Below are 288,358 nucleotides of genomic sequence, written 5' to 3'. Positions count from 1 at the left end.
CCCGCCTCCAGTGGTGTCGCGACAGGCGTGAATGGAGGGACGAATGGAGACGTGTCGTCTTCAGCGATGAGAGTCGCTTCTGCCTTGGTGCCAATGATGGTCGTATGCGTGTTTGGTGCCGTGCAGGTGAGCGCCACAATCAGGACTGCATACGACCGAGGCACACAGGGCCAACACCCGGCATCATGGTGTGGGGAGCGATCTCCTACACTGGCCGTACACCTCTGGTGATCGTCGAGGGGACACTGAATAGTGGACGGTACATCCAAACCGTCATCGAACCCATCGTTCTACCATTCCTAGACCGGCAAGGGAACTTGCTGTTCCAACAGGACAATGCACGTCCGTATGTATCCCGTGCCAGCCAACGTGCTCTAGAAGGTGTAAGTTAACTACCCTGGCCAGCAAGATCTCCGGATCTGTCCCCCATTGAGCATGTTCGGGACTGGATGAAGCGTCGTCTCACGCGGTCTGCACGTCCAGCACGAACGCTGGTCCAACTGAGGCGCCAGGTGGAAATGGCATGGCAAGCCGTTCCACAGGACTACATCCAGCATCTGTACGATCGTCTCCATGTGAGAATAGCAGCCTGCATTGCTGCGAAAGGTGGATATACACTGTACTAGTGCCGACATTGTGCATGCTCTGTTGCCTGTGTCTATGTGCCTGTGGTTCTGTCAGTGTGATCATGTAATATATCTGTCCCCAGGAATGTGTCAATAAAGTTTCCCCTTCCTGGGACAATGAATTCACGGCGTTCTTATTCCAATTTCGAGGAGTGTATAACGGATGAAGGTGGTGAAAATGAATATAACTATTTACATAAACTTGAGATCAAAACATTAGTGGAAGAAGAGAAGGAATTCTACACAGAAAGTACAATTACACAGTATGGTGAAGTAAGAAATGTATCAGAAGTTTATTGGCACAAATGCTGAAAACTTCTTTTTTGGTAAGAGATCTGTATTGGTGTGTACTGATGCGAAAAACGAGGAAGAAGGTACTAAAAGTTAGCAACTGGAGCACAGCCCTACTGGAAATGAAAAGCTTACAATCGGAAATGCACAGAAGAAGAAACTGGATGTATTTGTAATGTTGTATTAATCAAAGAGTACTACAAATTTAGAAAACAAATTGTGAAATGAAAAATGTTACAAATAATAGAAGAGGGAATAAGATGGAAGAACCTTGCATGAGAAAGAAACAGGATAAAGGAACATCGGTGGCAGTATTCGAGAAGGCGCAACAGAAGGGCAATCGTAGGATAAAGGAAAAACTAGTATATGCAAAACGTATTTTTCAGAATGTTGGTTGTAATTTATTTAAGCAGAGTCAACAATAAAGGTTTCCATAGTGTAGGATCAGATAGAGGCTCTACTCTCGAATCCTAATGATCTACTCTTCAAAGTGCGACAGCACCAGTTCAGAATTTACATGATTTTCGTACTACTAACTGGAATTCGGATCAGGCTTCCATTTTCTTGATCGCACCACAGATGCACCAATGGAGAGCGACACCCTTGTATATCACGCCGTGGAGGATTACCGTTAACAGCAGGGTAGCTGAGTCAACTTTTCGAGGGATCGCCACAGGAATTGCAAATGTCCGTTTGAAGCAAAATTATGTAGAATTTTAATTGTGGATTTTGGTTAACCTCCTCCACTGAGAAGCCTAATTAAAGTTGGAAACATTTATTTATTATAACAAAACGGCACACAAAAGAGCACATTCTACAGTTGAGGCAATCTATACCCAACCGCCATGGGCCGCATGCTGTGCGGATCGACTATTCGTGCGACCCGTGGTTATCAGCAGTATTTTATTATAATGTGCATCTAGCAACTAACAGCCGAATCCTAAAACGTCAGCTAACGTTAAGAATTTCTAAAGAGTATAATTTTCATGCTCAGTAACAAACAAAAATAAGTCCAGAGACATTAATATTTTCAGATGTGCTTAACTTTAATTAACGCCTGTGAATTGGGCTGTGAGCTGAATAAAGCTGGCCAATTACCTCAGGAGCACATGGGTAAGTAACAGAGTCAATGTGGGTTTAGAGGATATCAGAGGGGGAATCTTTGCTTGTTTATCTTCCAGTAATGGCAACAGACGGGTGCGAGCGATTCGTACCAGTCAGTTGCTATGATATAAATTTTGAGATGGAAGTAAGATGAGTCATATAAGCGCACTACAGACACGAACATATTCAATGCAGTACAGCCTTTGAAGCAAGAAATCCGGAATTAAATTCAGGCTGTTGTAATACAACGCAATGTGTAGAAGAAAAATGACATTGGAAGCTTTTAGTAAACATTTGTGACCCTGTCTAATGTTGAATAATGTATTTGAATACACATCAGCACTCCGCAAGACTCCTCACGGTGTGTGACGGAGGATACTTCGTGCTACAGTATCAATTCTCCCTTTTTCGGTAGATATCTTATGGAAGTAACTGTTTCCACTGACTGTTCTGATATCGTGTAACCAAACAGTAACGTATCTTCATCTCTATGCATTCGCAATACGTTACATTTGTTTATGTTGACGGTCAGTTACCATTCCTTGCACCACATGTCAATTCTCTATAATCCTAAAGCGTTGTGACTTCTCGGTATACTACAACAACAACAGCAAGCCTCATGGAACTTCAGACGTTATCCCCTAGGGCATTTGTATATATTGTGAAAGGCAGTCGTCCTAAACGCTCCCTAGGGGCACACCCGAAGTTACTTTTACTTCTGAGACTTCTGAAGACTTCCCTTCGTTGAGAATGCCGTGCTGTGTCCTGTTTGCTAGATACTCCAGTCATACATTTCAATACGCTCACATTCTGTTCATTATGCTCCGATGTGGTTCTGTATCGAATGCCTTACGGGAGCCAAGAAAACGGTATCTGTCTGTGTGCCTGTACCTGTGGCTTTCTGTACTCGTGGACGGACAGAGCGTGAAGGGTTTCACTCTATTTTTTTTTCCAGAAACCCATGTTCAGTCCTACAGAGCAGATTTTCAGTCTCCAGATATGTCATAATATACGAAGAGAAAACGTGTTTCAAAGTTCTGCAACGAACCGCCGCCAGAGATATAGGGTTACAGTTCTGTGTGTCTGTTCTACGACTCTTCTTTGGAACGATAGTGACGTCAGGTTGTTTTTAGTCGCTAGAAATGCTTGGCTCCTCCAGAGACGTACGGTACATTGCTGCTAGAAGAGGGGCAATGAAACTACAATTACTCTAGGTAATCAGTTAACCATCCGCTCACAGAGACAACACACCGCCCATACAGTGTCGTAACTCTGGGATCGCAGATGATGGCAGAAGTCTGGAGAATAACCAGATCGAAATGTTCCGAGTGGTGCCAACTCTTAACGATCAGCATTTGGTGATCGGCAGCCCATTTACCTAGCCCCTACTATAGTCAGTCTCTTGAGTGCTCATAACATACTGATTTATGTAAATTATCAATTAATAATAAGATCGGTACATGCCCGGCTTGAGGTCAGTATTGACCCTCGTGCAGAGAGTTCGACGACCACTGTTCTAGACCTACTGAAGTGTTCCCTGTATGCAGGACTATTGGATCATGGGGATGAATCTACTTTAATATGTCCAACAATGAGTCTGAGACAGTTACATGATGGTGTAAATTGATAAAAAACTGATATGTTCTATTCTACACACAGACATGAGACTGTTTTTCACAGGAGACATCCTGCTGCTGCCACCACAGAATTGCCGGCTAAAGTGTCAGGGAGTTCCTTCCCCAGTTTCCAGCCAAAAGTCATTGAAACGGAAAGCGCTGTCCTTTGGGAAGTTTGGCTGCGGGAACTATTTCCTCCAGCACGCATTCCATTGTGTTCACTTCAGATGGAGTCCCTTTTGTTGCAGATTCGTGACCGTGTTGTTAAAATGTCAGTATGAAAGTTGCCACTATCTTTAGAATTCTACTCACGCTGCGACAGTATGCAGCCAACGGCCTTACCACAGTGATAACACCGGTTCCCGTCAGATCGCCGAAGACAAGTGCTGCAGGCCTCGGCTAGCACTTGGATGTGTTACCGTCCGGGCTTGCCGAATGCTGTTGGTAAGCGGTGTGCACTCGCTCCTTATGAACCCAATTGAGGAGCTACTTGAATGGGAAGCAGCGGCACTAATGAAGAAAACTGACAACGGCTGGGAGAGTGGTGTGTTGACCACAGTCCCCACCGGAGACTGGGTGTTTGTGATGTCCTCATAATTTTATCATCATCATCATCTTTGTGGCAGTGGCTAGAATGAACTGTGTACTAAATTGGACTGTGAAAAGAACTGAGACTCTGTAAGTCTGCAGTCTTTCGTGGCCGTTGTCACTGAAGTTAAAATCTTCTGGGTTATTAGGCCGCATCATCTTTCTTCTAAAATGATCGACGTTTCGACCCCTCTCATGGGATCTTCCTCAGGATCTTCTGCTGTCCACTACTGCTAGAACACTCCTGAGCAGGCTCCCAGCAGAGGGGTCGAAACGTCGATCATTTTAGAAGAAACATGACGCGGCCTAATAACCCAGAAGATTTTAATTTCAACTGAGACTTTGTATGGGCGCTCATAACTGCGCAGTTGAGCGCCCAGCAAACTAAACATCATCACCAGCACATATCCCTCCGTATCAACACCTGGTGCCGCTTGAGGACTGAGAATGACACAGCGGCCAGTCGGTACCGTGAGCCATCAAGGCCTGTTCGGACAATGTTTATTTGTAAGGTTAGGCACATGCTTACCTCGACCTCTGTGACCGGAAGCAATCAAAGTTAGCTTTACGAGCTGTCTTCCCACGACTCACGGGTGCCAATGGAGTACGAATTGGCGAACTTACCGCCCTCTGTATTCGTATTTCGAATATGTCATAGTCAACAACAATATCCTCAACTATGTTTTTATGATGACTTCATAAGTTAGGTTTTTTTTTCTTGTTATTTTGAATTGCTGCGGAGGACTGGCTATGCGACGAGTAATCTACAATAATGGATTGCTGTCGTCAAATGCTGTAACAAGGCTACCCTACATTTAAACTTCATTTTGAATGGTCAATGCAAATTTCTACTGATTTGCTGCTTGCATGTTATGATGAAGAGATAGAGAAAGTGTATGAGGATATTGAAAGGGTAACGCAGTATGTAAAGGGGGACGGAAATATAATAGTCATGGGCGACTGGAATGCAGTTGTAGGGGAAGGAGTAGAAGAAAAGGTTACAGGAGAATATGGGCTTGGGACAAGGAATGAAAGAGGAGAAAGACTAATTGAGTTCTGTAACAAGTTTCAGCTAGTAATAGCGAATACCCTGTTCAAGAATCACAAGAGGAGGAGGTATACTTGGAAAAGGCCGGGAGATACGGGAAGATTTCAATCAGATTACATCATGGACAGACAGAGATTCCGAATACTGGATTGCAAGGCGTACCCAGGAGCAGATATAGACTCAGATCACAATATAGTAGTGATGAAGAGTAGGCTGAAGTTCAAGACATTAGTCAGGAAGAATCAATACGCTAAAAAGTGGGATACGGAAGTTCTAAGGAATGACGAGATACTTTTGAAGTTCTCTAACGCTATAGATACAGCAATAAGGAATAGTACAGTAGGTAACACAGTTGAAGAGGAATGGACGTCTCTAAAAAGGGCCATCACAGAATTTGGAAAGGAAAACATAGGTACAAAGATGTAGCTGCGAAGAAACCATGGGTAACAGAGGAAATACTTCAGTTGATTGATGAAAGGAGGAAGTACAAACATGTTCCGGGAAAATCAGGAATACAGAAATACAAGTCGCTGAGGAATGAAATAAATAGGAGGTGCAGGGAAGCTAAGACGAAATGGCTGCAGGAAAAATGTGAAGACATCGAAAAAGATATGATTGTCGGAAGGACAGACTCAGCATACAGGAAAGTCAAAACAACCTTTGGTGACATTAAAAGCAACGGTGGTAACATTAAGAGTGCAACGGGAATTCCACTGTTAAATGCAGAGGAGAGAGCAGATAGGTGGAAAGAATGCACTGAAAGCCTCTACGAGGGTGAAGATTTGCCTGATGTGATAGAAGAAGAAACAGGAGTCGGTTTAGAAGAGATAGGGGATCCAGTATTAGAATCGGAATTTAAAAGAGCTTTGGAGGACTTACGGTCAAATAAGGCAGAAGGGATAGATAACATTCCATCAGAATTTCTAAAATCTTTAGGGGAAGTGGCAACAAAACGACTATTCACGTTGGTGTGTAGAATATATGAGTCTGGCGACATACCTTCTGACTTTCGGAAAAATATCATCCACACAATTCCGAAGACGGCAAGAGCTGACAGTGCGAGAATTATCGCACAATCAGCTTAACAGCTCATGCATCGAAGCTGCTTACAAGAATAATATACAGAAGAATGGAAAAGAAAATTGAGAATGCGTTAGGTGACGATCAGTTTGGCTTTAGGAAAAGTAAAGGCACGAGACAGGCAATTCTGACGTTACGGCTAATAATGGAAGCAAGGCTAAAGAAAAATCAAGACACGTTCATAGGATTTGTCGACCTTGAAAAAGCGTTCGACAATATAAAATGGTGCAAGCTGTTCAAGATTCTGAAAAAAGTAGGGGTAAGCTATAGGGAGAGACGGGTCATAAACAATATGTACAACAACCAAGAGGGAATAATAAGAGTGGACGATCAAGAACGAAGTGCTCGTATTAAGAAGGGTGCAAGACAAGGCTGTAGCCTTTCGCCCCTACTCTTCAATCTGTACATCGAGGAAGCAATGATGGAAATAAAAGAAAGGTTCAGGAGTGGAATTAAAATACAAGGTGAAAGGATATCAATGATACGATTCTCTGATGACATTGCTATCCCGAGTGAAAGTGAAGAAGAATTAAATGATCTGCTGAACGGAATGGACAGACTAATGAGTACACAGTATGGTTTGAGAGTAAATCGGAAAAAGACGAAGGTAATGAGAAGTAGTAGAAATGAGAACAGCGAGAAACTTAATATCAGGATTGATGGTCATGAAGTCAATGAAGTTAACGAATTCTGCTACCTAGGCAGTAAAATAACCAATGACGGACGGAGCAAGGAGGACATCAAAAGCAGACTCGCTATGGCAAAAAAGGCATTTCTGGCCAAGAGAAGTCTACTAATATCAAATACCGGCCTTAACTTGAGGAAGAAATTTTTGAGGGTGTACGTCTGGAGTACAGCATTGTATGGTAGTGAAACATGGACTGTGGGAAAACCGGAACAGAAGAGAATCGAAGCGTTTGAGATGTGGTGCTATAGACTAATGTTGAAAATTAGATGGACTGATAAGGTAAGGAATGAGGAGGTTCTACGCAGAATCGGAGAGGAAAGGAATATGTGGAAAACACTGATAAGGAGAAGGGACAGGATGATAGGACATCTGCTAAGACATGAGGGAATGATTTCCATGGTACTAGAGGGAGCTGTAGTTGGCAAAAACTGTAGAGGAAGACAGAGATTGGAATACGTCAAGCAAATAATTGAGGACGTAGGTTGCAAGTGCTACTCTGAGATGAAGAGGTTAGCACAGAAGAGGAATTCGTGGCGGGCCGCATCAAACCAGTCAGTAGACTGATGAAAAAAAAAAAAAAAATAGAATGACACAACAATAGAAGATTTGGAACGTTCTGCCCCTTATTTTATAACTCTTCCTAGTGGAAGCTCCTGTTGTAGGGTCGACTGCGTTTGCTGCCACGATGAGGGTATGGGAGGCCTACAGGTTAAGACTTCCTATCATCTGCTGACAGGAAAGCTATGACAGATACCACAGCTACTTTTATGTAATTATTTTCCTCTTAAACTTTATCGGCCTTATCAGTTTCATCCACAATACAGCCTGATTTCAGCAGCTATTGTTATTTCAGTAAAGGAAGGAATTTGGAATTGTAGTACAGTAAATAGAGTATCTTACAGATGTTTTATTTGCACAAAAAAAAATATGATTTTGACGAAGGCTAGTAAATTTCAGTTACTCCTTGCGAAACAATTTACTGTGTAAATATGAAAACTATAATACACCGATTATATCTCAGGGCAGTTTCTCGCAGGTTTAATTATTTTTATTCTGAGACAAACCATTTGCCGGTGGACACTGACACGAGTGCTTAACTGTGTCATTTACCAGAGATTTTATGGTGGAGTGTTGACTTTGTGAGACTTGTGGTTGTGGCCGGAATCAGCTGAATGCAGATGGCTGCTGCGTACAAAGGCTCTTTCTGGTTCTAACAAATAGGACCAGTGAGGCCTCCTAGCAAACGTTGCAATAACAGCAGACGCACATGAAGCCTCGCATTCGAATCACTCCCCTGGAGAAGTTCAACGTTTCCTACGGGCATGGCCTACATCTGAACGGCAACTAAACTTCCTCCTCTCACCTATCGAATTATTTGGTGCCAACTTTTGACAGTATTGCTCGACGCCATCTTTCCCCCATGCTAAGGGACACATTCACTAGCCAGAAATCCCGGCCTGGAAAGGATTTCATCTTGATCTCGAGCTGCGTTTAGTTTCTATGATATCTGTAAGCTACAAGTTTAGCTATGTTACATATTCATCAACGTGTTTCTTCATTCTGCAAGTTTCTTTGTCCATGTTTTTTTATTATTTTTTCGTCGTTACTCTTCTGATCGGTTTGATGAGGTCTCCCAACTCGTTTCGACCTCTTTATCTCAGAGTAGCTGTCAATCCCATTGCCTTCAATTATTGTTGCCTTTCCCCGCAACCGAGCGAGGTGGCACAGTGATTAGCACAATGGACTCGCATTCGGAAGGACGACGTTTCAATCCCGCGTCCGGCCATCCTAATTTGGGTTTTCCAAGATTTCCTAAATCGCTCCAGACAAATGCCGGGATGGTTCGTTTAAAAGGGCACTGCCGACTTCTTTTCCTAATCCTATCAGACCGACAACCTCGCTGTTTGGTCTCTTCCCCAAAACAACCAACCAACTTTCCCTGCACTTTTTACTCACTATGGCTCGATTTCGTATCATATAAATTATTATCTGATGTCTGAATACACACCATCATCATATCCCTTCACATAATTAGTGTCTTCATAATTACTTCCGCGTGGCTTCCCACCGTCGGAGGTTCGAGTCGTCCCTCGGGCATTGGTGTGTGTGTGTGTGTGTGTGTGTGTGTGTGTGTGTGTGTGTGTGTGTGTGTGTGTGTGTGTGTGTGTGTGTGTGTGTCGTTCTTAGCGTAAGTTAGTTTAAGTTAGATTAAGTAGTGTGTAAACTTATGGACCGATGACCTCAGCAGTTTGGTCCCATAAGACCTTACCACAAAAAATTTAATGTTTCTAGCGAAACATATTAATTCCATCGTTATGAGACTTCACAATGTTAACATTAATATACTGACAAAGTTTGCAAAAGTTATTTTAATTTTTAATTTTACTCTTAGATTATGGTACAATCATTTGTATACTATCTACGCACAGGCACGTTATGATGACGTGTTGCCAGTAATGATGAATTGGAGTAAGTTCCAGCACACTCGCTCGCCTCTTTTACAATGATACAGCGCTTGTTTCGCCTCAAGCAAGCAATGTAGGACAGCCAATTTTTCCAGTATACACAGATGATTTATCAGACAGGGTCAGCAGCACTATATAATTGTTCGTCGACAACGCTTTTGTTTACGACAGAGTGTCCTTACTGGACGTCCTGTGTCCGAGATACGCCCTCTCCAGTTGCGAGAACAGATTTTGCCAGAGCGCCACCTCATTCTTCGTGTGTCCCTCCACCGCCTGCTAAGGGGATTATTGGCCGACTGGGCCACGTGATTGGCGGTCCCAATAGCGCAGTTAGTATCGGCATCTCAAAAAAGCGAGTGCGCGGCGTGTAGCATTAGCCGAACGGCGCCCGCGGGACGGGCGGCCTACACTATACGAATTATTCACCGCGCCGCGGGCCCTGGGGCGCACGGCCTCATGCGTTATGGAGCAGCGACCAGAAGGTCTGGCCACAGCTGCCGGCCACCGCTGTGGTCGACAGCTGATCGCCGACGTGCGACGCGTAAAACTTTACGAGTGCCTCGCGGGCTATTACGAGTGTGTGAAACGTTTGCACAAGCTATAAATGTGAGGAAATTTCCGACCACAGTGAAGTGGCACTCAGCACAGTCGACTACAGAACAGAGGGGAAAAATACACGACCAGGACAAAAAAATCTGGAATCCCCAGAAGACGGCATGCAAATAGTGTGCGACACCACCTGTAGCTTTCATAATGGTCTGAATTCGACACGGTAGAGAGCCCACAAATCTCCTCATCTATTGCCATATGCAGCTGAAGCTACTACATCTATATCTACAGGGATATGACCAAGAAAAATACGGAAACACCGTCTGAAATGCTTGCTTGAGCGTAAACGCAGATACTACCCAAGCCTGCAGGTTGCGCTGTTGCATTTGACCACGAATGACACCTGTGCAAAGTCCTTTGTACAGTAGTGGACAAAACGAGCAGCTCCCCTCGCCTTTTCGTTATGCTGATCCGCACAGCTTTAAAGTCTGCTGCACAGTATAACAGGCAAGGCGACGAAGTGCTACCAACATACTACGCACAGGCGTGAAATTGACGAACTATCCAAATTTTGTCAGACTGTTTTCAATAATATGTAAGACTATACGAGAATTGGAACTTAAATAGCGGCAACAATTTATTCACAACCGATACAAAAGAGTTACATGTTTGAAACTGTTACTGTCCTTCAAAGTAGTCACCAGCGTTTTGTAGAACGCGTTGCTGTTACTCACTAATAACAGTATTTTGTTATTTCGATAAACATCACGAATGATTGCCACATAAACGGTGACATAAAGGCAGAAAATTCATGTTTTAGCGTCCAGAAAGCTCCAGGCAACAGAAACTGCAGATCGTTTTGCCATTTTAATTGCGAAATTGCCCGCTTACTCATGTCTGGGGTAATAATAGAGGGCTGTTTGCCTGGGTTGTCTGCTAGTATAGTGAAAGGTGTTTCCTATTGCAAGGGAGGTCTGGTTTGTTTTCGGTTCTAATCTCGATGGAGGCAGATAGACTATCAGTAAAGCACTTTTAAGAAATTCTCCCGCCCCCAATACGTTTTATTGCTACATTTATTCTGTACTGGCGTCCAGAGGATGTGAATATGAAACCCTTGTAGAATTTCGTACTTGTTACTGCCTTCCGTTTTCCGATTCTGTCAATACTTGAATTGACTTACATGAATAATTTTTAACTGAATTTCGTTATGAATCTTCACACATTGCTAAATTTTTACACTTTCATGGCAACGGTAATCCACTATGACTGGTCTCAAAGTTGATACAAACCGTTTCGCGGAAGAATGCGCGTAGTATTTTGCTAATTCGTAACGATATGGGATAGTTTGTCTTACTAGAACATTTCGATAAGCTGAAATTCATTTCTATTTGTACAGTTCATACTAATTAGCGTTTCTTCTTTCATTTATATGTTATATTTACGTGTTGTGTTTAACACACTAATCAGCATTAATATAGTCTTACACATGACTGAAAACAGTCTGACAGAGTTCGGATGGTTTGTCAATTGCACGCCTGTGCCTAGTAAGTCGGTAGCACTTCGCCGCCTTGCCTATTATGCTGTGCAGCAGACTTCAAAAGCTGTGCGGATCAGTGTAACGAAAAGGCGAGGGGTCTTGCTTGTTTTGTCCACGACTGTACAATGGGAAGTGTCACACGTGGACACAACGGTGTACTGTGTAGTTGTGAGTACGTTATCTCGGAACTAATTGACGTCGAATCGGGCAAATTGTTGATGCTTTTGTGACCAATGTAACCGAAGTCTTTGGTGTTTCAAGAGGCACTGTATCGAAGATTTATAGAGAATAGAGGGGAGCCCGCAAAACATTGTACACTAAGTCACAAAGCAAATGAAAGTGTGTGTCGAGTGATCGTGACAGACGGCAGTTGAAGAGGATTGTGACGAAAAATAAGAGAATAACAGCTCGAAGGACACTGCACAACATAATGCCATGATTGTGAACCCTTTCAGCACCGATTAACAAAAAAACGATATTCGAACGAAATTGCACCAGGACTATGGAGCAATGGAAGAGAGTCATTTGGTCGGACGAGTCTTGTTTCACACTGTTTCCAAACTTCTGGCCGAGTTTACGTCCCAAAAGCGAAATATGTTGCCAGTGTAGTGATGATTTAGGCAGTCATATTGCAGAATTCTACAGGCCCTATTGTTACACTGAAAGGTGGCATTACTGCCAAGGAGCCGGCTGTTATGACCGAGCGGTTCTAGACGCTTCAGTCCGCAACCGCGCAGCTCCTACGGTCGCAGGTTCGAGTCCTGCCTCGGGCGTGGATGTGTGTGATGTCCTTAGGTTAGTTACGTTTAAGTAGTTCGAAGTCTAGGGGACTGATGACCTCAGATGTTAAGTTCCATAGTGATTAGTCATTTGTACCCTTTGAACTGCCAAGGATTATGTGACCATTTTGGCGAATTAGATTCGTCCCATGTTACAGGTTTCTTTTCCAGTGATGAAGCTGTGTTCCAAGAGGACAGGACCCCTGTTCAGATAGCTCGCATCGTCAATGACTGCTTTTGTGTGCCAATGAGGATGGGCAGAAAAACCTGCCAGCCCCGTTTGCTGTTTTAGCAGATGAACCGAACAATGTAAGAAGGCCTGTGATTCGATATAGTTAGTTCAGGGAGACCTCTTTGCAACACCAAAAATACTTTAATAGGTACTGATACTTGGGAGAGTAAGTAAAGGAAATTCTTTGGCTTCTACAGAGCACTCAAAACCAGTCATCCAAGCTTTCAAATAACGGTCAATACGGAAAAAGTGATCATTATGATTACGTGAGACAGACCACTGCATTTAAGGAAAAAGAAAATACCTTGCTCCCATCCTCCCTCAAGTACAGTGTGATGTTGATGAAGCAAATTAAGAGCAACCAGATCATGCTATCGCAACATCAAAAACTGAAAATTATGAGGGGAGCGCAAAACACGCGCACGTCTTTCAACCATTTTATGTCTTTCGTTAAGCTGTGTGAAAATGAAGACGGTAGTTAAGCTGAAATGATAACGGTAAGAAGCAAATTTATTTGCGTGATAGTTACAGATAATGATTTTAGATAAAAAGTTCATTATTTATTCTGAACTCAAATCGTTGTTCAGTTCTAAATAGGCGAGAAGAGTGCCAATCTTGGCGAATAGGGTAAACCTTCCAAGAAGATGTACCTCAAATATCTCAGATTTACCGTTACGAAACCATCTTTGTGGCAGTTGTAATGTGATTTTTGTATTTCACAGTCCCCATAAATTTTTATTATTTTAGAACACAGACATCGAAATTCCTTATTTTTCTTCTTTGCAACATAAGCAACACGCATCCAAATGAGGAAGCTGAAAGTGTGAGTCGGACTGGGAAGTAGAAACTGAAGCTGTAGATATTCTTTAGTTTTCGTATACATATTGTGTTCGCCATTTTTGGCCTTTATTTTATTGATGTTTGTCCTTCTGGAAGACCACGCTCTGCTGACAATAATTAGATAAAAACCCAAGCATAGAAACAATCTTATATTGTATTTAAGAGGGAAAAACGAGGAAAACTCAGAAGCCTAACAGCGGCGTGTTAGTTGCATTTCTTGTATCGTGTCTTATACCAAGGTGTCAGTAAATTTATTTCGTCCCATTAGGAGGTGAATAAGGTAAAGTGTAAGAAGTTTTTGAAAGTTTCTCTACAACGATGATAGAGCGTTAATCTTCGAATGCTGATTTCACCGGAACATTGACAAGTTCTGTCCCTTGGTGGTTTATGGCTGTGAGTAAATAGAACACGACGTGGAGGGTTGTCGATGCTTAGAAATGTTTTGGCTCTAGGTGAGATTCATCAGTCACGGTTTAAAGAAACCCCGATGTCAATTGTATGCAGCACCGTCCGATTTATAACTACACAAAACTATCGCCCTACATCACTACTCATAATTCATTTCAGTTATTTACAGTGTATAGCAGTGACAGATAGAGAGATAACAAGTCGTAGGGCAATACTAGCGATAGATATACTTAGATTTGGCAGTAGCCGTAGCCTTCATTCAAAGAAGAAGTAGGTATGGTGAGAGTAGTATTGCGTAAATTGTAATAATGCAACTGTATCATTAGTTGCCTAGGCTTGGGAAACGACTGCCGACAGCAGCAATTTGAATAAGAATGAATATATGCTACGTTTAAACCATACTCAACAGGCTACAATTTAATAATATTCCTTTCTATGCAGAGTTTCAACGAAAGAAAAACTCTGGACAATTTGATTAGATTTGTGAGGCGTGCTCGAAAGGTGCACTTTCTGTAAAGAAAACAGTTTTAACTTGCCACACAGAATCATAAAAATTTCCTTTACATCACAGAAAATACTATCCCTTAAGTTTCTAGCACATGGAATCAACTTTGACTCCTTTAGTGGAAGAACGTCCTTCCAAAGACTGCTTTGAATAACGTTTAGTTTCTGGCGTGTGATGGGAAAGTCACGTAAGGGATCCATTGGATTCTTTTCGCGTCTGTCCGAATAGTGTTGAGGAATTGCTTTGCGCATTTGTGTTTGACCAGAGTTCTACGTACTTCAACCATCTTGCACACTCCCCCCCCCCCCCCCGCCCCCCCCCCCCCCCCCCGCACGAACAGCTTTCTCGCAGTTTATTCTTCATGCTTGCACCATATGGTCGATCGTTCTATAAACTTTATGTTGACGTAAGATCAGGGGAGTTAAACATGACGTCGTAAGGATCACAGCGTGCAACGTCAGATCCCTTAATCGCGCAGGTAGGTTAGAAAATTTAAAAAGGGAAATGGATAGGTTGAAGTTAGATATAGTGGGAATTAGTGAAGGTTAGTGACAGGAGGAACAAGACTTTTGGTCAGGTGAATACAAGGTGGTAAATACAAAATCAAATAGGGGTTATGCAGGAGTAGGTTTAATAATGAGTAAAAAATATAGGAGTGGGGGTAACCTACTACAAACAGCATAGTGAACGCATTATTGTGGCCTAGACAGACACGAAGCCCATGCCTACTACAGTAGTTCAAGTTTATATGCCAACTAGCTCTGCAGATGAAGAAATGGATGAAATGTATGATGAGATAAAAGAAATTATTCAGATAGTGAAGGGAGACGATAATTTTATAGTCATGGGTGATTGGAATTCGAGAGTAGGAAAAGGGAGAGAAGCAAACATAGTGGGTTAATATGGATTGGTGGAGAGAAATGAAAGAGGAAGCCGTCTGGTGGAATTTTGCACAGAGCATAACTTAATCATAGCTAACACTTGGCTCAAGAATCATGAAAGAAGGTTGTATACACGGAAGAATCCTGGAGATACTAGAAGGTCTCAGATAGATTATATAATGGTAAGACAGAGATTTAGGGACCAGGTTTTAAATTGTAAGACATTTCCCGGGGCAGATGTGGACTCTGACCACAATCTTTTGGTTATGAACAGTAGATTAAAACTGAAGAAACTACAAAAAGGTGGGAATTTAAGGAGATGGGGCCTGGATAAACAGACTAAACCATAGGGTGTACAGAGTTTCAGGGAGAGCATAAGGGAACAATTGACTGGAATGGGGGAAAGAAATACAGTAGAAGAAGAATGTGTAGCTCTGAGGGATGAAGTAGTGAAGGCAGCAGAGGATCAAGTAGGTAAAAAGACGAGAGCTAGTAGAAATCCTTGGGTAATAGAAGAAATATTGAATTTCATTTATGAAAGGAGAAAACATCAAACCGCAGTAAATGAAGTAGGCAAAAAGGAATACAAACGTCTCAAAAATAAGATCGACAGGAAGTGCAAAATGGCTAAGCAGGGATGGCTAGAGGACAAATGTAAGAATGTAGAGGCTTATCTCACTAGGGGTAAGATAGAAACTGCCTACAGGAAAATTAAAGAGACCTTTGGAGAAAAGAGAACCACTTGTATGAATATCAAGAGCTCACATGGAAACCCAGTTCTAAGCAAAGAAGGGAAGGCAGAAAGGTGGAAGGAGTATATAGAGGGTCTATACAAGGGCGATGTACTTGAGGATAATATTATGGAAATGGAAGAGGATGTAGATGAAGATGAAATGTGAGATACGATACTGCGTGAACAGTTTGACAGAGCACTGACAGACCTGAGTCGAAACAAGACCCCGGGAGAGTAGACAATATTCCATTGGAACTAGTGACGGCCTTGGAAGAGCCATTCCTGACAAAACTCTACCATATGGTGAGCAAGATGTTTGAGACAGGCGAAATACCCTCGGACTTCAAGTAAAGGAAACAAAAGAAAAATTCGGAGTAGGTATTAAAGTCCATGGAGAAGAAATAAAAACTTGAGGTTCGCCGATGACATTGTAATTCTGTCAGAGACGGCAAAGGACATGGAAGAGCAGTTGAACGGAATAGACAGTGTCTTTAATGGAGGATATAAAATGAACATCAACAAAAGCAAAACGAGGATCATGGAATGTAGTTGAATTAAGTCGGGTGATGCTGAGGGAATTAGATTAGGAAACGAGACACTTAAAGTAGCAAAGGAGTTTTGCTATTTGGGGAGCAAAATAACAGATAATGGTCGAAGTAGAGAGGATATAAAATGTAGAATGGCAATGACAAGAAAAGCATTTCTGACTAAGAGAAATTTGTTAACACCGAGTATAGATTTAAGTGTCAGGAAGTCGTTTCTGAAAGTATTTGTATGGATTGAAGCCATGTATGGAAGTGAAACATGGACGATAAATAGTTTGGACAAGAAGAGAATAGAAGCTTTCGAAATGTGGTGCTATAGAAGAATGCTGAAGATTAGATGGGTAGATGACCTGACTAATGAGGAGGTATTGAATAGAATTGGGGAGAAGAGGAAGACAGCTACAAACAATAGCGTGAAAACATTTCGTTCAACTAGTAAACGTCACTACAGATACTTGGATTTAGTTTATAACATGTTCTATATGTCTGTCATCATTGGCGATTATATGGCGCATGAACCGCTGAACTGTTGGAACAACGATGCCGTCGAAAAGCTCATGAATGGCTGTTTTTAGATCAGCAATAGCCTTGGAGTTATTGCTTGCCATTAACATAGCCCCGTGAAAAGCAGTCGCCTGTGTTCAGATCCGAAGAATATGGCGACGAATAGAGTTTCATGCCAGTGGCCTCTGGGTATTCCAGAGCCAGAATGCAGTCCCTAAAGTTAACGTCCAGGATATCAAACACTCTTCAGCTTCGACTGGGTTGAGCTCCGTCTTGCGTGAATCACATCTTGTCGGAATCAGGGTCACTTTGGATAATAGGGATGAAAATATCTTCCAAAACCTTCACGTACCCTTCGGTAGTCACCCTGTCATCAAGGAATACATACCGATTATTCCTTGACTGGACGTTGCGCACGGTATGGATTTTGTAGCACTATTTCGATGCGGTCAGTTGCCCGGAAACGTTTCATAGTAAATGTTAAGCTATTTATTTGGAATGGTAAAAGTTTTGTGCTAAATGACAAGAGCTTTCGTAAATAGAAAACAAACATGATTTCTGAAATACGAAAAGTAAAACTCTCCTACGACGGTGGTGGTAGAGGTAGAAGAAATTCGTCCTGACATAATGAATTAAAAAGAAATTTTAGTATTGGTGAAAAGTTTGGATTTGACCGTTTTAACAAAATCATTTCCGAAAATTCTGCCCGTATATTTGTAAGCTAAACATTCTTTTCCTTACGCGTTTTTCACTTACAGTGGAAGTGCATACCAGGATGATAAAACGATATTTTTTACATCATTAGCTATATTTTTCTATGGTGCAACGGGTTGATTAAAGACAAAGGAAAGAATAAGAAAGCGGAAAGAGCGTACGGAAACTAGTAATACGGAACGCTTGCTTCACACGTCCCGCCCAACTCAGGAGAGTACCACTACCTTACTCCCTAACTTACTCTATTTCCTTCCTTCAACTTCGTCTTTATTTCCGACATTAAGGGTTTCAGTCTTCTCTGACGGCAGATTTCTTTCACACGTAAAACTTTTCTCTTTCCTCTTGGTTTATGAAGCCAGCTGACTCTCCAATTAAAGCTGGGAGCTAAGGCACACAACCCCGAGCCCATATGCAGCGCTTGTGTTTGAGTAATTATAATTTATTAACTTCTATGTTCCCACCAGTCGTAACATGACCTCCTAGTCCAATTTAATTAAACAAACTCTGGTCCTTTATCAGTAATGGTTTCAGGAAAAGAAACATGATATTCGTGTCTTATACGCACGCGTTACATCTCCTGGTTTCACCTTTACCATAGATTCAGACATTGTAATGTAATATTATCACCCGTCTCGATATATTTAATTACAATTAATCGCTATGATTAGTTTTGTGGCGTATGATAACCGTTGGGAGCTGAAAAAAGTCGAGCATCGTTTGGGCATAACTACTTAACGAGATTTAGGCACATTTATTAATAACATAACTCTGGAAAATTAGGGCGTTCTAGCAAAATTAAAAACGAGGGTAATTCCTAGCGCTCGATCCGACAGACACACATTACCTCAATATCTAACATGTCTTGCCCCGTAAAATAAATGTAGGTTTACAGTAACAAGAAGAGCACATAGCAACAGGCAAGTACATCATAACTGATTGTAGAAGATAGAATATAAATTCACCTAATGAACAAAAGATAATAGTAAATAGTTTCACCACTATGAACACAGTCTACACAATTCTAGCAAATGGACAAAATAAACTGGTCTATTAATGCAAACCGAGGCCAACGGTTTACAAGTCATCAAGACGTATCAGTTAGCTATTAACTACGCTCGCTATTTAGATCGACCTCATTTGTTGTGTAGTTTTCGATTCCAAAACAAAAACCATCTGAAGCTTATTTATTTCTATGTTTCAGTAAACTGTTGAAAGAGAATCAATAACAGAAAGGCTTATGTTAATGAAAAATCAGTCTTTACTAAAAAAGAAAACATGATCTTACCAACGATTAACGTTCTCACAACAACATAGGTCCCTTAAATTGAGTTTTTGGAATTAAGTTAAGAAACTGGGTAGATATTGGGAAGATATTTGTCCCGGGAATTCCAGACCATATCAAAATCTGTACAATAGCTCCTCAAACTAGCCCGCACATACAAAACGGAAGCAAGCCGGGGACTTCACTTCACATATATGGAGAAAGAAGATTTAATAAAACATTTCTTTAACTTAGTTCAACATGATTACAGCTTACATTTCATGATTGCATGCAGAAATTTTCGTCTATTATGCGTTTGATTGATGATGAATGCAATCTATGTTCAAATGGTGAAAAATATATTTTAAGCGATATAATTACAATTTAACAAATTGCAGATTTTATACTTCACTTGCACAGTGAAACCTCGGTTCTTGCTGAATTTCATGATTCTAGTTCAATGGGAATTAGCCTATAGGTTTTGATGAGTGATAGTATTAGTTTAAAATAGTCTTGGTTGCAGTTTTATTTTGTTTTATTTATCAACTACGCGTTTCACCTTATTTAGGCATCTTCAGGCTGATCTACATACAAAACAGAGAACAAATACATCTATTTAAGAATCGCGATCGCGTTGTGCAGACTTGGGTAACCTAAAAGAATATATAAACTGATCAAATACTGAAAGAGCAAATACCTTAATTTGGTGTTTCTTAGGACGATACTTTAGACAGTGTAGCTAAAGGGCATCGCCTAGTACATCAGGCCAACATCGCCTTCGTTAACCTCAGTTAATGCTAGAAACATAAAATAGTAAAAATGGATAAAAGAATTGACCAATGATCGTACACTCTGAAATGCAATCATATTGCCCAAGCCTTTTGATAAGGCCTTACCTTCCTAGATGGACGTGAGTGACCTGCATAACGCGTACACGTTCACAGGAGCAAATAATAGAATAAGATGGGGCTTAAGTAGTTAGCATAATGCACCACAGCATCGTGTGCTGGTACTGACGCCGAATACAGAATCACCTCATTAGGTGGCGCTGCCTCGCAGCTGCTGGTAAGAATGAGAGATCATAAACCAGATATACGTTGCCACTAAAACTTTATAACATAATGCACATAAAATTGTATTTTTACTACGTTATAATGTTTGGATAAATTAATGCACAGGTGTTGCTTCTAGTAATTTTATCGGAGTAATGTTTTATATGCATTATATTTATAAAGTTTTAGTGGCAATGTAGAGGTGCATTCAAGTTCTAAGGCCTACGATTTTTTTTCTCCGGACTGTAAAGAGATAGAAACATGCGCATTGTTTTAAAATGAGGCCGCGTTCGTTGTCAGTACGTCCCAGAGATGGCAGCACTGTACAGCAGATGGAATTTTACCGCCAGTGGCGAGAATGAGAACTGTTTTAAATACTTAAAATGGCGACGTTTTCCTTACTTGAGCAGCGTGCAATCATTCGTTTTCTGAATTTGCTAGGTGTGAAACCAATTGAAATTCACCGACAGCTGAAGGAGACACGTGGTGATGGAGTTATGGATGTGTCGAAAGTGCGTTCGTGGGTGCGACAATTTAATGAAAGCAGAACATCGTGTGACAACAAACCGAAACAACCTAGGGCTCGCACAAGCCGGTCTGACGACATGATCGAGAAAGTGGAGAGATTGTTTTGGGGGATCGCCGAATGACTGTTGAACAGATCGCCTCCAGAGTTGGCATTTCTGTGGGTTCTGTGCACACAATCCTGCATGACGACCTGAAAATGCGAAAAGCGTCATCCAGGTGGGTGCCACAAATGCTGGCGGACGACCACATGGCTGCCCGTGTGGCATGTTGCCAATCAACGACAGCATGAATGGGACTTTCTTTTTGTCGGTTGTGACAATGGATGAGACGTGGATGCCATTTTTCTATCCACAAACAAAGCGCCAGTCAGCTCAATGGAAGCACACAGATTCACTACCACCAAAAAAATTTCGGGTAACCGCCAGTGCTGAAAAAATGATGGTGTCCATGTTCTGGGACAGCGAGGGCGTAATCCTTACCCTTTGCGTTCAAAAGCGCACTACGGTAACAGGAGCATCGTACGAAAATGTTTTGAAGAACAAATTCCTTCCTGCACTGCAACAAAAACGTCCGGGAAGGGCTGCGCGTGTACTGTTTCACCGAGACAACGCATCCGCACATCGAGCTATCGTTACGCAACGTTTTCTTCGCGATAACAACTGTGAAGTGCCGGCGACGGTGGTCTAGCGGTTCTAGGCGCGCAGTCCGGAACCGCGCGACTGCTACGGTCGCAGGTTCGAATCCTGCCTCGGGCATGGATGTGTGTGATGTCCTTAGGTTAGTTAGGTTTAAGTAGTTCTAAGTTCTAGGGGACTGATGACCACAGTAGTTTAGTCCCATAGTGCTCAGAGCCATTTTTTTAAACAACTTCGAAGTGATTCCTCATGCTCCCTACTCACCTGACCTGGCTCCTAGTGACTTTTGGCTTTTTCCAACAATGAAAGACACTCTCCGGTTTACCATCTCTCATTCTTACCAGGAGCTGCGTGGCAGCGACATCTACGGAGAAGATTCTGTATTAGGCGTCATACTAGCACATGACATTATGGTGCATTATGCTAATACTTAAGCCCCATCTTATTCTACTATTTGGTCCTGTGAAAGAGTAAGCGTTATGCAGGTCTTGGAGTCACTCACGTCCATCTAGGAAGGTAATGCCTTATCATAAGGCTTGGGGAATGTAATTGCATTTCAGAGTGTACGATCACTGATCAGTTCTTTTACTCATTTTTGCTATTTTATTTTTCTAGTATTTACTGAGGTTAACGAAGGCGATGTTGGCCTGATCTACTCGACGATGCCCTCTAGCTACACTGTTTAAAGGATGGTCCTAAGAAACACCAAATTAAGGTATTTGCTCTTTCGAAATTTGATGTGTTTAAACATGCTTTTAGGTTATCCAAGTCTGCACAACGCGATCGCGATTCGTAAACAGATGTATTTGATCTCTGTTTTCTGTGTGTGTCAGCCTGAAGATGCCTAAATATAGTGAAACGCGTAGTGAATAAAATACTAAAATTGCAACGAAAGCTGTTTTCAACGAATACTATTAAAACTGGCTTGCTGATTCATGCCACAGATGGATAGGAAGAATTTGATAAGTGGGTTTGTAAGTATCAGAATATGTGACATAAACGGCCGTATCTTTTGATTCCATTGCCTTAGAGGCTAAGACTTTTTGCACTGGCAACAGAACATAGATCTTGATACGTATACCTGTTCATGAGAAAGAGGTTTCCTAACAGTCGCACAGACAGGCGGACAACAGAGTGAGGCTCCCTTTTCAAAGACTGACGCACGGATCTCCAAAACTGACGGTAGGCACATGAACAGGTCAGCTAATTGAAAGAACTCATTTTCGTTCATCACAGTCAACGGATATCTTTTTATTAATGGAATACATTTTTGCGCACCTGTTTCTGGCAACATTTAGAACATCTTTTTGTAGTTTTTATTTCTTTGAGGCATGGGTGTACGTGACACCGTGACACCTTTGACTTTTCTGGCTGATTCGGTCCCGCCAGGAGTTCCACTGCTATAATTTTCAAAATTTTTGTAAATAACTTTGTCCATTGAAGTCTGCAAAACAGTCCAAAAATTTCTGGAAATCTTATTCCTCTCTTTGATGTTTGCTTTGATCAACACCTTGTCGAGTTGTTTTATAAGATAAATTCCATAGAAATAGCCAGATTGCGCCGTTATTTTTTGGTTTTCTTCACGAACATTCTCTGTTTCACAGTCAGTTTCGTGACCAGATATTTCCATTTCAGTATCACTAAATTTCGCTGCATATTGAAGAGAATCTGGTTTGTTCAGTGAGTCAACTGTCTTCTCTAGGTAACAATAATTCCAAAATTTGATTGTCATTCCTGCATCGCTCCGTTCTGCCTAAAACAGTTGAAAACGATTTGTGGTAACAAATAAGAAAAGTAACGTTTATAATTTTATAAGGTAGATTTCGATACCAAGTTTGAACGTGATAGGGAAGCTAGGAAATCTGAAAAGGGAAATGAAAAGTCATAAACTAGATATAGCAAGGGGGGGGGGGGGGCAGTAAAGTGAAATGAAAAGAAGGCAAGGATTTCTGGTCAGATGATTATACGGTAATGTCAAGAGCAGCAGAAAACAGTGAAACCGGAGTAGGATTCGTTATGATTGGGAAGGTAAGGCAGAGACTGTGTTACTGTTAACAGTTAAGTGCTAGGGTTGTTCTCACAGAATCGACAGCAACCCTTCACCGACAACGATAGTTCAAGTATACATGCCGTCGTCGCCAGCTGAAGATGAAGAGATAGAGAAAGTATATGAAGATATTGAACGGGTAATGCAGCACATAAAGGGAAATGACAGTCAAATAGTATTGGGGCACTGGAATGCGGTTGTAGGGGAATGGCTAGAACAAATGGTTACAGGAGAATATGGGCTTGGTACTTGGAGGGAGAGAGAGGAGAAAGACTAATTAAGTTCTGGAGTAAATTGCAGCTTGTAATAGAGAATATTCTCTTCAGGAATCACAAGAGGAGGAGGTATATCTGGAATGGGCCTGGGGGAGATACGGGAAGATTTGAGTTAGATTACATCATGGTCAGAGGTTCCGAAATCTGATACTGGGTTGTAAGGCTTGCCCAGAAGCATATATACACTCAGATCACAATTTAGTTATGATAAAGAGTATACTGAAGTTTAAAAGATTAGTGAAGAAGCTGGATACGAAAATACTAAGGAATGAAGAGATGCGCTTGAAGTTCTCTGAGGCTATAGGCACTGCGATAATGAATAGCTCAGTAGGCAGTACAGTAGAAAAAGAATGTACATCTCTAAAGGGGGCAAACACAAAATTTCGTAAGAAACATATAAGCACAAAGAAGGTAATGGCGAAGATACCATGGAAAACAGAGGAAGCAATCCAGTTGATGGAATGAAATAAACAGGAAGCGCACAGAAGCTAAGACGAAACGGCTGCATGAAAACTGTGGAGAAATCGAGAAAGAAATGAAGAACGACTGACTCAGCATATAAACAACCTTCGGTGACATTAAAAGCATGGGTGGTAACATTAAGAGTGAAAGGGGAATTCCACTGTTAAATGCAGAGGAAAGAACGGATAGGTGGAAACAGTAGACTAAAGTCCTCTATGAGAGGGAAGATTGATGTGATGGAAGAAAAAAACAGAAGTCGATTTAGAAGAGATAAGGGATCCAGTATTAGAATTTAGAAGAGCCGTGGAAGACTTAAGATCAAATAAGGTAGAAGGGATAGATAACATACCATCAGAGTTTCTAAAATCAATGGGGGAAGTGTCAACAAAATAGTTATTCACTTTGGTATGTAGAATATATGAGTCTAGTGATGTACCATCTGACTTTCGAACAAATATCATCTACATAGTTCCGAATACTGCATGAGCTGACAAGAGCAAGAACTTTCGCACAATCACCTTAACAGCTCATGCATCTAAGTTGCTTCCAAGAAGAATTCACAGAAATATGGAAAAAAAACTGAGTATGTGTTTACCTTTACGAAAGGTAAAGGCAGCAGAAACGTAATTCTGGCATTGCGCTTGATAATGGAAGCGAGACTAAAGAAAAATGAAAAGTCTAACATAAGATTTGTCAACAGGGAAAAGCGTTGACAGTGTAAAGGGTTGAAAGATGTTCGAAATTGTGTGAAAAATAGGGGTAAGTTATAGGGGGAGACGGATAATATACAGGAGAGATGGATGGTATACAACCTATACAAAATCGAAGAGGGAATAATAAGAGTGGACGGTCAAGAGCGAAGCGCTCGGATTAAAATTGATATAAGACAGGGATGTAGTCTTTCATCCCTACTCTTCAATCTGCACACCGAAGAAATTAAAAGAAAGGTTCAGGAGTGGAACCAAAATTTAAGGTGAAAGAATATCAATAATATGATTCGCTGATGACATTACTGAGTGAAACTGAAGAAGAATTACATGACATGCTGAATGGAATCAACAATTTAATGAGTACAGAATGTGGATTGAGATTAAATCGAAGAAAGACGAAAGTAATGAGAAGCAGTAGAAATGAAGACAGCAAGAGACTTAAACATCAAGATTGATGAAACTCTCTGGCAGATTAAAACTGTGTGCCCGACCGAAACTCGAACTCGGGACCTTTGCCTTTCGCGGGCAAGTGCTCTACCAACTGAGCTACCGAAGCACGACTCACGCCCGGTACTCACAGCTTTACTTCTGCCAGTACCTCGTCTCCTACCTTCCAAACTTACCAGAAGCTCTCCTGCAGAGTGAAAATCTCATTTTGGAAACATCCTCCAGGATGTGGCTAAGCCATGTCTCCGCAATATCCTTTCTTTCAGGAGTGCTAGTTCTGCAAGGTTCGCAGGAGAGCTTCTGTTAAGTTTGGAAGGTAGGAGACGAGGTACTGGCAGAAGTAAAGCTGTGAGTACCGGGCGTGAGTCGTGCTTCGGTAGCTCAGTTAGTAGAGCACTTGCCCGCGAAAGGCAAAGGTCCCGAGTTCGAGTCTCGGTCGGGCACACTGCCAGGAAGTTTCATATCAGCGCACACTCCGCTGCAGAGTGAAAATCTCATTCATCAAGATTGATGGTCACGAAGTAAATGAAACTAAGGAATTCTGGTATCTAGGCAGCAGCCCATGACGGTCGGAGCAAGGAGGACATAAAGAGAAGACCAGCACTGGCTGAAAGAGCATTGCTGGCCAAGAGAAGTCTTCCAGTATAAAAAATATGCCTTAATTTTACCAAGAAATTTCTGAGAATGTACGTTTATAGCATATCATTGTAATGTAATGGAACATGGGCTGTGGGAAAAGAGAAACAGAAGAGAATCGACGCATTCGAGATATGGTGCCATGGACGAATGCTGAAAATTAGTTAGAGTGATAAGGTTAGGAATGAAGAGGTTATGCGCAGAATCGGACAGGAAAGGAATGTACAGAAAACAATGAGAGAAGAAGGGACAGGTTGACAGGACATCTGTTAGACATCAGGGAACTACTAGAGGGAGCTGTAGAGGGTAAAAACTCTAGAGGAAGACAGAGACTGGAATACATCCAGCAAGTAATTGAGGACAGAGGTTGCAAGTGCTGCCCTGAAATGGAAAGGTTGCCACAGGAGTGGAATTCGTGGCGGGCCGCATCCAACCAATCGGAAGGCTGATGGAAAAAAAAAATAGAAAACTTAAGTTGAAAGGCGGTCAGACACAGGCTTCTGGACAACGCTCTTTTTGTGCACTGTCTTTCAAGAGCACGCGTTACAGTTAATATCTGCTTCAGTCTCATCAACACGACTATCCAGGGAGGCAAGATACTAGACACTGTCCAGTTTTCCGGAACAGGAAACGATGTCTCATGTTAGTAACATGTCGCTGCTAGCTCAGGCCCGCACTCGATCGCGCTGTATCCACTACTGGGTACATGAACTTGTTCTCATCCTGTTCCAGCTGCCCACTGTTCCTGGTGCTGGTTCCAAACTGTTCCTAGCTGCTTACCATATACCGGACTTCTTTCCAAGAGTACCCATAAGACAGTCTGTAGAGGAAGGATTAGGCTATACATTGGAATGTGGAGTATATTTTGTACCATGAAAGTTCCAATGAAACCCTCTTAAAACCTATGTAATACCGAGACTTGAACTATTTTCTTAACTTAAAAACACCTGATTAATTATATTTTTTAAGTTTCTTGAGGGATAGGAGAGCTGGGGGATAGGGTTGGTTGGTTGTTTGGGGGAAGAGACCAAACTGCGAGGTCATCTGTCTCAGCGGATTACGGAAGGACGGGGAAGGAAGTCGGCCGTGCCCTTTCGAAGGAACCATCCCGGCATTTGCCTGGCGAGATTTGGGGAAATCACGGAAAACCTAAATCAGGATGGCCGGACGCGGGATTGAACCGTCGTCCTCCCGAATGGGGGGATAGGGAGGGGGGAGGGGTGCGGCGGCGTCCAGTTGCCTCCAAGCATGACCTGTTGCTGCTCTCCACTATCTCTGACAGTTGCCGTTCACCTCGCCGCAGCACTGTCCTGTATTTTACAGTTCAGCACTGCTGCAGAGAGAACGAGTCATTAGTAGTGGCGCACAAATACCAAGTGGAGACTTCAATGGTGTTGTGACGCTTATTTCAAACAATAAACTAATCTGAATATCGGAGGTCGTTGCAGGTCCAATTCACATGGTTGCATACTACTGACTGACGCGTTTTGCAAACACCCACTAATTACCAGCATGTTAACCAACTGCAGTAGAATTTTTTCTTTTTATGTTATTGGAAAATACTCTGTCAAAAGCCTGAATAACCCATTTTTCCAAAATGGTCCAAACAGCTCTGAGTTCTATGGGACTCAGCATCTGAGATCATCAGTCCCCTAGAACTTAGAACTACTTAAACCTAACTAGCCTAAGGACATCACACACATCCAAGCCCGATGCAGGATTCGATCCTGCGACTGTAGCAGCAGTGCGGTTCCGGACTCAAGCGCCTAGAACCGCTCGGTCACAACGGTCTGCCCTCTTTTTCCAGCGCGGACCCCTGCACGACATGGCGGAAGACATCAATGACGTACTGGTCGATACCGACAGGGATGTGGAGCCATGCCGACAATAGGATCATCTGCACTACGTCCCTCGGCTGAGGATTCTTGGTATAAGGACCCCAATCGAGGTGGACCCACAGATTCTCTATTGGGTTTAAATCTGGGGAGTTTGGAGGCCAGGGAAGTACGATAAACTCATCCTGGTGTTCTTCGAACCACGCAGGTACACTGCGAGTTGTGTGACTCGTTACATTGTCCTGCTGGTAGATACCATCTTCTGCGGAAAAACGAACTACAGGTAGGGTTGGAGATTGTCCCCATGGGTAGATGCATATTTGTGCTGATCCACTGTGCCCTCCAGAATGACGTGATCATCCAGTGAATAATACGAAAACATTACCTAAAACATAACGCTCTCTGCTTCGGGCTTTCCGATGATTGTTGAAGGGTGTTTGCTTACAGAAGTTATACGCAGTACCCGCGAATACTCATCTGGCTGATGAAGCATATAACGTGATTCATCCAAAAAGGCCACCTACCGCGACTTATTAGATGTGCATTTGAGGTACTGGCGTGCAAATTCCAGCCTTAGTCGCCGATAACAGCAGGCAGGATGGGTGCTTCAACATGGTGCCTGCTGCAGGGCCCACAAGCAGCAACAGTCGCTGAATTGTCGTTGAGGATACGCTGTTCGTAGCTCACTGTTCCATCTGAGCGGTCAGCTGCTCAATAGTTACAAGTCTGTTCGCCGTACAGACGGCCGCTGTTGCCGAGCGTTTCTAGGCACTTCAGTCCGGAACCACGCGGCTGCTACAGTCGCAGGTTCGAATCCTGCCTCGGGCATGGATGTGTGTGATGTCCTTAGGTTAGTTAGGTTTAAGTAGTTCTAAGTTCTAGGGGACTGATGACCTCAAATGTTAAGTCCCATAGTGCTCAGAACCATTTGAACCATTTTTTCGTTCACCGTACACATCTCTGCAGTCGTCACTCACCCTTGTCATCTATAGCCCGTGGCGCACCAAAGTTTCCTCGGTGTCTGTTTTGAATAGCGCTACTTTGCCAGGCATGGTAAACAATGACCAAGGCAGCACACGAATTGTTTACTGAGTTATCCGTTTCGGAAATGTTTCGAACCTTGTCCCAAAAGCCAACGATCATGTGCTTTTGGATGCGAAATAAATCGCTCCTTTTCCGCATTACTGCACTCTTTTCCGACACGCTTGATAACGCCCGTCGCTTCTAGTTCTTCCACCTGCCGCCTGTGAGTGGTCACTGCACGTTGAGGTCGAACATAGGTGACGCTGCAGGCAAATAAAGGTGAGCGGTTGTATTTCATTGAAATTTTTATTAAGAACTGCTTGAATGTTCCTGCTCAGGTTAAAGTTACTCAACAAGAGCAGATTAGGAGGTAAATTAAGAAGTAAATGAATAGTTACATAAAGAGAGCAAAACCGAGTTCACAAATTGGAGGGCTAGTTTCTATCCTTTATTTCTACACTCCTGGAAATTGAAATAAGAACACCGTGAATTCATTGTCCCAGGAAGGGGAAACTTTATTGACACATCCCTGGGGTCAGATACATCACATGATCACACTGACAGAACCACAGGCACATAGACACAGGCAACAGAGCATGCACAATGTCGGCACTAGTACAGTGTATATCCACCTTTCGCAGTAATGCAGGCTGCGATTCTCCCATGGAGACGATCGTAGAGATGCTGGATGTAGTCCTGTGGAACGGCTTGCCATGCCATTTCCACCTGGCGCCTCAGTTGGACCAGCGTTCGTGCTGGACGTGCAGACCGCGTGAGACGACGCTTCATCCAGTCCCAAACATGCTCAATGGGGGACAGATCCGGAGATCTTGCTGGCCAGGGTAGTTGACTTACACCTTCTAGAGCACGTTGGGTGGCACGGGATACATGCGGACGTGCATTGTCCTGTTGGAACAGCAAGTTCCCATGCCGGTCTAGGAATGGTAGAACGATGGGTTCGATGCCGGTTTGGATGTACCGTGCACTATTCAGTGTCCCCTCGACGATCACCAGAGGTGTACGGCCAGTGTAGGAGATCGCTCCCCACCCCATGATGCCGGGTGTTGGCCCTGTGTGCCTCGGTCGTATGCAGTCCTGATTGTGGCGCTCACTTGCACGGCGCCAAACACGCATACGACCATCATTGGCACCAAGGCAGAAACGACTCTCATCGCTGAAGACGACACGTCTCCATTCGTCCCTCCATTCACGCCTGTCGCGACACCACTGGAGGCGGGCTGCACGATGTTGGGGCGTGAGCGGAAGACGACCTAACGGTGTGCGCGACCGTAGCCCAGCTTCATGGAGACGGTTGCGAATGGTCCTCGCCGATACCCCAGGAGCAACAGTGTCCCTAATTTGCTGGGAAGTGGCGGTGCGGTCCCCTACGGCACTGCGTAGGATCCTACGGTCTTGGCGTGCATCCGTGCGTCGCTGCGGTCCGGTCCCAGGTCGACGGGCACGTGCACCTTCCGTCGACCACTGGCGACAACATCGATGGACTGTGGAGACCTCACGCCCCACGTGTTGAGCAATTCGGCGGTACGTCCACCCGGCCTCCCGCATGCCCACTATACGCCCTCGCTCAAAGTCCGTCAGCTGCACATACGGTTCACGTCCACGCTGTCGCGGCATGCTACCAGTGTTAAAGACTGCGATGGAGCTCCGTATGCCACGGCAAACTGGCTGACACTGACGGCGGTGGTGCACAAATGCTGCGCAGCTAGCGCCATTCGACGGCCAACACCGCGGTTCCTGGTGTGTCCGCTGTGCCGTGCGTGTGATCATTGCTTGTACAGCCCTCTCGCAGTGTCCGGAGCAAGTATGGTGGGTCTGACACACCGGTGTCAATGTGTTCTTTTTTCCATTTCCAGGAGTGTATTACGCCATGTATGAGGATTAATTATAAGATCGATCCACCTCTTCACGCACTAGAAGGGTGGAAGTCGTAGACTTACCCACAATTACTCGCAATATAGGGTCACCAGTTGCAGTGGAAAGGATTCCAGTTTGGCTACTTTGTATTAAGAAGTGTATCACTGGTTTCAGATCTTTTAAAAAGACAGTTTACAGGCTCTGTTGTACGAGAAATGCAATTATCTTGTATCATATCTTCTGACTTCCTGTTCAGGAAATGTACTACAATTTGTTGATTATATGTCACTTCTGGAAAATTATGTAGGTTTTTAACTTACTATGAACTATCCCATTTGCATGCCTTTGTGGTTGGCAGGGGAGCCAACACCGTGTTACTAGAGGCGGCCGAAAGGCACGCGTTTTAGCTCACACAGGCTGGCGTGATGTCTGGAACAGGACAAGGAAATTAGACGTAAGAGAAACGGACGTAGCTGGTGGAATACTTAACTTTAATCAATTAATGACGAACGTCGCTCTTGACGGTACATGATGCCCAATATCAATAATAACTGATAACAGCGCCTTGCTAGGTCGTAGCAAATGATGTAGCTGAAGTCTATGCTAACTATCGTCTCAGCAAATGAGGGCGTAGAAGTCAGTGAACCATCGCTAGCAAAGTCGGCTGTGCAACTGGGGCGAGTGCTAGGAAGTCTCTCTAGACCTGCCGTGTGGCGGTGCTCGGTCTGCAATCACTGATAGTGGCGACACGCGGGTCCGACGTATACTACCGGACCGCGGCCGATTTAAAGGCTGCCACCTAGCAAGTGTGGTGTCTGGCGGTGACACCACAGATGCTATACCTGATGAGATGATAAACAAAAATTACGCTCGTTGTTATTAATTTTCAGAGGAAGACCAACATTTAAAATATGGTAAGATGTTTAAAATATCTGGTCTAATATGAACCAATGGAGGTTCATAATTCCACTTGAAGAACCACCTCGTATGCCTCAAGTCATGTGAGACAAGGAGAGAAGCATGAGGGTCAGTTTTACGCGAGTTTACACGCTCGTTCAGGCAAATTCTGACCTTATTCCTAACCTCCACTTCATAAAATACCATGAACCGTAAAAATACGATAAAACACGCAACAAAATTTACAAGATACACAGACAGAGGACGACGCGTGTTCCCTTACTCTGGTTGACTGACCGCTGTGGCGACGGGGAAGGCTCCTGATCACGAAGTTAAAACATAGGATTTTTAAAAAAGATGGACCTTATTTCATTTGTTTTTATTTCATGAAATATAAATTGGACATTTCATAACCTACTTTTCTCGCTATGTCACAACCAAATTCAACACGCTCTGCTTTGTCATTTTCAACAAGAGCCAACAAAAGTACAGAAAACGGCGTCTCAAAGCTCGCCCTACAGTTGGTTGATGTATTCATAGTTCTCTGCTAACTCTATAGGCTGTTATACTCTAAACGTCCTTCAGTTTGTTTCATGTTCTCATGTGGCACACGTTGTGTCAGCTCGTTTCGTCCTTTGCAGAGTTACTCACACGAAAGGCTTAAGGTTTTTAGAGTTGATGGTTCGATAACAAATTGGAGACCAAATGAACTCTGTAATGGAACTGTCTACTCACTTGTTGAAGTCAAGAATGCAGTGAACCTAATGCTGTATAGTAGCCACCTTACAACTGACATAAATTTTGCTGTCTGTTATCGCGAGCTTGTTTACGCACTCTAGCGGCGGTAATAGAAATCTTAGATTGTGTTGTATGCAATGATGTGTACATTATCAATATCCGGTTTATGCTTTATGAAATAAAAATTCTTTACTTTTACTTCTACATCCATTCACGGCAGGCCTCCGTACGATGCATGGTGGAGGGAACTACATACCACAACTAGTCATTTACTTTCCTGTTCCATTCGCAAATAGCGTAAGGGAAAAACGACTATCTATATGCCTCCGTAAGAGCATTAATATTGCGTTAGCGGCAATATAATCCTTGTGAAGTCGGCCTCAAATGTTGCGCCTCTCAATTTCCGCAATAGTGCCTCGCGAAAGGATGTGTCATCTCTCCGGGAATTCCCACTTGAATTTCTGAAGCATCTCCGTAATACATGCGTGTTGATCGAACTTAGTGGTAACATATCTAGCAGCACTCCTCTGAAATGTTTTAATATAACCGCGCGACCGCTACGGTCGCAGGTTCGAATTCTACCTCGGACATGGATGTGTGTGATATCCATAGGTTAGTTAGGTTGAAGTAGTTCTAAGTTCTAGGGGACTGATGACCTGAGATGTTAAGTCCCATAGTGCTCAGAGCCATTTGAACCACCTTCTTGAACGCTACAAAATCAAATTGCCAAATTATGAAAACGGCGGTCTCTGTAAGACGGGGTTAAATGGTAGTAAAGAGCCAGTAGACGTAAAGATGTTCAAGCATATCAAGGGAAACATTCCTACGAAGACTTGCAGCGCTCTGCTACCATGGCGTTCCCTTTAAAGCGGTAAGCCGGCGAGTCAGGGCTGAGTATCAAAGTGCATCACCCTCCTACCGGATTCAGCCGCCGGGGGTGCTTTTAAGTGGTACCGTTTGTTCGGAAGACGGATAACAAGGCCGCAGCTTCGGCCTTTGTGACCTACCGGCAGGGGCGGGCGTGAATTCGGATGAAACACGGGCGAGCCGCCAAGGAGCGGGTCAACTACTTCTCAAATTCGTTAACTCTGAAATTTACGCATTCAAGTTCCACACTATAGTAAAATAGTAAGCACGTTTAAGAACGTTTGAAATAAATCTTATTTTGTATGTATACGTGGGCATAAAGCCGATAAAAGGTCCAGATTAGTTCACAAGATATTTTCACCTTTAATCGTCTTTGGGTTTTGAAAAAATGCGACGACCGAGCTCTTGATTTGTTTGCCATTTCATCAATCTCCCTAACAAGACCCCGGTAGTAGTCACCCATCATCGAAGGGTTCCAGTGGTCTTGGTAACGGTGTTCCATGGTAAGAATGTCTTGTTGAAATCGTTTAGCATGCTCATCGCTTACGGCTCCTAAATTTTTTGAGAATAAATCAAGGTGAGGATATAAAAAGTAAATTTTAAGCGACTTTCTACACCCCATGTCCTTATAGTTCTCAACATAGTTTTTGTCTTTCCTGTTACCCAAAAGCCCTTCACAATTGCTTTACAAGAAGACCAAGCCGCTGATTGGATATCTGTGAGTTTGATATCAAAGATTAGATCTTAACGCAATTTTCTTATTGGTGGTCCTACAAATATACCCACTTTGAGCTTTGCCTCACTTAATTTGGGAAATTTTTCTCTTAAGTGACTGAAGGCCTCACCTTCTGTATCCAGAGCTTTTACAGTTCTTGATAAGACCAAATTTGGTATGAAGAGGAGGCAAAATGATTTTATCGGGATGAATCAATGGGGTATCGTTCGCATTTGCGTTTCCAGGAACATACGACTTCCTTTAGTGGTTCTTGGTGCCACGGTTGTCCCAGAGGCACAAAAAGCAGCAGTATTTCGTGCATCGAGCCTGTAAATCTGTAAGAAGTGCAACAACTTTTAAATCACAGAAAAACTGCCATTCACGATCATTTTACTTGTTTCTGGCAGCAAAGCCATAGTTTTATAAGTTTCTTTCGTGTATACTGCGTAAGCCAAAGGTACCGATGGAAATGCATTGCCATTATGCAATAGTACTGCTTTCAAGCTGGTTTTACTGGAGTCAATAGTCACCACTCCTGTGGATTATGTTGTACACCTAGCTGCATCAGACCACTGGCATCTGTACATACAAACATTGAATTCTGCATATCGAAATATTGAGCGAAGAAAGCACCTCTTCATGTGACACAGGACATTTTTTCCCTGGAGGTAGAAACTTCCGTTTTTGCAGTCTCGACCCCAAGAGTTCAGCTTGCTGTTTCGAAAGTTTTAGATCGAGAACCAAATCGTTCAATTCCTTTTGATTAAAGAGTTTAGGCGAAGTGTCTTGATACTGAGGGCAGTATTCCTCTATATGTTCAATACTTTGTGATTCACTTGACATGGTGTTTGGTTCCGTGGCGTTAAAGTTACAGAGAGGAACATGCAACCACTCATCATGGGGCACAGTCAAATGCACTCTGAAGATAAATTTCGATACTTTATTTTATGTCTAGTTTTGCTTGAATGTCCCGAAATATTTGTAAGACAGAACTAACAGTCTGAATAATGGACATTAGGCTCACACCACACTATCGGAACCGAGAATGGCATGGCTCGACGTTTTCATTTCAACCACTCGGTTAAGGTTGTAGTACAGGTTATGCAGGACAATATGAGGTGCAAAATTTTTATGTTGGTCACCAACAGGACAATCAAAATACAATTTATATTCCTTCTTAACCATGTCAGTAATTGGTTTTTCTTTGGGCTTTTGGAGTGAATTTCCCACACACATAACAAAAGTTGTCTGGGTGATTTACTAGTTACTCTTTTTCTCAGTGTAAGTAACAAAAAAAGTTTGCACTATCTTTCACGGGAAAGACTCACTGAGGATCTCTTTCCACCACTGGATTACCACACCAACCATTTACTGACGATTTGTAGATCTTCTAGCTCTCCTCTGCAAATCAAAAACAATCAATCAATCATCAAAACAAGAGAGAGTAAATAACAATACTGAATACGAAAAATAAAAAAACCTGTAAAACCTCAAATATGCTACGTGGTAGAACATTTTGAAAGGTATATTCGGATTCTACACACCGAAACACAAACTAGTTGATGTATCACATCCCAGGTGCAAAACGGATGTTGACTAGTATAATGGAAGCTATACTGAAGGAAAACCAAGACACGTTCTTACGATTTATCGATCTCAAAAAGGATTCGACAATGTCAAAAGGTGCAAGATTCTGAGAAAAATAGGAGTAGCTACAGGGAACGACGTTTTTTTAATTTTTTTTAATATTTTTTTTTTTTTTTTTTTGTCATCAGTCTACTGACTGGTTTGATGCGGCCCGCCACGAATTCCTTTCCCGTGCTAACCTCTTCATCTCAGAGTACCACTTGTAACCTACGTCATGAATTATTTGCTTGACATAGTCCAATCTCTGTCTTCCTCTACAGCTTTTGCCCTCTACAGCTCCCTCTAGTACCATGGAAGTCATTCCCTCATGTCTTAGCACATGTCCTATCATCCTGTCCCTACTCCTTATCAGTGTTTTCCACATATTCCTTTCCTCTCTGATTCTCCGTAGAACCTCCTCATTCCTTACCTTATCAGTCCACCTAATTTTCAACATTCGTCTATAGCACCACATCTCAAATGCTTCGATTCTCTTCTGTTCCGGTTTTCAGACAGTCCATGTTTCACTACCATACAATGCTGTACTCCAGACGTACATCCTCAGAAATTTCTTCCTCAAATTAAGGCCGGTATTTGATATTAGTAGACTTCTCTTGGCCAGAAATGACTTTTTTGCCATAGCGCGTCTGCTTTTGATGTCCTCCTTGCTCCGTCCGTCATTGGTTATTTTACTGCCTAGGTAGCAGAATTCGTTAACTTCATTGACTTCGTGACCATCAATCCTGATATTAAGTTTCTCGCTGTTCTCATTTCTACTACTTCTCATTACCTTCGTCTTTCTCCGATTTACTCTCAAACCATACTGTGTACTCATTAGAATGTTCATTCCGTTCAGCAGATCATTTAATTCTTCTTCACTTTCACTCAGGATAGCAAAGTCATCAGCGAATCGTATCATTGATATCCTTTCACCTTGTATTTTAATTCCACTCCTGAACCTTTCTTTTATTTCCATCATTGCTTCCTCGACGTACAGATTGAAGAGTAGGGGCGAAAGGCTACAGCCTTGTCTTACTCCCTTCTTAATACGAGCACTTCGTTCTTGATCGTCCACTCTTATTATTCCCTCTTGGTTGTTGTACATATTGTTTATGACCCGTCTCTCCCTATAGCTGACCCCTACTTTTTTCAGAATCTTGAACAGCTTGCACCATTTTATATTGTCGAACGCTTTTTCCAGGTCGACAAATCCTATGAACGTTTCTTTATTTTTCTTCAGCCTAGCTTCCATTATTAGCCGTAACGTCAGAATTGCCTCTCTCGTGCCTTTACTTTTCCTAAAGCCAAACTGATCGTCACCTAGCGCATTATCAATTTTCTTTTCCATTCTTCTGTATATTATTCTTGTAAGCAGCTTCGATGCATGAGCTGTTAAGCTGATTGTGCGATAATTCTCGCACTTGTCAGCTCTTGCCGTCTTCGGAATTGTGTGGATGATGCTTTTCCGAAAGTCAGATGGTATGTCGCCAGACTCATATATTCTACACACCAACGTGAATAGCCGTTTTGTTGCCACTTCCCCTAAAGATTTTAGAAATTCTGATGGAATGTTATCTATCCCTTCTGCCTTATTTGACCGTAAGTCTTCCAAAGCTCTTTTAAATTCCGGTTCTAATACTGGATCCCCTATCTCTTCTAAATCGACTCCTGTTTCTTCTTCTATCACATCAGACAAATCTTCACTTTCATAGAGGCTTTCAATGTATTCTTTCCACCTATCTGCTCTCTCCTCTGCATTTAACAGTGGAATTCCCGTTGCACTCATAATGTTACCACCGTTGCTTTTAATGTCACCAAAGGTTGTTTTGACTTTCCTGTATGCTGAGTCTGTCCTTCCGGCAATCATATCTTTTTCGATGTCTTCACATTTTTCCTGCAGCCATTTCGTCTTAGCTTCCCTGCACTTCCTTTTTTTTTCATTCCTCAGCGACTTGTATTTCTGTATTCCTGATTTTCACGGAACATGTTTGTACTTCCTCTTTTCATCAATCAACTGAAGTATTTCTTCTGTTACCCATGATTTCTTTGCAGCTACCTTCTTTGTACCTATGTTTTCCTTTCCAACTTCTGTGATGGCCATTGCTCTTCAACTGTGTTGCCTACTGCGCTATTCCTTATTGCTTTATCTATAGCGTTAGAGAACTTCAAACGTATCTCATCATTCCTTATAACTTCCGTATCCCACTTCTTTGCGTATTGATTCTTCCTGACTAATGTCTTGAACTTCAGCCTACTCTTCGTCACTACTATACTGTGATCTGAGTCTATATCTGCTCCTGGGTACGCCTTACAATCCAGTATTTGATTTCGGAATCTCTGTCCGACCATGATGTAATGTAATTGATATCTTCCCTTATCTCCCGGTCTTTTCCAAGTATACCTCCTCCTCTTGTGATTCTTGAACAGGGTATTCGCTATTACTAGCTGAAACTTGTTACAGAACTCAATCAGTCTTTCACCTCTTTCATTCCTTGTCCCAAGCCCATATTCTCCTGTAACCTTTTCTTCTACTCCTTCCTCTACAACTGCATTCCAGTCGCCCATGACTATTAGATTTTCGTCCCCCTTTACATACTGCATTACCCTTTCAATATCCTCATACACTTCTCTATCTGTTCATCTTCAGCTTGCGACGTCGGCATGTATACCTGAACTATCGTTGTCGTTGTTGGTCTGCTGTCGATTCTGATTAGAACAACCTGGTCACTGAACTGTTCACAGTAACAGACCCTCTGCCCTACCTAACTATTCATAACGAATCCTACACCTGTTATACCATTTTCTGCTGCTTTTGATATTATCCGATACTCATCTGACCAGAAATCCTTGCCTTCCTTCTACTTCACTTCAACGACCCCTACTATATCTAGATTGAGCCTTTGCATTTCCCTTTTCCCACGTTCAAGCTTCTGACATTCCACGCCCCGACTCATAGAACATTATCCTTTCGTTGATTATCCAATCTTTTTCTCATGGTAGCCTCCCCCTTGGCAGTCCCCTCCCGGAGATCCGAATGGGAGACTATTCCGGAATCTTTTGCCAATGGAGAGATCATCACGACACTTCTTCAACTACAGGCCACATGTCTTGTGGATTCACGTTACGTGTCTTTAATACAGTGGTTTCCATTCCCTTCTGCATCCTCATGTCGTTGATCATTGCTGATTCTTCCTCCTTTAGGGGAAATTTCCCAACCCCAGGACAAGAGAGTGCCCTGAACCTCTATCCGCTCCTCCGCCCTCTTTGACAAGGCCGTTGGCAGAATGAGGCTGACTTCTTATGCCGGAAGTCTTCGGCCGCCAATGCTGATTATTTATCAAAATTTAGGCAGTGGCGGTGATCGAACCTGGGACCGAAGACGTTTTGATTATGAATCAAAAACGCTACCCCTACACCACGGGTAACATAAGTACAGCAAATCGAAGAAAGACGAATGTAATGACAAGTAACAAAAATAAGATCAAGAAGAAACTTAACATCGGAACTTTTGGTCACGAAGTAGGCAGCAAAATAACTCACGACGGATGGAACAAGGAAGACATAAAAAGCAGACTAGAACTGGAAAAAAGAGCATTCCTGTCCAAGAGAAGTCTACTAGTATCAAACATAGGTTTTAATTAGAGGAAAAATTTTCTGAGATTGTACGTTTGGAGCACAGCATTGAATGATAGTGAGACATGTACATTGGATAAACCGTAACACAAGAGAATCGAAGCATTTGAGTTGTGGTGCTACAGACGAATGTTGAAAATTAGATTGACTGGTTAAGTAAGGAATGAGAAGGATCTACACAGAATAGATACATCTGGAAAACACTGACATGAAGAAGGGACAAGATGATAGGACATCTATTAAGACATCAGGGAGTAGCTTGCATGGTACTAGAAGGTATAAACTGTAGAGGGAAACAAGACTGGAATACATCCGGTGAATTATTGAGGGCATAGATCGCACATGGTATTCTGAGATGAAAAGTTTGGTACAGGAGAGGAATTCGCGAAGGTCCGCATCAAACTTCTCAGAAGACTGATGACTCAGAAAAATAATTATGTTGCTTGATTTTTTACGTCAACGTCGTACTCCTGATACCATGCGACATCATTTGGTCTTACACTTTTGCTATGCTTCACAGGGATTTCACAGTATCGAGAATCATGGGCTATCACTGGTCTTCTGGGACGTATGAACGATAGATTGAGTAACACAATACTTGACGACAATTTTTTATGGTTGTAGCCCGAATGACAGTCTCGTGTTCAGGCAACGTTTCAACGTGTTTCATACGCTATATTTTCAGAATATTGCTTCAAGATGACACTGCCACTCTGCCCTACAAGACTGCATCACCGGCCTCGGTGGCCGAGAAGTTCTAGGCTCTTCAGTCCGGAACCGCGCCACTGCTACGGTCGCAGGTTCGAATCCTGCCTTGGGCATTGGTTCAAATGGTTCAAATGGCTCTGAGAACTATGGGACTTAACTGCTAGGGTCATCAGTCCCCTAGAACTTAGAAGTACTTAAACCTAACTAACCTAAGGACATCACACACATCCATGCCCGAGGCAGGATTCGAACCTGCGACCGTAGCAGTCGCACGGTTCCGGACTGTGCGCCCAGAACCGCGAGACCACGGCGGCCGGCGCCTTGGGCATGAATGTGTGTGATGTCCTTTGGTTAGCTAGGTTTAAGTAGTTCTAAGTTCTACGCGACTGATGACCTCAGATGTGGAGTCACATAGTGCTCAGAGCCCCCTTTCTAGGACCACAACAGAGAAATTCGCCGAGAACGTCTGCATTGTCATACAACACACTGACCATTTTAGAAAAGGGTGCTGCTGACGTTCGGGAGTACAGGTGGAAAGGAGACGGGTAGCTTCAGTGTGGCATTGTCATTCTGGTTGAAGGCAAGGCAAATGTGGAAGACTGGAAAGTGGCGGGGTGCAACACTGTTGTTGGCAACATCAACCCTTTATACACTGACAGAAAAAAATCTCTACACCAAGGAGGAGTTTTGCGACATAAAGGAAAGGTGGTAGGCGTGTTTCTACACCTGAGAGACGACGTCTACTCAGATTTCAAGCGAGACCCATAAGAAATGCGCTACAAGTGCCACTATGAGGACGCATATCAGGTTTGCTTTAAATACACGCTACAGCGGTATAGTTATCTTTGAGACTGGACCTTGGTGAGGTGGTATTAGTCAAGAATGCCTTTAACACGACAAAGACGCCATTATCAACACCCTCTCAGTTAGAACGAGGTCATGTAATGGGGCTACGAAAAGCTGAATGTTCCTCCTGCAATACTGCAGAAATACTTTGCAGGAATGTTGCCATTGTACATGAGTGTTGGCAGCGGTGGTCACAAGGAAGTACCCTCACAAGAAGACCGGGCTCTACCGACAGGGTAGAACATCGTGTTCAGCCTATAGCTCTGCCTGCAGCAGCAATTTGAGCAGCAGTTGGTATCACAGTGACGCAATGAACTGTTAGCGACGCAATGAACTGTTACAAATTGGTTACTTCAAGGACAGCTCCGAGGCAGACGTTCTGTTGCGCACATTTCATAGACTCCAAATCTCCGCCATTTGCGACGTTACTGGTGTCGAACGAGAGCTCACTGGAGTCCAGAGTGAAGGTCTGGTGCTTTTTCTGATGAAAGTTGGTTCTGCCTCGGTGTCGATGTTGGTTAGAATGAGGCCACTGGAGGACCTGCGTGCTAGACACACTGGATCTACAACTGGAGTTTTGGTGTCGGGCCCGTTTTCGTATGACACCAGGAGCACTCTCGTGGTTATCCCAAGTACCCTGACTGCAAATTTACACGTCAATCGGTCGTGCTGCCGTTCAGCAACAGTATTCTAGGGGGTGTTTTCTAGCAGGATAACGCTCGCCCACATACCGCTGTTGTAACCCAACATTCTACAGTGTGTCGTCCTGTTGCCTTGGCCTGCTCCATCACCAGATTTGTCTCCAATCTAGAACGTATCGGTCATTATCGGATGACAATTCCAGCATCATCCGCAACTAGCATTAATCGTCCCTGTGTTGATCGACCAAGTACACCAGCCATGGAATTGCATCCCACGAACTGACACTGGGCACCTGCACAACCCAATGAATGTACGTATGCATGCTTGCATTCAACATTTTGGCGGCTACATCGGTTATTAATATACTTGCATTTCACATTTGCAGTATGGCTTATATCGCTCTTACACTAACCTGTAATCTTACAATACTAATCACTTAAATATTTACCTAGACAAATGTATTTTCGAAATCTCGTTACTCTACACTATTTATTTTTTCGCGTTCTATTTTTTTCCGTCAGTGTATGACAGCACAGTAATAGTGTTTACTTCTTTTGCTGTTGTGTAGCTACGCGTAAATATAGTCTAGGATTACAAAGTATGATGGTTTTAGGCATTGTCAGTAAACATGGATATTTTAAATAATTCACTGCTATTTTAAATAATTCACTGCAAGAGGGACTGTACGTAGTGGGTATTGGTAGAGGCAGTGTGTGAGTGTGTGTGTGTGTGTGTGTGTGTGTGTGTGTGTGTGTGTGTGCGTGAGAGAGACAGAGAGAGAGAGAGAGGGAGGGAGAGAGAAAGCGAGGGATGGGGGAGAATAGGTAGGGGGAGAGTGTGTTAGTAAAAATATTGTTTATTTGTGTTATCTTTCTATGCGATGACGTAATTGAAATTACATATAAATGTTATTTGACATGCCAGAATAATAAGCAATCTCATCAGAAGCTCAAAATTGTTTCCTTCTCTTTGTTACTCTATTTACAAAGCCTTATTCAGTGTGCATAAACGAGTTTTCAAGTGCGAGGAGAATATGTAATCAGAGAGCGTTAAAACACGTTCAGAAAACTGATTTTCAACGTTCACCGGGACAAATGGACGTACGGACAGTCACGATGTCGGAGCACAGTAACTGTCTTCATTCGTCTCTTAGAATGCTATTATGCACTCGGCGTACTTACTTTCCCTTGTTTTTCCCAACATTAATGGACACCGATGCTGTATCCGACACATGGTGGATGCTGGTACAACCACCCGCTGTGTAAGATACCTAGAACTATCAAACCTCCAGTGGTTGTGAAGGGTAGCTTGAGTTCCGATTTTTGAAGCACTCGGTGATGACCACACATCGAAATCAGTTGAGTGTGCATAAGTGAATGATGAAATGAGTTAATATTCATTTTAAACATCGTAAACAGCTCAATTTGTCTTACTGTTTGCAACATCTAAATTGTTTACTGCGGCTGTGGACCCACGCACTACAAAACAAACTCAGTCACAAAGAAGTTTTCGCGCACCACTCCAGTTCTCCAGACGTCATCAGGAGCAATCGCAATGACGATATTACATTCTCTGCAATTTGACTTGATTCTTCACGCACTCTCAATTGATTCCTTCCTACTCTCTAGCCTGACCATTTGGTTTAGGGGAGACAATTTAATAATAAGAGGAAACTGTCAGCTGTCTAACGGAGTAATTTGCAAATTCTATATATAATAAACTCTCAGCCTCCTACTTAGTTTCACGTGACCTCCCGAGGCCCACCGCACGACGTCCATGGGGACAAGACGCACGCCAGAGCATAAGTCAAGTCTTGTTGTTGACTTAGTACTTATATACGACATTTTTAATATGTGACTAGGCCTATTCCGGCAGTTTTAGTTTGGTTTCTAAACCATGCCCTCTTAGACAAAATATAGATTCAGGTACGTCTTCTGAAGAAGGCTCAATTATTTGGGCTGAAACCTAGGTAAAGGTTGGTTTCATTAGCGCAATCGAGACTGATAGTTTCGTATATATTAGATCATTACGATTGCTGACTGTGCTGCAATGTTGAAAGCACAAAAATATGCAATTCTCCAAACCGCACTTCTCCCATTGGACGCAAAAAACTCGTAAAAGCTCGATGAGTTATGCAAACAGTCATCGAAAATAGTAATTGACAAATAATAGTTTTTTCCTCTTTGTAATTAGTCATCTATAATGGACAACTTCTCCTTTCAATTGCCATTAGCTTTGCTGAAAAATTTATGGTGGGGATCTAAGGTTTGTCTGCACCAAATGGTTCAAATGGCTTTGAGCACTTTGCGACTTATCTTCAGAGGTCATTAGTCGCCTAGAACTTAGAACTAATTGAACCTAACTAACCTAAGGACATCACACACATCCATGCCCGAGGCAGGATTCGAGTCTGCGACTGTAGCGGTCGCTCGGCTCCAGACTGCAGCGCCTAGAACCGCACGGCCACTCCGGCCGGTGATTATTTGCACCCCTGCAACATTATGAACTAAAGCAAACTTCTATAATTCCTAAAACATATACCGGACATAATCAGGGTAGTTGAAAAACTTAAGGAGGTAAAGAAATTTAAAAAGTAAAAATGAAAGAAGTTCTAAGTATACGGCGTTTTTATTAAATAAGTTTTTTGGGCTACTCACATGAAGCAATAGAACGAGTGAGTTGAGATGGAAGACATTGCGTGTTGTACTGCGCTCAGAGACATCAGTCTGTGTTGGCTGAAAGTCTTTGTGCAGTAGTTTTAACACAAAGCAGCTTAATTTTTTATTAACAAGAACTATTGATCGTCGAAGCAGAAACATTCTCGTACAACTCACTGTCATTAATTACCATCGGGTTAACCTAATTATTAATTACGAATGCAATTTGATTTGCGAAACTATTGAACTCTTTCAAAATATGTGTTGTTGCATGTATGATGTACGCACGTCAGCTGCAAATTGGTGGTGATCAACAACGGCTGCAAATATTACTGTGTGTCGGCTGTTACGATGGACTGCAAATTGCATCGCTGAAAGGCGTCGCCATTATCTGATAACTTGCATGACCGCAGTAGGAAAAAAGCGGCCGATTTTCTCTACCTCCTCCGCTTAGTTGTCCGAATCCTTTAGAGAGCCTTGTTTTGTTTAGGAATTTATGGCCCTATACTATACAACTTCAAGAATCAAAAGCAAGAAAATTTGTTATCTTTATCTGCGCGTAAACTGCTTGATAACTTTGAAGCAAGTGAGATATTTGGTTTTAATCGTGGATAACACCAATCGAAAATACGTGGCTGGTTCTTCGAAACTCTAGGTTTGTGTGTTTGGAACGCACGAAAATCTCCCAACTTCAAACTAACGAAATATAGAAAAGAACGTTACGGAATGGGATTTCGTATTTTTCAACGAATATGTTTCTCGCTAATGACATCATTCTAATACTGACGTGGCCCTACAAGTGTCTATGAACGATCTGCACCATCCTAAAGAAATAAAAAGAGAATGGCATCGCACTGTTGAATGAGAGTCCTCGAACAAAGTCTACGGAAGTGGAATCAATATTGTGTCTACAATAGATTGAGGCTACAAAAAACACAAAGCTGCTGAAAAGTGTCGAAGCAGCAGACTTCATAACTCTTCACTCCGCAATATGTTGTTATGGAAATTAGTCACATTTTTACATGAAAATTACATTCAGTCTTTTCTGCAAATAACTTAACTTTTAAATTAAATCCAGTCGAAATCGGGGAGACTGCAGAAACGCAGGTTTGTTTTTAACTGCAGTAAAACAACAGTGATTGCACAAGTGATATCTTCCTTGTCTTCCATATAGACATTTGTAGATATTCCATTGCATGTACTGGATATAAGACGATTTCTGAGCACTGTGCCAGCCACAGAGCAAAAAGAGCAGTTCAATCGAAGAACCATTCCAACCCCCATGCGTTTAGCAGGCAGAGGACAGGTGAGGGGAGATCCGTTGATTGTGCTCTACCTGCTTCCTGGAAAGGCTTTATCTGTCAGGTACTATCTGTGACTGCTAATCTGCGAAACGATTCGCTGTTGTTGTTTTTTTAGCCATTCTAAGAGAAAACGTTTTAGAGTACATACCGGTATCGAAAGCTTTTCAAAATAAGCACTTAGTTCATGGTAACGACAGCCGCACGGTTCAGTTGCATATTCGGCATCCAACATTAATTCCTTTTTTTTTCTTTTTCTGTTTTTATGCTCCCACGCTAGAAAATAGCGCACAAAAGGAGCCAAAAATAAGCTATCTGGTTTGCCTAGAGTAAAAAAGAAGTAAAATTATTAGACGAAACTTTCTGGAAGAGGGTGTAAGGCGGCACCTTGAATGAATGTTAATTTACATGAGATTTTACAGGTTGTAACAAGTAGATGGATATGTCACCTGACATACTTCGGTGATAGCGAGCAGATACGCCTCTCAAAACGTACAGCAGGTAATGCCAAAAGGGATGACACTCCATTCGACAGTATTAACACACCAAACCCAAATCCTGCATGTCAAATAGCAAACAGCGAAAAAATCTGCTGGAAGAAACGTTTTAGTTTGGGGACAGATGCGAGTTGTGTAGTCACTGCCCGCATACGACTATAGACTTCCAAGAAGAGTTGGTGACCCACAGCGAGAGAGAGTAAACGAACGAGGCGGTCGATATATCGAGGGGAGCAGGTAGTGGCCCGCGACAGGAGAAATTGTTTAGAAAACTGCATTGAGAAATTTCTAGATGGATACAAAAAGACCAGAAATTCAGTTACTGATCACGTGAAATGTCTATGGTGCTCTCGTGATGTAAGCGTGTAACTCCTAGGCGTCAGAAGCGGGCAAAAAATGTCCCATTGACTGAAATAAACTCGGAAAGAGTAGAAGTGGCGATATTTCGACGCAGTTTAAAGGTAGGCCCTCTGCGATTGGCAGTAGTAGTTTCCATGAGATGAAAGGAATGCTCCCATCGGTCTAAAAAAGCCGTGACATGAAACATATTTTCCAGACTAGCGATGAGTACATGTTTTCTCTGATAAAAATCAGCAAGGATTTTGATTAGCTTTTTGTAGGATTTTCAGATGGCGAGAGCAGCCATGCAGCTGACAACACATCGCAGCTAAAGGTAAATGCCGCTGGCAGAAGCATAAAATTGTAGGATCAGCAGATTGCGTCCACTGTGAACAAAAGCAGCCTTGTGTAATCTTTTGCTCATCTTGTCACAAAAACTAACCATCCTTTGTAGACTTGATTGTCATCCTGAATAATGCCGAACTGAGAACCGGAATCGGATGATTTGTTGTAACATTGGCCAACTCAGACAGTGTTCCACTGTCAATATGTAAGAAAAATCTTATAGAGAAGCTTTTATTTAAATTTGATATCGTTTTGTTCAGTGATATTTCTGCTAATCAGGTCGTAATACTTATCTTGACAACTGTCCTGGAATTGTCATGTCACAATCTATGTAAACCAGTAAGCTTATTTGACAATTACACAAATTTTGTACAGCTAAACACCGATGTGCTTTGTCATAGAATAAGGGTCCACTCCTAACACTGGTAATTTATTCTAATGATGCCAACGTACTAACTGGGTGTTTTTGATTATGTGAATGTGAAAAGGAGTCAAGTGTCAGGAGGGGTTTCAGCACACTTGATTGGAAGGACCGCAGATTTCGTACAATAGTGGGAATACAGTGGCGCCTGCTAGATTTTTTCACTGGTGCAAGAAAAAATTTACATTTTGATTGGTAATTGTTGCATGAGAAGCGGGAAATGTCCGCAGAACTGACGAGCTCTGCGATTTCAACTTCACTTCGGATTCTGCTCTGAATACGGCTGCTTGAGGCTCTGCTTGAAGAGAAGACACTTAGACCTCTGCAACAGAGTCGCCTCATGTTTGGCACTCGATAGAGACGCTGCACGTTCCCCATGCAGCTGAGTCAATCAGTGGGCCAAGATGCTCCAGGAGATTTTCGACCAGCTCAAATGGTTCAAATGGCTCTGAGCACTATGGGACTATTCATCTGAGGTGATCAGTCCCCTAGAACTCAGAACTACTTAAACCCAACTAACCTAAGGACATCGCACACAACCACGCCCGAGGCAGGATTCGAACCAACGACCGTAGCGGTCGCGCGGTTCCAGATTGGAGCGCCAGGAACTGATCGGCAACACCGGCCGGTTTCGACCAGTAGACTTCTGGGTCATAGGTCCGAGGAAATGCAGCAGCAGCGCGCTTGCAGAGGGGTTTAGCGAGGCGTGGGCACCACCGACTGCCGGCACAGTCACATTCCGACGATGGTGGGATTTACGTGTAGCACCGGCGATAGAGGTCGCGATGAATTTAATAACCCTCAATAATTCCACGGTTAGCTTCTACTTGATAACTGAGGCTGGCACAATTTTACAGTTTCATTTGTATTCCAAGCAAGAGTACAGTCACTATTATCGAGTCACCGATCTGAGTCAGTTAAATTAATATGTTACAGAGCTGAACTCACCATTATGTTTCTCTTCCTGAACTTTGACAACCATAAGACACTTAAATTTTGGTTCGTTTGTTTTATTATCGTTGCATCTAGAGTAACTTGGACTGAATTGCTTGGGAATGTTTTCAACTAAATCAATTTGCGCAAAAAAGAGGAATTTATACTAAAACTGAATTTCAGTTCATAGCTCTGTCATTACTCTCACCCATTAATCCATTGCTGGGCCGAAATTGGCGTTTATTGACTCAGTTGCGCAGTTTATTTATCGTGGTTCCCAGGCGGAGACATCTAAATAGATGACTAATTAGCTCGTTTTCAGTTTAGATAGATTACTAACTACCTTATTTTCAGTCTCTTTGATAGCGAGAGGAGTTTTCCGCAGTATTGCATTCTAAGCTGTTGCTATCTAACGCAGAATCATGATTAGTGTCGAACTAAGAAGGACTTCAAAGCTGATTGCTGCAGGTCACGGGTTCTTGTGACTTGTGGGTTAACGTCATGGAGATGCCGGATACCCTGAAACGGCAGATGGTTGAATTTAGATTCCAAACATCCCGCGAAAGCTTTTTTACAAAGCTTTAGAAACCGATATCAAGAATCTAGGGCTAGACTTCTACCCTCCACGCATCACTCCAGTAGAGATCCCGAAGACAGGATAGACTACTTACGGTACGCACAGAGGTGTTTAAGCCTTCATTCGTACCACGATCCATACCCTAACGAAACGAGGAGAAACCCCCAATTCGTGATACAACGGTAAGCACCCTCTGCCACGTCCTTCAAAGGGAGTGACAGAGCATAGGTTAAGATGCAGAGTCAGATGGAAGCTTTCGTCTGGAAAAGAGCTGTGCTGGTATTAAATACACTCACGGAAAGAAAATCGCAACACCAAGGAGTTGTGCAACAGAAAAGAAAGTTGGGAGGGTGTTTCTACATGTGGAAGGTGATGTCTTCTCAAGTTTGGCGCCTGTCACATAAAAATTGCGCTATTAGCGCCACAATGAGGATGAAAATCAAGTTTGCTTTAAATAAACCAAGTTTGCACTAAACATAAGTTGTAACAGTTGTGAGCGTTAGTTACCTCAGATTCGTAGTGGTGAGTTGATGTTAGTCAAGAATGCCTTTAAGACGACAAAGACGCCATTATCAACACCTCACTGAGTTTGAACGAAGTCGTGCAATAGCTGGATGTTCCGTCTGCGAAATTGCAGAAACACTTGGTAGGAATGTAGCCATTGTACATAATTGCTGGTAGTGACGGTCACAAAAACACCGAGCTCCAGACAACCAACTGTCACTGCAGAGAGTGTCCTGTTGAACGTGTAGTTCTGAGACATCGTAATGCACCTGCAGCAGCAATTCGAACAGCAGTTGGTACCACAGTGACATAACGAACTGATACAAGTCGGTTACTTCAAGGACATATTCGAGTCAGACGCCCTGGAGCGTGCATTCTACTGGCTCCAAGCCAGCGCCATTTGTGGCTTCAGTGGCGTCAAGTGAAAACTCATTGGAAGGTAGTTTACCGTGACGAACGTTGTGTTGTATTGTAAGGCGCCACGTATACCGTTTGTATATGTATACGTGTATATCGTCGTTGTCGTCTCTTCTTTCCCTCGTCAATATCAGAGCATGAGAAATGGTTATGATTGTGTTTACCTATTTGTTGTGGACAACACACAATTACACGGCCACGGTATCACCTGATTCCGGAATAGCTGGCTTAATATAGTATAAAGATAGTGGGTTTCGATGCATCGTTATTTAAGTGTGATATTATTCTTCACTTAACCTTTGAGACTCTAAGAACCAGCTACTCTTAATCAGGCCCAAAACTCTACTCGTAACGAGAGCACTTACGACCAGTCTGTCACAATATTAATAATACGTAAGGCTCTACACCACTAGAAGAAAATATCACTGTTCCTGAAACAACAAAATATACTAATAAACTTCTTTACATTTCTCCTTTTATTTAATTAAATGCTTTCAAATGTTTATTTCGCACCCACAAATCACTCACACGTCGATGTAGAGTGTAAACGTGTCCATGAAAAATAGTACACTTCTTCTGCTGATAACCACGTATGAGCTTTTGGGTTGTTAGGCTACTTCGAACATCAGGATTTATATTGGATGTCGAAATTGGTCTTTCTATCCAAACTTTCGTCCTCCACAATGGCTCATCAAATATTCTACCCTTTCGCGATAATTAATAATTCGCTTAAATTGTATTTTCGCGATTTTAAGCAAACCATCGGCGGCGCGTAAGCAGTCTTCATACCTCGACACACTCGGGACGACATTGACCTGTATACATCTACAAACAATTCCAAGGTCATAATTCGGCCCACGGGGATTGTGTGCAATTGGAATTCGTCAAATCAATTCTTTCTGGAATCGTAATCATTGATCTCGACACTGACCGTCCATAAACGCACAATTAATACTCTTTTTTTTCTAAGTGTAGACGAATGACGTCACGTCATCTAAATAGTTATTAAAATATTATTCCAAGTGCTCTCAAACATTTATCGTCATTATATTTTAACGGTAATCAGAAAAAAATACCGGGTGATCAAAAAGTCAGTATACACTTGAAAACTTAATAAACCACTGAAGAATGTAGATAGAGAGGTAAAAATTGACACGCATGCTTGGAATGACATGGGGTTTTATTAGAACAAAAAAAAAAAAAAACAAAGTTCACAAAATGGCGCGTGAAAGATCTCTTGCGCGCGTCGTATGTTTAATATCGTGTGCTCAGTCGCCACTTTCGTCATGTTTGGCCTCCCTGGTCCCCAGACCTCAGTCCGTGCGATTATTGGCTTTGGGGTTACCTGAAGTTACAAGTGTATCGTGATCGACATCTCTAGGTATGCTGAAAGACAACATCCGACGCCAATGCCTCACCATAACTCTGGACGTGCTTTACAGTGCTGTTCACAACATTATTCCGGAACTACAGCTATTGTTGAGGAATGATGGTGAACATATTGAACATTTCCTGTAAAGATCATCATCTTTGCCTTGTCTTACTTTGTTATGCTAATTATTGCTATTCTGATCAGATGAAACGCCACCTGTGGCACATTTTCTGAACTTTTGTATTTTTTTTTTTTTTGTTCAAATAAAACCCCATGTCATTCCAAGCATGTGTGTCAATTTGTACCTCTCTATTTACAGTATTCCGTGATTTATTCAGTTTTCAAATTTATACCGACTTTTTGATCACCCGGTATGATTTACTGTCGAAAAGTAACACTTAACAGATCGTAGATCACACGTAAATAACTGACAGCTTTGCATAGCGTCGGGACTTAATCGCCCAAAACTATATAAAGAAATCCCTCAAATCTCAATTTTTCCATACCAACTGACAGATACAGATAAGATATTCAAGACCTCATAGAACAACCGAGCGAGGTGGCGCAGTGGTTAGCACACTGGACTCGCATTCGGGAGGACGACGGTTCAATCCCGTCTCCGGCCATCCTGATTTAGGTTTTCCGTGATTTCCCTAAATCGTTTCAGGCAAATGCCGGGATGGTTCCTTTGAAAGGGCACGGCCGATTTCCTTCCCAATCCTTCCCTAACCCGAGCTTGCGCTCCGTCTCTAATGACCTCGTTGTCGACGGGACGTTAAACACTAACCACCACCAGCACCTCATAGATCAATCCCGACCTGTAATGTTATAGTAGGGGAGAGGTCTGTTGTGTTTTCTGGTGAAAGATGAATGTGAGTCAGTGCCAGTGATGGTCGTGTATGATTAGGAGAAGGCCACTTTGGAGTCTGCATACTAGGTGCACTGGAACTACACCTGGAGCAATGGTCTGGGGGTGCGATTTCGTATGACACCAGGAGCACTTTCCTGGTCATCCCACGCACCCTGACGGCTAATTTATGAGTCAGTCCAGTGATTCGACCTGTTGTGCTGCCAACCATGCATGGCATTCCTACAGGATATCGCTCACACACATATCGCTGTTGTAATCCAACATGCTCTGCAGTGTGTCGACATGTTGCCTTGCCTTGGCCTGCTCAATCACCTTATCTGTCTCCAATCGAGCACACTTCGGACATCATAAGACGACATCTCCAGTATCATCTACAACTAGTATTAATCGTTCCTGTGTTCACCGACCAAGTGCAACAGGCATGGAACTCCATACAACAATCTGACATCCGGTAGCTGTTCAGCGCAATGCTTGCACCTTTACATGCTTGCGTTAAAATGGAGGTCACACCGGTTATTAATGCACCAGCATTTCACATTTGCAGTGGCCTATCACCCGCTTACATTACCCTGTGATCTTATTATCTTTATCATTTTAGTATGTTACCTGGTCCGCCTCCGGTAGCTGAGTGGTCAGCGCGACAGAATGTCAATTCTAAGGGCCCAGGTTCAATTCCTGGCTGGGGTGGAGATTCTCCGCTCGGGGCCTGGGTGTTGTGTTGTCCGAATCATTATTATTTCGTCCCCATCGACGCGCATGTCACCGAAGTGGCGTCAAATAGAAAGACTTTCACCCGGTGAACGGTGTACTCGACGGGAGGCCCTAATCACACGACATTTACATTAATTTTTATGTTACGTAGGGAAATGTATTCCCGAAATTTCATTACTCTTGGGGTTGCGATTTTTTCCGTCAGTGTGTTAACGAAGGTTGTGAAATATCAGTAAGATATTTCCGAAACGATAGTATTTTGTAACAGAGAAATACGCAGAAGAAGAAACTGCATGAAATTTAAATATGGTGCTCAACAGCGTTTGGAAGACAGAATGGACAAATTTTGAGTAGCGAAGTATGGGAAAGGACAGTCCTTGCCAAAAAAGGGATCTTACGATTGAGTATTGGAGTTTTTGGGTAGTTAAGGAAAACTGAAAATTTTTCTGTTAGTATATTTTGTGACATCGCGAAAGCATTTGGTGTGGTTCATTAACGGGATCCCTCTTACACACATGGGGTTTTGATTTCCTAACGTAAAGCAGAGGGCCTCACTGACAAAGGGTATCAATGTGATGCCTCGTGCAAGAAGGATAAATGCGTACCACCAAGTTTCCGACTTTGATAAAGGTCGGATTGTAGCTTATCGCGATTGCGATTTATCGTATCACGACATTGCTGCTCGCGTTGGTCGAGATCCAATGACTGTTAGCAGAATATAGAATCGGTGGGTTCAGGAGGGTAATACGGAACTCCGTGCTGAATCCCAACGGCCTCGTATCACTAGCAGTCGAGATGACAGGCATCTTATGCGCATGGCTGTAACGGATCGTGCAGCCACGTCTCGATCCCTGAGTCAACAGATGGGGATGTTTGCAAGACAACAACCATCTGCACGAACAGTTCGACGACGTTTGCAGCAGCATGGACTTTCAGCTCGGAGACCATGGCTGCGGTTACCCTTGAAGGTGCATCACAGACAGGAGCGCCTGCGATGGTGTACTCAACGACGAACCTGGGTGCACGAATGGCAAAACGTTATTTTTTCGTATGAATCCAGCATCTGTTTACAGCATAATGATGGTCGCATCCGTGTTTGGCGACATCGCGGTGAACCCACATTGGAAGCGTATATTCGTCATCGCCATAGTGGCGTATCACCCAGCGTGATGGTATGGGGTGACATTGGTTACACGTCTCGGTCACCTATTGTTCGCATTGACACCACTTTGAACAGTGTACGTTACATTTCAGATGTTTTACAACCCGTGGCTCTACCCTTCATTCGATCCTAGTGAAATCTTACATTTCAGCAGGATAATGCATGACCGCATGTTGCAGGTCCTGTACGGGCCTTTATGGATACAGAAAATGCTCGACTGGTGCCCTGGCCGCCACATTCTCCACATATCTCAACAATTGAAATCGTCTGGTCAATGGTGGGTCGTCACAATATGCCAGTCACTACTCTTGATGAACTGTGGTATCGTGTTGAAGCTGCATGGGCAGCAGCTGTACTTGTACACGCCATCCAAGCTCTGTTTGACTCAATGCCCAGGCGTATCAAGGATGTTACTAAGGCCAGAGGTGATTGTTCTGGGTACTGATTTGTCAGGATCTATGCTCCCAAATTGGGTGAAAATGTAATCACATGTCAGTTCTAGCACAATTTATTTCTCCAATGAATACCCGTTTAGCATCTGCTTTTCTTCTTGGTGTAGCAATTTTAATGGCCAGTAGTGTAAATTAATCAGGAAAAAAAGTTCAGCTTTTTTCCCCCTTGTGACTTAAAGAGGTGAGAGTGTTTCATAAATGTTCACTTCCCGTTATCTTCTGGAACTATTTTCTGGGGAAATGAATATATAAGGTAAACAACATTTTTATGATCGATACGTAATCGAATGGGTGATGCAACCTCTTCGCTGGTAGTTAGGCGACGGACTACTTCGCATCTCGCCACGCCACACCCGTATACTCTGCCGTTCTGACTTAAAGGCGGTCCACACCAGCTCAGTCCCAGACGTTCACCACCAACAGCTGGAGGATGGCTATCCAAGCGAAAGTGCTGGCAGTCAAGTGGGACATGGATCCTATGAAGAATTGCTGCAGTTGAGTACCATTTGGAGCGAGCGGATGACGCTACTCATCAGCTTCTAGCACCGAGAAGCATGTCGTCCGGACACGGTGGTGGACTGCCCTTGAATTAAATCTGCAATTTATAACCACAGAAGTCGCCGGCCAGGTGCAATTCCTGAATCATAGTCACTGGCGACCGTTGGACTCGCTTGATGAGGACAAGAGTGAGTAGACTGTACAAACATTCGGTGTTATCCAATGTATTATGGCGTCTATTATACTGTACGTATTAAGTTTGAGCGCAGTTGATTCTTTACCGGAGGCCAACCTACGACGGCGTACTGAAAAGTAATCTCTCCGCATTATTTAAGTGAAAATCTTACAGTTTTGTGAGTAAAATAAACGTCATTAACATTCTACACCTTTATACTTCATGGCTACATATCTGCGGTCCTCTGCCCTGCCTCAGAGAGCTTCGAATTGTAACTTGTAAGGTGGCGGTATGCACCTTAACTATGGCGGTGCTTGAGAAACAACTGGCTATAATCGAGTTTCAAACTCTAAGAGGTCGTCCACACATGGAGCACCACCTCCTTCAACAAGACAATGCCACAACACACAAGAGCGTTGCGACATCTGTAACAGTCCTACAGAGTTAGAGAACACCTTTGATGACTTCATTTTGGTAGTGATGAAGCGCAGGAAGCAAAGGTGAGGTTGTAGCTCTCTCAACAAAATCAAAGATTCTAACTACTGCCACCAAAAATAGCTTCGAAACTATAATAGGAACTGAAAAGTTTTTCGGACGAAAGTTGCATGGGACAACGGGGGCCATAATATGACGTTTGTTTTTCATTGCTAGGTGGGGTCGTGTCAGCGATATGAAGGTCAACTTTGTTTTTATTTTTTGAATGGGATGCTATAGTTTGGTACTTATTTTCTGATAGTGGCTATCGAAACGAAACCAATGAGGTGTAAAAGTAAGGTCTTTGAAGGTCAACGAAGTTCACAAAGGTGGCATGAACGTCCATTTACAAAAGGTGTTCGAAGCGATGACCAGTGGTATCAATGCAGTGTTGCAATCTTCTTATCATGAATTGAGTGATATTCCTTATCACACGGCACTTATCGAAGCACATGATCTGACAATTCTCTCTCGCATATATTCAGGTGTAGTTGGAACGTCCTAGTAAACAATGTCTTTCACGAATCCACACAAGAAAAAACCCAGAGGCGTCAAGTCTGGCGAACGAGCCGACCACGACACATATCTTCCGCGTCCAATCCAACGATTTGGAAATTTTCTCTGCAACTCACTTCTAGCCATCAGCGAAAAATGTGCAAGACAACAATGGTGTTCATACCACATTCTGTCCCTTGTTCCTATAGGTATTTCTTGCAATAACAGACCTTATGTTTCTTGCAGGAATGTGGTGCACTTCCTACAATTAAGATTTCCATCTATGAAATAGGGGCCTATAATTCTCTCCTCCAGATTCCCACACCATTCATTCACCGACCACGGTTTTGGTGTGCAACTTGACGCAGCCAACAAGGGTTTTCAGTTGCACGATAATGCATGTTATGCAAATTAACATTTCCATGTTTCATGAATGTAGCCCAGTCAGTAAATAAACAAAATTAATAAATGTGTCATCTTTCTGAATATGAAGTTGAGCCCACCGGCAGAATTCAGTGCGACGCATAAAATCAGTACCAGTTAATTCTTGGTGGAGACTGATGTGGTATGGATGATATTTATGGCGATGTAGAACACGAACAACACTACCCTGACAGAGGGCAGATTCCCTCGCGATTTGACGCCGACTGAAACAAGGATCTCTAACCACAGTGGAAAGAGTACCAATTTTCCGTTTCCTCGTTAATAACTTTCCTTTGCCGCATATGTATCCGATGAGTACAAAATGATTCAAATGGCCCTGAGCACTATGGGACTTAATATTTGAGGTCATCAGCCCCCTAGAACTTAGAACTACTTAAACCTAACTAACCTAAGGACATCACACACATTCATGCCCGAGGCAGGATTCGAACCTGCGACCGCAGTGGTTGCGCGTTTCCAGACTGAAGCGCCTAGAACCGCTCGGCCACCTCGGCCGACCGCGGGGAAGAGGAAATGGACAGAGAGCGGAATGGGGGAAGTGAACGGAGAGGGGAGGGGGGTGGGGAGAAGATGGACAGGCAGGGAAAGGAGATAATGGACAGAGAGAGTGTGGAGGAGGAGATGGAGAGGCTGAGAAGGAAGAATGAAATTAGGACGTATATCCAATGTTCATACATATGTGTGTCTTCTTTTCTCTCTTTTCCATTCAACCAGATTGATCCACAGCAACAGGTCACCGAGGACAACTAGTAGTTACATTAAAAATGATTTCACAGCTGCGATAGTAATAAAAAAAGCACCACAATGTGCAACCGTTAACATGTGACTCAGAAGAATGTCAGTACATGTTACCACTCAGAATAAATTACACTGATGGACGCGAACACAAAATGTCCACCATTGCTGATACCAGTAAGTTGAAGTTCAGCGTCAAAATAATTTTTCTTTGTGACGAACCTGGAATAAAGATCGGTGTTGTGAGACAATGTTAACGCACTCGAGATCACTTCCTTCTTATGTCGCTTCTCAGTATTAACATCTAGACCTGAACTGCGGGAAATGCACCAGAAACAAAGGCCCCAAGTAGAAGCCTCCCACCCGACCACAACCAGGAGCGATATGACCAATTAACACACATAACCCATGAGCAGAATCACTGTCAACACTTCTTTCAGCGTACGACTGTCTCGCGGACCACTATAGTACAGGGAGATGGGGTTCTCACACAAATTCTGATATGAAATTGATATGTAAATTAATTAAATTCATTGATCACCACAAGGCCGCGCCCACCACCAACCCAGATGACTTCACTTGTTTTCGTGAGCCTGCACTTGGGCCCCAGTCCCCTTCTCCCTTTCTACTCTACCCGTCCCCTACCTACCCAAAGGGGGGAATTTCGAATTTTGGTGACAATTTCGAATTTTGATGGGAATTTCAGATTTTCGTGGGAATTTCTTTGTTCCAGGACTGTGCTGACATACCACCCAAATTAAAATTGGCGGTACCCTATCTGGGACTCGAACCCTGGTCCTCTTGGACGGAAAGCTCAAGTGAACCCTCCTAACACAATCAGAGGATGTTCGAATTGACGGGAAAATAAAAGTGGTGGTGCCGTTTCCGGGACTCGAACCCTGATTCTGCTGGATGGAAAGCACAAGTGCAGCCCCCATAAAACAATTACACCAGCAGAGGCGCTTGAATAGGCAGTAGCCAATAGGAAAGCAGCATCTGATCTCAACTGGGATGCAAGGTGGTCCCAGCAGCTTTGCGGCATCATTTACAGTCAGTCAACCAGAATGAAGCGTCAGTCGAGATCGTCAAGCGCAGTCCAGTCACAGCATTAACGGAATACGAAGAAGCCGCGGAAGAGTAACCACCCCCTGGTCAATATCTGTGTTTACTGCCGTGTGAGGGTCTTTGTGCTTATCATCGCTTGTATGATTTTTCTTCTTCGCTCATCAGCAGATGCGACGTCCTGTAACCTGTCACGGTTTGCAGCCGTCGGGACCTGCAGCAACGACAGCATCCTGGGATCCGGCCGCGCACCTGGTCAGCTTGATGGAGCAGGACAATCAGCTCTTATTGTCGGCTGAGACACCCAGCCAGCGAGCCAGCCCCTGACTCGCTGAAGTGCTCCAAGGGTCCTTATCAACATGACGCAAGTAGGTATTGGCGTCCATCATACGCGCCATTGCAGAATATTCCAGTGATACTGTATGGACAGAGTGAGGATGTAGTGGATGAGAAGATACCAATTAAGCCCTGTGCACCACTACTCTTCCCTTCAGTGTATAATTTAACTGCTAGTGCTTCGAAACGTTTACATATTGATATAGAAGCAATCACAGGCAGAGAGTGGCGTATTATGATAGAGATCTAGAATGCAGCTAAAAGTATTAAAGTGCCCTCCTCCTCCAGACATTTACTGTGCTGCTCTAACTCTATCCATTAAAACAGTGTACAATAACTCTGCACTCCGTGTAAAATTAGATGACACATCCGTTTATCTACTATCCTCCACCATTAAAAACTTTTTCGATCTACAGACGGTACTATGCAATGTGTTGGAAAGACTAAACAGACGGTTGCCTTGTGTTAAGCTGTGTATAGAGACACTGCAGACTACCTAACTATGAACAGTGTGTATGTAGACGACTTTGAACAGTGGGTCAGTATGGTGCTGGCGAAAACTAATGTACTGCCAACAAGTTTGACAGAAATACCTACTGAATTCTGTGGTTACAAGAAGGCTTTATTTTCTGTATTCTGTATTGGCGCTAACACAAAGAAAGAACCGATTGATGTAGTGTATCCTGCATATGATTCCTGAATTTTAAAAAATGTATATAACGATGAATGTGTTTTTTTTATTTCCTACCTCTTATTATATTGCAAGTACTAAAGCTATTGCCTCAGTATTTTCACTGGAAACATGCAACAGCAGAAAATTATGCCATTTAACGAAATTCTCCGTAAAAGCCCATTGCACGCCAGTACCGGAAATGGTCGGTATCCTGAAAAGGGTGTAGTGTTAATTATTTTTTATAAAAACGCATTGCACGCCGGTACCTGTCGTACTAGGTATCATGGCAGGGTGGGTGAAGAATAAAGACTTTGTTGTAAGCGGCTGGAGCTGTGACGGTGCGCAAGACCGGAAGAAGAAGATTGGCGCACTCTTTCGCGACAACATACGTGCAATAATTGTAGGTCCATCCAACTGCGGCAAGACAAATGTTCTCATGTCGCTGCTAACACATCCGGATGGAGTCCGCTTTGAGCATGTATGTAAATTTTCAAAAACACTGTTTCAGCCCAAATACCAACCAGTACAGAGGATTCTGTAGGGTTTAGATGGTGTGACGTATACGACATTCAGTGACAGCAGTGATATCCCACCACCGTAAAAAGTAGAGCCAAACACACTGTTGTGATTTGACGATGTTGCTGTAGAAAATTAAGATCAAATCAGGCGATATTTCTGTTTCGGTCGCCATATGGCTGGCCGTTGATGTATTTTATCTGGATCATACATATTCCAGAATCCCAAAACAACTGGTGAGCGATAATGCAATAGCATTAAAACACATTTACCAGGCTCGTGTAGGAACCGACATGTCATTGAATGATTTTGTAAAGATATGTGCAGACTACTGGAATCAATCACAACATGGGTTTCTCGTAATTGATAAAACAAGAAAACTGAATGATGGTAGGTACACATGTAACTTCCAGGAGTTCCTCTCTCTCTCTCTCTCTCTATATATATATATATATATATATATATATATATATATATATATATATATATATATATATATATTCCTGAAAATTGAAATAAGAACACCGTGAATTCATTGTCCCAGGAAGGGGAAACTTTATTGACACATTCCTGGGGTCAGATACATCACATGATCACACTGACAGAATCACAGGCACATAGACACAGGCAACAGAGCATGCACAATGTCGGCACTAGTACAGTGTATATCCACCTTTCGCAGCAATGCATTCTGCTATTCTCCCATGGAGACGATCGTAGAGATGCTGGATGTAGTCCTGTGGAACGGCTTGCCATGCCATTTCCACCTGGCGCCTCAGTTGGACCAGCGATCGTGCTGGACGTGCAGACCGCGTGAGACGACGCTTCATCCAGTCCCAAACATGCTCAATGGGGGACAGATCCGGAGATCTTGCTGGCCAGGGTAGTTGACTTACACCTTCTAGAGCACGTTGGGTGGCACGGGATACATGCGGACGTGCATTGTTCTGTTGGAACAGCAAGTTCCCTCGCCGGTCTAGGAATGGTAGAACGATGGGTTCGATGACGGTTTGGATGTACCGTGCACTATTCAGTGTCCCCTCGACGATCACCAGAGGTGTATGGCCAGTGTAGGAGATCGCTCCCCACACCATGATGCCGGGTGTTGGCCCTGTGTGCCTCTGTCGTATGCAGTCCTGATTGTGGCGCTCACCTGCACGGCGCCAAATACGCATACGACCATCATTGGCACCAAGGCAGAAGCGACTCTCATCGCTGAAGACGACACGTCTCCATTCGTCCCTCCATTCACGCCTGTCGTGACACCACTGGAGGCGGGCTGCACGATGTTGGGGCGTGAGCGGAAGACGGCCTAACGGTGTGCGGGACCGTAGCCCAGCTTCATGGAGACGGTTGCGAATGGTCCTCGCCGATACCCCAGGAGCAACAGTGTCCCTAATTTGCTGGGAAGTGGCGGTGCGGTCCCCTACGGCACTGCGTAGGATCCTACGGTCTTGGCGTGCATCCGTGCGTCGCTGCGGTCCGGTCCCAGGTCGACGGGCACGTGCACCTTCCGCCGACCACTGGCGACAACATCGATGTACTGTGGAAACCTCACGCCCCACGTGTTGAGCAATTCGGCGGTACGTCCACCCGGCCTCCCGCATGCCCACTATACGCCCTCGCTCAAAGTCCGTCAACTGCACATACGGTTCACGTCCACGCTGTCACGGCATGCTACCAGTGTTAAAGACTGCGATGGAGCTCCGTATGCCACGGCAAACTGGCTGACGCTGACGGCGGCGGTGCACAAATGCTGCGCAACTAGCGCCATTCGACGGCCAACACCGCGGTTCCTGGTGTGTCCGCTGTGCCGTGCGTGTGATCATGGAGCAAGTATGGTGGGTCTGACACACCGGTGTCAATGTGTTTTTTTTTTTCATTCCCAGGAGTGTATATATATCCTTGCAAAGAAGTGAGTACATCAGTGTACGCATCACTATGGATAAATTCGCACTCATGCCGGGAGCTTAGTTTGATAGGAAGGGTGTACATAGACAAAACATATGCTTGTACATGAACGCGAAAATTCAAACTCTCTAACATAGAGTTGGAGGAGTACGCTAGGAACTAGAGACGTATTGTCAAACCCTTCTGAGACTGAACAATACACTAAACTATCGGGTTAATGCAATGGACAAGAAAGGAAATGGCTTAACTGAAGGGGTAAAAGCTGTCATTGAGTACGGGACATGATACGAACGGGTTAACGCAATTGGAAACAAAAGGCAACTTAACTGAAGCGAAAAAAGCTGTTACCGAGAAGAGGGATCAGCATGAGAACAAGAAGAGAAGAAAGAAAGCGGCTTAACTGAAGGGGAAATAGCTGTCATTGAGAACGGGGCGCTGCACAGAAGTCCGATTAGTATACAACGAGACATAGATTAAGCATAAAGTCGTCGAGGGACGGAAGACTGCTCGCGAGAATTTACGGTTACTGAGGCTAGGGCAATTGGAGCGGGAGAAGATACTGCGGGAAACATTTAAACCAGTTACGGAGTCTCCCGCAACGACGACGATGACGCTATTGTCGACTTCATTAACCGTCACAGCGACGCTAAGATAGAACATTCGGTTTAAGTGGTGATAAACCATACATATAGGGCGCACAGTCTATAACTGTAAATGAAAAAAACAATACAGATCGGCGATAAACAATTTCAAAGAATACCCGGTCTACTGAACCTTATTTTCCTAAGATCCAGAAAAACTGTAAATTATTCACCTAAAGATATGGAAATGCATCGTAAAATATTGCTTTTAGCTGATCTGCATTGGAATGCAAAAAGCCGAAGCAATTTGAAATACAAATCTATTATAAAACCTATTTTGGATGGTGAAAAAAATAGCAGTGGTGATGGTATTGGCGTTCAGCATAAAAGAGTGAGCAATCGACTCCCGCAATACAAAGAAATAATAGACCAGCTACGACTGCTTATGGCATCAGCTGAAGCTGGTAATACAGCTCATTCGATTGACATTGTTTCAATAATTTCTGAGCTTAGAGAGAGAGGCATCATCGAATAAGTATAGAGACTGTAGTTCGAGAACTGCAAAAACCAGCACGCAAAACATACCCTCGAAGATACGTTATGATTAAAGGTCTTGTCGACATAGAATATTCACATGTGAATAACTGACTCAAAAACAAATTTTAATGGTCATTGATACTTATTGTAAATACACCTGGGCATTACCCGTGAAAGCGAAAACGGGAAAGGAAGCCGCGCACGTGTTCGATGGATTTCTGCAGACGGGGACGAATCGAAGCCCAGACAACCTTCAAACAGATCACGGCCGTGAGTTTAGCAACATATATTTTAAGGGTGTGATGGAGTGGTACGGAATACATCACTACTCGACGTTCACCCACTTGAAGGCGAGCATTGTGGAACGTCGGAACAGAACAGTGAAAACCGAAATGCGGATGCAATGCAGTACTCGTGGCTCACACAAATGGATCGATATTCTACTGCAAATAATTGCATAATATAACCGAACCAAACATTGCACAATAAAAATGAGACCAACCGATGTTTATGATAATAAACTTCTAGACATAGTATACAATCGTATTAAAATGTTAGATCCGCGCAAACAGCTATTCACTGTAGGTGATTTAGTACGTATTTCAAAACACAAGAAAGCATTAGAGAAGTCATACATGCCAAACTGGTCAACCGAGATATTTGTTTCCAAAGAGCAGAGAACGAATCCTATAACCTACCTCTTAAAAGACAACAGTGGTACTGAAATTGCGGATACATATACACGCAAGAGTTACAGAAGAGCTCGGAACCAGACGTGTATTTCATGAAGCTTCGAGGAAGCATGATACTATATAGTATGTATTGTGGAGTGCAATATCAAGGGATACTAGACCTGTTAATCCACTAACGGTGAATAAGAAAATAAATCCTAGAGTTCATAATAATGGCAGGTTGAAATTGAACTTAGTTCCATATAATGAAGACCGTCATCTAAGTAGAGTTAAATGGCTTGGTTTTCCCGCATCATATAACAGCTGGTTCCACGCTGACGATTTATTACGCAACAGGGCGCACAGGCCACATGTACCTCAGTAGCATAGCATGCCTGATAGGAGACGCATTAGAGGAGGGGCATACCGACAAACTACCAGTCGAAATACACATTTCTGGATATAATTACTGTGGACCTGGAAAAAGTCTTCAAAACCGATAGGCACATGGTAATGAGGGGATGAATCTACCCGACGAAGCATGTATGGAATAAAACATCGCTTACGCAGCAAATAAAGATCGTCACAACGCCGATCGTATTTTAGCTGATGAAGCTAAGGCAATACGTGCGAGAAAGGATATTGGTATAGCTCAACTCATTGCAGCATCTGCAGCTCAAAAATCTATGCGTGTTACAGTTGGGCTTTGGTGTGAAGAAGTTCAGCCAATTCAAGAGCGCTTCACGTAGGTTGCCAAGGAAGAAGATGAAAACAAATGGGCGCATAAAAAACTGTATCCTGACAACGTTATAAGCAGCTGAAAGCCCTCTGAAGCAGAAAGGAAAGAGAAAAAAAGATCGATTAAACCACCCAGGGTTTCTTCCTCATTCCTGCCTTAGCCCGTCTCTAGGCTGTGGGTTCACGAGCTGTGGATGGTGCGGCTATTGCAAGGATAGTCAAGAATGCACGAAGCTCTCAGGAGCAACTGCAGGAGGCACGAAGACATAACAGCATGATGGAGGCAGCAGCCATCGGAAAAGGGCTATACTTGAAACCATACAAGAAAGGACTAGGTCGCTTCATAAAGGAAAAAAATCCCTCTAGCAGTCGTAACAGATAGGGCGCTTACAAATACAGATCTGCTTAAGTTTGTTGCGAAGAAATTCAGCATCCTGACGTATGCCTATGCGGAATACATTACCGAAAACTTCGTGGAAATCAGGTGAATGCGGGACTGTGCATCTGGATGAAGCAGGAAGACCTGGAACTCACTGGGTAGCATACGTTAAAAAAAGAAGTACAAATAACGTCTACTGTTTTGACTCATTCGGCGACCTGCAACCCCCAGAAGAATTACAACAGTACTCCACTGTTAGAAGACAAGTGTTCGACCATTTTCGACGCTACCAAGAGTTTAATATATTCCCGTATGGTCATTTATGCATTATGCTCCTACGGACTTTTACGAATGATATATAAGGCCGCGTATTAAGCACCCATTCACCAATCGATGTTTAGATGCAATGTCGTACACTCCGACATTAAAAGAACGATCGTCTGTACAACGTGCGAGTTACTTCCCACAGACTGGTTTAAGCGTTGGAGATTGGAGCATCACGCTGATTGGACTGGACACATACAACGCGATCCTAAATATCTCAGAGGCTAACAATAAACTGCATCTGGAATGAAGAAAGCGTAGAAATTAAACCTGGTGCATACGATATTGACGATTTAAACGAAGTTTTAAAACAGACTGCAAAAGGGATTGAGCTCGTTGCAAACATCAGTACACTTAAATCTGAAATAAGTACGGTGAATGCTTTAAGCAGAAAGGTTCAAAGAGCCTACTAATGAGTTTGACAAAGGGACAGTTTTTGAAGACGGATCCCAATAAATTTTACAAATGTGATCAGACAGTGGATATTCCCAGTGTCAGTACAATCCGGTATGAGTGTAACATTGCATCGAACTCATATCTCAACGACAGATTGGTTCATTCAATTTACGGATTCTTCCCATAAGTTGGAAAAAGGTATCAGATTGTTGAGACTGCCACTAACCGCTATACACCTTCCAGTGACAGTTCATACATTTAGACTACTGGAGCTGCGTATCGTGGATAAGAATAATCAAGTTGTTGACTTTCGTGGTGAGGAAATCATTGTACGACTACATCTACGAGTATGTCAAGATTGGCGTAAGGTATAAAACCAGTGTACACAGCGCACAGTATAGCACTTCGCAGCAGAACCGCACGTTGACAACACGTGCGAACTACGAGTTTCTTAAATCAGTAAGCTTGAAACCCCGCAATGACGTCGTCGCTCAATATATCTCACCCAGTGGAGTGTGATGAGCGAATAATATACCTTCAACGACATTGAACAAGATCGAAGAGATTAGGATTGTCATCTAACACCAAGACGCTTTAACTCTTCCATGAAAGAGTTTCATGTATTTGGATGGATCCTTCAAGTAAAAGGATGGTAGTCATACAGTGGGATCAATGTTTACACGTAATATTTTGGCACTCCTGTAACAGGAAATATATTGTGAACTTAATGGGGTAGAGAATGATCGTACAAGTATTGTTGGCACAGCATCAACCCTTAAAGCATATGTCTCATCATTTCCCTCGGATGTCAATGGCTTCGAAAATGCAGGGTGAATCATAGAATAGCCTATGGGCAGAACAGCAGAAGAGTGCAGCTGATTTACTGCATGTTTACCTCTAAAAATGCTTATGGGGTGCTTTGAAGACAAGCAGCCAATTATTATGAATGCTAAACCGGGGCTTATTCTGGTACAGATAACAGAGGATAGCAACTCATATTTTCAAAAGCTCAGGAGGAGAATCAGATCATCACCAGTAAAATTATATGGAAAATACCGCACATCACTGTGGCAGACGAGGAGCGTCTGAAGCTTTCAAAAGTTATGAATACCGGTACATATCTGCTATTAACTTTCGTGGCCGAGCAGTTCTAGGCGCTTCAGCCGGGAACCGCGCGACCTCTACGGTCGCATGTTCGAATCCTGCCTCGGGCATGGATGTGTGTGATGTCATTAGGTTAGTTAGGCTTAAGTAGTTCTAAGCTCTAGGGGACTGATGGCCTTCGATGGTACGTCCAATAGTGCTCAGAGCCATTTGAACTATTTTTTATTAACTTTCCGCTCATGGGAGGTTTTTAAGTACCCGGTGCAACCGACAGTGAGCAGACAAACATGGGCTATTAAAACCTCAGTGCAGCTGGAAACACCAAGATTCATCATACCTTCATTCCTGACCAATAGAAGAGGGAATTTAGCAAATGATTCCACCGTATTTGACAACTGTAATTTAACGAATGCCAAAATCTGCTTAAATTCCGAATTATATCCTTATGACAATTTACTGCTACGGTGGGATCAAAACGTGTACAGTCTAGCATTTGACACGTATGACAATTTCTGTGCTTCTTACTGTGAAGGTGTTGAAGAGGAAGGATGCCTACTTAGTTTACGGAAATATACAGAGCTGGCGCCAATCATCGTGATAATCTGTTCTAAGCAAAATGAGATACTTAAAACAGGAGCAATAGACGTACGAATTGAATTTGAATCTTCATCAAATTTCCCAGAATGCAATGCAGCGTATGACCTAGTCCTACATGACCATGTGCTGCGGCATACCCAAAGCATTTCTCAATGTCAACTTGCAGGGTGAACGTCGTTGCCGACATTCAAGGTTTCTATGACGATGAGTGTAGACAATTCGTATTTAAGGATGTTGCACTCACAGCACACACGGAAGATCCTAGTATAATAGAGACATTCTCAACAAGAATTGCACCACCGAGCATTTCAAGGATGTGAACTGTGCTAAAACATGGAACCGGCCAGAGTGGCCGAGCGGTTCTAGGCGCTAGAGTTTGAACCGTGTTACTGCTAAGGTCGCAGGTTCGAATCCTGCCTCGGGCATGGATTTGTTTGGTGTCCTTAGGTTAGTTAGGTTTAATTAGGTCTAAGTTCTAGGGGACTGATGACCTCAGAAGTTAAGTCCCATAGTGCTCAGAGCCTTTTGAACCATTAAAACACGGAGGAGTGCGAAGTAATTAACACGTTTCTTTCATGGCACTGGGAAGATCCTGGTATACCTTATGAAGAAATGATGACATAACTTCGAATATTAGACCATCCTGAGACCATCATCTACGTCAAAAGCGAGGAGACGATCACATAGATGCAGTGAATCTTCAAGTTTCCATCTACTGAAGACATGGATTTTTACAGGTGCCCTGCTATCCTCAAGCTCAAGAAGAAGAAGAAGAAGAAGATGTGTGAAAATAGCGTTGTGTCTGCTTATAGAAATGTAAAATTAGTTTCAAGTTGAATTGATGAAAATGAATGAATTTTTTACCTCACATTGTTTTTATTGATTTCTACCGAACTCCTACTGTGATAATATGTAGCTTTGCCCAGTTCTTGTGTCTGTGGCATTGTTCAAGATCAGGAGATACAATTTCAGCCATGTTTGCTATGTGTCTTTGGAAGCGGACACGATCACGCGCCGCCTCTTCCAAAACCTATACGTGCAGCACGATTGGCGAAATCCCATGCAATCATTATATATATTTTGTTTTCTTCCATCTTAAACGTCACCTCCTTCGTGCTTTAAACTAATCTGTGCATCTTGCACAGCCTGTATATGCATTTGTGTGGGTACGGATTTGGGTAATAACAAAGAAGACTTACGGTAACGAACAACATTTTGTTATCCATACATAAATACTCACAGTAGTAATTCAGCTTTACATCCTCAAATCTTGTTTTTATAGTACGCGAAGAAATAAGGCTTTTAAATTCACAGTTCCTGTTACCGTTTGAATTTTTTTTGTTTTGAGTTCATAGTTTTAAAAATAATAGTACTGATTGAAAAAAGAATTGTATTTTACTTTGCAGTACTGTTTACAGCTATTGCAGAGGTATAGTTTCTCTTATACAAATGCTACTACTAGTGAAATTCTACCCAAAGTGAAGACGTAAGTTATACTTTGAACTGGGTGGCTGTGAACATTTTCCACCGCCAGCAGCTGAAATAATGTAGTAGCACAATGAAGCGGATAGCCCTGAAATGTTCATCCCAAACAGCTGCTCTATAATGAATTTCGTGGAACTCACACTTAAAACTAGTATGACTTGATAACTAGTTGTAGGTGAAATTTCCTTTCTGGTTTGAAACCGATTGTCGTTGACAAGGCAGGGCACCCGTCTCCCGGTCCTATCATGTTGGGTCTTATTACTATCATCCTTCTTACAGCATGCTGCGTGGCTGCTAATGGTACACCGTTCCTTGTTGACTCTGTAGACTGTAGACCCAACAAATCGGGCAACTTCATTTGCTGTGTGCTCATGAGCACGCCCAAACACAATACGCCCTTTCTGTCATTCTGTTACGTCTTACTGCGGTAATTCCATGTAACCAACAAAGCCATGCATCTATCCATAGAGAGTGACTAATATTTTATCAGTTGGTCTTAACGTAGAAGTGATGGGACTTTTATTACATCTCACCAACATAGGTTTTCCACGAACATTTTGACTATAATTTCGGCGATTGTCTTTCAGCATCACCTGTTCGTACAGCTTACTTGACTAAAGCAGCGTAAACTGAGCTAACTGGCGTAGAGGTGAGACACTGGTCTCGGAATTGGGAAGATCACAGTTCAGATACCAGTCTGCCAGTCTAGATTTAGTTTCGTTGTCATTTCCTCTGAATCAATTAAAAGAAATGCCTATACGATTCCATTGAAAAGTAAACCACTCATATCCTTATAAATCCATCCACATGCTGAGCATATGCTCTGTCTCTCACAACCTCCTCGACGACGGAACGTTAAACACCGGTCCTGCTTTTGTAATAATACTCATGGTTCTGACTATTCTACACTGTTCAATCACATTAGTATGAACACCGCCTGTGTTCGACGTCAACGTACAATAATAACTCACAGATGGCAGGTAGCGGCAACGGCAGTGGAGGGTATGTAAAGCATGTCGGGTGGCGGGTGGTCGGTGGGGAGCAAAGGAGGAGGAAGGTCGCGGAACGTAGAAAACAGTGCAGTATCGTCATGCGGAAACGGAGCGCTTTCTCGTACGTCCATTGGCTGTCGGGCCAAGAATGGAAGCATTTTCGAAACGTCTAAATTTGAAAGCTCTTCGCGTGCCGCCGTACTTGTCAAAATGGCGTTATCCAAAACTGGCTGTGAGGCAATTATGGTGTACCACGATCCATTGATGACAGGGGCGGACGACTGATGCGGATGTGTGCACAGGCCAATAGAATTGCAACTGTTCCGCAACTGACCACCCAGATAAACCAACCAGGTACCAACAACGTGTCCTCAACGACCGTTCAGCGATCGTCGCTGCGTATGGGCCTCCACAACAGGCGGCTGGTCCATACAGCCGTGCTGACTGCTGTTCATTTACGCCAGTACCACAAGCGGACGTCCACCGAGTGGCAACAGTTGGACTTTGCAGATAAATCTCGTTTTATCCTCCATGGGACACATGGCTGTTGGCGTTTATGACCCTGCAGCAATCGTCGGAAGAGACTGGTATCTAGGCCAGACGAGGAAGCGTTATGGTCTGGGAATGATTTCGTGGCCTTCCCTGGGTGATCTCGCCATTCTGAAGACACTATGGATAAACGCAAGTGTTCATCTATCCTTGGGGACCATATCCAGCCCCAAAATGTAGTTTGTTTTTGCTCGGCACGATGACATGAACCAGCAGGGCAAAACTACGTGTTGGGTTGCATTGGATTGTATGGGGGTGAAGAGACCGAACAGCGAGGTCATCGGTCTCATCGGATTAGGGAAGGATTTGGAAGGAAGTCGGCCGTGCCCTTTCGAAGGAACCATCTCGGCATTTGCCTGGAGCGATTTAGGGAAATCACGGAAAACCTAAATCAGGATGGCCGGACGCGGGATTGAACTGTCATCCTCTGGAAAGCTACGTGTCACACAGCTTACAGTAAACATTCTTGGTTTGAAGACCACCAGGATGGGTTTACCCTGCTTCCTTGGGTAACTGACTCCTCGGATTTAAATCCAATCAAGAATCTGTGTGACCACCTCAGTTTGTACCATCTATACTCAACCGAGAAACCTAGAGCAGTTGGCCACAGCACTGGAGTCTTCATGCCTCCACATCCGTGTCTGCACCTTTCAGAACCTCGCTGACACTCTTCCTATACGTCTGCACTGCTAAAAGTTGTTATTCAGGATTCGGCAAGTAGTCACATTAATGTGACTCGACCCCACATCAGCTCGTTAATTTTGGTGGTCGTTCCTGAGTCTTCGTCAAGGCTATTAATTCAGCTGATCAGTTAGACAGGTCTTTCCGACAGTGACAGCTATTTGTAAGTACGTGACTCAGCGTGCCATTTTTGTTTGTAATGAGACATGAAACGGTGGATTTTTTGCTATGTTTGTATCCCTGCAGTTATTCGTCTAAGCAGTGTCGTTCGTGGTATTGCGTGTGATGTGAAGCTTCTTTACAAAGGACAGCAGGTGCTCTCTGAGCCATGCATCGTTCCCTCATTACTGAGTTCCTTTGCGTTTCTTTGTCAGAGTTGATAGAAGGGAGTTTAGAGGTAGCCCCTGTCAACTTTTCCACCTTTGTCTTCGCCCTTTGTTTTAATTCGGCTTTGTCTTGAAACAGCCGTTCTCCAATTACGAACTTTTACCAAAGCAGAGAAAGGAGCAAAATATGATACAGCGAGAAAACATGCTGCGAGTACATAGACAGATAGACCCTTTATCATTTAGTTACAATATAGCAGGTCAGCAAATGGAAGCAGTTAATTCCATAAATTATCTGGGAGTAGGCATTAGGAGTGATTTAAAATGGAATGACCACATAAAATCAATCGTCGGTAAAGCAGATGCCACACTGAGATTCATTGGAAGAATCCTAAGGAAATGCGGTCCGAAAAAAAGGAAGTAGGTTAGAGTACACTTGTTCGCTCATTGCTTGAATACTGCTCACCAGTGTGGGATCCGTACCAGATAGGGTTGATAGAAGAGATAGAGAAGATCCAAAGCAGAGCAGCGCGCTTCGTTATATGATCATTTAGTAATCGCGAAAGCGTTACGGAGATGATAGATAAACTCCAGTGGAATACTGCACGAGAGACGCTCAGTAGCTCGGTACGGGATTTATTGAAGTTTCGAGAACATATCTTTACCGAGGAGTCAAGCAGTATATTGCTCCCTCCTACGTATATCTCGTGAAGAGACCATGAGGATAAAATCAGAGAGATCAGAGCCCACATGCATACCGACGATGTTTCTTTCCACGAACAATAGGAGACTGGAACAGAAGGGAGAACCGATAGAGGTACCCAAGATAACCTCCGCCACACACCGTCAGGTGGCTTGCGGAGTATGGATGTAGATGTAGAAAACATGACTGCTCGCCTGAAAAGAACACAGTGGGGAGACAGACCACCGACAATATATCAAGAACAAGTGAACATATCTAGGTACGCTTATGCCTCATTTAGAATGGAAAATGTGAGAATTTTCTCATGTGTGCAAGTAATTTCTACTTGTACAGCTGCTCAGACTGTCATAGAAAGTGGACAGGGTTATCGTTCATGGAGAATGTCGCCTAAGTACAATATCTACATCTACATGACTACTCTGCAATTCACATTTAAGTGCTTGGCAGAGGGTTCATCGAACCACAATCCTACTATCTCTCTACTATTCCACTCCCGAACAGCGAGCGGGAAAAACGAACACCTAAACCTTTCTGTTCGAGCTCTGATTTCTCTTATTTTATTTTGATGATCATTCCTACCTATGTAGGTTGGGCTCAACAAAATATTTTTGCATTCGGAAGAGAAAGTTGGTGACTGAAATTTCGTAAAAAGGACTCGCCGCGACGAAAAACGTCTATGCTGTAATGACTTCCATCCCAACTCGTGTATCATATCTGCCACACTCTCTCCCCTATAACGTGATAATACAAAACGAGCTGCCCTTTTTTGCACCCTTTCGATGTCCTCCGTCAATCCCACCTGGTAAGGATCCCACACCGCGCAGCAATATTCTAAGAGAGGACGAACGAGTGTAGTGTAAGCTGTCTCTTTAGTGGACTTGTTGCATCTTCTAAGTGTCCTGCCAATGAAACGCAACCTTTGGCTCGCCTTCCCGACAATATTATCTATGTGGTCCTTCCAACTGAAGTTGTTCGTAATTTTAACACCCAGGTACTTAGTTGAATTGACAGCCTCGAGAATTGTACTATTTATCGAGTAATCGAATTCCAACGGATTTCTTTTGGAACTCATGTGGATCATCTCACACTTTTCGTTATTTAGCGTCAACTGCCACCTGACACACCATACAGCAATCTTTTCTAAATCGCTTTGCAACTGATACTGGTTTTCGGATGACCTTACTAGACGGTAAATTACAGCATCATCTGCGAACAGTCTAAGAAAACTGCTCAGATTGTCACCCAGGTCATTTATATAGATCAGGAACAGTAGAGGTCCCAGGACGCTTCCCTGGGGAACACCTGATATCACTTCAGTTTTACTCGATGATTTGCCGTCTATTACTACGAACTGCGACCTTCCTGACAGGAAATCACGAATCCAGTCGCACAACTGAGACGATACCCCATAGCTCCGCAGCTTGATTAGAAGTCGCTTGGGAGGAACGGTGTCAAAAGCTTTCCGGAAATCTAGAAATACGGAATCAACTTGAGATCCCCTGTCGATAGCGGCCATTACTTCGTGCGAATAAAGATCTAGCTGCGTTGCACAAAAGCGATGTTTTCTGAAGCCATGCTGATTACGTGTCAATAGATCGTTCCCTTCGAGGTGATTCATAATGTTTGAATACAGTGTATGCTCCAAAACCCTACTGCAAACAATACAATACAATATGGAGCAAATAAAAGTAGATCGTGTAAGTTTAAAGGAAATTCGGTGAAATTACAGAAAGAGAGAGTCAAAATGGACTTACCGTTCATTTACAATGAAAAATACAGGGGAAAATACATTTACAGAAGATGCTGACAGTGAGCTCTCGCAACTTCAGTACCCAGCCGTGCACTTCTAAGCATATTCAGATACACGCGGCATAAAGTTCGGGTATCTATGGTGGCAATTTCACGGCAGATGTTCTTTCAGTTGCTGTATTGTGTTGGTGGATTGTTTCATAGACCTTGCTCTTCAAGTGTCCCCACAGGAAAAAATCTAATGTTGTTAGACTCCGCGAACGTGGTGGCCATAAACGTTTGCTAACAGTGGGTCCTCAGTGGAGACATCATGGACCCGTCCGAGAGGTCCTCAGACGTGTGTCATGTTGCTCCATCTTGCTGGTAGAATCTGTATTATATTTCATATTCAGTGAATTCAGTATGAAATGTATCAAAAATTTCCACATATGCAACCGTGTTGAGAATAGCGTCAAAAAATACCGGTCTAATGATGCACTTTCCTGTTACGCCACACCAAACACCGACTTCTTCATCTTGGAGTGGTTGATGACACACAGTGTTAGGGTTCTTCGTTGTCCAGTGCCTCGTATTTTGTGAATTCACATAACCAGAAAGGTGAAATCATGCTTCATCACACATCATGTGATGGAAAGGGTCTAAAAAACCATCGTTCATGTTATTCAAAAACAACGAGCGGTAATCTACACGTTTCTAATTGTCATCCACCCGTAACTACTGTACATTCGTCACACGATATGGCTTCAGAGTAAGACTTTTGGATATCCTCTGGCAACTCCTCCTACTTGCATGCGCCACTTGCGCCAATTTACGTGTTGACTTCTTTGGGATCTGAATAATTCTTCGGTGATTATCTGCAATAACTTCCGATGTGCAAACTGAAGGAATTCTTTGTCGTTTCAAATTCTGGACAGACGCTAATTTTTATACGGAGTCTATATTGCTCTCTTGGCTGGTAGTCCTCTGTCAGGATACTTAACCCCGAAAATTTCGCGCGTTTTCTTAATCGAATCTGTTTTCATATATGTTTCTACAATTTCAGTTTTTTCGTCTATCTAGAAAGTCGTTTTGCAGACCACAAAGAGAAAGTCTAACTTCACTGATGACACCGACTAAAATCCTGAAGGATAAACGCTAACGTTGACTGCAGCATAAACTGTTCATTGTTGTAGCTGTTTTCTCCATTCCAAAAGCCGAAATATTGCATTTGCATTCACAAGGGAGGCGGGGTACAGTTAACTGCGCCACCCTGTGTTAGAACACCTGTGAGGTTCCATGCTGAAGGATATCCTGTTTGTGCCAAAAACAGCAACAACTGTGCCAACATTTTAAAAAAAATCTAGATATTGAAAGTGTGAGAAATAAAAGACTTCAATGGAAAAGAACTGCAATTGATGAAAGAAAAGCAACGAACATTGTAGCATCGGTAACTCACAATCCACGAATTGCTGTAAGGAGGCCTAAACTGCGGGGATTAGCGTAATGAGAGCTCTTCGTATACTACATTGCAGTGCTTTTCATCCTTTGCATATTTCGCACACTAAACAGTTTCATGGCAATTGCTAACGATATCGGTTCGTTGCTTTCTCCAAATGATATATAACAAATCTTAAAACTGACATGGCGTTTTTACGAGACTTCCTTTGTTGACTGAAACTTCTTTTACAAACCATGGGCAAATCAGCTTCTGCAATATTCGTTATTAATCTGTTGATAATCTGTTGATAAACTCTGACGTTGCGCTTAATAATAATAGTAAGGTTTAAGAAAAGACAACAGACGTTCATAAGATCTGTAGATCTGGAAAGAGCTTTCGACAATGTAAAATGCTGCAAGATTATCGAAATATAGAGTTCAAAAACAGTAAGCAAGAAGGAAAGAAGGATAATATGCTATATGTACACTAACCAAGAGGCAACAATTAGAACGGAAGACCAAGAACGAAGTGCTCGGAATAAAAGGGGTGTAAGACAGCGATGCAGTGTTTAGCCTCTGCTGTGCAACCTGTACATCGAAGAAGCAATGATGGAAATAAAAGAAAGGTTCAACTGTGGTATTACAGTTCAGGCTGAAAGGATATTAATTATAAGATTCGCTGCTGATATTGCTATACTCGTGATATGTTGAATGGAATGAAAAGTGTAGCGAGTACAGAATACTGATTGAGAATAAACCGAAGGTAGACGAAAGTAATGGGGAGTAGCAGAAATGAGAACAGCGAGAAACTTATTCAAAATTCAAGAAATAGCCGAAGTGAAGGAATTTTGATTCTTTGGAAACCACAAAAAGGACATAAAGCGCAGACTAGCGCAGGAAGAGAGGGCTTTTCTGGCCAAAAGAAGTCTGTTATTATCAAACAAAGGCCTTAATTTGAGAAAGAAATTTGTAAGGATGTACGTCAGAAGCTCAGCATTGTACGACAATGAATCATCGGCGGTGGGAAAATCTGAAGAGAAGAGAATCGAAGCGCCTGAGATTTGGTGCTGTAGCTGGGGGCAGAAAATTAGGTGGACTGGTAAGGTAAAGAATAAAGAAGTTCTTACGTGAATCGGCAACGACTAAATTTGATTCAGGTTGCTCCAGGGGTTCCTGAGCTATGCTTTTAAGTCGCCTTTTCGTCCCTATGTCCTGCCAAACGGGTGCTGGGGCTATCTTAGGGTAACAGTATTTTTTTTTGTCAGATGGCAAGTGATACGTGTTCCAAGCTTCATAGAAACTGCTTCTGGCGTTGCAGAGCTATGCTTATATGTCAGTGCCTTCGAATTTCCCCTCCCCTCTCCCTACCTTCCTCTAATGGTAAAACGTCCATCGAGAATATCATCAAAGAGCCTAGAGACCATTCATAGAATCGGCGAAAAAAAGAAACATAAGAAAAACACTGACGAGAAGAAGGGCAGGATGATATCACATCACTAAACTTAAGTCTATCGTTGAGCTTCTGTGAGTAGATTTCGTTCTCTTCATTGCGGAAAAAAGTTGCTCGCACAAATGTGTAAGTCGAAACATTGACATAATCGGAGCTGCAAACTTATGAAGTCGTAGAAATTGCTGGGTTTACAAATTAAAGTTAAAGCAATTACAGCCCGCGGTCGCAAAACGTTTTTTGACCTGGTTTAGGCACTTCTATGAGTGCCTTCATCAGAAATTAAACATTCAAATTGGCATGTGACGTATAAAATAAATATCAAGCGATAAAGCTTTAGTAACAAAAATTTTAAAAGCAAAAGAATGTATGGAAGGCGAGCCACTGTCGGCTGCTCACACATGTCAAGCCACAGGTAGTAGCTAGTGAAAATGTTTGTGACTGAAGGTTTATCGCTTGATATTTATTGTATACGTGACATGCCAAGTCGAATGTTTAATGTCTGATGAAGGCACTCATAGAAGTGCCCAAACTATGTCAAAAGACTTACTTTTTGCTTCCTAGGGCTGTAATTGCTTTAACTTTAAGTAGAAATTTATGTAGAAGAGAGCTTTTATACGCGTCTACAAGACTTATTTTATAGTGGAATTTATCACTCATGTGCAGATTATTCTGCAGATGTGTAAGTTCTCACTGTAGTTAGACGTCATGCACTAATGTGTTATAATTTGATATTGCTGTGTCTGACCTTCGCTTCGAAGTTGCTAATCCGGCCATGCCGTTGCTTTCCATCGATTTAAAAAGAGCTGTCCTTCACTTTAAGGCCTGCGTCATAAAGTATCCCCTGTGCTGTATCGTGACGCCAGACCGGCGCATTCCAACGCGAGCGCTCACTATCCAAACGTCGAGCGAACGTGGGCGTTTGTCCTCGCCTAGCCTCCTCCTGAACAGCCTTTCTGAACAAGGTAGAAGCAGAAGACAGAGACTTGAATATATCCAACAAATAACTGCGGACACAGGGTGCAAGTGCTATTTTGTTATATAGACGTAGGTATAAGAGAAGAATTCGTGGCGGACAGTATCAGACTAGCCAGAATACTTGAGAATAAAAAAAGGATTTAAAAAAAAAAGAGCTCCACTCTGGCTTAGAGAAGCGGATAAACAGCTACCTTAATGTCAATACGTGGAGCGGTATTTTGAAGAATCGTACCATTAGTTTCTGTTTTATTGACGAGACGAGAGGATGAAAAAAGATTAGAAGCATTTGAGATGTGGATGTGGAGGAGAATGGAGAGAATAAGCTGGATGGTAAGAGTGAGTAATGAAAGAGTATTGGAAAGGGTTGGTGAGTGAAGATGTCTGCTGAAGGTTGTAAGAGAAAGAAAAAAGAACTGGTTGGGACATTCATTGAGAAGGGAGTGCTTGCTAGCATATGCTTTGGAAGGATTGATTTGTGGGATAAGACTGAGAGGAGGAAGGAGATACAAGATGATAGATGACATAAAGAGAAGAGGAAATTATGCAGACCTGAAGAGGATGACAGAAGACCGGACAGCCTGGAGAAATAGTATGTGAAAACCTGCCTTTAGGCCGAACACTGATGATGATGATTATTGATGACACAGTATAATATTCACAAATATCTGCAGTTACTAACACATGTGGTGCTGCAGTTATTAGACATCCCACTGAACAAAAGGGGGTCGAAATGGTTAAAACATGACAGATATGGAGCATATTCCGCACAAACAATTATGAACCCTCTTAACAGAACATTTGGAAATAGGTGAAACGTTCGCTCAGGGAGCACAAAATGATCTGGGCACTTATCAGGGATAAGAAATCTACACTCAGCTGTGGCGTGAATAGAAACAAGAGATTTACGATGGAATACCGGCGACTCCAAAGATATGAAATGCCCTATAACACGGGCTTTTGCGGCGATAAATTCAGATAGAATCCAGCGTGCCGTATTGTCTGTTTGGGACCGCCGTATAGCGTGTACCAGTGCTCAGCGTCAACATTCTGAACACGTCACTTCATATGACAGTCACAACAATAAACATACGACTGGTACATGGGTTATGTGCTTGCTTGCGTTTGGCACAGTAAGACAGACGCTTACGCGGCCTGTTCTCCTGAGGGGGGACATTGGTTTTCTGCGCTGTTAAGTACGCAGTATTTGATCAATTTCCATTAATGTTATGTCGTTGACCTCAATAAAAACAATAACAACAGCCGTTATATTGGTTTATTGCTAGGCAACCAGTTTCGACGTTACACTACGTAATGTTCAGGCCAAAACTGCTCCAATCCAGTAGTGTAACGGCGAAACTGGTTGCTAGTAATAAACCTATATAAAGGCGATTGGTATTGTTTTCATTGAACATTGAACAGCAATAGTCCTATACTCCACCAGAATATGGAGTTACGTTCATTATGTCGTTAAAGTCCTCTTCGATGGGTCTTTACAGTGGCAAAAAATTAAGTACACGGTGACCCAAAGGTCCGTTAACATTTGAATATCCAGTATTTCAGGAACAAATGTAGGTAGAGAGTTAAACATTGACAAACTTGTTTCAAATGACGTGGTACTTTTTTGAAAACAAAAAAGTGCTCAGAATGACCAACAGATATGATAAAAAAGGAAGAATTAGCATAACAATTGATTTTTAGCAACGAAAATACTCTTTATAACAAATGCTCAAGCTAAACATGTCGGCCGTCGTTCATCAACAGTACCTGTAGTCGAAGGACAATGTCCTGAATAGCACTGCGCAGTATGTCAGTAGGTACTGAGAGAAACTGCCATCAGATGTTGTCGTTTAGCGTCGCTAATGACAAACTACAGAGATAGGCTTGCGACTTCAGGTAACCTCACAACCAATAACCACACGGATTGAGGTCAGGGGAACTGGGAGGCCAAGCACGACGTACGTGGCGGCTCAGCAAACAATCCTCACCAAACGATGTGCGCAAGATATCTTCCACACTTGAAGCAATGTGGGGTGGTGCGCCATCCTGCTGAAAAGTTGTACCTACCAGCAGGTTTTCAGCAACCAGGCTAAGGATGATATGACTCCCTCTCTCATTACAGTTCATTTCATACACGATTTCCAGACGGCGTCAATGGCGCATTACGGTTTGACGCCTTCTGTTAGCCAGTTTTGCACTCGTTTTTAGTTTAAGTGCAGCTGCTCACGGAGGTCCAGTGTGGGCTGTAATTCTTGTATGGCAGGGAAACTTGGTAGATATGCTAATGATGGTGAAGATGATGATGATGATGATGATGATGGGGTCCCATACTCCGAGGAGCGTAGGGGACGATGCGGGAGACCCGCATCGCTGTACTAGGCAAGGTCCTAGCGTAGGTGGTTTGCCATTGCCTTCCTCCGACCGTAATGGGGATGAATGATGATGATGAAGACGACAGAACACCACCCAGTCACCTCGAGGCAGGAAAAATCGCTGACCCCGCCGGGAATCAAACCGGGGACCCCATGCTTGGGAAGCGAGAACGCTACAAGACCACGAGCTGCGAACGATATGCTAATGTGCTGCTAAAAAAAAAAATTGGTTCCAATTTTGGTCACCAGTTGTGGATATGGCGCTGTGAATGCAAGAAAGACGTACAGAAATGTTTGCATCTGTAATGGATTAGCAATGGGACGTGAGAGTAAAGGTCAAAGAAGCGGGGAAGGCATAATGTTGATTTTTTTACTAACCGAAGCTTACAGAGTTTGTTCAGTATGAGCAGTAGAGACGTCTACGACATGCTATGCAGCGCCAGATTTACACTAGTGGCCAAAACTGGAGCTAATTTTTTCTACCAACTTTCGTTGCCATGTGATAATTGCAGCCCACACTCAATCTCTGAGAGTAGCCGTACTTCAATTATAATCACCCGGTACATTATTTCGTGAATTTGTGAATTTCAAATGTTAGCCGACTTTTGGGTCTCCCTGTACATTGCGCCACCAAGAAAACGAAGTCGGTCTCAAAATCAGCAGCTACAAACTTAAGATATCTACACGTAGTCATCTTTGCTTTTCATCGGCATTTACAAACACACACACACACACACACACACACACACACACACAGAGGCGCATACCCCACACAGGTCGAGAAATATACTGACGAAAAATAAAATCGTAACACGAAGCACTTATGCCACATAAACGGAAATTGATAATCGCGTTTCTACATCTGAAAAATGATGTCTATTCAGATTTTGCGAAAGTTCCATGAGAATGGTGCTAGTAACGCCACTACAGTGATGCAAATCAGGTTTGCTTTCAACACACACTGTAACAATTGTGAGATTTAGTTGCCTTTGAGATTGTACGTGGTGAATTCATGTTGCTCAAGAATGACTTTAAGAAGACAAAGACGCCGTTATCAACACTTCACTGAGTTATAGTGCTACGAGAGAGAGAGAGAGAGAGAGAGAGAGAATGCACGGTCGCAATAAGATCGACCTCTGGACGGCCACATGCCACAACCGAGAGAGAAGACCATCGTGTTCGGCGTACGGCTCTGGGGCAACGTACTGCATCTGCAGCAGCAATTTGAGCAGCAGTTGACACCACAGCGAGATAATGAACTGTAGCAAATAGGTTACTTCATGGAAAGTTCAGAGCCTGACGGCCTGTAGCGTGCATACCACTGACCCCAAACTATGAGCATTTGCTTCTTCAGCGGTGTGAAGCGAGAGCTCAAAGCATAGCAGGATGGAGGTCTGTTGTGTTTTCTAGTGAAAACTGGCTCAGAGCCAGTGATGGCCGAGTGCTGGTTAGCAGGAGGCCAGTTGTGAGCCTGCAACCAGCGTGTCTACGTGCTGGACACATCGGACCTACACGTAGAGCTATAGTTTTGGGTGAGATTCTCCCGTGGTTATCCCACGCACCACGACTGAAAAACTGCACGTCAGTCAGGGCTGCCTTTCGTAAATAGCATTCCAGTAAGTGTTTCCCAGCAGGACACACCGGTTATTAATGTACTAGTATTTCACATTTCTAGTGGTTTATCTTACACTAATCTGTGATCTTGCAATGTCAATCACTTAAATATGTTACCTAGACAAATGAATTGCCGAATTTTCATTGTTGTTGTTGTGGTCGTCAGTCCAGGGACTGTTCTGATGCAGCTCTCCATCCTACTCTATTCTGTGCAAGCTTCTTCATCTCCGAGTAACTATTGCACCCTACATCCTTCTGAATGTGCTTAGTGTATTCATCTCTTGGTCTCCCTCTACGATTTTTACCCTCCTCGCTGTCCTCCAATACTAAATTGGTGATCGTTTGATGCCTCAGAACATGTCCTACCAACCGATCTCTTCTCCTGGCCGAGTTCTGCTACAAATTCCCCTTCATCCCAATTCTGTTCACTACCTCCTCATTAGCTACGTGATCTACCCATCTAATCTTCAGCACTCTTCTGCGGCACCAGATTTCGAAAGCTTCTATTCTCTTCTTGCCTGAACTATTTATCGTCCATGTTTCACATCCATACATTGCTAGACTCCATACAAATACTTTCACAAAAGACGTCCTGACAGTTAAATCTATACTCGATGTTAACATATTTCTCTTCTTGAGAAACGCTTTTCTTGCCATTGCCAGTCTACATTTTATATCTGCTCTGCTTCAACCATCATCAGTTATTTTCCTCCCCAAATAGCAAAACTCATCTACTACTTAAAGTGTCTCATTTCCTAATCTAATTCCCTCAGCATCCCCTGATTTAATTCGACTACATGCCATTATCCTCGTTTTACTTTTGTTGATGTTCATCTTATACCCTCCTTTCAAGACACTGTCCATTCCGTTCAACTACTCTCACAGGACCTTTGCTTTCTCTGACAGAATTACGATGTCATCGGCAAACCTTAAAGTTTTTAATTCTTCTCCGTGGATTTTAATTCCTACTCCAATTTTTTCTTTTGTTTCCTTTACTGCTTGCTCAATATACAGATTGAATAACATCGGGGAGAGGCTACAACCCTCCCTTCAACCACTGCTTCCATTTCATGCCCCTCGACTCTTATAACTGCCATCTGGTTTCTGTACAAATTGGAAATAGCCTTTCACTCCCTGTATTTTATCCCTTCCACCTTCAGGATTTGAAAGAGAGTATTCCAGCCAACATTGTCAAAAGCTTTCTCTAAGTCTACAAATGGTAGAAACGTAGGTTTACCTTTCCTAAATCTATCTTCTTAGATAAGTCGTAGGGTCAGTATTGCCTCACGTGTTCCAACATTTCTATGGAACTGAGCTTCCCCAAGGTCGACTTCTACCAGGTTTTTTCCATTCGTCTGTAAAGAATTCGTGTTAGTATTTTGCAGCCGTGACATATTAAACTGATAGTTTGGTAATGTTCACATCTGTCAACACCTGCTTTCTTTGGGATTGGTATTATTATATTATTCTTGAAGTCTGAGAGTATTTCCCCTGTATGGTACATCTTGCTCACCAGATGGTACAGTTTTGTCATGTCTGGCTCTCCCTAGGTTGTCAGTAGTTCTAATGGAATTTTGTCTACTCCCGGGGCCTTGTTTCGAATTAGGCCTTTCAGTGATCTGTCCAGTTCTTCACGCAGTATCACATTTCCCATTTCATACTCACCTACGTCCTCTACCATTTCATTACACTACATTAATTATTTTTGGTGTTGCGATTGTTTTCCTGTCAGTATATGAACACACACTCGCTGAGTAATAGTAGACGCTACCACTACCACCAAAAGAAGACAAGAGACGATTGATTCCTCCAATTGGAAACGAAGTACACGCGGTGGCTAGATGGCAGTGGGTCCACAAAACTTTAAAGCGTAAATATATTTCGTATCAGTGAAAGTGCTGTGTACAAAAAACCAGCAAATCTGTGTAGAAGAACTCTAATAACGAAGTAATTCTGTTTGTAATAGTAAGTTAAAGCATGGTCCTATCAGACAGAATTGTAAGAGAAACCATATTCATGGAGGTATGTTCCGTCTTCGCAACTAAATAAAATGTAGTTTGTTTCTTGCCATACGCGTTTCGGCAAGTATGTGGTCCTGGAGATATGTTTACTCGGTCTCCATCTCGAAGACCTCACATATGAACTAGAAACACGGGAAATCGCCACTGAAGATGCTTAATTAACAAGGAAAAGAATCGAAACCCGTATGACAAAAAAGCCTTTCATTCATTTACAAAGACGGAATATATCTCCATCAATTTTGAAGCAACTAAGGAACGACGGTAAACAGAAAAATATGACAAAAGACAACAACATTGTTACAGTGACCACTGAAGGTGCCTTGAAATAAGGCGAAACGCTTATGGTCTAAATAATATTTTTATTACAGTGGCAAAAGACAATATAACCTATACAACCTGGCAAAAATTTCTTGCGTAATTCAGATAATTTGTCACAAAGTGCGCTGCAACTTATGGGAAATTGCACTTAGACATATTTCCTGGTTCTAGATTTACGTCGGGTAGGCTCTCTTAGCTGGCTCACCCCGTATGCCTTTAAATAAGCTACAAATCACATGGGAGAGACCCTACTCAAGGAACCTCCCAATACAGTAGCTCGTTTCTAGCGTAGTGTTGCGGTGGCGTTGTGCCGATGTTGGTACAGTCAATTCTGTGCTTCAAAGCCGAAACGAACTGGCAAACGAGCGGCTGGCGTCAATCTACATCAAAGGGATGATTGGGACAGCACTCCACGCACACGCACACACACACACACACACACACACACACACACACACACATCCTCTCCAGCCATCAGAACAATTAACACGCAGACGGGCACCGGCAATTACATTTTCTCTGTTCTGCAGTGACGCAGCAAGTAATCAGCTGTGAAGCCTTCTCTAGGGGCGAGGTCTCCGTGGACTTCGCGATCGTGGCGTTTCCGAACATTTTGTAGGTGCCAGACGTACCGCGGTGTTTCCAAACAGTTTTGCACTGCGGCGTTTCCGACCACAGCCTGTCGCACTGTTTCGACTTTCACACACGTGGCAACAGAGGAATACTCTCATTGATGCTGTTTTCAACCGTAGTGGTTTAAGCTGTGCTCTTGATTACTGCCTCACAACACCCTCAGAAACTGCACCATATTCGTTAATGAACAGACAATTATTTTTGTGAAGCAAGTGCGTAAATGTCATTGTTGCTCTTTTCATTCACAATATTTTAATCTCTCGTTTTTTAATTGGATAAAATGTGAAGGGATGTTCTCGTTTTAAAACGGTCGGAAAAAGGCCTGTCTAAAGCATTGATGTTCGGCAGCACCAAGTTCACATAATGATTCGCAAAGTCCGAGATGTAAACAAACACAAATGCGATGATTGGTCAGAAGCTGTAGCACACGTACATTGGTGTTGTTACGCTCTTGGAAGCAGGTCCTACTTACGTAATAGACATCTTATTACTAAGTTACGTTAAATGAAACTTCAAGATATTCAAATGTATTAACAGCCATAATCGTTTTTCTTAATCACCTTTAGCCACGTAGTTTTTATTTCAAAGCTCGTGTACAGTCACAGCCTCTGCAGCGTTGTGGTCTGACTGTCGCGCTGTTAATGCGCAGTATGAAAATGGCTGATGCTGCTTTCCGTTCCGTAGTGAAACTCGTACGTTGAACACGGTTAAAAAGTGCCGAGAAATAGGCTGTTCTTAATGTTTTTCATAAATATGCGCAGATAATCGGCTCTGAATTTTTCCAAGCGTTGTATACAATGCAATTGATTAACAGATTCATGTTGAACGTGTAGCGCAGTCGGTAGCGTAATGGAATCTCCCCAGTATAAGTTTTTTTCTTCTCGTTCAACTTGAAATATCTACATGACGTAATTATGAAACTCATCATAATTTTTTATGAGTAACGCACGTCTTCTTATTTCTAGTTACACATTGGACCCGAAGTTCCTTTTTCCATTTCAAATACAAATTCTCAATTATCGATGTTTTATGAACGACTGTTCATAAAAGTTGTTTAAATTAAGGAAACATAATGATTTAATTTTTAAGACAAAAATGAAAAACCAAATACTCTGTATTTGGACTATGTCCATCGTTTTATAACAGAGGTAGATTAAGTATCGTACAAACATGAAAAGCAATCTTTTCCACAGCTTCGAGCACATCATATAAATGCTGCATTATTATATTTGCTACTGTAGTATTACAATATGAACCCAACAGAACTGATTTGGAGTCCAGGCGTAGAATTTGGCCCGAGAAGTAACAAGACTGTTAAACTGCCAGACGTACTGAACCAACGGACGCACCATTTTCACACGTCACTGCCGAACGCTGGCGGGATACAGAACGGCTCGTCATGAATAAAGAAAAGAAAGTGCTGCGCCTTCTTGCCTTCACGGATTGTGTTGTTGACAGGCTCGTTATCAACGTAGCAGGTGACGTTTTCAGAATTGAAATGTATGTCTCGGATTCGGACAAGGAAAGAGGTAAGAGATTATCAGACAACTGACTGTAAGTAATAGCTTCAGTGGCTTCAATATTTAATTATACGGTGAAATCTTTCAATACTCTCTTAAGTTACACCCAGCTTATGCAGAAAAATTACCCTGTTTTTAAGTAAGGAATTTTCATCATACTTGTTTTCAGTTACAATAGTACGTTACCTAAAAACGATGACGTGGTGAGTTTTCGTCTGGTCATCTAAGGAGCGAATTGTGGTAGATTTGCAGTGTATTATTCCATCCTGCGTAAAAATTGACTGACATTCGAAGCTGTATTGCTCCTCCGCTCGTCTCGTTTTACTTGTGTACTGTAACTGCCCACTTCACTGCAGGCTAGCTGTCAGCTGACCGGCCAGTGTTAAGTTAAATGCGCCGGTAAAGCTGTTGTCCCGTATTATCGCTAAGTCAATGTGCGCGTAACGCGCAGCTCAAAACGTACCCTAATTATCGTACTTGACGGTATCAGAGATAGTTTGGCTGCAGTCCCACTTGAAACTGAATTCCAATGCGGTTCCAGCAAACGCGGAGGAATACATAGTACAATGTTTTCATCAGGTTTATTCTTATGATGAACCGGTTGTAGCCGAATGTACTATTGTACGGTAGAGGCTTTCCGATTCAGAGAAATTTGTAACAATGCGGCCGAGAGTATGACACTGACATTTATAGGACGTCATGCAGGCCTTAACGCTGGTAGCTGTGTCCCACATTTAGATTTACTGTACTGTGGTACTATGATTTATCCGTTTCGTCTGCTATCCTTGAGCTCTACAACTCTCAAAACGGAAATAAATTCTTCAAAATTAATTTCAGCAATGAATGAAGGTTTTTTGAACCTGCAGTTAATATTACAAACTGTGGAAGATCTACATGCTTTTACAACTATTCGTCACCCAACTACCCACCTACCTATCTTTATGAAGTTCCACAAGCGGTAAAGTGAAAGGAATTACCCTATTTCATAGACCAGAATGAAGGTGTAGGAAAATGTTAAAAGAAAGGTCTAGCAGGTGGTTGGAATAACTAATATCGCAAGCAGTTGTAGCTTGCATTCCTTTGTTATAAACCATGTCACAAAATCAGTAGTTGTAAGTGTTCTCACAGTACTCCGGACGTAGCTAATAAGTTTCTGATTTACCATACAGTGTCTTCCATTCGGTTCACTTGTTCAAATTCATGCTATCTCTGCGAAACGTGCTGCAAGCTTTCCTAATTGTCCACCTGAAGTATCAATTATAGCTGCTCGCAGTCGTCGTACAACAACTACCGAAACAGACTAACATTTCCATTAACAATTTAGCTCAAACAATTTTATCTGGACCGGATAGGATCTGTAACTTAAAAGAAAAAATACGACAGAGTTTACTTTAAACTTCCATAATAGATTACAGCTATATCATTCAATGAAAGTAACCTCATAAGTGACACATGGCTGCAGTCGGTTTCCTCAGTACAAAGTTAGTCTCCGTCGCCGAAGATATCTACTTTGTAACAAACGTCCGTAAATACTATTCCTCCAGTATTTAATCCCACGGCAAATGAAATGAGTGCTCATGCATAAATACCTAACGCAGTTAACATCTACAAGCTCATTTCTCAAACCTTCATCTATATGGATACTCTGCAAATCACATTTAAGTGCCTGGCAGAGGGTTCATCGAACCACCTTCACCATTATCTACGATTCCAAACTCGTATAGCGCACGGAAAGAACGAACACCTATATGTTTCCGAACGAGCTCTGATTTCCATTATTTTATCGTGGCGATCGTTTCTCCCTATGTAGGTCGGTGTCAACAAGATATTTTCGCATTTGGAGGATAACGTTGGTGACCGAATTTCGTGAGAAGATTCCGTCGCAACGAAAAACGCCTTTCTTTTAATGATGTCCAGCCCAAATCCTGTATCACTTCAATGACACTCTCTCCCATATTTCGCGATAATACAAAAGGCGCTGTCCTTCTTTGAACTTTTTCAATGCACTCTGTCAGTCCTATCTAGTAAGGATCCCACACCACGAAGAGGTATTCTAAAAGAGGACGGACAAGCGTAGTTTAGTCAGTCTCCTAGTAGATATGTTACATTTTCCATTCGGAACCCGGAACTCTAAAACCGCGTGACATTAACCGTCCCTCATAAGACAACGGTACTTACTTACCACGTATGTAAAAATGAGAAATCACCTTGTCTTAGAATGATGTTCTCTTGCCTCCCTCTTTGCCCTCCATCCTCTCTGCATGCACCATCGTTATGCTTACTAAACATGCAGTGCATGTGCATCGTATAATAAAGTTATTGACATCGTTGGTTGCGGACTTTGATTCTGTAGAAATTGACTTTTAACACAGTATTGTTAATGGTAAAATTTACTAGTAAAAGTAGTTTTTATCTTATTTCGTGTGTCATTTACATAAGTGTACTTAAGCAACTATTTTTGTCCAGAATAAAGTTCTATACGAAAACATAGTACCTAGATATTTGAACATTAACTGTAAATCTACGTCAGTACAACTTGCTAAAGCTAGAAGTGAGAAGTTCTGGCTATGATGTTAAGTATAACAACTATATATAAAGGAAGAACACCTCAACCGATTAGCTTACACCACCTATCTGAAATTAATTTTACGAGCACATTCACCACAGATCCCATTACTCCATGATATCCCTGGAAACATAATAAAAATACATATAATAAAGTAAACACCACTCATCAGAAGAAGCTTGACAGTTTGAGAAAGAGAAACAAGCAGCCTATCGATAAATACGTAAATAAGCACAGTAACGACCATAAATCTTTCTCAAGAGTTGTAAATGCAACAAACATTCAATTTAGTCAGACAGAAATGACACTACTAAATAAGGGTTTGAAGCATAACATAAATCCAAGCATTAATCACAACAACATAAATGACACCATATACTCACTAAAGACAGTCACTGATTTTGCAAAAGTTAACAACATTGAACAAACACTTATGTGGTGAATGCACATGCACTGCATGTTTAGTAAGCATAACGATGGTGCATGCAGAGAGGATGGAGGGCAAGGAGGGAGGCAAGAGAACATCATTCTAAGACAAGGTGATTTCTCATTTTTACATACATGGTAAGTAAGTACCGTTGTCTTATGAGGGACGGTTAATGTCACGCGGTTTTAGAGTTCCGGGTTCCGAATGGAAAATGTAACATATCTACTAGGAGACTGACTAAACTACGCTTGTCCGTCCTCTTTTAGAATACCTCTTCGTGGTGTGGGATCCTTACTAGATAGGACTGACAGAGTGCATTGAAAAAGTTCAAAGAAGGACAGCGCCTTTTGTATTATCGCGAAATATGGGAGAGAGTGTCATTGAAATGATACAGGATTTGGGATGGACATCATTAAAAGAAAGGCGTTTTTCGTTGCGACGGAATCTTCTCACGAAATTCGGTCACCAACGTTATCCTCCAAATGCGAAAATATCTTGTTGACACCGACCTACATAGGGAGAAACGATCGCCACGATAAAATAATGGAAATCAGAGCTCGTTCGGAAACATATAGGTGTTCGTTCTTTCCGTGCGCTATACGAGATTGGAATAATAGAAAATGGTGAAGGTGGTTCGATGAACCCTCTGCCAGGCACTTAAATGTGATTTGCAGAGTATCCATGTAGATGAAGGTTTGAGAAATGAGCTTGTAGATATTAATTGCGTTAGGTATTTATGCATGAGCACTCATTTCATTTGCCGTGGGATTAAATACTGGAGGAATAGTATTTACGGACGTTTGTTACAAAGTAGATATCTTCGGCGACGGAGACTAACTTTGTACTGAGGAAACCGACTGCAGCCATGTGTCACTTATGAGGTTACTTTCATTGAATGATATAGCTGTAATCTATTATGGAAGTTTAAAGTAAACTCTGTCGTATTTTTTCTTTTAAGTTACAGATCCTATCCGGTCCAGATAAAATTGTTTGAGCTAAATTGTTAATGGAAATGTTAGTCTGTTTCGGTAGTTGTACGACGACTGCGAGCAGCTATAATTGATACTTCAGGTGGACAATTAGGAATGCCTGCAGCACGTTTCGCAGAGATAGCATGAATCTGAACAAGTGAACCGAATGGAAGACACTGTATGGTAAATCAGAAACTTATTAGCTACGTCCGGAGTACTGTGAGAACACTTACAACTACTGATTTTGTGACATGGTTTATAACAAAGGAAATATAATAACAAAGGTTAATTCAAAAAGACAAGCAACTGATTACCAAACAGGTGAGACAAATGATGGTAACTTGGTAATATAATAATAAAACAATAACACAATAATAAAACACAAAGGCCAGTCGCACACGGTGCTCCAGGAATCGGCCTCTGCGTAGGTCAGGCCAAAAACACTTTCGCGAGCGTTGAGAAAGGCAGCGAAGAGTTGCATTCACACGGCAAGATGGTAACCCAGACTAGTGACAGTCTAACGAGTGACTAATGATAATCTTGGTGAGGCTACCTGACGTCCAATAAACCAAATTCACAGTTCTAAAAATACGCCAAAGCCGGAACCGGCGGCCTGGACTCCGCCAGCAGAATACTGTGTATACAGCGCCTGGAATAAGCAAGGAATCACTACCACCAAGGTAGAAGAATCGCCAACCAATCTACAATCAAGAAAGCTGCCAAACTTACACGACTCACTGGACAGCGGCGGCAGGATGAGGAAACTTACATTGCCGTTACATACCCTAACCCTCAGGGCAGGTGACTGGGGTGTTAGCGGCCACGAGGCAGGAAAATACCGCTGGTTGAACTTAACAATTGTAACAAGCTGAAGGCAGTAAACAGTAATTAGAAGCCAAGGAAAGCTAATCAGTTCTGTCTTCCCCAAGCAGTCCAGTCGTTGCTCAGTGCCTTGGCGACACTACGAGCAGCAACACGAACTCAAGTTACTGGAGAATTGCGAGATTTCACAGTGGTGAAGGTTTTGTCTACTCGAATTGAAATGCACTCAACATAAATCTTGCAGGATCCGGTTTCTACGAGGTCGTGCACCATCGTGACCACAGCCCTTCGATCCGGCAGTCCATGTGCGCCGCCAGCGATCCCGGCGTGTTCTCGCTCCGTGCGGATTTGGCTCCTCCTGCGTCCCCAATCGAACTGCTCACCCAGACGACACGGAAGAACAACGACGTCACCCCAAAGATAGGGCCACAGTTACTACATATCGATAACGCCACTGCTGCCACTAGCGGACAGGCAACGCTTGCGAAAACAAGTGGCGCCAGTGAACCCTAGAAAAAGACAAACAACCGCAATCATGACAACTAAACAATACATTCTGGCCTCCAACAGAGGACTGGAACCTACAAGCGCACCAACGCGAGACAGAGCACGGCTCGGAAACGGCGCAACATATCTACATTTTTTCTTAAAAACTATTTCTCATTACAATCTATCCTGCAACACCCTTACAAGCTTGTAAGTGACCATCCTTTGTAAGTGGAGCATAGACGAATTTATAACCATTCTGGCGGTTATGCGGAGCGCTGACATAATCGATTTTGGCAAGAGGCAAATGTTTTGGAACGCTGTCTGGGAGCGAGCATCCCGGAACAGTGAATCTAGTCGGCTAGTCGCATGTTACTGTCGTGTGCATCTATGAAAAGCGGTTAAAGGGCGGTGAAAATGCGGATAGGCGGTTAAGTGTTGGTAATCCAGGCCTCTTCACAATCGTGGAGGTCGGAGGCTCGCCGTCTCTGTAAAGCAGGATGGGAGGCACTCTGTGGCAGATCTGACGACAGAAAGTAACGCTGGTGCTGGCGTGAGTGTTTCGCGGAGTATCACTTAGCGCTTATTGTCGAACACTGGTTTCCGCTGCAGACGCCCGTATTCCCATGCTGACTCAGTGAAGTCGTCGAATATGATTGCAGTGGCAAGGAGCAATCGAGATTGTGCCCGGGGTCAATGGATACAGTTCGCTTGGTTGGAAGAATTACGTTTCTTTTTACACAAAGTAGATCAACCAGTCAGGATTCGCTGTCATTCAGGTGAACAGCTTCTCGAAACATGCCAAAGACGAAGTCCAGTGAGGCCAGTATTAAGTCGTAGGGGACATTCACCTGGGAAACCTCGGGACCTGGAGTAATAATCGAAGCAACTATAATAGCTGTGGACTGCATGAAAGCTATTACAGACCACTTGCATCTTCTCGATGCCTTCCTTAAAAGCAGCGGTATCTTCTAACAGGATAATGGTCAGTGTCACAAGATCACCATTCGATAAGTATGATAAAAAATTTCTCGTTGACGTCTTGATCACCTAATTAACTTAATATGAATCCGATGGAAAGCACCTGGAACGCTTTAGGAAACATGTCGGTGACCACGTATCACTGAATCATAATTTACGGATATTTAACTACCTCTGCGTGAACATGTAGACTCACATACCTCCGAAAACGTGCCAAAGGTATGTCGAATCAGTCTCATGCAAAATCGCTGCTGTTTTTTTCCGAGTTTGGTCCAACACACTAGTTTGCCATAATTTTTGGCATCATCAGTGTATATTAACACATGCTGGCGCAAAGGTGATCAGTTTTCAACTCTAACTAGCGAAATTATAAGAAACGAACGTGACATCAAGGTCTGTTTCCAACAATTCCTGTCATCCAGCCCATACGCGGACAATTCGATTAGTTGTCTAGTTCTATTAATATACATCTGTGTAACAGACAGGTGTAACATTGGCTTTCGACGGACATGCTGCCCCATACACGTTCTTTACTCGCTGGCGGATGTCTACCGGCCTTCGCACTTTGGCAGCTGAGAAAAGAATAATAGTATGTTGGTCCTACTTGGACGCATTTGGTAATAACGTACCCGTAGTTTAAGTTTCTGCATTTACTGCATGCACATCAGAAAGGTAGGAACGCCACACTAACCCTTTACTTACGTGTCAGCACTTATATACCAACTTCTAAGTCCCGATACGTTGCGTATACGCTGCTGTAATACCGTTAAACGAAGACTTTTGAGCACCTCATATGTACAAGAACCAAGAGGGGCAAATGAAGATCAGAAATCAAGTGCTTGTATTAACAAGGGTGTAAGAGGGCGTTTATTCTTCCGTCTGTAATATTAACTGTATACACCGAAGAACCAATGAAATAAAAAAAAAGAGAGCTTCAGAAGTGGGATTAGAATTCAGAGTGTAACGATACAACTGATATAATTGGCTGATGGCATTGCCACCCTCAGTGGAAGAGAGGAAGAGGTGACGAATCTGCTCAATGGAATGAACAGTCTACTATGCACAGAATATGGACTGGCAGTAAGCAGAAGAAAGACGAAAGTAATGAGAAGTAGGAGAAATGAGATTAGTAAGAAACTTAACATCAAAACCGATGATCACGAATCATACTAAGTTAAGGAATTCTCCTACCATGAAAGCAATCTTAAGTACGACAGACGAAGTGTGGAGGTCTTAGGAAGCAGACTAGCACAGGCAAAGAGGTTATTGCTGGATAGGAAACTATTAAAATGGAATAGGATCTTAATCTGACGAGTACATTTCTAAGAATGTATGTCTGGAGCACAGCATTCTACAGAAGTATACTATATACTGTGAGAAAACCGGAACGGAAGAGAATCGAAGCGTTTGAGATGTGATGCTGTAGAGGGATGTTGAAAATTACGCGGACTGATGAGGTATGGAATGAGGAGGTGCTCCGCAGAATCAGTGAGGAAAGAAATATGTGAAAAAGATGCTAAGAAAAAGGGACAGGATGGTAGGGTATGGATTACGACGTGAGGGGATAACTTCCACGCTCTAGAGGGACCCGTAGAGAGTAAAAATTGTAGGGGAAGGCAGAGATCGGAATATAGCCAACGAATGACGAGGGGCCTATGGTGTAAGTGCTATACTGAGGTGAAGAAGTTGGCACAAGCGAGAAATTTGTGGTGGCTGTCCGCATAACACCTTTGAGAGGCCTAATGGGAGAAAAAGAAGTACTCACAGAAAAAGACTGAAACGATGTGATTGGAGCGGTATCGCGTGGCACCCTTATTGACAACAGGATGAATAACACGAAATTGGTTTGGAAAAACAATTATTGGTTGTCCGAGAGGAAAATTCTTTTGAAGTCGATGTTACACTAGTGATTGCGGAATTCTTCTGTCAACGTTCAGATGATGGATAACGGTTTGCGCACTCTGTGTGACGTCCTCGGAAGCATAATTTTCTGCCGAGCGGTCTGAGGCGCTGAAGTCATGGACTGTGCGGCTGGTCCCGGCCGAGGTTCGAGTCCTCCCCTGGGCATGGGTGTATGTGTGTTTGTCCTTAGGATAATTTAGGTTAAGTAGTGGGACTGATGACCTTAGCAGGTAAGTCCCATAAGATTTCACACACCTTTTTTTTAATAATTTTCTCCAAACCGCGTGCGGATGAAAGAGAATGTTGATTGAGTGAGAAGGAGCTTATACGGGAGTATCTGCTTGCTTGACGTGTAAGGATTCGTTCAGCGGTCTATGCAAGGAGTGTATCCCCTATTTCTTGCCCCGGACAGACACTAATTATTGGTCACTAACAATGTCATTAGGTGCCTATTTAAACAGAATATTTCAAAGTTACGTGTAGACGCAACCACTCATAAATCAAAAGTTCTAATTTTGAGACGTTTCAAAGGTACATACTTTCATCATTCAGAAATATCTCGACAGTACACAGCATTGAAAGCACTGACACACGTTCATCAATGCAAAGTAACCGCAGCAATGTTGTCACTGTATAAAGGCGAAAAGGTAAAATGTATCCACATAAAAGTCAACAAAACGTGTAATTCTGTCCTTTTCTATAGACACAATCCACAGCATCCGTTTATCAACAAAAATAAATCAGCAACACATTTATCTAAAGGTGAAACCGGTTTATGCAGCAAATATTCCTTCTCCACAGAAGTCATCTGCTCCTCGGCGCCTGTCAGACTTGAAAAACACCCGATTTCACGTGAGTGATGATTTATTCCTTCTTTGCGAGCAAACCATTTTCGTCCTCGCTAGCTTTCCTGAGAGGAGCGACATATCACTAACAATCTCGAAAGATGCCGTGTCGTCACCTGAGAATCATTCTGCATATTCAACCTCGAACAAGAGCAAAATGTGAGTGACCAAAGCCATCGGAAAGCATTGGTTATGATAGCAGATTATCACTTTTAAGAGTCTCTAATGTTTTCTACTATTGTAAATAATTCACCTTTACTGTACTGGGACTAAGATAAATGCTGCACTACAGCAATAGTGAATGAGATCGTAGAATCTGTGTGTAGTTTTATCTGTGGTTGACTTGTTAGTCAGTGGTGCAGCGGTGAGGCATTATTATTTGAGGCATAGCAAGGTGCAACAGAGTTTTTCAAACAATGAGATCTGTTTTCTGTGAATCTGGGAGAAGTTATCTAGAATACAATCTTATGGAGATGAAATCAGACATATAATTTTTTCTTGTTCATTTTATCGATAAAGAAGAATTTAGATGTATTTTAAAGGTATGTTCGTAGTTTCTTTGTAATGGGAGAATTTTGTAACTGTCAATCTTCTGATTTTGTGCAGTCTTTTTGTCAATAATAAGAGTATGATTCCTCAAAAACGATATTTAAAGCAAGACTCACCTCCAATGATTCGTGGTAAATTTCTGAATTTTTATCCTGTGTGTAATGATGCATATTACGCCACTCGAAGCAACAGATTGTTTCTGGAGAAAAAAAAAAAAAAAAAAAAAAAAGAGTAGATTATTTATCTTTAGCTGCTGCATCTGCTGATTTGTATTTGTTATCGGGAACATTAGTACTTCACACTAAAAAACAGCATGATGGCAAGTTACTTTTATTTGCGGGTTCATCTCACTTTGAATTCTTGAGCAAACAGTGTGTAATCTGGATTGTCAGGTGTCGTGCTAACAAGTACACTAATTTTCAGTGAACAGTGCAGGTAATTACAACAGTTATTTTCTTCCAAGTAGAGCAGTAACTTATTTTTGTGGATATTCATCCTCTCACATTGAACTTCATATTTTGCATCGTTCATAATGTGCTTCGGTACATAGTTTCACTTAGATAGTTTTCATTGAGCACACAATAAGTTGTTTTTGGCATTAAATTAAATCAAATTTCTGTATTTCAAATTTTTTGTTTCCTGAAGTTTAAGGTTTTATTTCACGACACTGTTGTCATGCGCAACACAGGGCCAACCAACAGACAGTTTTGCTCAGCTATAGAATGCGATACCTAAGTACATGTTACATGAGAAAGTTGTGATAATCTGTGTATTCTGCTTTCTCATACATTGACAAATTTTCATAGAAATCTTACAACTACTCTCGTAGGCCACAAAGCTTTAAAGACACAGAGGCATGGACTCAAATGTTTCGGAATCAAATGGTTCATATGGCTCTGAGCACTATGGGACTTAACATCTGAGGTCATCAGTCCTTTGAACTTAGAAATACTTAAACCTAACGAACCTAAGGACATAACACACATCTATACCCGAGACAGGATTCGAACCTGCGACCGTAGCGGTCACGCGGTTCCAGACTGAAGCGCCTAGAACCGCTCGGCCACAGTGGTCGACATTTGGGAATCGTTCTGGAGAGATACTGAGCTAAGCATCTTTCGGTGCTACCTACAGTTATTATCGTGTAGATGACTCTGGGTTCATCAAATGCACACGAGGATCGATTGCATCTTATAATTGCTCCACTTGGTTTGAAACTGTTCATCAATCCACCTGCGTGCAACAAAAGAGTGGTGACGTCTTCCAATGTCCTGTTGAAACTCAGAATCTCCGTCAAGGTGTGCTACTGCCAGAATGGAATGCAGATGCTCTGCTACAATGCCCAAATAATGTTCACCAGTCATTTGTCCATTGAGTCGGACAATTGGGTCATGTTGTGACTATATGAACTCCCAGTCCAGATGGAAACTAAGCCACTCTTGCCTGGACAGAACTTTGTTAACCAGACCCTGATCTAAACGAGGGAGGAGGGTCAAACCGGGATTTCTGCCCTGGGCGAAATTTTCAGGGCGGCGCCAAATTCATATTCTTGAAGACAAAAATCTTATTTCACAATATGCCTAGCATCCAGCGCACGTTGGTCTATCGATTATTCGTATGATTTTTAAACGCACCCCTGTTGGTTTTTGAACACATTCTAAGTTGATTTCTTAACGAATCGTAAGTTGATTTTTGAATGCGTGCATAGTTTACGTGATGTGTCTGCCAGTCGAATCCCAGTCACAACAAGAAATAAACTTTCCCACAGACAGATGGGGGTGGGACTAAAGGTGATGAACCGAATAAATCTGCACGGCCGAATGCCAATTGCAGTTTCTTTATGTAACTGATCAGGTGTGCGAATGATCAGCTTTGTTATAATTACTAGTGAAATCCATATATTCAGGTTACCAGAGTGGAAACAAACCACTGACACAAACAACAGGTAAAAATGATCACATTTCATTTTCTCTCACAAGCTATGACATGGTCGCGGGTTCAACAGTGACCCAAATACAGAACAAATTTCTTTTACTTCATGTCTATGGCCACAATTTCTTGTCATCACACTACTACTACTTTTCGATCTCATGCTACAGAAACTGGATCGTACAAATGAAATGTGGAACTACACTCCTGGAAATTGAAATAAGAACACCGTGAATTCATTGTCCCAGGAAGGGGAAACTTTATTGACACATTCCTGGGGTCAGATACATCACCTGATCACACTGACAGAACCACAGGCACATAGACACAGGCAACAGAGCATGAACAATGTCGGCACTAGTACAGTGTATATCCATCTTTCGCAGCAATGCAGGCTGCTATTCTCCCATGGAGACGATCGTAGAGATGCTGGATGTAGTCCTGTGGAACGGCTTGCCATGCCATTTCCACCTGGCGCCTCAGTTGGACCAGCGTTCGTGCTGGACGTGCACACCGCGTGAGACGACGCTTCATCCAGTCCCAAACATGCTCAATGGGGGACAGATCCGGAGATCTTGCTGGCCAGGGTAGTTGACTTACACCTTCTAGAGCACGTTGGGTGGCACGGGATACATGCGAACGTGCATTGTCCTGTTGGAACAGCAAGTTCCCTTGCCGGTCTAGGAATGGTAGAACGATGGGTTCGATGACGGTTTGGATGTACCGTGCACTATTCAGTGTCCCCTCGACGATCACCAGAGGTGTACGGCCAGTGTAGGAGATCGCTCCCAACACCATGATGCCGGGTGTTGGCCCTGTGTGCCTCGGTCGTATGCAGTCCTGATTGTGACGCTCACCTACCCCAGGAGCAACAGTGACCCTAATTCGCTGGGAAGTGGCGGTGCGGTCCCCTACGGCACTGCGTAGGATCCTACGGTCTTGGCGTGCATCCGTGCGTCGCTGCGGTCCGGTCCGAGGTCGACGGACACGTGCACCTTCCGCCGACCACTGGCGACAACATCGATGTACTGTGGAGACCTCACGCCCCACGTGTTGAGCAATTCGGCGGTACGTCCACCCGGCCTCCCGCATTCCCACTATACGCCCTCGCTCAAAGTCCATCAACTGCACATACGGTTCACGTCCACGCTGTCGCGGCATGCTACCAGTGTTAATGACTGCGATGGAGCTCCGTATGCCACGGCAAACTGGCTGACACTGACGGCGGCGGTGCACAAATGCTGCGCAGCTAGCGCCATTCGACGGCCAACACCGCGGTTGCTGGTGTGTCCGCTGTGCCGTGCGTGTGATCATTGCTTGTACAGCCCTCTCGCAGTGTCCGGAGCAAGTATGGTGGGTCTGACACACCGATGTCAATGTGTTCTTTTTTTCCAATTCCAGGAGTGTATTTCTTAATACCAAATTTTTTGATTGTAGTAGGCCTAATATGTATTTGATATTGATACTTCGTCAGTTATATTCTGTCGTGTTATTTATGTAAATGAGATAGATAAAAATGACCATTTGTGCCAAAACAGTCTCTTATTTGGTTTGTGTTACAATTGCTGCAATATTAGAAAGGCCTGTTTCGTTTTTATCTAGAAGACAGTGATAAAACAGACGTAATCATATCGAGAAACCATACCAGTCTTCGGTACTATGCTTATTAACAGCTTTTTCAGTATTAGACAACGACATTTTGATCTTTCAGGCAGCAAAATGTTTGACGAACTTTGAAGAGATAATACTGTAGATTATTTCGCAAAAAGGAAAGCACGAGGGTGTAAAGCTGCAACAAGATTAGAGAGAAAATAAAGCTGAGACCTAAGGATTGAAGAAATGTTTGCAGTCTTGCTTGTCTCTTGTCTTTACTGGTTTTATGTTTCCTATATTTAATTTTACGGAAAGCAAAAGAAAAAGTTATTAGCTAATAGACAACAAAGAGCGCAATTTTCTGAAGAGTTCTTATTCTCCCGGTCACAAATAACGCCAACCAGTATTATTATTACTTTTATTTTAAGTGTTAGGACGTCAAACCGGCCGACTGGGAACAGGAGAGGCAACACAGGATATTTTAATTTCCACTGTCTTGACGTAGGTTTGATGGCTTCCGTTACAAAATATACGCTTCCACAGAGCGAAATACAGCGACGTGCGATAGAAGAATGCTGTGAGAAGAGGCGTGGCACGCCTAAGACCAAATAACATGTCTTACCTTTCCTCGAACGTCTATGTTTGATATATCAACTTTTTCAGAAGTATGTGAACTACAAAATGAACATATTTTTGAAAAGTCGATCTATTTTCTACTTTTTGAAGTACTATCTCAAACGTTCGAGTGAGAGGGGGAGGGGGAGGGTCGTCATATCAAGTTTTTGCCGCGGTTCGGAAATATCGTACATCCGTGGTTGCTGTTGACATGCAGGATATATAACTAGTAACAAACCATCACTAGGGAAAATGATAAAGTGAATCGTACGATGCCAGTTTTATACTACACTTCAAGTGAAGAACACGCTACACGAAGCTAATTCTGAATTTACGTATATTTCGTTTTTGGGTATGTAGTTCGAGAATCGAACATAAAGTCACAGAATAATATCCGTCCTATTAATTATACACTAAAAGCGGTTCAATAAAATAGTTTTACAGAACATCATATGTCAAAAACATGCAATTTAATTTTAATTTAACAATGTTTCGTTTCAAAAAAACCCAGTGTGCTTACGAATTTCCACCTATTCCATGATATATTCAGCAGCTTTTCTATTATGCACTAATTAACATTTTATTACTTGATTACAGAAACATGCAAAGCTTCACTTAAAATTTTGACACATTCAAAAAAATCTATCTTGTAAAACAGGAAAAAGTTTACCGAGCCAAATATTTTTTACACTTTTATTATTATTCTGGTGTTATTGAAAATTTTTGCCTTCACAAATATGATTTGAAGATATTTCAAAAACCAGTAGAACACTTTGTTTATACTTTTTCTCTCTTTGTAATTACTGGATATGAAATATGTACATTACATTAATAGCATTGTTCTACTATGTTACAGAAGAACGCATTTTATTATAATTGCTTGTACGATGAAAGAGAAATACCGACGTTAGCGCATAAGGGCATCAAAATAGTTGAAAAGAGACAATGAAAATTTGTGCCAGACCAGGACTCGAACCATGATTTTCAGCTTTGTCATGTCCGAAAGAACAGACATCACACACACAATAGTAAAAAATAACAGTGCATGGCTCCGAAGTCATCTCATTCGTCTTTTACGTGTATCAGATTGGTAAAATATGCTGCATTGTGCTGTTGTTATATGCACTTTGTTATTTATTTGTTTCTCGATAGGAGAGCTTTGGAAGTGCTTTTGTCTGATGGCGGAAATAACCAATCTGTTGTGACTGCCCGTAACTCAATAAAATCTGAAAATGGTAACTACTAGTTTTCTCATTCGGAATTAAAACAACTTGAATACCTGAAGAATCTCCCTGAAGACAACGACTGCCAAAAATCAATACAGAAAAAGTGAGCGTTTTGTTTTCTACACTGAAATGGTGTCCTCTAGCGTATTAACAAATGTACAAAGATTTAATTCTTACACTAAGAAAATACATGATCATCAACGACTTAAAATGGTTTTATTTAAACAGCTGGTAGAGGCACATTTCAAGCTTCATGGGGCATACGGCACAGTCTCTCACTCCGTTCAGCTAATCTAAAACCGTCTTTTATCAGACCCTGCTACACGCCACCACTGCCCTATGGCTCAATGAAGGTGGTCGAAAGCGCATGGCAGTCATTCAGATCTGTATCGAGGCTTCCGCAAAAGATTAAAACTCGGTCATCGGCTGCTGAAGCAAATTCGATGCTTTTGTCTCAGCATAAATGGGTCCCTGGTATAAATGGGTCCCTGACGCCATACATTCGAATTTCCGGCGATCTCTCAGTAGACCATTAATCATCCCGTTTGGCTCTGCGGAGGATTGCCACGCTCACATCGCACCAGCCTTCTTTAAACGGGACAACCTTTCAGGTTTCTGCCATTCAGTTTGTAATGGAACACTCTCAGAGCTTTGTGCTACTCACTGTAAAAGACATCCGTACTGAAAGGAGTACATGGAAACCCAAATTACGAGATAATGCCCTTTCAGCCCCTGTCACCAGGCGTTAACAGATGTAATGAAAGTATAGTAAAGAAACGGGTTCTTGAGTGACTGACAAAAAAGTAAGATTTTCTTATAACAGTACACTGTAAATCCATCGCAACACATGAGTTGATAACGAGAAACTCTGTCGTAAAGTCAGCACATGGCCCTTAATGGACTTATCTTTCTGAGTGTGCCCCAAGAATCTGGTTCATGTTACTCCAGGAAAATATGTACCACATTATGTTATTAATGCTACTGACAACATTTGTGATGCGTCTGGAACTGTATTACTAATGTGAATGTAGATTTCGAAGTTCGTGTTGCAATGAGAGAAATATACTACCAATATTTTGCTATGAGGAACGTGGGAAGAAGTATGCAACTAGCGTGTTTCAAGTACCTCAAAGGCTATTATCATGAAGTACAAATGCATACAATTTGGCAGCCATTTCTTCCTTCACCCAGGATCACTAGCTAGATATCTGTTCGATTTTTCAAGTGACCACCGTTGTAATGGATGGTCGCGAGGACTTTGTTTACGTGCATGATGCCTCACCTCGCAGAGTGAACGCCATAGTTTATCTACAGATAACAGACTTCATTTACACAGCAACTGGAAATGACCGTATCCAGTGCCAGCGTGCCTTGGAGGTATTCGATACCACATCGCTGCCTCATATGTTTGTGTACCAATTACAGTCGATGCCTAACTTTTTATTTCCGCCAAAAGAGTGTCCTGACATGCACTCTGTAATACAGAAATTGTATCTGGGTTCATGTGCATTGTCTTTTCTTCTCCGTGTGTCTTGAGATCAGGTTACGAGAAGCATACCAACTTAAGTAAAAGGAGGATACTGGTGAGTAGAACAAAATTAGAAAATTTTGAGGGAATCTCATTAGAAAATGAGACCCTGAAAGTAATAGATAAGTAATTTGACTGACAAATAACTGACAACAAGTAGGGAGGATATGGAATGCTGACTGACACTAGGAGAAAAGGTGTTTCTGAAATACAGCATGTTCTTTTAATATCACATATGAACTGACAGGAATGTAGCTTTTACAGAAATGAAACGCGGATGACAAGTGGACATGAAGAAGCTTACAAAGGATGAATTACGGAGGAGAATTGAAGCAAAATAGTATGATGATGATTGAAGATCACAAAAGAAACGTTTGAGTAATTCTCTGATACAGTTGATGTACTGTACGCTATGTGTATGGAAAGTTTTTTAGGACTGTTGCAAGAGACTTATTTTGAACTCGGGGCTTCTATTATGTACGCCTTGTCAACACTGCATCCTCTTTGTCATTATATTCTACCTGACAATTTCTAATCAATCTTTCCGTTTAAGCTTTAATCTGTTCCATTATAACATGGTATCACATTAAAACATCCAAATGGCTCTATAAAAAACTGCTTCAGTTTAGTATATTGAACACTGCATGACACATCTAGGCAGGTACGCCCATGACCATGTGCATGGACGCATACGTAATGCTTATTCTCAATTACATTACCTGTGGTTCATCTAGCTTGTTAGAACTATACCGCATTTCCAAAAGATCCTGCCCACCAACTACACACAAAATGAATGTGGCGGGCCTCAGCCCAGTTAGCGAAAATACCTCGGAGCCAGAGTAGTCGTGTTAGCAGTCTGAAATGGAATACAGCCAAACGCCGTCCGGATCGTGCCCTTTCTTATGTTATTATGACCTGCAGTGTGAACACCTCGCACCCAGAAGAGCGCTTACACCACCTGGTAAATACGTATTAGAACCGGGTCACTCCCGTTTCCCTCTTATTACGAAGACCTTTCTCTGTTCTAAATATGCTTTTAAAAACTACCTTAGCGACTTATACTCTGTGAATACTTTCATTGCCGCTTTGAATTGTGTCATGGCTTTTAATTTAAAGGGTTACCACATACAGGGCGAGCGCATCTACCGCAAAGAGTATGGAAAGCTATGATAATATTTCCACTGCAGGTTTGAAATACGTCACGGCTTTTAATTTAAAGGGTTGTCACGCACAGGGCACGCGCATCTACCGCAAAGAGTATGGGAAACCCTGTTAATACTTTCATTGCAACTTTGAAATATGTCATGGCTTTTACATTCAAGAGGTTGCCACGTGCAGGGCGCGCACATCTACCGCAAGGAGTATGGGAAGGAGAGCACATTTTAATTTTGTTGTTAAATTTAGTTTGGTAACGCATGTAATGAACGCATTGCTCACCAAATGTGACTCATTAACCATATCAACCACGTACATGAGGGCGTGCTGGAAAGTAATTCCTCCGAATTTTTTATAATAAAACTCATAACTTTTTAAATATAACAAACTTTATTAACATTCTGCATCTTTCTTCTTCATGTCTACGTACTTATTTCTCGGCATAGTCGCCCTGGCGGCGAACACATTTCTCCCAACGAAATACCAGTTTGCTGATAACATCACTGACTACGTTGACAGAATCACAATCTCACTTCTGTTTGCGCCAATTCAACACTGTCAAAACGAAGTCTTCCAAGGAGTTCTTTAAGTTTTGGAAACAGATAAAAAGGGGTGGGCCTAGGTCGATGACAGTGAACCCAAATCGTCGGTCTGTTGCAAGTGACGCAGAACTCGTGTGTGGTCTGGCTTTGTCAAACTGAAAGAAAAGGTGCTCCATGTGTGGACGAACTCTTCGAATTCGAAAGACGATTACAGCACCGGCAAAGCTACTTTGCACGCTGCCAAGTTACACGCTAAAATTCGGAGCCCTCTAGCGGCACATGGCTACAACTTGCATCAGCAAAGCGCTGAAGTCGACCGAGTAATGCGCGTGACCTGTAATAGCTCACCAGATATTGACAACAGAATAAAAAAAATCGGAGGCATTATTTTGCAGCACATTCTCGTACTACCGTTTTACTTTACGTAATTCACGAAAAAAACTGGCAAGAAAATATACAAGTTTAAGATATTAATATAGGATTTTCTATTTTTTTCCTATTGCACCATCTGAAGATGGGCATTGCATACAGCATTATTGTCTCAGAGGTGTGATTCTGACTGAAATACAAGGATGTTTACAATATGTCGTTATTTATCCCATTCAACGGAATGTCATTTTTCCAAACTCTAAAAGTGATTAATGTTTTGTAAGGCTGTACTGGCGCACAGAAGTTAATTAGAAACTATTTTTTATTTCTTTTCGTTTCGAGACGGGAGCTAATCACAGATTCAGGGCTTTGTCTTTCAGTGTCGACATACAGGAACGTCGTTGAAAACTACCAGGTTGAATTAATATTTTTCTGATTTACTTGTTGCGAGGGGTTCCTTTCTGAGACACGACCTTAATTCTCTCTGTCTTTTCAGCTGCTCTCGGTAGAATGAAGCCTCAGAGGATTTTCTCGGAAGACTTACAGTTAGCTGTGCTGCTGGTTCCAGCAGTTCACTGCGTAATTTCTCACCTGCAAAGGAAAAATTCCATGCATTAGAATTAAGTATAATAATGGCTATTTGAGAGTTAATTGACAAATTCAGTAAAAAAACTAGTAAACAATATTAATTTGTTTAGATACCATATATTAGCTTAATGTGCATTTTATTTAAAGATAAATTTATGACTTAAGCTACCAACGCTCGTTTATAGGTAAATGAAATTTTAATGCAATTAAAATTTCAGTCTTGAAATGCATTTTTCGAGATTAGGGAAACTGAAATCACAAGGTGTAAAGTTTCAAGTCGGGTGGGTGGGGAACTATTTCGAAGAGAAGCAATTGACATTTGAACAGACACATTTCTCTGGTAAGAGATTTAATTCAATATTCAACGCAATAGGGTTTCACTGTTTGACTTGATTTCAAATAATCAGTCATGAGTGTAATCCAGAGTAAAGCTGTCCTGAATATGAAGGCAGCCGTAAACCTTTCAGTACTTTAGTAGCCATGATCCTGTTGAGGTAATATACCCTTGATTATCTACATCTGTACTCCGCAAGCCATCTTACGGTTTGTGGCGGAGTGTTCTTTGGTTAAGCTCCTTGTGAATAATCTCTTTAATTTATGGGGGAAGCAATATACACTCGTGCTCATAAATTAAGGATAACGCTGATACAAGGTGAAACAATGCTCTGGTGGGCAGTTTGTGGGTTTAAATCACATCGGGCTACGACCATGCGGTGCGTTTGACATGCGGTCATCGCACGGTGGCGCTGGCAGCAGTCCACATACGCAGAAGTGGATTCGTGCATGTCACAGTGCAGCGAGTAAGTATGCAGCCGTCTTCAGACCTGCTAATGGTGACTGTGTGTTGAAAATGGTTCAAAGAACACATATTGATGACGTTATGAGGGGTAGAATACTAGGGCGACTGGAGGCTGGTCAAACACAGCAGGTCGTAGCACGGGCCCTCTGCGAGCCACAAAGTGTGATCTCAAGATTATAGCAACGATTCCAGCAGGCAGGAAACGTGTGCAGGTGCTACAGTATAGGACGTCCAAAGTGTACAACACCACAAGAAGACCGACATCTCAGCATCAGTGCCGCAGACGGTCATTGAGTATTGCAGGTAGCCTTGCCCGCTACCTTACCGCAGCCACTGGAACAGTTTTCTCCAGACACACAGTCTACAGACGACTGAACAGACATAGTTCATTCGCCCGGAGACCTGAAATGTGCATTCCACCGACCCTTGGTCACAGAAGAGACCGTAAAGACTGGTGTCAAGAACACATACATGGTCATTGGAACAGTGGTCCCAGGTTATGTTCACGGACTAGTCAAGGTATAGTCTGAACAGTGATTCTCGCCGGGTTTTTATCTGGCGTGAACCAGGCCAGATACTAACCCCTTAATGTCCTTGAAAGGGACATGTTTGGAGATCGTGGTTTGATGGTGTGCGGTGGGATTATGATTGGTGCACGTACGCCCCTGCATGTCATTGACAGAGGAACTGTATAACAGGTCAGGTGTATCGGGTCGTCATTTTGAACCAGTATGTCCGCCTTTTCTGGGTTGCAGTGGGTACCACCTACCTCCTGATAAACGATAATGCACGGCCCCACCGAGATGTCATCGTGGAGGAGTACCTTGAAACAGAAGATATCAGGCGAATGGAGTGGCCTGCCTGTTCTCCAGACCTAAACCGCATCGAGCACGTCTGGAATGTTCTCGGTCGACTATCGCTGCACGTCTTCAAACCTCTACGACACTTCAGGAGCTCCGACAGGCACTCGTGCAAGAATGGGAGGCTATACCCCAGCAGCTGCTCGACCACCTTATCCAGAGTATTCCAACCCGTTGTGCGGCCTGTGTACGTGTGCAAGGTGATCATATCTCAATTTTGATGTCGGAGTACATGCGCAGGAAACAGTGGCGTTTTGTAGCACATGTGTTTCGGTTCGTTTTTCTCAACTTATCACCAATACCGTGGACTTACAGATCTGAGTCGTGTGCGTTTCCTATGTGCCTTTGCTATTAGCGCCAGTTCTGTGTACCACATTCTGCAGTTATCCTTAATTTATTAGCATGAGTGTATTTGGTGACTCCTAGGAATGTACCACCTCGAAATTTTACCAGAAAACCACATGGAGATGCAGAACGCGTCTCTTGCAGCGTCTGCCACGAGAGCAGGATGGACATCTCCGCTACGCTTCCGCGTTCACTAAATGAACCTGTTAAGAAACACGCTGCTCTTCTGGGATCTTCTATATATCTTCTATCAATCCTGTATTTCTTCTGTCAATCCTGTCTGGTATTGATCGGACGACGGAATTGTAAGCCGCCACCTTATTGGGCGTACGACACTTCCTGAGGATTCTTCCTGTGAACGTAACTCCGGTATCAGCATTACGCATCATTAGCTTGATGTGCTTGTTCCACTTCAGATCGCTTCGTAGACATAGTGCTAGATATTTTATGGGCATAACAGCTTCCAGTGATGGTTCTTCCCACCCATTTATGTACAATACTTCACATTTTCCTTTGTTGATGGTCAACTGCTAATTACCACACGAAGCGTTGGCTGTCTAGAGCCCTTCCTTACAATTTTTTAACGCTGAAACTTCTCTGTATACAGCGGCACCATTGGCGAAAAGCCTAGGGAGCTTCCGACGTTATTCATGCGGCGTCGATAGTGTCGGCATCGACCACAACCGGCGCGCCGCGCGACGCTCACATGTACACTACAGACGGACTTTGAACGTCCCGCTTGCGCGCCACCGGGCGAGTATTGCTCTTCCTTGAGATCCCGTTCTCACAAGGAACGTGTTTCTCTTCTCGAAGCATGCAGACGTGGTCTCCGCCGTGGTTACTGTACGTTTTGAGACGAGGTGCCGCATCTCACAGAACGTAACGTGCTCTTCATCGTGGTCTGAGACCTCAGAGCTCTCTAGCGGCAGTGTGCGGTGTCTGGTGCGCTCCATGGCCCGTACATCACACTCTCTTCACGAAAAAGGACGTGCGTAAAGTAAAAGTAGCCGTGGTAACTCTGTTAGCGATTGGCGAAGAAAAGCGAAGAAAATAGCGAACAATATTCTGGACTCGCCGATAGTTTGAACAGTGAATAATGCAGTACAGAGATCTGACCTACATAATAATAGAAGTCGTTCGTTAACTCAGTTGTTCAGTATTAAAGTAAATGTAGTTAAAGTATAGCATGTAATGACAGTTTGCGCATCCATAATATCCACATCGCCGATGTTGCATTGACTACCACTGTTCTGAAGTGACGTACATCACGTAGATTTTCGAAAATAGCCGCGTGTTTGCTACGTGAGACGCTTAACTGATAGGGAAATTATGAGGGAGAATCACGATATTATTCAAATAACAACCAAGTGAGTTTATATTGTATAGTCTTACAATGGCCTTGATGTAAACCATATGTGGGGTGGCTAGCCTTTGATATAATTTATTCATTAACCTAATTGATCAAAATTCCCCTCCAAAAATCAGTTTTGAATGTATCATGGTGAATGTGGCTGTTCAACAGATAAATGCAGTCCTTCTTCTTCTGTAGTGGTCAATCCAAGGATTGGTTTCCAACAACTACAATAGCAGCTTGTCTCCATTCCGTGAGTCTTTCATCTTTTCTCTTCATTTCTTTAACAGGTGTTAGATCCCACATCTTTCACGATTTGATCCATGTACCTCAGCCGTGGTCTTCCTCTTGGTCTTTTTCCCTCAACATATCCCTCTACGATTGTGTTCAGGAGTCCTTTGTGTCTTAATAGATGGCCTGTAAATTGCACTCTTCTTTTAACATTGAAACTCGAGAAGCTTCTCTTCTCACCTGCTCTTTCCAGAACCACTTCGTGTGTGACATTGTCGATACATTTTATTTTGAGCACGCGTCTATAGCACCACATTTCAAAAGAATTTAGCTTCTGGTCTTCCTCTCTCCCAAGAGTCCATGTTTCAAACCCATAGCATGCCACACACCACACATATGATTTCAAAAATCTGTTCCTGATTTCAAGGCTGATGCTCTTAGATGTTAAGATGTTTTTCCTTCTTGTTAAAAGCAGCCTTTGCTTGAGCAATTCTATTTCTCACTTCTGCCTTGCTCCTTCCATCCCTGGTAATATTACTGCCCAGATAAGTAAATTTATCAACTTATTCAAGCAGTTCATTGCCTACATGAACTTGGACTTTCACTGGATCTTTTTTGTCTCATGACATTACTTTTGTTTTTGCTTTATTAATTCTCAAATTATATTCTTTCCCCATAACTTTGTCCATTCTATTCAGTAGGACTACAAGATCTTCTTCACTTTCAGCTAGAACAGCTATATGATCGGCATATCTTAAAATATCTATTCGTTGGCCATAAATTACTACACCTGTCTGTGAATTTTTCCTTACTTTTTTCAGCGCCTCTTCAATGTATAGGTTAAAGGAAACAGGGGATAGCGCACAATCTTGTAGAACACTTTTCCGTATCTGCACCTCTTCTTCTTTTGTCCGTCCACGGATAACTGCTGTATCGTTTTTGTACAGGTTCCATATCATTTTTCTATCTTTATAATCTATTCCTACTTTTTTGAGTACCTCAAACATCTTATCCAATTTAACATTATCAAAGACTTTCTCTACATTTACAAAAGCTATGTACGTTGTCAGATTCTTATCTAATCGTTTCTCTATTATTAGTTTTAGAGCAAATATTGCTTCTCTGGTTCCTCTATCTTTCCGGAATCCAAACTGGTCTTCGGAGAGTGTAGTTTCGACTTTTTGTTCTATGCCATCCTAAAAATTTATAATTAAATTTATTTTCATTAAATGGAACATGAAATCGACAAAGAATTTGTACAAGGAACAATCATGTATGTTAATGTAAACCAAACATGTAAATAGTCCTCACATGATAGAGGTGTTGGCAAGAATATAGTAGAAACGACACTACAAAGAATATAGTGTGCGGACAAAGGGAATGGGTGAAATGTATAATAGCGACAAACAAATGGGTAATCAGATGCAGTACCACGAATCACCTAAGGAGGTAAAGTGATTATACAGACGCCACCGCTGAAAAACCTCAATTCGAATTTTGAGCGGCTGAAAAATCAGCTGAAACCGTACATCGCCGGGGCTGCGTATATTACCGACAGTATGACACAAGGCGGCGTGTTCATGACAGATGGTACTCGTGGCTGGCCACTGCATGGAGATGGGCCCCGCCCCGCATTGGAGACCGATCGAAGCACGAGCACGAGAAGAAAAAAAAAAAAAACACTAGGTACTAGGTCCTTGCGCTGGTGGCCAGACAACTGAAACTACGAGTAATTTCGCCAATAAACAAAGCTTCCGCCAGTTATGGCCTAACAAAATATTCTTCTGGACTCCCACTACCGTACTCTGTCAACCTAATCGCCAATACCATTCCTTCCCACCAATACCCGATGGTAACTGCAAACTTGTGCTGACACAAACGTCGACCAGCACCGCCTATCATAGCCTCGGCATGGACTTTGCGAGAGAATCTTCCTGACGACGGGCTCCAACGGAATATAACTGGGATGCAACGTGTGGCGCCGTTCTGTTGGCTGTCCCTGTGGGCCACGGCGACTGTTTTCCTTAAACGTCCCAGAAAATAGAACAGCCGTGACGCCGAACTGGTGCGTTCCTGCCCAAAACTGAGGCTTCCGCAAGAAGACGGCACCTAGCCACTGTTAAAGTAGTGAGCGCCCGTGCCTCTGGCCCCTGAGACCCGACATGAAAAGAGAAAGCCGCCAGAGAGGGGTCAGGACTGTCTGCAATTGCCCGTGACCAGATGTCTCCCCACCTCCTGCTATTGTGGGCGGTCGGTCTCCTCACAGCCTAGGGATTCCTGTTCGTCTCCTACGTGAAATAAACAGAATTACGATAGACATGCGTCCTACTCCCAATCATGTACTTGTAGTAGTATTGAAACGGTATACTTTCATAGCGCACTAGTTATAACACTAAAACTTCAAATACAGGAGGCCCTTGTCTACTAATACGTAGCTATACGTCACTTTATTATAACAAATCATAGCAAAATGAAGCGTTTCCGAGAGATCCTCAATTTGCTGATGCTTTGAAACAGAGTATATTCGTATCACATACTTTATGATTAAGGAAAACTGTCAATTACTGAGCCGTGTGCGGCTCGCGTTCATGCGATTCATAGCTTGGCATCCTGTAATAGCGATAGTGGCGTCTCATTTTCTTAGTGTGTTCACTGGCGCCACTACGTTTGCTCGCCTTGTCCGTCCGTGTGTGGCAGCAGCAGCGCTTATCGATAGCGCGTACTGTGGTACCATCTTTGGAACGGCCTTTAGTATTCCCGGGTCGTCGCGTGTCGATCGATTTGAGTTGGGACGGAGCAGCAATGAGGTCCGGACAGCCAGTACCCGCCCAACCGCTGGCGACACACATGCACTGTCCGACGGAAGGATGTGGTCGCGAGAGTGCACGACCACGTCGAGGACCAGATTGAGCGAGTTTCAGTTGAATGGACCGTGATTTTCGAATAGTGCAACTTTCACTTGTGTGTGAGTGTCCGCCCGTCGAAGTGACCTCGTGGCAATAAGTTGTCAGTCGACGATTTATACTGGGATCTTTCACGTGCCTGACTTGAGCGGGAACGAGCGTTAGTTGGTCGGTCGGTCGGTCCGTCGGTCTTCTCTGTGTTCGTGCCGACCGTGTTGTTCCACGGTAACTGATTTTAGTGTTGTGAGTTTTTGGTGGAATTATTTTCTCGTATCCGTGTGTATCTCGTGGTTTTGACTGAGCAGTTATTTTAATGCTGTCTGCGTACTGGATTTGGTGAGGAGTTGCGAACCGACATCAGTTCGGTTGGGGCGCAGCAGTAAGCAGGTCCGTGCAGCGCAAAGGCAAGCCGAGGCCGCTGGCGGCGTGCTGCCACCGCCGGTTCGAGGAGGGTTATCTGCGAGAGCGGCGACTTCGTTGCGCACCGAACCCTGTGCGTTTGAGTGAAGAGTTAACTGCTAATGCAACCTCGACTATTCTGAGATCTCGCCTATTGCCGGCGGGTTGTTGCTCCCAGTGCCACTGAGCCTGGCGGCAGTAAGTGAATTGTTTCGAGGCGGTGAAATATTGCAGCCGTCTTTCTCTATTCGTTATTCATTATTGAATTTAGTATTATTCTTATTAGTGAAGTGCGACCAACGGTATTTTCTGCCTTGTGGCCGCTAACGCCCCATTTACCTGCCCTGGAGGTTAGCGTACCCCTCCGGCAGTGTATCTTTCCTCGTCATGTTGATGCTGTCCGACACGGCGTGTAGTTCGGCAGCCTCTTGTAGTGTACTGTGCGTTTTTTTTTTTTTTTTTTTTTTTTTGGGAGGTCTACCTTGGTTCTAGAGTTTCCTTCGGCCTTGGGTGTTTTCTGATGACGTAGTGCTGTCTGTATCTGCTCCCTTGCCTGAAAATATTCCATCGTTTTACCTGTGATCGGACGTTAGTTGGACTGGTTAGCCGGTCGGTCGGCGCTTAAGCTGCCCCTAGTTTGAGTTCCCATCATGTTACGTGAGTACAAGTCTTGGCTGCCTGTCTCACCTTACCTTATGTTTTAGTTACCTTCCCAGGCCGACCCTTGCAACACTTGTTGAGAACCGCTTTTCGTGATTCCTTAGTTTTTGATGTTTGTCTTAAGGATATTTGTAATTTTCTAATTATTGTTGGGGTGTGGCCTTCAGCCGAGCAATAATTTCACTTCTTTCGTGATAAGGCCTTCAGCCGTGTTTCAATAAGTTTTTTGTTTTTGTTTTGAAAAGCAAGGTATTTGTTGAGATGTGCGCTATTTGGAATTCTTTCCTGACTTCTAATTCAGGCCTTCGCCCGTTTGTTATTTGAAACTATTTGTGGCCTTCAGCCGAGTGATAATATCACTTCTTTTATAACAAGGCCTTCAGCCGTGTTACAGTTTGTTTTAAAACGAAGTATTTATCTTAACATGTGCTGTTTGGAATTGTTCTTCTGATTTCTAATTCAGGCCTTCAGCCGTTTGTTGTTTAGGTTATTGTTGATGGCCTTCGGCCCTGAAATTGTGGAATTTTTTTGGTGATAAGGCCTGCAGCCGTCATACAGTCAATTGTGTTTTTTTAAGAGATTGTTTTAAAATTTTAATCTATTTAAATAAAGTTTACGTATTTGTTGTGCAATCGAGAGTAACTAGTTATTGCCCCATCCACAATCGTAGCCTTATCCTGCCCCATCCTGAGAAACCAGCTCTCAATTACGTAGTCTAGTTCAGTGCAATATGGCTGTTCGTCATTTCTGCTTGTGAGGTAAGAAAGATGTTGCTCTTCACTTGCCACGCTCCTCTCCACACGTTTGACATGCCACTTTCTTCATTTGGCGCTCCGTCGTGTAATGGAACGTGGGATTTCGCGCTGCGACGTCGTCAGCTCCTAGCCCATATGCGTTTTCACTTCCCATGAGAGGACGGCTGATGCTTGGCGTTCTCCCAGGGACAGTGTCTCATATACACGCCCCAGAGGATGTGGAACTGACATGACCTCGCTGCACGCAACATTGATCGGCCGGTGCACTCTTTTAAGCAGCAGCATTTCAGGGCTCGCCAACAAGATCAAGTGCGTTTGTTGACTTAACGGAACTAGTGTAGAAGACTGCAGTGAGGACAATTTATCTGAGTAGCATGACTCTAATGAACATGACTAATATTCAGAGATTTCTGTAAGAGTATGAAGACTGTTTGTTTCTATCAAGAAAATTTCTATTACTGTATATAAATCTGCACCAACGAAGAACGCACACCATTTAAAGCTATGTATAGCTTTATCTTTAAGTGTACATAGTGTAAATAAATTTATTAATTTGTGACCTATCTGCAAATACCTATTTACTGACCACCTCAGCCACCGATACAACAATCCAATGGGTCATTTATACAGAATGTAAACGATAATTGTTTACAATATACCACAGTGGTGTTGAGAAAGTCGAACGAAAAATTTGATACACCACATCAAGTTGGATACCTACCACAAACTGGCCTACAAAAATCGCCTAAGCTGCAGCGGGTACACGGCGATTTCTCTGAGCCCAAACTATTAATCATTAAAAAATTAATTTAAATTTTTTCGCAGGAAATTTAAAGTAGTTTCATTTTAAACTGGAATACGTTTTCGCTGCGTGTGAGGGTTTCGAGTTCTTCTAGAAAAACTACAAAAGGTACTTTCAAACATACCGCCACCCCCTACCCCCACACACACCACAAGCGGTAAGCATTTCAGTATGTTAATTACAGCACTCCCTCCTAGCACTGCACAAAAATTTGCGGCTACCCGTATTATTTCTCATATTCGACATTTTCGGTCATCATTGACTGGTCTGTACGCCATCGGTTTAGTCCACTATTTCGTAAACGTGATTAATTTAAACTTCTCCGTGAGGGTACTGAAAAACTTTTGTAAAAATTATGCGTAAACTAATTACGTTTAGAATTCGATGTCAACTTAACCCCTATAAGCAGGGTAGTACCGTTGCAAGACGGCCAGACAAACAAAACGATCTAATTATTACCTTTTTGCTGTTACAGTCCACAAATTTGTGAGATGAAATTTATGCAAGCGTAATTTTACAATTTGTAACTGCATATCACTTCGGTAAATTGCAAACAGTTATCGTTTGCATCCTGTATACAGAGTGAAAAGTAGTGGTCCTACAATGCTCTTCCACTAATGGTCCATTACTTCATCCTAGAGTTTGCCTCTAGTTGCTTCTACAGTATGTCTGACGGTTTCTCTCCGCAGAGAATGACATGCTTCTGTATATTTTTTTCTGAAAGGGATCGTGAGATCTTTAGTGAAGCATAAATCAAGTTCCACAATGATTTCTCCCTTCCTCTTTCGTACGCAGAGGGTGTGTGGGAAGTGCTTCGTATGCACTCCCTACGAATTCTTCCAATGAATCTATGTCCAGCATCCGTTTATTCTACACCCAGGTAGTTCTATGACGTCGTACCACTTTAGGTTGATCCACATGAATATCCCATATAATTTACAACAGTTACTGTTTTCAGTTTTATCGCCAGTAGTGCAAACGAACGGTAATGGGTATTTCTATTTCTGCACAGCGATGTATTTATTTACTGGATCAGTTACCAGTTTCTGGTAACTGATCTGGTAATAGAGGCTCTGCCGTTCTTACTGGATTTTGCGACATTTTTCTGCTCTGTAACATTCTCCTGGCGAGTCCCTGAAGTAATTTATCAGGCAATTTCTTACCGTCAAGAATGGGGTATTGACTGCTGCCTGCTAGGAACGTCTGAATCCAATTGCAAAGCTGGTCCGATAGTGTGTGAGCTTGTATCTTTCTGTGTAAACGGCAGCGTGGAACAGAATCGAATGTCTTCCAGTCAACATAGCATCAGCTTGGGCACTGATATCGTTGTCCTTGACAGTTAACTTTCTCTGTTTGCGGATTCTGTGTTGGAATGCGTCTGTCTAAGGAAACTATAACGCGTGGCATGGAGACAATGAGAGTAAGCGTTTCCCCAGAGAACGATGTTGCAGATTCCGCACTAGACTTAATGTACTAACTGGAAAGACTAGATTGGTATCTATGCTCGTTTAGCATGCCGATCAGGGTGATAACACAAGGAATTGCAATTCCACACAACAAGCAATTTTTCCAGATATTGTTGAACTATTCATTGTACATAATCCAGCCATATTGATGTGACGTCAACTTGCAATAACGACTCATAGACGGCATGTGGAAGCACCAGCAGTGCAGGGTATCGCGAAGACGTGGAAGACTGTCCAGATGTTATCGTAATGCGGAAACGAAGCGATTTGTCTGACGTCGAGAAGGAAGTGCTCACCGGCTTTCGAACCATGGGTGGAAACATTGCCGAAACACCTAAGTTCGTAAACTGTCCACGTGCGGCGCTGCTTAACGTACTGCACATGAAAAAATGGCGCTATCCGAAACTGGCGCCGAGGCCACTGGTGCAACTCGGGCCGTAGATAGCAGGGCTGAACGATGGCTGCAGAGATGTGTGCGGGCGAACGACAGACGCACAGCTGTTGAGCAACTGACCGTCCAAATGACCCAAAGAGGTAGCAACAGTGTCTCCTCAACGACCGTTCTGCGAACATTGGTACTGGGTCTCTGCAGTAGGCGCCTAGTTCATGCACCGATACTGCCTTCTGTTCATCGGCTGTAATTTGCACGTCAATATCGCACCAAGACGTCCAATTAGTGGAGACAGGTCGCTTTGTCACATAAATCGGGCAGTTCAAGTTTTATGCTTCATCGGTCAGATGGCTGTTGGCGTGTACGGCGTGTAACATCTGAAAGCAAACAGCTCTGCAGAATGTTTTCGTGGCGTTCCCTGGGTGTTTCTGTCATTCTGGAAGGCACAATCGACCGACACAAGTATGTATCTATCCTCGGAGACCATGTGCACCCCTACATGAAGTTTGTTTTTCCTCGGCACGATGGCCTGTACCAGCAGGACAGTGCAACGTGCCACACAGATTGCAGTGCACGTACTTGGTCCGAAGAGCACCAGGTTAAGTTTAGCGTACTGCCCTGGTTACAAGACGCTGGATTCCAGCGCAACCGATTACCTTTGGGATCACCCGGATTGGGCTGTTCACGTCATGAATCCTGAACCGAGAAACCTAGCGCATTTTGCCACGGTACCTTCCACAATCTCATGGGCACTCAGAAAGTGGTTATACACTGCAGAAAGTGATTATTCGGGCTTTTGGCGCGTGGACGTATTAATGTGACTGGATACAGTAGAAATAAACTTCTGACTGTGAATGCTGTGCCAATTGGCGATATTTGATTCATGATAAGATCCCCAGGTTTTGATTGAAACGTCATGACTTCGCTGACGAGGTTCAAAATCTTCTACACCAAATACGTGTTGTACATGTACCAGCGTAACTCCTAAATTAAATACTAAATAGTACAACTGCCTACTTGCTGTTGCACTCTTCACTTTGAAAGGCGCCTGTGTATTAGGCACTTGCATTTCTTGCAATTATTTCTTTTTTCTAGTGGACTTCGAATTAATCTTTGCTATACTCTACGCAAGTCTGCCATGGTCAGTTTCGATTAATCGATAAAAGCGCTGTAGCAACCTCTTTGCTTGGTCACTATGGTAGTTTTATGTCTGTGGTACTTAGTTTTCTTTCGACCAATTGGAGCCGGTCATGATATGTGGACCATGTTATCTTCCTTGGTTGAAAGGAAATCCAACATTCTAGTTGAAGTTCTGGTTATTGCTACGTTACATTGGAGTCTGTGAGCTAAATCGGTTGAATGCATGAGGTGGTACTATGTTTTGGGGAGAAGACTGTTTTTGTCTCGTGGAGGTCCATGCTGTTGCGCTGATACTACGATAAATAAAGAATGGTGAGAGACCATTTCATTTCATTTTCTGCGATGAAGATCAGTTCTCGCGTCTTAATTAGAATTGCACTACTTACTTATTGTCACCCGCACGATGATACCAGGTCGTGTTCTTGCATGCAATGAAATGGAAGCTATTATGTTGCTAGTACGTAATTGATTTGAAGATGATTACAGCACCGTACAATATTTTTATTTTCATTTCGTGGTGCTGTAAATCTGAAGGCTTTACTCTCTCCTGAAGCATAAAAAGATAATTTTTCACTCAGCCAGGAGTATAAGATCAGAAGACGATGTTTTTTCTGCTTCGAAATCTAAATCTTTGCAAGTGCAGGTTTAAACATCCTTTCATGACTATAAAGTATTTTTCTTATATTCAGTGATAATATATTACTTGTTAAACCACTTCCCTCGGACTTATTTTTACTACGAACCTGATCATTCTATGTATCCAGTCATTTGAGCACTCTGCGTTGTTTGTGCCCAATCTTGTTTAAACCTTTGACATTAACTACGTTCCACACAAGTTCAGGTTGTATCCGAAATCAGTTAATGAATTTTATCGTATAAAATATCGACTATAAGCGCTACTTTGCATGCTTTTATTTCTCAGGTGCTTATAAAGGTAGCTCTGCGAGGCTGTATTGCTACTAGCTGATTGTCAGACATTATGCTATATAGTATCACTCACTGTTACGATGTTAGGTAGCAATGAGAACCAGGTACGTGCTGATTCAGATGATTGTGCACATAAAATTGTCATCCCAAGAACACATTCTCACGCTACAGATAGATGCTATTAGAGTCAGTCAGATGAAAGAGAGACACATGGAAAAAAGTAATTAAACTGTTTATTATGTAAAAAGTAATCTCCATAACTATTAGTACATTATCCAACTGAGAGAAGATGGTAAATGCTTTCAGGGAAAAATTTTTGCTTGACTACAGAATCATGATTGTAACCAAACGTGCACTTTTTCGCCAAAATCAAACTGACAGCCACGAATGTCTTGCTTCAAGGTTCTACAAAAATGGAAATAGCATCAAGAGAGATCCGGACTGTATGGAGCATATGTAAGGCATTCCCAGAGAAACTTCTGCAGCGTAGGCGATACAGCCTTGGTAATATGTGGACGGACGGACATGCGATTTCCTTATTTTTGGAGCCCCGAAGGGAGATTCGTGTCCTTCGATTTGCTTCGATGATTACGTAGGCAACTGCAAACATTTTTCCTCAGAAGGGTTACTGTATTAAGAGATATTCCGATTACTTTTGAAGCAGTAAACTGTTTGCTTACTTTTTTCCGTCTCGTTTTTATTTGACTGCCTCTTATACAGGTTGTTCAGAAACGTTCTGAAAAGCTTGTGTGGACGCTGCAGGATCGATCGTGCTGAGAAGTAACTGTGAAGAAAAAACTCGATACCGTTTCCGAGTTGATTAGCATTGAAGTTACCGAGTGAGGACGCTGAGAGCGCAAATTAAAGCGGCGTGCCAGAGAGGATGTCGCCTAACGCGCTCTTCGTTTGGTTTTCTAGAACCGAACAAGAGACTGATGCAAATTTTGGATATGAGATGGTAGTAAGGACCGAAACCGACTCCAGTTTCATGCGCTATCATCTACGCTATGAGAACAACTGACAGTAATTGTATCTGGCGGGCCACTAGGATTTGCGAGTGATTGGCTAACTTGTGAAGCCTGCTGGTTTGCAGATTGCCTTTCTTTCCCCTGGTGCAGATATCGTTGCTGAGTTGCTGCGACAGGATCGGCGGTTCAGCGCAACAGGGATACACCAACTGTTCACCTTGAGGTTTTCTTTTTTCATGTTGAAGCTATTGTCATGTTTGCGTATTTCTGTAAATTGGACATTTGTGGTAAGGGCTATGGGACCAAACCACTGAGGTCGCCGGCCCCTAGGCTTACACACTACTTAATCTAACTTAAACTAACTTACTCTATGGACAACACACATACCCATACCCGAGGGAGGACTCGAAACTGCGACGGGCTGGCCGCACGAGCCGTGACAACACGCCCTACACCGCACGGCTACCACGCGCGGCCGTATTTCTATACCTTCCGATACACTGAACATAAAGGTCGGAGCAGCGGACAGAGCTCCAGGGCACTCCCTTGCGTTGGGGTAGGAAACTGCCCCTAAAGGCCTAATAATCAGCGACATGAGGATGCAGAAGCCGATGGAAACCACTGCACTGAAGACACATAATGTGTATCCACACGGCATGTGGCTTGTAATTGAAAAAAGTGTCATGATGATCTCTCCATTGGCAAACGACTCCGGGCAAGTCCACCGTTCGGATCTCCGCTAGTGGACTGCGAAGGTGGAGGTGACTATGAGAAAAAGATTGAATAACCAATGAAAGGACAACTTTCTGCAAGTTGGAACATGGAATGTCGAAATTTTAATGTAGTACGGAGGCTGTAAAATCTGAAAACGGAAGTGCTGAAGCTCAGTCTACAAATAGTGAGGTGGGGAGGGGGGGAGGGGAAGGAGGGGGCGGAGGGGAGGGTCAATGAAGGGAAATGGAAATAAGACAAGGATTTCCGGTCAGATGAGTATAGCGCAATATCAACAGCAACAGAAAATGGTACAACGGGAGAAGAATTAGTTGTGAATGGGAAGCTAGGGTAGAGAGTATGTTGCTGTGAACAGTTCAGTGATAGGGTTGCTCTTACCAGAATCGACAGCAAACCAACGCCGACAACAACAATTCTGGTAGACATGCCGACGTCGAAAGTAGAGCATGAAGAGAGAGAGGCAGCATACGAGGATATTGAACGGGTAATCCTGTACGTAAAAGGAGATGAAAATCTAATAGTCATGGGGGATTGCGGTTGTAGCGGAAGGAGTAGGAGAGAAGATTACGGAAGAAAATGAGAATGGTACTTGGAATGAGAGGGGAGAAAGGGTAACTGAGTTCGGCAATTAATTTCAGCTAGGAGGAGGTACACTTGCCAAACGTCGGGAGGTACGAGAAGATTTCAGTTAGGTTACATCATGGTCAGATAGAGATTCCGAAATCAGATGCTGGATTGTAAGACGTACCCAGGAGCAGGTACAGAGTCGGATCACTATTCAGCAGTGATGAAGAGTGGCATGAAGTTAAAGAGACTAGTCAGGATGGATCAATGCGTAAAGAAATGGGATACGGAAGATACGCTTAAAATTCTATGAGGCTATAAATAATGCAGGTCAGTAGGCGGTTCGGTTGAAACAAAATGAACACCTGTAAAAAGGACATCACAGAAGTTGGAAAAGAAAACCGTAAGTTCAAAGAACATAACTGCTCAGAATGCACGGGTAACAGAAGAAATACTTCAGTTGATCGATGAAAGAAGAATGTACAAGAATGTTAAGGGAAATTCAGACATACAGAAATACACGTCAGTTAAGAAATAAAATAATTAGGAAGTGCAGGAAAGCTAAGGCGCAATGAGTTCATGAAAAATGTGAGGAAATCGAAAAGAAGAGAGATTGGCGGAAGGATTGACTTAGCATACAGGGTAACCTCCCAACAGATAAATAATAATATGTATAGCATTCATATTTAGCGTAACCTCCCAACAGAAAAAATATAATAACCTCCCAACAGTAAAAAATATGAACTGCAGCGGAGTGTGCATGTCTCGCAGGAGAGCTTCTGTAAAGTTTGGAAGGTAGGAGACGAGGTACTGGCAGAAGTAAAGCTGTGAGTACCGGGCGTGAGTCGTGCTTCGGTAGCTTAGTTGGTAGAGCACTTGCCCGCGAAAGGCAAAGGTCCCGAGTTCGAGTCTCGGTCGGGCACACAGTTTCAATCTGCCAGGAAGTTTCATATCAGCGCACACTCCGCTGCAGAGTGAAAATCTCATTCTGGAAACATCCCCCAGGCTGTGGCTAAGCCATGTCTCCGCAATATCCTTTCTTTCAGGAGTGCTAGTTCTGCATGTCTCGCAGGAGAGCTTCTGTAAAATTTGGAAGGTAGGAGACGAGGTACTGGCAGAAGTAAAGCTGTGAGTACCGGGCGTGAGTCGTGCTTCGGTAGCTTAGTAGGTAGAGCATTTGCCCGCGAAAGGCAAAGGTCCCGAGTTCGAGTCTCAGTCGGGCACACAGTTTTAATCTGCCAGGAAGTTTCATATCAGCGCACACTCCGCTGCAGAGTGAAAATCTCATTCTGAAGTAAAAAATATAATTATATCATTCAAATTCAGCGTACTCTGGCAACAGATAAATTCCGTAACCTACCAATAACAAAATGTGACTAATCTCCCAATAAAATTGTGCCTCACTTATAACCTTTCAATAATTAACTGACTGTGAATATAAGCTGGTAAATTTGGACGTCAGCAGTGCTGCGTCATGGCCCTGAAAGATCATACTGAATAAATTGAAAATTCTTACCTCAATGAAGTCGCCAGATAACGCATATATATCTGCTCCTATAAGAAATTTCTCTGGCACACCCCAGTGCAATGCTGACCGACAGATTTGTCATGTATAGAAAGAAACAATTGATTTTTCTTTACAATAATCTGGATGACTATGGATTGGAGAAATTAGTAAATTCTTTAAATTGTGACGAATGACTGTCAAAAGTAATTTTTTTAAGAAAGATTATTACTAAGAGATTTTTAAAAAAAAATTTACATGGGGCTTGATATAACAATAATACATATGCGTGAGGCTGCTTTTACCTCATACTACAACGCTCAGGCACCACCATCGCTCCCCACGACCGGCTCAGCCAACTCGATACACACGACAGCTCTCTACTACTACTACAACAACTGCTACACAGTTCCTACTGCATACAACACTGCTCTCTGGTCTGAGATTATCTTATAGCTTACATATCGCAGGCAGCGCGTGAGCAATCCATCCAAATTTCATCTGCTCGAGTGCGCTAGCAATAAATTCCTTAGTCGTGGACCTCTTACAATAGGAAAGTCAAAACAATCATCGGTGAAATTAAAATCAAGGGTGGTAACATAAGCGTGCAATGGGAATTCGAACTTTTAAATTCGGAGGAGACAGCGCGTAGGTGGAAAGGACTCGCCTGATGACGTGAAAGGAGAAGAAACAGAATCAGCAGAGAAGAGATATGGGATCCTGTATTAGAATCAGAATTTAGAAGACTTCTGGAAGACTTAAAATCAAGCACGACAGAAGGCATAGATAACATTCCATTGGAATTTCTAAAATCATTGGGGAGAAGTGGGAATAAAATCGTTATTCGCAGTTGTGTGTATCATGTATGAAACTGGCGATAAATGCAATCAGACTTTCGCAAAAACATTATCCAAACAATTGAAAGATTGCAAGAGCCGATAAGTGCAAGAATTATTTCACAATCAGCGTCACAGCTGATGCATCCAAATTACTGACAAAAATTGTATACAGAAGAATGGGAAAGAAAACTGAGGATCTGATAGACATGACCAATTCGGCTTTAGGAATGGTAAAGGGACAGAGACCACAGAAAGTCAGTTTTGTCGTTGCCGTTCCTAATCGAACCAAGACTAAAGAAAATAGGATTTGTCGACCTGAACAAACCATTCGATGATGTAAATTGGAGCAAGATGTTCTAAATTCTTAGAAAAATAGGAGTAAGTTATAAGGAAATATGGGTAATATGCAATCTGTACAACAATTAAGAGTGAACGATAAGAGAGGAAGACTAAAAACGATGTGAACAGATTAAAAAATGATGAGAGACAGGGATATAGTCTCTAGCCCCTACTCTCCAATCTATACGTCGTGGAAGCACTGATAGAGATGAAGAATTCAAAAGAAGAATTAAAATTAAGGTGAAAGAATATCAATGTTGAGATTTACTGCTGAGAAAATGAAGAAGAATTACAAGATCTTTTGGATGCAATAAACAGTCTTATCAGTAAGGAATATAGACTAACAGTGAATCGAAGAAAGGGAAAAGTGACGAGAAGCAAATGAAATGAGAGCAGCGATAACTTTAACGTCATAATTTGTGATCACGAAGTAGATGAAGTTATGGAATTCTGCTACGTAAGTAGCAAAATAGCAGACGAGGCAAGGAGGACATACAAAGAAAACCAGCACTGTCAAAAATGGCATTCCTGGCCAAGCCAAGTCTAACATTAACAAATGTAGGTCTTATTTTGAGGAATAAATTACGGAGAATGTATGGTTGGTGGACAGCATTGTGTGGTAGTGAGTCACTGACTGCGGAAAAACAGGACTAGAAGAAACTAGAAGCGTTTGAGATGTGATGCTACAGAGTAATTTTGAAAATTAGGTTGACTGATAAGGTAGCCGTCTCACATGTGTGTTTGTGGGAGGAAGCCACTCTGATGATGCACTTGCTCTGCATGAATGTCGGAGAATTTTTAAAAAAGTGTTGCACAGTAGTCTCTTGCATAATCCCCCTTGTGCCATTTAGTCTTGAAGCTTGAGAGATAACGGTTCTGTAAGAATATTCTGGCAACGTAGAGGTAAACTTGAGTGATGCCAAGGATGGTCACTATTGCATAGGACTCAGGAAATTTTTCCTTGATCCTGTTCTCGTGCATCACACAAATTCAGACACCTTTCACGCATGCAGCAGTGTGCAGCAAATATTTACGAGACTCATATCTAGCCGATCACCTGCTCCTTCCGTGCTAGCGTTCTCCGTTGGGCGATACTTATCAAAAATTTCGGCTCTAACTGCGGTATGTCCAGGCGCTACAGAAGATAATAGACTTTCCTAGTTTTGAACATATTATAAAGAATGTAAACAAGAAAGGAAGCTCCTTAAATTTGTCGTGATTTGAAATCTTTCGTCCTCTACTGCTTCCATGGATGACAAATGACTTATTGCTTCACCCACAACGGTAAGAGATTTCTACAAACTTCCTTCTTTCTCTATTTTGTCTATTTCCATTTCGTACTGTATTTACCCGTTATATAGGGTGTCCTTGGAGGATTGGTGAATATTCAGGGGAGAGGCAACGAACGATCACGTGGAGCAAAATCTCTGGTAAACTTGACTTTCCTTCTGAGGCACCCTCTACTTCTAAGTAATCTATAATGTCATATTTCAGACCCCTCCAGTTTTCTTTCCTGATGTGTGTTTCATTTCCATGTTTTTCTACGCTATAGAGATGCAGTTGGCAAAGTTTACTTCTCAGTTACGCTCCTAGATAAAAACTGTTTTGTAATTCGTTTCGGTTAATGTGCAATACAACCCAGCTGCATATGTGAGACGATCGTCAGACCATGGTTCTGACTTCGTCATATCGAATTAAATAGCAAAAAGAAAACTCGAGCATCAAAAGAAATACACAAATTTTCATTTTTAATATTTATTTCATGAAAAAGCTCATGATCAGCTACCTCTAGAGTTACTGTTATCGTGGTGGGAAGCATCTACATCGTAATTCGACAGTAACTGTAACTCGATGCGGATTATACCAGCCTACTATACTCGTATACGAACTAACTCTTTCGCTCATTATTTCAAAGTTACATTTCCAGACGTTCGCTGGTTCTTTCCCGAAAATTCTCTATTTTGCAGGCAAGAAAAGAATGATATGAACTCGTGTTTGAGCAGTTATACTCGTATAACGTTGATGATTTTGAGAAAACCATTGCTGCTGCGTGGTATGTTGTGGTTGAAAGTGGCTAGTTACTTTCTATTGTATGGTAACGTACAGTTATATTTACTGGTATTTTGTCTGTGTGATAATGTGAAGTTGAACTCATGATTAGACAAACAGTAAAGCTCGTATTTAAGTTCGTAAGTAATCTCTTAATTCTTGAAAAGTGATCAGAAATGAGAAAATTAATCAGAAATGCGACGTTAAACTGTGTACTGCAACGCTTGTCGCAAGAGTACCGTCTGTTCTGCAAAATTTAAAGAAAACTACCCTTTTAGCAATAATACAAGCAATCAGACAGTGATAAAATATGAAAAATAAAAAACTAATAAAACTCCCCACCTGGAAAGTATGACACTGTTGAAATATTAATTATATCACACATAAATTATAAATGACCTAGCTATTCGTGCAATGAATGAATGCTTTGCTGCTGCTATCTCCAAACTACTGTGGCTACTGCTTCTATGCTACTTAAAAAATAAACATTCAAACTACCAGCAACGCGATGCGCAATGCGTGCTTTAAACTAAGAGACAGCCACAAAACTTCTGTGAAAACACATCTCATTACTGCAATGATCGTTGTCAAATCATGTTTTGTTACTTAGAAACTTGGGAAACCAAAATTATATATGTGGAACTTGAAATAAAGAGACAGTTGCTGATTGATGGAAAAACAATAAAGTAACTGTATTAACAAAGCTTTACATCACGAAGACAAAATACTTTAAGGTTTTAAATATTAAATTCACTTTACAGTAATTGTAGAAAATCCTGAACAAATTTTCTTTACTCTCTTACAAACACATATGACGTCCATCTTTGAAGAAAAATCAGTAAATCGTTACGTTATAAGTAAATTGTTACGTTATCATAAAAAATCTCCAAACTAATTACTATGCCTGACTGTCTCGGAAAGTGCGCTATTCAATATCTTTTGAAATCTTCTGAATGGATCTCTCTCGATAAATGAAAAATAATATTAGAAAATTATTGCCGGCACACAGCACGGCCTAAACACATGTTACTCCATCACAAGATACAACTGGACTCTTCGTCTCTCTCTCTCTCTCTCTCTCTCTCTCTCTCTCTCTCTTTCTCTCTATACAAAATTGCATCTCAGTCAGAAACAAAGGTTGTACGTAGCGCCATCTCTTTGGCAGAGATGTTGACTGCTACTACCCAGATACTATTGAAGCTTTTCTTTTCCGCATGTCGTCCAAAAACTACGAAAAATACATTTTTCTGTGTAAAACAAAACTCTTACATGGTGCACAGAATGAAAGTGCAAGCTGTGACTTATGATTGTGTCTTCATGCTTAACAGGGTTCAAGATCCGGTCATAATGAAGATTTCCGTGAGGATCCATGAACAAAATATTTCAGGAAAGACATCTGTCAGCCACAGTTTTGAACACCTTTAGTAAAATAACGGGTTTCTAGATTTTAAACATCGTTTCCCAGATTTATCGTTAGTAATTTTGTCGTAAGGCCATAATTAGGCGTTCAAATGAACCACTGGAAGAGTTCGTGTAAGGATGTGGAGATATTTTTTGGTCCAGACTGGGCAGTTAATATTAATACTCCTCACAAGCAATAAGACGAACATTAAGCCTTATACTAATTCCGTACTGTATCGCTTGGAATAACTAACTTTGGCCATCTGACAAAATGGCCTACAGAATATGAGGGAATGAGCTTCAGAATTTCGTAACTGATCCTGTGACTAAATATATCCTACAGTGGCTGCGAAAAGACCATTCACTATCGCCTTGGACTTACGGCAGCCGTGTTCCAAACGTAGAACCTCAGTTATATAGAACACGTGTCTGTGACGCAGATAGCGTGATGGGTCGCGGTGTGTAGATAAAAGAAGGTTGCTGACTATTTTAGAGGAATCGACGAGTTACCCTCTTCTATCGATGTAGGTCAGTGACCGTTGCCAGAGGCAGTCAATCTTGCGGAGCATTACAGCATTTTCGCCGGAACGTAGCGTGCAGAAGATACGACTGACTCGTGTTGTTGGTTGTTCGATAGATAGCGCTGGCTATCAGTTACAGCTTGTCAACTCCGTCCTACCTTGAAGTAGAACCCTTCTGTCTCTGGCCGAAGAACTTCAGTGTACAGCAGATTCCTGTTGCATGCATCGTACACGTATTACGGTTAGAGGCGCGAAACGTATCTGCCAGTCTCTAAGTGATTAATTAGTATTTGCTTATTTCTGGTTATGAGTCTTACACCTCTGCCTGTAACAGAGTGTAGATCAAGGAACTATGGATACAGCACAGTATTTCAGTATTTTAATACATAACTATCACATAACGAGAATATTTACTTCCTCCGTTTAATCTAGTAATTTTGCATTTTGTGATTTTGCCCCTGAAAGTGGTAACATATGCTTGTACCTAGGTTGTGACATTACAGCTAACGGCAGCCAACTGCCAAAATATTTCTGAAATCTATCACCTGTTATTTGCACCAGTTTCTGTTATCGAAACACACGCATTTAAATACGCTATCTGATAAGAAGTACCCGACACATATTTGTAGACGGCTTGACCTCTGCTTAACACACCCTAAATTATATGTCTGAATGTCTGAGGAGGAATGGCAGCCCATACTTCCTCAAGAACCGGAACCAGAGGAGGTATTGACGCTGGAGTCTGCAACGACGACGACGACATTCTGCCTAGTCCCATAGGCATTTCATTTCAGACTCTGGGCAGGCCAGTCCATTTCAGGAATGTTATTGTCAACAAACAATTGCTTCACATATGCTGCTTAACGACAGGGCACATTATCTACATCTACATCTACATGACTACTCTGCAATTCACATTTAAGTGCTTGGCAGAGGGTTCATCGAACCACAATCATACTATCTCTCTACTATTCCACTCCCGAACAGCGAGCGGGAAAAACGAACACCTAAACCTTTCTGTTCGAGCTCTGATTTCTCTTATTTTATTTTGATGATTATTCCTACCTTTGTAGGTTGGGCTCAACAAAATATTTTCGCATTCGGAAGAGAAAGTTGGTGGCTGAAATTTCGTAAAAAGGTCTTGCCGCGACGAAAAACGTCTATGCTGTAATGACTTCCATCCCAACTCGTGTATCATATCTGCCACACTCTCTCCCCTATAACGCGATAATACAAAACGAGCTGCCCTTTTTTGCACCCTTTCGATGTCCTCCGTCAATCCCACCTGGTGAGGATCCCACACCGCGCAGCAATATTCCAACAGAGGACGAACGAGTGTAGTGTAAGCTGTCTCTTTAGTGGACTTGTTGCATCTTCTAAGTGTCCTGCCAATGAAACGCAACCTTTGGCTCGCCTTCCCGGCAATATTATCTATGTGGTCCTTCCCACTGAAGTTGTTCGTAATTTTAACACCCAGGTACTTAGTTGAATTGACAGCCTCGAGAATTGTACTATTTATCGAGTAATCGAATTCCAACGGATTTCTTTTGGAACTCATGTGGATCATCTCACACTTTTCGTTATTTAGCGTCAACTGCCACCTGACACACCATACAGCAATCTTTTCTAAATCGCTTTGCAGCTGATACTGGTCTTCGGATGACCTTACTAGACGGTAAATTACAGCATCATCTGCGAACAGTCTAAGAGAACTGCTCAGATTGTCACCCAGGTCATTTATATAGATCAGGAACAGCAGAGGTCCCAGGACGCTTCCCTGGGGAACACCTGATATCACTTCAGTTTTACTCGATGATTTGCCGTCTATTACTACGAACTGCGACCTTCCTGACAGGAAATCACGAATCCAGTCGCACAACTGAGACGATACCCCATAGCTCCGCAGCTTGATTAGAAGTCGCTTGTGAGGAACGGTGTCAAAAGCTTTCCGGAAATCTAGAAATACGGAATCAACTTGAGATCCCCTGTCGATAGCGGCCATTACTTCGTGCGAATAAAGAGCTAGCTGCGTTGCACAAGAGCGATGTTTTCTGAAGCCATGCTGATTTCGTGTCAATAGATCGTTCCCTTCGAGGTGATTCATAATGTTTGAATACAGTATATGCTCCAAAACCCTACTGCAAACCGACGTCAATGATATAGGTCTGTAGTTAAATGGATTACTCCTACTACCCTTCTTGAACACTGGTGCGACCTGCGCAATTTTCCAATCTGTAGGTACAGATCTATCGGTGAGCGAGCGGTTGTATATGAGTGCTAAGTAGGGAGCTATAGTATCAGCGTAATCTGAAAGGAACCTAATCGGTATACAATCTGGACCTGAAGACTTGCCCGTATCAAGCGATTTGAGTTGCTTCGCAACCCCTAAGGTATCTACTTCTAAGAAACTCATGCTAGCAGATGTTCGTGTTTCAAATTCTGGAATATTCCATTCGTCTTTCCTGGTGAAGGAATTTCGGAAAACTGCGTTCAATAACTCCGCTTTAGCGGCACAGTCGTCGATAACAGTACCATCGGCACTGCGCAGCGAAGGTATTGACTGCGTCTTGCCGCTTGTGTACTTTACATACGACCATACTGCTGATACCAACAATGCTCTCCGAACTCCCTGTACGCAGTACACAATGCTAGAAAATGTGTTCATACGCTTCCGCATTTAGGACGGCCGCTGTGGCCGAGCGTTTCTAGGCGCTTCAGTCCGGAACCACGCGGCTGCTACGGTCGCAGGTTCGAATCCTGCCTTGGTCATGGATGTGTGTGATGACCTTGGGTTAGTTAGGTTTAAGTAGTTCTAAGTCTAGGGGACTGGTGACCTCAGATGTTAAGTCCCATAGTGCTCAGAGCCGTTTGAACCATTTTGAGCTTCCGCGTAACAAGCGCAATAAGGGGACAACACCCTTACCACGAAAACCTATTCACACCATAAAACCACCTCCCCTGTACTTCACTGTTGGAACTGCACCTCGTGGGAGATAACGTTCATCAGGAATTCGCCCAACTCGGATTACCATTTGACGTGGTTCATTACTGCAAATCACTCGTGTCCACGCATCCAGTGTCGTCTTACTACACCACCCCGAGCGCCGCTATCATTAACCTTTGAGGAGCTACCCCAACAATTTACCCCTTTCTTTTTAGATCCCCACGCACAGTTATTGTGCTAGTTCGACTGCTGGTAGCTCGCTGGGATTCACTGGAGACTCCTGCTGATTTCGTGCGACTTTTTACAGCCGTTTTGGGCTATGCTCGATCGTCCCTGTTCGCCAGTACGTGAGGTCTGCTTGGTCTTGTATCAGCAGTGGTTATTCATTCGCGTTTGCACTTCACAATCACGTCGCCAACAGTCGAGCTAATCAGCTTTAGAAGGATTAAAATGACCCTGATGGTGACATCCAATGACTAGTCCACGATCGAAGTCACCGTTCTGCTGTTAATGACTTCTGTATTTCCTTTCCCCCTATATACTGGCGTCCTCCTGGTGGTCAGTTCCTCATTACATAAAGGTATCCCAGTGCTTCTGATCAGATAGTGTACATTTTCGCACATTCTGTAGGGGTCCTTATTACACATAATGACAGTACTAAAGCTGGTAAGCAATGCATAATTTCAGATACCAAGTAATTAAAAATGCCAACGGCCTTGCCGCAGTGGTAAAGCGGTTTCCATCAGATCACCGAACTTAAGCGCTGTCGGGCTGGGCTAGCATTTGGCTGGGTCACCATCCGGTCTGCCAAGCGCTAGCCGGGTGCACTCAGCCCTTGTGAGGCAAACTGAGGAGCTACTTGACTGAGAAGTAGTGGCTCCAGTCAGGTAAACTGACATACGGCCAGGAGAGCGGTGTGCTGACCACATCCGCATCCGGTAACGCCAGTGGGCTGAGGAAGACACCGCGGTTGGTCGGTGCCGTTGGATCTTAATGGCCTGTTTGGGAGGGCTTTAGTTTTAGTATTTTGCAGTACGTAAAAAGGTACTTCAATTTATATTGCATTAGCATTTGCACGCTATTATCAGTTTATATTTAAGACGTTCTTGCGTCGTATATTCATTTTTATCACCAGTAGTGGCCTCCCCTGAGCAACCGAAGTCAAACAATGTTCAAGAAAGTCTGCACTTTTTGGGAGTCTTCATTTTACGAATTAAACGTAATTCAATGTTGAAATAATAGACACTGGAGAGCCAAAAAAAAAAGCTACACCTGCCTAATATCATGTAGGGCCCCCGCGAGCACGGAGAAGTGCCGCAACACGACATGGCATGGACTCGAGTAATACCTGAAGTAGTGTTGAAGGTAATTGACACCATCAATCCTGCATAGCTTTCCATAAATCCTTAAGAGTACAAGGGGGTGGAGATCTCTGCTGAAGAGCACATTGCAAGGCATACCAGATATGTTCAGTGATGTTCATGTCTGGGGAATTTGGTGGCCAGCGGAAGTGTTAACCTCAGAAGAGTGTTCTGGAGCCCCTTTGTAGCAATTCTGAACGTATTAGGTGTCACATTGTCCTGCTGTAATTGCCCAAGTCCGTCAGAATGCACACTGGACATGAATGGATGCAGGTGATCAGATAGGATGCTTCAGAGTCCTATCTACATGTATCAGGAGTCCAATATCACTGCAACTGCACACGCCCCACGGCACAACAGAGCCAGTCCAATGTCGCTGTTGACGGGGCCAGGCGAGGCGTAAAGCTTTGTGTCGTGCAGTCATCAATGGTACAGGTAGGGCCTTCGACTCCGAAAGCCCATATCGATGATGTTTCGTTGAATGATTCGCATGCTGACACTTGACGGCCCAGCACTGAAATCTGCAGCGGTTTGCGGAACGGTTGCACTTCTGTCATGTTGTATGATTTTTTTTTAGTGTTCAGTGTTTCCGTTCTTGCAGGATCTTTTTCAGGCCGCATCGATGTCGGAGATTTGATGTTTTACCGGATTCGTGATATTCACGGTACACTTGTAAAATGGTAGTACGGGAAAGCCCCCCACTTCGTCGCTACCTCGGAGATGCTGTGTCCCATCGCTCGTGCGCCGACTTTAACAACATATACAAACTCAATTAATCTTGATAACCTGCCATTGTGCCATTGTAGCGACAATAACCGATCTAACAACTGCCCCAGACACTTGTCTCATATGGACTGCTAGTCGCAGTGCCGTATTCTGCCGTTTTATATATCTCTGTATTTGAATACGAACGCCTGTACAAGTTTCTTTGGAGCTTTAGTGTAGTATTTTGCTTTATTGTTGCTAATTCTTTCCTTATTTACTCCTTTGTTGCGTAAAAAACGCCATGACGTGTAGTATAATTCATTCAATTTCATACACGATTCAAATTGAATGATTTATACTACACATCATGGCGTTGTTTTACACAACAATGGAGTAAATGGGGAAAGCATTAACAAGAATAAAGAAAATTCGAGTTTCTAATCAGTTTGTCAATGTTTAGATCACAGTTATGTCTTGTAATGATACAGCAGAATTCTCACGAATTGGGAGGTAATTACATTTAGGTCCCCGTGACACTGTTTTGGCCGTTAACTCAGTAGTTATAATGCATTCATCATATGAATAAACCTGATGTAAACAAACATAAATTGATTGGTCAGAAGTCGTAGTGCACGTACACTGGTGTTGTTACACTCTTGGAAGCTGGTCATTACGCTCTTGGAAGCTGGTTATACTTATGTATTAGACATATTATTAGTGAGTTACGTTATATGAAACTTTAAGATATTCTAATGTATTAACAGCCATCAACATTTTTCTTAATCATGCCTTAGCTTCGCAGTTTTTATTTCGAATCTCGTGTATAGTCACAGCCTCTGCAGGTTTGTGCTCTGATTGTCGCGATGTTAATGCGCAGTATGCAAATGACAGGTTGCATTCTGTTCCGTAGTGAAACACGCGAGAGGAATACGGTTAAAAAGTGCCGAGAAATAGGCTGTTCTTAATGTTTTTCATAAATTAACAGAGATAGTCGGCTTTCAAGTTTTTCCAATAGCTGTATGTACTACTGTTAATACAAATACCCACATCCGAAGCGTAGCGCAGCCGGTGGCGTAGTGGACTGACAACCAAATGCAGTTAATGTTTCGCTAGCTCAGTGCTCCGCCGTCTCATTGTTTTCAATATGAAATACCTACATCTCGTAATTATAAAACTCACCATCATTTTTATGAATACTGCACGTCTTCTTGCATATTGGACGCCAAATTCCTGTTTTCATTTCAACTACAAATTCTTAATTATCGATGTTTTATGGGAGATTGTTCATAAAAGTTGCTTAAATTAAGAAAACATAACAATTTTATTTTTAAAGAAAAAATGAAAAACCAGATTCTCTTTGTTTGAACTATGTCCGTCGTTTTATACCAAGGATGTAGACAAGTATAGCAGAATCATGAGAAACAATCATTGTCATAGCATAGAGCACATCATACAAATGCTGCATTTTTACATTTGCTATTGTACCATTACAATATGAACTCAATACAACTGATCTGGAGCCAAATTGCGGGATTTGGCCCGAGAAGTAACAAGCCTGTTACGCTGCCAGACGTACTGGAACTAACGTAAGCAGCTTTTTCACGTGTCGCTGCCGAACGCTGGCGGGATAAAGAACGGCAGTCATAAAAGAAGAAGAGGAAATACAGCGCCTAGTTAGCTTTATACTTTCCGTCTGGCCACCTAAAAAGCGCGCTGTAGTGCTGGAGTTTTTCCGAATATTATTTCATTTTCTTTAAAATGGCCGAGCGGTTCTAGGCGCTACAGTCTGGAGCCGCGCGACCGCTACGGTCGCAGGTTCGAATCCTGCCTCGGGCGTGGATGTGTGTGATGTCCTTAGGTTAGTTAGGTTTGAGTAGTTCTAAGTTCTAGGGGACTGATGACCTCAGAAGTTAAGTCCCATAGTGCTTAGAGCCATTTGAACCATTTACTCACCATCGAACATCATTCCAGGTGTCTTCCTTGTACCGCATTACTGGTGTTCAAAATGTGTCTGGCGTCATTGTTTGTGCATTGGGTTGCATAAGCCTGAAATATTTTAGAAAAGAAACACAAGGCAAAAATATCGTGAAACCTTCAGTAGCACCAAAATCTCTAGGTACGCCCCTTGTCGTATCAAAAACGTGGGAACAGAAACAGAACAAGTATCAAATCGACTTCACGTCCCGGCGGGGCCCTGGTCGTTGAAAGTTTTCCGAGCAGCAGAATGGGGCCACGGTCCATGGCAACTGCTGAGAGATTTCACTCGCTGACGCCGGACTTGGTTATCCTCTGAGGTTATACGAGGTTATGTAGCGTGACAGTTATCAGCTGTCGAATAGACGGACATGTGCTTTGCTAATGTTTCCACATACTAATCTGTCCTTGCATGAGAACAATGTAAGTGTGTGTGTAAAAAATTCATAATTGTGCTCCAGCTTAACCAGTGTGCGAATATTATTTAACTTTCCTCATATGTCAGTAGGTAGCCTTGGTTATACAGTGGGAGTCAGCATCAGACATGACATTTTATTCTCTGAACGGTTCATGGTACTGAAAAGCGTTTATCGGAAAATGATAGTAGGGTGTATGACGTCTCCTGGGAAGCCCTTTAAAACTCAACCCAAACCTATACCAGACGTGTAAACGTGCAGTGTAAAGAAAGCGCAAAACTGAATGTATTTCTATCGATTAAAGCAGTAGATATTATGAGAAATATCTACAAAACCTACAACTTGTCAATATGACATTTTTGTGTTGAAATGTTGATAAAGGAGTAACTATACAATATAAAGACGTTCTTTGTAACGATGGGCGTCTTATCTCAAGAAGATTAAAAAAGGACAAATGGTTCTAAGCACTATGGGACTTAAACATCTGAGGTCATCAGTCCCCTAGACTTAGAACTACTTAAACCTAACTAAACCCAACTAATCTAAGGACATCGCACATCCATTCCCGAGGCAGGATTCGAACCTGCGACCGTAGCAGCAGCGCGGTTCCGGACTGAAGCACCTAGTTGTACATCGTAGAGGGCTTTATTAGCATCAAGGCTATGTAACCATACTACACGAATATATACAAAGTGATGTACGAGGTAGCCTATAGTAGCTCTAGTTGAAATCAATGCGTGAAACAATGTTAAGATCACAAAACTGTGGCTCTTAGTGTCTGTGTTTTCCGTCTTGTTTAATACATACATCTGGTTGTTATAATTTCAAGTTGACTATTGAGATAATTATGATTCTTGAGTTTCTCCCGGCGTATTTGATAATCAAAATATCCTCGGGTGTACTGCCGGTCTACAGTGTCCAACGGGCACACTATTTCGGCGATCATATATGTCGCGATCATCAGGTGAACTGACGGACTGACCTCCTGTGAACGTGCCGGCACGGAGATCCGTAGCCCACTCTCACAGGTGGTAGCGAATTAGTACGTGGAGAACTTGTAGGATGAAGCCCTGTCGTCATCCGAATGGAAACTAACTTACTTTTTCCGTTACGTGGACGACACGTTCGTCATCTGGCCACATGGTATGGATAAACTCCTTGACTTCCTTACACACCTAATCTCCAGACAGCCCAACATCAAATTCACTATGGAGACTGAAACGGAGGGTAAATTACCTTTCCTTGACGTCTTGGTCAAGAGAAAGGCTAACGGCACCCTCGGTCATGAGGTGTGTCGGAAGACAACACACACTGATCTGTATTTGCACACAGACAGCTGCCACCACCCTTCACAGAGGAATGGGGTACTTAAGACTCTAGTACATAGGGCGAGCACTCTCTCTGACGCAGAGAGTCTACCCGAGGAATTGGAACATCTGAGAATTGTATTTCGAAAAAACGGGTACGCAGAATGGCAGATTCAACGTGCTCTCCGCCCAACCACTAGGGCACAACCTGCGGAGATGGATGAAGTCACGAGGGAGGAGGTAGGCACTGCGTTTATTCCATATACAGGTGCACTCTCGGGGAAAATCGCCCGCATTTTGAAGAAACACCGGGTCGGGACTGTGTTTTGTCCTCCGAATAAAACTCGTGCACTGGTGGGGAGCGCCAAAGATGACCTAAGTTTGAGGAAGGCCGGCGTGTACCAGATTCCGTGTCAATGTGGCAAGTCGTATATTGGTCAGACGATGCGTACCGTCGTGGATAGATGCCGTGAACACCAGAGGAACACTCGACTGATACATCCGAGCAAGTCGGCGGTCGCTGAACATTGTTTCTCGGAAAAACATGCTATGGAGTATCAACGCACGAGGATTCTGGTACAGACGTCGAGATACTGGGGCAGCGTTGTTAGAGAGGCCATCGAAATTCGCACCAATGACGACCTCATAAACCGTCACTGTGGCTATAATCTTAGCAAGGCTTGGGAACCAGCGATTGGGTTAATCAAGAGTAAATCGAGCAGACGTGTAGTTGTGACGACCACGGCGGACAGAGCGATCACTCCTACGTCATTTCAGACGCCATCGCAATCTGTTCCACTGCGTGACAGTGGCGCGGGGCGCGGACAGCGGAGGGAGCGCGCCGCGGACGGAGGGTATTTAAATCAGTCACCGCCGCGACCGAACCCAGTCCCTCTGAGCACCCACAGCGTACGGATCTCCGTGCCGGCACGTTCACAAGAGCTCAGTCCGTCAGTTCACCTGATGATGGCGACATCTACGATCGCCGAAATATTGTGCCCGTTGGACACTGTAGACCGGCAGTACACCCGTGGATATTTTGGTTATTGAGATAATTGTTAAATCCAGCCTAGACGTCAAAGATGGAGTGTCTAGGAAACCTGCTTTCTCGGATCGCTAGACAGCAATTGAAGCAAATCGTAGAATGAGTTTTATTACAAAAAAAGTAAATGACAATACTTAACATTTAATATTAGACAAACGTGTAGCAACCAAAGGGCATAGACAAAATAAGCAGGGTTGTTCAGCATAAACAATTCTAATACAAGCGAAGTAATACAGTTGACGTTTCTATTCACATCGGTAATCTTGAAGCTTCTCTTCGACCGGGCCGCGACCAGTCTGGTGCGGCGCTTTTGTCCTCTTCGCATAGAGGACGCTGCTGTGACGTTGTAGTTCTCGAGAGGGGTCGGTGAGCGTGCAATTTGCTGCGTCTTATCGCAGCCCTCTCTGGTCTACCGTTCCCGACTGGCGTGCCAGCTTGACTTTACTCCGTAACATTAATAATTTTTAAAAAAGTTTTTGATAACATAAGGAAAACGAAGTGTTTTAAAGAAATGAAAGATACTTCGATAAAATTTGAGACTGAATTTAGGAACACGGTTTGCTTTGATGTACTCAGGGAATTCTGACTTGGTTTCTGACAAGTCATAAATTTAAATATAGGTTCCTTTAATTTATGTCTATGGTCACCAACTTTATGTTAACAGATTACCGGTTTCGGTCTATAATGACCATCATCAGATCTGCAGAAAAAAATGGGAAAAAACATAAATACACTCGCAGATTGTCTACAGTTTAAAAATAATAAATAGACCATAATGAATAGGACTACTGACATATATGCGTTTGTGTGCTTTAAGTATGAAGAGGCATACCGGTTTTACAAAAACAAAGTCCTAACGCACTAAAGCCATAGTGGCAGCGTCAAATGTTAAATGCAAAGTCAGCACCAGCATCGTCAAATAAATGTAAATAACGTCACACGCACGAGTCATGTTGTCAGTAGCACTACTGTTCAAAACAAGCTGCCGTACGGTAGCCACAAGATGTTTGTGTTGTAAGTCCACCAGATGTCGCTAATGTAGGCATACACTAGCTTTGAATGATTAATTGAACAGCGTAAATTAAAGCGGGATACAATAGTTGAAGTCTGTAATGAGCTTATAACGTATAAGAGGCAATACAGCAATAACACTACAACAGTCAGATGGTTAAAGAGATAGTGGTTGGCATATGCTCGAGTGCGATGAATTAGAACACGACGAAAGTCAGATTGTTAATAAGAGGAAGAGTTAAGAGATATTAGTTAGTATATGCTCAAGTGCTTAACACCTTTGATTGTGCATGGAATAATATTAAAAAAATCTATAAAACAAATCGCTAAAGAAGCCACAATGAAAGAAAACACAGTTCTGCGCTTAATCAGCGCCCTCTCTTTAAACAATCGCTTTTTATTACTGTATTGTCTCTTATACGTTGTAAGGCCATTACTTCAACTATTATATCCCCCTTTATTTTACTCTGTTCAATTAATCACTGAAAACTAGTGTTTGTCTACATTAGCCACATCTGATGAACTTACAACACAAATATCTTGAGGAAACTGTACGGCAGCTTGTTTTAATCAGTAATGCAACTGACAATATGACTCGTGCATATGAGTACTTTTCATTATGGTCTATTTATTGTTTTTAAGTTGTAGACAATCTGCGAGTGTATTTATGTTTTTTTTTTCAATTTTTGTTGCAGATCTGATGATGGTCATTATAAACCGAAACTGGTAATCTGCTAACAAAAAGTTTTTGATCATAGACGTAAATTAAAGGAAACTTACCGTATAAACGTTTTATTCGCAGCTTGCGTAAATAGAGGTGGTTGTAGGGGAAAGATAGCTATTGTCAAAAGAGATTTGAGCCTGGTTAACCTTATGAGTTATTCAGGCCCACGTTAAGATTCTTTTGCTTTGCGACAGTGAACCTTATAGTAGAAGACAGATTTTTTTTAAGCAAAGGGGCGCAGCATTATATTAGAATGTTCATTTGTTTCGCAATAGAGTGAATTAATATATATATATATATATATATATATATATATATATAAAATTGTGCATTTGGGTGTTTGTATTATACATTTAGGAAAAGCTTTTCTTGCTTAAATTTATAGATGAACTACAGATAGTATTACGGATCAAATACAGATACTGTTGTCTGTGTGGAGGCTTCCCGAAGGCAAAATAAAGAAACATGTTCTCAGAATAAATGAAGGTTCTCTTTAACATATCGGTACTCCGCCCGTTCTGGCTACGTCAGTGCTCTATGGATAAAACGATTCCCTTGAAACACGTCCGAAGCTGTCGTAAGACGAACACTGTGAGCGGAGTAGGGGAATAGAGGTGCGTGGTGCTCATACGCTCAAACAGGCGAATCGCGTTACTCCAGATTTGCGTGAAACAGTGTTGCGTAGCTCTGGATATTGCTGTAGTGGGGGTGGTTATCACGGTGGGATGTATCTGGCACTATGGTGGAGCGGGAGGACACATCTGGCGGAGCTTTCACGGCGAACGTGACCAGCGTTAACACACGGGCCACCCCAGAAACTGCGGCGCTCAGGCGTTTGTACTGCCGGCTGTTAGTTTTAACAGACACACCGCTATATCTCGAATCTTGCTCCAGCCACTGTAGTCTCCTCCCAAAATATAAAAACCTCGTCTCTCACTTCTCACACTTTCAACGTAGCTTCTGAATACTACTCTCCTCAAGGAGGAAATCTACAAGTCCCTAAAATCGTCCTGACAGTCAAAAAATCATTCGTATGCTCAGCAGGATTAAGCAGATTTTCTCGTTTGCCGGTGATCAAAAAGTAAACCACAGCGGTAAATTATATACTTGGAATGGGGACGGGTGAGGGACGAATATCATTTCCCTTTACAGTCTGGAGCAAGCAGAAGCAACTGAAAACAAGGACCCTTCAAATTTTAGCGCCTTTCTGGCAATGTGAATCATCACTTTCGCCTCCTTCACAAGTAACACTGGTGACAAGAAGCATATTAAATTTTGATGCCTTATCCTAAAATTAAAATACACTGTGGTGTTGAGTGACATTCTGTAACCCAATGACTAATTCGATTTGTACATCAGTGGACTTTTGATGAATCTCAAAAATGCTTACACCGTGCAAAGAAAAATGCAGTAACTCGGACGCTTGCAGTATGGCAGTATGGCAGGACTGTAATAACAGTATCTTTATTCGTTAATACGTAATCTGGGTTTGAACATTATACGTAGATGAAACGGCATGGTCCTGTGATGCTTATGTTAGGAAGAGAAATGTGTAGTATAATTATGAACTCAGTGGTGGGGGTTATGAGAAGCAGGGATGTAACTGAAAGGATATGGGTGAAAACGGATTTTTTTTTTTCGATAGGATAGAAACAAAACTGAAGAACGTAGAAGAAATTCCCACAATGGATTAGAAAGCATTAGTTCGATGTTTTATTACAGAAAGAACATAGTGAAAACTTTAAAACAATCTCTTTCTTAAAAGCGGAAAAAATAGAAAAAGTGTATTCTAATTCCACGAATGATGATTACCTAAATGTGTTTCTGTTTGCAGATCATAACGTTATTACTGAAAATAATGAAGGTGAGCTCTAAAGATCAGTACACTACCTGAACTAAATATGCTATGAATACAGTTTAACAGTTCGTACTAACAAAAGTAAAATGTTGACATTCGGAGGGAAGTATCCAGTCAGATACAAATTGTTCTCGATAACTGAGTTTTAGAACAAATGTCTTCAATCTCCTACTTAGGCTATGATATTAGTTTTGGTTTACACTCCGATAATGAAAATAAAATACACAAATTCAAAGCTGTTTGATACCATTAGGAGAAAACTGACCACAAAGTACAAAAAGAGACCTTCATGAAATTCCACAAAGGGATGGCGACTCATCTCTGTCCATGTAAGCGAAAGCTGAATTACCACAAACAAAGAAGAAAATAAACTTCATCTTTTTGCAGAGATGAGTTCCTGAAAAGGAGGACGAAGGACTGTGCAAAAGGAGTCATGATTAGAGATGAAGGTATTACAACTGAATTAAAGATTTTCCAACATAAATGGAAACAATTTGAATGTTCCGTGAAAATTGTAGACAACACCTCATGCAAATGCCAGGACAGAGAATCCCCCATAAGATCCTGACCAAAATCCGAATAGGAAAGACAGTTATTGGACGACCTAGGAGATGATGGGAATTATTTCGATTGTGGTTTCGGAACCGGTAATAGTCTAATACTTGAAAGGAAGACGGTGGCAAATTTATGTATTTCGAAACGTAAACAACAACCAGCAACCAATATTCCTTAGACAAGTGGAACAACAAAGTAAAAAGAACTGAATGAAGACACCACAAAACCCCGAAGTGTTAGCAGTAGGACAACACCAGCTGTATAAGCAGCGTTTCAAAGCTGGTATCACCACAAGATGGGAGAACGAGGAAAAAGACGCGTTTCACGTATATCCCAGCGCCACTAGTCCGATATCCGCTCCCTGCAGCCATCTGTCTCCCTCTTTTAACGTGCAGCCGAGGGAAAGAAATGCAGAGGCTGAGCGCTGCTTCAGTTTCCAGAAAAGTGGACGAAGGTAACGGTCGTGGATCAGTGAGCAAATAATCCTCGCCGCTGCCTGCGATGATTTACGGTAACAGCGGATAGCTTTCCGCAGGACCGTTGGGTCGATGTTAAGAACAGCTCGACCCGACCATCTGTACAGCGCGTTACCGTCAGTCCATTACTATTCACGATGTACTATTATTTGACTTAGAAATATTCCGTATGCAATGGAACAAAACTACAGTTGACAGCATACATTTTCAGCTTCTAAATAACATAAATAAATATACAAATATTCTTTGCACAAGAGGTTACTATTACAATTTTTATCCAAAAATAGCTCAAGTACGAATTTACTCTAATTACTAAGATGAATCTGAGTAGCATAGTAGTGTTACATAAGGTGTGGTTAAGGTTGCACATTAATTTATAATTATCCAGGCAAGTAATAATAACTGTGCAAGTCACTGAAACGAGTCGTTTAAAACGCCCCAGAATGTGTTTCCGCAATATAAGTGTAGTCTACGTATTGGAAAGATTTTGCCTCAGTCCTCAGAACTTTTGCCTCTACTAAGTCAAGCATTGTTGTTGTACCTTTTAATGGGCCGATTTATGTCTGAAGTTCTTTCTGTTTGATGTTTGTTTTAGTCTTTTTTTATTTATAGCGATCCTGCATTTCTGCTTGGACTGATCACAATAATCCTGTCATTTATCGTTACATGTTAAATGCTTGTCATTTACAGTATGAGAAACGACAGTGGACCTTGTACTGAACTTTGTGGAGCTGAAGTCGTGGCTCTTTTTTTTCTCGATAAGAAAAATATTTGCTGTCTTTATCTTTTGAATTATGTGTCGCAATTGTCTGCATCCGTTTTGTTAGATGTACGAGTTTCTGATGGCTTTTCGCTTTTACTCTGCGCTTCATTGGAACAATGCTATTAAATGTATGGCGATACTGTTCATTGTATAATGAATGCCATTACCTTATAAAATACAGCTAAGCGAAGGGGCCCGGATTCGAGTCCCAGCCGTGTCGGAGATTTTCTCCACCCAGGGACTGGGTATTCTGTTATCCTTACTTTCGTTTCGTCATAACTGACATTACTATTGAGATGACTGAATAGGCATGGACACTGATTTTTCTGCACCGTCAGAGGGGACGATTTGGTCCTCTGCCTTCGAAGAGCCGATGATACCCAGGCAGCGCTTGTTTGGGTGGCGATGTACGGAGAGGCATCGGGCTGCTCCCTTAATGTAAGTCAAGTGGCGAGCAATGCCTTGGCATCGATTTTACGGCTGAAATGCAGCTCAACTGCAGACGTCTGCTGCAGCCAGGTTCGGACTCGTTGAAAATCAACAGCGCCTCCGCTTTCTTGACTTCCTCTGACGTACGCACTACGTCAACACTCACATAACGTCGCAGATCCCTTACGTGGCACGAATTTTTCCTCTTCCGCACACCCTGGCTCGTCGCATGTTAAGGTTCTTTTGCTAGCCACGGAATGATCTTCAAAGTCCGCTATGAGTCCCTCACCCTTCCCCAGGCTCGAGGGGCTGTAGGTCTTTACCACAGAACATAGAAGGATCCTTCTATGCTCTGTGGTCTTTACCACGTTCCGGATAGGGCACGGGCCCTTTTTCTCAGCTCACAGTCAACGATGTGGCGGCGTTGCCCAATATGACGTACCAGCCTACTGCTAGGTGCATATGCCCCGGCCTCGTTGGTCCCTGCGATGACGTTGTCCGGCATCCCATCACCCTTCTTTCACATCGGACTCTTTTCTCTGGAGCATAGCTACCTATCTTCATCTTTGCTGCCCGTGCGCTTGTTGTCGACGAAGGCGGTCTACAGAAGTACCCGCACTACAGTGGCGCCATAAATGCCGGGCGGTGACCGCCTCTTTTATTGACATTATTGTACACTCCTCATGTTATGTCACCATCAACGGGAAAGAATCCAATCATTTTCATTTCCATCACTTCATTAAGTCTCCGCTTTGCGTCTTGTGCGGGGTGCCGCACATGGACGATCTTCGCTTCTTTTGTTGTCCGTCAATAGACGTCTGGCGCTTGGTCGCCGAACTCTGGCAGTCCTCACGTGGCACGTGCCACTCCTGGCTGAATTACACCGCACATGATGTTCTCAGATGACGTGTGTTACCCTCAGAGGAAGACTTCGCTCTGTGAATTAGTTCTGTGGAGTCGCAATTCGATATTTTTTAGTAACTGGCCACGAAAGTGTTCTCGGTTTTTGGACTTACGCGAACGAATGACATTGCGTAATTGCTCGTAATCCGAAGAACAGCCAATACTTTCCCAGCATACTTAGGACTGCTTTCTACGACCCGCCGCGTTGTTGGAATGCGCCTGCAATGAGCGGTTGATCCGATTTGATGCACTATTTTTGGATTTTCGATAATATGATCCCCAACGGTACTCCCTTTTATTTTCTAGAAGACTACAGAGTTCTTCACGGACTTCACTCCAAAGGCTAAAAAGCCGACTTCACTCCAAAGTAACTTGATCATTCGAAATGAACAAGAAAACTTCTCCTGTGTTGCATATATTTGATACCCTCTCTCCTCCCGCCCCCCTCCCTCACCCTTTCATTTTCACCTTTCTTAGTTAAGGCAGAACTATTGGGACAGGCGCCTGAAGTTCCGCAGATTTTTTTCCCTTAGGGCCAAAGTGGCGGTTGCAAATATACCCTTTTTGTGTAGGTTCCTTGATAATCAGGAAAGCGGGGAAGAAAGAAAAACACAAGAAAATAGCTTTTGTTCTTTGGGGCCCGCAGTATAAAATATGTCTTTTAATGAAATGATTATTATGCATGATAGCCAGCTACACTGCTATGTAAATTGTTTATATTTTGTATCATTCACGATGAGCCCATTTCAGCAAATTGCCATCGTCAGGTGCTCAGTAAATACATAAGTAAGCGATGGTCTTAATGTAATGGTATTGTAATCATGATCTGAAAAGGTGTTTTTACCTTACATGTAACATCGTTACTTTCATGTCCTGTCTGTTTTAGAATTATTACTTTCTCCCTGGTGTACACTGGAGATGTATATCGGATTTTACTTGTTTTCCGTGTATGAAGCTTTTCTGACATAATGGATGACAGTGGGTAAGCGATATTACATGTTTACGTAGTTACCATTATAGTAAGTGACATGTGAAATTCAGTTGTCTTTTATTATGTTTATAGGTTTGTTTCTAAGGATGTTTTTGCCTAGAGTTTGTTTTCGTTTAATTTGAAATTTTTATTTTACGTTCTTAATTTTGTTGTTGTCTATGATTTGTGTTGGTGTTATGTCTTTGTTTTATACTACACATGTTGTTACAACTGTTACTATGGCTGTGTGTTATTTAGCGTCTCTGATTGTGTTATTTTACCCGTTTTCTATATACTTTTTGTGCCCTAGGTCGGTTTGTTCGTTCAGTAAATTTTTCAGGTTGATGTATGCGTGTGAATATATCTCTACTTCCTCAAGGATATTCATGAACGTACCCTTGTGCGTAATGTGGAGGATTTCTAGTACTTCGTGTATAGGTTTCACGTCGCGTTTCCCTGCTTGTACAGTACATGTTGAAAAAAAGTGGATGCATGGTTTTCAATTTCACTAGTGTGCGTTTTAATCTTGAACTTTCTACCAGGTTACCCTACGTAGAATTTGAGGCTTGTTTTACGCGAAATTTTGTAAGCTGAATGAATAAACCAACCAGAAGCACAAAAAGTATATAGAAAACTTTATTCACATTATAAATCAAGAAATCGGGAAATCTCGCACAATCAGAGAGGCTAAATAGCACATAGCCATAGTAACAGCGATAATAATATGTGTAACATAAAACAGAGACATAACACCAACATAAATCATAGACAACAATTATTACGAAAAAATTGAAAACGCGAATTAAATAAAACTAAAACAGACTCTAGGCAAAAACACAATTAGAAACAAACCTATAAAAATAATAGAAAATCCTGAATTTCTCACATGACTTATTATAATGGTAACTATGTAAACATATAATATCGCTGACCCACTGTCCTCCAAGCTGTCAGAAAAGTAGCATACATGGAAAACAAGTAAAATCCGATATACATCTCCAGTGTACACTTGGGAGAAAGCAATACGAGAATGGTTTGAAAAGTTCTCGGAATCACCACGAGAGATCAGCTCTAGCTGAACGAGTTGTTCACGTGATATTCATTGGGATGTTGCCTGTAACCACGTGCCACGTCAGTGCTCTTGGAAGAGAGCTGTGGCGGTGACGTGGCTCTGTTGTTGTTCCCGCTTAGTGATTTGCGAAGCTGGAAAAAAATCGAGATTCTAGTAGCGATTAAGTACTTCGTAAAGAAAGGTATGAAAGCAAAAGACAAACATGCCGATTTCCAGATTGCTCCTTCATATTCAACTGTTGTCAAGGGGACCAATGAATATACACACATCAAAAAACGTTTTGAATCACCTCGGTTCCGAGAGTTCAGGAACCTGTACAGAAAATTGGAACAGAGATCAATGTAAACATTATTTCCGTCCTTTTTATTGCTCATGACAACCACACATTGCAAGTTGTACCACCATACAGCGAAACCTTCAGAGGTTGTGATCCAGATTGCTGTAGACACCGGTCCAGTTGCCATTCATTGGTGCATGCCTGTATTCATCTTGGCATATATCCACAAGTTCATCAAATAACTGCTGGTCCAGATTGTCCCACTCCTGAACGGCGATTCGGCATAGATCCCTCAGAGTGGGTGATGGGTCACGCCGTCCATAAACAGCCCTTTTCAATCTATCCCAGGCATGTTCAGTAGGGTTCATGTCTGGAGAACATGCTGGCCACTCTGGCCGAGCGACGTCGTTGTCCTGAAGGAAGTCATTCACAAGATGTGCACGATGGGGGCGCGAATTATCGTCCATGAAGACGAATGCCTCGCCAATATGCTGCCGATATGGTTGCACTATCGGTCGGAAGATGGCATTCACATATCCTACAACCGTTTCGGCGCCTTCCATGATCACCAGTGGCGTACGTCGGCCCCACATAATGCCACCCCAAAACAGCAGGGAACCTCCACCCTGCTGCACTTGCTGGACAGTGTGTTGAAGGCGTTCAGCCTGACCGGGTTGCCTCCAAACGCGTCTCCGACAAATGTCTGGTTGAAGGCATATACGACATTCATCGGTGAAGAGAACGTAAGGCCAATCCTGAGTGGTCCATCCGGCTTGTTCGCCCATCTGTACCGCGCTGCATGGTGTCGTGGTTGCAAAGATGGACCTCGGCATGGAAGTCGGGAGTGAAGTTGCACGTCATACAGCCTATTGCGAACAGTTTGAGTCGTAACACGGCGCCCTGTGGTTGCACGAAAAGCGTTATTGTCATTGTTCCTCTTCGGGGGGGGGGGGGGGGGGGGTGATACAATATCCACATTCAATGTCTGTCTTCAGCTGAAGTTCTGGGAACTGGGGTGATGCAAAACTTTTCTTCATATGTGTAAATTTGGTCGGGAGAGCTTAGATGATGATTCACGCTGTAGTCGGCCCAGATGTGTCACTACTCCAGAAATTATTAAAAAAAAGTGCACAAAATGGTCATAGAGGATCACTGACTTACAGTACTTGAAATTGTTCATGCTTGCCAGATGTCATCTGAAAGGGTATATCACATTTTAACTAAAGATTTGGAAATGAAAAAATTACCTGCGAGATGAGTGCCACGAGTCTTGGCGCTGGTTCAAAACCGTATGTGCCGTCGCCATGGCAATATTACACGAACTTAGTTATGAATTGTTGCCACACCAGCCTCACTCACCCGATATGGCTCCGTCACGCTGCCATATCTTCCCAAAACTGAAACTTTTTTCTTGGTGGACGCAGATTCACTTCAAACTCATTTTCCACGTAGGATCAAGGCACTGGAACATCGCTGGATCAAGTACATGAATCTACAAGGAGATTACATTGAAAAATAAAAAAGTTTCAGTGATGCAAGTACTTTTTTTCTGTTCCTTTCCGAGAACTTTTCAAATCACCCTCATAATTCTAAAGCAGACAGCCATGACAGCAACAATGTTACAGGTAAGGTAAAAAAAAGCTAATGATGTATTACAGCTTCTCACATCATAGTTACAAAGCCATTATATTAAGACCATATCTTACTTATGTATTTACAGAGCACCTGACGTAGGCAATTTGCCGGAATTGACTCGTCGTTAATAATACAAAATGTAAACAATTTATATAGCAGTGTATATGGCTATTATTCATAATAATCATGTCAGGCAAGAAAATGCTAGCGTCTAAAAAAAAAAAGGAAAGAAAGATAATGGGCCAATAAATTGAAAAAAAAAATGCTTTTGACCACTCGCAGCGAAATGAAGGTTGTACTTCGCTTTGCAGGGAAGTCACCAAAATAAAAAATACAGTCTTAGGTAATCAATGATCAGTATGATCAGTATTAGGACCTAAGAAGTTGTTTTGTTTTCGGGTATGTAGATTTCTATTACTTGGAATCGTGGTACCAGCAAGAAACTGGTAATATATTTACAGTGTTTTGCTTAAGAGTGTATATAGCACGCCCCGATTTTCAAGCATATCTGTCGGTCGACTACGGTGCGGCGGTACGTTAGCCTTCCAAGGCCTCTCTCTAATCCTTAACATCGTGCCTTCCGCCACATAAACTACTCACTCTCGGAGTGCTGTACGAGGCCAGATACCTCTAAAGTTAACAGGAAAGAGATTTTTAGAATGAGCACTTGCTCGCGAAAGGCAAAGGTCCCGAGTTCGAGTCTCGGTCCGGCACACAGTTTTAATCTTCCAGGAAGTTTCAGGAAAGAGATTAATAATGGCGTGCGGTGGAAGTACGCCATTATAAACTAACGCCTCACGCAAATATATTGTATTCTACCTATTCGAAAAATCTTGAAATTCTTATCTTTCGTTTTATTTCTGGAAGTATGTTCTTGTAGTAATGAGAGCACGAGATTTAGAGTTTGATAAATTGTTTTTTTTAAAAAAAAAAGGTTTTCCGGAAGGAACTAACAGCTTCATTTCGACTTTAACTCGACGCCGTGCCGAATTTTTTACGTGAAAACCATCAAGCTTTTTAAACAAAACAAAAGTTATTAACATTGTACTCCTTTACTCTCTAGGTCTACTCCACATAGTCACCCTGGCGACAAAAACATTTATCCCAACTGGAGGCCAGTTTGTTGCTACCGTCACTGAATGTTTGATTTTGGTGACGGGGCCATAACCTTTCCTCTGTTTACAACCCTTCAACAGTATCCGAGTGTAGTCCTTAAGTTGTGGAAACAGAAGAAAATCGGATGGGCGTAACTCGGGAGTGTATGGAGGATTGTTGTAGAAGCGCTCCTTTGTGCTCTAGCATTGGCATATTGAAGGAGAGTGTACTCTATGTGTAGACCAACTGTTTTGCGGTTACAGACTCGATTATTGTTTCTAACTTACTGACATTTTATTTGCGGTAATTCACGGCGCTCTATCGGCAGAGGGTTGCAAATTGCGTCGGCAAAGAGGGAAAGTCTGCTGAGTAATATGCATGACATCCGATATTGAGAACAGAATTAAAAAATTCGGAGTCATTATTTTTCAGCACATCCTAGTAGACAAATATTTTTGTACTAGGTAAATTAAATAATCTACAGCAAACAAGGAACTGAACGCTCTGATACAGCAACAGCAGTGTCCTGCTAGACACAGTCACGTAATTTAAATATCTGGGCGAAATATTGCAAAGCGACATGAAACGAGACGAGCCTGTAAGGATTGTTGTAGGGGAGGAAAATGGTTGACTTCGATTTATTGGAAGAATTTTGGAAAGAGCACGCTAGTGCGACCTATTCTTCAGTGCTACTAGGGTGTTTGATTTCCGCACCAGGTAGGATTAAAGAAACACATCGAAGCAATTCAAAGGTTGGCTGCCAAATTCGTTACCTGTAGGTTCGAACAACAAGCAAGTATTACTGAAATGCATCGGGAACTCAAGTAGAAATCCCTGAATTGAAGACGACGAACTTTTCGAGGAACACGGTTGAAAAACTTTAGAGCACTGGCATTTGAAGCTGATGGTAGAACGATTCTACTACGCCAGTACTCATTTCGCCCAAGGACCACGAAAACCGAGAAATTAGCGCTAATACGGAGACATATAGGCAGTGGTTTACCCCTCAGTCTATTTGCGAATGGAACAGAAAAGTATTTTAGTGGCACAGGGTACATTCCGGCAATCACTGTTCCGTGGCTTGCGGAGTATCTATGCTTATTTGTAGGGCAACAAAATTATTTTCGCATTCAGAGGAGAAAGTTGGTGATTGAAATTTCGTGAGCAGATTCCTCCGCAAGGAAAATCGCCTTGGTTTTACTGATGCCCACCCCAAATCCAGACATGCCAGCGTGGCCGTGCACTTCTAGGCGCTTCAGTCTGGAACCGCGCGACCGCTACGGTCGCAGGTTCGAATCCTACCTCGGGCATGGATGTGTGTGATGTCCTTAGGTTAGTTAGGTTTAAGTAGTTCTAAGTTCTAGAGGACTGATGACCTCAGATGTTAAGTCCCATAATGCTCAGAGCCATTTGAACCCAAATCCTGTATGATGTCAGTGAGACACTTCCGCTATTTCTGGATAAAACAATACGTGCTGCCCTTCTTTGAACTTCCTCGATATACTCCGTTATCCTATCTGGTAAGGATCCCAGAACGTGCAGCAGTACTGCAAAAGAGGACGGACAAGCGTAGTGTAGACGGTCAGTTGAGTAGACCTGTTACATTTTCGAAGTGTTCTGCCCATAAAACGCAGCCTTAGATTTTCCTTCCCCAAAACATATTATATGTGTTCTTTCCAATTTAAGTTTTTCGTAATTGTAATTCGTAGGTATTTAGTTGAATTTACGGCCTTTAGATCTATCTTATTTATCGTGTAACCGAAGTTCAAAGGATTACCTTTACATTTATGTGGATGAGCTCACACTTTTCATTATTTAACGTCAATTGCCAATTTCCACACCATTCAGGTATGTTTTCTAAATAGTTTTGCAATTTGTTGTGATCTTCTGGTCACCTAAGACTGCTGCTCAGATTGTCTCCTAAATCGGTTATATAGATAAAGAACAGCAGAGGGACCATAACAATACCTTGCGGAAAGCCAGAAATCATTTCTGTTTCACTCGATGACTGTAGATGTAGATCAGTTTGGTTTACTGGAACAGAAGAGTGATGCATCTATACATCTATTCACCTAAATACGTGAGTAAACCTCGTAGAAACACTTCATTTTCCCACTTGTATTTGTATCAATCACAATTACCGTTAACTGTTCCACCCAACATAAAACAGTACCCCACAATATGTGGAATTTATAGCTATGATGAGTGGATTACTCGCAGAACGAACTGTGATTGCGGTGACCGTGTTTTGTGAGAGCGATTAATAACTGCTCGTGCGTAATGCATCGTTGAATTTAGTCCAGCATGACTTTGCGTAGTTCATGTCTTAACAAACACATAACTCCCCTTTCAGGCTTTTAGCTTCTAACCATTTTGTTAAGTATGTAATTACTTAATCGTTGACACAAATTCACGTCAAGGACTGCAACTCGAAAAATAAACCTGCCGATTTCAAACCAAAACCTTTAACAGACGATGTGGTCCATAGCTTTGTTCCTCTTTCTTTTTGTCTGTTACTCCCAGTGGTCTCTATTCTGTACGCCGCAAAATGAAACTTGCTTCTGCTCCTTAGTTTACTAGTTTGAGCAGCAGTCTTAGGTGGTTTGCACATGATGCTTTCGTTGATCGTCTAGTAAAGCCACCAGAAGATCAAAAAAAATTGCAGAGCTATTTAGAAAACATATCTGTATGTTGTGAGGTAATTTAATATCAGACAACACTTTATTGTTTGCCTCGTTAGTTACAGTGTGTTAATAAGCTTCATATACACTCTTGGAAATTGAAATAAGAACACCGTGAATTCATTGTCCCAGGAAGGGGAAACTTTATTGACACATTCCTGGGGTCAGATACATCACATGATCACACTGACAGAACCACAGGCACATAGACACAGGCAACAGAGCATGCACAATGTCGGCACTAGTACAGTGTATATCCACCTTTCGCAGCAATGCAGGCTGCTATTCTCCCATGGAGACGATCGTAGAGATGCTGGATGTAGTCCTGTGGAACGGCTTGCCATGCCATTTCCACCTGGCGCCTCAGTTGGACCAGCGTTCGTGCTGGACGTGCAGACCGCGTGAGACGACGCTTCATCCAGTCCCGAACATGCTCAATGGGGGACAGATCCGGAGATCTTGCTGGCCAGGGTAGTTGACTTACACCTTCTAGAGCACGTTGGGTGGCACGGGATACATGCAGACGTGCATTGTCCTGTTGGAACAGCAAGTTCCCTTGCCGGTCTAGGAATGGTAGAACGATGGGTTCGATGACGGTTTGGATGTACCGTGCACTATTCAGTGTCCCCTCGACGATCACCAGAGGTGTACGGCCAGTGTAGGAGATCGCTCCCCACACCATGATGCCGGGTGTTGGCCCTGTGTGCCTCGGTCGTATGCAGTCCTGATTGTGGCGCTCACCTGCACGGCGCCAAACACGCATACGACCATCATTGGCACCAAGGCAGAAGCGACTCTCATCGCTGAAGACGACACGTCTCCATTCGTCCCTCCATTCACGCCTGTCGCGACACCACTGGAGGCGGGCTGCACGATGTTGGGGCGTGAGCGGAAGACGGCCTAACGGTGTGCGGGACCGTAGCCCAGCTTCATGGAGACGGTTGCGAATGGTCCTCGCCGATACCCCAGGAGCAACAGTGTCCCTAATTTGCTGGGAAGTGGCGGTGCGGTCCCCTAGGCACTGCGTAGGATGCTACGGTCTTGGCGTGCATCCGTGCGTCGCTGCGGTCCGGTCCCAGGTCGACGGGCACGTGCACCTTCCGCCGACCACTGGCGACAACATCGATGTACTGTGGAGACCTCACGCCCCACGTGTTGAGCAATTCGGCGGTACGTCCACCCGGCCTCCCGCATGCCCACTATACGCCCTCGCTCGAAGTCCGTCAACTGCACATACGGTTCACGTCCACGCTGTCGCGGCATGCTACCAGTGTTAAAGACTGCGATGGAGCTCCGTATGCTACGGCAAACTAGCTGACACTGACGGCGACGGTGCACAAATGCTGCGCAGCTAGCGCCATTCTACGGCCGACACCGCGGTTCCTGGTGTGTCCGCTGTGCCGTGCGTGTGATCATTGCTTGTACAGCCCTCTCGCAGTGTCCGGAGCAAGTATGGTGGGTCTGACACACCGGTGTCAATGTGTTCTTTTTTCCATTTCCAGGAGTGTATCTCCGAAATAATGCTAGATTGCCTCTTTAACCTGCACAGGGAAAGTGAGCCAGCAGAGAATACGCAGCAGTACCGAGCTGTTAAAAACGAATTCATTCTTAAAATATTCACTCCTTTTTCACAGATTGTGAACTGATACGTTTTCCACGCGCGGTCTGTCTAGTCCTGAAACACCGGCCGTTATTGGATTTCTTCCATGGAGCAGACATGCTAGTATTCATTTGTGGGTGAGGAGGAGGCTTGGGCGTTGATGTGCTCTCTTTAGCAACGGCGAAAGAAATGATTATTTTTATGTGCTTAAGGAATGGTGAAACTTCTTCCATGTTTTTGATAGGCAGCGTAGAATTCTATTTTCGAGTATTATGTATTACGCAACTCCGCTACCACCTCAGCTGGTTAATTTTTGCAGGCAGTTCCGCTGTCAAGGAGATTGTGCATGTCAAGGCAAGGTCTTCGGCTCTGTCCAATTGCCTGGATCAGGACTGGTAGAAAGCACCGCCGCTATAGTCATCAAAATAAATTATCTTTAAACTTGCTCATATAGGTCAGAATGAAACGCAAAAATGGCAAAGAGATATAAAATCAGGAGTGACGCTTTACTACTGGTAGTTACATTCAATTAACATGATGTAAAAGGTTCTTTATTCGGAGTCATGTTGTTATTAGTTGAGGACAGAGAAACCAAGAACATGCGGGAAGTCCTCCTTAGCGATACTACTATACTAAAGGTAGCTTTTAAGTTTTTTTAAAAAAAATTATCAAGTTCCGAGCACGAAACTCCATGACGCTGTTAATACTTTTCTACAAAGTCACGTTTCAATGTAGCATATTTTGTCAGCCTAGTACTGTTTTGTGCATTTTTCTGAATACATTGAAGTATGACTTCAGAAAGAAGCTCCGAATAAGTGCCCCTGTCTGCATAAAGTTTCGCATCGAGAAATGTATTTATAAGGCAGTCTGACCATGTTTTAAAAATCTGTTCAGGAGTAGTTAGTGCTTATGGAAATAATTTAGGGCAAAAATAAATATGTAAGTAATTTTAGGATCAGAGTTTATTCTAGCACTTTCACAACCTGAAGCGGTGGATATGTAGTTGACCGTTCTTGTGGATATATCGTCTGCAATCAGTCTCAGACTGATAAGATAGCTCCTTTATATCTAAAACTCGGAAATATATAGATGCAAAGTAGTAACGCCCATCATAATAAGACAAACAGCCAGCCGTCTGAAAATCTCGAGACGGTCACTTTCCCTCTACCATGAAAAGCGTGCCAAGAATCGCCAGAGGAATATCCCAGACTGCAGTTTTGAATAAAATTTCTACTGTTTGCAGTTATGTCTTGCGTTGACTGTCTGTAACATTCCTGCTGGAAGCAGAAGTTAGATGAGTGCTCATACTCGCTGTGCAGTTGAATGCGAAGTGCAAAATGCATACGGCGCCACTTTTACCGTCGTATATCCAAGGAACAGTTTATCAGAGACGTGGGAATGTAAAAGGAGCCATGAAACCTTCAATTCAGTTTGGTAATTATTTCTAATTTCATTATAAACAATGATGCAAGAAGATATACAATTTCCCTTACATGGCAGACGTGGCATACTGGACCACCACATGAGAAAGAACTGGACGCAACGAATTCTACAAACGTTGAAAAATGCTAGAAATATTTAAATAAACGAGAGTTTCTATGAAGCTTACCGTTCGGAATTTAAAATGGGTATCGAAACCTAACCACCTAACTGTAGAAATAACAGTAAGTATGAACACAATTAAGGTCGCGTTAAAGATCTGAAACTCGTGCAAGCAATATTACGCCAAGCAGCATAATGCAAGCCACAATATCGTCACACTTCTGTTACTACGAGTAGTTTCATGAGAATGGCCAGCAGAAAGCAACGGCAAAGTAAGTTACTACATTTGTCGTCCATAGCAGGAAACGCTGTTTTTATGTTATTAAATTATATTTGTACTTCACTGTCTTATCACTGTTCTATTGTGAAACTTGGACTGACTTTAACTACGCATTGTCATAACTATTGCTGGCTGTAAGATGTTCGTATTTTACTGTTTTCATTTTACGTTAAGAACAAATTTTTGAACGTTTACCTCGTTTTTGTTGTTCTCCTGTGGAAACTGGAGTTATCTTAACATAGTAATTTTGTAAATACTGTTGGCTATATGGTCTTTGCTGTCGAAAGCCGAAAGTAAATAAATGAAATAGCAGGTAACGTTGAAGCAACAGAGCCCCTCAAACCAAGACCGCACGAAAACCCAGTGAGGATCAGACCGAGCGACTCACAAAAACATTTTGTCGCGTTCCACCGGGCGGACACGCTGAGACCACTTACGGGCCATAGCTTACTATCGGCTGCCCCTTCTACTCGGGAAAGTACCTCTCGTCAGACATGACTTCTCAATTAGTCAAACATTTACCGTAAGTAGTCCATCACTTAGTGCATAACATCTTTGCAAAATGACTGTGCTTCAGAATGTGTAGAAGCAGGGATGTGTGTCCGGGAAAAATGCTACACCCTAAGGACTACTTATCGACAGTCAGATGGCGTTCAGGAGGTTTGCCTGTGCGCCATGTTTTTTCTCAGCGCGTAGCTACAGTGTTGAGTTCAGAGGTGAACAGTGTTCGTAACATCCAATTTAGGGCACAACCATGCCCAAATAGGGTCGCATTGTGGGCTTGCGGGAGAGTGGATAGGAGTACCGACGGATTGCTGCACCTGCTGGGCACAATTTACCAGTGGTGTGTCGCTGCTTGCAGTAGTGGTCTGTGGAACACCCTCACACCTATTAGACCAGGTTCTGTCGCATGCGTATTACGTACATATACATATCAAGATCGACGCAATGTGCCATCAGCGGTAGCCGATCGAACATAGTCCCGGGAACAAATTCAGGCAGATGTTTCATGTGCTCTGTCACTGAGGACCATTTGGTACCTTCTGTTTGCAACACGGCTAAGAAAACTTGTACCTCGTGCCAGGCAGCCACCGACACTACGGCACCATCAAGGATGGCTGCTCTCATGTGAATGAGCTGACTGCAAAGTGGAGAGGCGCTTTGTCGTCCTCAGCGATGAGAGTTGGCTCTCCAGAATGAGATTTTCACTCTGCAGCGGAGTGTGCTTTCTTTCAGGAGTGCTAGTTCTGCAAGGTTCGCAGGAGAGCTTCTGTAAAGTTTGGAAGGTAGGAGACGATATACTGGTAGAAGTAAAGCTGTGAGTACCGGGCGTGAGTCGTGCTTCGGTAGCTCAGATGGTAGAGCACTTGGCCGCGAAAGACAAAGGTCCCGAGTTCGAGTTTCGGTCGGGCACACAGTTTTAATCGGCCAGGAAGTTTCAGAGTTGGCTCTATCTGTACCCCAGTATGGCCATACACGTGTATGAAGTGGACCTTTTGAGTTACCTGTTCCAGAGTTCATACACCTACGACGCAGAGGTCTAACGATGTGGGGAGCTATCAGCTACTACTCGTAGTTACATCTGGTGTTTGTGCAAGTTAAGAGAGGAGGAGATTAGTGTTTAACGTCTTGTCGTCAACGAGGTCATTAGGGACGGAGTACAATCTCGGATTAGGCAAGGATGGAGGAAGAAGTCGGCCGTGCTCTTTCAAAGGAACCATCCCGGCATCTGCCTTAAACTATTGAGGAAAAGCACGGAAACGTAAATCAGGATGGCCAGACGCGTGTTTGAACCGCGAATCGCTAACCTATGCGCTACCTCGCTCGGTTGCACGGTGACGTGACCAGTGCCTGCTACTCTCCACGGGTTTCTATACTCGTGCTACTGCCATTTCTTCGACAGGAAGGAGATGTGCTCTTTCAGCAGGACAATGTAAGCCCACACACAGCTGCCGCTACGCGACGTCTTCTTCGTGGTTCACTAGTACTGCCCTGGCTAGAAAGAGCACCAAATCTACCGGCAGTTGAAGACGTGTAGAACGTGGTGAAGTGGGCACTTACTCGTCCCCCGAGGCTGCAAATGCAGCAAAGTTAGAAGCTGCTTGGGAAAATATATTGCAGGGTGTAAATCGGCATGCGAGAATAATCATCTTCGTTTCCGCCAGAGGAGTGTAAACTGAGTACTGATACGACCGTCCAGGCATCCTATACTGTGATGTGTGTTTCATTTGGTTTTAACATTTTATCATATACTCCTGCAATGATTAACTGCCTGTCACATTACAAAATGAATTCAGTATCGACAACGTCAAAGACGGCCGCATTACACGCGGCCGCGCCGCTCACAGCTAGGCGAGAGACGGCACTTTTGAACCCTCCGCCAGCACGCCTCAAGGGAGAGCTTGCTATTCGTCTATCGTTGTTCTCCGGCGGATGGCGTCACGCATACATGCCACCACAGGGTGCGAAAATGAAATGACATCACTGCACGCCGTGCTGATGGCTGGGACATCCTTTTACGCTGCGGTTGCCTTGGTGGATGACTATTTTAGATACTGATTTCCATGTGCACTTTATTTTTTTTTCTCCTGTGTACCAGACAGTCCTAGATCTTTTAGAGGGTTAAAATAAACTGTGAATGGAAACCGGCATCCAGAACCATCATCCACCGAGACAGTAGAGAATCGCATTCATAGGAGTCGATGCTTTTCTACGCAGCAGCTAGCTCCATCTTCGCCACTGGTGACCATGGCAATGAATGAATAACAAACCACATTGAGAGACGTTCCGCTTCCAGTCTGTTAACATACAAAGTCACATTTGCTGCTGAAGGGATGGCCTAGTAGCAGGCGCCGGTGCCTATAACTTTGACGCTCTGTACTGTCGTTGGACAACATTTCTGGACATGGGTTCCTGTCCTCAATTTGTTCCTGAAGAGATCCTCTACAACCCCCCGAAGTTAGTTGTAACATTTCGGGGATACCCTGTATATTGCAATCTTTACTCCATCTCTTCCTCCCCATGTCTATGTCCATCTCTTCCTTCACCCTCTCTCTGCCCATCTCCTCTAACCCTCTCTCTGGCCACCTTCTCTCCACCCCTCCACTCTCTTTGTATTTCCTCCTAGCCCTGTATCTGATCTGCCCATCTGCTCCTCTCTGTCCGTCTGCTCCTCTCCTCTGTATCTGTTCGCTCCTTTCTTCTCAAATTCGCCTCTCTCCTGTCTCTTTGTCCATCTCCTACCCCTCCACTTCCTCCTCTCTCACTGTCCACCCCTCCTTTTCCTCCCCTTACTCTGTCCATCTCCACCTCTTTGCTTTCTCTGTTCCTCTCCCGTCTCTACCGTTTTCCCCATCACACTCTCTCTGTTCGTCTCGCCTTGCTCCTGCCTGTGCCCATCTCCCCCTTTTTTGTCTGTCGAGCTGCTCCTTCCCCCTTCTCTCTCCACATTATCACTCTTGCCCAATAGCAGGCTTGTCGTTCTTATCCCAATAGTATTTCCTTCCAGTTCGTATCCGTAAATAATTTGGCTGAAATTGTTCCACAGGTCTAGGATGATATTTTTTAATGTTTTGCCCACATACGCACATGTCAAATATAAAATGCCGGAAAAAAATTAATACGCTAGGAAAGACGCCGATTTTGATCCGATGAGAAATAAATAGTAAATATACTAATGTAAATAGTACATATGCTGATAATTGTTTCACCTTGTCCGCCAACAGGTAGCTTAGCGACCAAGGTAAAGAGCGTCATTTACCCTTTAATATGGCATGATCACTGCCAGGGGCTCAATATGGTGCAAACGGGTGAAGCCAGCAGGCAACATCCCGCAGAATGCACACATGCTTACAGTAAATTGACTGTATTTGAAATGGTGTAAATAGAGGCAACCCGAGTGGCGGTATGGTCCTTTCGGAGAATTGCAGATAAGTTGGATGTGCTGCACTAAGTGTGCAACGGTGCTGGTGTCAGTGTTCACGTGAACATTCTCACACCCGTGGACGACTACACAGCACAGCCAGGATCTTCGTGCCGTAAGCGCAGCAGTGGCAGACAGTAAGGCCACCACAGCACAGATAAGAGGACTTGTGAGTTCAGACAAGTCAACACGACCTGTTGCGAACCCGTTATTAGCACTGGGACTACGAGCACGCAGATCTCTATTCTGTCTTTCATTCAGTCCACATTATCGACGTACACAGATCGACTCGTGCTGTCAGAGGATGACTTGGAATGGTACGCTGTGTTCTTCAGCAATGGAAGCAAATTCTGTCTACACGCAAGTGATAGTTGTTTGCTTGTACAACGTAGTCGCATATAGTGTATTTTTCCACGACACACTGGCTCAACACCAGGCTGTGTGGTCTGGGGTACTAAGAGCTTTAACTGTCGTTCACCTTGGACGTTTACGGAGGGGACGCTAGCCAGCACTCGGTACGTGCAGAATGTTGTTAGACCCCTTCCTTTGCCGTTCTTGCAACGGGAAAGTGATGTTTTGTCCCATCAGGATAATGCTCACCCACACACTGCTTCTGAAACTCAACTGCAGGACCTGTAGCAACTTTCCTTGCCAGTACAAACTCTAGCCTTGCATCCAATCGAGAAAGTGTGGGACGTATAGGACGAGAAGTGACTCGTGCGACTCATCAATCAATAACTGTTCGAGATCTACGTGAACAGGTCGAGCAGGCGTGACATAACGTATCCCAGGGCATTATCTGCCGTCTGTACTAACGACTGAATGCCAGAGTCAGCGCCTGCATTGCCGCAAGTGGAGGCTAACCACGTGCTAATATGTGTGTTTCAGTCGATCCTCGTACCTCCGAACCGCTTGTGCTACTGATCAGTGAATTTAATCATTTAATGTACTCCTTATGCAGTGTTGCAACAACGTATCTTGAGTGAAGTGGAAACCCGGTAAAGCTGTGTGCTTCCATGTGGAGTACATATTGGTCTCACCACGGACTTCTAGTACTCAGCCACACACAATTGATATCATCAAAGTGTACGGGCCTGAAGATGGCGTTGACGCAACGTCGAAACTAATAGCCAAATAAATATGAAATCTTACGTACAGCTAGAGGAGTTTCATTTTTAATAAAAATTATACCAGCTGATATCCCACCATTATCCAATTTAAATATGCATGTACGAAGATATTCGCAGTTGAGTTAATCTGCATATAAAGCTGTACAAAAGCAAAATAGCATTAATATACAAATTTCATGTATACAAGCGCGTTAGTAGCAAAGAAATGACCTATGTACCCTAGAAATACGAATATGATTTAATTAATTGGGCTCTCTTTGTTTGTTAATTGTGCTCAGGTGATCGTTTACAGACGAGTGTCAATCCCTGCTGAGAGATTGAGTTCTAGCGTCATAAAGTCGCCGAAACGAATAAGGTTAATAAAGGAGCTAGTATTTTTTATAGCAATTAATTGCTATTATTACGGAACTTTTGCTAACTAATTTGTGTCGATTTGTGTCCTACATTACAATATTCAAAAGTGGATAAAAATGTTGCACCTGACTATAGCTGACGTATTTGTTCTTAGAGAAGATGTGTAAACTACAATGAAACTGATGCACTGGCAGTCTAATAAAACAGGAACTCAGTGCTGCGTGGAGGTAAACTTCACTTTGTTGAAATCCACCAATCATGATAGCCTTGCTTAATTCTTGCCTCATTGCACAGGCTTATGGGCCAACAATGAAAATGTAAGTAAGATTTTTCCAAACTTTAACATTAAACATATTATGCATAAGATTTGAAGGTTGACAATGTAACATGAAAGAATCAATACCAGTAAGCAAACAAATACTTTTACGATGTTCTAGCTTCATCAGCTATCGGCATAAATAGAGTGAAGGGGGATTTAAATAGATTATGAAAACATCTTTTTCACCTGACGTACATCTCTTCTCTATTATTTGAAATGTGTAAACGAAAAGAAAGTTACATTTACGAGAGCAAATGCGTAATATTATTTGGTCAAATACGCATTTAAGATCAGAAGAAAGTTTGAAAATCTATTCTTGACACTATGTTATTAACGTAAGCACTACAATACTTTCTATTTGAAACAACTGTCACGTGCTCTAGACATAAACAAGGAACCTAACACGGTGACGCCGGCTTCAAAACAATGGACAGCGTAAGATTATAGCCCCCGTAGCAACAATGAAATAAAAATGTAACTGAACTGGATGACAGTTGAAGAGAAAAAAGCGAGTTTACTACCCGTTTACTCCAATAAAACAATATCAGTACTGAATAGCGGACTAGTTATAGTTTCTTCGTTGGTTAAGGGGTCGGCTACCGAACACAAGCGACGCCTAGGTAAGGAGACGCAAAACCGACAAGAGACGCTGGAACAGGAATCATAAGCAACGAAGTCTGTGAGATTGCTCATATTCATTACTCTAAAAGGTCATTCGCTGCCATGCTATGACAGCAGCTCCGTCCGATTTAGCGGCACTTGTTAATGGAATAACGCTGCAAGCGTCCTTTAAATTAACAGTTACGCAAAAAATGGTACGACATTTGCCCTCCCTAATTGCTAACTATATGAAGGTCTTGCGAAAACAGTGGAAGGATATCGAATTCATGTTCAGTGATGGGATTTCAGTAGTTCCATACTAAATGTTGTGCCTCATCGATTCTAGATGGCGAAGTCTGAAAAAGAAGGAACATGAGCCAGTCGGTGGCATCAAAATCATGGTTTTTGCAGATTGTTTCAGCTACCACCCGTCTCACGAGCTCAGGCATTCGACCAGTTAGCAAGATTTATTCCGGCACCTCATTTGTGTAGACTTAGCATTGTGGAGTTGACGGAGACCTTGCGACAACAACATTTGCCGATGTTTGGGAGTTCTACACGTCGGTAATATAGAGACCGAATATTTTGATTCATTGATGTCAAAAATGTTGACAGTGGCATCTGACAACTTTGGTTTGGATGGAGCAATTCGTGTACATCCAGCTCGTGCTCAAGGTGATACACACAACATAGACGTTACTGAAAACTATCGAGCCCATGGAGTGAAATTTTAGAAATACGGCTCAGAATATGCTAGTGAATGCGACAAGAAATGACGACGATGTAAAAATCGAAAACATTGCGTCAAGTGATATCAAAAAGACTGTGGGACTACAAAAGAAGATGCAGTTTTTCAGACTATCGATACTTATGCAAAGTTCAAATATTAACGTTGAGCAAGACTTAAGAATGGCAGAACTGGCACCATCGCTGAAACAGGTGCATGGCAGTGATATTCCATCTGTTCGTATTGGCTTTGGCAAAGATGGAGTTTATTTGATCAAACGAAAATCTCTACACTTTCCGCAACTCCGAACAACGGAAGAATTGATAGAACACAACTCCCACTAACACGGTCCATAAAACGCAAGGAGGTACAGCGAGCGATGTTGTGATATGCCTCATGTCTGAGCGGTTTGCTAAAAGATATACATATGTCGCGTTAAGTCATGTCAGATCATTGGATTGATTACGAACGAGGAGCAAAACGCACTGGCAGGACACCGTGCAATGAAGCTGCAACGAACGGAATGGAATGCTTTAGTACAGAAACTGTATAAAAATCAATATAAAATTAATTTTTATCACTTCTTTATTATATTTTTTTTTAGAAAAATAACAATTAAATTGGTTGATATCTTATTAGTAGGTAGGTATGGCCCTATTTTGTTTCAGATACGATGAGATGAAAAGACGCTGGAATAAACCTCAAATTTAAAGCATGTCTCTTTGTAATTTTATCAATATGCTTAAATTCCATTGAAAAATTTCATAGATTCAAGATTAAAACCCACAAATAATTATTTAAATACAAGCAAAAAATATACCACTTTTTTAAAAACGGACTACAAAATATGAAACAATTTCCTCTAGTCACTTTCAGATCCCTAACCCGGTAAAGGTAGCCCTGAAGATTGGTGCTTGTGAATTTTTAATAGCTGTGACATTACCTGTAAGATTTGAAACGAAGAACGTGGGCACTTGAAGAAGACAACTGATGCAGGAACAGTTATTTGACTGCAAATGATATGAACTGCTGAATAACAGCTACTCTCTACACTCCTGTGTATTATCTAGTGTATGCGGTCCACGTTCTTCGTTTTAACTTTTACAAGTATTGTCAAAGCTATTAAAAATTTGCAAGCACAAATTTTCAGGACGATCTGTATCGTGTTATGAATCTGTACAGGGCCAGGAGAATTTCTTTTTTACTTTTTAGTCCGTTTTAAAGAAGGGATATATTAAAATCAAATTCTTAAAATAATTACTTCATTTAAAAATAAAGCTTTCGCATGTCTGAATCAAATTTTAATTTAAGTTTTCACGACCAGTAAACAAAAATAAACAAGAAGATATTTTTATTAAAAAATTTGATTCAGTAATGTTAATAAACGTTGTCATTTGAGAATATGAGTGCACGTTGAATAGTAATGCCTCCGAAAATTTGATGCGAAAACTCTCGTAGCTTTTTAAATGAAACAGACTTTATAAAAACTTTCTACATCTTTATTCTTCATGCCTACATAGTTATTTCTCAACATAGTCACCCTGAAAACTAATACACATCTCTTCACGATAGACAAGCTTCTTGATGTAGTCTCTGTTGAATTTGTGGCTTTGTTGATGGTGCCACAACAACTTTGCTCACATCGCTTAATCGCTACCAAAGTGAGGTGCTCGAAGATCTTCTTTAACTTCTGCAAACAGATGAAAATCGGACGGGGCCAAGTTGGGAGTGCACGGAGGATGAACCCTCGGCGTCGGGTGTTGCAAAAATCTCATCGCTCATCTGTGCTCTGGATTGTCATGCTGAAGGAAAAGGTGCTCCATGTGTGGACGAACTCTTCTGAGGTTGGAAATTACATTACAGCATGCTGCTTCTCATGCAGTTACATCGGAAACCGCCACGTTTTACGCTAGAATATTCGGAGTCCTCTTGCGGCAGAAGGTTGCAACTTGCATCAGCGAAGCTGGAGTCGCTCAAGTTACATTTGTGACATGTAATACCTCAACCGATCTTGAACAGAGTAAAAATTCAGAGATATTACTTCTCAGCACATCCGCGTAAATACACGGTTTAAATAAAAGTACAAAAAGATAAAAAAATTTGCTACTAACGTGTATCGAACCAGGGACTTTACAATTAAAAAGACATGTGTGCTACGCGCTCATCCACTGCTTATCATGTTAATAATTTCGAAGATTTTTTAATTTAACAACACCCATAAATATTTTAAGCCAACGGCCTAGCCGCAGTGGTAACACAGGTTCCCGTCAGATGACCGAAGTTAAGCGCTGCTGATTTGGGCTAGCACTTGGATGACCATCCGGTCTACCGAGCGCTGTTGGCAAGCGGGATGCACTCAGCCCTTGTGAAGCAAAACTGAGGAGCTACTTGATTGAGAAGTAGCGGCTGCGGTCTCGTAAACTACATACGGCCGGGAGAGCGGAGTGCTGACTACATGCTCCTCCATATCCGCATCCAGTGACGCCTGTGGGCTGATGATGACACGGCGACCGGAGTTTTAATCTTCCAAGTAGATGGTTTAGAACATTTTTTATATTGCTCTGTACCGTTTTAGGAAATTGCTGTCCCTGTACCGACTCTCAAATTCTGTAGGTATACAGAAAATCTCAGGTGGTCAGTCCTCATGGTACCCTTGTCACTCACAAATACATGCCCTTTGCAACTCACTTAGTTAACATGCAGTTAATAACAGTTCGGCCGTGCTGAGCATGTTTGAATCTACTGACTGCATCTTTATGGCCTCTGTAAAGGTTTATTTAAATTACCACTACCATTCACAAACTTTGTTAACTATTGTATTATTTATTTTTTTGCTACACGTTTCTAGGAAATACCTCATCTTCAGGCGAAATGGCATTAAAGAAACGTTTCCCGGTAAGATTACACTGATGTTGCATAGTCTTTTCATCAATGCTGCGGTTATCTTTGTTCTTCTGGCGTGGCAGTCTCGTTGTGAAGAGCTGAGGTGCTTCCATTTCTGTGGCGTTCTTGGCTTTCTTGATCACTGTTCACAAATTTTCATTAACGTAACAGTAACTTGGAAACACCAGGCAAATTTGCACCACAGAAATTGTTTTTGTAATGCCATTTACGTATTTCTTGAGACAGTCAAGGTTGAAAAATAGTCAAAATCACTTCAAATTCATTATGGCCTCTGATGGTATCTCCTTTGTAAGGAGACGAGATGTTAGGCACAGAAGCATGCATGAGGCCACGTTGTGAAGCCCGTATAAAAAGAAAAGGGTAGCCACGCAGACACAAAGGGCGGCGTCGGCGGCCGGGGCGAGTTACCGGCGGCGGGCGCGGCGGCCATCTTTTGGCTGCCAGGCCGGTGGCAACCAGCTGGCTGGATCCCGGAGCAGCCCTCAACCGCCTAATTGGGGCCGGGAGAGCGGCCGGTGCCCTCACCGGCGTTCCGGCACTCCGCCCGGGCTGAATATTTAGCACGGCGCATCAGTTTCAGTGCCCTCGCAGAGGTCGATACCGCCCCACTGATAAGCTCCCACCAAGTAGTTTACCTATGTATCTCTGTATTTACAGCCACATTTGCACTTCATGAGCGTTTCATTGCTGTAGAGTGATGAGTGCTTCGATTATACACTACTGCCCATTAAAACTGCTACACCAAGAAGAAATGCAGATGATAAACGGGAATTCATTGGACAAATATACTATACTAGAACTGACATGTGATTACATTTTCACGCAATTTGGGTGCATAGATCCTGAGAAAACAGTGCCCAGAACAACCACCTCTGGTCGTAATAACGGCCTCGATGCGCCTGGCCATTGAGTCAAACAGAGCTTGGATGGCGCGTACAAGTACAGCTGCCTATGCAGCTTCAGCACCATACCACAGTTCATCAAGAATAGTGACTGGCGTATTGTGAAGAGCCAGTTGCTCTGCCACCACTGACCAGACGTTTTCAATTGGTGAGAGATCTGGAGAACGTGCTGACCAAGGCAGCAGTCCAACATTTTCTGTCTCCAGAAAGGCCCGCACAGGACCTGCAACATCCGGTCGTGCATTATCCTGCTGAAATGTAGGATTTCGCAGGGTTCGAATGAAAGGTAAAGCCACGGGTCGTAACACATCTGAAATGTAACGTCCACTGTTCAAGGTGCCGTCAAAGCGAACAACAGGTGACCGAAACGTGTAACAAATGGCACCCCCTACCATCATGTCGGGTGATACGCCGGTATGGCGATGACGAATACACGCTTTCAATGTGCGTTCACCGCGATATCGCCAAACATGGATGCGACAGAACATGAATTCATCCGAAAAAATTACGTTTTTCATTCGTGCACCCATTTTCGTCGTTGAGTACAACATCACAGGCGCTCATGTCTGTGATGCAGCTCAACCAACGCGAGCAGCAATGTCGTGATACGATAAACCGCAATCGCGATAGGCTACAATCCTACCTTTATCCAAATCGGAAACGTGATGGTACGCATTTCTTCTCCTTACACGAGGCATCACAACAACGCTTCACCAGGCAACGCCGGTCAGCTGTTGTTTGTGTATGATTCGGTTAGAAACTTTCCTCATGTCAGCACGTTGTAGGTGTCGCCACCACCGCCAACGTTGTGTGAATACTCTGAAAAGGTAATCATTTGCATATCACAGCATCTTCTTCCTGTCGGTAAAATTTCGCTTCTGTAGCACGTCATCTTCGTGGTGTAGCAATTTTAATGGCCAGTAGTGTATTATGCGTCTCCGTTGGTATTTCGTTCGTGGGTTGGTGAATAAGAGCGAATATACGCAAAGCCCAGAATTTTATGGTGCACGTAATGCGATTGCTGACTCTTAATCACTAAGTACTAATATCCTAGTAATGAGCAACAGAAATGACTATTGAGGATGGGGCACTCCGAAGACATTCCTCTTATGAGACTCTAGGATTGTAGCCTATCGGGATTGCAGTTTATCGTATCGTGACATTGCTGCTCGCGTTGGTTGAGATCCAATGACTGTTAGCAGAATATGGAATCGGTGGGTTCAGGAGGGTAATACGGAACGCAGTGCTGGATCCCAACGGCCTCGTATCACTAGCAGTATACATGACAGGCATCTTATCTGCATGGCTGTAACGGATCGCGCAGCCACGTCTCGATCCCTGAGTCAACAGATGGGGACGTTTGCAAGGACAACAACCATCTGCACGAACAGTTCGACGACGTTTGCAGCAGCATGGACTATCAGCTCGGAGACCATTGCTGCGGTTACCCTTGACGCTGCATCTCAGACAGGAGCGCCTGTGATGGTGTACTCAACGACGAACCTGGGTGTACGAATGGCAAAACGTCATTTTTTTGGATAAATCCAGGTTCTGTTTATAGCATCACGATGGTCGCATTCGTGTTTGACGACATCGCGATGAACGCACATTGGAAACGTGTATTCGTCATCACCATACTGGCGTATCACCCGGCGTGATAGTATGGGGTACCACTGGTTACTCGTCTCGGTCACCTCTTCTTCGCATTGACGGCACTTTCAGCAGTGGACGTTACATTTCAGATGTGTTACGACCCGTGGCTTTACCCTTCATTCGATCCCTGCGAAATCCTACATTTAAGCAGGATAATGCACCACCGCATGTTGCAGGTCCTGTACGGGCCTTTCTGGATACTGGAAATGTTCGATTGCGGCCCTGGCCAGCACATTCTCCAAATCTCTCACCAATTGAAAACGTCTGGTCAATGGTGGCCGAGCAACTGGCACGTTACAATACGCCAATCACTACTCTTAATGAACTGTGGTATCGTGTTGAAGCTGCATGGGCAGCTGTACCTGTACACGCCATGGAAGCTCTGTTTGACTCAATACTGAGGCGTAGCAAGACCGTTATTACGGCCAGAGGTGGTTGTTCTGGGTACTGATTTCTCAGGATCCATTCATCCAGATTGTGTGAAGATGTAATCACGTGTCAGTTCTGGTATAATATTATATCGAGGACCTCATGAGTAAAATGACAAATTCCTCATACCTTGAAATTAATTAGCTGAAACTTTGTAACTGGATGTGACAAAACTTCTTACTTAAGAATATCCCCTATTACCATTGCCATTACTGTATACATTATATATATTTTATTAGTAGCGTCAACATTTTTTTTTAATTTTTTACGAGAATACAGTGTCACAATGAGTTACTAGTAATGAGAACCAAGAGTATGAAATTCCCATTCCAGAGTCACCAACATGGTCTGACTTTTGAATATGAACGTTAAGTGTGTAAATTTCTTTCCATGTTCTTGTTGCCAATTACACTCAACTGTATGTCTCTCTAAATGAAATTCAATGCAAGGTATGTTTGTCGTCAGTAGAGAGAGATGCTTGCTCAACAAATAATCATAAAACTCTGCCTAATTGTTGCTTATTGAACTGGGCCCCGCTGAAAAACGGACGTACTGAATTACGCAAAAAGTTTGCAAATGAATACAGTTCCTGATTCCATCTCATGAGGTGCTTTTAGGCCCTACAATTCATTCTTACCTGCAACGAGTAATGCAACTGTGCTCTGTCTTGTTCAGGCGTAATACTGTTACGTGCTGAACTGCGTGATTCTGAAATAAATCATAGTGCGGTTAATCACCATGGGATTTCTTAAGCTGTTTTTGTTATCTTTCCCAAAAAATGCAGCTAACTCTTAACGCAGTAGTGCAGTGTGAGGATAAGCTTTAGTGAAATATTTGTAGATGAATGAAAAGTTACTTTAAACTGAAGTTATGTTAAGATACGCTTAATGACACGGCACTGAATCTTATTAACACGAGACCACGAGCTTCCTTTGCATCATCATAACAATGAACAATAATTTAGACAAATACTTCTTAAGTTAGTTGGAAAATACTTTTAATTAAGAGTGGAGGGGTGACTAACAGTAATTAAGATTCTGAACGCTTGACCGATAATTCGCCTTGAATAACAAAAGATAGATGTTTTTGAACAAAGGGGAATCTTTGCTCTACAATAACTACTAGGCTAGTACCTGCAGCAAATAAAAACTGTTCATTTCGCCTTTTTCTAAGTGTCCCACCACTCTATGAAATCATTCTCTTCCCTGAATCACACCAGGAAGCATCTGAAATAAAACTCTCTCTCTCTCTCTCTCTCTCTCTCTCTCTCTCTCTCTCTCTCTCTCTCTCTCTCTCTGTGTGTGTGTGTGTGTGTGTGTGTGTGTGTGTGTGTGTGTTCCTACTTCAACCTCTGGTAGCCAAGGAGTAAAATATTACTCATGTGTTCAGACATCAAAATATGCTCAAAATGGCAAACAGTCCAAACAAAATCGGGTTCACATGACACATAAATCTTACAACTTTTTAAGAAAGCCAAAGGGTGACAATTATTGAAATATATGAAAAACAAAGTAAATTACCCGAACATGGTGGCCCAGCGGTTCTAGACGCTACAGCCTCGAACCGCGGGACCGCTACGATCACAGGTTCGAATCCTGCCTCGGGCATGGATGTGTGTGATGTCCTTAGGTTAGTTAGGTTTAAGTAGTTCTAAGTTCTAGGGGACTGATGACTTTAGAAGCTAAGTCCATAGTGCTCAGAGACGTTTGAACCATTTTCGAACAACGTAAATTGGTTATAAACTTTGGCGCGCACACATTTTGTTCAAAGTGTAAACGTCACTACAGATATTCGGATTTAGGTTATGACATGTTCGATATGTCTATCATCATTGGTGATGACGTGGCGCAGACGAATAGCGAAATTCTGCACGGACCCGCTGAAGTGTCGGGACATCGATATTCTCGATGGCCTCTTCAATGTCTTTTCAGCTCTGCAACGATTTTGGGGTTATTTCTGTACAACTTGTCTTTAATATACTCCCACAAAAAGAAGTCGCATGTGTTCAGATCCGGAGAAAATTAAGGCCAACCGACGCCCATGACAGTGGCCTCTCGGTATGCTAGAGCCAAAATGCGGTCCCAAAGTGCTCTTCCAGGACATCTCTTGCTTCGATATGGTCGAGCTCAGCCTTGCACGAACCACATCTTCTCGAAATCAGGGTCGCTTTGGATAATGGTGATAAAATCATCTTCCAAACCCATCACGTACCGTTCGGTAGTAACCGAGGAATATTGCACCGATTGTTTCGTGACTGCACATTACACACAAGAACACCACACAGTAACCCGTTGAGGGTGAAGAGACATCTCGATCGTGAAATGTGGATTCTCAGGCCCCCAAATGTTCTTGATGAACTCATCCTAAGGAAAATGGGCTTCGTCGCTGAAGCAAACCATGCATGCGCATATTAATCCCTATCACGCCCGCAGCCAGCCGTATTGTTTGAAAGTCCTAACGGAAACCGTTTAGAAGTTATGACGATTTTATTTCATACAGTTCAATAATGGTACCCTGCGTATCTTCTATCGAACACGGAGCACATTTGATGTACTTAAACGAATAACTTGAAAGAATATCCTTAACTTCACAGCTTCGCACAAACCTTACAAGCTCTTATCTACTTCAACAGGATGAGATTATTACCTTTAAATTTCCATGGAAATTAGTAGAGGATGTTCAACGAACTACGAGCAGATGAGGCACTGGAGAAGATTAACTGAAAGACGAGGCTATCACTGAAGATCTAGGAGAGGCAAACACAATGATGAGCCAGAGGAGTACTGCCACTGCCCAATGCGAGAGTGAAAGCCGGATGGTAGCGTCCTAGACGTGTCACGCAATAACAATAGCATATAACTCAAATGGCGAAATTCATTGACATAAGCTATTTTGACAAAGGCTAGTATTTTATGTCCCAGTGCCTGGGATCGAACATCTCAGAAAGGACACAGTTGGTCGGCTGGAGTCCTGCTATCGTGACCATGTGTGGAAAGCTTTTGAATCAACAAGCTACAACATATTGGACGTTCATGCCTCGTCACAGAACATGGAGGTCGGAACTTTTCCCGCTCTGTAAGGCAGAACAGGCAGTGATCTGTGGCCGATCTGACGACAGGATACATAGGTGGTGCATGCATAAGTGTTTTGGAACACACTGTTCAGCTCACATTGCTGAACATGAGGGTTGCCGCCGACGAATCTTGTGTCTTCCCTTTGCAGTGGACATGGGAGAATCGAGAATGGACCTTGTACCGATGGAAATGTGTCACCTGATCGAATTAAGAAGGTGTCTTGTTATACAAAACAGATAGGTACGTCCGGGTACGCCGTCATCCAAATGAACCGTTGCTCAAAACATGTACCGGTCTAATGACGCAGTCCAGTGGGGGCAGCTTCACACTATGGGTGACATAACCTGGACTGCCATGGTATCTGTGGCTGTAAAGAAAAACATATTGACAAGTGTAGAATGCCTGAAAGCTATTGCGAACCACCACATCCTAATATGCTAGAGATATTTCCTGAGGACGATGGCAGCTTCCATCAGGCTAACTGAATCGTGCTACGGTGATTTGAGGAACATGATAGTGAACCGACATAGATGTCCTAGCCAGAAAATTCGCCTGATGTGAACCAAATGAAATACATTTGGTACACTATAAGGTGCTAGCTATGCTACAACAATCCACTAGCCTCCAATATATGGCAACTGTGTGACCTGTGCATAGACCTCTGGTACCATACACTTCCAGAACCTACTAGAACTTCGTCAAATGCGTGCATGCTTATTTAATAGCTGCTATATTCCAAAGTTGCACGAACTTGCTGTTGACCAAGTGTTTATAATGTCTTGGCTTATCAGTGTACATGTCATAAGAACCCATCAGGTAACAACTGCTTATGAATTTAGTTAGCGATATTCATTCATGGCGTTCCTGCATCTTTGCTAAGGTCAAGCTGTCTCTCACTATGTAGTCGACTACACTTCTTTTTATCTATTCGACTTCAGCAAAGCACTTCGTTGGTTCGTCTACCATCCATCCGCCTTGTTATATGACTCACCCATTTCCATTTAATTTAATTTACTGTCATATCTGTGTATCCCATTCCAGTGCTTTTCCAAATTAGTTTCTTTTGATGTTTCTCACAGCAATTTCCAACATGAATCCCTCAACAGATCGCTGAGCAACCATAACATTTTTCAGAGGATTTCGCGTATCTCACTATCATATGTTAGTGCCGTTAATACTCATTAGATGTGAACAAGATAGACATATTCCCTAGAGTTTCGAGATTGCAGCCAGATAAGGTGGGCTTTTTGCTACATTTTTCGGCTGCACCACTCAAGTTATTTTGAAGTGAGTATTTTGCACTGGAAAATGCTACTTCACATCGCAACCTATATACCACAAAACTGGCGCGAAACGCAACTTCGTAGAGTTTCACGCCCTCTTCGAATATTGCTCCATCCACGGCGCACAGGGCGTGCGTAAAGTGATACTACATCTGCGTTCTCTGTCAAAAGGCGCACTCGCGGAGTTAAAATACAGATGTTGAAATTGATGAAATTCAATGTCGCCAGGCGTGTCGTTGGTCTTAACATGTTTTCTTTCGGAATAAATTAAAGAAATCACCTGATCCCATGCCTTGTCGAGTTGAAAGCGGCCATCAAAATTAATAATATCTTGTGCTAAACGTATTTCTAGCTGCAAACGAAGGTTACAGTTTCAGTGTGGTCTCAGGACCTATTATTTTCTTTTAAAGTGATCCACATCCCTAAACGCATGTCACTTAGTTCTTGGGACAGTTTTTGATATTACAGGGCCACATTCGCGAATTAGTTACTCAGGTACATTTTATTTCTCTGTCAAAAAAGTATGTGCGATTAAAATGGTTACTGTTCTGTTTATCCCTACTCATTGGCTAAATACTAATGGATTATGACTGAAGTACACTTGAATACTGTTCTTTCACTTATACAGAATGAAGGTATGTCTAATGATCTGCTACCTCAAAGTATTACTCAAACTGTTAATTCAAAGCCTGCTGGCGTTTCGCTTAAATACAACAGAACTAAACAAACATCCTTCGCTAAATTTGTGTGTGGCTAAGTCTTAACATCTGCTTTTACCTATGACTAGTGACTTAATTTCTCACTCACATTCATACAGCCACACTTACATAAAAATGGTACAAACCTGAAATCACAATAATATTTCTACTACTATCTAGATAGCTAAGTTATTTCTCTATTTTGACTGAATGGTTATTCCGCAGTGTAACTGTAGTAGATTTTATCTGCAAAATTGAGAGTGTTTAAACCGTTATGAATTATTTTATTAAATCTCTTGGGCAGTCTGTACGTAAAAGCGAAGACTGGAGATAAAATGTAAAGAGAATGTCTGTCGCAAGATTATTACTGCAATGTATGAATTCGCATATGTGAAGTACCGTTTTCGTTAATGTAATTTAAAGTGAAATTATACAAAGGAATGGATCTCAACAAGCGACTTTAAATTGCTAAGTTACTAAAGGCAGATGAAGCCGCGTATGTAACCCATTGAACATTTCCACACCAAGTTCAGTAGAGGAGAAAGTTCTATGTTTTAATATAACATATTTATATTCATTATTATTATTTTAAAGTAACTGTCACTAGTCTTAATGTCTTTTACTGTCGTCTGTAATTAATGAACACAGCCTAATACTCAATTCCGATGTAAAAATCCACTGTCTTGTGTAAATTAATGCCCCCCTTCAAAGAATTAACAATGAAATTCATCACTAAAAAAAAATGGTTCAAATGGCTCTGAGCACTATGGGACTCAACTGCTGTGGTCATCAGTCCCCTAGAACTTAGAACTAGTTAAACCTAACAAACCTAAGGACATCACACACATCCATGCCCGAGGCAGGATTCAAACCTGCGACCGTAGCAGTCGCACGGTTCCGGACTGCGCGCCTAGAACCGCGAGACCACCGCGGCCGGCGAAAATTCATCACTGCCTCGCCTGAGATCTAACTGCAGCAGCTGATGATAGTTGCTGCAGCTGCAATGCGTCGGATGCTTACAGTGAAGCAGGAAAGTGAAGATGGCGATGAGCCATCTCATAAATGGACTAATTAATTTTTTAAAAAATATTACTAATTCCCACCGCTCCTGCAGTGCTGTGAAAACTTCATTAAACGTTTCGGATGTATGGAGATAGTGATTACTGGACCAGTGTACATCCTCTCCCATCTCGTCGTGCAGTGTCCTTTCTCCTGCTCGTCTGCATTGTCTTGCCGTCGTTTCATGGTCTCTAATGTTCAACAATTGTAGTAGTCGTTCCAGGTTTACACACGCTGCAACATTTCCTTCACTGAACGTTGCACTGCATGAAAGACACTACTAACTGACATAAAACTCTCTGGACCGGATTATGCTGTTCACGGAGTTTAGGATTCTGGTTGAAGCCATGAAGACATTTCTTCAGTTGTCTTACATCTGGCAAAGCTCTAGAAGTTTCTTTGAAAACCTCCACTATGGCGAAAGGTGTAGCTGGTTCGTGACTAAATTTCTCACTATTTTTCTGTGCTTTATTGCATTCGCACCTCGAATAACTTGCTGGAGAGCATAAACCATGAATGGGTTTTTTCGTCTTTTGGATAGAGGTGAAACGAAACTTAACATTCAGCTCTCTCTCGTTTTCTATACTGTCAACATTTTGCCTGATGGCAATGCTACAGTAATTTTGGATTTTATCTATGATAGGTTCTGTGAGTCTGTTCTTACCATACGATCCTTTTTCATCTTCCAGTTTCTTTCCCTTTATGCAGTTTCCAGTCTTCGCTGCCTCGTACCGGTTTGCAGATGTACATGACCTAAGCGCATCGTACCTTATTTAACTGTTCAAAGTGTTCAATACTGGGGAAGCCCACACAGTCTTTTGTTTACATGAATGAATAAACCAGAACTTCTTTCTTTTGCTGGTGCCTTGTCCTGCAGTTTCACAGGGTCGCTAAGGCTATGACGGATTTGGCAAGGTTAATTTTTTGGGGGTGGCCAGGTGCCCTTCCTACCGCCACCCCATACCCCCCCCCCTCCCCCCATGATGGAATTAGTGTATCCCAACTGTCTGCGTCTAGTGTAAAACATAGAATATTGCGAACGGGTTAAGATGTCTGTGAGAAGTGTGACTAAGGCGGAACGTGGGATGTGAAAAACCGCCTGAAAACTTCAAGCAGGTCATCAACCCGCTGGGCGGATTCGATCGGGGGCAGTCCAGGAAGCAGCGCATAAGCGCCCCAGGAATGTGTCAATAAAGTTTCCCCTTCCTGGGACAATGAATTCACGGTGTTCTTATTTCAATTTCCAGGACTGTATTTAAGCACTAGTGCAGAGCTGCATCAATTCAGTATTTGGACTAATTTCTGCACTAACGAGAAGCATCCTACTTACGATAGCTGAATAGACATGTAGGTTAAAACTTATTACGACTGAAATAATGTCCCTTTTGATGACATTAACCATATTATATATCACTTGTCTTTAAACACGTCGATGAAAATTATGAAAATTTTTGTTACTATGCGAGACAGATAGAAGAGAAGAAAGTAAACTTTGTTATTTCAAAAGTAAAAACTATAGATGTAGATATATTCATCCCATTGAGAGACAAGACGGTTAGTCCCCATGTCGAAAATATTTACAGTTGTCAATGGAAAAATGATTGTATCCAGCCACGCACCTCTTCGTTAGAAACAAATCTACGTCCACTAATGTCTTTCTTCAGGGCTCCAAAAATAAGGAAATCACATGGGAGTGATGGGAACTGCATGGAGGATACCTAAGGGCTTCGAAGCTCTACTTCTCCAGCATAGTCAGAACAACTTTGGCAACATGCATGCGGACTCACATACGCCTTCCACATTTTTGGAGAACCGAAGAAAAACTTCTGTGGCTATCATTTGCTTTGGACAAAGAGGTGCACTCCTCGAACAATCATGTTTCCGTAGGCAGTCGCAAACATTTTTCGGAAAAGGTATTGACCACGTTGTCTCATTGTGATAAATGTATTAACAGTAATGGCTATTAATTTGAAATAATTTATAATTCACTTACATTTTTCAGTCCGTCCTGTTTTCATTTGACTGCCCTCATAGTTATTCACTTTTCTTTCCAGCTCAACCTCCTACTCAGATGTTTGATGGATGCAGACCTACAGTGGGTGTCTTAATTTCTCTATAGGATGATTAAAAACAGTCAGTCAAATCTTGCAACTTCATACCATAGAATTATGGCAATCAATTTTTTTCTTAATTTTTTTTTTCGAACTATAAATGTTCACTTTCTTCAGTTAAGCGGAGAGGAGTCTTGTCGTGGAGAACTTATATACTGTCTATCGGATATTATTCGTGGTACTGAGGAACTACTGCGGTCCTTCCATTAAGGAGTTCTGGACTATCCGTTGTTACGTAGATCGTAAACAAACCGACTTTGTCTTCTTTCCGGAGTTGAATGGATACCTGGATGAGAAGAATTTTGTAGATGAGTATGAGATTCTCGAACAATTGACAATGTCATTGCGAGATTGGGCAAAATGCGTCTAGGAAGTCGTAATAGAAGCTAAAAACATGGACTCTTAATTAGAAGATGTATGGGCATTGACTGCGATTGTTTACGAAAGTAATTTGAAATATGTTCTAAATATACACCAACGAATTAAATGCTTCAAAAATATGTTCTGAATTTTGAATATTTATCTTTTTATTAACCTGCCCACTAGCAATGAACTATGCGAAAAGCTACAGAGCAATGTGGCGTCGATAGCGAGAACTCAAAATTTCGGTAGCAGTAGTTTCAGCGTGACGAAAGAATATGCAGCTTTTTTCGAGCGTTCCATTCAGACGGCCAGAGCTTCCAGCCAACCATGAAATGAGACAGGGTTCTCTTTAGTTCAAACACAGGTTATCGATCGCTCGCTCTCGAGCCGCAACGCATTATCGCTGGCCCGGCAGCGGGCCTTAAGTGGTCCGATTGAACGTAGTTGCTGCCCTCTTCTAGCAGGAGGGAAACAGTCACTGCCAAGACTTTTCTGTTCTCCGCGCGTCACCTTCTGCTTGTAACCGAACTCGCTACTGTACGTTGCACGTCCATGCGGCTTTTCGCGGATGATGCTGTAGTATACAGAGAAGTTGCAGCATTAGAAAATTATAGCGAAATGCAGGAAGATCTGCAGCGGATAGGCACTTGGTGCAGGGAGTGGCAACTGACCCTTAACATAGACAAATGTAATGTATTGCGAATACATAGAAAGAAGAATCCTTTTTTGTATGATTATATGATAACGGAACAAAGACTGGTAGCAGTTACTTCTGTAAAATATCTGGGAGTATGCGTGCGGAACGATACAGAAGTGGAATGATCATATAAAATTAATTGTTGGTAAGGCGGGTACCTGGTTGAGATTCATTGGGAGAGTCCTTAGAAAATGTAGTCCATCAACAAAGGAGGTGGCTTACAAAACACTCGTTCGACCTATATTGAGTATTGCTCATCAGTGTGGGATCCGTACCAGATCGGGTTGACGGAGGAGATAGAGAAGATCCAAAGAAGAGCGTCGCGTTTCGTCACAGGGTTATTTGGTAACCGTGATAGCGTTACGGAGATGTTTAGCAAACTCAAGTGGCAGACTCTGCAAGAGAGGCACTCTGCATCGCGGTGTAGCTTGCTCGCCAGGTTTCCAGAGGGTGCGTTTCTAGATGAGGTATCGAATATACTGATTCCCCCTACTTATACCTCCCGAGGAATCACGAATGTAAAATTAGAGAGATTCGAGCGCGCACGGAGGCTTTCAGACAGTCGTTCTTCCCGCGAACCATACGCGACTGGAACAGAAAAGGGAGGTAATGACAGTGGCACGTAAAGTGCCCTCCGCCACACACCGTTGGGTGGCTTGCGGAGTATAAATGTGTCGTCTGGAGTTTTGTTCTTTGACTCTGAAAATTCTCTATTATTGGCCCTTACAGTAGTTCAACAATACTTTAGCATAAAGAAGACCAGAAAAGATATTTCTGGATTTTTTTAAAATGACATTAAGACTTTCGAGTCCTCACAGGTCATAATGGTATACTCATCGAAAATTCATGAGAAGTGGTATCGATAGAAACAATTCTTCCTCTCACTGAAACATAAAAACGTGATACGTTGAAACCATTATGAATGAGCCGTTGGTTCTATATTGTAAACAGCAGAGATTTGAAATATACTTCGATAGCGATAAAATATGGTCATGGGCTCAACGATTGTGGTTTCGCATTACACTTGAAAGTGAAATTCCTTCTTACGTCTTCTGTTCTCAGAAGATTTGGGATATGTTTCTTGTTATCACTCCTGTCTTCACAATTAATTTCTTCAGCTTCTGAAGAAAAAGTAGAGATATTCTGTTACAGACTGTTAAATGGCGTGGTATCATTTTTAGTTTCCAGAAGTTTGGAAGGCAGGAGACGAGATATTGGCGGATGTACAGCTGTAAGGAGGGGGGCGTGAGTCGTGCGTGGGTAGCTCAGATGGTTACATTTCTAACAATAATGGGAGCGATGGACATATTGAATACAAGATTTATATGGAAAATGAATAGGAGAAAACACCAGAATCACAATAAGAAATATGGTAACATGCTCCGAATTGCCTTCAACAGAATGGGTATGGGTTAGGAACACATGGATTCCTCGTGGAGTGGGGATGGGTGACCTACAAGTCACACATGAAAAATAAATCAGTAGTAGATCAGATACTAGAATATGATGGCAAACATCTGCTGTCTGTTACAAAGGATGCATTTAGAAGTCTTGAACTGACAAAAAATAACAAGGCAGTGAAGGAAAGATGTCGCTGTTCGGGACTGCTCTTCTGTCCACGTAATTTACCCTGGATGCAACACACATTAAAGATTTACTGAAAGATTAATTTGGGTCTGGAAAATGATGATGAGGAACCTCAAGCTGCAGAAAAAGACAATGTGCATGCTGAACTGCCACCAGTCTGAAGGTGACACTGAAGATGCTAAATATTTGCTACTGCTAAAGACTGAATATCATTCCTTATTCTATGAATACTGTAATTTATGATTGCAATTAGCTGTCACCTTATTTATGTCATTTCATTGTAAGCTAACCATTTGTACTACTGTTTTTGTGGAATAAAAAAAAAATAAAGATGGTAGAGCACTTGCCTGCAAAAGTCAAAGGTCCCAAGTTCGAGTCTCGGTCCGGTACGCAGTTTTAATCTGTCTGAAAGTTTCATTTTTAGTTTGTTTGGCCTGTAAATTGTGGAGTTCAAACTGTGCAAGCAGAAGGAAAATCCATCTTAAGTAATTCTTGTATCTCGTTATTTTCCTACTTTCTTGCCATGGTCTGTCACGCTAAAACATGAAGCTGTACGTCTGACGAGACTTACAAGTTATAATTTTTATACGAACATTTTCTAAATACTCTTGAACCGTGAAAATTTTTATTTCAAAATCTTTTCTTAAAGAATTTACTTTATTTACTAGCGATTCATCAAGGACATTAATACACTATGTGAGCGTGGAAGTAGTTGCCAAGGAGTAACTGATGGAAACAAATTAAATTTCAACCAATGGAAATTTTATTCATTTTCAAAAACAGATTTAAAATTTATAAGCAGAAAAGCACCCTCGAAATATCAAGTTACAATTTACAAATATGAATTTTATTCCTAAAGCTTTTTCAAAAGAGTTTTAAAATTATAATCAGAAAAGCACCTTCGAAGTATCAAGTTACAATTATTCAGAGGCAGAATGAAAAAAAAAGTTTTTTTGTTACAGTAGGAGCCTTCGGGCTTCCGCTCCCTTTCAACACGGCCGTAGTCACGACCGCTCACAACGACCTCTGAAAAACCTCATTGGTGCAAATCTGCTACACACAAGATTACTTTAAACTAAAATTTTTAACAACTCACACAAACACGTTAACTATGCCCACTCACACTAAGAACTTATTTTCCACCAAAAGCGCTCTTACGGTGGAAGGGTGGCAACTTTATAAAAATGACTATTTAAATAAAACCCATGATATTCAGACTTACATAAAGTGTACAACATGCTCTACATTACACATATACCACCTGCAAGATGATCGGCAAGATAAAAACATATTTCAGGAATTCGGCCCTTACCTTAATTCTATAATTTCGTTAACACCGAATCCGACAAACATGAGCGCGGCAGCTATTAACGTATGGAAGATTGACCAGGGGGGGGGGGGGAGGTACAAAACAACCCGAACCGCAGAATGCTCTAAACCTCCCTAATTCCACAAGGGAGAAACGAACCACCGAATTCACTATAACCACCTTCCCGCGGGTGGGCAAACGGAGAAGAATGGTGGGGCGACCCCAAAACTAATCGGCTGGTGAGGCTCACCTGAAAACAAGTAGAATTTAACAAGTAAATGAAACAACATATCTCCAGTCACTTAACTTCTAATAAACTGCGATTGCTGGCGAAAACCTGCCGCAGCACCCCCAACGCTCCCCCTAACCGTCCGCTGCCAGTCGCTTCAACGGACGCAGGAAGGCGCGCCGATCTCCCGTCTCACGGCCTCGCAGCTCGGCCGGCCAGCCCGATGTCGTTGTTCCGCTCCTGTTGCTCTCTTGTGAACCGCAAATCCACTACCCCTTTCTATACGGCACTGCCCACTGGGCTCACGTGGGGACCTCACATGCGCCGACGCTCAAGGCGGACAAGACATCTCGTGTCTCAGTGCGCGACCTACCAATCGACCAATCCAACTGCCAACGACCGTTGCCCGAGCAACTCCAGCAAACTGGCGGCCTAACGTGCAGACTCAGATGCAGGAACTCAGCCCCGACTGGGCGACCACTAGCTGAGTTCTGTTACTGGCGGAGTGGCAAAACTCTCATTTTGTGGTTTAAAGTTGGATCCAAACGACAGCCATACTCGCACTCCGACGACAAACAGAAACTGACTGCCCGACACTGAGCTGGCTGACCAACCGACTATACTCGCCTCCACTGACCGACTCGCGTCTACAGAGTCTTTTTTCCTTTATTGTTATTTAAAGACCTTTACATAAGGTGGGGTGGCAGCAGCATACTACGCTGCTCTTCAGACACAAGTTTGACAATGATATACAAAGAAGACACACAAGATACGGAACAAAGTGGCGGGCAAAAAACAGTAGACACAGAAACAAATAACACGAAGCCGTTCACACTCGACGAAAAAAAAACACTAAAATGCTGTCGGCACTGTGCACAAACACTGATGACGTAGATACGTAGATACAGGTGAACGAAGGAGCGTGACGGCGAAGAACACTAAACTACAAGCATGGAGGCACACACACGAGAAACTGATGGCGACGATCTCCAGCGCGCAAATGTCCACTTAATGTGTGGGAGTCCAGGGATCTGCCGAGAGGGGAAGAGGGGGTGGGGGGGAGAGGGGAGAACAAAGATGCCAATGGCAGAGGAGATGGTAGGAGGAAAGGAAGTATGGGGGTAGTGGAAGCCCAGGGGAGGAGTGGGGAGAAAGGGAGAAGGGAGAGAGAAGGGAGAGAGGGTGCCTGAAGGAAAAACACAGGAAGTGGGAGGGGAGGATCAAAGTTGATAGGACGGGTAGATGGAGGGGAGGGCATCATCAGGGAGGGGGAGCTGGCAGAAGCCACCTTGGGAGAGGGTAAGGAGGGTGGAGACATGGAGAGCAGGTAGGACGTGAAAATACAGGCGCAGCAGCAGACGGGGATGGGAGAGGATGTGAGAGACAAGCAGGTGATGGGGATCGAGTTTACGGTAGGTGTATAGGATCCGTATCCGTTCGAGGAACAGGAGGAAGTGGGGGAGAGGAATAAGATCATACAGGAACAAAAAAAAAAAAAAAATGGGGGAGGGGAAATGGATACGATAGGCTAGGTGAAGAGCATGGAGTTCAAGGGTTTGAAAGGATTTATAAAAGGTAGGAGGGGCGGAGATCCAGGCAGATGGGCGTAGCAGAGGATAGGGTAGGTGAGAGATTTATAGGTGTGGAGGATGGTGGAGGGGTCCAGACCACATGTACGGCCAGAAAGTAGCTTGAGGAGACGGAGCCGGAGCGTGCCTTGGCTTGGATTGTCCGGAGATGGGGGGTCCAGAAGAAGCGACAGTTGAGGTCTTTTACAAAGCTCATAGCGCCCCTTAAATGCACGTGAACAGGCAACCTTTTCGCTTTCCCACCAGAGGGAGACACCAAAGCTGCTATTACCACAGCGACGCCACCACCAGAAACGGAGGGCGGCTGCTTCACATAACGCGCTGCGGTGCGCTCATAAAAACATCAAACTCTCCATATCTAATGCCTCTAAACAATTATTTGCAAGAATAGACTTACCATGAAATGGAGCAAATTGTGGAATACCATAAAAAACACTCAAAATCAAGCACAGAATAATCGTCTTCCAACCACACGCAGGCAAATAGCGCGAGGACTGTATGAGATAACGAAGTCAAACTATCCCATTCTTATCCGATTTTCACCTGCCTCAAGATGACTGGGTGTTTGTGTTTTCCTCATGATTTCGTCATCATTCCTGAAAGTGGTGATATTGGACCGAGCATGAACAAAATAAGAGCATACGGACTATCAGATCAATTGTGTGATTGGATTGAGGAGTTCCAAGATAACAGAACGCAGCACGTCATTCTCAATGGAGAGAAGTCTTCCGAAGTAAGAGTGATTTCAGGTGTGCCGCAGGGGAGTGTCATAGGACCGTTGCTATTCACAATATACATAAATGACCTGGTGGATGACATCGGAAGTTCACTGATGCTTTTTGCAGATGATGCTGTGGTGTATCGAGAGGTTGCAACAATGGAAAATTGTACTGAAATGCAGGAGGATCTGCAGCGAATTGACGCATGGTGCACGGAATGGCAATTGAATCTCAATGTAGCGAAGTGTAATGTGATGCGAATACATAGAAAGATAGGTCCCTTATCATTTAGCTACAAAATAGCAGGTCAGCAACTGGAAGCAGTTAATTCCATAAATTATCTGGGAGTACGCATTAGGAGTGATTTAAAATGGAATGATCATATGAAGTTGATCGTCGGTAAAGCAGATGCCAGACTGAGATTCATTGGAAGAATCCTAAGGAAATGCAATCCGACAACAAAGGAAGTAGGTTACAGTACGCTTGTTCGCCCAATGCTTGAATACTGCTCAGCAGTGTGGGATCCGCACCAGGTAGGGTTGATAGAAGAGATAGAGAAGATCCAACGGAGAGCAGCGCGCTTCGTTACAGGATCATTTAGTAATTGCGAAAGCGTTACGGAGATGATAGATAAACTCCAGTGGAAGACTCTGCAGGAGAGACGCTCAGTAGCTCGGTACGGGCTTTTGTTAAAGTTTCGAGAACATACCTTCACCGAAGAGTCAAGCAGTATATTGCTCCCTCCTACGTATATCTCGCGAAGAGACCATGAGGATAAAATCAGAGAGGTCAGGTGGCTTGCGGAGTACGGATGTAGATGTAGATGTAGATGTAGCATGGGTTGGGAATTTGTAAGGGCGCTGATAACCCCGCCGTTGAGCGCCCCATAAACCGAACATCATCATCATCATCATCATCATCCTTATCCGGCGTGACGTATTTCCGTATTCGCTATGGAATCACGAACGTAATCATAAAATCGCAGTCGGTTATATCTTCAAGAGAGATAAATGGTATTTCTAAATATTGTAATTACTCCAAAACTGTTAATCAGATTTCTGATGAGCGAAACGCTGTTGAATTTATCTGTCCTAGAACTTCTACACTAACAGCAGAAATTAATATAGTTCCATTTGATGCAGCGTAGTTGATATTGATTTCTCTGTAATTAATACAGCTATGGAAAGAGGCCAAATCTTTTGCAGAGGAATTGCTCACGGTGTATTGGAGTGAAAACGGAATTACTGTATCCTGACGGCTGCGGAAATATCCGAGGTGAACAGGTGCTGTATCATCCTGTATATGCGCCCCACACTCCGTACAAGAAACTACGTCTGATACATTCCACCACTCAGTTGTTAATGATGCTGAAATAAACGAGATCCTTCGTAAATCAACTACATCAACCGGTACACGGGAAAATCTAGTGTAGAAAGAACTGAGATAATTACAGTTAGCTAAAAAAAAAGGATATGACTTCATGGCAGAGGGGATAAATGATTTATCAATCAGATTGTACAAAGTAACAGCACGTCACAGAAATGCCGTGACGAAAGACAATCCCAGCTGACGTTTTTCTGCAGGGAGGTTATTCCTCGGCCATGGGTATTACATGAACACCTTCCACCGATCCACCATCAATGCGTGCTATACCCACACCAAATAACTACGTAACATTAAAAATAAACTTCTGCATTTCAGAGCTGATAAGTGCTCATTCAGAGCTGGAGAAAAATAGCACGTAGAACGTGCGTATACGGGCAGGTGTACACCGAGACGAGGTGAATAAGCAGTAACACACGGGTCAAGTAAGAGAAGGGGTTTTGTCGTCTACACAACACACTGACAACACACGTGGAAGATCAGCTTACGCTGGTTGCAAGCAACATCCAAATACGTCTCAGTATACCTAAATTACTGTTTAGGTTAAAATATTAATAAGGAAGACTAAACCAATATTGCATAGTAATTCATAAATACGAGAATAACGTCAAAAGTGAAGGACTCAAATAAGTTATGGGTGTTGACGGTAAATTGACCAAATAGTACGAATCAATGAATGGAAAGTGTTCTTTGAGCCACATCAGATCGATTTACGTATCACTAAAAATATTTGAATGATCTCGCGATGACAGTTTTGTAATTAATAATAAACGGTTTATTCGCTCTTCGTATCATTATCTGCAGAGTCATCACAGTTTTCATGTTTTGAAGTAATTAATAACAGACTCTTAAAATGCATACGACCGTAGCCTCTCAGTAAGGTCTCCGTATCACCAGACGAAACATAGGCCAAAGTTACTCCAAAGACTATGGCATAAATACAAAAATGAACTCGGAGCGCATGTTACCGTAGAAATAGGAAAAAATGAAACTGTAATAGAAGAACTACGCTACACCATTATGCTTGAAATCCAAGTGCTATGGACAGGCTTATCTTATAAGAACAAGATGGGGTAGCACAGTGTGTTCTTTTCCTATGTACCCTGGTTCCACTCATCTCTTTACATCTAGCGGAATGTGGCTCCTTCCTCTTCGTAATTTCCAAAAGTTAAAGATTCATGTAATGAGTTCTCACTTATGATGAGTTTTTTTGAGATATTCCGTGAAAGTTACACAAGTCTTTGACTACAGTCCTTGAGGAATGCAAAGAAGATACTGCGGCATGCGTCTGCGCCGGTTATACGTTTAATGATAACAAGCGCTTCCACAGACAACAGGGGAATGTTGGATAAAACACAGGTAATCGCTTTGATGTGCTTAGTAGGATTCTATAAAAATTTATTGGCTATGACAAAATGGTGAACAAACAGGATTCAGTTGACTTGAACTACGAAAATATCTGAAGGGATACTGAATCTCCAACGTACAAGTTTTCCTGCTACACCTTTCTTTTAACAGTGTTGTCGAGTACATACAGGGTGTTTCGGAAGTGATGGTCAATATTCAGGGATATGTGAGAAACGATCATTCGAAACAAAAAAATTAAGTAAACATGGGCTCCAAAATGCACACTTTATGATCTACGAGCAATCCTTGATCTGTGATACTGTGAAACAAATCCTTTCTATTGCAACCTCTTTGCTTTCCATATTTTGGGAAGTGTTAGTATGGACCAAAACAAGAAAGAAAGTGTCCAGTTAATATGTTCTCTGAAATGCATACCTACCTTAAACGTTATGAGCACTTGCTCATTTTAAGAGTTGTCTTTCAAAGTTGCGAAGATGAACAGGTCCTCATAGCTCTTAAGGTATGCATTTTAGAGCATGTATTTACTGGACATTTTATTTTTGTTTTGGTCCATACTGCCACGTCCCAAAATATGAAAAGCAAAGATCTTTTAGTGGAAGAGATTTGTTTCACGGTATCGAAGCTCAAGAATTGCTCATAGCTCTCAAGGTATGCGTTTTAGACCCCATGTTTACTTGACTTTTCTGTTTCGAATGATCATTTCTGTCATAACCATGAATATTGACAATTACTTCTGAAACACTCTGCATATTCAGGTAGTCCTAGGAGTATATGTAATTCGGAAACATTTCTGTGAGAGTGACACATTTAATTACATTTTATTGCGTGCGTCACGGAAGTTCTTTACTCTCCCTTTTCAGCATCACTTTTGTTTTTCGTATTGCGCACTGTAATACGCTATAAGACAAACGACGCACCATGAGAGAACTATCAGAATGGGATGGAAACTGGAGGATTTGATGTACATGTAGATACAAACAAATTGTTACAAATCTAGAAAAATTGGATGATTTATTCAAGAGAAAAAGCTTCACTCATTGAGCGAGTCAGTAATGTGTTGAGTCACCTCTGGCCGTTATGCACGCGGTTATTCGGCTTGCCACTGACCGATAGTTGTTGGATCTCATCCCGATGGATATAGTGTCAAATTCTGCACAAAAAGTGCGTTAGATCGTCAAGAACCCGAGCTGTTTGGAGGGCCCTGCCCTTTATGCTTGAAATACTCTCAATTGGGGAGAGAGCGGTGACTGTGATGACCAAGATACACTTTGGCAAGCACGAAACAAGTAGTAGATATTAACGCTTAAATAAACAAGCTCACGATATTCTACGGCGTTCTCGCTTCCCGCGCCCGGGTTCCCGGGTTAGATTCCCGGCGCTGTCAGGGATTTTCTCTGCCTCGTGATGACTGGGTGTAGTGTGATGTCCTTAGGTTAATTAGGTTGAAGTAGTTCTAAGTTCTAGGAGACTGATGACCTTAGATGTTAAGTTCCATAGTGCTCAGAGCCATTTGGACCACTTTTTTAACCATATTGAAATTATAGCATCGGTGGTAAAATGTCATTTACTTAAACAGAAAAACTGATGAAAGTGATGATTTCGCACAACAGCTGTATGTCACTTCGCTAAGCTTAACACCACCATCAGGCATAAGAAACCACATTAATTACTAGAAATGGGACCATTCACAATTATTTATGTCTAAATTAATGTTATACATTAAATGGGACCAAATAATAAAATACAGGCCTTAACGCTGGTCTTGAATCTGTCCTTGTTCTTCACTCTCTTAACCTATCACCCATTTATAAGACGGGAACTTTACAGCATTTTGATATTCGTGGTGACCATACATGGCTCCAGCGACCTCTTGGATAATTGATGATGATGATGGTGAGGATGATGATGATGATGATGGTTTGTAAAGCTCCCACCATCGAGGTCACCAGCGCCTGTACAAGTACCCAATCTTTACAGTTTCAATCGCGAAACTTCCAGAGTGATGATGAGATGATGTGGACAACACAAACACCCAGTCCCCGGGCGCAGAAAATCCCCGCCCTGACCGGGATCTTGGAAAATTTCCAAACGGTTAACCCATTTACAGGGTGTAATATGCTCGCCTCCGTAGTTGAGCGATTAGAGTGTCTCACTGCCATGCTGAGAACCTGGTTTCAGCTCCGAAACCGCCAGGGGTTTTCCCTTGGTGAGAGACCTGGAAGAGTGTAAAGTCATACTCGTGAGGTCCACTGAGAAGCTCCAGCAATGAGAAAGAGCAGATCTGTGTGGAAAACTGATAGCGGCTGTACAGAACGTACTATTCTACGTGCCGACGCCGCGCGGTATCAGCCGAGTGGTCTTAGACGCTGCAGTCATGGACTGTGCGGCTGGTCCCGGCGGAGGTTCGAGTCCTCCCTCGGTCATGGGTGTGTGTGTGTTTTTCCTTAGGATAATTTAGGCTAAGTAGTGTGTAAGCTTAGGGACTGATGACCTACGCAGTTGAGTCGCATACGATTTCACACACATTTTCATACGTGAAGACACATCACAACTTCTCAGCCTGAATTTTTATCCCATAGTTTTCTGTGTGGTAGTTTCATTTTTATGCACCAAATGACATTCGAGTTCTCTCTTCAGCTATGTTTACATTCATTGTTTCATCGATGTGACCGATATTGCCGGTTTTTACTCCTGCACCTGTTCGTACTGTTTTATTCATTGCCGGTTTTTACTCCTGCACCTGTTCGTACTGTTTTATTCTTTTCAGGACAAAGTTGGAAAAGGGGCTTTTCTATTGTGCAACAAATACTACTGCTTCTCTCAGATGAAAAGGTTGGCGACGGAGAAGAAACATTCATAAGGTGCATCAGTGTAGTTTGAAGAATGATCACACCTCCACTGCCCTCCCCTTATTCTAAATTAAAGAGGAACATCTATGATGTACATACGAAGACTGAAGCGAGGAATGGAAACAGGTACCAAAGTCGGGATTCGAACGCGGGTCTCCTACTGACTAGACAGATGCACTACCGGCTACGCCACTCTTGTACAGTGGAGGATTCCAAGTGGGCTGCGGCGTAAATGGGAATTTGGATAAAGAATGGAGGTGTGCTAGCGAAGGCCGTGTATTTGCGCAAAGCCGCTGCACCAATGCGACACACCTGCCAGTGAGCGGGAGAGCTGCGTTCGACTCCTGGTTCAAATGGCTCTGAGCACTATGGGACTTAACTTCTGAGGTCATCAGTCCCCTAGAACTTAGAACTACTTAAGCCTAACCAACCTAAGGACATCACACACATCCATGACCGAGGCAGGATTCGAACCTGCGATCCTAGCGGTCGCGCGGTTCTAGACTGTAGCGCCTAGAACCGCTCGGCCACCCCGACAGGCTCGACTCCTGGCTTTGGTACAAATTTTCATTCGTCGCTTCTGTCTGCATGGACACATTACAGATCTTTGTGATATTGAAAGGTCTCTGGAACCATACAGTTGATAAAAGAGGCATAAGTTAAATCTCATGTCTCAACGAAGTTTCCACCGAAAAAGAGTGACGAAGTACCGGTATTAGCTAAAACAAGGGACATTTTACAGGCGTCCTGTGTACACCTTTGTTATTGAGAGTTTCTTCCGTTGCGGAGAGAAATGCCTGTTACCTTAAATTACCGTGAAAGGCCTCCACCAACAAGAGATTTCGTTTATTACGGATTCAGCACAAAGCCAAGGACGTTTGCGTATTTCCGGAATGTTCGGTGCCTTGACTCCACAACTGCCAGAGCCTTCCTTTTGCGCGAAGCCTCTCAGAGCTCCGAGATGCAGCGGCGCCGGTCAGCCCGAAAGAAGAGAATTCCGCGCCAGTTTTCCTCCTGACCGGCGTCGAGCCGCTATTGGAGGAGAGGCCTTAGGAGTCCGCACCGGTGAACCTTCCTTCGCGGAAGGCTGCGTCGCCACTTTATTGGCGCTGTATCGGAGTCTCTATTCAGGATCTACCTCGTTATCGCCCTACGAACGTCAGCGCGACGCCTGCAAGGGTGCTAACTTACACAATAAGAGCAAAGTCATTTTGTACGCTAGTGCCGCGAAAGCTTGAAACTTCATTACTTTTTTCCGAAGTAAAGAGTAGTTAAAAAGTTTCATCCGATTTCACAACATAATACCTTCTACATGAATGAAGCTAGAAACAAGAGGTGACTTTTAACTTTCCCTTCAGAACTAACTTTTCCGCGGTGTCAGTTGTAAGTTCTGATTCGTAAAATTGCTGATAGCGGTCGCACATTACCCAGTACTTGTCCTGTTTGGTCGATGTGTTCTGTTTGGTCAGTGCGTAGTTTCCCGCTAATTATACAGTGCCATAACCATTTTAGTGTAAAGTACACTTCATTACTTTAGAATAGAATACAAAGTAACGAGACTGATACGAAACTCAGTAACCTTTGAAATCTTTGTCAACGACCACTTGCCAAATTTCAGACAGGAGTTCTATGTCTCTCCTATACAACTGTTAAGATTTCGAATTGAAGAGGAGATTCATCGTGAAGCATTTGTCCCTAAATGTTAAACCGAGATCGAAAAAGATGACAATCACAGTGGGTGCGAGTTTGCTTCTACCATTGCTCATTAAATGTGTACCGATGTTGTTGCATAATGTACGATTTAACTTACCCAATTTGGTGTTCGAAGCAGCGCACCTACAGATGTGAACCGATGGACTTTTTGAAATGTAAATTGAGTATCAAGATCTGGCAATCTCTCTATGTTGTGTAATTAGCTAAAATTCTCGGAGTTCTTCTTCGAATGACTCCAGGTTCAGGTTGTTCAACAAGTGAAAAAGAGATACTGAAAATCTGTATCAAAGTCACGTCAATGGCGCCAAGTCGAAATGTTGCGTCTCTTCCCCAAAATCATGAAAAATGAAACTTTTAATACAATAGCAGTTAACATGCACGCATTTACTGGTACTGCAATAAAATGTTCGAACACATTTTGATTGAAAATTAGCGTTATATATTATAAATTATTAAGAGATATGGATAACGACACATATGGCGAGATCACGATGGCAAAAGAGAACAGCAACAGTCAGGCATCTTGAAAAAAAATTGAAGTCCGCGCCCTCATTTATTTGTACAGATAAGGCTCACCAAGGACTACATTCTGCCCATATGCAAACACAAGGCATTGTTGTCTGATAATGCACACAATTTCACACAATATTGTTGACGAAATTTCTTACGGCCGACTGGTATCAAGCAAATCCTAATATCACAATACCATCCTGAATCGAATCCAATTGGAGCCTTTTCCGCGAATTGAACCGCTTTAGCCTGCCGCAGTGGCCGAGCGGATCTAGGCGCTTCAGTCCGGAACCGCGCGACTGCTAACGTCGCAGGTTCCAATCCTGCCTCTCGGGCAGTGATGTGTGTGATGTCCTTAGATTAGTTAGGTTTTTTTTTTTTTTTTTTTGGGTCAACAGTCTACTGACTGGTTTGATGCGGCCCGCCACGAATTCCTCCCCTATGCTAACCTCTTCATCTCAGAGTACCACTTGCAACCTACGTCCCCAATTATTTGCTTGACGTATTCCAATCTCTGCCTTCCTCTACAGTTTTTGCCCTCTACAGCTCCCTCTAGTACCATGGAAGCCATTAAAAAAAATGGTTCAAATGGCTCTGAGCACTATGGGACTAAACTGCTGTGGTCATTAGTCCCCTAGAACTTAGAACTAATTAAACCTAACTAACCTAAGGACATCACAAACATCCATGCCTGAGGCAGGATTCCAACCTGCGACCGTAGCAGTCGCACGGTTCCGGACTGCGCGCCTAGAACCGCGAGACCACCGCTGCCGGCGGGAAGTCATTCCCTTATGTCTTAGCAGATGTCCTATCATCCTGTCCCTTCTCCTTATCAGTGTTTTCCACATATTCCTTTCCTCTCCGATTCTGCGTAGAACCTCCTCATTCCTTACCTTATCAGTCCACCTAATTTTCAACATTCGTCTATAGCACCACATCTCAAATGCTTCGATTCTCTTCTGTTACGGTTTTCCCACAGTCCATGTTTCACTACCATACAATGCTGTACTCCAGACGTACATCCTCAGAAATTTCTTCCTCAAATTAAGGCCGGTATTTGATATTAGTAGACTTCTCTTGGCCAGAAATGCCTTTTTTGCCATAGCGAGTCTGCTTTTGATGTCCTCCTTGCTCCGTCCGTCATTGGTTATTTTACTGCCTAGGTAGCAGAATTCCTTAACTTCATTGACTTCGTGACCATCAATCCTGATGTTAAGTTTCTGGCTGTTCTCATTTCTACTACTTCTCATTACCTTCGTCTTTCTCCGATTTACTCTCAAACCATACTGTGTACGCATTAGTCTGTTCATTCCGTTCAGCAGATCATTTAATTCTTCTTCACTTTCACTCAGGATAGCAATGTCATCAGCGAATCGTATCATTGATATCCTTTCACCTTGTATTTTAATTCCACTTCTGAACCATTCTTTTATTTCCATCATTGCTTCTTCGATGTACAGATTGAAGAGTAGGGGCGAAAGGCTAAAGCCTTGTCTTACACCCTTCTTAATACGAGCACTTCGTTCTTGAACGTCTACTCTTATTATTCCCTCTTGGTTGTTGTACATATTGTATATGACCCGTCTCTCCCTATAGCTTACCCCTGCTTTTTCCAGAATCTCGAACAGCTTGCACCATTTTATATTGTCGAACGCTTTTTCCAGGTCGACAAATCCTATGAACGTGTATTGATTTTTCTTCAGCCCAGCTTCCATTATTAGCCGTAACGTCAGAATTGCCTCTCTCGTGCCTTTACTTTTCCTAAAGCCAAACTGATCGTCACCTAGCGCATTCTCAATTTCCTTTTCCATTCTTCTGCATTTTATTCTTGTAAGTAGCTTCGATGCATGAGCTGTTAAGCTGATTGTGCGATAATTCTCGCACTTGTCAGCTTTTGCCGTCTTCGGAATTGTGTGGATGATGCTTTTCCGAAAGTCAGATGGTATGTCGCCAGACTCATATATCCTACACACCAACGTGAATAGTCGTTTTGTTGCCACTTACCCTAATGATTTTAGAAATTCTGATGGAATGTTATCTATCCCTTCTGCCTTATTTGACCGTAAGTCCTCCAAAGCTCTTTTAAATTCCGACTCTAATACTGAATCCCCTATCTCTTCTAAATCGACCCCTGTTTCTTCTTCTATCACATCAGACAAATCTTCACCCCCGTAGAGGCTTTCAATGTATTCTTCCACCTATCTGCTCTCTCCTCTGCATTTAACAGTGGAATTCCCGTTGCACTCTTAATGTTACCACCGTTGCTTTTAATGTCACCAAAGGTTGTTTTGACTTTCCTGTATGCTGAGTCTGTCCTTCCGACAATCACATCTTTTTCGATGTCTTCACATTTTTCCTGCAGCCATTTCGTCTTAGCTTCCCTGCACTTCCTATTTATTTCATTCCTCAGCGACTTGTATTTCTGTATTCCTGATTTTCCCGGAACATGTTTGTACTTCCTCCTTTCATGAATCACCTGAAGTATTTCTTCTGTTACCCATGGTTTCTTCGCAGCTACCTTCTTTGTACCTATGTTTTCCTTCCCAACTTCTGTGATGGCACTTTTTATAGACGTCCATTCCTCTTCAACTGTGTTGCCTACTGCGCTATTCCTTATTGCTGTATCTATAGCGTTAGAGAACTTCAAACGTATCTCGTCATTCCTTAGAACTTCCGTATCCCACTTCTTTGCGTATTGATTCTTCCTGACAGATGTCTTGAACTTCAACCTACTCTTCATCACTACTATATTGTGATCTGAGCCTATATCTGCTCCTGGGTACGCCTTACAATCCAGTATCTGATTTCGGAATCTCTGTCTGACCATGATGTAATCTAACTGAAATCTTACCGTATCTCCCGGCCTTTTCCAAGTATACCTCCTCCTTTTGTGATTCTTGAACGGGGTATTCGCTATTACTACCTGAAACGTGTTACAGAACTCAATTACTCTTTCTGTTCTTTCATTCCTTGCCCCAAGCCCATATTCTCCTGTAACCTTTTCTTCTACTCCTTCCCCTACAACTGCATTCCAGTCGCCCATGACTATTAGATTTTCGTCCCCCTTTACATACTGCATTACCCTTTCAATATCCTCATACACTTTCTCTATCTGTTCATCTTCAGCTTGCGACGTCGGCATGTAAACCCTAACTATCGTTGTCGGTGTTGGTCTGCTGTCGATTCTGATTAGAACAACCCGGTCACTGAACTGTTCACAGTAACACACCCTCTGCCCTACCTTCCTATTCATAACAAATCCTACACCTGTTATACCATTTTCTGCTGCTGTTGATATTACCCGATACTCATCTGACCAGAAATACTAGTCTTCCTTCCACTTCACTTCACTGACCCCTACTATATCTAGATTGAGCCTTTGCATTTCGGTTTTCAGATTTTCTAGTTTTCCTACCACGTTCTAGCTTCTGAGATTCCACGCCCCGACTCGTAGAACATTATCCTTTCGTTGATTATTCAATCTTTTTCTCATGGTAACCTCCCTCTTGGCAGTCCCCTCCCGGAGATCCGAATGGGGGACTATTCCGGAATCTTTTGCCAATGGAGAAATCATCATGACACTTCTTCAACTACAGGCCACATGTCCTGTGGATACACGTTACGTGTCTTTAATGCAGTGGTTTCCATTGCCTTCTGCATCCTCATGTCTAGTTAGTCTAGTTAGGTTTAAGTAGTTCTAAGTTCTAGGGGACTGATGACCTCAGATGTTAAGTCCCATAGTGCTCAGAGCCATTTGAACCTTTTTTTGATCGATTTTATGAGAACCCACTGCTATCATAATCAAACTACTTGTATCGACTGCCTTCGGCCCATTGAAGATACACAGTAGTCTGATACATATTTCTGCCAATGCAACGTCATCTAAGCTGATGTTGACAAGGCTGGAGGAAAACGAATGGCTTGACAGATTTCCAGGAGCTGCAACTGATAATGAGTCTTTGAAACAAAATGTCAGAGGGGCAGTAATCACTCTGGACTGTAAATGTTACTGTATGGGCCCCTTGGTCCGGAATCTTCACACAGAATTTTACACACCGAAATAATTTATAGATCAGGGGTTATGTCTGGTGAATATAGATGCCGGCGAAGAGGGTCGCAATAAAGAATGGGGGTGTTGTCTTAGCTGGTCAATATACGCAGCAGCTTTCATAGTTTCATTTACTGAGAGCAAATCATGATGAAAAATGCACGTTTAGTTCCACAAAACTTACAAAATATTATTTTGTATTTCTTTTTTAGGGTGTGCGCCATGCTTCGAAGAGCTAAGCATTCTTTCCTCATCTTTAAGTTCACTTACAGGCATCATTTCTCGTCACCTGTCATAATTTTGCCAAAGAATGTCCTGTGCCAAAGACAAGCCAAACGGTACCGAGCCAGAGAAGATGAACCTACAGTCATTTTTAAATTTTTTTATTGGTATCGTGTAACACAAATGGTACCTATGTACCCAAATTTAGCACCTGAATGCTAATGCTTGTGTGTCGAAGATTATTATGAACTAACATATTTAGGCGATATGTATCAAAAACAGAAGCTCTTTTAGTGCGTTGTTCATCAACCTAGTCGAATTATCCATCTCGGAAAATTGGAAATGATTTCCGTGGCATCTTCTCGGCAAATGATACGCTCCCGTATAAAACACGAATTTTTCTCGTGGCATCTGCGGCTGTTGGATCCTCTAGTAAACTCTAAAAGAACATTGTGTCGGATTGTCTACTTTTATGATTAGTGTTTAAAACGTCGAAAATGAGCAATAACAACATACAGGCTACTGATTGCAACAATCAGATGCCATACTGATGACGAACAACTGAATGACGTAAAACGAAAGGTTCACCGCGCGATGTTCTACGCCATTGAATTTGTCTCGCTTAACAGAAATGGTACCCATGTACCTAAATTTAGAGCCTGAAAGCTAATGGTCTAAAATGCTTGTATGTCGAGGATTATTATGAACTAACATATTTAGGTGATTTGCATCAAAAACAGAAGGTGTTTCAGTGCATTGTTCATCGCCCAAGTCGAATTTTCCATCTCGGAAAATAGGAACTGATTTCCGTGGCTTCTTCTCGGCAAATGCTACGCTCCCGTATAAAACATGAATTTTTCTCGCGGCATTTGCGGCGGTAGGATCCTCTAGTAAACTATAGAAGAACAATGTGTCAGACTGTCTACTTTTCTGATTAGTGTTTAAAATGTCGAAAATGAGCGTTAACAACATACAAGCTCCTGATTGCAACAATCAGATGAGAAACTGATTACGAACAACTGAATGACATATCAGCGCACACTCCGCTGCAGAGTGAAAATCTCATTCTGGAAACATCCCCCAGGCTGTGGCTAAGCCATGTCTCCGCAGTATCCTTTCTTTCAGGAGTGCTAGTTCTGCAAGGTTCGCAGAAGAGCTTCTGTAAAGTTTGGAAGGTAGAAGACGGATACTGGCAGAAGTAAAGCTGTGAGTACCGGACGTGAGTCATGCTTCGGTAGCTCAGTTGGTAGGGCACTTGCCCGCGAAAGGCAAAGGTCCCGAGTTCGAGTCTCGGTCGGGCACACAGTTTTAATCTGCCAGGAAGTTTCATAAAACGAAGTGTTCACTGCACAATGTTCCAAACCAGTGAATTGGTCTCGCGTAACACAAATGGTACCCATGTACCCAAATTTAGCACCTGAAAGCTAATGGTGTAGAAAGCTTGTGTGTGGAGGATGATTATGAACTAACATATTTAGGGGATTTGCATCAAAAACAGAAGGTGTGTCAGTGCATTGTTCATCGCCCAAGTCGAATTTTCCATCTCGGAAAATAGGAACTGATTTCCGTGGCTTCTTCTCGGCAAATGTTACGGTCCCGCATAAAACACGAATTTTTCTCGTGGCATCTGTGGCGGTTGGATCCTCTAGTAAACTCTAAAAAAATATTGTGTCGGATTGTCTACTTTTCTGATTAGTGTTTAAAATGGCGAAAATGAGCGTTAACAACATACAAGCTCCTGATTGCAACAATCAGATGCCAAACTGATGACGAACAACTGAATGACGTAAAACGAAGGGTTCACTGCGCGATGTTCCAAACCAGTGAAGAACGGCAAGAACTAGTTAACCGACCCAACAAATGGCGATGATGCAGAAACAAAATCGTTTTCTGTTCCAAAAACTCTGCCTCAGCTACGATGCCACACGCAACAGCAGCGAATGGAGTAACGCCAGACATTCTCGTAAAATTATCGGACGAGTCTGACTATCGTCGGAATGTTTGTCACGAGTTCGCTGGAGTTCATGTTGAATAACTGGTAAGTGAAAACTATCTGATAAAATCGTCCGGACACCATTATGTAACGCGAAGTTGACCACCAGGTGTGACTGGAAACGAGTGATTTATTTTGAGCGATGACCCACGCTATACTCTATTCCGATACGATTAGGAAGGTTTAGGTTTGGCAAATGCCTGGGCAATGTTTCCTGTCATCATGTATGGTCCCAACAGAGAAGTGTGGAGAAGTGGTGATGCCGGGGTGTTTTTCGTAGTGTGGGTGTGTTCCCTTTGTTGTGCTTAAAGAAAACGCTTAAAACGGAAGGCTATGAACACATTTTATAACACTGTGTACTTCTTACTGTATAAGAACAGTTCGGAGACGATGGTTGTATCAACATGGATGTACACACTGTCGGAAAGCAGCGCCTGTGAGGCAATATTTTGTGGACCATAACATTCATGTAGGCTTCTCTCCACACTCCAGTTTCTAAGTTCGCTACCTTCTCTGATTTCGGCCCTTGGAGAAGAATGAGCTACATTTCCTCAAACCACACATTCTGACACCTCATTGAAAGTGCACCCCCCCTTTGTAGACTGATGCTGGGTGACCCGCCCAGCCTGAGCGTTGTTTGTAAGAGGTTTCCCACATATATCTAGGTAAATACCGGAGTGGCACCCACGACCCACTCAGCTATGCGTTACGCAGACATCGAGATAACATTTTCTCACTTGAACACTGATTTACTCTAGGTGCAAATAGTTGGGGAACACAGATGCTTTACCGTGCAGAGCGGCGGCGTCAGGAGGTCATCTGACCAAACAACAGTCACTAATATTGTCTCAACCAACATTTGTAGCTTAATGTGAGATAACGAATGCAAAAAGAAAAAAAATCCTTTTCTTGGGAAATGAGTATTGAAATAGAGAGAAGTTTAAATGCCATTAATACTGTCGATGTTTTATTCTGCAGTTTCATATTCGACACTAATAAATATAATTACAAAATACCATTATTTGTGCTCTGGCCCGACGTGAAGGGGGAGGGGGCGAGGCAAAATCCCTGTGGCTCAGGCCTCATGAGGTAGACGGGGAGGGGGAGGGGATGGGGCCAGGGGCAAGTCTTTTAGCGGTTCGGAGTCGCCAGGGAGCTCCGTTGACAAATATCAGACTGCTATTGTAAAATAAAATTTATATTATACAATAAATAAAGGAAAATTACCTCAGCATCAGCACAGCCAGTGTAGCTCTTGTTTTTCACTTTAATAACTCTTCCAGGTCAATTGTACACAATTCTGTTTCGTGCTCAATCTTAAATGCACAACTTTTCCTTGGGTGTCGTGCGCTAAAATCACTTTCTGATGGAGCCGAAATTACTCTTCCTGTAAATGTTGTTGGGAAACCTACCAAAACATTTGCCTAACAAATGCACATGGCAACAGCTGTGTAACGTCATTTTAATGTGGTCGGATTGCCAAAAAATTAAAAGATAAAGCAGCTCTGATTCCATTACAAGCTGATTTTGCACCAAATATACAGAAAATACTTTGCATTCAAGAATAAATACAAAATAAAATATATCTGTATGTATAGAGTTGTCCTGAAAGAATCGCAGAAGTGAAGAAGTGAAATGTCATTACAGAGGTTGAAACTTACCTTTAAAATTTTCTTTCGATTTGATTATGAACTCGTGAAGACTGTGCATGTACAACTGCGAGAGAAACCAGACATATGTGCCTGCGAGAATACTACACGAATGTGACCTTGTTTTATAATCTTTCTAAAAATGTGCAAACTGATAAAATCTTGAAATTTGTTATTAATATCTTTAATTAAACAAAGTGGTCCGAATGCGTCAATGATCTGTCTAATAACGCTGATCATGGAATGGTCCCTGTGTGCTGATAATTTTCGTAGCAAACTGATCCTGAAATGAAAGTATCTTACCTCGTAATGTAATTGCTTGGAAATGCGCAACTTTCTGCTCTCTGAGCGCCAGCTGCAAATTTCTAACAACAGTTGCAGAGAGATTAGCGCAATGTCCCATACAACAAGTAAACTATTTTATAGACAACATTGAGTGAGGCACTCCTTTGAATAAAAACGACTTGGATCGAGGGTGTCTTAGGTGAAATATTCCTTCAACAAACTATTTTTAAGCTGTCTGATATATTATTATATGTATGAAATTTATGTTACAACACTCATTAACACTGACAAAGAAGAAATTGATATCAAACTCTTACATTCACAAATGGTAGAAAAATAGACAAACGTAAAAAATGCCTTACAGAGAAAAGTAGACAATCTTTAATGAAAAACCTTAAGTTTCCTGATCTGGAAGTCTCATTCAACAATGATTCTAAACTATCCAGAAATGCATTTCCACTAAAAAAATTATTCCTTTCATTCCTCTTCATACTGTTCTCTAATCCATTACATCTCATTTCATAGTAAATCACTAATCAAACCATTCTCCTCTGTTTCATAATATTCAAACAAAAACCATGTTACCTAAACATAGATGCACTTAGCTTTAGGTTTACATTGACATGCGCCCTTTGCTGGACGTCCGTCTCACCACACCTCTAACGATAGAATTTCCGCGCTCCTCGCTGCCAAGCAGCGATGACAAAACAACCATATTTTCCAGCGAGACAGCTACTTTGACCAAAGACTGCGTACGAATAATAAGTGTTTAAAAATGGTACCCAGAGTATGTACAAATTCCAGAAATGCAAATAAAAAGCTCCCAATAGACCTGTTTCAAGATGCATTGGCCATGCTGATGTAGTAGTGAAGAGGTAATGTTCTGCTTTTGCTCATTTATAGAATAGTCAAATTACACGGAAACTCTCACGTTAACTGATGTGGCATTGTTTATTGGCTTTCAGAGGTTCAACTCAGAACATAGTAGTTCAAATTAACGTACATTTTCTCGGAATATTAGAGCACAATATTAAAGCTTTTGAGTCGCTACCATCAAGTTATCGCAAAACCCATTAGCGCATCAGACGGGCAAGAGGCTGGGTAGCGTTTATATATGCTTCAATAGTGAAATTAACGAGTATAAACAAGAAACAAAGGAACTATTTTGAATTCAGATTGTAATCAGAAAATGGGAGCCGCTATTGCATATTTAATTCAATCAATACTTGTGAAACATTCAGTTCCTATCAACGAATGCCGTGCACAAGGATATGGGAGGTTCTTCCAAAGGAGCTCAGGCACATTTTCTTCAGTGGAATCTTTCTACAAAACTCTCTCTGGGTGCTCGTCATCGGCTTATGTGGTGTACATGCAGCTGACAGTTGTCGCGAAGCAGATACTTTTTTCAGGGTGATTCAACTTCTTTAGACCTTGTTCTGTTGCAGTACACAACGACGAGAAATTCTGGCGCTTTAAGACCAATTCCAACTCACCTGCAAAAGATTGCCATTGCTGTTGAAACTTCCAGTAAATTCAACCTGTCATCTGTAACACGTTCTATGGTACAGGCTTTTTTGGAACAAGGGAGACTTTTCAGGTGTTCAATCATGGCAGCAGTTTGGCTAACCAATTGATTACAGAAGCAAATTACTAGAAGCTCGAAATACTACCATTGATATTGAAGGAAGAAACATAGGTAAGAGCATGCTAGATAACTTAAAATATCACGTATAAGCAGTAATAAACAATAAGTTGGGTCCGCAGCTCGTGGTCCAGTGGCTTTCGTCACTACCTCTGGATCACGGAATCCCGGGCTCGATTTCCGACCAGGTCGGGAATTTCATCCGTCCGGGGACTTGGTGTTTGTGTTGTCATAATCTCACCAACATTTCAGAATGTGTCGAGATTGGAAATCGAAAGACTGAGAAGTTGTACGGACGCTGATGACCACGATGTAGAGCGCCCCACAAACCAACATCATGATCATCACAACGCGCAGCGACATGAAGTAGCGTCTCTGCCAATGCGGCATGATATCCTCGTCGTCAGAATGACAAATCACAGAGAACACGTGGGAGGGTTCACCGTGCGGGAGTGCACAAACGGCAGCAGAACAGCACACTAAAATCTGTGCTTCGAACCACACCGTCAGACGGTGTCTCTTAACACTGACGTCGCTGCTTTCGGTCGTCAAGTGAAGGCCTTCGGCCACTGTGTAGTCCACGGTGAGAAGTAATGCCTGAAATATGGTATTTTGGTCGGCCAGAATGACCGAGCGGTTCTAGGCGCTACAGTTTGGAACCGCGCGACTGGTACGATCACAGGTTCGAATCCTGCCTCGGGCATGGATGTGTGTGATGTCCTTAGGTTAGTTAGGTATAAGTAGTTCTAAGTGACTGATGACCACAGCAGTTAAGTCCCATAGTGCTCAGAGCCATTTGAACCATTTTTTTTTTGTGGTATTTTTGGCACACTCTTGACACAGTGGAGCTCGCAATACTGATTACCCTAACGATTTTCGAAATGGAATGTCCCATATGTCTAGTTCCAACTGCCATTTCGCCTTCAGAGTCTGTTAATTCCCGCTGTGTAGTCATCATCAGGTCAGAAACCTTATTACATGAATCACCAGGAAACATATGACACCTCCGCCAATACAGTGCCTTTTTATACCTTGTGTATGCAATATTGCCGCCATCTATGTATGTGCATATCGCTATCCCATAACATTTGTCGTTTCAGTGTAATGCTCCACCATCCCTACCGTCGCGTTTATGCGTCTGTACTGATATCGACGTAGACGAGACGTTAGCGCTAACCATCCATTTAGCAAACGGACGAGATCAGAAAAAAGGAAATTAATGCGTATGTAGTGGAAATGGCTTGTACTTCGCGTGACTACCGGTTTCGTTAAGCTGCTCTTTGCGCGTATGGACGCCGTTTTATGTGGATTGCGTCTGAGCTTATGGTACGAGGATTTCCATACCGGTGGTCTGTCCACGGATGCCGGCATGTCGCGTAGCTGCGGCGCCACGTGGAACGCAGGCTGGCCGCAGTTTCTGGAATCTTGCTCTTTGTAAAATATCGACAGCATTTTCCAGTCCGTCTGTTGTGTGTCGTTTATTTTTAAGGTGCTGGAAAAAAGGTGGATGGGTTGTTGTCACTTAGTCTAATATGTTCTCGATCGATAGCGAAATTATTGCCTGTTTGTACCATGTAGACTTTTTCTGTGTTTGCTCAAAAATGGCTCTAGGTACTATGGGACTTAACATGTGCGGTCATCAGTCCCCTACAACTTAGAACTACTTAAACCTAACTAACCTAAGGACGTCACACACATTCATGCCCGAGGCAGGATTCGAACCCGCAACCGTAGCAGCCGCGTGGTTCCGGACTGAAGTGCCTATAACCACTCTGCCACAGCGGCCGGCCTTTCTGTGTCTGCAGCGAATCTTATATGTACCCCTGTTTGAGTATATTGATAGTTTACAGTTGCGTGACAGTATTTCTATGTTTATGTTATGTCGCGTCTGGTAAGCATGACGTATATTGGTGTTCTTCAGTAGGTTGTTATTTCTGTTTGAGGTACTTCCCAGTCATGTAGTAGATATATATGTATTTCTCTGTTATGTTGGTGTTTGTCTGATGAGTTTTATTCCTTTATTGGTGTTTCTCTGATTGTTAATTTTGTTTGAGGTACTTTCCAGGCATGTGGTAGATATATATGTATTATTCTGTTTTATTTGTTTTTCTCTGATGAATGTTATTCCTTTATGTGTAGTAGATACTGATGATTTCGTATATTTGTTATAAAACTATCGGTTATTTGTGAATTGCATTGAATCTGTTGTGCTATGCACTGCAGGGTTTTAATTTCTTTTTTGTATAGCTCCCTGTTCTAGAGGCCGGGTAATCATTCTAGTGATCAGGATGTGAGATTAGTATTTGTGCGACTGCAGGTGGCATGAACTTGGGTTGATAATGTTATCAGTTGCTGTTGGCTTTCGGTATATTTCGAATTTACGAGTACTATCACTGTTCATCACTTATGGTCGAGTTTATTGACTTTCATTGACTTTTTTCTGGTTCAGTGGTAAATTTCATTTTGGGATCTGCACTATTGAATATATGTGGTCTACGTTCTCATTGTTTCCGTCTGTAGGCATCATTGTTTTGTCGTTGTTGCGTGACAGAAACTTGTCACAGACGTGAAACGTGAAATGAAACCCTTCGCCACAACCTCAATACAAGGTTTGTTTCAAAAAACAAAGAGATATTTTCGTCTTTAGAAAGAATTTCATTTATTCATCTACACTAATATTATCCCTTCAAAATAGTTCCGTTACATATTTTACACTTTTGCCAGTGCCTTTCCCAATCCCCGAAACACTTCTGAAACTCGATCTTTAGGACAGTTTTCAACTCCCTCAGCGATGTGTTTTTAATATCTGTCCTTATAAAACTACAGATCTTTATTTTTGGGAACAGAAAAGGTTGATATGAGCCACGCCTAGTCAGAATGCAGGCTGGGACAGCATTACGGTATCGATTTTGGCCAAATTTTACGAACAAACACGAAATTTGTGCAGGTGCATTATCGCGGTGCTTAAGCCATGAACAGTTTCGCTACGAAAGCGTTTTTTTCCCCTTTTTTCGGACTGCTTCTCGCAAACATTTTCATCTTGTAAGTAATATCCTTTTGATCGCTAGACGTTGACAGTCTTCTAGCGACAGCTGTGTACGTAACTGCTAAGTCTTCATTGAAAATTCCCTGAAAATATTCTCGCTTTTATTGAAAATTTTCTCCCTTTTATTAAAAATTTTTGACCCATGAAAAATTCTAAGGCTATCTGACTAATATTTGACTAATGCTCGTATATTCAAAAGTAGCTAAGCCTTTCATAGCGTAATGATAATTTAGGGGGAGCCCGAACATATTTTTTAAGTGAATGCAACATTACTATCAAAACAGTTACCTCCTGATAGAGTCTGAAAATACCAAGTATCCTCTCTTATAGAGAGGATGTGCGCATTGAGGCTGTAATACCTCACTTTGTACGTTCTAACCCCTTTTCGCAGTGAACATTAGTCACAATAATGACTCCGAACATGAGGATTGACAGTAACTCTCGAAGTTCCCAGTAACACAAACCTACTTTATATTCGCTGTAAAATACACAAAAGAACTGAAAATAGTTCTGTTGCAGGCATCTTACTTGAAAAATGATTCTTCTGGAGGCAGAAAGGGTATACAATTGAATCAGAAAACAAATTAACTCCATGAAATCTTAAATTCCCGTTGTAACAATTAAGAATTAGGAGATAAACGTAGGCCATGGCATACATTCGAGTATGAATAAATGAAATACCGATACTGACCCTTGAGCACGGAACAAAACATCTCGCTTTGAAAAATTAATTTAATCTTGGTCACAAAGTCGGTAAATCACAAACCTGGTAACCATGCGAGTGAAATATTACGCCAATGTGGGCTTGCAAGCAACGATCACACCATAAATTTCTAATGTAGCTGCGTAGAAATCACCACTGAAATCAAACGTCAAAGTCATCGAATTAGTGCAGGCAGCGTCCTCGTGATGTATTTAGTCCCAACAATCCTGTTAACACGTGTATGAATGCTTTGTGTTGTAGTCATAAGAGGCACGGTATCAGAACACTGACATGGAGAGAATGGACAAAAATATGGAAACCCTAAAAACACCACAAAATACCCGACCTAATGCGGTGTAGGAAAACCGTCAGCCTACAGTCTCGGGATGGGTAAAAACAGGACCTGTATGGTTTTCATTTGAATCCTACACAGTTCCTGCAAAGCAATGGCACGTACAGGCAACAACGAGGGAGGTGGAAGGCAGTAAAGTACCCTTATCTCCAAAGTAGACCAGAAAGGCTCAATTGGATTGGGATATGGTTACTGTATTGGCCAGGGCAGATGTGACAGTTCATCCTCGTGCTTCCAAAACGAGTACTGGGCAATGTGAGCTGTTTGAACAGAGACCCTTCCGTCTTGGAACATAGCATCACTATTCGGAAACAAATGCTATTCCATAGGATGGACCTGATCAGGCAAAATGGTCACATAATTCTCGGTAGTAATGGTGACCTTGCAGAATGGCAATGGAGCCAAATCTCTGTTTCAGTCTTGCAAGAAGGCGTCTCCGCCATAAGCTGGAAATAGTGTGATTGGCTGGTTGATTAGGGGGAGGGGATTAAACAGCGATATCATTGGTCCCATCGGATTAGGGAAGGACGGCGAAGGAACTCGGCGGTTCCCTTTTAAATGGATGATCCCGGCATGTTCCTGAAGCGATTTAGGAAAATCCTTGTGAACCTAAATCAGGATAGCCGGACTTGGGTTTGAAACGTCCCGTGTTCTAAACGCTGCACCACCTCGCTCGGTGGAAATAGTATGAAACAAGTTTCATCTGACCAAATGTCTTTGTTCTATTGCGACATAGCCCAGATTTTATGGGTTCTGTAGCACGTTTCCCCTTACGATCATTTGAACTTGGCTATGAAATACCAGCCTGATGGAGTTCCCTGTGTTGTTTTGGTGCTGAAAAGTTTCGCAACTCTGACATTCAGTTCTTTTGCGGCTGTCGTTCTCCTATTTTTCGTCACAATCATTTCTTCTATATCCGCCTGTAACTATCTCTCAACACATTCCTTCGTCCGCATTGCTACTTAGGGAATGATGTTTCTCCTCTTGCCCTGTCTGTGCTGTAAATGTACGAAACGGAGCCTCTTGACTCACCTCGCTGACGGAGGTACCCACTACATGACCACAAACAATTTACCCAAGTTTTAATTCACTTAGCTGCGACAAAATACGCTCACAACTACACAAAATATTCTTATTTACCAAATAAAGTCTACCAAACAGATATACAGTTTCAGAAGTTATTTCAATATATTTTCAGAAGTTATTTTACTTACACGACCAGTTTCGGCATCTCATTAATGCCATTTCAGGCACCTAAGCACTTCAAGTATAGAGAATCAGATACATAGATGCATGCATCACCGGAGTCGTCAGTACTTTCCGTGCATTTTTAGTGGCGTGTATAATTCTGTAGTGTCCTGACATAGGTGGGAAAGGGAGAAAAAGGTTTACTGGTCAGTCTGCGCTCCCGAGCAGAAGGTAGAAGTACAATTCACAGTGAAGGCATTTGATTGTTTTCTTCTATCTGAGCTAACGCTGGTCCAGGCATTTACTAGAAATGCAGGTGGTGAGACTCGGTAGGGAACTCGTTGTGGAGACTCTTGGACAAACAGGGTTTTGAAATAGTTGTTTATTCCAGACGGGACTAACTAATACACTGGAGGCTAGTTCTAGGGTTAGAAAAAGCATGAATAACACTGTTTCACCAGAAGCCAGTGCAGAAGTCCCAGGAGTGGATTCTAACCACAGTAGCAAGCACTAGCAGCATCTTAAGGCAACAACTTGGTTGCAAAACAAAACATACTGAATGTGACACTGTTCACTGAGGCACTCCAAGTGAGAGAGCAGACTTACGCGGAGCTGGACCGAGGCTGGAGGCAACGTACGCGGATTGGGCGCCCAGATCGTCTGACTGAGAACTCCGCCAAAATGCAGAATCTAGGTATTTTAAAGAGTCGCGTGGGGGCACTGTTTTCCCCACTTATAGCCACCGAGCCAATCCCGCAGGTCTCTTGCAGGCGCCGGCCAATCACGGTTTAGTTAGGTCCCCTCTACTTCTCCTCAGGCGGGGATGTTAATGCAGTTCCACTAACTAAGTCTGTATTTGGTATCAACATTGTTCAGCTGAAAGCTAAACGTAACTGCTCTGCCAAATTAAGGCTTGCAACATTATTGTTATACGTCATTTAGACCCACCCCCTGGGCTCTCCAGAGTAGGGACTGCTAGGTCAACAGTTTTTGGCGTTTTCGCTCTCTTTTTAACCCCTGTGAGCCTACTGACGTTGCTGTTCTCAGGGCTGGTATCAAGCTGGGTTTATACGTTAATACGGGCCTGTTGGTTACAAAGTTCTACCACGGTGTGTAGACGACATACGAAGTTACATGTTAATTCCTTGAAGAATAACAATCGCCCTGGGACCGCTTCTGGGGACGTCTACATTTTCGCAAGGGTCTTCCCTTACGGTTTACTTCTTGTAACAATATCTCTCCCAGTTTCGTCTGCCCTCAGCATCGTCTCTGCTCCCGCGCCTTGGAGCGCCTGTCCTTCTTTCTCACAGCTTCAAGATAACACTACAGTAGCAAGGAATAATCAATGTATTACAATTCGAAGAATTGCCAAGATGACAAGTTGGTTGTCCAGTCTTATAAGTACAAATGCTACAAAAAATTCATGTAATTCCGGTACGGCTGTTTCATGGTATATATATATATATATATATATTACGGCTGTTTCATGGTATATATATATATATATATATATATATATATATATATATATATATATATATATATATATATATGACCTGTTGATCTCCCGTAGAAACGATGGAACAACGGAAACGCAGGACACTATTTTGATCACGGCTGACACTTCTAACTTAGTTACAGCAGTGCACAGTTGCCGTTCATGGTGAATGGTGAACTGCAACAATACCACCTGCTGGCTTGTCTACTATCTGCATTTATGTTCAAGCATGCATTTATCGCAGTATTTCCAAATTTTTCTTCCCCCCTTGTACCTCCGCTTTGCAGTCAAGGATTGTGGCACTCATAGCAGACGAATGACTCTTGCTAAGATAAATGCTTTGAAAGACGGTTTCTAATAGACTGCTTTCAACCTTTTAGCAAGAACTGACGATGCAATGTGCCGTGGTGCTTGGCCTGTAATGTGAACTACTGTCGTTGCTCTCCAAAAGTTTTAAAACCTGTTGCTGTGCCCTGTCTTGGAGGTATCCGTGATGTTATCTTTCAACACAGCAATGGAAGACCACATTTTGCCCGTTCTCTCCTGACCTACGTAGATACAGAGGGTCTTCCACTGATGCGATAGCCAGCTCGTTATCGATATCTCGTACCCACTGAAAGTACCCAGTCATGAATTGCCGAAATACGGGTACACCCCAGACGCCAGCAACTACAAGTGATGTAACGAAGTACCCTCTCGTGTAACCCAAGCTCCGTTCGACGCAGTGCCTAGCGGGGTTAGAGCCACTGCTGCCAGAAATGGCAGCTCGGTTTACTACATTACTGCATATCTCCCCAAATACCTACAAATTTAATTATAATTTCTTTCTGTAATTCTACAAGGTGTGATTCAGAAGTTTCAAGATTGATTCCTTTTTGAGTAGGGGAGCGCAGGCGGACCGGTTCCGCCGGTTGGGGGAAGTAGTTGGGGGGGGGGGGGGGTCTCAGGGAACTAACTGACGCTGCGGCAGTCGCCTCCGGAACCCTGGAGAGTGCGCATTGCTTGCAGCCTGAGTGCGTGTCGTTGACCTCGGTCGAAAAGTGGGAGAGACGGAAATGGAGAAGCACTTGGAGCAGCTTTAAGCGATTAAGTTTCACGTGCGACTGAACAAAACCGCCACGGAGACTCTTGGTATGATTCAAGACGCCTTTAAGGTAAAAGGCATGTCCTGTGCAATGGTTTTCGTGTGGCACAAACGATTGAAAGATGGCACGACCGCTCTGTCAGGCCAGCCGAGCGCATCAAAATGTGGAAAGAATGCGGGAACTTTTCAACAATGACAATTATCTTAGTGTGCGTGCTGTGCTGCTTGAGGGATCGAGTTCGCCTTGTCTGCCCGGTGACCAAGGGCAATTGGATTCTCCACCACGACAACGCGCCCGCTGACACTTCGCGCCGCCGCCGACGAAGTTTTGGGTAAGTTCAACGTGACAACACTGCCGCAGCCACCCTACAGTCCCGACTTGGCTCCAAGTGACATTTTCCTGTTTCCCTGAACCAAGACAGACCTAAAAGGGAAGCCAATCGACTCCATCGACACCATCCAGCAGGCTTCGACGAGAGCCCTTGAAAGCATGACGCCCGAGGCCTTCCAGAAGAGCTACGAACAGTGGAAGACGCGCTGGCAACGCTGTGTTGATGCTGAAGGATCATATTTTGAAGAATTTTAAACCGCTGTACTTAAATGTACAATAAATTTCTAGTTCTAATTTAAGTCTTGAAACTTTTGAATCACACTCTGTATATACGCCACAAAGAGTAAAATTTAGTTATTTATTATTCTTACTGGTGTTTCGGTTATGTATGTAGGTCATACACAGACTGATCAAAGTTATCCGTAATGCGGAACTGAGCACTGAGTGTCACGAGGGGACGAACTTGCCAGTATAAAAGGAGGTGAGGAGTAACGTGTTGTCACTCTAGTAACACTACAATGGGTCGGTCAGGAGAGCTCAGTAATTTCGAACGCGATGTCACCATGAGGGTATCACTCAGGTACATTTCAACTGTTCTAACGCTGTCCAAGTCGACTCTCAGTGTTGTGATTCTACAGTGGAAACGCGAAGGAACAACCACAGCGAAAACAAGACAAGGCAGAACTTAAGTCCTAAAGAAAATGAACCGTCGACCATTGTCGATAACGGTTGTAAAAAATCGCTTCAAATCAGAGCAAGGAATCGTTCGTGAGTTCCAAAGTGCTATCAGCTACCACAGTGACTGCGTAGGGAACTGAGAAGAACGGGGCAAAATGGTCATGCAGCTCCGCATACGCCACACACTTCTCGTCATTGCTAAGCGACGCTGGAGGTGGTGTAAGGGTCAACTCCATTGGCAGTAGATGACTGGAAGCGAGTGGCCTGTGGTGGTGAATCACGCTATACCCTGTGGGAATCCGATGGAAGGGTTTGGGTTTGGCGAATGTCTCGGGAATGTTACCTGCCATAATGAGTACTGCAGACACTGAAGTACAGAGGAAGTGTGTAACGTTTATGTCTCAAGTAAGGTGTGATGTTTATGTCTAACAAAGAACTGTTATATCAATTGGTGCGATGACTGCGTATCTGGTGTATCTGGTCATTTACCTAATCCTGTTTTAAGCAATCTGTCTACTAACAAGAAATCATTACCAGTAAACCCAAACTAATTAAAAGCTGTGCGTGATAATGACGAATCAGGGGTAAGTACATTCATCTTTACTATGGCCCTGTAAATCTAAATAAATACAAAAGTGGCCTCTGTGCGAAAATCAATAAACTGCGTGAAACAATTTTCTTGTGTTGGTTTCGCCTTGGCTAACATGATTTTCTGCTCTCAGCACTACTAAACTGACCATAGTTGCAAAAGCCAAATACAAGATATTTGACTGAGACACATTTATGATTTGTTTAAATAAAACGACTTGAAATTGTGAGGCGGAACATGACTGAGGAGAATCACTGTAATACCTTATATTGTATTGTATTGTATTGTATATTAACCGGGGACCTAAAAACGACGAAGACGCTCCGTCCCCGCCGCCGCCGCAGCGGTCCACAACCCCACGACGACTACCGTAGTCCACTTCACTCCTCTGCCGCCCCATACCGAACCCAGGGTTATTGTGCGGTTCGGCCCCCGGTGGATCCCCCCTACGTAACGTATCACACCAGACGAGTGTAACCCCCTATGTTTGCGTGGTAGAGTAATGGTGGTGTACGCGTACGCAGAGAACTTGTTTGCGCAGCAATCGCCGACATAGTGTAGCTGAGGCGGAATAAGCGGAACCAACCCGCATTCGCCGAAGCAGATGGTTCAAATAGTTCAAATGGCTCTGAGCACTATGAGACTTAACTTATAATGTCATCAGTCCCCAAGAACTTAGTACTACTTAAAACTAACTAACCTAAGGACATCACACACATCCATGCCCGAGGCCTGATTCGAACCTGCGACTGTAGCGGTCGCGCGGAAGCAGATGGAAAACCGCCTAAAAACCATCCACAGACTGGCCGGCTCACCGGTCATCGACACAAGTCTGCCGGCCGGATTCGTGCCAGAAACCAGGCGCTCCTTTGCAATCCGGAAAGCCGTGCGTTAGACCGCAAAGCTGACCAAGTGGGCACTTTAATACCTTACTTGAAAATCTTATTATATTCTGAAGCTAACTTTCAACTGTTAAGCCATATCATAAAAATTACATTTACGCAAACAAATTATCTTCACAAAAAATACAATAAAATCTTGGAGCTACAAAAACGCTGGTCTCCCTCAAATTTGTTCTACAGCAAAAGCGCATAAATAAATGAATATTTATTACCTTATTGTAGATCAATGTGGTAATATGTAGAAAGATTCTTCAACAAAATTTCATATTAATATTTGTTGCAGTTTCTTAATTAATTTTACTTCAAATCTTATTTCTTCCGTAAATCATTAATACACAGCACTGAAATTATTACATTGAATATTTAATACTAATACTCCGGAGCATTGCAACATACACTGCCAGTCTCTGGCACGCTCCTCTCTCTTACTCCTCAGCAACAAATGCCTACTACTGTTCGACTTAACCTAAACTCTTTGTCACACATACTCGGCCCCAGCGATAGCTGCCTCGCAGCGTTCTTTCACATACATCTTTGTAATCGATTTATCGCTTATGCTCTTGGTTCAATTGACTCTGAGCACTATGGGACTCAACATCTATGGTCATCAGCCCCCTAGAACTTAGAACTACTTAAACCTAACTAACCTAAGGACATCACACACATCCATGCCCGATGCAGGATTCTAACCTGCGACGGCAGCAGCAGCGCGGTTTCGGAATGAAGCGCCTATAACCTCTCGGCCACAAAGGCTGACGCTTATACTCTAGGATAATAGGTTAAAATTTACAATTTTCATTATACCTATTTAAAGAGGCTTTAAAGTTTGGCCGGCCGGTGTGGCCGAGCGGTTCTGGGCGCTTCAGTCTAGAACCGCGCGACCGCTATGTTCGGAGGTTCGAATCCTGCCTCTGTCATGGATGTATGTGATGTCCTTAGTTTAGTTAGGTTTAAGTAGTTCTAAGTTCTAGGGGACTGACGACCTCAGATGTTAAGTCGCATAGTGCTCAAAGCCATTTGAACCATTTTTTTGGGATGTTTTTCAGTATTAGAGTGTGGCCCTCTCATTGCGCTTAAATAAACACTAAAGGCAAACACAATGTACAGCAATGTGCACTTCATGTAGAAGAACAGTTCGCAGACGATGACTGATTGCCATCACGTAGCATTTGTGAGGCAATATTTTATTGACAGTAACGTTCTTGATATCGACCGACCTGCCTGGAGTCCCAACCTGAAAACAGTGGAACAATTTTGGGATGAGTTAGAGTGACGATGTAGCTCCAGTGTCCAGCGTCCAACATCACTAGCCCCTCTGGTTTCTGCTCTCGAGGAACAAAGTGCTGCCATCACCCCCATCATACATTGACGCACCTTACTGAAAGTGTCCCGAGCCATGTTAAAGTCGTCATAAGGCAACGACTGGACACACCCCTTTTCTCCTTGCTTGTGCCTTTCTCACGCTTCGGAACATGGTCGGCAACGTTATGGTTCAAATGGTTCAAATGGCTCTGAGCGGTATGGGACCTAACATCTCAGGTCATCGGTCCCCTAGAACTTAGAACTACTTAAACCTAACTAACCTAAGGACATCACACACCTCCATGTCCGTGGCAGAATTCGAACCTGTGACCGTAGCAGTCGCGCGGTTCCAGACTGAAGCACTTAGAACCACTCGGCCACACCGGCCGGCGCAACGTTATGGGCGGAACTGGCATTCGGTTAAAGAGGTGGCCTAATGCCCTTCCTGTCTCCACACTGTTACCCTACAGGACGGAATATCTGTACTCCAACTGACTGCATGGAGTGACATTCATGTGAAAGTGAGAGAAAATTTTTCTTAGATGTTTGCGAAGCATATGACTGAGGATGACTGAGGTGGGACATGGGTACCAGGTCAGTACTCATCTAGCGGGATGTGGGAAACCGCCTGAAAACTACATCCCGCCTAACCAGTACACTGACTCTCTTCTTTAATCGGCCAAGTGGATTTAAGCTAGGACCAGCTCACTTGCTCGTCCCGGAAGCGCCGCTTGATCATGCACAGCTATAAAGACTGGTGGGCACACAGTATCAGGCCGAGCAGACACACCTCTTATTGATGTCCACTGTTACGTGCTCTGATACTTTAGATCTGATGGTGTGGTTAGCTGCACGCTGCGACAGCGGTATTGGTATGCCTTAATATATTTTGGCATGTAAGAAAGATTATTATTTCTTTTCAAACTACGCCCTATTAAGAAATCCGTGTTGAAAGAGAAATCTTTAGTTTGCTATAAGTGTCTTACAGCCATCTGGAATGACCCAACTTTGTATATAAGCCCTTCTGGATTCTTTCGACCAAGGCGAAAGTCAGTGTCAACGCAGAAGTCGACTTCTTATCCTCGCCATCTCCTATCTTGCGCTCATTCCTTGAAGTATAGAAGAAAAGTTAATCTATGACCTACCTTCTTTCCCTGGTCATAAAGTGTTCTCTAGTGTCAATGTTTGTGAGCAGTGTTTCGCAATAATCGGGGCTAGGCACTGCATGACAAAGCGATATAAGTATTCGCTCTTCGAACACTTTTCTCTTTTTACTCTGGCTTCCGTTTTCAAAAATGGTTCAAATGGCTCTGAGCACTATGGGAGTTAACTTCTGAGGTCATCAGTCCCCTATAACTTAGAACTACATAAACCTGACTAACCTAAGGACATAACACACATCCATGCCCGAGGCAAGATTCTAACCTGCGACCGTAGCGGTAGCGCGGTTCCAGATTGTAGCGCCTATTTCCTAATTTCTTGTGTTGCCTACACATCAAAACAGTGATTCTCATTATTGTGAAGTGAGCCATTACTCGTGTTGATTTCGGTTATTAATTGTCATGTGGATTGTCCAACATAACTGAATAGTCAGCACAGCTGACAGCAAGCGCAATGCCCAGATTCATTTTATTGTACCACCCAGTAATTTTCTTTGGCGTGAAGACTGGGAATGAATGTCTTCAGCCAATTAGTGAGCTACTCGAATGAGAATTAGCAGCCCCAAAAGCTGAGAAGCCGACAACAGCCGGCAGACCGTTGTGCCGACCCCACGCCCTCCGTACTGCATCTGAATGACGTCATTGGCGGAGGATGGCACGGCGGCCAGCCGGCGCTGAATGTTCCGCCGGGATGTTCATCTGGAAGCTCTCCTGCCAATTTGCATACAACCCGAGATCTATCTTTTCATCAACCCTCCAGCGATTTCGTTTATCCGTCTAGTTAAATCTGCAGCATGCGATTTCCTCAATTTTCTTATAGTCAGCGTTTGGGAACCAGCACTTGGCACATTCATTTCGTACTTGCGTATCAGATCGACACAGCCTCAGTAAAACTTTTCGATTTTATGCTACTATTATTTTTTAGGTCCAAAGCGTATAGAAATAAAGCTATTACTTTACTGCTGTCAGAAGGAACTGATTCCAAAAGGCTGACGGCATATTAGACAGACAATGCACAAGATTCATGTTATTCAAGCTTCAAGTATTTAAGTGATACGATACAACATAACATATAAGCCATATAAGCGATCATAGCACATTTCGATTGCCTAGACTGTACATGCTTTTAAATATGTGACTGGTTTCGGTTTAATGAACCATCTTCAGAGTTGAATATGTGGTCAGACACAATAAAGTATCTAGGTATCAAGCTGGACAAGAGGTTGACATTTAGAGACCATGTTACACACATTTGTAACAAGGCTGCAGGAGCAATATTCAGACTGTACCCCATCATTAAAGGTAACAGAATAAATATGCGCGCCAAAAAGAAGATCTTCAAAACCATCATAGAACCAGCCATCACTTACGGCTCTGAAATCTGGTCAATGGCCGCAGACACCAACATAACAAAAGTACAAAGGGTGCAGAACAAATTCTTCAGAATTGCTGCTGATGCTAGCCGGTACCAGACAAACCGAGACATATACACAAATCATAACATACTCAAAATCCAGGAAATCATCCAACGAAAGTCCATAAAGTTTTTCCACCAAACCACGGATTCGAACCGCCCACTCATCAGAAATCTGGGACAAAATCCACCCGACCCAAGAACGAGATTTCCCATCACGACAAACACCAGAAACTACAACATACCATGATAAACAGTATACAAAACAAAAATAAAATAAAATAAAAACATCATAACACTCACTTAAACTTAAACAACAAACATCTACATACACTCATGACCCTATCATCCCATCATTTTGTTACCACATATCATCAGACAGAAGGCAGGGATCAAGACAGATCCGGTCCTTCGAACACAGGGGTTAAATACCCATCAGACCAGCTCTCTCTCTCTCTCGGCTACGAGAGTAACCCGCCAAATTCAAAGCCGATGAACTCAGACCAGAAGGTGGTTCTATGAAAGCGAACCTGGTTACAAATTTAGAGTTACATTAAATGTAACGATAAAAGTAAAGTGTTTGGCGCAAGCTCGCGACCGGTCTATTGACCCGACTGCACTTTGAGCATAGCCTTCCTTTTTCACGGCAATAGGAGGGGAGGGCGACGGGACCGTCGTCCTGGATGCCTTTTCCCCCAGGGAAAGATTCCCTGAAATCATTACATAACAGAATGAGTGGATCTGGAGATTCTGGAAAGAGAAAAATCCCCGTACCTATCTTGTACTGAATCCAGGATCTTCAGAGCTCCATTCGAGTACTCTACCTCCAAGACCGTCACGGACACACATGCAGTATAGACGGGCAATAATATTGCATTAAATAAACGAAACACTATTTTGTCTTGATTCACAAAACTTTATTACTTTAGTACGACCTGAGTTTCTGATTGAAAGTCCATTTTCCAGTACACTATTGGCACATAAAAAGAGATACACACATGTCATTCCCTTAATCTATCAATTCTCGACTTTCACTATAGAAGTTACCTCTGTTGACTCTTCTGATGCAACTACACCTGTTGATGGTGTTGAGACAGCAACCAGCCACACATTTGTGGCTGTTTGCTGTCTCAACACCATCAAAATTTGTCGTCAAATGACAGCCACGGTCTCCAACCATGTCATCATATGACAAAATTGCAACTACACCTGTCTTGTACAACCTCACGGCATTCATTTGGATTTAAATTGCTCTATGAAGCCGCGCGGAATGGCCGCGCGGTTTAGGGCACCCTGTCACGTATTGCGTGGCCACTCCCGTAGGAGGTCCGATTTCTCCCTCTGGTATGGGTGTGTGTGTGTTTGTTCTTATCATAAGTTAGTTCAAATTAGTGTACCTAGTGTGTAAGTCTACCGACCGATAACCTCAGCAGTTTGGTCCCTAAGAAATTCACAGGCATTTCAGCATTTTTTGCTCTATGAATATGACAAGCAGTGTTTTGTTTTGTTAATGCAAGATACAAAGTTTCACCAAGAACGAACAGTTGCATCAATTGCAATGGCAATAACATTTCTAGTATAACCACTGACTGAAGATTTTCTCAAAAAAAGGCAAGATACCATCTTTTGCGTGACATTTATCACATCTTAGCAAGGTGATATTCTTGACAAAGTATTTGAACAGCAAGCTATCCTCTACCTTGACTCTACAGCTTCTAAGAGAAATATGGAACAAATCTGAGATTTGATGCAACTTAAGAACCAGCGTTAAATAGCTGCGAAGATCTATTGAAGGTTATTCTACCAGGTTTCATTTATAAATTTTATAGTGTAAGACGTCGTGGTCTCCTGACCTTCATTGCTTACATATTCCGCTCTCACGATCATATTCTGCACAACAAGATGCTTCATTCGAACCCAAACTCGATAAGATAAAGTCAATGTTGTATAAATTCATGTAAACGATATGCAAATAACATAAATCGCAAGTGCGCACAATGGTTGAAATACTCGACGCTGGCATACACACACACATACAAGACACGACGGTCACAAAAGCTTTTAGTTCGAGAGAAGCAACCACATGCCAGGAGGCCGGTCCCAACCCATCGACATCGGCCGGTGACTGCCCGTAGAGCACATAGCGTTTGCCCGAGTGAAAGAACGACCCGGTGTTCGGCTTAAAAGCAAATTCCGCTACATTGAGAATAGGACAGAAGGTGAACCTGAGAATAGGACAGATGGTGACTCAGAGAAGAGGACAGTTGGGGAGCTGCAGAATGAGCAGCTTCTGTTAGACTGGGATAAAATTGAGACAGGTCAGACAGATGGGAATCGAAGGGACGAGAACATCTGATTTCCAGAATATGAAATTCCAGGTAGGGCACATTCTGAGCCAGAAATAGACAGCCCACGTAGGAAATGGCATAGATTAGAAGCGAAACGAGCACTGGAAACGCGTTTGTTTGCCGCATATTTAGGGACAGAATATGCGTCAGTACAGTCAATGGACCGGCAGTTAGCCAACGCTCAAAGAGAAGTAGAAAGTGAGGAAGAGGGGAAACATTTAGAATGCGTCGAAGCAGACACAGAATTTTGCGGAGTTACGAGCGCCACGAAAAGGTTCCGTAACAGACGCAACTGTACCTGCAAACACAAGATATACACAACAGAGAGGGCAGAATGCGCAGTTGTTTGCGCCACGTAATAGTTCAATGACAAACGCAACTAGTCCTCAAAACAGACAGCACCAGTTATTGCAGTTATCAAACTTAGAAACGCCACAGCATAGCCCAGTAAACGACGTAACTGATCGAGTAGAAAACAATAGATCGAGAATACATTGTTCAGCAAAAGATAGTGTTACAGGACAGGACGCGATCATGGAGATGTTACAAAAAATGAACGCTGGTATGACGAAACAGAATCAGAATATTAATAATATTAACACACAGATAACGAAACAGAATACACAGATGACAAAACAGTATCCGGAATTGAAACAGGATAATCAGGGTATTAAGACACAGATCCAACAGGTTAAAATTCAGATGGAAGAACCATAATTGACAGATCACTCAGATAAACAAAGACGCGAAAGAATCTAGAGAAAGAATCAGGTACTAGCACAAGGTCAGCAGCAATTACGCACTGAAGTGGACAAGGTCCAATTGGACATCGTAAACGTTGACCAAAAGATGGAACGTTTTACCAACAAAGCCACTCGAACAGCAATACGAATTTCGGAAGAACAAGCAATTCAAAGCAAGGTCGCAAAGGTTGCACTGAAAAAAATATGATCAGCGGATCAGTAAAATAGAACTTAAAAGCAACAGTTTGAAAAGCTTCGAACAGAGTTGGTACAAACTATCGAAGAAAAGATCAAGATCGATTACACCTGTAGCGAAAGAACTGACACGTCAAGCATTAATTCGCTGTCTCAGAAAGTTCAAGCAGAACCAAGGCTAGACGTAACACTCGCGCAGAAATCTAAACAGAAAACCCCGATTAAAGTAATACATGACATGCCACAGGACCAGGCGCAGTATCTAGAAAAACGGGACACACACATTCAGCCGATACCAATCGAAAGAGAGGCAACTCAACCAGTAGATCCAGTGACACAACATAATAGCAACACAGGTACTATACCGCGAACAACGAGAGTAGAAACACACGAGCAACACTTTTGTTCACCAATGATATGATATGACGCGGATATGAGTCAAGAAATTGAGAATAGGCAGACAGGCAGTAGATTACCAAAGAATAAACACGACGACACAAGCGGTGGCAGATTATTTGAGTCCATGAATCAGCCACAAACCGGATTTATGAGTAGATATGATACAAACCACTTCCTTACAGTTAGAAAATTTCAACATTTCAAGGAAGAAGGCGCTAACTTGCATGCATGCACATTCATCGATCAGTTTCAAGTAGGCTTACCAAACCACTGGAGCGTAGCTCACAAACTTGACTTCATTTGTGCACACATGTCAGGGACAGTAGCAGAGGTGATGCAAAAGATCGCGGCTACCTGTACGTCTTACCTACAGTTCAGAACACCAATTCTCGAAACATATTGGCCTAAGGAGGCGCAAAACAAAATTAAATACGAGTTACTTCAGATGACACAATATGAAAACTCAGAAGAGAAAAGCGTGATAAAATTCTTTGATACAATGGACAAAAATAATCAATGCCTAGACAAACCATACGGTAAAGGAGAGCAGATACGTCTATGTAGAATGAAATTACCGGTAAAGTATCAACAGGCGACAGTAGGAAAAAATGAAAATACCGAAGAATTCAAAGAGGTTTTAAGGGAACTTGAATTTATGTTTAAAGAAGACGAGGTGAAAGAAAAAAGAAAGGAAAGGGAACAGCAGAGGGAGAGGACTAGGAACGAATATTCTAATAATCATAATAATCAGAATCCTAACACCAATAATTTCAGGCAATTTAACAGACAAGGACAGTGGCACAATGGAGCCAAATGGCACATAAACGATAACCGGAATAGTTGGCACCGATATAGCAACGGTAATGGACACTCATACAGTGGCGGATATGGGTTTAGGAATCAAAATGCCAACGCTCAGGGGTACTTTGAAAGAGGTCTCGATGTTAGAAACAGCAAATGGCGAGACCAGGGCGCATAATTAGCGAGGAGATTATGGTCCACGGAGACAAGAACAACACAGCAAAGAGAAACCAGACGTAGAAGTTAGGTCACTGAATATTGGAAAACGTAAAGATTGAATTGAAAAATGCGAAGAGGTTAGGCAAACTAACGTCCACCTATCTTATACTAGCCACTAAATAATAGTTAAATTAAGAATCAACAAAATAGCACATTAATTAAAAGAAAAAGAGACACCATACACACTAACAATCTCTTGTAGTATCAAGTACACTACAACATGCACACAAACAATAAATGGTACACTACAGTTAAAAGAATGAGGAAGAGGTAGGACATAATTAGAATAAAGAAATCATATATATATATATATATATATATATATATATATATATATATATATATATATATATATATATAGAACAATTTTGACCACTATCAGAAAATTTTTGCATTATATAAAACCAGAGTTTTTGTAAATAACAAATATATGTGAAACAAAAATTGTAAAAATTTCTACACGTCAGAAGGACATCGCCACCAATACCAATCACCAGCTCCCTTAACACCAGATACTTCGAGACAGTGACGGAGAGGGTACAGACATGTTGAGAAAGCACTTAGGGCAATAACAACATGAAGATCAACGGCACACTGGAAATGCAGGTTGCAACCAGGTTGGTTTTTCAGAAGGACAACGCGCAGCATGGACATTTCATATGTCACGACACTGCTACACAACGGAAGAGAATGGGGAGAATCATAATACGATGAGACGACAATGAAGGTACAAAACATTACTAAGATCTAAACTAATCAAGTAACATTTGGAAAGGCAGTCGTATCCTAAAAATCATATATCACTCCTACACTAAAATTCACATATATTTACATATTCCTAGCCCTAGAAGAACAGAAGAATGACAGAATGAAGAGAAGAACAGAAGATGCAAGATGAAGAAGGGCAGAAGACAGCAAGATACCTCTCTCTCCTATCCTACAAAGCAAATTTCTACAAACGTCTTTCCATGAACTTTGAGGCATGGCAACTACCACAACCACTTCTCCAAAAATAAAACTTGAATCTTCAAACAAATACAAGTGAACGGCAAACAGAATATTAAGAAGTACCAACCAATATTATCTACAAATAGATTCAGCAAAATGAACAGTATTCTCCCTACCACATCATCAAATTTCCATACTGAACCAGGTGTGAAGTACCAAGACGTCGCAGCACAATATTGGGTGACGATTGTCGGTAGTCAACTACAATCATCGAACTGCCATACCGTCCCAGGTGTGACAGCAAAAGGAGTACCAAGACATCACTGTTTATCCAGTAAACCACAGTCATCATCATCTGTTAAAAGTACCACTCCATGATGACAATGTCAACAAGTAAGACCCGGCATCGCACGCTAGAGTGCTTCTCTCATGATTTGTGACACCCATACAAATGAGTCGACGCCTTCCAGTATTTCAGTGGGGATCGTCGAGCACAGAAACTGATGCAGCAAAAAAAAGGGAAAAGACTGATAAAACACAAATGTAGAGTTAAGAAAATGATATATTTGTAAAAATATTTTTTCTTTTTTTTGTAAAAGTAATTATTTTATTGTGTATGTAAAGTCCATAATTTATAGATACCTTATACCTTTTGTAAAGAAACTTAGTATAGGTATATAATCTCAAAAACTCATGGAAAATCTACTTATTTCATTTATATGTAAAATTAGAAAAGGATTTATGCAGTATTTTTCTTCTTTAAGTAACATTCAACACCTTTTTGTGGTAACAGTATTAATACCGAGGATAGAATTAAGAGGAAACGCTTCTTCATTCTTACAAAAAAAAAAAAAAAAAAAAAAAACAGTGACACACAAAGAAAAAGATAATGCCTGAATAAATAAAACAAACTAACACAAATGAGATTTTGCGAACATTTACGCAAAGTCCAACTGAAGAAAAGAGATGACCACACCAAGACATAATACAATATACACTTACGAGTTTAGAAAAATTAATATTGTAAAAACAATTTTTTTGGAAATGAATGAGAAAAACAGAGACACGTACTGGCAACGACAAAGAATAACATGCTTTGTAAAGTCTATATTTGCCTCACAACAAAACATAAATTGTAGAATTAAAAAGTAGAAACAACAGCTATAAAGAAATCATTAGAAAAAATTGTTAAGAATGGCTCAGAAACGTTTATTGGAAAATCTAAAAGAACAATTTTTGCCTGACTTTGTCAATGTTTACTTGGCTATGACAAACCCCAGACAAAAGTTTTGTCAGAAGGAGGGAGGAATGCAAAACGTCGTGGTCTCCTGACCTTCATTGCTTACATATTCCGTCCTCACAATCATATTCCGCACATCAAGACGCTTCATTCGAACCCAAACTCGATAAGATAAAATCAATGTTGTATGAATTCATGTAAACGATATGCAAATAACTAATAAATCGCAGGTGCGCACCATGTTGAAATACTCGAGGCTGGCGTACACACACACATTCAAGACACGACGGTCACAAAAGCTTTTAGTTTGAGAGAGGCTACCGCATGCCAGGAGGCCGGTTCCAACCCATCTACATAGAACAGACAGCGTTTGCCCGAGTGAAAGGATGACCCAGTGTTCAGCTTAAAAGCAAATTCCGCTACATTGGTTGGGAGTGGCCTGCCTACGCATTCTTTACATATACATCACGCAGTTTCAGAGATTTTCACAGGGAGACAGCAAACGCTAAACGCTGATACTGCAGATTTCCGGATTGGTCGCCTCAAACGAAACGTCATTCTCCCATTTTAGAAGAGCAGCACTGATTGGCAGACGATATTTCTGATGTCTTGAGCTGAAGGCGTAATGGAACAGACCGAAAGATATACCCCTTCATGTCTAGTGTGGACAGGGGCCGTTCCGTTGTCACTCTTGGAGTGAGAACACGTAATGAGAGCGTGCACGCTTGTACGTGTACTCGAAAGAGCGAGGAACAAGTCTCTCCTCAGTACTCTACTGGGAGAGCACATCTGTCGAGAGAGAATCGAAGTGCGACTCTACACTGATTCCTTGCGATTAAGCGTTGTTCACTGTGTTTGCCACTACACTTATTGTGCGGTGTGAACGGACAGAGTTATAGTTGAACGCCTGCGAGCGAATTTTTTAGTGGCATCGCAGTGGACTGGTTACCTGACCGGTGTACCACGCCAATAGTTAGACTAGGGGCGAACAGGAGTCCTTCACTTCATCAAGGCTTAGGGAGAGTTTGATTGGCGAAGGTCAATCCAGATAGAACGAGTGTTATCCTTATTTGTCAGCAGTGTGCGACCCAGACAGCAGTCATTGCAGCTTGCGGTATTATGCGCTACAGCTCTTGCGAGCCCCATATTTCCACTGAAGTGATATCAGGTGTTCCCCAGGGAAGCGTCCTGGGACCTCTGCTGTTCCTGATCTATATAAATGACATGGGTGACAATCTGAGCAGTTCTCTTAAATTGTTCGCAGATGATGCTGTAATTTACCGTCTAGTAAGGTCATCCGAAGACCAGTATCAGTTGCAAAGCGATTTAGAGAAGATTGCTGTATGGTGTGTCAGGTAGCAGTTGACGCTAAATAACGAAAAGTGTGAGATGATCCACAAGAGTTCCAAAAGAAATCCGTTGGAATTCAATTACTCGATAAATAGTACAATTCTCAAGGCTGTCAATTCAACTAAGTACCTGGGTGTTAAAATTACGAACAACTTCAGTTGGAAGGACCACATGGATAATATTGTCGGGAAGGCGAGCCAAAGGTTGCGTTTCATTGGCAGGACACTTAGAAGATGCAACAAGTCCACTAAAGAGACAGCTTACACTACACTCGTTCGTCCTCTGTTAGAATATTGCTGCGCGGTGTGGGATCCTTACCAGGTGGGATTGACGGAGGACATCGAAAGGGTGCAAAAAAGGGCAGCTCGTTTTGTATTATCACGTTATAGGGGAGAGAGTGTGGCAGATATGATACACGAGTTGGGATGGAAGTCATTACAGCATAGACGTTTTTCGTAGCGGCGAGACCTTTTTACGAAATTTCAGTCACCAACTTTCTCTTCCGAATGCGAAAATATTTTGTTGAGCCCAACCTACATAGGTAGGAATGATCATCAAAATAAAATAAGAGAAATCAGAGCTCGAACATAAAGGTTTAAGTGTTCGTTTTTCCCGCTCGCTGTTCGGGAGTGGAATAGTAGAGAGATAGTATGATTGTGGTTCGATGAACCCTCTGCCAAGCACTTAAATGTGAATTGCAGAGTAGTCATGTAGATGTAGATGTAGACAACAGTACACTTCACTGTATTTCACACGCGACAGCCTTGACCGTACCTAGCAACACTCTAACGGAAAATTATTCAAGTTGAGTAGCCGTGGCTCTCAGCCATTCTGCCAAGTCAATAACAATGTTAAACTTTGTATAGAAATTTCATTAGTGAATCTTATCCTTAAGACGTAACTTCACATTACGAAAAGAACCCAGAAATAACTTGTTCAGTTCATAACTAAAAGTGCCATTGTGACTTCTCAGAATATTTGAAAAATAAATAATAATTTTCGTTAGTTTCATCTTTCTCTTACTAGCACTACACCAGTACCCAAGTATCCCACTAGTTCCATAAGAAATTTTGTGATTTTTGTGTCATTTCCTTACAACGGACTACTACAGAAGATATTTATTGCTGAAAGTTTTTCAAGCATTTCTCTTTAGAACGTTAGGAGCGTCTGTCTGACTTCTGCAGTAGTGTGGGGGTGGAAATTGCAAATTGCAGGAGCCACAGGGTAAAGGGTACATCTCACATTAATCCGTTGTGCAGAATGACAGAATAGCACCCACACGCTCACAATAGTTTCTCGTCAATTTTTCGGTTTAACAACAAAAGTGTACCTTACATTCCGCCGATGATTCATCACTGGTAAACTGGAACTAGTAAACACTCAAGGAAATGAGAAAGGAGTTTGCGTTATGTCAACGATGAGATCCCCAGATACGGAGAGCAAACTTTGACAGGTCTAGGGTGGGCAAAAAGTCGACATCGGTGTTTTCGACTGATCAGTTGTGGCATTTGTCTTAAGCGGTTTAGAGAAGCCACGGAAAATCTAAATCTGAATGGGGAGAGGGAGTTTTCATCCGCTGTCCTCCCGAATGCGAGTCCAATGTCTTATTTACTGAACCATTTCGCTCAGTCGTTTGAACCGAGTGCAAATATGGAGGCACTTTTCATTAGAAAGAAGCGCCTCTGTCTGAGTGTTTAGTTGTACAATTCGACAGATTGCGGAGTTCCGTAAGGAGTAAGTCGTGACAGGTGAACCACGGTAGCTACATCCTTCTCCATCGATACCACAGCTGGAGCAGTCGGTGCTAAGTGGCTGTATGAAAGGTGGTGTCGGTTTTCGGGAGATGATGTCGGTGGGAGCGAAGTGCTGGTCGGCTGGAGTGGGGCGCAGGGGTTTCGAGTGTCGTTACGCCCCCCACCCTCTTCCTCTCACTTCCACGCGCAGAGAGAAATTCGATTGCGGTGCCCCCGGCGCGTCTAACCATCTCCTTGTCTCCGTTCCTCGTGACTGGCAGGACTTTGAGAGGTCGTACAGTCGCCCCTCCAGCGGAACTACTCGGCGGGAAGCAGACGCCGAGATGAAGTGAGTAAACATTTTCTTGTAACTCTTACGAATTCTGCACGGCATGCAACCAATGCGCATTTTCAAAGAAAGCTATAACTGTTTAGCTGTGATGCTACAACGCTGGAATATCTGAGAAAGAGTCCTTTACCTCTAAGAAAATTATATGTTATGTTGATTACATATATGTGAAAGCCGGAAGGGGACTCGAAGCCGAGTCTGCGATTTTGCGGGCAGCGTGCTACGAAATATCGCAGTCGGGTAACGCCTCACTGACAGACTCAAATTTTCAATTTGTCAGGGAATCTTTCTCTTTATTTCCAAACTCAGAAAAGGCATTCCCATTGTGCGGAGAGACAACGGGCACAGCACGAACTTTTCATATATCTATTGATTGTTGTGACCAATAAAACATTCAAGCAAACAACTTAATAAACAAATAACAAAGAATTTGGTTAGATAAATTGAATAAAGACTAAGCTATAGGTTTTATGTGTAGCACACGTAGGTGGAAGCATAGAACATGTCGTCTAGGAAGTGACAAGATGTCCTAGACGGTAAGGCTACCCCGCGCGGCCAGGATTGCTGAAATGTAACGTTCTATCAGCATCCCAACTCCACTCTAGAGTCTGAAATTCCGTTATTTCAACCTGATAATATTTAATTAGCAGATATGATATTGCAGTCGTAGACGAGGAAATGAAGGAACAGCAAGCACAGTTCTACTCTGGATTCGAACTCTAACGATATTCCTCAAACATTCATAAATTAATCGGGCGTAAAAACCGGTTCTAACTGTTTTTGAAAATGACTTACACCATAGAATGCCAATAGGGCTCGACAGCAGCAGATACTACCCCCTTCTATGATAAAGATCGTCACAACAGGAGGATAAAGTTGATCATCAAAGGAAGAAGGTTTAGCGTTGAACGTTCCGTCGACCTCGAGGTCATTGAAAACGAAGCATATGCTGAGAGTGTATAGGCATGTGGAAGGAAACTGGTCATTTTGAAACGAATTGTCTTGGTTATCGCCGTAACTGACTTAGTAAAAAACCACTGAAAAAATTAATTTGGTTGGCCGAACGCCAGTGTTTGAATCACTGTGCAATGTTAATAGTGGAGACGGTAAGCATAGACGAAGTTTCAGATAATGTGGACTCATTTAACATGTCATGAATGATTCATTACGTCAAGGGCAGATAATGGCTGAATCACATCAAGCAAAAAGACACACATTTTATGTACGATTAATACTTGTGACAAATCTACACTGATACGCTAAATCATCTATGATTTCCTTAAATGGATCAATGTACTTTCCCTCAACCATCACTCTACCATTGGGACGTATGTGTCCCACAACATGCTATCCGAGACAAGTGGGAATTGACGGCATATCATTACTATGTATCAATGTCCCACTGGTAAAGGGAAGCCTGCTAATCTTTTGTACACTCTCAGGTTTCATTGCTAACCCTTTTACTCCGCTCTGCTCTGTATTGTCGCATCGAATTAGTTCAGACCTGCAGAAAGGCTATCCAGTGAACTGATCTGTAAAGCGGAGCCGGCCGGAGTGGCCGAGCGGTTCTAGGCGCTACAGTCTGGAACCGCGCGACTGCTACGGTCGCAGGTACGAATATTGCCTGGCGCGTGGATGTGTGTGATGTCTTTAGGTTAGTTAGCTTTAAGTAGTTCGACGTTCTAGGGGACTGATGACCTCAGAAGTTAAGTCGCATAGTTCTCAGAGCCATTTGAACCATTTTTGCAAAGCGGGCTTCTTTCGTAGCATCCTGAACAGTTCGTGTCAGTGCATTTCACACATGATGGCGTTCGTTGCGAGACAGATTGTGTGAGCATCTCTAATGAAAGTTAAAAATTTAGAGAGAAGTTCTATACACTTACGTGTGTCTCTTTTCTGTGCGTCTTGCAGTTTTTGCGCAGTTCTCTTCTAAAACCATGGAAATATGAATAGCCCTGTGCGTCCCACTTCCCATGCTCTGGATTTTTTTCCGTATTGTTACTTCTAGCTATGATGTTAGTTAAAACAAGCATATATTAAGTTCTTTCACCACGCAAAATATTAACAGCGAAATGGTTAATAGCATGCTACTGTTGTAAGCAGACGAGACGATGCAGTGATTGGGACGCAATACTCGCATTCAAGAGGACCGTGGCTCCGTTCCTCGTACAGACAGATTTAGATTTTCTATTCTTTCCTTATATATTTCCCAGATTTGCTTGAATAATTTCTTTGCAAGAGCCTTTACTCTTTCTCCAGGGAGATAGTTGTCGACGGAACTTTGAATCCTAATCTCACCTCCTCTTTTCCGTCCGTTCTTCTTTCCTTCATTACAGGATGTATCAAAAACATCCGAGTTTAAAAAATCGTAACTGTTACGTTATTTGAAATATGTGCGTGAACAACATACTGTTGGAAAGAGCAAACTCTCACGTTTTACATGGTTTCCGCTAGGTAGCAGCAGTATGCGTCCACTTCAGTTCCAGTAAAAATGGTATCGGGACAACAGAAAGCGTTTTCTGTTCTACGTTTTGCGCAGTTCTTTCCTACTAGGGATGATATGGATCCTCCTAAAGCACAGAGCAATTGACGGTGGCACGAACAATTGCGAGAAACAGGTTGTTTGTGTAAAGGCAAATCGCCGTACCGTCCCCGAGGGTGTGACACGGACATCGAAAGCATCCAACATAGTTTCACAAGGAGGTCGCAGAAATCCATTCATCGTGCAGGTAGACAGTTCAACATACCCCCGATGTCCGTCTGGCATGTGTTGCGTCGACATTTATACATGAAAAATTACAAAATTCAGGTACTGCAAGCTATTCGTGAAGGTGACATACAACTTGTGGAGTTCTGGAATTTCATTCTGGCAAGATAGAGGAAGGGCAATTTTCTTCCACTCTAGGTGTTTAGTGACGAGGCAACGTTCCATTTAAATAGAAAATTGAACCGCTATAATGTGAGAATATGGGGTACGGAGCAACCTGATGAAATTGTACAACATGAGAGGGACCTCACAAAATTTAATGTGTTTTGTGCAGTTTCACTGGAAAAGGTGTAAGGTCCATTTTTCTTTGCAGAGAACCCTGTTACAGGAAGCACATATCTCGACATGCTCGAGAACTTCCTTTTCCCACAGAGACTGATCCGAACGACTTCATTTACCAGCAGGATGGCGCACCGCTACACAGACGTCTGGAAGTGTGGGAATTATTAAATCAAAGGATTACTGAACGATAGACCGGCCGCAATGCACCAAATAATTCATCCTTACATTACCGGTTCCCAAGGTCGCCGGATCTGAATGTATGTGATTATTTCTTGTAGGGGTTTATAAAAGACTCTTTCTATATGCCTCAGTTACCAACAACAATGGATGAACTGAGACATCGCATTAACAGCAGCTGTAGAAGCTGTAACTCAAAGCATGCCCGCTACAGTGCGGGAACAATTTGGATAACGCATTGACATATGCGGTGCATCTGAAAAGGGGGCATACTGAACACCAATGAAAAGATATTAAAAAAATTTAGAGTTTCTCGTTCATCAAAAAACAAAATTCATTGTATACGTTTACTAGTTTCAGAAATATAGATGTGCTACATCGGATGATTCGTTTTGACACACCCTGTATTTCCTGGCAAAAAGCCGTTCAGTGATGTTGCATACGGTAAATTCGAAGTTAAAATTTTACTCAGAAACAGCTGAGAAATTAAAGCTGTAAGTTCACCAGCACTGTGTCGTTACCGACAACTTAATATTATGTAGCTGTGGCAGTGGACGTGAAAGTGCGCAGAAAATTTTACCCTGAACTTTAACAAAATTTCCCGCTGTTTTGCTACAATATTTGATTCGACTTGTATCTCAGCATCCTTTGTATCAAAAGCGAACGTTGCTGTCAGAGAGCACATCCTTCTATCGCAAATTCCTGTATAAAATAATCTGCGAGTACGTGGTCCAGTCACATTAATGTGACCACACCTATGCTCGACATCAACGTGCAATAACCAGCAATAAACTGCAGGCAGCAGCACGGTCAATGGGGGTGGGGATGGGGGGGGGACGCGGTAAAAAGTGCAGTCGTTGTCGTAATTCGGAATCGGAGTGATTTATCTAACGTCGAAAAAAGCATGGTCATTGGCTTTCGCGGCGAAGGTGGGAGCGTTTCCGAAACGACTAATTCTGTAAACTATTCGGGTGCCGGTGTGATTAAACTATACCGTTGAGGGCAAAATGGCGCTGTCTGAAACCGGCGCCGAGGCAACTGCTGTGTACCATAGCCCATAGATGAAAGGAATGATCGAAGGTTGTGGAGATGTGCACGGGTGAACAGATGTGCAACCGTTGAGCAGCAGACAGCTCAACCGAACCGAGCGGCTACGTATAGTACCGCCTCAACGACCGTTCAGCGGACATTGCTGATTATGGGTCGCCGCAGAAGGCGCCTGGTTCATGCACCCATGCTGATTGCTGTTAATCGACGACGAATGCTGGAATTTGCACGCTAGTGCCGCAACTAGACATCGACCGGTAGAGACAGGTGGCTTTTTTCGGACTAATGACGTTTTCTGCTCCATAAGAGGGATGCTCGTTGGCGCGTACGGCCTGAACCGTCTGAGAGCAAGCAAAGAGGGAGCGTTATGGTCTGGGGAATGTTTTCGTGGCATTCCTTGGGTGATCTCGTCATTATGGAAGCCATATTGGATCAACACAAGCCCAAGTGACACAAGCAGAATCATAACAGGACGCAAGAAACTCACACCATTTTGGTGGGGGGCCCTGTCCACCCCTACATGCATTTCGGTTTTTCCTCGGCGCTATGGCATCTACCAACAGGACAAATCAACGTGTTACACAACCGGTGTGTACGTGCATGGTTCGAAGAGCACCAGAATGAGTTTACCCTACTTCCTGACCCTTGGCCACCTAATTCCCTGGATTTAAACCCAGTCGAGAGTCTGGGGGACTACCTAGATCGGGCTGCTCGGCCATTGATCCTGAATCGGGGAACCTGGCGCAGCTGGCCACGACAGTGCAGTCGGCTCCATATCCCTCTCGGAACCTTCTAGAACTCACTAACTGCCTTTCTGCACGTCTGGCTGTGTCGCGCACTGTAAAAGATGGCTATTCCGGATTTTGATAGGTGATCACATTAATGTGTAGAGTGTATAAATGTGCGCCGACCGTTGTGGCCGAGCGGTTCTAGGCGCTTCAGTCTGGAACCGCGCGGCCGCTAAGGTCGCAGGTTCGAATCCTGCCTCGGGCATGGGTGTGTGTGCTGTCTTTAGGTTAGTTAGTTTTAAGCAGTTCTAAGTCGTAGGGGACTGATGACCTCAGAAGTTAAGTCCCATAGTGGTCAGAGCCATTTGAACCATTTTTATAAATGTGCGAATACAGGAAAGCGAAGCCCATAGCACAGCCCGTCCAGTTAACTCTCGCAATACTATGTCTAGCAATCCTGTCAGTTACCTTAAACTGTAATATTTTTAAAAAACTATATGCTGTTTTTAATGACTTCAACTACCAAAAGCCATATGTGTTTAAAATTTTTCAGATTTTTAAGATTTAGTATTAGATGCCACTTTCCCCATTGAATCTCGAATTCAGTATTTACCGGTTCAAGGCCTTGCTTACTGATCAATGTCTCTTTAAAAACTATGTTGAGAGTAAAAATCAAAAACAATGAACGAAATTTAGGTTCTTAAATTTTGTTTTGCTGGTCATAAATTCACTAAATTGCGTTATGTGTGTTAAATGGTATTTCCAGGTTCTGGACTTGACTTACACATCAATACCTCTTTAAAAAGAATGTTTTAATGTAATTTAACAACAATTAACGGATTTAGTGTTTTTGAAATGTTTTTAATGTGGGCATAAAGTACTGGCCTCCCCTTGGTAATGTGTGTTATGGAAAATGCCGTGGTATTGCTAGGTTTAACTCGGAGTCGTTTACCCAGTGCTTGCAGCGTCGAGCAAAGACCACATTTCTAAAACACGCATGTTTCACGAAATATTGAAAAGAAGAACCCAATTTCATGCAGGGCGGAGGCATCATGCAACCGAGACAGGTCCAGCTAATTTTGTCATCGAGGAATCTTCCTTCTGTGTGTACTCAACTTTTATAGCTGCTCCAAGAACAGCAACAAATTCCCCCCGAACGACCTTGTTACGTACAATATCCTGACGCACTTTCTCACTCTGCATTCTTACTTACGACGAGTGACCAGTTGTTGTGGTTGTTGGAGTTATCCTAGAGAATTCAAATTCTATCAGTTTACAGCCATATAATTGAATCAACCGTGATTCTTCCACCGACATTTCTTTTAAATACGGTCTGTCAACGGTCATGAACAGCCGGAGAGGTCGACCCATCTAGTCGACGTTCATTGACAATCGTTAAATGGTTTTGCTCAAAGAATTGTAAAGAATTAATGATGACTTTCTTCATGGTCGTAGATTTATCAGTCGATTGGAATATCACCCATCCGAAATATGAGGGGACTTCGAAAAGAAAGTCAGACAAGTTGTCTCACGTTAAGACCATTGTCAGAAGAGGGCAAATACTATGGATTCCTGCAGAGACAGTTGCGTTTAGCGTCCCGTCGACATGGAGGTCATTAGAGACGCAGCACAAGCATGGACTGTGTCAAGGATGGGTAAGGAAATCGGCCGTGCCCTTTCTAAGCAACCAACCCGGCATTTTCCTGGAGCGATTTACGGAAATCACGAAAACGTAAATCTGCAAGGTCGGACGCGTGTCTGAACCGTCGTCCTTGCGAATACAAACACAGTTATGCTGCGGTTGGGTTAACAGGTGGACCACAGTCTGCGAGCGAATTGGTGTGGCAACTGTAAAGGTACTCCGGAGTTGAGTTACGCGAACAGTACCAGTCTAATGGGGAAAATGTCTAAACTTCATACTGATTTATCGCTAAAGTCTGGCGGTATGAGAACCAAAGGGAGTGTCGTTTCCAATCGTAGTGAAATAGAGCCAACCATTTGACCAAGTTTCCAGGCAATCCAGAAACCGATTTGCTGCAATCACAACGATGAGGACGTTTAGACACAGCGGTTCTCGAATGACACCGTGACCAAGGGCGGATATCTACCGTCCAAGAGTTGAACGATTGGTAGAACGTTCCGAATGTGCCACATCGGTCACATATCTGTGTCACTTTGGAGCGTAGTAAATCAATCGATAAACGTTAGCCTGCCATGATAAGGTGCAACTTACTTTTTGAAGACTCTTCGTAATTTTCGACTTTTTTGAGCATTACTAAAACTAGATAGTACTCTCCATAGTTCTGGTAATTCAATTTCACCAGCAAGTGTAAATTACATTTTCAATATCTGAAAAGACTACAATCGTTCACTTGTTCATTGTATCAGTGAGCTCAGATTTCATAGGAAAGAAATGCACACGTGCAGTGGGCCGTCGTGTAAGTAAAGTACAATGGCTGAATCTCTTCATGTGGTTCGGAAAGAACCATCTCCTGCGAACTGAGTTTCCTTGTAAAAATAACGAACAGCGAACAACGCCCTGACGACAGGGAATTTCTCTCCACATTTCACAACAGGGCAGTAAAACTTCCATTTCATGTGGCAGTTAAAGCTCCAGACGACTTCGTTACTTTTAACTTCTTCAATATGTCCTCCACCGCGAAGAAGCATTTTCTGCTGCTTGCATTGCGACGTGATGTATGAAGTGAGAAACTCTCTAGGATTCATGACATATTAATTACGTTTATACGTTAACTGAAAATTCTGTTGTACATCGCCTTCCTTGACAAATGAAATTTCTTGTGAAAGTTTGGGTCGCCTCTGGAGGTGTAATTACTTCATCCATTCGTATATAGAAACGCTTGACAGCTCTCTCACAATTAAGCTATAATGAAAATTACAGCAGATCTATTTTTTCCATATTTCATTAACTAGAATAGACTTAACCGTAATTTTTTAGGCATATACATACAACATTAGTTGTGGATGTCGAAGGAGCGTCCACTTGGAGATTATTAATTGTTTATTACCACATTGCACTTTCGCTTTTGAGGCATCGTGCCAGAGAAGAATTTCGTAGATTATAGTATTGGATTAAGATGATATTAAGAACCGTAAGTGGAGAACGTGTGCAAAAAATCCAACTTTTCCATACATCAAATGCTACAAGTTACTGAAATGAACATCATAGGAACATAGTGCTAAAGTTTTGATAGAAGAATTACGGAACGTAACACGGAGCCGCAATGCTTTTATTCATCCCATGACGATAGGATGATGGTTGCTTATAAAATTGTATCTTATCCCATGGTGGGCATTAATGGACAAATGTTGATGTTCCACATTAATTTTTACGCGAATCTGTTGATGCCCCAAAAGGGCGAAACGCATCATTTCCTATAAATAAAAAAGATTTTGAATCCGAGACTGTCTTGTTTCAAGCAATTCATAGCCGGTTCTTTACTAGGCTCCCGGTATGGAATGTACTAATTTTATGTAACCAGAATTTTTTCAGAATATTTTATGCAACTAGTATATAGATCAGCATCTTCAGTCGACATAGGTAAAGATGATGAACAAAAGATAAATCGGCAAAAAAACAGACAGTACGTGACGAAAGTAAAGGAAGAAGACACAGTGGGCTGTCCCTTCAGACAATTAATACAGGTACCGGCAGGCCTACTGTTTCTAAAGTTTATGTGAAGTTCCGTGGAGCAAGTCGTAAGAGGAAACTACGGCAGCTGTCAAAGCAAGACAACACCTGCCAACTCCCAGCTTCTCCTACCCTTTGCGTGTCTACGAGACTCTCTTACAGAAAGGCGTAAGCCGCCGTTTAGTTAATTAAAGACAAACGCAGCACTGGTTCCGTGGGCGCGCCAATAGAGTCTAAAGCGGTACAATTCCTAGCGAAGCTATTTTACCTGCTTGAGAAGGGCTTCTCGTGTGCTACGAAACTTGCTAATGAGATTCACTAACGGTGATATAAATCTTAGGAAACAATGGAGCACAGTTGGGAAGTGGAAAATGGACGAATGGATAATTGTGTTTCCAGGACATAGAAATTTGGTAAGCACTATACACGGAAAAGCTGAAATAATGTCATCGACTGTCGAGGAAAGAAATGCCTGTTACTGACCGTTTACCCAAGGGCAGCTAAAAACAGCAAAACGAAAAGATCGTTTTGAAACGCATTACCGGGTGCTTCGCTTCCCTTAGCAGATGAATCGAAAGGAAACAATTCATCCATGCAAACAGAGCCGTACTTCATCTACATATTTAAGATACATAAGTAAAACAAGGAAAGAAGAGCTCCTCCGCAGAATCGACAAAGAAACATATGGAGAACACAAGAGATAACGGGCAGTATGATAGTAATTGTGTTAAAACACCAGTGAAGGGATTCTACGATACTAGATGGGCTGTAGAGGGTATAAGCTATAAGTGAAGACAGAGTTACAAATTATTAGGAGCATAGAGTGCAACTGCAGTTCTGTGAGATGAAGAGGCTACTGGCACAAGAGGTGAACCCGCGACAGGGCATATCGGACCAGTAACAGACTGATAACTCAATAACAAAACAAATATAAAAATAAAACTTGCGATGATGGACCTAACAAGAGATATTCTGCAATGATTTTCATAGTAAAAACTATAATTATACTTTTTAAAAGAACAACATAAAGTTGAGTCATGACCATGTAAAAGTCAGTGCTTCCGTTTTAACAGTAACATATTGTAACTATAAGCAAATACGTTTCTTAGGAAATGGCAACCAAACAAATTATGCCAACTCTTATTTTAAACACAATACTTTCCGAGATGTTGAGAGGCCACACAAACGAGTGGTTCCTGAAGAGGGGCAGCAGCCTTTGCAGTAGTTTCAGGAGCAACAGTCTGAATGATTGACTGATCTGGCCTTGTAACATCAACCAAAATGGTCTTGTTGTGTTAGTACTGCGAACGGCTGAAAGCAAGGGAAACTACAGCCGTAAGTTTTCCCGAGGGCGTGCACCTCTACTGTATGGTTAAATGATTATGGAATCATCTTGGCTTAAGTGTTCCCGAGATAATATAGTCCCCCATTCGGATCTCCGGGCGGGTTTTACTCAGGAGGACGTGGTCATCAGGAGAAACAAAACTAGCGTTCTACGAATCGGAACGTGGAACGTCAGTAATCGGGCAGGTTGGTTAGAAAATTTAAAACGGGAAATAGTTAGGTTAAAGTTAGATATGACGGGAATTAGTGAAGTTCGGTGGCAGGAGGAACAAGACATCTGGTCAGGTGAACACAGGGTTATAAATACAAAATAAAATACGAGTAATGCAGGAACGGGTTTAATAATGAACAAAAAATAGGAACGCGGATGAGCTACTACGAACAGCAAAGTGAATGCATTATTCTAGCCAAGACAGACACGAAGCCCGCGGCTACCACAACAATACAAGTTCATATGTCACCCAGCTCCACAAACGAAGAGATGAAGAAATGTGTGATGCGATAAAAGAAATCATTCAGATAGTTAAAGGACACGAAATTTTAATAGTCAGTGGAAACTGGAATTCGATAGTAGGAAAAGGAAGAGAAGGAAAATTAGTGGGTGAATATGCACTGGGGGGTAAGGAATGAAAGAGGAAGCCGCCTGGTAGGTATGTACACAGAGTATAAGTTGGTTTAAGAGTCATGAAAGAAGGTTGTATACAAGGAAGAGGTCTGGACACACTGGAAGGAAAAATTTAAAATTTGTGGTACTTACAGGACCAAACTGCTGAGGTCATCGGTCCCTAAGCTTACACACTCGAACTTAAACTAACTCACACTAAGGACAACACACACACACACACACACACACACACACACACACACACACACACACACACATGCCCGAGGGAGCACTGGAACCTCCGACGGGAGGAGCGGCGTGGGCCGTGACAAGACGCCCCAGATCGCGCGGCTACCCCTCGCGACCACACTGGACGGTTTCTTATGGATTATATAAATATAAGGCAGAGATTTAGGAATCAGGTCTTAAATTGTAGGACATTTCCGGGGGCAGCTGTGTACTCTGACCACAGTTTATTGGTTATTAACTGCAGATTAAAACTGAAGAAACTGCAGACAGGTGACAATTTAAGGGGATGGGACCTAGATAAATTGAAAGAACCAGAGATTGTAGTGTGTTTCAGAGAGAGCATTATAGGACGAATGACAAGAAAAGGGGAAAGAAATACAGTAGAAGAAGAATGGGTAGCTTTCAGAAATGAAACAGTAAAGAAGCCAGAGGGTCAAGTAAGTGAAAAGGAAACGGCTAGTAGAAATCCTAAGGTAACAGAAGAGATATTGAACGAAATTGATGAAAGGAAATAATATAAAAATGCAGTAAATGAAGCAGAATACAAAGGTCTCAAAAATGAGATCGACAGGAAATGCAAAATGGCTAAGCGGGGATGGCTAGAGGACAAATTTAACGATGTAGAAAAGAGAATTACTTTATGAATATCAAGACAGAAAACCAGTTCTAAGCAAAGAAGGGAAAGCAGAAACGAGTATACAGACGGCCTATATACAAGGGAGATGTTCTCGAGAGGAATATTATGGGAATGGAAGAGGACGTAGATGATCTAACCATCTGCTGAGCAAGATGTATGAGATAGGCGAAACATCCTCAGACTTCAAGAAGAATATAATAATTCCTATAATTCCAATCCCAAAGCAAGCAGGTGTCAAAATTACCGAACTATAAGTTTAATAAGTCATGGTTCCAAATTACTAACACGAGTTCTTTATAAATGAATGGAAAAAACTGGTAGAAGCCAACCTCGGGGAAGATCAGTTTGCATTCCGCAGAAATTTTGGAACACGCGAGGCAATAGTGACCCTACGACTTATCTTCGAAGATAGGTTAAGGAACGACAAACCTATGTCTCTAACATTTGTAAACTTAGAGAAAGCTTTTGACAATGTTGGCTGGAATACTCTCTTTCGGATTCTGATGGTGGCAGGAGTCAAATACAGGTGAAAGTTTATTCATAATTTCAACAGAAACCAGATGGCAGTTACAAGAGTCGAGGGGCATGAAAGGGAAGCAGTGGTTGGGAAGGGAGTGAGACAGGGTTGTAGCCTATCCCCGATGTTATTCAATCTGCATATTGAACAAGCAGTAAAAGAAAGAAAAGCAAAATTTGGAGTTGGAATTAAAACCCATGGAGAAGAAATAAAAATTTTACGGTTTGCCGACGACACTGTAAATCTGTCAGAGACAGCAAAGGACCAGAGAGAGCATCTGAACAGAATGGACAGTGTCTTGGAAGGAGGATATAAGATGAAGATCAACAAAAGTAAAACGAGTATAATGAGGTGATGCTGAGTGAATTAGATTAGGAAATTAGACACTTAAAGTAGTAGATGTGTTTTGGTGTTTGTGAAGTAAAATAACTGATGATGGTATGATCGAAGTAGTGAGGATATAAAATGTAGACTGGCAATGGCAAGGAAAGAGTTTATGAAGAAGAGAAATTTGTTAACATCGAGTAATGATGTGTCAGGAAGACTTTGCTGAAAGTATTTGTATGCATGAAAGTGAAACAAGAACGATATATAATTTAAACAAGAAGAGAATACAAGCTTTCAAAATGTGGTGCTACATAGGAATTGTGAAGATTACATGGGTAGATCTAATAAGGAGGTACTGAATAGAATTGGGGAGAAGAAGAATTTGTGGCACAACTTGACCAGAAGAAGGGGTCGGTTTTTTAGACATGTTCTGAGGCATCAAGGGATCACCAGTTTAATATTGGAGGGAAGCATGGAGGGTAAAAATCGTAGAGGGATACCGATAGATGAATACACTAAGATTCAGAAGCATATAGGTTGCAGTAGTTACTGGGAGACGAAGAAGCTTGCACCGGATAGAGTACCACGAAGAGCTGCATCAAACCAGTCTCTGGACTGAGAACCAGAACAACTCTCGCAGACACTCAGCCTTAAAATGATACTTTTAAATGATATTATTGGCTAATTAGTTTGCATCTACACTTCATACTAAAGAATCTACTTATAAAGTGTGCAGAACTTGGTTGTCCTTTAATGTATCTTTCAAAAGTCAGTGAAGCCAAAATATTGAGCTAGTTTTGAAACATGGCGGGTTAAATTCCGTTTTGCACCGAAATTTTTTCATCAACATAACATTTTTGCAAATAATGTTTATCCACTATTGTTTCTGATCAGGAGTAACCGATCTCTGGATTAGGAAAACAACCTTGACGTTTCCGGGGGCCTGGTTTGGATGAAATTAGATTTGTAAGATAAAGTCATTTTAAGCAGCAAAAATACCGATAAACATTCTTTTAAAAGTACTGAAGGTTTTCCAAAACGACTAGGTGCCTTAAGACGCAAATACATCAATACAGTAAACCCATACCAAATAGTCATCTTCATGCCTTTTACGATCACGAGAAGTATTAAAATAAATTTTAGATTTTTTATTTTTTGTTTTGGGCCTCTTTTTTCTGGCTACAGTGCTACAGCCTGGATAGTCTACATGTAATTGTCCTCTGTACACGAAATCGCTATATCAATATAAATATCAGAGATAATAAATTAGAAACGTTGGGTCCTCTATAAACAACAGATCCTTGGAAATTAAGATGTACTGGTAAAATACAATGAGATGACAAAAGTCATGAGATAGCGATATGTGCACATACAGCTGCCGATAGCATCGCTTGCACAAAGTACAACAGGGCAGCGCGATGGCGGATCTGTCATTTGTAATCAGGTGATTCACGACAAAACGCCTTCAACGTGATTATGGCCGCGCGACAGAAGCTAAGAGTCTTTAAACGCGGGAGACATTCGATTTCGTAAATCGTTAGGGAATTCAATATTCCAAGATCCACAGTGTCAAGACATTACTTCTCACCAAGGATAACGCAGTGTCCGACGGCCTTCACTTTTCGACAGAGAACAGCGGCGTTTGCGTAGAGTTCTCAGTGCCAACAAACAAGCAACACTGCATGAAATAATTGCAAAATCAGTGACGGAGATACGATGAACGTATCCGTTAACACAGTGCGGCGAAATTAGGCGATGATGAACTACGGCTGCAGACGACCGACGCGAGTGCCTTTGCTAACAGCACGACATCGACTGCAGCGCCTCTCCTGGACTCACTGGAAAATCGTAGCTTGGTCAGATGAGTCCCGAGTTCCATTGATAAGAGCTGATGGCAGTCTTCGAGTGTGTTCCAGACCCCACGAAGCCACGAACGCAAGTGGTCAACCAGGCACTGTGCAAGTTGGTGGTGCTCCATAGTGGTGTGGACTCTCTTTATGTGGAATGGACTGAGTCCTCTGAACCGATCTTCGAGTGAAAATGGTTGTGATCGGCTACGTGAAGACCATTTGCAGCAAACAACGATGGAACTTTTGCGAATGACGATGCGCCGTGTCACCGGGGCATAACTGTGCGTAGTTGAATTGAGGAACATTCTGGACAGTTCGTGCTAAATGTTTGTCCCCGTAGATCACACGACAGGAATCTCATCGAACAATTATGAGACAAATTTGAAAGGTGAGTTCGTGCAAAAAATACTGCACCGGCAATTATGAACGACTATAGTGGCAGCGTGGCTAAATATTTCTGATGGGTACTTCCAATGACTTGTTGAGTCCATGCCACGTCGACTTGCTGTACTATTCCGGAAAAAAGGACGTCCGACATGACTTTTATCACATCAGTGTATATCAGTCTGTAAAAATATAACAGGAGCAGTAAGAGAGAGGAGACTGATATTCTTTGGTAATTTTTACAGAATGGTAACAACACATTAAGTAAAAGTATTCTGAAATACCTTTGACAAAAGAAGACAGTTATAGCTGGCCAGAAAGGATTTACACAGGAACAACATAGAAGAAGAAACAACCGATTGGGATGGTTTTAGAAAAGGAAAGGTTACTGATTGAATGGTTCAGAGCCAGGAAGGAAAAGGAAACAGGTTCAGAATGGCTCGGCGAGAGGAAAATCAGAATAGTGAAAGGATGAGGGATTTACTTGTGCTAATAAAAACAACAGAATATGAAGAATTAAGACTTACACACGGTTCTCCAGCCAGCACTTGAGGGCGAAACACTGAAGTTAATTGTACACTGCCAGCAAAACAAGTAATAGGACGCACCTAGGGCTGTACTCCTCCACGTAAGAGGCTTATAGTGCGGGCTGCCTTGTCTCCTGGACGGCGAGAGTAAACAGCTCACATGAACATCACTCAAAGGGTGTCCGCTCCGGTAGCTGAGTGGTCAGCGCGACAGAATGTCGATCCTAAGGGCCCGGGTTTGATTCCCGGCTGGGCCGGAGATTTTCCCCGCTCAGGGACTGGGTGTCGTGTTGTCCTAATCATCATCATTCCATCCTCATCGACGCGCAGGTCGCCCAAGTGGCGTCAAATCGAAAGACTTGCACCCGGCGAACGGTCTACCCGACGGGAGGCCCTAGTCACACGACATTTACATTTTTACTCACATGGTTGTTTACACTTCATGCAAACAGAGGAGGACCCTCGTACGCGCAGAAGTGGAAATGCAAGAAACGAGAAAATGTTCTCCAGTGCAGCAGACGAGCAAAGGGTTTAGAGGCGACACGAGAATACATTAGCAAACTTAAGCGTCTTTATTTTACAAACATAGCCAAGTAATCAGTGCAATTTGGACATATACAGTAGCTTCACTGTTATGAAGACGTTCACAGATATTTAGATTAACTGCAAACACGTTTGCACATTACAAATAATACAATTCATCGTTTGAGATAATGCTATGGATCGTTCAGTGCCAATAAAAAAACACATCCGGGAAATGCTCCGCCCTACGATTCATCATTTTAAATAGCTCTGTCTGTTTCACTTCCACTGGCAGGGTCAGTTGACTGACTTATCTTCATTTGCTGAATCAGTATTGCTTCCATCACTTTGACTATCACTGTTCGATTGTGTACCGCTTCCCAGTTTTATGATAGTCTCCTGCACTTGGTCCAGTAAATCTCCACTTAAAATATACTACACTTCACTTTTATTTACTTTGTCTAAGTTTATCTTAGAGTCTTTTTGCTTTATGGAAGCAATCTGTTCATCTGTAAACGTAGATAACGTGTCCACTCTGAATGCTATATTACATTCAGAAACGCCGTTCTTGACTCTTGCCTATAACAGGTGTACAAGATTCAATTCCGGTTGTTATGGAGGAAGTCTTAACACAGTATGGCCACGTTAGATTAAAATATTTTATAAGTGACTGACTGAGTATCTGGCGTTACCCAGCTATGTATTTATTCCGATCATATATTAATCCGCCTTCCTCTTCTCCTTCTCTATCTGTCCATTTCCTCCTCCCCCTTTTCTCTCCACGTTATCACTCACATCCCAATAGAACGTTGTTGGTTCTTACATCCACATTATTTCTTTCCAGACGTTAAAGTAATACGTGTACCATATTTGGTTTAAATCGATCCACTGTACACGGGTTTAGGAGGAGCTTTGCCCGCGTACACAAATTTCACATATATTCATATATATTTAATATATTTCACACGTGTTTCTACATAAGCTTCACCTGCGTCTCTATCGAATTTCGCCCTGGAATTCCATTGTCGCATTGGCCAATCTTTATTATGTCATGTCACTTGAACTATATGTCATACAACAATATAATTTTGTAGATGTATCCATTGGTATTTGTGGATTCCGTCTGTGAAATTTGCTGTGAATAGCCTCAGTAACAAAGCAGTAACAAATTAAAACATGTGCATGATGTGATACTTCTTCACACACCACAGTCTTTATGACATTATATCTCCTGAACTGTGTGTCGTACAACTACATAATTTTGCTGACATATTCAGTGCTACATGTGAATACTGCCTGCAAAATATGTTGCGAATATGGTTAGCAGTAAAGAAGTAATAAATTAAAATGCCATGCCCCATGCGGCAGCTTTACTGCATGAACACCGAAAATGTAGGACCCGACAATTTTATCCTTTCATCGTTTTGTGGAAGTTTCCAGCGCGAAAATACTTCGTCAATGTTTCAAATTATGTGTGAAGTTTGTAGCAAGTCGCTAAGTGATCTCACTCTCAAATACTAGATGAATGAAGTATCGGTATTCGCACATTGTGGGCTGCACTTCCTTTTTTACCTCCACCACTTTCAGAGGTAGGTGGTTTTTACCCTCATAGCAATGATTTTCATACTGTAAGTGATATGCATACCAAGTTTGATTGAAATCGATTCAGTCAGTGGTTTAGAAAGATATGTGGAACAAACATATATACATACATGCCAACAGATGTACATCAATTTTTAAAATATTTATGAATGCAGTCCGATTTGTTCAATTTGATGAATGCATACAGCTGGGGTCTCGGCGTGTCCTTGTGCAAATGAATTCCCTTTTATGTTAACAATGGCACTATTTCTCTCCTCGTTGAGTCTAATGCTGGAGCACTAGTCAGTTGCTGTTTGTGGTATTGGGGCGTTATCTGCAAAGAGGACAGTACGAGGAATCTCTCCTTGATACACTTTTCGTTACTTGAGAAGTCTATATCGTTGTACACTCCTGGAAATGGAAAAAAGAACACATTGACACCATTGTGTCAGACCCACCATACTTGCTCCGGACACTGCGAGAGGGCTGTACAAGCAATGATCACATGCACGGCACAGCGGACACACCAGGAGCCGCGGTGTTGGCCGTCGAATGGCCCTAGCTGCGCAGCATTTGTGCATCGCCGCCGTCAGTGTCAGCCAGTTTGCCGTGGCATACGGAGCTCCATCGCAGTCTTTAACACTGGTAGCATGCCGCGACAGCGTGGACGTGAACCGTATGTGCAGTTGACGGACTTTGAGCGAGGGCGTATAGTGGGCATGCGGGAGGCCGGGTGGACGTACCGCCGAATTGCTCAACACGTGGGGCGTGAGGTCTCCACAGTACATCGATGTTGTCGCCAGTGGTCGGTGGAAGGTGCACGTGCCCGTCGACCTGGGACCGAACCGCAGCGACGCACGGATGCACGCCAAGACCGTAGGATCCTACGCAGTGCCGTAGAGGACCGCACCGCCACTTCCCAGCAAATTAGGGACACTGTTGCTCCTGGGGTATCGGCGAGGACCGTTCGCAACCGTCTCCATGAAGCTGGGCTACGGTCCCGCACACCGTTAGGCCGTCTTCCGCTCACGCCCCAACATCGTGCAGCCCGTCTCCAGTGGTGTCGCGACAGGCGTCAATGGAGGGACGAATGGAGACGTGTCGTCTTCAGCGATGAGAGTCGCTTCTGCCTTGGTGCCAATGATGGTCGTATGCGTGTTTGGCGCCGTGCAGGTGAGCGCCACAATCAGGACTGCATATGACCGAGGCACACAGGGCCAACACCCGGCATCATGGTGTGGGGAGCGATCTCCTACACTGGCCGTACACCTCTGGTGATCGTCGAGGGGACACTGAATAGTGCACCTTATATCCAAACCGTCATCGAACCCATCGTTCTACCATTCCTACACCGCCGAGGGAACTTGCTGTTCCAACAGGACAATGCACGTCCACATGTATCCCGTTCCACCCAACGTGCTCTAGAAGGTGTAAGTCAACTACCCTAGCCAGCAAGATCTCCGTATCTGTCCCCCATTGAGCATGTTTGGGACTGGATGAAGCGTCGTCTCACGCGGTCTGCACGTGCAGCACGAACGCTGGTCCAACTGAGGCGCCAGGTGGAAATGGCATGGCAAGCCGTTCCACAGGACTACATCCAGCATCTCTACGATCGTCTCCATGGGAGAATAGCAGCCTGCATTGCTGCGAAAGGTGGATATACACTGTAGTAGTGCCGACATTGTGCATGCTCTGTTGCCTGTGTCTATGTGCCTGTGGTTCTGTCAGTGTGATCATGTGATGTATCTGACCCCAGGAATGTGTCAATAAAGTTTCCCCTTCCTGGGACAATGAATTCACAGTGTTCTTATTTCAATTTCCAGGAGTGTATAATGTCCTGTTTTCTGGTCATATTTAAACCTTATGAAGGCCTTCGGTACAAAACCGCCCTCCGCGCCAATACTGATGATGATAATTCTGCTTCCAAACAATCATGTTGGAAGAACTTCCGAAACTGAGCATTATACCAGAGGTTTCAGTAGATCCCGTAATCAACTCTCACTGCATCCTTACGATGCTGTCTGACAATTGTGAACATAGCGCAGCCCGGCAAGAAAACTGACATCAGGCTAAAAGCGGCAAATTTTTTAGGTTATGTTACTGAGGAATATGTGTGAAGTGCTCCTACGCCCAAGGAAAACACCGCATCTCGATCTCACAGCTTTTCCATTTCAGGGCAGTTTTGACTGTTTTCTTGTTGGCCACTTCATGATTCCCCACACCCAGGAAAGAGTCGCTTCAACCTTGCTCTTGGCACGTGTGCATGGGTCATTCGAGAAGAGCTGGACATTCTGCGTTATGATCCTTTTCACTTATGAGGACTGAACGTAATATTTGAATTTAATTTATTATTAGAATACCTGCATCTTACGCTAAAATGTCCTTTATACATGCATGCATGCCTGAAGGAACGAACACCCTTTTGACGATTATAGTTGTAAATGTTACAACATTTGGTGCACTGCATTGTACAAGAAAAAAATGGGAATTTCTTCTTTACAGAAATAAGGTTCATATCCCATCTCTTTTGTCGGCGAAAAGTATTCCTAGTTTGTATAAGCCCATTTATGATTCTATATTTTTGTAAACTGTATTCTTTGTACTGTAACTAATGGTTGTTTCTTATTAATGTGTGTTAATTTCTATGAATTTTCATTGTATTTTGTATCTTTCTAATAAAAAAATTTCAACTTGCTTTTCATTTCTTGTTCTAATTTAAGTATAATTGGCTCTTAGAGTTTCGAATGTCTTATTATACAGCCGTAAATAAAAAAGATATTGATATGGGTGGAAAACATGCCGTTTCAAAACAACCAAATTTACAGAAAAGTAAGAAAAATGACACAACTCAGAAAAATAAATAGTTACTACCTGATAACCCCTCCCCCCCTGAACCATGGACCTTGCCGTTGGTGGGAGGCTTGTGTGCCTCAGCGATACAGACAGCCGTACCGTAGATGCAACCACAACGGAGGGGTATGTGTTGAGAGGCCAGACAAACGTGTGGTTCCTGAAGAGGGGCAGCAGCCTTTTCAGTAGTTGCAGGGGCAAGAGCCTGGAAGACTGACTGATCTGGCCATGTAACAATAACCAAAACGGCCTTGCTGTGCTGGTACTGCGAACGGCTGAAAGCAAGGGGAAACTATGGCCGTAATTTTTACCGAGGGCATGCAGTCTTGCTGTATGATTAAATGATGATGGCGTCCTCTTGGGTAAAACATTCAGGAGGTAAAATAGTCCCCACTCGGATCTCCGGGCGGGGACTACTCAAGAGGATGTCGTTATCAGGAGAAAGAAAACTGGCGTTAAACGAATCGGAGCGTGGAATGTCAGATCCCTTAATCGGGCAGGTAGGTTAGAAAGTTTAAAAAGGGAAATGGATAAGTTAAAGTTAGATATCGTGGGAATTAGTGAGGTTCGGTGGCAGGAGGGACAAGACTTTTGGTCAGGTGACTACAGGGTTGTTTGGTGTTGTCGTCTTCAGTCCTGAGACTGGTTTGATGCAGCTCTCCATGCTACTCTATCCTGTGCAAGCTGCTTCATCTCCCAGTACCTACTGCAACCTAAATCCTTCTGAATCTGCTTAGTGTACTCATCTCTCGGTCTCCCTCTACGATTTTTACCCTCCACGCTGCCCTCCAATGCTAAATTTGTGATCCCTTGATGCCTCAAAACATGTTCTACCAACCGATCCCTTCTTCTAGTCAAGTTATGCCACAAACTTCTCTTCTCCCCAATCCCATTCAATAGCTCCTCATTAGTTACGTGATCTATCCACCTTATCTTCAGTATTCTTCTGTAGCACCACATTTCGAAAGCTTCTACTCTCTTCTTGTCCAAACTAGTTATCGTCCATGTTTCACTTCCATACATGGCTACACTCCAAACAAATACTTTCAGAAACGACTTCCTGATACATAAATCTATATTCGATGTTAACAAATTTCTCTTCTTCAGAAACGCTTTCCTTGCCATTGCCAGTCTACATTTTATATCCTCTCTACATCGACCATCATCAGTTATTTTACTTCCTAAATAGCAAAACTCTTTTACTACTTTAAGTGTCTCATTTCCTAATCTAATTCCCTCAGCATCACCCGATTTAATTTGACTACATTCCATTATCCTCGTTTTGCTTTTGTTGATGTTCATCTTATATCCTCCTTTCAAGACACTGTCCATTCCGTTCAACTGCTCTTCCAAGTCCTTTGCCGTCTCTGACAGAATTACAATGTCATCGGCGAACCTCAAAGTTTTTACTTCGTCTCCATGAATTTTAATACCTACTCCGAATTTTTCTTTTGTTTCCTTTACTGCTTGCTCAATATACAGATTGAATAACATCGGGGAGAGGCTACAACCCTGTCTCACTCCTTTCCCAACCACTGCTTCCCTTTCATGCCTCCCGACTCTTATGACTGCCATCTGGTTTCTGTACAAATTGTAAATAGCCTTTCGCTCCCTGTATTTTACCCCTGCCACCTTTAGAATTTGAAAAAGAGTATTCCAGTCAACATTGTCAAAAGCTTTCTCTAAGTCTACAAATGCTAGAAACGTAGGTTTGCCTTTTCTTAATCTTTCTTCTAAGATAAGTCGTAAGGTCAGTATTGCCTCTCGTGTTCCAACATTTCGACGGAACCCAAACTGATCCTCCCCGAGGTCCGCATCTACCAGTTTTTCCATTCGTCTGTAAAGAATTCGCGTTAGTATTTTGCAGCTCTGACTTATTAAACTGATAGTTCGGTAATTTTCACATCTGTCAGCACCTGCTTTCTTTGGGATTGGAATTATTATATTGTTCTTGAAGTCTGAGGGTACTTCGCCTGTCTCATACATCTTGCTCACCAGCTGGTAGAGTTTTGTCATGACTGGCTCTCCCAAGGGTTATAAACACAAAATCAAATAGGGGTAATGCAGGAGTAGGTTTAATATTGAATAGGAAAATAGGAATGCGGGTAAGCTACTACAAACAGCATAGTGAACGCATTATTGTGGCCAAGATAGATACGAAGCCCACACCTACTACAGTAGTACAAGTTAAATGCCAACTAGCTCTGCAGATGACGAAGAAATTGAAGAAATGTATGATCAAATAAAAGATATTATTCAGATAGTGAAGGGAGATGAAAATTTAATAGTCATGGGTGACTGGAATTCGGTAGTAGGAAAAGGGAGAGAAGGAAACGTAGAAGGTGAATATGAATTGTGGCAAAGAAATGAAAAAGGAAGCCGCCTGATAGAATTTTGCACACAGCACAACTTAATCATAGATAACACTTGGTTCAAGAATCATAAAAGAAGGCTGTATACATGGAAGAAGCCTGGAGATACTGACAGGTTTCAGATAGATTATATAATGGTAAGACAGAGATTTAGGAACCAGGTTTTAAATTGTAAGACATTTCCAGGGGCAGATGTGGACTGTGACCACAATCTATTGGTTATGACCTGTAGATTAAAAATAAAGAAACTGCAAAAAGATGGGAATTTAAGGAGATGGGACCTGGATGAACTAAAAGAACCAGGAGTTGTACAGAGTGTCAGGAAGAGCATAAGGGAGCAATTGACAGGAATGGAGGAAAGAAATACGGTGGAAGAAGAATGGGTAGCTTCGAGGGATGAAGTAGTGGAGGCAGCAGATGATCAAGTAGGTAAAAAAAAAGAGGGCTAGTAGAAATCCTTGGGTAACAGAAGAAATATTGAATTTGATTGATGAAAGGAGAAAATATAAAAATGCAGTAAATGAAGCAGGCAAAAAGTAATACAGACGTCTCAAAAATGAGATTGACAGGAAGTACAAAATGGCTAAGCAGGGATGGCTAGATGACAAATGTAAGGATGTAGAGGCTTGTCTCACTAGGGGTAAGATAGATACTGCCTACAGGAAAATTAAAGAGACCTTTGGAGATAAGAGAACCACTTGTATGAACATCAAGAGCTCAGATGGAAACCCAGTTCTAAGCAAAGAAGGGAAAGCCGAAAGGTGGAAGGAGTATATAGAGGGTCTATACAAGGGCGATGTACTTGAGGACAACATTATGGAAATAAAAGAGGATGTAGATGAGGATGAAATCGGAGATACGATACTGCGTGTAGAGTTTGACAGAGCACTGAAAGACCTGAGTCGAAGCAACGCCCCCGGAGTAGACAACATTCCATTGGAACTACTGACGGCCTTGAGAGAGCCAGTCCTGACAAAACTCTACCGTCTGGTGAGCAAGATGTATGACACAGGCGAAATACCCTCAGACTTCAAGAAGAATATAATAATTCCAATCCCAAAGAAAGCAGGTGTTGACAGATGTGAAAATTACCGAACTATCAGTTTAATAAGTCACAGCTGCAAAATACTAACGCGAATTTTTTTACAGACGAATGGAAAAACTAGTGGAAGCCTACTTCGGGGAAGATCAGTTTGGATTCCATAGAAATGTTGGAACACTGAGGCAATATCGTCCCTACGACTTATCTTAGAAGCTAGATTAAGGAAGGGCAAACCTACGTTTCTAGCATTTGTAGACTTAGAGAAAGCTTTTGACAATGTTGATTCGAATACTCTCTTTCAAATTCTGAAGGTAGCAGGGGTAAAATACAGGGAGCAAAAGGCTATTTACAATTTGTACAAAAACCAGATAGCAGTTATAAGAGTCGAAGGACATGAAAGGGAAGCAGTGGTAAGGAAGGGAGTGAGACAGTGTTGTAGTCTCGCCCCGATGTTATTCAATCTGTATATCTAGCAAGCAGTAAAGGAAACAAAAGAAAAATTCGGAGTAGGTATTAATATTCATGGAGAAGAAATAAAAACTTTGAGGTTCGCCGATGACATAGTAATTCTGTCAGAGACGGCAAAGGACTTGGAAGAGCAGTTGAACGGAATGGACAGTGTCTTGAAAGGAGGATATAAGATGAACATCAACAAAAGCAAAACGAGGATAATGGAATGTAGTCGAATTAAGTTGGTTGATGCTGAAGGAATTAGTTTAGGAAATGAGACGCTTAAAGTAGTAAAGCAGTTTTGCTATTTCTGGAGCAAAATAACTGATGATGGTTGAAGTAGAGACGATATAAAATGTAGACTGGCAATGGCAAGGAAAGCGTTTCTGAAGAAGAGAAATTTGTTAACATCGAGTATAGATTTAAGTGACAGGAAGTGGTTTCTGAAAGTATTTGTATGGAGTGTAGCCGTCTATGGAAGTGAAACATGGACGAAAAATATTTTGGACAAGAAGAGAACAGAAGTTTTCGAAATGAGGTGCTACAGAAGAATGCTGAAGATTAGATGGGTAGATCACATAACTAATGAGGAAGTATTGAATAGGATTGGGGAGAAGAGAAGTTTGTGGCACAACTTGACCAGAAGAAGGGATCGGTTGTTCTGAGGGATCAAGGGATCACCAATTTAGTATGGGAGGGCAGTGTGTAGGGTAAAAATCGCAGAGGGAGGCCAAGAGATGAATACACTGAGCAGATTCAGAAGGATGTAGGTTGCAGTTGGTACTGGGAGATGAAGAAGCTTGCACAAGATGGAGTAGCATGGAGAGCTGCATCAAAACAGTCTCAGGACTCAAGACCACAACAACAACAACCTGATAACCACATTCGTCGAGAAAAGATGTCCATTTTACTGCTGTACAGAATGTAATTTTAATGAAAGGTTTATAGAATTCTTAAAGTGATTTTTCTGAAGTATTCCATTTTTGAGTCGTTTTCCTGTTATTGCCGGGGTGCGACATGTCTCGTCCATAGAGATAATTGGACGAAACTCATGTCTGTAGCCTCTGATACTTTTTAAGTAAGGAGTTCGTCTTTCCCGCATACTACTTTGTTCTTGGACACTTATTCGGTTATTTGCCTTCTTCTTCCACCTAAATTCAAGTGTGAAGGGTTTTACAAAGTGTGTTTCTACTGCCTGCCCAGGTGGAGGATAACAGCCAGCATGTAAGGTTGCTACAATTTTGCACCTTACAAGCACTCATCCACACACTTTGCCGTGAAATACAACCACAATTAGGTATCATTTGATAGGTTGTACATCGTATATATGAATATTTGGAGACTGACATTGCCACGTACGCCTTGTGAAAAATTGGTAACGCTTACTGCATGAAAGGTGACGGAGTTTTATTAACAGAAGGGCGTAATGAATGATTGCCTAAACTAGTAGAGGTTGGAACGCCAGTGGAGATCAAACGTCAGGCAGAACTCAAGCTCTGGGTGGAAGGCCCACAAAGGTGCTGGCCCTGCTTAATAACAGTAAGTAGCTAGACAGAAATCATGGCACATGAGCTCTGGAGCACAGTAGAGTCACGGTCGGCCGCTACTGTAGCAGGACTGGAAGGATAACAGGGAATTCTGCAAATCTTGGACGGTGAGAGGAACGAAGAAATGGCACCTCGGAAACCATGCACGCTGGGTTATTTCCAAGGATTTTTACTCAGAAGCGTTCCACTGTACGAGTATAGGTTTCTCCTCGCAAAATTTGAGCACTGTACGACAACAGATTAAAATATGGTTGGTCGGCGTTCGGGAGAATCTGTAGAGAGGGACAATATTCCGTGGTTTTGGGAATATGATTTGTTTTCGGAATTACGAGGGTGGGGAGCCGAACCCTGCTGGGAAGACAGAGGTGGAGAGACGAGGTCATCGGTTGTGAGCGCCCGTGTGTGACGGTCGCTCGGTATCAGCTTTGGTGGTACAGACGGACATTCTGTCTTTGCTCCCAGGAGAGTTTATAGTTAGAACAGTTAGGCACTGTACTATTGCGAACCTATACGAATCTGGATTTAACCTCCGGGTTGGAAGTCGTCGTCGAGTATGCAGCGTTCAGTAACTGGGAGCACTTCTTCTCCCTATACTTACGTTGAGACGTTTTCTGAACTCAGTCCTTGTGACTGCGAGTTCGCGTTTCTCGTTCGTAGAACACATATAGGAGAAGAGAGTATTAGAGTATATTCTGTGGTCCTAGTGTTTGAAAGAGTTTATTTTTGGCTGGAGTTCTTCCATCATCACAGACGGGTATGAGAACCATCACTTCGACGCACCGGACGCAGTACATAGGGTTTATTATGGCTATAAAAGCTTAACAGCTGTGATCACGTTAGTTTATTTCCACTGAGGCTCCACACCACCGTAGATGATCTTTGAAAGTAATGTCTTCTAGTGTTTGGTACGTAGATGAAGTCAGTCACTTCGCGTTAGTGGTATTAGACCGTGCAGTCATAATAAGGGGCAGAGTTGGACAATTGATTAATAATTTTAGTTAGGCAATGTAGACGATATTACTTAAAGGGCGATTTTAATCTATAATAAATATACTGAACAACAACGTTTATCATTTAGTAGTATTAGTTGCCTTCATCATTCATTTAGGTTTAGACGGTAATTTATAAGCAAAAAAGAGGATTAAGAGATCCTAAGATCTGCTTCAGGGGGTAGTTAGACAGAGGCAAATCATCATTTTATCGTTTATTATTTTCCGTTGTGCACATTCATTGTTACACCCGCCTGGAGTAGGATTTTGGAAACACATATAAAGCGAAATTACAGTGCTTCCAGAACAAGGCGCTTCGGCTCATTTCCACATACCACACAATTTTCCAGCCTCTTGCCTTCACAATACAGCTAGAGAAGCAACTGTATTCGCGCGATTTCAGAAACACGCTGCAAAGCTGTGCCAGAAGACTCAAGTATCACCAAACTCTCTCGTACGGAGATTAGGACGGCGTAATGAAGCTGCTGAGTGCTTTAAGCGGCCCTTGGCCCTACTTGATAGGCAGTATGCCCATGAGAATTTATTATTCCTATTAACATCACTTTAAGATACCGGTGAAGTAAATCAATATTCCTAGAAGTCCATACTACTTACTATCATACATCAGATATGGCAGGCAACACCTTACGGTAATATACGGCACTCAGACCAATGGGAGCAACCTATTCAGAAGAAACATTCGAGTGAGCAGCCTCATTGTGTTTACGTCTTACAGAGGTCCACACAGCCTTCACGGCGTCTGGTGGCGCCAAGGTCGCCGACAGGCGGCGTGCCTATTGCGGACGAGGGCGCTACAGTCAGGGCACCTCTTTCTTACGCCACGTCACGTGTCCACTCACCGACACACTGGTATCCGTCCGCTGCAGAGTATTTAGGCCACCGCCAGACCGTGCTGCAGCAGTACCGGGCTCTCCGGCGTGCCCTCCACCTTCCCTTAGACTTCCCTACCCAAGAGCTCCACATCATGGCCGAGGTGTCGTTCCTTCGTACCCGCATCCTTTCGCAGCCACTTCCTTTTACCAACAAGCCCGTCACTCTCCTAATCCTCTCCCTGGGTACCCGTGTCCACCGTCTAGCCACCACTCGATGGCCTGACCTTCTATTCCGCCCCCCATGACTTCGCATGCACTAGCTACCTCATCTCATGACAATTACTCTCATTCACATCATCGATCATCTCCCTACCATGTCATGTCATACACTCCCCTCTGACCCACACTGTCCCCAAAGTTGGCCTAATCATGACAGGCCCTTCCCTTTTTCCACTCTTCATCTGTCACTCTCTGACTTCTTTCTCTTCCCCCCCTCCCCCAATCCACCACCATCAAGACGCCGCTACGAAGAAAAAGAAGCCAGGATAATGGCTTTTCGCTTTCACCTAACTCTTACTGTTCCTCCTCCTATCCTATATTCTGCCATTTAACTGTAATTCCCGGCTAGCCAATGGGCCGTTCGTTTTCCCCACACTTCTACTGTCCTGTCTTCTTTCATTTAAAAAGCACGCTGGCCAGTCAATTGGGCTGTTCGATTTCCCATTTCTTCTACTATCGCTCTGCCTATCCTTTCAACCTTTTGAAAAAAAAAAGCACAAAAGCCAAGAAAAAATCACAACCACCATGTTAACCCACATCTTCAACACACCGTATAAGAAGACGAAGCGCCCTAGTAGCGCTAGAACTTCGTCCCCAGCAGAGGGTACAGCCCTCAGTCACGTGCGTCTGCGTCTGCGTGCTGCAGCAATGCCACTTTGAATGGCATGCCACCCGCACCAGCAGCCGACAGATAGTAGTTATCGCCCTAGCCGCAAGCAACTCCTGTTTCGGCTCCTCCTGCTCTGCCGCCTACGACGACTCGTGGACTTCATGATATTGGTGAATCACAGACAAAGGAGTGACGTTTCTGTTTTTATTTAAGTTGTGTAGACATTTGTCCCCAGGCAATCTGTTGGAGTCTATTCTTTTATCAATAATAAACAACTGTTGTGCCACTTGCGCATTCCACTGTTAGTCTGTAGCACCCCTCGGCCAAAAACACTAAGTGAAGCACAGAATGAGTGAGGAACGGAATCTTCATTGGTTGACATGGCCATTGTATTCTTTCATGAGGCAAGATGGCGCACACCTGTTTTGAACGGTCCTTGATATTCTGGATACTGCAAATGTGATGGAGTTTACGTCCGAGCTGGCCCCACCCACGTTCTGTCAGGGACAGCTATGGGGATTAACTGGCCATGGGAATACCTCAACATCACACAAACAGTTTATAGATACATGTTCCATGTAAGTATCCTGTTGAAAAAAGGCACCATGATACTGTCGCATGAGAGGTAACAGGAGGACACAGGATGTCCGTGACATACCATTGTCACGTCAGAATTCCCTTAACGGAAATCAGAACGTCCAATCTCACCGATGTTAAAGTAACTACGTTTTAAATTTTACCAGCTGTTTTCAGTGCGTGTTGTTAGCCTAGTGAGCTATAATCAATGTCTCTTTTCTGTTGGTTGTTGTTGTTGTGGTCTTCAGTCCTGAGACTGCTTTGATGCAACTCTCCATTCTACTCCATCCTGTGCAAGCTTCTTCATCTCCCAGTACCTACTGCAACCTACATCCTTTTGAATCTGCTTAGTGTATTCATCTCTTGGTCTCCCTCTAAGATTTTTACCCTCTACGCTGCACTCCAATACTAAATAGGTGATCCGTTCTTCTAGTCAAGCTGTGCCACAAACTTCTCCCCAATCCTATTCAATACCTCCTCATTAGTTATGTGATCTACCCATCTAATCATCAGCATTCTTCTGTAGCGCCACATTTCGAAAACTTCTATTCTCCTCTTGTCCAAACTACTTATCGTCCATGTTTCACTTCCATACATGGCCGCACTCCATACAAATACTTTCAGAAATGACTTCCTAATGTTAAAAAATTTCACTTCATCAGAAACGCTTTCCTTGCCATTGCCACTTTACATTTTATATCCTCTCTACTTCGACCATCAGCAGTTATTTTGCTCCCCAAATAGCCAAACTCCTTTACTACTTTAAGTGTCTCATTTCCTAATCTAATTCCCTCAGCATCACCCAACTTAATTCGACTACATTCCATTATCCTCGTTTTGCTTCTGTTGATGTTCATCTTATGTCCTCCTTTCAAGACACTATCCATTCCGTTCAACTGATCTTCCAAGTCCTTTGCTGTCTCTGACAGAATTACGATGTCATCGGCAAACCTCAAAGTTTTTATTACTTCTCCATGGAATTTAATACCTACTCCGAATTTTCTCTTGTGTCCTTCACAGCTTTCTCAATATACAGATTGAATAACAACGGGGAGAGGCTACAAACCTGTCTCACTCCCTTCCCAACCACTGCTACCCTTTCATGTCCCTCGACTCTTATAACTGCCATCTGGTTTCTGTACAAATTGTAAATAGCCTTTTGCTCCCTATATTTTAAACCTGCCACCTTCAGAATTTGAAAGAGAGTATTCCAGTCAACATTGTCAAAAGCTTTCTCTACAAATGCAAGAAACGTAGGTTTGCCTTTCCTTAATCTAGCTTCTAAGATATGTAGTAGGGTCAGTATTGCCTCACGTGTTCCAATATTTCTACGGAATCCAAACTGATCTTCCTCGAGGTCGGCTCCTACTGGTTTTTCCATTTGTTAGTATTTTGCAGCTGTGACTTATCAAACTGATTGTTCGGTAATTTTCACATCTGTTAACACCTGCTTTCACTGGGATTGGAATTATTATATTCTTCTTGTAGTCTGAGGGTATTTCCCCTGTCTCATACATCTTTCTCACCGGATGGTAGAGTTTTGTCAGGACTGGCTCTCCCAAGGCCGTCAGTAGTTCTGATGGAATGTTTTCTACTCCCGGGGCCTTGATTCGACTCAGATTTTTTAGTGCTCTGTCAAACTCTTCACGCAGTATCATATCTCCCATTTCATCGTCATCTACATCCTCTTCCATTTCCATAATATTGTCCTCAAGTACATCATCCTTGTATAGACCCTCTATGCTTTCCCTTCTTTGCTTTGAACTGGGTTTCCATCTGAGGTCTTACCTTCAAAGGTCACTTTAATTTTCCTTTAGGCTGTATCTGTCTTACCCATAGTGGTATAAGCCTCTACATCCTTACATTTGACCTCTATCCATCCCTGCTTAGCCATTTTGCACTTCGTGTCATCTCATTTTTGAGACGTTTGTATTCCTTTTTGGCTGCTTCATTTACTGCATTTATATATTATATCAATTAAATGCAATTTTTCTTCTGTTATCCAAGGAGTTCTACTAGCCCTTGTCTTTTTACCTACTTTATCCTCTGCTGCCTTCACTAGTTCATCCCTCAAAGCTATTCATTCTTCTTCTACTGCATTTGCTTCCCCCATTCCTGTCAATTGTTCCGTTATGCTCTCCCTGAAACTCTGTATAACCTCTGGTTTAGTCAGTTTATCCAGGTCCCACCTCCTTAAATTCCCATCTTTTTGCAGTTTCTTTAGTTTTAATCTGTAGGTCATAACCAATAGATTGTGGTCAGAGTACACACCTGCCCCTGGAAATGTCTTACAATTTAAAACCTGTCTTACCATTATATAATATATCTTATACCTTTTAGTATCTCCGGGGTTCTTCCATGTATACAACCTTCTTTTATGATTCGTGAACGAAGAGTTGGCTATGATTAAGTTGTGATCTGTGCAAAATTCTACCAGGCGGCTTCCTCTTTCATTTCTTAGCCCCATTCCATATTTCCCAACTACGTTTCCTTCTCTCCCTTTTCCTACTGCCGAATTCCAGTCACCCATGACTATTAAATTTTCATCACCCTTTACTATCTGAATAATTTCTTTTATTTCATCATACATTTCTTCAATTTCTTCGTCATCTGCAGAGCTAGTTGGCATGTAAACTTGTACTACTGTAGTAGGTGTGGGCTTCGTATCTATATTGGCCACAATAATGCGTTCACTATGCTGTTTGTAGTAGCTTACCCGCATTCCTATTTTCCTATTCATTATTAAACCTACTGCTGCATTACCCCTGTTTGATTTTGTGTTTATACACCTGTAGTCACTTGACCAGAAGTCTTGTTCCTTCTGCCACCGAACTTCACTAATTCCCACTATATCTAACTTTAACCTACCCATTTCCCTTTTTAAATTTTCTAACCTACCTGCCCGATTAAGGGATCTGACATTCCATCCTCTTGAGTAGTCCCCGCCCGGAGATCCGAATGTGGGAGTGTTTTATCTCCGGAATATTTTTCCCAAGAGGACGCCATCATCATTTAACCATACAGTAAAGCTGCATGCCCTCGGTAAAAATTACGGCTATAGTTTCTCCTTGCTTTCAGTCGTTCGCAGTACCAGCACAGCACGGCCGTTTTGGTTATTGTTACAAGGCCAGATGAATCAGTCATCCAGACTGATGCCCTTGCAACTACTGAAAAGGCTGCTGCCCCTCTTCAGGAACCACACGTTTGTCTGGCCTCTCAACAGATACCCTTCCGTTGTGGTTGCACCTACGGTACGGCTATCTGTAACGTTGAGGCACGCAAGCCTCCTCACCAGTGGCAAGGTCCATGGTACACGGGTATAAGAAGCTAAACCAGGACTTGTATGTTTCTAGTTCAGTGGCATCTTTTAAGTATTTTTTAGCATTTCTGAAAATCTGAAAGACTTTCGTTTAGTAATTTGTGAGATAAAGATACATATAATACTGAAAATAACAAAAAATGTTAGTCACTATAAAAAGCGACTTAAGTTATTTATTACGAAAATTCACTAACACTTCTAATTTTATTATCAGATGTGTCCAGCAAAATAATCAGGATCTTCTTCCGGATTTTTTTCTCCATCTAGAGACTGAGAGAGTTGGCGCAGTAGTTAGCACAGTGGACTTGCATGTGGGAAGACGACGGTTCAAGCCCGCGTACGGCCATTCTGATTTAGGTTTTCCGTGATTTCTCTAAATCGCTTCAGCCAAATGTCGGGTTGGTTCATTTGAAAGGGCACGGCCAACTTCCTTCCCCATCCGATAGGACCAATGACCTTCCTCCGAATCAACCAGCTAACCAACCTTCACCGAGAAGTTCATTATTCTTGCTGCCATTGCTTTCTTTGTATTAAATTCAGCTGCATACTGTGCCTTGCGCACTCGCACTTTGTCTAGATGCTGAAGATCTTTAACGGTGTTAACATAAGGAACGTTGTCAAGCCTTTTAATGACCTTTGATCTACGCAGCTGATAAGCACTGAATGAAATAACATCAACATTCACTCCCCATTCCAAAGTTTTTCTCGAAAAATATAGTTTTAGGCACATAAGTGTATATGAAGTTGTTGAACAACTCGGTTTGATTCTGGGTACAACCATGAAGATATTATATGTGATAATCAGGATTCCCCAAGTCTCTACATAATGGCACAGTTGCTTCCGTAACAGCTGCTGGGATACAGTTTTTGTGGGCTGTTATTACGGATGTATACAACGATGATCAGGAAGCAGATGTCTATTACTGCAAGAACGATAAGAAATTCCAGCGAAATCACGAACACAAAATGTGTTGATAAATTGATTTCTGCTGCAGTCATACGCATCGCAGAAACCACATCACTCAGCACCAAAAGTAACAAGAAGATAGGAAACAAACTCATAACGAGGCGCAGACGAAACCGAGGACACAAAACACTAACTCACAGATCAAAACCCGGCCAGAGTGTCCGTGCGGTTCTGGGCGCTACAGTCTGGAGCCGGGTGACCGCTACGGTCGCAGGTTCGAATCCTGCCTCAGGCATGGATGTGTGTGATGTCCTTAGATTGGTTAGGTTTAATTAGTTCTAAGTTCTAGGCGACTGATGACCTCAGAAGTTAAGTCGCATAGTGCTCAGAGCCATTTGAACCATTTGAACAGATCAAAAACTGTAAACACAGCTGGTCGCTCTGACAATGGTACCAAACGAATGACCAAAGTTTCTTAAATAGAAGGTCAAATCCAGAGCCTTCTACATCTAAATGTTTTCGGAAATGTGCAGATTCCAGTACGCACACATCATCAATTAAGTAACTACCCTGACCGCACATACAATTTTGAAAAAGATATAAAAATATTGCAAATTAGAATTTCTTAACAAATTTTGCACCACTTTCAGCAGAATATTCCAAATTATTTTATGGTCATAAAAACTGAAAATGTGTTGTTTCACCATTTTGCGGCATTCCTACTCTCCTTAATCACCACCAGGCGTGACCTGAAGTCACTCTCGATACCAGGAGTAACAGCACTACGCCTCTCCAAACGCAATGGAAGAATGGGATCTCTCTCCAGGCCGGCGCCACACACGGTGACGCTGGTCATCCACAGTAGTGCAGAACTGCGCTTCACCTCTCAACGTAATGCGATGCCATTCATCTGCAGCCGGTACTTCCTAGCCGCTGGCCAGTCCACTTGCGTTAACGGCAACCTACATATGGGATGGCTATTCCGTACTTTGCTAGTCTCCGACCAATGTTTCGGGATGAGACTACGTTGCAGAGTGTCCGTTGTTTGTTTTCGGAAGGCAGGCGCAGATGTGGAGACGTTACAATGTGCTTGGTGCGCAATATGGCGATCTTCACATGTGGTGGTCAGACGTGGTGGACCCGGAACGTTGCCACGACTGCGCCTGCTCTCTAGATGCCATGCAGTCTACTGTCACAGCCTAATGCCCCTAGCTGGCCAAATGGAGACTCATGATGACGTCCCAGTCAACAACGCTGCCTCGACTGTGTGAATTGTCCTTACCCTTCATAGTAATCAGCCAGCTTCTGACACTTTTCGTGCCCCTTTTGCCTACCAATCTTCTATAATCTATTACATATCCTCCGATAGAAAGCGTGTGTACATTGCCAACCAAACTTATCTTTTCGTCACTTCACCTTTCTGTCGCCGGCCGCGGTGGTCTCGCGGTTCTAGGCGCAGTCCGGAACCGCGCGACAGCTACGGTCGCAGGTTCGAATCCTGCCTCGGGCATGGATGTGTGTGATGTCCTTAGTTAGGTTCTAAGTTCTAAGTTCTAGGGAACTGATGACCACAGCAGTTGAGTCCCATAGTGCTCAGAGCCTCACCTTTCTGTCAGGCAGTGTATATTATCTTATCACATATATGATGTACATGTTAGTGTTACTTGTGGAAACCATAAAACACCGTAAAAATACAGTTTGGTTTCTACGGAAAATTGGTACACACAGAATAGAAAGCGGATATTCGTTATATTCCTTCTGAATAGTAGCCTGTTCATAACATTATCTTTCAGTCGAACCCTTGGCCAATAGCTTAAATAAAACCTATTTGCTGTTTTAGGAGCTTCATTCGTTAACCTTAGAAATGGAAATATCTTGCAGGTGCATTCTTATTCTTGTTTTAAATTTCCCGTTCACCATTGTCATCCTTTTCCTCTGCATGCAGTACTGAAAAACTATAAACCTTTTCACATCTTCCTACACTTAGGTTATGTTTCTTTTTCTTTTGCTGATGCTTTCTCCCACGGTTTCACAGGGTCGGCATGGTTAAGATCGGATTTGGCAATGTTAGTTTTTAGGGGTGGCCGGATGCCCTTCCTCCGGGACGGCATTAGTGTACCCCAGCTGTCTGCGTCTAGTGTAATCCATGGAATAGTGTGAACATGTTCATATGTCTGCGAATCGTGTAACTGAGGCGGAACGTGGGGACCAGCCAGGTATTTACCTAGCGAGACGTGGAAAACTGCCTAAAAACCACATCCAGAGTGGCCAGCACATCGACCGACGCCGGTAATCCGCCTGGCGGATTCGATCCGGGGCCGGCGTGTCTACCCGACTCCAGGAAGCAGCCCATTAGCGCTCTCTCCTAACCTGGCTGGTAGGCTATGTTTCTAAGTATCTAGTTTTCATTCACATTTTAAGTCACTCATACAATCTGAATAAATTACATCCCCTCTGGATTTATGATGCCATTAACAATTTTGTTGTTTGATTTATTCTGTCTCTTTGTTAATTACTTGGTCTTGATGCGTGTGATTCGCTCACTGGTCGCATTAGTTGAGAGCTCTGATTTCATTCACAGTTTCCTTCGTTGTCCTACGCACCACCACGATATACACCGTCTTTAACTATTCTAACGAATCTTCCGCGTCTAGATTAGAATACTTGATGTGAAAGTGCTTCCGAAAGCACTAAATTCTGTCGTTGCACAATTACCTCTTCTCCCTCCTCCTGTTTGTCATCTCGCGTGGACACTATGTTCGTTCCAAGTAGAAATCATTCTCCATTATCCAAATTCCCTGGCCCTTTTAAATAATTAAGCCTGGCGGGCACTCTTCATTAATTTATAAGAAATCAGTTATTGTGAGGAGAAACAAAGGAACTACCAGAAAAATGTTGTGGTAGGCATAGATCTCCAAGGCCACAAGACAGAGGACAGATTCATTTAAGAGGCGAACTGGACACCAATCAACGACAAATTAAAGACAGACACAGGGCTGCAGAAAAAGCGCAATGGACTGCAGGCACCACAACCAAAACGCGAGTTAGACGAGAGGAGATCACTGCAGTGGAGATAGAAGAAGCTGCCGCGTCGATAGATTACAAATACGACAAATCTCTTCTAAGACATTTGATTTTATTTCTGTGTCATTGATATTACTATTGATGTAATAGTTAAACTTTTACGAAAACCATGCAAATTTAACCTACTTTCACTTAGATCGCAAGCTATGCGTTTCCATTTCTGCTAATCCTAATTTAAGTTAGTAACTGAGTTTTCCAAGCTACAAAATTAAGTATGTATTGTTTCGTATTAAATGGCAGAATTCCATTTTTTTAAATTTTAATTTGAAAAAGTCTATGTTTATTGGAAAAAGGATTATTTATCAGCGAGCGCCCATATGAAACTAAGTATAGTGATACTTACCTATTATATGCTTTACTTTTATTTTTGATTAAAATTTACTGTAAAAATATATTTTATAATTAAAAACTTGTTTCAGTTTTCTACTGTATTAATGTTAGACAAATGGTTCAAATCGCTCTGAGCACTATGGGACTTAACATCTGAGGTCATCAGTCCCCTAGAACTGAGAACTACTTAAACCTAATTAACCTAAGGACATCACACACATCCATGCCCGAGACAGGATTCGAACCTGCGACCGTAGCAATCGCGCGGTTCCAGGCTGTAGCGCCTAGAACCGCTCGGCCATGTATCGCAAGAACCATCATAGCTTTCAAGAAGTACAGTAGGACATTTCGGATGAGATTGCAGCAATTCCAGCAGTCCAGCTTCGATTCGCCTTCAGCAACTTGCTGATCAGGGCCCAAAAGTGTCAAGACATGGTTCAAATGTTCAAATGAATGTGAATTCATAACGGACCAAACCGATAAGGTCATCGGTCCCTAGACTTGCACATTATTTAAACTACCTTATGCTAACAGCAACACGTATGCCCATGCCCGGGGGAGAACTCGAGCCTCCGGCGGGAGGGGCGGAGCAATCCGTGGCATGGCGCCTCAAACCGAGCGGCCACTCACGCGGCTCACGAGATGGTCACTTTCAACATGTGCCATAGTTACGTTAGTACTGTTTCTCATTTCCTCTGCTGTGTTTCTTTGAACCCTGGAAGTCTGTTCTCCAGGACGCTTTTATTGGCCCTACCCTACCTCTGTTTATAGGTACAGCTTCCAAATGGTGTAAGTGAGAAAAAATACGAAATCACTGTAACTGTTGATACCCAAGTGGACCGTTGTGGAATCGTGGACCATCAGAATTGAACACCGTACGAAAGAGGGGCGCAGCTGACTGCGTTCCCGAATCAGCCATGGCAGTGTGATGAACATACCGAAGGCACGGGCGATATGGACTGCAACAAAGGAATTTTATATTTTAACTGCGCGGGACGGCTAGTGTGCTGTGGAGAGCTGAGGGCTGAATAGTTCCAGACTTTGCACAGAACGAATACTCATTGTCTTCACAGAACTCTAATCAACATCTCCCTCTTCCTTGCCGACTTATGCAATTGGTATATCGTAGTGGTGAAATTTTGAACACTAATATACGTTCAGACATGCTCTTAACAGTGTTTTTGATATCCTGACACCCTAAGTCCCTTCAGGTGTTTCTTTCGATCAGGAACCAGTTGGTTGTGTGAATGACACATACCAGTTGGAAACGATCAACTGGAAATGCAGCCACAATTTGGGACCCGTGTGAAGGTTCACTTTCCTGCAGGATAGGTCTTGGTTTCTCTCATGGTTGAGGTAATGATGGTAAGAAACAATTTGTTGTAGTCAAATGGTTCAAATGGCTCTGAGCACTATGGGACTCAACTTCTATGGTCATCAGTCCCCTAGAACTTAGAACTACTTAAACCTAACTAACCTAAGGACATCACACAACACCCAGCCATCACGAGGCAGAGAAAATCCCTGACCCCGCCGGGAATCGAACCCGGGAAACCGGGCCTGGGAAGCGAGAACGCTACCGCACGACCACGAGATGAGGGCCGTTGTAGTCTTAACTTGATCAAAACACGAGGGAATTGTAAATCTGCTGATAGTACGAGTATCGTCAGCTGCACCAAACAAATGAGAAACTTATTTTGATTTTAGATGTATTCTCTATACATTCCACCATATCGAAATTTTACCGCACCTGAACCCTATTGCACCCATTCTAGCGCGGCGACCATAAAAGCAGCTCTTCGTATTCAAAGGCATCGCCTAGCTATAGGGGAAGAACATTCATGAATAGAAATGCGAGTATTGCGAACTGCACTAATTAGCACGTAGAGCTGCGCAAGAAGGAGCTTACGTGTCAAAGTTAAATAGAACGGCAAATTACCTTGAAGAACTGAGATGATTAATTCACTGTACTATCAAGATGGTACTTGCACAGCCAAAATGTCGAACGCTATCGATGTGAGCTCTATTTCCTGAAGTTTACTAGAAACGGTTGAATTCTTTTCAGACCGAAGTGTGAAGCACACATTCTAATCGTGGCGACGACTTTCATAATAAGAGTTTTTACAAAGTGATGCTCTCTTGGTGTTGGTACGCGTAAATGGAAAGTAAGAAAGGAGCATAGGTCAGTGTCAGTTCTTTCCCGCAATTTTAGCACTAAATGGCACTGAGTTCAAGATCGTCTTCAGCTATCACTGACATCATTCTCACCGTATTTTTAACTATGAATAGGCTTGGCACACGGATGGTTGGTGTTATGGGAGCACGTACGATGGCGGCGAAAGGGGAGAGGCCGTCGAAACGTCCTCTCAGGTGGAACCGAGAAATTAATTTGGTGCCATACGAAAGTTTGATATCTTCTCGTGCAGATGTGCCAACATCAAATTTTTCCTATTCGTATACGTGTTTTAATTCAGGTGGAAAGAAGATGACAGGGTTACAAGTAAGTTTCACGATTGGAACTACGGAGCATCATGATGTTTTGGATTCTCCATGGGAAGTTGCAAAGTATATTCACACTGACGTATGTCTGAAACCATAGCGGAGACGTGGGCTTCTTACAACACTGTACGAACAGAGAATTTCGTTCGAAGACAGGATGTTTCCCCGCTGAATGTGAACCCCGTAGCGGACAGCACGTAACGTCAACAAATCTGGCAATAAACTGGATGTCCGTAATCCGCTTCTTCAGAATTGGTGAGCATCCACTAAAAGGACAGCTGAGATACTGAGCTTACCCAGGGATCGTGTTTATTTCATTACCAACAATATTATAAACAGAAGGAAGTTTTCAGCGAAGTGGGTCCGAAATGTTTGAACAATAATGGAAGAAAAGACGATTTGAAATATTCAGAGTTTCGTTGGCCCATTTTGATGCTAAAGAGATTAGTGAAACCTAACTCGACATTTATGATCGCCAAACTAAGGAACAATCAAGGCAATGATGATTCATGGGTCTCCGTGACCTAAGTAGTTACGAAGCTGCCCATATTCTCTATTCAAATCCACGTGACTTTTTCAATGTTTTGCATCAGTTTTGCTTGGTAAAAAAACAACAACGCGAAGCACTACCCCAGAAATGAAGGGACGAATGTACAGTTGGCAGTCGCTTTAGTAGATTTGTTGTATCTTTTAAGTATTCTTCCCATGAAACGCAGTCTTCGGTTCGCCTTCGCAACGACATTTTCTATGTGTCGGTTCCCATTGAATATGCTTTAATTGTAGACCCTTGATCTTCAATCGAATGTACAATATTTAAATTCATTTTATCTATAGTCTAACCGAAATTTGACGGAATTTCCTTTAAATGATCATGTGGAAAATCTCATACTTTTTACTGTTTAGCGTCAATTGCCAAGTTTCTACTACTCACATTTATGGTCTAAGTCATTTTCCAATTCGTCATTGGTAAAATACAAGGATCGAATGCTATTCACAATTTGTACAGAAACCAGGTGGCAGTTATAAGAGTCGAGGGGCATGAAAGGGAAGCAGTGGTTGCGAAGGCAGTGAGACGGGGTTGTAGCCTATCTCCAATATTATCCAATCTCTATATTGAGCAAGCAGTAAAGAAAACAAAAGAAATATCTGGAGTAGGAATGAAAGTCCAGGGAGAAGAAATAAAAGCTTTGAGGTTTGCCGATGACATTGTAATTCTGTCAGAGATAGCGAAGGACTTGGACGAGCAGTTGAACGGGATGGAGAGTGTCTTGAAAGGAGGATTTATGGTGAACACCAACAAAAGCAAAACGAGGATAATGGAGTGTAGACTAATTGAAGCAGGTGATGCTGAGGGAATTAGATTAAGAAATGAAACACATGAAGTAGTAGATGAGTTGGGGAGCACAGTAACGTGATAGCCGAAGAAGACCGCTGGAAAGAAGTGTTTCTGAAGAAGAAAAATTTGTTAACATGTAGTATAGAAGTATCACGAAGTCTTTTCTGGAAGTATTTGTATGGAGTGTAGCCACGTGTGGGAGGGAAACATGGACGATAAACAGTTTAGACAAGAAGAGAATAAAAGCATTTGAAATATGGTGTTACAAAATAATGCTGAAAATGAGATGGGTACATCATGTAACTAATAAGGAGGTATTGAATAGAACTGGAGAGAAGAGAAATTTGTGGCACAACTTGACTAGAAGAAGGGATCGGTTGGTAGGGCATATTCTGAGGCATCAAGGGATCACCATTTTAATATTGGAGGGCAGCATGAGGGGTAAAAATCGTAGAGGGAGACCAAGAGATGAATACAGTAAGCAGATTCAGAAGGATGTAGGTTGAAGTAGTTACTTGGAGATCAAGAGGCTTACACAGGGTAGAGTAGCACGGAAATCTGCATCAATCCAGTCTTTGGACTCAAGATCACAACAACAACAACAACAACAAAGTGACATTGTGATAATTTTACTAGACGGAAAGCGACAGCGTCTTCTGAAAATAATCTATGAATCTAAGAGGGATGCTCAAATTGTGCGCTAACTGTATGGGGTGTTTACGGAGTCTGTAATTCACTGGATCTTTTTTGTGTATCACTGCGTCCTTGCAACTTTCCAATTTTTAGGTGCAGATACTTTCTATTGCAAAGCGCTGTGTTTTAAGTGCAAGAATCGCCGACCAGCAGCAGAGGACATTTAAGACGAAAAGCCGTGGAAAAATGTTCAAAGGGATCATTTTGCTGCAGGATAGTGCATCTTTGGACACGTCCGAAGCTGTGGCTGTCAAACTGAAGATGCTCTGTCCCAGTTGATCAACCATCTCTCATATTCATCTGTCCTCTTCAGTTTAAGTTACCAACTATTTCGGAACCGGAAGAAACATCTGAATAGTGTGAAGACGTCATACATGCTGTTGAGGGCACGTTTGAATGTGCTAAAGGTTTGAAATAACGATAGTCAGAAGTCGGTAAGACATCAGGAGGAAGGGGGAGAGACCATTGAACAAGGAAGTTCTGACCACACGCTGGCTGTTCTTTCTGTGCAGAAACAGGAACTTATCGATTGTGTATTCCATATGAAGTTCACTACGCTACCATGGACGGCACCAACTGCATATCACGGATCCTTCTATCGAGCTCTAAATGAAACTTTGAGGTGTACACTTCTGGCGACCGGTGATTTCACAGCCTATCCTCTCTGCATTAAGAATTTGGCTAAGCGCAAATTGAAACGCGTATAGCACGTGTCGGCGACGCTCTGCGCTGTCAGAACAATGAGCTTCCACACTGTAATCTCTCTCAAACGCTAATACGGGAACGCTTGTAGCGTTATATGTAGCTTCGTAGAGAAGTGCCCCTAATCTCTCTAATATTCGAAAAAGTTGTAATGGAAAATAGGGGTCGCTATGATTTTACGTTTGTAGAGTATTACACCATAGGTTGTCGTATGAAATTTAGCTAAAATGTTGAACTTTTCTTTAGACTTGGGAGGAAGTGTCTATCTGCCTCCGAACTCGAGAAAATGGATCCTATGTAGCGCGTCACTCCCGATCTGACGCCCGCGAGAGTGAAATACTCACAACATCTCTCATATCTCCTAAACCGCTCGAGACATTGAAACGAAAGTTTGGCGTATGATAGTATACAAGGAGGGGAGTATTTTGTCATTTCGTAAACACACGGAAATTTCTTATCTATGGTGATATACCAGTAATTATACTTCCCTTTTTATTTTATTTTTTCACTCCAGTCAATGCAATTTTTTAGAGTTATCGACAGCTAGTGGAAATAGTTTCTTAGTATGAAAATAAACATGAAATTTCTTCTGTTACTGCAAACCGACACTATGAGGTTTTCCGTAAGCTATTGAGAGCTCTGTGATTGCCAGTCACTTGTTTAATGAGGCGCTCAGTTTCTACATTCTGCCGCAATAGCTGCTGTCAGATGAGTTTGTGCAAATAACACTGTGTATTCAGAAAGGAAGTACAATTAAATCTGTTAACAAGAGAAATGTTGCGTTACTCATAAAGGGTGAAGCTTCTTCGAATGAGAAAATGTTAATAATTCACACAAAAATAATATACGAATTCTGTTGGAATTTTGGTGGAATCCCCGTAACCCATCGTATTTGTAACACTGGAATGGAAACTTACCCAGTATTTTATTCCTTCTCCTTATCTGAGGAGTATTAAAATGATGGTGACCATTCCCTTGAGGTGGAATGACAGGCACATGCCAGTGCTGGTTACTCACATACGCGTTGCGAAACTCACGATGCGTGGTTCGCGAATAAAATAGTTGTTACTGAGAAAAATAAACGATTGATCTGTCGCACAGCATAATGGGCAGTGCACTGTCAGCGAAAGGAATGCGGAGATAGAGAAGATCCAACGGAGAGCAGCGCGCTTCGTTACAGGATCATTTAGTAATCGCGAAAGCGTTACGGAGATGATAGATAAACTCCAGTGGAAGACTCGGCAGGAGAGACGCTCATTAGCTCGGTACGGGCTTTTGTTAAATTTTCGAGAACATACCTTCACCGAAGAGTCAAGCAGTATATTGCTCTCTCCTACGTATATCTCGCGAAGAGACCATGAGGACAAAATCAGAGAGATTAGAGCCCACACAGAAGCATACCGACAATCCTTCTTTCCACGTACAATACGAGACTGGAATAGAAGGGAGAACCGATAGAGGTACTCAGGGTACAGTCCGCCACACACCGTCAGGTGGCTTGCGGAGTATGGATGTAGATGTAGACATAGATGTAGCTAGCCATGTCTGCCTTGTGTTCCGGCGTTCGAAAAGCATTGTGATGAAAGTAGCTGTGTCCCTGTCAGCAATACATTTTAGCAAATTAAATATATCTAATCACTACACTCTTTCAGGATACTCGTACTTTCGTATTAATACCTACCACTTTTTTCATTTGTGCAACCTGTTGTATAATTAGTTTAATTAGTTTATTAATGCTGATAATTTGTATGCAACAATTGAAACACTTTTTCTCAGCACGGCGAGCCAATTAATACATTGGTATTTGTGAGTGCTTTTCAACTGTTCCTAGCTTGCAGTGGAAATGTGATGCCCAACTGTACATCGTATAATGTCTCTTATTACATCCATATCTAAGTAACGATAGTGAACCTTATGTACTTCCTTGGACGCTTTTTACCAGATACACAAAGCGGTTATATCTGTGGAAATTACGCCTTTCCGACTGTTTGCAACAGATCGTAGAGATACGTCAACATAACAGGCAGCAAGTTTATAACGTTGTTTTACTTTCCTCCCTTGCTTCTAAATCACGTGATTTTATAATATTCATACTTCCTTATTCACTACCTTCACGAAGAATCATCTGTCCCTTCTTACGATCTGAAAACATTGTGTAGGCAGACACCGGCCGGTGTGGCCGAGCCATTCTAGGCGGTTCTAGGCGCTTCAGTCTGGAACCGCGCAACCGCGCGGTCGCAGGTTCGAATCCTGCCTCGGGCATGGATGTGTGTGATGTCCTTGGGTTAGTTAGGTTTCAGTATTCCTAAGTATAGGGGTCTGATGACCTCAGATGTTAAGTACCATAGTGCTTAGAGCCATTTGAACATTTTTGAACATACGGCAGGACTGCCTTCCCGCTCCCCGCTGTAACATCATAGGTTAAGGGTCGACCTGCGACAGCAGTCGCACAACTTGCGTACGGGCCGCTAGACGTCGCTGCGAGTGCTAAGAGTGCACTGCGATCGCAGGCGCGCGTGTTGCGTACGGGCCGCGAGGTGCCGCCATGGCGCAACCGTATATACAGAGTGTTTCAAAAATGACCGGTATATTTGAAACGGCAATAAAAACTAAACGAGCAGCGATAGAAATACACCGTTTTTTTGCAATATGCTTGGGACAACAGTACTTTTTCAGGCGGACAAACTTTCGAAATTACAGTAGTTACAATTTTCAACAACAGATGGCGCTGCAAGTGATGTGAAAGATATAGAAGACAACGCAGTCTGTTGGTGCGCCATTCTGCTGTAAGCATGTGCTGTTCACAGCGTGCAAGTGTGAACGGGCTGGGAACGTGACGGATGAACGTGCTGGAAAGGTAGGGCGACCGCGTACAGCATCCACAGAGGGCAACGCGCAGCTAGTGCAGCAGGTGATCCAACAGCGGCCTCGGGTTTCCGTTCGCCGTGTTGCAGCTGCGGTCCAAATGACGCCAACGTCCACGTATCGTCTCATGCGCCAGAGTTTACACCTCTATCCATACAAAATTCAAACGCGGCAACCCCTCAGCGCCACTACCATTGCTGCACGAGAGACATTCGCTAACGATATAGTGCACAGGATTGATGACGGCGATATGCATGTGGGCAGCATTTGGTTTACTGACGAAGCTTATTTTTACCTGGAGGGCTTCGTCAATAAACAGAAATGGCGCATATGGGGAACCGAAAAGCCCCATGTTGCAGTCCCATCGTCCCAGCATCCTCAAAAAGTACTGGTCTGGGCCGCCATTTCTTCCAAAGGAATCATTGGCCCATTTTTCAGATCCGAAACGATTACTGCATCACACTATCTGGACATTCTTCGTGAATTTGTGGCGGTACAAACTGCCTTAGACGACACTGCGAACACCTCGTGGTTTATGCAAGATGGTGCCCGGCCACATCGCACGGCCGACGTCTTTAATTTCCTGAATGAATATTTCGATGATGTGTGATTGCTTTGGGCTATCCGAAACATACAGGATTGGCCTCCCTATTCGCCAGACATGAACCCCTGTGACTTCTTTCTGCGGGGACACTTGAAAGACCAGGTGTACCGCCAGAATCCAGAAACAATTGAACAGCTGAAGCAGTACATCTCATCTGCATGTGAAGCCATTCCGCCAGACACGTTGTCAAAGGTTTCGGGTAATTTCATTCAGAGACTACGCCATATTATTGCTACGCATGGTGGATATGTGGAAAATATCGTACTATAGAGTTTCCCAGACCGCAGCGCCATCTGTTGTTGACAATTGTAACTACTGTAATTTCGAAAGTTTGTCTGCCTGAAAATGTACTGTTGTCCCAAGTATATTGCAACAAACGGTGTATTTCTATCGCTGCTCGTTTAGTTTGTATTGCTGTTTCAAATATACCGGTCATTTTTGAAACACCCTGTAAGTGCCGACGGAGTTCGGCCGGCTCTCATTTTCTTTGGCATCTCATTTTGTCTACTGTCTTATTTGCTTAGCTCTTATCTGTTTATGGCTCATGTTAGTTTGATTTCTTTCAGCCATTCTGATTGTTTTGATTTACTCCCAATTGAGAAGTGCACGTTTTAGCATTTCACTTTTGCATATTTTTCATTTTGCTAATAATATGCTCCTTAGCTTTTTACAGTTGAATTGATTAACATAGTCTTATGTACTGCTTGTTCATTTCAGCCTGTTCATATGTTGATGTTTTTTAAATATTGTAATAATTATCAGAAGCATTTCTTCTCTTAAACTTGTCTAAAGTATTCTCGATGTAGGATTTGTTCTGTGACACAGGTGTAGGGTTTTGAATATAAATTATATACGAAACTGTGCTTTAAAAGGAATTTATTTTTTCAGTTTGTACGACATCAGACGACAATTTTGTGATATGAGGGAGAAATTTGAGGGGCGAACCCAAGGAAATAGTCTTAAGTGATCCCCTTTAAAAATAAAAATTTGTGTGACACTGAAAGACGTGACACTGTAGGCACCGAAAATTAATGTATATATAAAATTATACGTCACACCGCCTCACCCCTCTCACAGTAGTCGCGTGTCGCGTCCAAGTCATGTCGCGTCCCAACTTGCCCGGTCCTATTTGAACCTGTGAAGTTACGAAAACGTGCGCTGCGCTGCGTCGTGCCATACGCGCTATACCCGTCTCAATTGGCGCCTCACAGGTTCAAAGGAGACCGCTCAAATTTGGACGCGCCGTGACTTTGCCGGGTCGTTCGGCGTTGTGTTTAACTGGCACAGTTTGTCGCGCCGCGCGCCATGCGAGCACTGCGGGAGGGGTGAGGAGCGAAGCGAGAAGGCAGTCCTGCCATATGCTCACGTTGGCATGGAGCATATGGGCAGTGGAAGTATTGCCCGTTTGAGAAATAGAGCCTTATGGTATACTGAATTTTATTATCACTGAGTAGTATTTCGTTTTTCGCTGTTTAAGCGCGACGTCTACTTTCGTTAGTACATAATAGTTTTCAGTTACAAACAAAATATCTGTACAGTTCTATTGTTTTGCTTCTTCTTTTGTCAACAACAGAGCACAGTTCAGTAACTGTATCTACTGCCTCCACAATGCTTTTAGATGGTCAGAAGGGACAGACGATTCATCGTGAGGGTAGTGTAAAAGGAAGTAAGGAATATTATAAAATCACTTGATTTAGAAGCAAGGCAAGGTTACCTAATTGCTGCCTGTTAAGCTGACGTATCTCAACAAGCTGTTGCAAAAAGTCTAAAACGTGTAAATCGTAAAAAGCGTCCAAGATATGAAGTACATAAGTTGCGCTATCGTTACTTTGATATGGATATAATAAGATACTTTACACAATGTACATGTGGACATCACATTAATTGCCTCGCAGTGCTGAGAAAAATGATTTCAATTGTTGCGTACATATTATCAGCATTAATAAACTAATTATGCAACAGGCTGCACAAATGAAAAATTTGACCGGTATTATTACGGAAGTACGAGCATCCCAGCATCTGCCATGGGCCTATCATTCCGCCTGAAGGAACACTCAGATCAAGAGAAGGAATAAAATCCTTTGGTATGTTTTCATTCCAGTCGCTCAGTGTTAAAAATACGATGGGTTACAGGAATTCAACCAAAACTCCAGCAGAATTGGCAATTTATTTTTGTGTGAGTTGTTAGCCTTTCCGCATTCGAAGAAGCATAACCGTTTATAACGACCACATCCCTCTTGTTGACAGGTTTAATTGTTCTATCTTTGCAAAAAAACACAGTAAAATTTGCACATATTCATCTTAGCTATTGCTACAGATTCCTGAAACAGAGTGTCTCGTTAAACAAGTAATTGGCAATTACAGAGCTCAAGAGCTTACGAGAAGCCTCATAGTGTCGGTTTGCAGTAATATAAGAGAAGAAATTTCGTGTTTATTTTCATACTACGAAACTCTTGTTTCGCTAGCTGTCGGTAACTCTTAAAAAATTACAGTCACTGGAGTGAAAAAAATAAAATGGGTAGTAACCATTTACCGCCATAAGTAAGAAAGTTCAGTGTGTTTACGAGTTGCCAAAATACTCTCCTCCTTGTGTGCTACAACTCGGCAAATTTTCGTTTCGATGTCTTGAGCGGTTAAGGAGATATGAGAGGTGATGCGAGTATTTCATTCTCGCGGGCGTGAGATCGGAAGTGAGTGCGCTACAAAGGATCCACTTTCTCGAGATCTGAGGCAGATACAGACTTCCTCCCAAGTCTAAATAAAAATTCAACATATTAGCTAAATTTCATACATAGCAACATATGGTGTAATATGCACCAAAGGCAAACTTTTCGAATTTTCCGTAGCGTCTTACTAAGATGTGTATACCACAATAAGTATGACCATTAGCAACATAATGGACAAAAATGGCTCTGAGCTCTATTGGACTTAACATCTTAGGTCATCAGTCCCCTAGAACTTAGAACTGCTTAAACCTAACTAACCTAAGGACATCACACACATCCATGCCCGAGGCAGGATTCGAACCTGCGACCGTAGCAGTCGCGCGGCTCCGGACTGAGCGCCTAGAACCGCGAGACCACCGCGGCCGGCCATAATGGACACTTCGCCACGAAGCTAACATATGACGCTACAAGAAAGGTAAAAATGAATTCTTTTTACTGAATAGTTTCTGTAAAATTGTTTGATAAAGATCACAGTGTGTGCGCGCTTCGTTTCTGTCAGAGCAGAGCGTCGTCAACCGTGGAAATACATATACGCGTGTTGGACTCGCTTGACACGTGCAGAACGTGCATGTCGCGCTGTAGTGTCGGGTCGCGTCTGACGTGCTATGCGTGTCTCAAAAAATGGTTCAAATGGCTCTGAGCACTATGGGACTCAACTGCTGTGGTCATAAGTCCCCTAGAACTTAGAACTACTTAAACCTAACTAACCTAAGGACATCACACACATCCATGCCCGAGGCAGGATTCGAACCTGCGACCGTAGCAGTCGCACGGTTCCGGACCGCGCGCCTAGAACCGCGAGACCACCGCGGTCGGCGATATGCGTGTCTCAATTTGCGCTTAGCCTTAAAGTAGTTTTGTTTCCGCACCGCTGACACAATGTTATACATGAACGTCTAAGAGGTGGTGTACTGTGCTGCCTCTTGTAGCACATGAATAAATAATATCTGACCCCGTTTCTGCAATGTTTGTCTTAGCCATTTGGTGCTTACTCCTCAAAACAGGACCTTCTCCCTCCTTTGCCAAATACATTAGTTCGTTAAAGAGGGCTGGAAATGAAGACATCTGATGTAAATGAACTATTTTATGTATTCTGTAACACAGTCATGGGTAACTTGAGAACTGTCGTTTTTGAAAATGAATCTGCGTAAGTAGATTTACTGCTGCTACATCTTGCATTACAAAGGGAATCAGTATAATATACGAACTTAAAACATATATACTTACTAGCAACGGGAACATGTAACGAAAATGTTAAATCCTATTACAAATTGTTTTTGTTGTGGTCTTCAGTCCAGAGACTGGTTTGATGAAGCTCTCCATGCTACTCTATCATGTGCAAGCTTCTTCATCTCCCAGTACCTCCTGCAACATACATCCTTCTGAATCTGTTTAGTGTATTCATCTCTTGGTATCCATCTACGATTTTAACCCTCCACGCTGCCCTCTAATACTAAATTGGTGATCCCTTGATGCCACAGAATATGTCCTGCTAAGCGATCACTTCTTCTAGTCAAGTTGTGCCACAAATTTCTCTTCTCCCCAACTCTGTTCAGTACCTCCTCATTAGTTATGTGATCTATAATTACATTATGAAATTCTAGACAAAGTCAACAGAGAATTATAACCAACTATTTTAAGGGAAAGGAAAATTGCTCCAGCAAAAAGCTGACAACAATCTGCAGCAAACTGAAAAATGATACATAAAAATCGACCCATGAAAAGTAGGAAATTTCTTTAGAGGTAAAACGAAAATATCTCTAAGACTGTAGAAGTTTTAACGTTCTTAGGTTAGTGCAGATATTTTAGGTTTGAACAGTCCCTTATTTGGTAGCCGACAATTTCCAAGAAAACAGTTCCAAAATAAGTCTCAAAAAATTCATTTACATCCTACATCGCTGAAAGAAGTTTCCCACTTTAAAAACTCTCTTAATAAGAAGCTTTCAAATTATTTGGATTAAATTATTAGTAAAATTATTAAATGATGTACAACAGATTTTCATAACATATCGAGTTGCATCCAGTATTTAAAAAAATACCAAAACGATCACGTCCAATAATATTTAAAACACTATGAGTAGAAGAACAGTGCGGACTTCAAAAAATGACTCACCTGAAGAGGTAGTTTTTGCCACGACAGATCATGTCACGGAAACAGTAATTCTGAAATTATTAACAAGGAGAATATTTGGCGATTTCAGAAAAGCTTTTAATCGCAAAAGCTATAAGTTTATGGCACAGTAGACAGCTCATATACATATTATATCGATGACATGTGCATCAATTCCATGTCGGTCATGGACGTATGCGTCATATGAATCAGTGAGGCATTGTATGCCACACGATTGTGTTTTTGGTCCTCTGTTGTTTCTGAGACGCGTAAATGATCTTCCATCTCCCAGATGGAAACGTCACACAACAAAAAGAAAAATATAAAGCTGTATAAAATATTAAAGACTCTGCCTTGTCTGTCGATGTAGGTCGACGTCTTCATACAAGGCACAATGGATGTGTGATAGTTGTGTATTGGAGATTTTCTTTCATTTTACGTATATAATGATTTGTAATTAGCAAGCGCATCGCAAAAAGCGTTTTGTTGAGTCCCTGAATGTTCTTATTAGCCTAACCTGTAACTTACTCAAGGTGTATGTATTTTGTTTCAATATTATTAGCTACCTCACACTCCAGTCTTAAACTTAGGATGTTGTTTGTGCTATTGCGAGATGACTGGTTTCGCCTAAGGACGTAGATTTACTTCCCAGAATTATTACGACAGATTGTACTTTAACTTAATTTCAGTTCTTTCTTTGTTTATCGTTTTAGTATTATACCGAGATGCTTTTGTCTCAGAAATGTTTTAGAAGCGTAAGCCAGCCTTTGATACTTCGCCTAAACTTTCTGATTCTCAGGCGGGGTGGACGGAAAAGATGAAATCGGATTATGCTGATTCGACTGCAAAAGTAATAAAACGCGTTGGAGTAGGCGAAAGAGAAGACATTCCGCTGAAATGCTGTTTGCAGACGAAACCCTACACTCATCAGAGCTACGGGTAGTGTCACTTTATATGCTACATTCTGAAAGTCTGCATCTTGTAATGGATGCACATGCAAGAACTCGTTTCACTGCATCAGTTGTGGAAGAAATTATATTTGTCGATCCGATCCGATCAAAAAGCTTTCGTTTGAGGGTGCTGTTCCGCGTATATGCAACGTAGCGCATCTCCGATGCAGGTATACAGGGTGGTTCATTGATAGTGGCCGGAACAAATATCTCACGAAATAAGCACCAAAGGAAAAAACTGTAACGAAGCTCGTCTAGTTTGAAGGGGGAAACCAGATGGCGCTATGGTTGGCCCGCTAGATGGCGCTGCCGTAGGTCAAACGGATATCAACTGCGTTTTATGTTTTTGTATTTTTTTACATAGGTACCCCCATTTGTTAATACATATTCGCGTAATACGTAAAGAAATATGAATGTTTTAGTTGGATCACTTTCTTCGCTTTGTGATAGATGGCGCTGTAATAGTCACAAACGTATAAGTACGTGATATCACCTAACATTTCACCAGTGCGGACGGTATTTGCTTCGTTACACATTTTCCGTGTTAAAATGGACCGTTTACCAATTGCGGAAAAGGTCGATATAGTGTTGATGTATGGCAACTGTGATCAAAATGTCCAACGGGCGTCTGCTGTGTATGCTGCTCGGTATCCTGGACGACGTCATCCAAGTGCCGGACCGTTCGCCGGATAGTTAACGTTATTTAAGGAAACAGGAAGTGTTAAGCCACGTGTGAAATGTCAACCACAACCTGCAACAAATGATGATGCCCAAGTAGGTGTTTTAGCTGATGTCGCGGCTAATCTGCACATCAGTAGCAGACAAACTGCCCGAGAATCGGGAATCTGAAAAACGTCGGTGTTGAGAATGCTACATCAACCTCTATTGCACCCGTACCATATTTCTATGCACCAGGAATTGCATTCCGACGACTTTGAACGTCGTGTACAGTTCTGCCACTGAGCAGAAGTGAAGTTACGGGACGATGATACATTTTCTGCACCCGTTCTATTTAGCGACGAAGCGTCATTCACCAACAGCGGTAACGTGAACCGGCATAATATGCACAATTGGGAAACGGAAAATACACGATGGCTGCGACAAGTGCAACATCAGCGATGTTGCCAGGTTAATGTATGGTGCGGCATTATGGGAGGAAGGATAATTGGCCCCATTTTATCAACGGATATCTAAATGGTGCAATGTATGCTGAATTCCTACGTAATGTTCTGCCGATGTTACTACAAGATGTTTCACTGCATGACAGAATGGCGATGTACTTCCAGCATGATGGATGTCCGGCACATAGCTCGCGTGCGGTTGAAGCGGTATTGAATAGCATATTTCATGAGAGGTGGATTGGTTTTCGAAGCACCATACCATGACTCGCACGTTCACCGGATCTGACATCCCCTGATTTCTTTCTATGGAGAAAGTTGAACGATATTTGCCATCGTGATCCACCGACAACGCCTGACAACATGCGTCAGCACATTGTCAATGCATATGCGAACATTACGGAAGGCGAACTGCTCGCTGTTGAGGAGAATGTCGTTACAGGTATTGCCAAATGCATAGAGGTTGACGGACATAATTTTGATCGTTTATAGCATTATTGTGGTATTTACAGTTAATCACGCTGTAACAGCATGCGTTCTCAGAAATGATAAGTTCACATTGGAACAACCGAAATAAAATGTTCAAACGTACCTACGTTGTGTATTTTAATTTAAAAAACCTACCTGTTCTCAACTGTTCGTCTACAATTGTGAGCCATATGTTTGTGAGTATTACAGCGCCATCTATCACAAATCGAAAAAAGTGGTCCAATTAAAAAATTTATATTTTTTTTACGTACTACACGCATATGTAATTAAAACTGAGGGTTCGTATTTTAAAAAAACCACAGTTGATATCCGTTTGACCTATGGTAGCGCCATCTAGCAGGCCAACCATAGCGTCATGTGGTTTCCCCCTTCAAGCTAGAGAAGTTTCGTTCTTTGTAGTTTTATGTTTGACGCTTATTTCGTGGGATATTTGGCCCGGTCACGATCAATGGACCATCCTGTATAAGCCCCGATATGTTGGCAATGGATTAGTATCACACTCGCGTCTTTCGACGTTCTTGCGGTAAATGCGTCAACGTGGACTACGGCGACGTTATTACTAAATCGTCGAAACAGGACCAAAGTGCTTTTATTGTTTTATTGGCTGCCGAAGGACAAACATCGGTAGATAAGCATCGTAGAAAGAAGATTGTGTATGAGGCAGTATGAGAGTTGAAAACCACCGCTGTGGAAAACTGCGGCAAGGGATGTTGCTGCTTCATGATAATCCACGTCCCCATATCACAAATGTCGTACTGCAGATGTTGCGCCAACACAAGCGGGGAGACCCTCGAGCACCCTCTCTCCCCACGCGGTTATTACGCTTTCAGTCCCTTAAAAATGGCCGTGAAGGACTGACGATTCCTTTCGGACGAGGATGTGCTGCACGCAGTTACGGACCTCTTCAAGCGGCTGTTTTACCAAAGGGGTATCTTCAGCTTGGTGCCTCGGCGGGAGTATTGGATCACTGTTCGCGGCGATATGGCTTGATTGGCATATCGATTCTGAACTGTGCGGTCTTTGAAGGGAAACCTTGTCATCAGACCTTACAGGCCTATGACTACATTCCACCAGCTTTTATAAAGACATCGACCACTGTTAAGTTAGTTTTCTTGCCTAAACATATTCCAGTACTTTCGTTCAATCTTCAGTATCTGAGTTAGCTGGGAATCAATTAATGGCTCTGAGCACTGTGGGACTTAACATACGTGGTCATCAGTCCCGTAGAACTTAGAACTACTTACACCTAACTAACCTAAGGACATCACACACATCCATGCCCGAGGCAGGATTCGAACCTGCGACCGTAGCGGTCGCTCGGTTCCAGACTGTAGCGCCTAGAACCGCTCTGCCATCCCGGCCGGCTAATCAATTAATATAAAGTTTTACGGTAACAGCTGGATGCAAGAATCAGGCTGTTCTGATTGTGTCTCTTGAGATTTTGTTTTCACCTCAATTACTTGCTGGTTTTTGGTGTTTCCTGGGTACGGAATTTTCTTCAGTGGTAAGTTTCCGATGTAGACTTTGCTGTATTAAAATGTTTCCAATTTTGTGCAGGTTATCTGAGAATTTTATCTGCAGCTTGAAACTTTAATATCTCTATTTTGTGAATTGCGATATGTTGCCGCCCAACGAGGGAAGGAGGGGGAAGGGGGGAGGAGGATGGAGTATAATGAGATTTTGCCATTGAAAAATAGCTTTTGTTCACTGGGATCGCCGACAAGCAACAAGTAACCCATAAATTTGAAAACATCTGTGAATGATGGTGGCAAGTAATATGTGGGGTATGAGTTGCCTTCAGCCTTCTACATAACATTAGCTGTCTTCTTGTGCAGAGTGTGACAGGAAGTTTTGTTGCACTCAGACCTCGTTATAAAAATAACAGGTATCACATCAATGAAAACTATCGTAAACATTATTTAACCAAGGTCTGAAAAGAATCTTTTCCGTGAGACAGAAGATGTCATCTGAAATTAGAATGCTCCTTTAGCAGATACCATAGACAGTTTATTAATGTGACACGAATTTGATTCCATTTCTAGTTATTCTGTCAACGTTTGCAAATAGTTTCATTAACAATTTAGGAGACAGTAATACAATTTCATAAGAAAAGTATGAATTTAAAATTGCGAAATAAGTTTTCGGATCAAAATGTCAGTTAGGCACACACCGAGGTAACGTAGTGGTGAGACCCTTGACTGGAAACGACGGCGGTGAGAATCTCCGTCCTAACAACCAGATTTACATTTTTCGTAGTTTCCTAAACTGCTTTGTTGCAAACGCTGTACAGTTCCTTCGAAAAGGACACAGTCGATTTTCCTCCGTCATCCGAAATTTTGCTCCGTTGTTAGAAACCTCGTTCCTCACAGGACATAATAACCCAATCATACTTCTGAGTTAGACATTTGGAAAGCTACAATTGTGTCAAAGCAAGGCGAACAAAACTAAAATTACGATAGTATTAGCAGCAGTGAATGCAATTACTTCGACTCCGATGACATCAAGAAACGCAGAATGTCGAACTTGGATCTCATTTAAGTGCATCAATTCCTATTTTAGCTGAGGTGACAAAAGTCTTGAGATAGCTCCTAATATTGTGTCGAACATCCCTTTGCCCGGCTTTCAGCACCAGCTCGAGGGGTTACGAGCACAAGGACCCATTGGAAGCACTCTGCAGACATATTGAAACATGCTATCTCTATAGTCGTTCATAATTGCTCAGATAGTTCAGATGGCTCTAAGCGCTATGGTACTTAACATCTGACGTCATCAGTCCCTTAGACTTCGAACTACTTAAACCTAACTAATCTCAGGACATCACACACATCCGTGCCCGAGGCAGGATTCGAACCTACGACCGCAGTAGCAGCGCGGTTGGGGACTGAAGCGCCTAGCCACAGCGGCCGGCCATCTATAATTGCGAAAGGGTTGCCGGTGCAGGGCGCTATGCACCAACTGACCTCTGCATTGTGTCCCATAAATGTTCGATGGTTGGCCAAATCATTCGCTGGGAGCGTCCAGAATGCTTTCAAACCAATCGCGAAAAACTGTGGCTCGGTGACATGGCGAATTGTCTTTTGTAAAAATTCCACCGCTATTTGTGAATATGAAGTCCATAAATGGCTGCAAATACTCTCCAAGTCACCGAACATATCTCGTTGACAACTTGGGTCCATGTGTTGCCGTTCGAATCCTACCATCAATACATACCAACTGAAATCGGAACTCAGCTGACCGGACCAAGGTTTTCTAGTAGAGTATGGTCCAACCAGTATGGTCACGTACCTTCCGTCAGTCGTCTGATACCACAACCCATTAACACCAAATTTCGCCTCACTGTCATGAAGGATATGTTTGTCGTAAGCCCCACATTGAATTCTGCGTTTATTTCACGCAGTGTTGCTTGTCTGCTAGCACTGACAATCCTACGGAAACGCCGCTGCTCTCGGTCGTTAATTGAAGGCCGTCGGCCACTGGGTTGAACGTGGTGAGAGGTAACGCCTCAAATTTGGTATTCTTTGCACACACTTCTGACACTGTGATTCTCGGAATAATGAATTCTCTAACGATTTCCAAAATGAAATGTCCTTGCATCTAATTTAAACTACCATTCCGCGTTCAAAGTCTGTTAATTTCCGTAGTGCGGCCACAGTCTCATGGTAAACCTCTTCACATGAATCACCTGCGTACAAAAGACAGCTCCACCAGTGAATTGTACTTTTGTACTGTGCACACGATACTACTGCCATTTGTACATTTGCACATTGCTATTACATGACTTTGTAACTTCACTGTACTATGCAGACACATCAATCTGTGAACTGAATTACGGCATGTGGAAATACCCGTCCATCTGGTTGGCGTATCGAATGATTTCTGTCGCAGCGATCGACTAGAGGCCGCCGCTAGAGCGTTAACATCCTGCAGGCAGTGCCACCAACGGGCATAGGTGGGGCCTGCTTGTTCTAGTGAAAGTCTTGAGAACAGGGGACGGACGACTCTTGGGTTGACCAGCGGGCGAGATGGTCAGAGCAGATTGACTTACAGACAGCGTATGGCGACGCCTGGTGGACTTCATTCCGGTGGTGGCAAGGGACGGCCACATGGTGTTGTGTTGCGAACAGTAGGGGCTGTACATTACGTACCGTAAGCGGGGCCGAGTATACAGTCTAGTCCAGAAAGAGATTTTCACTCTGCAGCGGAGTGTGCGCTGATATGAAACTTCCTGCCAGATTAAAACTGTGTGCCCGATCGAGACTCGAACTCGGGACCTTTGCCTTTCGTGGGCAAGTGCTCTACCATCTACACAGTTTTAATCTGCCAGGAAGTTTCGTATCAGCGCACACTCCGCTGCAGAGTGAAAATCTCATTCTGGAAACATCCCCCAGGCTGTGGCTAAGCCATGTCTCCGCAATATCCTTTCTTTCAGGAGTGCTAGTTCTGCAAGGTTCGCAGGAGAGCTTCTGTAAAGTTTGGAAGGTAGGAGACGGATACTGGCAGAAGTAAAGCTGTGAGTACCGGGCGTGAGTCGTGCTTTGGTAGCTCAGATGGTAGAGCACTTGCCCGCGAAAGGCAAAGGTCCCGAGTTCGAGTCTCGGTCGGGCACACAGTTTTAATCTGCCGGGAAGTTTCATACAGTCTAGTGTTTGCCCGCGGAGCAGCTGGAGGAAGGCAATGAGTCGGCGGAGAGCCACCGTGAAAGGAAGTGTGGAGGGAAAGCAGTTACGGCCGTTACACAGCACGGACAGGGCTACAAGCTGCGTGGCCAGAAAGCGGGGACAGCTTGGTGTGGAGGCCGGGCCCCAGTTAGCGGCAACTTGTTATCAACATCCGGAAACGGTTCCTGAGGCAGCGGGCGGACGGTGCCGGCGTCGTTGTTCCTGAGAAGACTGGACCGCCTGTATGCGAGTGAAGCCTTACCGTGGCGTGCGTCCACGCAAGGGGGCAGACCGAAACAAACCTTCCGAATTTAAACAGACGCAAAATCCCCAAGATTGACGATCTTTTACAGAAGCTCGAAATTTAGCGCGGACTTCAATGCGAGATGCTTATAACAGTTTCCACAACGGAGCTTTGTCTCTAAACCTGGCAGAAAATCGAAAAAAGATTCTGATCGTATGATGTTAGCGGCAAGAAACAATCAATGCCTTCTCTGCGCGATAGCAATGGAGATAATATCGAAGTGCTGCCAAATCAGAGTTACGAAACGCACCCATCCGAAATGCCTTCAAAAATGGCTCTGACCACTATGGGACTCAACGTCTTAGGTCATAAGTCCCCTAGAACTACTTAAACCTAACTAACCTAAGGACATCACACACATCCATCCCCGAGGCAGGATTCGAACCTGCGACCGTAGCAGTCGCACGGTTCCGGACTGCGCGCCTAGAACCGTGAGACCACCGCGGCCGGCCCCGAAATGCCTTCACAGAAAAAGACGAAGTAAATGTCCCAGAATTCAAATCGAGAACAGCTGCCAACATGAATAACGTAGAAGTAAATATCCTCGGACTAGTGAAGCCACTTAAATCACTTAATAAAATCAAGTCTTCTGGTCCAGACTGTATACCAATTAGGTTGCTTTCAGGGTATGCTGATGTATTAGCTCCATACTTAACAATAGTACGCAACCGTTCGCTCGACGAAAGATCCATACCCAAAGATTGGAAAGTTGCGCAGGTCACACCAATATTCAAGAAAGGTAATAGGAGTAATTCACTAAATTACATGCACATATCGTTAATGTCGATATGCAGCAGGATTTTGGAACATATATTGTGTTCGAACATTATGAATTACCTCGAAGAAAACGGTCTATTGACACACAGTCAACATGCATTTAGGAAACCTTGTTCCTGTGAAACACAAGTAGCTCTTTATTCACATGAAGTGTTGAGTGCTGTTGACAAGGGATTTCAGATCGATTCCGTATTTCTGGATTTCCGGAAGGCTTTTGACGCTGTACCACAGAAGCGGCTCGTAGTGAAATTGCGTGCTTATGGAATATCGTCTCGGTTATGTGACTGGATTGGTGATTTACTGTCAGAGAGGTCACAGTTCGCAGTAATTGACGGAAAGTCATCGAGTGAAACAGAAGTGATTTCTGCCGTTCCCCAAGGTAGTGTTATAGGCACTTTGCTGTTCCTTATCTATATAAATGATTTGGGTGACAATCTGAACAGCCGTCTTAGGTTGTTTGCAGATGACGCTGTCGTTTACCGACTAATAAAGTCATCATAAGATCAAAACGATTTGGAAAAGACATCTGAATGGTGTGAAAAGTGGCAGTTGACCCTAAATAACGAAAACTGTGGGGTCATCCACATGAGTGCTAAAAGGAACTCGTCAAATTTCGGTTACACGATAAATCAGTCTAATCTAATAGCAGTAAATTCAACAAAATACCTAGGTATTACGGTTACGAATGTAAATTGGAAGGAACACATAGAAAATGTTGTGAGGAACGCTAACCAAAGACTGCGTTTTATTGGCAGGACACTTATAAAATGTTACAGACCTACTAAGGAGACTGCCTACACTACGTTTGTCCGTCCTCTTTTAGAATAGTGCTGCTCGGTGTGGGATCCTTTCCAGATAGGACTGAAGGAGTACATCGAAAAGTTCAAAGAAAGGCAGCACGTTTTGTATTATTGCGAAATATGGGAGAGAGTGTCACAGAAATAATACAGGATTTGAGCTGCACATCATTAAAAGAAAGGCTTTTTTCGTTGGTACGGAATCTCCTCACGAAATTCCGATCATAAAATTTCTCCTCTTAATGCGAAAATATTTTGTTGGCACCGACCTACATAGGGAGGAACGATCACCACGATAAAATATACGGAAATCAGAGCTGGTACGGAAAGATATAGGTTTTCATTCTTTCCGCGCGCTATACGAGAAGGGAATAATAGAGAATTGTGAACTTGGTTCGATGAACCTTCTGCCAGGCTCTTAAATGTGATTTGCAAAGTATCCATGTAGATGTACATGTGGGTGTGGATATAGAACATCGGATTTATGCTATAGCTGTGAATCTGTCTACTTATATCCCTGCAAGTTTCTAATTCAGAGTCCTTTTGCATGTGATCGTCTTAGGGGCAGTGCCACTGCAACTGTATGATGTACCATCTTCGAAAACACTTCTGCAGAGTTCCTTGGTAGTGTTATTATATCACTCATATGCCTATGTAAGGTGGTTTGATTTCCCACGTTTAATCTGTTCTTCTGAAGCTACTGAAGCCTTCGTTGTCTTCATATTCCAGCAACGTGTGGCCCCACTCTGCACTGCTTGAAAGTATTACTGGCACTAGGTTAGATATGGACTGTAGAATTACACTCCTGGAAATTGAAATAAGAACACCGTGAATTCATTGTCCCAGGAAGGGGAAACTTTATTGACACATTCCTGGGGTCAAATACATCACATGATCACACTGACAGAACCACAGGCACATAGACACAGGCAACAGAGCATGCACAATGTCGGCACTAGTACAGTGTATATCCACCTTTCGCAGCAATGCAGGCTGCTATTCTCCCATGGAGACGATTGTAGAGATGCTGGATGTAGTCCTGTGGAACGGCTTGCCATGCCATTTCCACCTGGCGCCTCAGTTGGACCAGTGTTCGTGCTGGACGTGCAGACCGCGTGAGACGACGCTTCATCCAGTCCCAAACATGCTCAATGGGGGACAGATCCGGAGATCTTGCTGGCCAGGGTAGTTGACTTACACCTTCTAGAGCACGTTGGGTGACACGGGATACATTCGGACGTGCATTGTCCTGTTGGAACAGCAAGTTCCCTTGCCGGTCTAGGAATGGTAGAACGATGGGTTCGATGACGGTTTGGATGTACCGTGCACTATTCAGTGTGCCCTCGACGATCACCAGAGGTGTACGGCCAGTGTAGGAGATCGCTCCCCACACCATGATGCCGGGTGTTGGCCCTGTGTGCCTCGGTCGTATGCAGTCCTGATTGTGGCGCTCACCTGCACGGCGCCAAACACGCATACGACCATCATTGGCACCAAGGCAGAAGCGACTCTCATCGCTGAAGACGACACGTCTTCATTCGTCCCTCCATTCACGCCTGTCGCGACACCACTGGAGGCGGGCTCCACGATGTTGGGGCGTGAGCGGAAGACGGCCTAACGGTGTGCGGGACCGTAGCCCAGCTTCATGGAGACGGTTGCGAATGGTACTCGCCGATACCCCAGGAGCAACAGTGTCCCTAATTTGCTGGGAAGTGGCGGTGCGGTCCCCTACGGCACTGCGTAGGATCCTACGGTCTTGGCGTGCATCCGTGCATCGCTGCGGTCCGGTCCCAGGTCGACGGGCACGTGCACCTTCCGCCGACCACTGGCGACAACATCGATGCACTGTGGAGACCTCACGCCCCACGTGTTGAGCAATTCGGCGGTACGTCCACCCGGCCTCCCGCATGCCCACTATACGCCCTCGCTCAAAGTCCGTCAACTACACATACGGTTCACGTCCACGCTGTCGCGGCATGCTACCAGTGTTAAAGATTGCGATGGAGCTCCGTATGCCACGGCAAACTGGCTGACACTGACGGCGGCGGTGCACAAATGCTGCGCAGCTAGCGCCATTCGACGGCCAACACCGCGGTTCCTGGTGTGTCCGCTGTGCCGTGCGTGTGATCATTGCTTGTACAGCCCTCTCGCAGTGTCCGGAGCAAGTATGGTGGGTCTGACACACCGGTGTCAATGTGTCCTTTTTTCCATTTCCAGGAGTGTAATTTAAACTTTTTGGGGATTTTTGTATATTTGTTGTTTTAGTTTCGAAATAGTAATCAAGACTTTGGACACTGCATCCATTTTTATTTATTGTTCCGTCTGGATGCGTATTAATTAGTTCCACGACTGCTGATGTATCATGTAAGCTCAATTTATTCCGCGATAACATGCATTGTGTTAATAAAGCTGTCTCGAACGGGGCATTTAGTGTAAAATATTCTTGGTCCTCTTGTAAAACGATATTTGGTATAGGATTTTGTCAAGTGATCTTTGCGGAATTTGAGCGCAAGTAGTTTCTGTGCTTCGCGATTGGTAGTGTGGCGCTGTGATTTAGTGGTTGTTCCATTATTAAATTTTAGTAAGGTCTATAAGTATTTATACCTCCACAACTCCCAGCCACTTGCCACTCCAAACCTTTCCCTGCGCCACTAACAGTTCTTCACTTCCAATGTGCTTGGAGGGGAAGCTCTCATCTCTGTCCCTTCCTGCCCGATCGGACTTAAAAGTCCTTCCACTTTCTAGAGTCATTAAGGATTGGTTGTTTGGTTGTTTGGTTGGTCGCTTCGGGGGACGGCACCAAACAGCGAGGTCATCGGTCCCATCGGATGAGGGAAGGGCGGTGAAGAAAATCGGCCGTGTCGTTTCAAAAGAAGCGTCCCGTCATTTGCCTGACGCGATTTAGGAAAATCACGGAAAACTTATATCAGGATGGCCGGACGCGGATTTGACCCGTCGTCCTCCCGAATATGAGTCCATGTGCTAGCCATTGCGCCACCTCGCTCCGTAATCATGAAAGAGAGTGGAGGTGAGTTCATTTACTACCGGCCTGTCGGAACGTATGTGTATCTTAGCTGTAGAACGGGGAACTCTTTGGCTGTGATTGGTCACTAAAAACAGTGAACATAAAAGACAGACTATCGTACTGCTGCAGTGTTGGTCGTTTAGTCATGTGAGTCTATGGGCCTCGCTGACGTGAAAGTACATTACTGTGCATGGTTTGATGTTCACAGTCTGCTTTCGTATTGTTTTAGTTTATGTAAATTGATATTACTTATGCAGTAAGTAATAATAACCCGATTAGATACGACCTGAGGGACTCAGAAATTCAACTTTTGTTTATTACAATAGACAAGTCTGCTTTTAATGGCTTTGATAACATTTTCCCCACATCTTAAACGATGTGGAACAGGATTTCATAATTTTGGGCAGAAATGGTTAAGGTTTTGACCAACAAACTACACCACTAAAAACTTTCTCCTATCGTCATGTCATTAAATCTAAAGCATAGTAAACTAGCTGTCTTTCCCTTATACTGAAAATTCTCTCCACTGTCCCCTGACCTCACTCACCAGCTGCGGGTCCTCCACACACCTTCAGTCCGCAGCTGGCCTTGCTCGTGGTTGCTTGTTAGTGAGGCCCAGACATCGCTGTGTAACACTTACGGACTAGCTGCACACATGGTTGCGGCAATCTCAGTTGAACAGAAAATATTGTTACCGTTCTCGTGTTTCATTTCGCAGGACATCAGTCTACACTAATCAAGCAGTACGATAGTATCAGTAGCATATGGATAAATGTATTCATTAATTCTAGAGCTGCGGTGGTCTCACGGTTCTAGGCGCGCAGTCCGGAATCGTGCGACTGCTACGGTCGCAGGTTCGAATCCTGCCTCGGGCATTGATGTGTGTGATGTCCTTAGGTTAGTTAGGTTTAAGTAGTTCTAAGTTATAGGGGACTGATGACCACAGCAGTTGAGTCCCATAGTGCTCAGAGCCAACCAATTCTTGAGCTCTGTCAAGAGCGTATACAGTAATTAACATCGCAATTACAGGTTCCTTCCTTTCCATTACAAGTGTAAAATTGTTACAGCTTTTGCCAACATCTCGAAAGGCTGTCGTGTCGTATGACGTATACCACTACAGAATATCATTACAACTAGCAACTTAACCGTTCAACGAAACAACTTTATTCACATTGATTTCTGTCTACATAACCAGGTACATGAATATACATACAAAAGAATTATCAAAAAGCAAACAATTAATTTACACAACAACAAAATAACAGTGATACGGTTCGTGGTAAAACACCCACAAAAATTACAATCCTTGTCTGCGTGACAGTAATAACATACTTTATATTCGCCGACTGAGTACTACCGATTAGTGAGCTTTCAAATATTGCGCTCTGGTACCGTAATCGTTGTGCATATCTGGTAATTATAAGATTACAGTTAGTAAGCAGACATATTATAGTAGTCATCTTTGCAGACTGTTTTTCATAAGTGCACCATATCTCGTTTGTTGTAACTAGAGACCAATCATTTCTTTTTCGATGACTTCACATTTTTCCTGCAGCCATTTCGTCTTAGCTTCCCTGCACTTCCTACACTACTGATCATTAAAATTGCTACACCACGAAGATGTCGTGCTACAGACGTGAAATTTAACCGACAGGAAGAAGATGCTGTGATATGCAAATGATTAGCTTTTCAGAGCATTCACACGTGGCAACACCTGCAACATGCTGCCATGAGGAAAGTTTCCAACCGATTTCTCATACACAAACAGCAGTTGACAGGCGTTGCCTGGATAAACGTTGTTGTGATGACTCGTGTGAGGAGGAGAAAGGCGTACCATCACGTTTCCAACTTTGGTAAAGTTCGGAATGTAGCCTACCGCGATTGCGGTTTATCGTACCGCGACATTGCTGCTCGCGTTGGTCGAGATCCAATACGGAATCGGTGGTTCATGAGGGTAATAAGGAACGCCGTGCTGGATTCCAACGGCCCCGTATCACTAGCAGTCGAGATGACAGGCAACTTATCCGCATGGCTGTAACGGATCGTGCAGCCACGTCTCGATCCCTGAGTCGACAGATGGGACGTTTACAAGAGAACAACCATCTGCACGAACAGTTCGACGACGTTTGCACCAGCATGGACTATCAGCTCGGAGGCCATGGCTGCGGTTACCCTTGACGCAGCATCACAGACAGGAGCGCCTGCGACCAACCTGGGTGCACGAATGGCAAAACGTCATTTTTTCGGATGAATCCAGGTTCTGTTTACAGCATCATGATGGTCGCAACCGTGTTTGGCGACATCGCGGTGAACGCACATTGGAAGCGTGTATTCGTCATCACGATACTGGCGTATCACCCGGCGTGGTGGTATGGGGTGCCATTGGTTACACGTCTCGGTCACTTCTTGTTCGCATTGACGGCACTTTGAACAGTGGACGTTACATTTCAGACGTGTTACGAGCCGTGGCCCTACCCTTCATTCGATCCCAGTGCAACCCTACATTTCAGTAGGAATGCTCGACCGCATGTTGCAGCTCCTGAACGGGCCTTTCCGGATACAGGAAATGT

Source organism: Schistocerca gregaria, chromosome 1, assembly GCF_023897955.1.
Source record: "Schistocerca gregaria isolate iqSchGreg1 chromosome 1, iqSchGreg1.2, whole genome shotgun sequence".
Taxonomy (NCBI): domain Eukaryota; kingdom Metazoa; phylum Arthropoda; class Insecta; order Orthoptera; family Acrididae; genus Schistocerca; species Schistocerca gregaria.
The sequence above is the reverse complement of the archived record's forward strand: the minus strand, read 5'-3'. Positions refer to the sequence as shown.